This window comes from Macaca mulatta, chromosome 4 (assembly GCF_049350105.2).
Source record: "Macaca mulatta isolate MMU2019108-1 chromosome 4, T2T-MMU8v2.0, whole genome shotgun sequence".
Classification (NCBI taxonomy): domain Eukaryota; kingdom Metazoa; phylum Chordata; class Mammalia; order Primates; family Cercopithecidae; genus Macaca; species Macaca mulatta.
In genome coordinates this window covers 23,731,716-24,020,073 of record NC_133409.1, presented here as the reverse complement: position 1 = coordinate 24,020,073, position 288,358 = coordinate 23,731,716, and the positions used below count along the sequence as shown (strand labels likewise).

At 39.3% G+C, this 288,358-nt stretch overlaps 3 protein-coding genes and 1 pseudogene across 11 annotated transcripts in view; 2 read left to right on the top strand and 2 right to left on the bottom strand.

Annotated features, from left to right (window-relative positions):
* Window positions 1–87,436, top strand: part of FAM184A (family with sequence similarity 184 member A) — a 124,859-nt gene extending 37,423 nt beyond the window's left edge. Inside the window, exons 2-19 of one of the 8 annotated variants that reach the window (XR_001444529.3) lie at window positions 24,381–25,235; window positions 26,235–26,370; window positions 29,459–29,640; window positions 32,423–32,620; window positions 36,326–36,448; window positions 41,140–41,301; window positions 44,125–44,246; window positions 44,697–44,847; window positions 66,536–66,748; window positions 67,355–67,508; window positions 72,304–72,431; window positions 73,121–73,305; window positions 73,755–73,901; window positions 80,383–80,500; window positions 82,528–82,632; window positions 85,308–85,510; window positions 86,400–86,494; window positions 87,080–87,436. Coding sequence is in view for 6 of the 8 variants with exons in the window: in XM_001110223.4 (XP_001110223.2) it covers window positions 24,381–25,235; window positions 26,235–26,370; window positions 29,459–29,640; window positions 32,423–32,620; window positions 36,326–36,448; window positions 41,140–41,301; window positions 44,125–44,246; window positions 44,697–44,847; window positions 66,536–66,748; window positions 67,355–67,508; window positions 72,304–72,431; window positions 73,121–73,305; window positions 73,755–73,901; window positions 80,383–80,500; window positions 82,528–82,632; window positions 85,308–85,510; window positions 87,080–87,161 (3,264 nt within the window). In the remaining 2 variants the exon portion in view is untranslated. Of the gene's footprint in view, window positions 1–24,380; window positions 25,236–26,234; window positions 26,371–29,458; window positions 29,641–32,422; window positions 32,621–36,325; window positions 36,449–41,139; window positions 41,302–44,124; window positions 44,247–44,696; window positions 44,848–66,535; window positions 66,749–67,354; window positions 67,509–72,303; window positions 72,432–73,120; window positions 73,306–73,754; window positions 73,902–80,382; window positions 80,501–82,527; window positions 82,633–84,839; window positions 85,511–86,399; window positions 86,495–87,079 lie in introns of those variants that run through there. The other 7 variants (XR_013416173.1, XM_001110223.4, XM_015137515.3 and 4 more) reach the window with 7 other exon arrangements.
* Window positions 87,437–117,725: 30,289 nt separating this feature from the next.
* MCM9 (minichromosome maintenance 9 homologous recombination repair factor) lies at window positions 117,726–240,389 on the top strand. 2 transcript variants are annotated; one of them, XM_015137519.3, is made up of 13 exons: window positions 117,726–118,018; window positions 120,860–121,178; window positions 128,469–128,785; window positions 130,683–130,764; window positions 135,005–135,205; window positions 139,286–139,411; window positions 140,965–141,084; window positions 202,538–202,712; window positions 224,839–225,041; window positions 225,933–226,136; window positions 227,193–227,275; window positions 227,770–227,915; window positions 237,652–240,389. In XM_015137519.3, exons 2-13 carry the CDS (start codon window positions 120,875–120,877, stop codon window positions 239,117–239,119), a joined length of 3,429 nt encoding a protein of 1,142 aa, XP_014993005.3. In that variant the 5' UTR covers window positions 117,726–118,018; window positions 120,860–120,874; the 3' UTR covers window positions 239,120–240,389. The 2 variants fall into 2 exon arrangements, with proteins under 2 accessions (XP_014993005.3, XP_077855441.1); XM_077999315.1 differs by lacking the exon at window positions 227,770–227,915.
* On the bottom strand, window positions 143,361–159,556 carry ASF1A (anti-silencing function 1A histone chaperone). Its single transcript, NM_001194486.1, is given in 4 exon segments — window positions 143,361–145,610; window positions 147,211–147,387; window positions 152,447–152,562; window positions 159,108–159,556. Coding segments are annotated over 4 exon segments (615 nt in total). The 5' UTR covers window positions 159,217–159,556; the 3' UTR covers window positions 143,361–145,397.
* LOC100425825 (selenoprotein K pseudogene) lies at window positions 267,271–267,945 on the bottom strand (annotated as a pseudogene).

The window sequence follows — 288,358 nt, the reverse complement described above, 5'->3', positions numbered from 1 at the left end:
AGTGATATGTTAGAATCACTAGACCTACACTGATACATCATTATCACCCAGAGTCCATCATTATTACCTAAAGTCCATGGTTTACATTAAGATTTGTGCTTGGTGTTGTACATCCTAGGGATTTTGACAAATGTATAATGACATGTGTTCACCATTGTGGTATTATATAGAATAGTTCCACTGCCCTAAAAATTCTCTGTGCTCTTGTTAGTGGTGGAAGAGATCAGCTCTGAATTACCCCGAGTTACTGGTGGTGAATCCATATGGGTCCACAGCAGCCTCAGTCTTTGCCTTCTCAAAAGAAAGAATTCAACTGAGGGGCAAAAAGCAAAAAAAAGAGACCAAAAGAAAGAATGGACGTTTAGAAGTGATTTCCTCCTGATTTATTTTTAAGCCAAGTAGTTTAAAGTTTGGGGAAATTAAACTTCCCAGTTTTAGGGAATGCATCCAAGGAACATGCCCTGCCATATGGAGACATGATTACCCATCTACCACTTGCAAAGAGAGAACACAGGAGAAGAAAAAGGAAAAAGAAGGCATTCCCCCTTTCTTCTTATCCTGGATGAGGCATCCCCCATCGTCCTGGGTTCCAGGCTTACCCGATCCTACCATGTGCCCCCGGTTCTGGGTTCTGGGCTTAACCAGTCTTACCATATTCCCCTAGTTCTGGATTCCAGGCTTAACTGGTCTTGCCGTGTACCCTCACTTCTGGGTTCCGGGCTTAACCAGTCTTACTGGGTACCCTTGGTCCTGTTACCAGGGGGTCCTTACTCCCAGAGCTCCCAAGATGGTGGCAAGCCTCGTGTTCTCTGACCTGGGGTTCTTGGCCTCACTGAGTCCAGGGAATGGAATCTTGGGCCATGCGATGAGTGTTATAGCTCTATTAGAAGCTGTGGGTCACGGAAGAGAACCGTGGAACCCAGCAACTGGTGTTCAGCTTGATTAGGATGAACCCGGGCACTTAGCTATGCAGGAACAATGGCAAGCCTTTAGCCTGATCCGGAGTGGCAGTGGGCACCTCACTGGATCAGGAGCACAGCAGACACCCTGCGGGATCTGGAGGGATGGAAGTCAGCGGTGGGTCTGCAACGGCGACAAACAGCAGTGGTGGACAGCGAGCGAAAGCTCAGCTGCAGCCGTAACAAACACGGACCGGAAGAGTGTGCAGTTGCAAGATTTAATAGAGTGAAAACAGAGCTCCCATACAAAGGGAGGGGAACCAAAGAGGGTAGCCAGTTGCCTGCTGGAATGCCTGGGTTTATATCCCAATCATTGTCCCTCCCGCTGTGCTCTCAGGCAATAGATGATTGGCTATTTCTTTACTTCCTGTTTTTGTCTAATTAGCATTGTAGTGAGCTCCCTTTACTACCTGATTGGTGGGGTGTGAGCTAAGTTGCAAGCCCCTTGTTTAAAGGTGGATGCGGTCACCTTCTCAGCTAGGCTTAGGGATTCTTAGTCGGCCTAGGAAATCCAGCTAGTCCTGTCTCTCAGTCCCATCTCATCACAATGTTAGCTTAGGACCACCCTGCATCTCTGTCCTGTGGATCTCTTGTGTCTGCGGCCTTGGGCTGGCCTTGTCACCACGACCTTATAGTAATACCCTCACTTTGAAGTATTTTAGTAGTAAAATGATCATGTCTTTTCTTAGAAGCTTATTTCTCCATTAACTGCTGCAGGGACTGGAATTCTCTCCCCTAGAATATGACTTTGAAGGCCCTGTTGCCTGTTGAAAAGGGTGTAGAAGTAATTCAAGAAATGGGAGCTAAAGGAGTAAGTGGAAGGAATACTGGTGGAAACCCTTCAAATGCTTGCAAAAACACAGCCCTTGGATTCAAGGGGGCAGCATTTGTACACCTTCTGGAACAAAACGTCAAACATAAATCAGTAACCCCTGAGGACTTGTGGCTTGAGGTAAGAATTTCTCCACCTCCTAAAGTGGTGCTAACTTAAAAAGCAAGTGGGTGGAGTCCTTAAAAAGGGCCAGAGTGAAGGTCTGTGCAGGTGGATGAGCAGCTTTTAAGAGCCATTAGAAAACTTAGCCCTGGGACATAACAGGAACCAAAAGCACTTGGTGAGTTGTAAAAAGCCAGCAAAGCCAGAGTTCCAATTCATATTTGGCCCGGAAAAGAGCCGATTTTAGTTGAAAAAGCAGAGGAAGCCCCAGACATTACATGGTTTAGGCTTTAGCCCCACCATTTGTGCAAGGCTCCTGTCAAGGAGGGCCATATAATGCCTTCGATCTGCTTGGTACAGACGCTAAAGCCCCTCCCGCCCCTGCAAGCCACCAGTCAAGGTGAGCTGAGAAATCAGCTGGGTGGAGCAGAGTCACTCTGGCCAAGAGGAATTACTCTGAGGAATTTGTTAGTAAGCAGGAAAGAGAGGAAAAGCCACGCATGAGGATCAGATGCCTCCAGCTGAAGAAGGTGAGGCATAGAAGTTTCTTACCACTTGGAAGGTATCCAAGTCATGGCACCAAATATGTTAGCGGTGGAAGACATCTGAGGACATCTGAGGTACCCCGAGTTACTGGCGGCAAATCCATGCAGGTCCACAGCAACTTCAGTCTTTGCCTCCTTGGAAGAAGGGATTCAACTGAGGGGCATAAAGCAGAAAAACAGACTGAGGCAAGTTCCAGAGCAGGAATGGAAATTTATTTAAAAGGCCTTAGAACCGGAAGGTACACTTGGAAGAGACCCAAGCAGGCATATGAAGGTTAAAGAAAGTCAAGTCCCCATTTAACCATGATGCTAGGACTTTTATAGGCTCACCTCTTTCCCATGATTTTTCCCTGAGGATGGGCTGCCTGAGCATGCGTAGTGTGTTTAAGGAGTTATACACATACCCATCTGAGGCTTTCTTCTTTTTTCCAGGGTAGTGTACCCAGAAGATACTTTGCCATTTTTGTCTCTTAATCTGCATGCCCAGGAAGTTGCTTCTCCCTGGGACCTGCATTCAGTTAACATTTTGATGTTAACAGGTGTGGACCATCAGGAAATGGCGTCTCCCCAGTGCTGCTGAATTTTCATTTTTAGAGAGGCAGTGTGATACTTGACAAACCATCCCCTGACATTTCTAGTCGGGGGCGGGGCATACCCCTGTCCTGCCCCAATCTTGCCTAGCTATGATACCTGTAACACTGCCTATTCCTTCTGCCCTCTCCTCAACCCCTGGCAACGACTGATCTATTTACTGTCTTCGTACTGTTTTCTTGCTTGCTGATTTTCTAAAGTAAAATTTTGAAGGTTGAAACTTATCAGTAGCTTCTGTAGTATAAAACACAAAAAGAAATGGCTTTGCGAATGCTTAGCAAATATTATTTTTTACGTATTTATTCTAAATTAAGTTATACTACCACAATTAACCTAAGTTACTGTTATTTTATTATTTATTCTTCTTTTTTATTTGTTATTAGATGTTGTCATTTTTTATTCCAAAGGGCAAAGCACAGTTTTGGTGTTGCCATCTCATTCAAGAATATTGAGGGTGTTTGTATTGGTCAGATAGCAAACAGTGAAGGCATGTTATCAGAATAAACCAATGAACTATTATGAAAGCCAGGTGTGGTGGCACATGCCTGTAGTCCCAGCTACTCAGGAGGCTGTGGCAATAGATCACTTGAGCCCAGGAGTTCAAGGCCAGCCTGGGCAATGTAGTGAGGCCCTATCTCTTAAAAAACTTAAAAACAAACATCAAAAAATACCCCTAAAAACTGCTATCCTTTTGTCCTGCTGTCAATTAAACTATGATATTCAATTGACAGTAAGATGAACCCTGATTTAAGAAATGTTCAAATGTGAAAGAAACAAATCTGTGTTAGAACCATTGCCTAGTACCATTGTAGGCATACAAACAGAAAAATATACAGAGATTCTAAATCTTAAAATTACTATGAGGAGACTTTCCAGTTAAATTTCAGGGGCAAATTAATACCCAGGAACTTTTTAACTCTAACTGACATTCCATGGTACGCAATCTCTCAGTGTCCACGATTATTGGACCACACCAACCACAAGAATCATTCACATTTTGTGCCTTTACTGAAGTTGCTTTCCTCATAGTTCTCTACAACTGACTTTGCCCCTTTATGCCTTTCTAATTACTGCAATCTTTATCCAGTTCTTTCTACTGAAAACTTATTATGCCGTGTCACAGTATTCTGTACTACACAGCTTGACACTTAATATATGTTATCTCGAATTGTGTGCCATTATATTTTATGACAAAGTAAAAATGTTTTATTTTGAGCAGTTCGGTTTCAAAAAGATTAAGAACATTCATACTTTTCTTTGCCAGAATGCATATAAAAAAGTACTGAGCATCATGTAGTGAACATTCACAAAATGTTTGTTGTTTTGATTTTTGTTGTTGTTGAAGTGTGGTAACACAGATCCCATTGCACAGATCCTGAATAATAGCTATATAGTAGGACTTCTGCTTGCTGTCTGAGAATTCAAGTTAAATCTGGGGAAACATATGTATTCTACATTACTGTACACAAAAATACCTCCAACATTATTAGACTTTATCAATATTTTCCAAAAGATTTCCCAGCAATAATTATAGAATCATATAGAGAGGAAATATATCTTTAAAGACAATTTCCCAGAGCAATTGGATTTTAAAGTTCTTCTAAAATTAGAGTTTTATAGTGTCCTTGGCTTAAGTAAATCCAAATGAGTTCCTTTTGTGAACTGCCTTGTAAATGTTTTAGTTGGACACACGTCTGTTGCTGAAATTCATATGATTATATAACTTATGAAGAACAGCTTTTGTCTTTTGATTTTCCTTTCTAGTAAAAAAAAAAAAAAAAAAAAAAAGATACTGGACCAAGGGAAAAAAAACAAAGTGAGTCATTCCTGGGGCTGAACTATTCTGTGTAGGTAGCATTTGTTCCCATGCTATTCATGTTGAACTCCAGATCTTCAGTGCATCTCTCTAGTAGATCCTGTTCTAGTCATTAATAGGAAATAGATAAGTGACTCAATATTTTGTATTAATATGGTGTCAACGAAAAGAGTCAAACTCTGTAAAATATTTGAAGAGATGTATTCTGAGCCAAATATGAGTGCCCAGTGGCCCCTGACACAGCTCCAGGAGAGGCTGAGAACATATGCCCATGGTGGTCAGGCTATAGCTTGGTTTTATACATTTTAGGGTGACATAAAGCATAAATCACTACACATAAGATGTACGTTTGTTCCATTGGGAAAGGCAGGACAACTCAAAGGTTGGGGACAGGGTGGGGGTTTCTGGTCATAGGCGGATTCAAAAAAATGTTTTTTGGCAGCTGGTTAAAAGAGTTGTTATCTGAAGACCTAAGAGTGTTTGGGTTAAGATAAGGTTGTGCAGACGAAGGTTTTATCATGCAGATGAAGCCTCCAGGTAGCACGCTTCAGAGCTCTTATCAGACCTAAAAAGATGCCAGACTCTTAGTTAATTCTCTCCTGGATGAGGGAGAAGACCTAGAAAAGGAGGGGGATTCTCCACAGAACGTAGATTTTCCCTACAAGAGACAGTTTTGCAGGGCCATTTCAAAATATGTCAAAGAAATATATTTGGGAGTGAAATACTTCAGTTTCTTTCAGGGCTTGCTGTGTGTCGTGTAAACCAGGCGGGAATTTGGTGTCTTGTTGCTACAAAACATCTGCTTCGTCAGTCTTAAAATCTTTGTTTTAATGTTAATTCTTGTCTGCTGTCCCTGAATTCCAATGTGAGGAGGGTATAATGATGTATATCTGACCCCCTCTTCCTGTCATAGCCTGAACTAGTTTATCAGGTTAACTTTGGAATGCCCTTGGCCAAGAGGAGGAGTTCATTCAGTTCTTTGGGGAACTTGGAATTTTATTTTTGGTTTACAATGGGGTAAAAGGTTTTGTTAAAATCCTCTTTAAATGTCTAACCAGCCAGTTGCTTTTTCTTCCACTCTCACAGCCTCTTAAAAAAAAATCCTTCCCTAGTTGTGAACTGTCCAATTCTGACCTTTGGCTCACAAACTCCACACAGGAAAAGAAAGGACAGGTAGTCCACAGAGACAGCTGTTATTACTCAGACAAGCCCTCCTAAAGGTCTTGCCACACGGGTAGGTTAGTTTGTCTTAGGGACTAAACCTTTTGTAAACAAAATTCATTTTCTAATATTTTTTCCAATCTCTTAATACTGAGTTGGACATCACAAAAGAAGAACACTAGTTTAGCAGAGGGTTGGGGGAAGGGTAGTATAGGAAAAGCACACTGATAAAATGTGCCCTGATAATGTATTAGATACTCTAAGCAGTGGTAGGTAGGATGGACTGAGAAGCCACAATGTAAGATTTCCACAGAGAGAAACTTGACATTAAAAACCTATAAGATAAAGACTCTAAAAGTCTATGCATTCTAGAAAACATCCAGCCTGGCCTCTCTAAAAAATGTTAATATGATGAAATAAAAAAACAAAAAGCAAAGGTTTTTTTTTTTTCTTTTTTAACTATATATTAAAACAGACTGAAAGAATATGACGACTCAATACAATGTCGGATCCTTGATTGGATATTCATTGACAAAGAAAAGCAACTATAGTTTTCACTGTTGGAATAATTTGGTGAACTTGAATATAGGCTGTGTGTTAGGTAATATTCTATTAAGTTAAATTTCCTAGGAATAATAATGCTACTGTCTTTGATCTTATGAAACAAGGTACTAAGATATTTAGTGATGGGTCCTGATAGCTGCAACTTATTTTCAAATGATTCAGAAAAAAAGAAAATTCATGCATATGTGTACACAAATGCGTGGTGGTGAAAGAGTTTGGGATTTTTCTTTCTAACATTCATTTTGCACTAAGTGATATTCTATGAGTTTTGGTTCTTGCTTTTTTCTTTAGAATGCTTGTTTATGATCTCCTCATTTTAACAATTTTTCTTTCATCTGCCTCATTTTATTAGTGTGAGGTACTTGCAGATGAAGCCTCCAGGTAGCAGGCTTCAGAGCTCTTATCAGACCTAAAAAGATGCCAGACTCTTAGTTAATTCTCTCCTGGATGAGGGAGAAGACCTAGAAAAGGAGGGGGATTCTCCACAGAACATAGATTTTCCCCAAAAGAGACAGTTTTGCAGGGCCATTTCAAAATATGTCAAAGAAATATATTTGGGAGTGAAATAGTTCAGTTTCTTTCAGGGCTTGCTGTGTGTCGTGTATTTCTTTTCTTTTCTTTTCTTTTCTTTTCTTTTCTTTTCTTTTCTTTTCTTTTTTTTTTTTTTGAGATGGAGTCTCGCTCTGTCGCCCAGGCTGGAGTGCAGTGGCCGGATCTCAGCTCACTGCAAGCTCCGCCTCCCGGGTTTACGCCATTCTCCTGCCTCAGCCTCCCGAGTAGCTGGGACTACAGGTGCCCGCCACCTCGCCCGGCTAGTTTTTTGTATTTTTTAGTAGAGAGGGGGTTTCACCGTGTTAGCCAGGATGGCCTCGATCTCCTGACCTCGTGATCTGCCCGTCTCGGCCTTCCAAAGTGCTGGGATTACAGGCTTGAGCCACCGCACCCGGCCAGGGACTATTTCTTTAATTTAATTCTATAATTTTTTTGGGGGGGGGACAGGGTCTCACTCTGTCACCCAGGGTAGAGTGCAGTGGCATGATCTCGGCTCACTGCAGCCTCTGCCTCCCAGGTCAAGCAGTTCTCCTGCCTCAGCCTCCTGAGCAGCTGGGATTACAGATGCGAGCCACCATGTCTGGCTAATTTTTGTACTTTTAGTAGAGATGAGGTTTTGCCATGTTGGCCAGGCTGGACTTGAACTCCTAACCTCAGGTGATCCACCCATCTGAGCCTCCCAAAACCCTGGGATTACAGGTGTGAACCACTGCACTGGCCTAATTCTATAACTTTTTAGTTTCTTTCTTTCTTTTCTTTTCTTTTTTTTTTTTTTGAGACGGAGTCTCACTCCGTCTCCGGGCTGGAGTGCAGTGGCATGATCTTGGCCCACTGCAACTTCAGCCTCCTGGGTTCAAGCGATTCTCCAGCCTCTGCCTCCTGAGTAGCTGGGAATACAGGCACCTGCCACTACGCCCAGCTAATTTTTTGTATTTTTAGTAGAGACGGGGTTTCACCATGTTGACCAGGCTGGTCTCAAACTCCTGACCTCATGATTTGACCACCTTGGCCTCCCAAAGTACTGGGATTACAGGCGTGAGCCACCGTGCCCGGCCTTTTCTTATGTTGCAGTGATTAATCCTGTCATCCAGGTAATCTAGGTAGCATAAATGTATGCTGTTATTGATCACCAGTAGAATAGCTAAGAAAATATGGAGTGATTTGTGCAATTTCATCACCTCCAAATAAAAAGGGCATTTTATTAACATGCCCTTATACAGTAAGGATGACATATTGAGATGTGGTGCTAATACCCTGGCTCCAAACAGTGAACCATTTGATAGAAACATAAGATTCCCTTAGTAAGCTACTTAGGGCTCATTGGGAATATTTAATAATTTTTTTAATAAGTTGGGTAATTTGCAAAAAAAATTGTATTTATAAGGCTGGTCTGGGAGTACCATTGACTATAAATTGAGGTACAGAGGTTTAGTGTATGTTATTGCTCTGGAACTGATGGAACAGCCTCTGACGAAAGGAAGTAAGCCACTGTTTTTGAGAAGTTTGAGAGTTTTCAATATTCTTTAACTCTGATGTCTTATGGCTCAAGTAACCTTTTGGTGATTAGCTCAACTGGAAGAATTGAAGATTTAATAATACACACATTCTCTTTGTTTAAAATGTACTAGGTCTTTTTTTAAACAATTACTGAATCCGAGATTACTCCTTTATTGACTTGGTAAACTACCTTTTGCCTCATGTAGTGGTTATGTATAATGAGGGAGAATCTTTTCCCAACCTTTTTCTTCCCTTCCCTTTCCACCTCCCTGCTCCCTCCCTTCCTCTTTTGCTCCCTTCCTCCTCCTCCTCTCCCTCCCTCTACCCTTCCTCTTCTTCTGCTCCTCCTCCTCCTCTTCCTTCTCCTCCTCCTCCTCCTCTTCCCTCTTCCCTCTTCCCCTCCCCCTCCCCCTCCCAGGTCTAGAAGGGATAGAGAAGCAGTATCCAGAATTTAGTAGTTAAAAAATGAGATTGAGACTGGCGGTCACTATTAACCTATTAAAAAGGCTTAATATATTCTGATTATAATAGGAACATACATTCATTATAGAATGTGTAGAAATACTGAATCTCGTCAGTAAACATTTGGTTTATTTCTTTTCTTTTTTTTTTTTTTTTTTTGAGACAGAGTTACTTTGTTGCCCAGACTGGAGTGCAGTAGCGTGATCTTGGCTCGCTGCAACCTCTGCCTCCCGGATTCAAGCAATTCCCCTGCCTCAGCCTCCCAAGTATGTGGGATTAAAGGCACGTGCCACCATGCCCAGCTAATTTTTGTATTTTTAGTAGAGATGGGGTTTCGCCATGTTGGCCAGGCTGGTCTTGAACTCCTGATCTCACGTAATCCACCCACCTAGGCCTCCCAAAGTGCTGGTATAACAGGAGTGAGCCACCGTGCCCAGCCTGGTTTATTTCTTTACATATCTATATCTATATCTATATCTATATCTATATCTATCTACATAGCTGTACTCACTTTTTCCTCCTGTAAAATTGGATCTTATTGAATGTAACTTGTATACTTGCCTTATATCACTTTTTCTTGTATTGTGAAATACTCTTCTAAATGAAATGTGCTTTTGATGGTTTTATGTTATTACATTGTATGAATATACCATCATTTATTCAGTGATTCCCTTACCTTAGCAGTGTTAAGCCTGTTGGTGTAATATGTAACAATTAAAGTCCAGTTAAAATATTTTACATTACTAAGCTAATACATACCACTTTAGTGAGTGTACATTATTACAAATGTGCTTTATCACTCTTTCAGTGAATTTACCTTATGACTAATGAGTTAATTTTAGTGGGAACATATTTACATATTGCCAAGACATTATTCAGCTTGAGCTGCCATAATGTAATACCCTAGACTGAGTGGCTTAAACAATAGAAATATATTTCTTACAGTCTGGAAGCTGGGAAGTCCTGGTACCAGCCAATTCAGTTCCACAGTGAGTGCTCTATTCCTGGCTTGCAGGTGGCCACCTTCTTGATGTGTCGTCACACTGCAGAGAGAGAGCAGAGGCAGTCTCTCTGGTGTCTCTTCATGTAATAGCACCAATCCCAGAATGAGGGCTCCACTTTGATGGTCTCATCTAAACCTAATTACCTCCCAGAGGCCCCGTCTCCAAATACCATCAGATTGGGGGTTCGGGCTTCATATTCAGGATGGCAATTTGGTCCAGAGCAAGTATAAATGAGGACTATTTCAGAAACTTCTTATTTTACCTGAGTATCATTTTAAACCTAGGATCTAGAATTGTTCTCATTTTACCTGTGGAAAAGATTATCTGATTTATCATAGGAAAAGTAAAAGATTTATCATAGGAAAAGTAAAAATTACTATTGCTTATTCATCATGAAATACATAGTTAAAAGTAAAAGATTTATAGGAAAAGTAAAAATCACTGTTGCTTATTCATCATGAAATACGTAGTTAAGTTATGCATTATTGGCATGAAATGGAACTATGAAATTGCTGAAATGATTCCTGTACTATTCCATTCCATGAATGTTCATAGTTCCATAAAAACTGCAAATGTCTCTTAATGTCTTTTACTTTATGAAAAGAGACTTTAAGAGATTTTTTTTCTATTTGGAAAAAAATAGCCAATTTTATGAGTGATTGTGATCATTTACTAAAGTTCCTTTTAAAATTAGTCTCACTGTCTCCATAAATAAATAATGCAACTAATAAGGAAGTCTTACCATGTTTTAGTGCCTTACATATATTTTTAAAAATAGTTACATAACATCAATTTTTGAAATTTCAGTGATCGGTTGATCTTATATCAATGGTGCTACTAAGTAAGATCTTTATTTAATATTTGAGAAACTCAAAGCTTGAAGAAATTAAGTGATTTTGTCTAGTGTCAAACCTTTGTTATATCTTCTGTGTGTTCAAAGAATACAGGGAATTTTTATATTACCTTGATCTGAAAAATAGTGTTCAGAAAAAGATACTAATAAATAGTTACCTTTATAATTACATAGAAAAATGAACAATTGGAGGATACTATATCCAGTTAAGCTCAACTTGAAAATACATATGTAGCACTCTTACTTAAAAATAATATAATTTAGTAGTGATATATTTCAAGTGATCACTAATGAAAGCACTTTAATTTGTTATTATGTTTGGCTTCATTTTGTTATTTCTTTTTTAAGTTTTTAGAAACTTATTTAACATTGTTTTCCCTGGAAAATACCAATATATGGTCAGCATGAATATATGTTCTTTTATAAAATATGCTTCCAGAATCACTTAATTGGTTTTCTCAGTATATGAGTGGTAGTGGAAAGAACCCTGTACTGTTTAATAGGGAGTAAACCAAGCTAGTGCAAATTTAGATCTTTTATTATTTTGTATTTGTGGCTGCCCATTTTGGCTGATAAGATGGCTTGTCTATATATAGATTAGAACAGGAGTTGGTAATAATGTATTTTCCACAACTACTCAACTTTGCTGTCATAGTAGGAAAGCAACTATAGGCAATACATAAACAAGTGGACATAACTGTGCTCCAATCATACTTTATTCATTAATACAAAGACAAGCAGCAGCCATATTTGACTTATATGTTGTAGTTTGCTGACTCCTGCATTAGAATATCATTAGAATATCAAGTGAAATAAAAGCTCCTCACTGTAATATTTTTAAAATTATTTGTTTTATTTATTAGTTTTATTTACTTAAATCCTATTCTAACTTAATGCTTTAATTTGTACGTTTTTCTTTTTAAATTTCACCTTTTTGACTGCTACAGTGCTTTTATATCTTCAGCTTCTTTTTAGGTTCTCTAATATCCTCATGCATCTATCCAACCTTATCAAGACTCCTCCAAATTTAATTACATATTTACTGACAATCAGGAGTGAGTGAGGTAAGGCAATGGAGGTTCTAGATATAAAGAAAAGATAGACTCTTATGGAGACTCATTAAAGGAGGCAGGACTGGAACTGATTCATCAAAGCTTCGAGGGAAATTAAATATTAGAAAAAAGAGAAGATTATTTCAATAAATTTTCAACAAGGGGAAACTCACATATTTCCTCCTTCCCTCGTTTCATCCCCAAAATATGAATTCCAGCAGGGACTGGTTCTTTCCAAGATCATTTCCTGGAGCAGAATGCTAATGATGTGACTTAGTTCCCTCTTTGGATTTTACCTCTTTGAATTCCCTTTTCCTTCCTTGTGGCTAGGACTGACCAGCCCTGGAAAGGCCTGAAGCCTGTGGCCTATACCAGCTTTGCTCTAGGCACTCTAGCAAATGGGCTTCTCTCTGGCTGGTTGGCTTGTTTTTCCTTAGTGTCCCTATTTGAGATAGGAAAAAACAGTTTTTCCTACCCTTACACTGGATAGAACACATAACACCTCACCTCTGGTCACCAAAATGTGTGTGGCTTTTCTCCCCCAACAACCAGTTCTCTAGTGGACACCAAATGAGTATACTATAATTCAGTTCATTTCTGACACTATCTGCCTGAAGATAGCGTCAGATCCCACAGGTTAAAGGCTCAATCCCACAACACTGCCCTCATTCAGATGCCAATTGCAAGTTCTTCTTGCAAACTTACATAAATAGGGGGTTCACACTACCTTCCCTTGGGTTGGATTAATTTGCTAGAATGGCTCTCAGAACTCAGAAAAACACGTTTACCCCCAGTTATAGGGTACAGAAGAAGTTAGTTAGATGGAAGAGATGGATAGGACAGGGTCTGTGGGAAGGAATATGGAGTTTCCGTGCCTTTTCCAGGCATGCCACCCTCCCAGCACCTCCATGTGTTCAGAAATCTGGAAACTTGCCTTTTGTGTTTTTATGAAGGCTTCACTATGTAGGCGTGGTTGATTAAATCATTGATTGTTGGTGATCAACTCAGCCCTCAGACCTTATCTCCTCCCTAGAGGTCCCTGTATGGGGCTGGAAGTTCCAACTGTATAGTCACATGATGGGTTCCTCTGGCAGCCAGCCCCCATCTTGAGGTCATCCCAAGAGCCCACCAGGAGTCACATCATTAGAACAAAAGATGCTTGTATCACCCAAGAGATTCCAAGGGATTTAGGAGCTCTGCTGTTATAGACCTGAACTGGAGTCTGCTTACCTGGCACAGTGAAAGCATACCTCAAAGTTTTTGCAGTGACAGAAAGTTGCCTATTGCAGAGCGCTAAGCAGGGGGACCGGCAGCTAAATGCTCAAATCCAGCCTCCCCGATGGCTTGCAGGCAAGGATTTTTAAAGGCAAGGGTAAATTTCAAGAAAGCAGAAGCTACAGGCTGAATCGTAAGTCAATACAAGGAGGTTACACATTGGCTTCAGCTTAAAAGGGCAGGACATTTGAAGTGGCCGGCACTCACAGGTGGTAGGTAGATTCAGAACTCTTCGGATTTGCAATTGATTAAGGAAGGGAAGCTTTATTTAAAACATTTTGATTCAGTAGAAGAATGTTAACTTCCTTGAGGGAATGACTTTCTCTAAGTTCCTCAGAGAGAAACTTATTAATAAAACAAGGGGTAATAGCTAAAATTTAGTCTTCATTTCCCTCTTATCTGGAGTTTGTATGCCAGCAGATCCATTCAGTGGCGGTTCAAGCCTCTAAAAGAACTCAAGGATGTATGTTAGGATGTTATCTTTAGTTTCTATAGGAAAAGCAAACATCTCTGGAGCTTTAACTTCCTTGGCTATTGTTCTTAGGATACTATTACCTTCTCATTTAACAAGTTGCTGAATTACCTCTGGGACTAGCTACATGCCTAGAATTTTTCTTTTCTTTCTTTCTTTATTTTTTTTTGAACAGCTTGGTGCAAAAGTAATTGCGGTTTTTGCCATTACTTTTATTTATTTATTTTATTATACTTTAAGTTCTAGGGTACATGTGCACAACGGGCAGGTTTGTTACATATGTATATATGTGCCACGTTGGTGTGCTGCACCCATTAATTCATCATTTACATTAGGTATATCTCCTCATGCTATCCCTATACCCATTAACTTGTCATTTACATTAGGTATATCTCCTAATGCTATCCCTCCCCGCTCCCCCAACCCCATGACAGGCCCCGATGTGTGATGTTCCCCTTTCTGTGTCCAAGTGTTCTCATTGTTCAGTTCTCATCTATGAGTGAGAACATGTGGTGTTTGGTTTTGTCTTTGTGATAGATTGCTGAGAATGATGGTTTCCAGCTGCATCCATGTCCCTAAAAAGGACATGAACTCATCCTTTTTTGTGGCTGCATAGTATTCCATGGTGTATATGTGCCACATTTTCTTAATTGAGTCTATCATTGATGGACATTTGGGTTGTTTCCAAGTCTTTGCTATTGTGAATAGTGCTACAATAAACATACATGTGCATGTGTCTTTATAGCAGCATGATTTATAATCCTTTGGGTATATACCCAGTAATGGGATGGCTGGGTCAAATGGTATTTGTAGTTCTAGATCCTTGAGGAATCGCCACACTGTCTTCCACAATGGTTGAACTAGTTTACAGTTCCCCCAACAGTGTAAAAGTGTTCCTATTTCTCCACATCCTCTCCAACACCTGCTGTTTCCTGACTTTTTAATGATCTCCATTCTAACTGGTGTGAGATGGTATCTTATGGGTTTGATTTGCATTTCTCTGATGGCCAGTGATGATGAGCATTTTTTCATGTGTCTGTTGACTGCATAAATGTCTTCTTTTGAGAAGTGTCTGTTCATATCCTTTGCGCACTTTTTAATGGGGTTGTTTTATTCTTGTATGTTTGTTTGAGTTCTTTGTAGATTCTAGATATTAGCCCTTTGTCAGATGAGTAGATTGCAAAAATTTTCTCCCATTCTGTAGGTTGCCTGTTCACTCTGATGGTAGTTTCTTTTGCTGTGCAGAAGCTCTTTAGTTTAATTAGATCCCATTTGTCAATTCTGGCTTTTGTTGCCATTGCTTTTGGTATTTTAGACATGAAGTCCTTGCCCATGCCTATGTCCTGAATGGTATTGCCTAGGTTTTCTACTAGGGTTTATATGGTTTTAGGTCTAACATTTAAGTCTTTAATCCATCTTCAGTTAATTTTTGTATAAGGTGTAAGGAAGGGATTCAGTTTCAGCTTTCTACATATGGCTAGCCAGTTTTCCCAGCACCTTTTATTAAATAGGGACTCCTTTCCCTGTTTCTTGTTTTTGTCACGTTTGCCAAAGATCAGATAGTTGTAGATGTGTGGAATTATTTCTGAGGGCTCTTTTTTGTTCCATTAGTCTACATCTGTGTTTTGGTACCAGTACCATGCTGTTTTGGTTACTGTAGCCTTGCAGTATAGTTTGAAGTCAGGTAGCATGATGCCTCCAGCTTTGTTCTTTTGGCTTAGGATTGTCTTGGCAATGTGGGCTCTTTTTTGGTTCCATATGAACTTTAAAGTAGTTTTTTCCAATTCTGTGAAGAAAGTCATTGGTAGCTTGATAGGGATGGCATTAATCTACAAATTACCTTGGGTAGTATGGCCATTTTTACAATGTTGATTCTTCCTATCCATGAGCATGGAATGTTCTTCCATTTGTTTGTGTCCTCTTTTATTTTGTTGAGCAGTGTTTCATAGTTCTCCTTGAAGAGGTCCTTCACATCCCTTGTAAGTTGGATTCCTAGGTATTTTATACTCTTTGAAGCAATTGTGAATGGGAGTTCACTCATGATTTGGCTCTCTGTTTGTCTGTTATTGGTATATAAGAATTCTTGTGATTTTTTACACATTGATTTTGTATCCTGAGACTTTGCTGAAGTTTCTTATCAGCTTAAGGAGATTTTGGGCTGAGATGACAGGTTTTTCTAAATATACAATCATGTCATCTGCAAACAGGGACAGTTTAACTTCATCTTTTCCTAATTGAATACCCTTTATTTCTTTCTCCTGCCTGATTGCCCTGGCCAGAACTTCCAACAGTATGTTGAATAGGAGTGGTGAGAGAGGACATCCCTGTCTTATACCGGTTTTCAAAGGGAATGCTTCCAGTTTTTGCCCATTCAGTATGATATTGGCTGTGGGTTTGTCATAAATAGCTCTTACTATTTTGAGGTACGTCCCATCAGTACCTAATTTATTGAGCGTTTTTAGCATGAAAGGCTGTTGAATTTTGTCAAACACCTTTTCTGCATCTATTGAGATAATTGTGTGGTTTTTGTCTTTGGTTCTGTTTATATGCTGGATTAAGTTTATTGATTTGCGTATGTTGAACCAGCCTTGCATCCTAGGGATGAAGCCCACTTGATCGTGGTAGATAAGCTTTTTGATGTGCTGCTGGATTTGGTTTGCCAGTATTTTATTGAGGATTTTTGCATTGATGTTCATCAGGGATATTGGTCTAAAATTCTCTGTTTTTGTTGTGTCTCTGCCAGGCTTTGGTATCAGGATGATAATGGCCTCATAAAATGAGTTAGGGAGGATTCCCTCTTTTTCTGTTGATTGGAACAATTTCAGAAGGAATGGTACCAGCTCCTCCTTGTACCTCTGGTAGAATTCAGCTGTGAATCTGTCTGGTCCTGGACTTTTTTTGGTTGGTAGGCTATTAATTATTGCCTCGATTTCAGAGCCTGTTTATTGGTCTATTCAGGGATTCAACTTCTTCCTGGTTGAGTCTAGGGAGGATGTATGTGTCCAGGAATTTATCCATTTCTTCTACATTTTCTAGTTTATTTGCATAGAGGTGTTTATAGTATTCTCTGATGGTAGTTTGTATTTCTGTGGGATCAGTGGTGATATCCTCTTTTTTTATATCATTTTTTATTGTGTCTGTTTGATTCTTCTCTCTTTCCTTCTTTTTTTAAAATTTTTATTTTATTCATTTTTTTCTCTTTTATTATACTTTCAGTTCTATGGTACATGTGCACAACGTGCAGGTTTGTTACATATGTATACTTGTGCCATGTTGGTGTGCTTGCTGCACCCATCAACTCGTCAGCACCCATCAACTCGTCATTTACATCAGGTATAACTCACAATGCCATCCCTCCTCCCTCCCCACTCCCCATGATAGGCCCCGGTGTGTGATGTTCCCCTTCCAGAGTCCAAGTGATCTCATTGTTCAGTTCCCACCTATGAGTGAGAATATGTGGAATTTGGTTTTCTGTTCTTGTGATAGTTTGCTGAGAATGATGGTTTCCAGCTGCATCCATGTCCCTACAAAGGACACAAACTAATCCTTTTTTATGGCTGCATAGTATTCCATGGTGTATATGTGCCACATTTTCTTAATCCAGTCTGTCACTGATGAACATTTGGGTTGATTCCAAGTCTTTGCTATTGTGAATAGTGCCGCATTAAACATACGTGTGCATGTGTCTTTATAGCAGCATGATTTATAATCCTTTGGGTATATACCCAGTAATGGGATGGCTGGGTCATATGGTATTTCTAGTTCTAGATCCTTGAGGAATCGCCATACTGTTTTCCACAATGGTTGAACCAGTTTACAATCCCACCAACAGTGTAAAAGTGTTCCTATTTCTCCACATCCTCTCCAGCACCTGTTGTTTCCTGACTTTTTAATGATTGCCATTCTAACTGGTGTGAGATGGTATCTCATTTTGGTTTTGATTTGCATTTCTCTGATGGCCAGTGGTGACGAGCATTTTTTCATGTATGTGTTGGCTGTATGCATGTCTTCTTTTAAGAAGTGTCTGTTCATATCCTTTGTCCACTTTTTGATGGGGTTGTTTTTTTCTCGTAAATTTGCTTGAGTTCTTTCTAGGTTCTGGATATTAGCCCTTTGTCAGATGAGTAGATTGCAAAAATTCTTTTCTTCTTTATTAGTCTTGCTAGCAGTCTATCAATTTTGTTGATCTTTTCAAAAAACCAGCTTCTGGATTCATTGATTTTTTGAAGGGTTTTTTGGTCTGTATTTCCTTCAGTTCTGCTCTGATCTTAGTTATTTCTTTCCTTCTACTAGCTTTTGAATGTATTTGCTCTTGCTTCTCTAATTCTTTTAATTGTGATGTTAGGGTGTCCATTTTAGATCTTTCCTGCTTTCTCTTGTGGGCATTTAGTGCTATAAATTTCCCTCTACACACTGCTTTAAATGTGTCCCAGAGATTCTGGTGTGTTGTGTCTTTGTTCTCTTTGGTTTCAAAGAACATCTTTATTTCTGCCTTCATTTTATTATGTACCCAGTAGTCATTCAGGAGCAGGTTGTTCAACTTCTATGTATTTGAGTGGTTTTGAGTGAGTTTCTTAGTCCTGAGTTCTAGTTCGATTGCAGTGTAGTCTGAGGGACAGTTTGTTATAATTTCTATTCTTTTACATTTGCTGAGAAGTGCTTTACTTAACTATGTGGTCAATTTTGAAATAAGTGCAATGTGGTGCTGAGAAGAATGTATATTCTTTTGATTTGGGGTGGAGAGTTCTGTACATGTCTATTAGGTCCGCTTGGTGCAGAGCTGAGTTCAATTCCTGGATAGCCTTGTTAACTTTCTGTCTTGTTAATCTGTCTAATGTTGACAGTAGGGTGTTAAAGTCTCTCTTATTATGTGAGATTCTAAGTCTCTTTGTAAGTCTCTAAGGACTTGCTTTATGAATCTGGGTGCTCCTGTATTGGGTGCATATATATTTAGGATAGTTAGCTCTTCTTGATGAATTGATCCCTTTACCATTATGTAATGGCCTTCTTTGTCTCTTTTGATCTTTGATGGTTTAAAGTCTGTTTTATCAGAGACTAGGATTGCAACCCCTGCTTTTTTTTGTTCTCCATTTGCTTGGTAGATCTTCCTCCATCCCTTTATTTTGAGCCTATGTATGTCTCTGCATGTGAGATGGGTCTCCTGAATACAGCAGACTGATGGGTGTTGACTCTTTATCCAATTTGCCAGTCTGTGTCTTTTGATTGGAGCGTTTAGCCTATTTATGTTTAAGGTTATTATTGTTATGTGTGAATTTGATCCTGTCATTGTGATGTTAGCTGGTTATTTTGCTCGTTAATTGATGCAATTTCTTCCTAACAGCAATGGTCTTTACATTTTGGCATGTTTTTGCAATGGCTGGTACTGGTTGTTCCTTTCCATGTTTAGTGCTTCCTTTAGGAGCTCTTGTAGGGCAGGCCTGGTGGTGACAAAATCTCTAAGCATTTGCTTGTCTGTAAAGGATTTTATTTCTCCTTCACTTATGAAGCTTAGTTTGGCTGGATATGAAATTCTGGGTTTAAAATTCTTTTCTTTAAGAATGTTGAATATTGGCCCCAACTCTCTTCTGGCTTGTAGAGTTTCTGCCAAGAGATCTGCTGTTAGTCTGATGGGCTTCCCTTTGTGGATAACCTGACCTTTCTCTCTGGCTGCCCTTAACATTTTTTCCTTCATTTCCACTTTGGTGAATCTGATGTGTCTTGGAGTTGCTCTTCTCGAGGAGTATCTTTGTGGCGTTCTCTGTATTTCTTGAATTTGAATGTTGGCCTGCCTTACTAGGTTGGGGAAGTTCTCCTGGATAGCATCCTGCAAAGTGTTTTCCAACTTGGTTCCATTCTCCCCATCACTTTCAGGTACACCAATCAGACGTAGATTTGTTCTTTTCACATAGTCCCATATTTCTTGGAGGCTTTGTTCATTTCTTTTTACTCTTTTTTCTCGAAACTTCTCTTCTCACTCCATTTCATTCATTTGCTCTTCAGTCACTGATTCCCTTTCTTCCAGTTGATCAGATTGGCTACTGAAGCTTGTGCATTCATCATGTAGTTCTCGTGCCGTGGTTCTCAGCTCCATCAGGTCATTTAAGGACATCTCTACACTGGTTATTCTATTTAGCCATTCGTCTAATCTTTTTTCAAGGTTTTTAGCTTCTTTGCAATGGGTTCGAACTTCCTCCTTTAGCTCGGAGAAGTTTGATCGTCTGAAGCCTTCTTCTCTCAACTCGTCAAAGTCATTCTCCATCCAGTTTTGTTCCATTGCTGGCGAGGAGTGCTTTCCTTTGGAGGGGGAGAGGTGCTCTAATTTTTAGAATTTTCAGCTTTTCTGCTCTGTCTTTTCCCCATCTTTGTGGTTTTATCTACCTTTGGTCTTTGATGATGGTGACGTACAGATGGGGTTTTGGTGTGGATGTCCTTTCTGTTTGTTAGCTTTCCTTCAAACATTGAGGACCCTCAACTGCAGGTCTGTTGGAGTTTGCTAGAGGTCTACTCCAGACCCTGTTTGGCTGGGTATCAGCAGCAGAGGCTGCAGAACAGTGAATATTGCTGAACAGCAAATATTCCTGCCTGATTGTTCCTCTGGAAGCTTCATCTCAGAGGGGTACCGAGCCCTGTGAGGTATCAGTCTGCCCCTTCTCAGGGGTGCCTCCCAGTTAGGCTGCCCGGGGGTCAGGGACCCACTTGGGGAGGCAGTCTGTCTGTTCTCAGATCTCAAACTCCGTGCTGGGAGAACCACTGCTTTCTTCAAAGCCATCAGACAGGGACATTTACGTCTGCAGAGGTTTCTGCTGCCTTTTGTTTGGCTATGCTCTGCTCCCAGAGGAGGAGTCTACAGAGGCAGGCAGGCCTCCTTGAGCTGTGGTGGGCTCCACCCAGTTCGAGCTTCTCAGCTGCTTTTTTTTGCCTACTCAAGCCTCAGCAATGGTGGGCACCCCTCCCTCAGCCTCCCTGCCGCCTTGCAGTTTGATCTCAGACTGCTGTGCTAGCAATGAGTGAGGCTCTGTGGGCGTGGGACCCTCCGTGCCAGGCATGGGATATAACCTCCTGGTGTGCTGTTTGCTAAGACCATTGGAAAAGCGCAGTATTAGGGTGGGAGTGACCCAATTTTCCAGGTGCCATCTGTCACAGCTTCCCTTGGCTAGGAAGGGGAATTCCCTGACCCCTTGCACTTCCCGGGTGAGGTGATGCCCGCCCTGCTTCGGCTCTCACTCGGTGGGCTGCACCCACTGTCCTGCACCCACTGTCCTGCACCCACTGTCTGACACGCCCCAGTGAGATGAACTCGGTACCTCAGTTGGAAATGCAGAAATCACCCGTCTTCTGCATCGCTCACGCTCAGAGCTATAGACTGCAGCTGTTACTATTCGGCTATCTTGGAACCGTCCTCCTGGAATTTTTCTTAAAGGAACTTTGGGATTTTCCTTTATTTCCATGTTTGGGGGTTTGCAGGTCCCTAAAAGGAGAGGTGCGGTCCCAGCTATATTTCGCGGTGTCCCATGATCCTATTGCACAGGAAATTACAAAAGTCTTAGGAGCTCTATGTCAGTGTAAGGGTAAACTAAGGCTGGAGCCGAACTGGGAATGAAGACACAAGGCAAATGGCAGTGAGAATAGCCTTTTATTAGGGCTTGCAGGCGAGGTTCCTCGGTCCAAAGGCGTGGGCCGAGGAAGTCGCGCTAAGGGAGGAGGGTAGGGGCTTCTTATAGCCTGAGAGGTAGGGAAGCTGGTTGTGCAAACAGAGCCTGGGGGGTCTTGAAACTACTAGGGCAGGAGTTGAGTAAGGGTCATGAGGAAGGGGTCTTTGGAAACTGTCAACTGAAACTGCTGTTTACGAACTTGTGGAATGCAAGTGAGCTGCAGGTCATGGGGGAATGTGACTGCCCAGCTGGAACCTCTGATGTATGTAAGTCTGAGGGTGTGTTCAAAGAGGGAGGGAAGTCTCGAAACAAAGGGCCTGCTCGAACAAAGGGCCTGCTACGCCGAGTGGCGCTGCCATGTCGGGTCTGGGTCCCTGCCTAACAGTCAGGAACTGGGGGCAGAGAACAAATATATATTTCTTATGTAAACCAAAAAGTATGTGAGACAGGTCTCAATCAATTTAGTGGTTTATTTTGCCAACCTTAAGGACCATGGTCTGTGACACAGCCTCAGGGAGTCTTGAGAACATATGCCCAAGGTTATAACTTGGTTTTATACATTGTAGGGAGACAGAAGTTACAGGCAAAGACATTAATCAGTATATATAATGTTCAGCCTGGAAAGCGGGACATCTCTAGGTGGGCGTGAGAGAGATTTTAGGTCATAGGTGGATTCAAAGATTTCCTGATTGGCAATTTGTTGAAAGAGGTAAGCCCTGACTAAAGAGTTGAATTCAACATAAAGAAATGCTTGAGTTTAGTTAGATAAGGGGGTTGTGGAAGCCAAGGTTCTTGTCATGTAGATGAAACCTCCAGGTAACAGGCCTCAGAGGGAATAGGTGGTAAATGTCTCTTATCAGACCTTAAAAGGTGTCATGCTCTCTGGAGAAGACCTAGTATGGGAAGGAGATTCCCTACAGAACGCAAATTTAGTTTACAGGAGGCAGCTTTACAGGGCCATTTCAGAATATGGAATGTCAAACAAAAAAATTTTAGGGGAAAATACTTTGATTTTCTTCAGGGCCTGCAATAAAATACCAAACTCTAACGTAACTCTTCGTATAGCATCACATGATGTTGTTTGGAATTTGGTATTTTATTGCTATGAAGAGTCTGTTTTGTCAGTCTTATGATCTCTGTTTTAATGTTAACATCAGTCAGTTGTGTCTAAACTCCGAAGTGTAGAGTGCAGAAAAGCCCAGCATGTCCAATCCATAATGAGACATGTCTGACCCCTCCCTTTCAGTCATGGCCTAAACTAGTTTTTCAGTTTTCTTTGGGGTCTACTTGGCTAAGAGGTGGGTCCATTTAATCGGTTGGGGGGCTTAGAATTTTATTTTTGGTACCCTTGTTATATCAGAGATCCTTTCAGTGTTTTATGACCATTTGACTTGGTGGGTGGATATAACCCAAGAGGATGGGAATAGGAAGCTTTCTTGGCTTAGAGGCTACCTTTACGTGTAAGTGTGTAAATGAAGGAGTCCTCCTTGGGATCTGTGTTAACTTATTGGGGACATAATTTGGAATTTGAAATTAGAGTTTTTTAAAAAACAGAATGTGAATAGGTATTCCTGTTCACATTTTTTCCTGTAGACTTTGCAAAAAGGGATAGCATGGCAAGACAGATGGGTTCCTGCTATCTCTCAATGTTTTTGCCTTCAGTATGATGGCAGAGCAAGCGAGTATATGGACAGGGCCACTGGATCTGGAAGACAAAGCCCTGTGTGGAGAAAGTGATGCCCCTGTGGTGAGGCAGGCTTCTTGTTTCTTCTGCAAGCACAACTGCAGTCCCAGAGAGTGACAGCCTATCTTTAGCAAGTAGGATCTGGAGTTACTGTGGTATTTGGAGAGCCAGCCAGTCCGCCACAGTTGCCTCAGGCTGCATGAATAATTTCTCTACAAAAAATGGCAACACTTTTCCATCATAACTGCAGTTTTTGGTGTCTGATGCTGGAATTCATTTCTAAAGTCAGAGTAATATCACATTAAAATGAGCAAATCTCCAGACACTGATTTTTAGCTGCTGATTTTTTGATTGTATAGTGTTTACTTCTTTTCGCTTCAGGGGAAAGAAAGTGGACACATCTCTAAGCCTTAAATAACAGTCATGAATATTTCACCGTGTGACCACAGTGGTATGATGGAGGGCATCCAAGGAACAGAGGGAAGGAAGGAGAGTGTTACTGTAGAGGGAATGTGTTGTCATTTGAAATTAAGGTTGGGACATCTCAGTGAAATCATTAAAACCTAGAAACTAAAATGAAAATAAAGACCTGTACTCAAAACACTGGCTTAAGGAATTGGGTTGCTTGGAGGCAGAGAGAGAATTAGCCAATGAGTAAAAACTATGGCATTTGAATTATGAAGAGAAAAAGTACAAATTGGGTTTTATAAAGAGATCACTAGAAACTTGAAGAGAGAAGAGGATCAACTTTAAAAGCAAACTGTAGGGGAATTGGAAAAGGAAATTTTAAAATTTAAAATATTTAAACAGGCCATTACAAAGATAAAAGGCTTTTGGGAAGACTTAGGGCCTAGGACTTCTCCTCATGTGAAGCCTCTCATATCTCTAGGACACCAACATAGGGCAGAGTCTTACTATGAGGCTTTTTCTCCTGAACACCCCTTCACAGTCCCTGGTAAGCTAGATTGGGACATACGAGAACTCCTTTCTTTTAGGCCAATTGCCTCCTTTGTCCATTTCCTCCTCACTGTTTCATTTGTAGTAAAAGACAGTCTTAAATTGAATGCTTTAAAATTATAACCAAAAAGTCTTTAAATACAAATCTTAAGATTGTGCTGATAGAAATTTGCTAAGCAAATCAATTCTCTGAGTACAAAAACAATTGCGTCAAGTTTCTGTATTTAACATTAGCCGTGGCCAATATTGTGTTGCATAGAAAAATGTCAATCCAAATGAAAGAATTAACTTCAAGTTAGAAAATAATATGGATTCACAATTATTCTCCCTTCTTATTCAAAACCATGCAGGTAATATATGCTTTAAACACTAAAAATGATGAGCATGAATCTGCAATTCAAGCCCTCAAAGATGCTCATGAAGAAGAAATTCAACAAATTCTTGCAGAAACAAGAGAAAAAATATTGCAGTATAAAAGCAAAGTAACAGAGGAGCTAGACCTTAGAAGAAAGATTCAAGTTTTAGAAGCATCATTAGAAGATCACATAAAAATGAAGCAGCAGGCTTTGACAGAATTTGAAGCTTATAAGCACAGAGTTGAGGACATGCAACTTTGTGCAGAAGCCCAGCATGTGCAACGCATAGTGACCATGTCTAGAGAAGTCGAAGAGATTAGAAGGAAATTTGAAGAAAAATTACGGAGCTTTGGACAGCTTCAGGTACAGTTTGAAAAAGACAAACGATTGGCATTGGAAGACCTGCGGACTGCTCACAGACGGGAGATACAAGAGCTATTGAAGTCACAGCAGGATCACAGTGCCTCAGTAAATAAAGGGCAGGAGAAGGCAGAGGAACTACACAGAATGGAGGTGGAGTCCTTAAACAAAACGCTTGAGGAGCTAAGACTTGAACAGAAGAAACTAATTGAGGATTATGAAGGCAAGTTGAATAAAGCTCAGTCCTTTTATGAGCGTGAGCTTGACACTTTGAAAAGGTCACAGCTTTTTACAGCAGAAAGCCTCCAGGCCAGCAAAGAAAAGGAAGCTGATCTTAGAAAAGAATTTCAGGGACAAGAAGCAATTTTACGAAAAACCATAGGAAAATTAAAGACAGAGTTACAGATGGTACAGGATGAAGCTGGAAGTCTTCTTGACAAATGCCAAAAGCTTCAGACGGCACTTGCCACAGCAGAGAACAATGTTCAGGTAAGTAAAGAATATTATATTCAACACATAGATTTTTTTTCTTTTAAATATATGTATTTTGTAGGCTAGAGAGCAGTCTGACCCACTTAGAATCACACCACTTAGACTTTTTTTTTTTTTTTTAACTTTCCTGCTTTTTCTCTGTGAGAAAAATCAATGACAGGATAATTTATATTACCCTGTAGTTGTTATTTCAGAATTTCAGATGTTAGGGGCCCAAAAAGACAAGCTTAAAACCTTGTTAATTATTGACTGGGCACAGTGGTACACACCTGTAATCCCAGCACTTTGGGGGGTCCAGGCAGGAGGATCGCGTCAGGCCAGGTGTTAGAAACCAGCCTGGGTGAGTGAGCTTAGCGAGATAATACCGTTTCTGGGGGAAAATATTGCTAATTATTTACAAAAGGATTTTAATATTGGGCTTAAAGTTTAAATACATTTTTTTCTTTTCCTTTCTCTAATAATGGTTTGTCTGCTAGCTGATATTTAGACACTGATCGAGAAATTTTTCAAACTGTACTTGAAGCTGTCCAAAGCTCCGCAGTTTTTCTTCAAATTCCCTTCTAATCTCTTTGACTTCTCTAGACATGGTCACTATGCGTTGGACATGCTGGGCTTCTGCACAAAGTTGCATGTCCTCAACTCAATTAGAAAGTAATTCAGGTTACTTTCTAAACCTGAATTTAATAGGGGTATTGCACAAGTCTGGGGGCAAAAATGCTGGAAGTCCACAAGTTTTGTTTTGTTGGCTTAGAAAATTTCGTAACCATGTTTTTAATACCTGTGCAACATTAGAATGGATTAGAAAGTGTAAAATAGCCTTTTCTGATTGGGTCATGTGGCTTATGAAAATATCAAGTTATAAGTCACCAATACTTACAGATTTAAAAATTGGTATATACTTTAGTATGACTTCTAATAGGAGAAAACTGACCCTTATAATTTAAATGAATTAGTATTATTCCTGCATTTTAATAATGGCTATTTAATCTTTCTTAGGGTCTTCAAAAACAGCTTGATGATGCCAAGGAGGGAGAAATGGCCCTATTAAGCAAGCACAAAGAAGTGGAAAGTGAGCTAGCAGCTGCCAGAGAACGTTTACAACAGCAAGCTTCAGATCTTGTCCTCAAAGCTAGTATGTCTGACCACAGTTTTTGATGTAATGCTTAGCTAAAACCAACACAACACTTTTTTTTTTTTTTTTTTGGAGACAGAGTCTTGCTCTGTTGCCTGGACTGGAGTGCAGTGGCGCAATCTCGGCTCACTGCAACCTCTGTCTCCTGGGTTCAAGCAGGTCTCCTGCCTCAGCCTTGAGTAGCTGGGACTACAGACACACGCTGCCACGCCTGGCTAATTTTTTTGTATTTTTAGTAGAGATGGAGTTTCGCTGTGTTGCCCAGTCTGGTCTCGAACTCCTGAGCTCAGGCAGTACCCCCGCCTCGGCCTCCCAGAGTGCTGGGATTACAGGCATGAGCCACCATGTCCGGCCCCAACACTTAAATGTTAATTTAAGGTAGCAATTTTTTTTCTTCTAATATTTTAAAACTACTTAAACTGTAAATATGTTAAAGGACTCAATATCTTAGTAATTACTTATAAGATACACAAATAACTTTTTTTTTTATTTTTAGGAATATATTTTTATAGAAAACTTGAGAGTTAGCAGGTAAAATACCAATAAATTAGTCACTGAAAGAAAAACAGGCTGGGCGTGGTGGCTTACACCTGTAATCCCAGTGCTTTGGGAGGCCAAGGTGGGCAGATCACTTGCGGTCAGAAGTTGGAGACCAGCCTGGCCAACATGGCAAAACCCCATCTCTACTAAAAATAACAAAAATTAGCTGGGCATGGTGGTGCATGCTTGTAATTCCAGCTACTTAGGAGGCTGAGGCATGAGAATAACTTGAACCTGGTGGCAGAGGTTGCAGTGAGCCGAGATTGTGCCAGTGTACTTCAGCCTGAGCAACAGAGCAAGAGTATAACAAAAAAAAAAAAAAGAAAGAAAAATGAAGCACACTTTTCAAGAGGTGTTGTCCTTTAAAAACATACATTTTATTGTCTGGGCGCGGTGGCTCACACCTGTAATCCCAGCAGTTTGGGAGGCTGAGGCCGGCAGATCACAAGATCAGGAGATTGAGACCATCCTGGCTAACATGGTGAAACCGCGTCTCTACTAAAAATACAAAAAAATTAGCCGGGCGTTGTGGTGGGCGCCTGTAGTCCCAGCTACTCGGGAGGCTGAGGCAGGAGAATAGCATGAACCTGGGAGGCAGCAGAGCTTGCAGTGAGCGGAGATCACACCACCGCACTCCAGCCTGGGTGACAGAGCGAGACTCCGTTCCAAAAAAAAAATATATATATATATACACACACACACACACACACACGTATATATATATTTATTTATTTTATTTATTTTTTTGAGACAAAGTCTTGTTCTGTCACCTAGGCTGGAGTGCAGTGGCATGAAAACAACTCACTGTAGCCTGGACCTCCTGGGCTCAAGTGATCCTCCCACTTCAGCTTCCTGAGTAGCTGGGACCACAGACATGCGCAACCTTGGCTGGCTAATTTTTTAATTTTTTGTAAAGACGGGGTCTTGCCATGTTGCCTAGAGTGGTCTCAAACTCCTGGGCTCTAGCAGTCCTCCCACCTTGGCCTCCCAAAGTGCTGAGATTTCAGGTGTGAGCCACCATGCCAGCATTTGTTTAGTTTTTAGAGATGGGATCTTGCTCTGTTTGTTGCTCAGGCTAGAGTGCAGTAGCATGATCATAGCTCACTGCAGCCTCAAACTCCTGGGCTTAAGTAGTCCTCTCGCCTTAGCCTCCCCAGTAGCTGGGACTCTAGGTATGCCACGGGCTAACTTTTTTAAAGATGAGGCCTCACTGAAAAAATATACATTTTAAAGTGTTTAAATTAATTGAACTATATGTAAATTATAGCAGTTCATTTCTTAGGGCTTGTTACTAAGGTTCATTTTTATATACTAAAGCTGACTTGCGTATTTCTTGAGTGGCTGGTATGCTGTTTCACAGCCATTACTGGAGGAGGTGGGTGACTTGTGTCAGTTCTGAAGTTATATTTTGTCTAAGTGTTTAGTGTGCCCAGGAAGGCTGTTTGAGCTGGTTCTTTGAGGATCTCGTTTGATTTTGATTGGCTTATCAGTGAATCTCAGATTTTCCTTCCTCTAAAATGGTTGTTTTTAATAACCTTTAGTGCACATTGGAATGACCTGAAGGGTTTGTGAAACTACAGATGCTGGGCCCCACCCTCAGAGTTTCTGATTCAGTAGGTCTGGGGTGGGTCACATTTCTAACCAGAGTTCCCAGGTGATGCAGGTGATGCTGGTCCCGGGTACTTTGAGGACCTCTGCCTTAAACTATCCTTTCTATGAGACCTTTTTCTTCACTCACTCTTCATCTCTCTGTCTCTCTCCTGATTTTTCTCCATGTTCCCTGCTTATTGCTGTCATTTAAAAGATTCTTTCATAACCTTGCTGTCTTTATCTGTGTCTTATACCACCTTAGTTTTTGGTTGGTTGGTTGTTTTTATTTGGAGACGAGGTCTTGCCATGTTGCAGGCCATAGTGCAGTGACTGTTACAGGTGCAGTCATAGTTCACTGCAACCTTGAACTCCTGGGCTCAAACAATCCTCCCACCTCAGCCTCCCAAGTAGCTGGGATTACAGGCTCCACTTTAGGTCTTTATCTGGCCTCTTGCCTGAAACAAATTCAGTTTCAACCAAACTGCTATCTGCCATCTTTGTTTCCTACATACAGATTTTTTCCTCTTTATGTTAGAACTTAAAAATAAAGAGATTAGAAAAGAACAAATCACTCATTTGACCCCACAGTATCAGTCAGTGCATCCTCTCCCTCCTTCTTTTATTCCCAGGAGACTTTTTTATGAAGCCCTGAGGAGTTGTGCCTATTTCAACCTGTTTAGCTTGCAGTCTTCAAAAAAAAAAGCAGTAAAACGGTGCGAGGTGCAGGAAGCAACATTAATCATGTGAAAATGGCATTTTAATTTATTCTAATATGCTAATAAGTATTTTCATATACGTATTTCCATTTTATGTAGTGAAGAAACAAAAGGAAAATTTGTACATATAGACCGTTTATTTTACTTAAGTATAAAGTACAGTTGTGTTATTAAATATAAACTGTTTATCTCATAGTACAACTGATTTTTAAATTGAAGGGATTTTCTTTTGGGGGGGATAGGTCATATTGGAATGCTTCAAGCAACTCAAATGACCCAAGAAGTTACGATTAAAGATTTAGAATCAGAAAAATCGAGAGCCAATGAGAGATTATCTCAACTTGAAGAGGAAAGAGCTTTTTTGCAAAGCAAAACCCAAAGTCTGGATGAAGAGCAGAAGCAACAGATTCTAGAATTGGAGAAGGTAAAAAGTAATGGACACTCCATTCCCCCCCAAAAGAGTTCAATTTTCCTCTTTTTCAGATTTGAAGTATTTGGAATATTCCTTGCTATTTCCTACTTTAGTGGTTATTTTTGGTTCTAATTTTGAGGAAATGGGTATACAGCTAGACTATCCTATACTGTGTGTATGTTCAAAATATGTGGATAACAATCTATATAATATAAAAACTTAAGACATTTCAACCTATTTCAAGCCAGAAATTGAATAAACTCTTATTTCAGTGGAGTATATACTTATAGTTAATCATGTTTGTTTTCTATTAATGAAATATATTACTGCATATACACATAGGAAATTTCTGTAGAACTGAAAATATGACAAGCTTCAAGCTCTGAAAATGTATACCAACATACTGAATTTCTAGTTTAACAAGTGAGACATCATTTATAGAGTAATTGCTGAATATATATTCCAGTTTTTCAGATGCCCATAATACCAAGTGGGAGTTTTTGGACATCCTCTTCTTTTTCTTTCCCTCAACGTCTAAGTATTTTGAAAATGTCTATTCTCTTTGCTCTTTACTTACTTCCATTAATTCCTTAACCTGGTGCAGTCCTCTCTGACCATCAGTCCACAGAATTTGCTTTTGCCTCAGCCCTCAGTGACATCCTGATTGGTGGACTTGGTGGATCATATCTTACCATGGTACCTACTAACCACTGATTTACAATCTCTCATCTCTTATTTCACATTCTTTCACATTTTTCTCCTACCTCCGTGGCCTTACAGTCTTCTTTGTGAACTTCCCTCCTCCATCTGTTCCCTTACCATTGATTTTCCAGTATTTTCATCTCATTCTATGTACTCATTCATTCCAGTAACATCAACTGTCACTTATTCAGGGATAGCTTCTAAATCTTTAGGTCCAGACCAGACATTTTCTCTGAATTTAAGTCCTTATATCCTTTCCACTAGATATCTACATTTATGGTTTTCACAAACATCAAGTTACCATGCCTAGAACTTTCTTCTTTCAAAAGTACTAAGTTTCTTTTACTCCTTATTTCAACCAGTAGCACCACCGTCTATCTAGTTGCTAAATAAAAAACCTGAAAGTCATTCTTGATTACTGTTTTCTCAACCCCTTTATCTGTTACAGAGTCCTGTTGGTTCTACTCCCTTAACATATTTTTATTCCATCCTTCCCTGCTCATACCCATTCATAGATCTGAAGTTTAGGCACGTGTTAATTGCTTGCCTGGACAACTGTCTAGCAGCAATCTCTGATTTCAGTTGGCTCACCAGCCTGCTTCCAAGATGATTGTTTTAAAAAGTATATCATTTACTTAAACTTCAGTGACTTATAAGTCCCTTCAGAAGAAAATTCAGAGTTCTTAGTGTAAAAGACCCCTTCTCATTATTTTATTCCTGCCTACTTCTGAGCCCCGTCTGTCACCATTTTATCACCTTGTGTCCTGTGTTCTATCCAGACTGCTTAGCTGCACTGACTTTCTCTCTCCCTAAACTTTGCCATCTGGTTAGCTACTTATCATCTTTCCAGTGCTGCACAACAGTAGAAATGGTTATGAATGTAGGCTTTTGACACCAGACCTAGGCTTGACATTTTCTTATCATTAATCTCCTCTGGGCTTGTTGTAAGAGTTAAATGAGAAATGTCATCACCAGCTCAGACGCTTTCTCTTCTGAAAAGCCTTCCCTGATACCTCTCTGTCTCTGTCTTTGTCTCTCTCTCTCTCTGACACACACACACACACACACGCACACACACACACACACGCACACACACACACACACACACGCACGCACACACACACACACACACACACACACACGCACGCACACACACGCTTTCCCACCCCATCCAAGTTAGGCACCCTTCTAATGTACTCTTATAACACAGGATATACATCTGCTTTAGTTCGTTTTGCATTGCTGTAAGGGAATACCTGAGACTGGGTAATTCATAAAGAGAAGAGGGATATTTGGCTTGCAGTTCTGCAGGCTGTGCATGAAATGTACTACTGGCATCTGCTTCTGGTGAGGCCTCAGGCAGCTTACAATCATGGTGGAAGGAGAAGGGTAGCCAGCATGTCGCAGGACAAGAGAGGGAGCAAGAAAGAGGAAGGAGGTGCCAGCCTCCTTTAAACAACCAGATCTCACGTGAACTCATAGAGTGAGAGCTCACTCATCATTGCAAGGACAGCACCAAGCGATTCATATGGGATTCACCCCCATGATCCAGACACCTCCCACTAGTCACACTTCCAACATTGGAGGTCACATTTCAACATGAGATTTGGTGGGGACAAAAAAGTGCAAACCTGTGTCAACATCCCTTTTTCATAGAACTTATAAAACTATATTGCCACAGTCTTTTGACTTTTTTTCATTATTAGAACTGTGAATGCCCAAAAGGTACTTGATTGGCATTCAAAATTATATTGAGTGATATCGTTTGAGTGGGTTAACTGGTAAGCCATTTTGTATACTATTTTGACATAAAAGGAAGCCCTTTACTCTTAAGCTTGCAGATGTATTAACTCACATTTGGTCTAATATAATAATAGTCTATTTTATCTCTTGCTTTAAAATTTTTCATTTTGTGTGGGCTCACCTGTCACTTTCTGAGAACACTAATGATTTATTCTCATGTTTCGTAGTCTGGATCCCACAGCACTCAGTTTATTCAAGCTTCCATATTTATAGGGTATTCAAATTACCCTAATAGCAGTAATGAAAAAAGCAGGTACTAGTTATTGATCTTTGTCTGTTTTAATTTTAGAAAGTAAGTGAAGCAAAGAGAACTCAGCAAGAATATTATGAAAGGGAACTTAAAAACCTGCAAAATAGATTGGAAGAGGAGGTGACTCAATTAAACGAGGCCCATTCTAAGACTTTGGAAGAATTAGCTTGGAAGCACCATATGGCAATTGAAGCTGTCCACAGTAATGCAATTAGGGATAAGAAAAAACTGCAAATGGTGAGTAAAAATTTAATTTATCATTGCATTGTAAATTGACGAGATTTCTGTAATAGTCCAGTGTGACCTATATTGTAGAGCAATGATTTGCTTCTTTTTTTTTTGAGACAGAGTCTTACTCTGTCTCTCAGGCTGGAGTGCAGTACAGTGGCGCAGTCTCGGCTCATTGCAACCTCTGCCTCCCAGGTTCAAACAACTCTCCTGCCTCAGCCTCCTGAGTAGCTGGGACTACAGGTGCATGCCAGTACACCTGGCTAATTTTTGTATTTTTAGTACAAACAGGGTTTCACCATGTTGGCCAGGCTGGTCTCGAACTCCTGACCTCAAGTGATCCTCCTGCCTCAGCCTCACAAAGTGCTGGAATTACAAGCGTGAGCTACTGCACTCGGCTGATTTCCTTCATTTTGATGACTGCTGTCTTGTAATCATTCTCGAAGTCATGGTTCAAAGAGTAACATACCTGATAGTTCTTGATATGGGATATAGCTTATTGAATTGATATGAGACATTGCTACTTCATATAAGCCATAATAGAAACACTGTTTTTGTTCTTGAACTGTCTCTTCATGAGACAATCTAATAGGTGTGCTCTTCAGGAAGGCTCAACTAGTTGAAAGTACATATTCTCTCGTAGTTAGTTTTCTTCCTTGAGAAAATGATTTATGTTTTATTTTGTTTGTTTCTTCCTCAATTAAGTATTCAGCTTGCTAACAGTAATATATGACAGACAGAATTGCAGAGTAGGAAAAGCAAAGTATCTGACAGACCTTGGCCTTACACTGAGCTCTTTGCTTATTAGCTGTATTACTTTGGGCCCCAAAAGCTATGCCTCAGGCTCCTCATCTGACAGAAGATATGATCCATCTTAAAATGTTCCTTTGAGGATTAAGTCAGATAAAGTGTTGAGTACCGAGCCATGTTCTAGCACATGATGATAAAAGTTAGTTATTAGTACTTCTTACTATATACAGTACTGTTTTGCATCTTTTAAAAAATTTAACTCTTATGACACATTATTGGTTTGATTTCTGTACTCATTTTACTGAAGAGGGGATGTGCTCAAGCACATGCAACCGGTAAGACTCCAGCCTTGAACTCAGTTTCCAGATCTGTCAAACCCCAGGCATCTAAATACCATCATGTAGGCATTTAGTAATGATGGTTGTTATATATTTCACGAATGGTACTTTACAGTTTACAAAGAGCTTTCTCATATATACCTTAATACTTATGACTTGGAGATTAAAGTTATTTTTATTATATAGATGGTAAAATAGGTTATATAAACCTTGATGATTTCCTCAGAGCCGCAACGCTATTAAGAAGAGATAGGATATGAATTGAGATCTGCCTCAGTGTACTTTCCTTTTGTGACATGACTAGCTGGGTAAAATATTTAAGACCTAAACTTAATTTAAAATTCAAATAAAACTTCCTGTTAGAATGTTATTTCTTTCTAAACTTATTACTATTATGTTTATGTAGCCAGAGACAAAAGTTAATGACACATTGTTTCTCAAGACTCTGACGGTAGTATTCTGTGTGCCAGGTCACTATTCCAGAACCAGTTTGCACAGCATTAGTTATATGAGGCATGTACGTGCTTAGCAATTCTGGTTGCCTGTATCACATGTTCAGAGTTTTACAGAAGAGTGTTCTGTGGTAACTGCTTCTTCTGTACTCTCTTTCCTAGCTATCTTTTGGTATTATTTTTCATTTCTACATTCATTTTCACCTTAACCACCTTCTTTCTTATTGGAATAAATTGCATATGTCCTGCCTTTAGCCTTTATTCCTCTCTATTAAGTTATAAGTGCTAGAATCAAGGCATCTTTCACCAATGTCATTTTTACCTCATTACTTTACTCCTCATTATCCCTTCACCTGATTAAATTTTAATTTTCTAGCACCTGCCTTAAACTACTTAAATTTCTTAAAGTCTTTCTTTAAAATATGGTTGCCATAAGACAGATGACATGAAATTTCTGATATGTAAACATATTCACCACCCTATTGCAGCCTTATTTCTACCCTTCTTTTTGTTTTTATCAGAGTAACTTGTGTATCACTTGCTCTTTCTTCCTCTCTTGCCTGTCTACCTCATGTCTGAACCTAAGCTGAAACCAGCCTCCTTCCAGAATAGTCTTCCTCCAGTATCAGATTCTCTCTTAAGGAACATTTAGGTGAAGATGACTTCTCTTTTCTTATTATTCAGTTATCAAAAAGGGTTGTATTGCCCATAACTGTAGTTGACCCACCACAACTGAGAGTGAATGTACAGAGAACCCATGCAGAAAACTGTTAACATAGGAGACTTGAGGCTGCCATCCTTAAAAAGGCAAGTTGGCCCTTGGCTGGCATCTGGGAAGTTGGATTTCTGGAGGGACCCCCCCCATTCCCTAATAAGAATGACTCACTGGCCTAAGCTGTGGCCTAACCACGCAAACAGTGTGGTTTATGCTGAACAACTGCTTTCCTTCTGGGAATCTGGAATTTTGACATGTGACAGGAAGATGGTACCTGTATGATCAGTCGCCGATAAAAAACCTGGGTACTGAGTCTCTCATGAGCTTTCCTAGTAGACAACATTTCATACAAGTTGTCACAGGTTGCTGGAAGTATTCAGCCTGTCTTGTATAAGGACAACATTTCACACAAGTTGTCACAGGTGTCTGGAGGTATTAAGCGTGTCCTGTGTGAGAGGGCTCTTGGAAACTTTGTACCTGTTTCTGGCAGACTTCACCCCATGTGCCTTCTTCCTTTGTGGTGTGTGCTTTGAGTCCTGTACTGTAATCACAGCCGTGAATGTGACTATACCCATGAATGTAAATCATCAAACTCGGGTTTGTTTTGGGGTCCTCTGACACTGAACCTTATTTATTCTTCTTCTCATTTTACACTGTAGAAATATTGAACTGCATATAGCATACTCTGCTCTTTTGTGCCTTCATGGTGGTTAGCACATGCTTTTTCCCATGCCCAGAATGCGATGTTCCCCTCCTGCTCCATCGCCTTTTCTTCCTTCAAACCATGCTTAGGGATTGCTTTCTCTCTAAAGGTTTCCCTGCCAACCTAGACATTATTAGTCCCCCTTCCATATACTCCCATACTCCCTATGCATGTCTAATTTAGTTAATGTTATTTAATTGCTTGATACCATGAGCTTATTAAGGGCAGGCTCCATATCTTATTGCCTTTGTTACCCAAGTGTTAAGTAGCGTGCCTGGCAAATAGTAAGTGGTCTTCAGTAATTATCAGTTTTACCCATTTTGCTCTTTCATTTGCCTTCATTTTGTACTTGTTCATTCTCTACTATGTTCCAGCGCTAGACCACTGATTTGTAGAAGTGTTACTGGATTTCATTTTTTATGTGAACATAAAAGAATTTGAGGGAAAAATTTTTTTGAATTCAAGACCTAATTAGAATTTTGTATCTCACATTTTCTGTTTTTTGACTTCAGCTTGATCTAGTCCAGTCACATGCTCTCACCATTTAAAAACTTATAACTACATTGTAAATGAGTCAGAATGATAGAATCTAAGCCACTATGGGTGTCACTGTTAACTCAGATATTGTTAATTAAGGGTAAGGCCAATTTGAAGAGCAAAGTTTCAGAATACAAAACAGAATAGTCTTGTTCTTGGAGTCTTCGAAGTATATAATACTTGCAATTTTGTAATTTTGTAAAAATTTCTTTTTCTAAGGAATTGGAAGAACAACATAACAAAGAGAAACTAAACCTAGAAGAGGATAAAAATCAGCTTCAACAAGAGCTAGAAAACCTAAAGGAAGTACTGGAAGACAAGCTGAATACAGCCAATCAAGAGGCAAGAATTCTTTAGACCTGTTGCCTATGTTATAGATATTAATAATAATAACTTATTCTGGTGACGTTGTATAGGTAGGTGAGTCTTATGAAGGTAAAATATCTAGAATAAAAATAATTTAAAAACTTTAATTGATGTTGAATTTTTCATGACACTCTGGTTATGTTCCACCAGTTAAAATTTACTGTCAAAAACATTAAGGTGCTGTTGTGGGGAGAAGCAAAACAAAATATCACCACATAGGAAAAGAATAAAAGAGAGTTCTCTGCCCTTTTGCCAAAAAATAGCTTATTATTCTCTATACTGCCTCTTTTTCTACAATTTCAACAGAAACTGAGGATGGTAGCTAGAATCAATAGGTTTAATCTGAATTACAGTCTGTGACATTGCTCTCTTAAGACTAGATATAAATGAAAGAAGAGAAAAGAGGGAAGTTACAGCTCTTCTTCAACCACATATCAGCAAAGTTCCAGGTGGGTTAAGGATTGGACTATAATATGAAAATCATGGATATGAATATAAATAAAATATGAAAACAAAAATAACAAACCTGAGGACAAAGAAAGCTTTTTGATCATGATAACAAAGTTATGAATCGAAACATAGAATATTTGTACAGTTAAAGCTAAAACTTCTTTATATCAAAACACATCATAAGCAAAATTTAGAAAGAGGAAAAACTGGGAGAGATGAAGTAAGAGATTGACAGATTGACCAACAAAGAATTCATGTCTTTAACACTTTAAGAGTATTTACAAAACAGTAAGAAAAATACAGACACCCAGATTATCTTTTTAGAAGCTAAAGATGAACATGAAAAAAAAAATTGTTTCGTATAATTTAAGAACTGGAAATGAAATCAATGAGATGCCATTCCATTACCGTAAAATTAACACTGATAAAAAAAATTGAGACCATGCATTGTTAATAAGGGTAAAGAAATAAGCACTCAGAAACTGCTGATGGGGATACAAAATTGTGTAATTTTCCTGGAAAGGGATTTATTGGCACATAGAAAGCCTTAAAGAAAGGCTTTAATGCAACAATTTCATTTTTGTGTATTTAACCTACGCAGATAATTACGGATTGCTGACAAAATTTCAGCACTGTTTGTAGTAGAAGAAGTATAGAAAAACTTAAATTTTCTCAGAAGTCTGTCTGCCTAGAATAAAGGGAGTCTTCTCCTAGTTCACACAAGTTTTGTTTGCTTCTCTTTCCATGTTCTGGGACTGCTTCCACGCTGAGGGGTATTGCCTTTTTCCTGCTTAGAGGCACACATGGCCTAGCAACTGCCTTGGTACAATCCAAGGTCAGGAAAATGAAGGCATTTAGGGTCCTTCTAGGAGTTAAATACCTTCATTCCAAGATGTTAGAGATTTTATTCTTAATTGCTAGTAAGTATATATGAATTTTTTCTGTAATTGACTCATTCAATTGAGTGGCTATTAGGTACCAAAGCACTGTTACACACTGTGGTTTCAGTGATAAGTCAGTCAGACATGGTGCCCACTACTATGGAGAGACAGACACAAAAACAAGTAAATACAAGTTTGATGCATATTACAAAGGGTGGTAAGTAATTAACAAGGGCTTGTCAAAATAATAAATTTAGGAAAGCTTATGCAAAGGCCCTGAGGCATGAGAAATCTCTAGGAATTGTAAGAATACCAGTTGTATTAGTCTGTTTCATGCTGCTGATAAAGACATACCTGAGGCTGGGCAATTTACAAAAGAAAGAGGTTTAATTGGACTCACAGTTTCACGTGGCTAGGGAGTCCTCAGTCATGGCAGAAGACAAGGAGGAGCAAGTCACATCTTACATGGATGGCAGCAGGCAAAAAGAGAGCTTGTGCAGGGAAACTCCCATTTTTAAAAAACCATCAGATCTCATGAGACTCATTCACTATCACAAGAACAGTGCAGGAAAGACACAACCCATAACTCGGTCACCTCCCACTGGGTTCCTCCCTTAACATATGGGAATTGTGGGAGTTACAATTCAAGATGAGATTTGGGTGGGGACACGGCCAAGCCATATCACCAGAAAAAATGGAGTGTGATAGCAACTATAATAATTAATATTTAATGCTTACTGAGTCCCAGACTTTGTTTTATATAGCCTCTTCTTTACACTGTTCTCTTCTTTAATCCTCACAGCAACCCTGTGCGTAGATACCAGTTCCTAAGGCACAGAAAAGTTAAATAACTTGCCCACGTCAGCACATAATAAGTAGATAAAGTCAGAATTCCATTTCAGGTAGTATGCTTTCAGAATTCAATTCTTAACCCTAGTGCTACTCTTTCTCTCAATGAGTATATAAAGACCAAGAAGAAGGGATGCCATGCTGAGGCTGGAGATATCAGCAGGGGCTATGCGTGGAGGTCTTATAAGCCCCATGAAAGATTTCAAAAGTTATCCTAAGGGCAGTGGAAAACAGTTGAAAGATGCTAAGTGCAAATATGTGGATGCTTGCGCAGTGGGTGGGGCTTATGCTCATGTCCGTATTTGTAATTTATAAAAAACTCACTCTGGTATTGCAAGGAGAATGGATTAGAGAAGAACAAATACAGATAGATGGATATATCAAGAGGAGGTTTCTACTTACTGTATTCCCTCAGTCTGTACATTAATAAGGAGAATCTGAGTATTGATTTCTATTGCAAATGACAGAAATCCTAGCTCAAACTAGCCTAAAGAAAAAGAAAATTTAATTGACTCATATGACTGTAAAGTCCAAGGATAATGTTAGCATCAGGCAAGACTAGATTCAGAACTGAAATTGTGACAATAGAACTCAGCTTTTCTTTTTCTCTTAAATTGGGTTTGTTCTCTGGGTTGACTTCATGCTTCAATCATATATTCCCTGAGGTGTGTGTGCAGCTGGCAAAAAACCTTTTCTAGGAGCTCCTTTTAAGTCCTGAGATCACTGTGACTAGATAAGCTTAAACCATGTGCCTGCCCCGAACCAATCCCCATACCAACAAAATGAGATGACGTTACTGGTTTACACTTCAATGAAGCGCTTCATTCTGGAGTTTAAGTTGAATGCTTACTAAGACCACATGAACCGATAAAGAATGTGAGTAGATGCCCCAAATGCCATAAGGAGATTTTGTTATTGGGAGACAATAGGTGTTTTCTCCAAGTATCCATTTTTATTGTATTTAAGAAAACAAACTGATCAGTTATGTTCAACACTTACTTTGCTTTTTACATTTTGTTACATTTAACTTTGCAGAAGTTTGAAGTTTTTGCTTATTTAAATATTCTATCTCTAATTAGATTTGTAATGGCCTTAATAGGCCTTCTCTTTGAATTCTTTACATTGTTACTAGAATACTATTCTTTTTGTTTGTTTGTTTGTTTTCTTGAGGTGGAGTCTCCCTCTGTTGCCAGGCTGGAGTGCAGTGGCGCAATCTCGCTCACTGCAACCTCTGCCTCCCAGGTTCAAGCAATTCTCCTGCCTCAGCCTCTCAGGTAGCTGGGATTACAGTGGTGCGCCACCACGCCTGGCTACCTTTTGTATTTTTAGTAGAGATGGGGTTTCGCCATGTTGGCCAGGCTGGTCTTGAACTCCTGACCCCAGATGATCCACCTGCCTCGGCCTCCCAAAGTGCTGGGATTACAGGCATGAGCCACTGCGCCCAGCCCTAGAATAGCATTCTTTATAATTTAAGTTTATGGAAGAATTTTACCAAACTTTCAAGAAACAGGTGATTCTTTTCCTGTGAAAATACTTCAGAGCAGGGAAAAGATATGTAGCTCCTCTAATTATCTTATGAGATTAGCATTCCTTTAGAGACACCAACAAGATAAAATACTACCACCACCAGTATTGCAGAGCATATACCTGCATGGAGAGGGGACCAGAAGGTTGTGCACCCGGGGAGGGAATAGTGGGTCAGAGAAGGATTGAAGGAGAATTTTTTTTTTTGTAATGTCTGTATTTCCAAGGAGAAATAGGTATTATTTTTAAATTATCAATTTTAATTTTTGTAGAAATTTCATAGGCTAGGCCATTTTGTAAGAATGAGGTTTTTACTTTATAGCATTGTCCTAAATAATTTGAAATATTTCATGTATGTATTTTAGTATTCGTAACTTTACAGTAGGGTTATGCTTAATCAACAATTGTCTGTTAGCTCCTAATTTCAAGAGTGTATAAATTCAACTCTTAAAGATTTCATGAGACAAATTTTGTATGGAAACACAGGAATCACAACTTACTCTAGTTTATAATACGTTTACCAGCTTATCAATATTGACCTAAATTTATCCCCTTTGCAAATAGGAGATAGAGACTCAAATGAAATAAACGATTAAATTTTAAAGAACGGTTTTTAAGATATTTTTATCTAAAATTTTGTTTTACTCTTTTATATAATCTTTATCTTGCTTCAGCTTCTTATAGGTATTTTATTATATGGTAGAACTAGGAATTCTCTTTGTTGGACAAAGGTATGTCTATTCCTCTACATGGTTGTCTTGAAAAAAGAAAATCTTAAATATGAAAGTCTTTTCAAAACACAACAGAAGAAAACTGTCATGGTTATTTGAGTGCTTTTTCCAAATTAATCAGGAAATTGTCCATTCAGTAAAATTACAACCAAATAAAATAGGAAGAAATTGTAAGACTATTTTGCTGTTCTATTACAATGAAGTATATTAAAAGTACCCTATTTACTTACAGATTGGCCGCCTCCAAGATCTGGTAAGGAAAAGTGAACAAGGTCTTGGCTCTGCAGAAGGACTTATTGCTAGTCTTCAGGACTCCCAGGAAAGGCTTCAGACTGAGCTTGATTTGACTAAAGACAGCCTAAAGGAGACCAAGGATGCTCTATTAAATGTGGAGGTAATTTCATAATTCTACTATAATCTAAACAGCAGCAAAATAGAAATATAATTTAGCCATTTGACCTACAGCTATTTAAGCAGCACATTGTATATAATTAGTGTATTAGTTCTTAGAACTACCATAACAAAATACTACAAACTGGGGAATTTAAAACAACAGAAATTTATTCTCTCATAGCTCTGGAGGCTAGAAGTCCAAAATCAAGGTGTTGGCACAACTATGTTCCTTCCTAAACTCTAAGGGAAGATCCATCCTTGTATTTTCCAGCTTCTGGTAGCACCAGGCATTCCTTGGCATTCGGCAGCATAATTTCCGTCTCTGCCTATCTTCACATCTTAAAAGGATACCAGTCATATTGGAACAAGGGCTCACTCTACTCCAGTTTGACATCATCTAAACTTAATACATCTGTCCTGACCCTATTTCCGAATAAAGTCACATTCTGAGGTACTGGGAGGGTAGGACTTCAATATATCTTTTAGGGGACACAGTTCAACCCATAACAATTGGAATGTGCAGTTCTTTTACTGGTAAGAGTTAGAACTCTCATATACAGCAAGTAAGTGCTTCTCTGTGTCTGCAGATTTCAGAAAGACTCTGCCTTTTTTCTTCCACTCTCATGAAGCACAGCAAAGATTTAGATTTTCTTAGATAGTAGAGAAAAATAATCCATAAAACTGGGTGTGTCGTACCCGGAGAGTTTTTAATCTTTTCCTTCAGAGAGATGGTTTAGACTATAGGCGCTGAAGTCAGGTTGGTTGTATGTAAATTCTGAATCCTCCACATAGTGTGTAGCTTTGGGCAAAGCCTCACCTTCCACATCTGCACAATGAAGGAGGGGTGAGGGGGTAATAACACTCTTCACAGCACTATTGTAATAATTAAATGAGATAAACCATTTACAGCACAGTGCTTAGCAAAATAGCAAACACTCAGTAAATATTGCCTTTTACTAATATTATTTCAAATTTTCTTTAGTTTAGAATTGGTGACATTTCAAAAGCATATAAACAAGGGCACTTTAGTGAAAATAATTATATTTATATTTTATCTATGATATAATTATATTCTGTGTGCATTGAATCTTTATTATCTTCCATTTTGAATTATGTGACAATAAATTACTTCATTTTCCTCAAATCTTCATTTCCTTACGTTTACCTTTCTCCAGTGGCTGTGTGATATGACAGTTTTAATATATAATAAGAAATAATTGGAATTTAAAGCTAGTATAATATACAACTTGATATATTTAATTTCTGTGATGCCAAATATATTGACTATAATCTCGATGGTAGCATTCTATGGTGTGAAACTGAACTGGATGACCGAACTATGTTAAGACGTGTTTTTTCCATTGTCAAAAAATGAAAGGAAAATGGTATCTTAAGGTCATACAAATATATTTAAAAGTAAACAGTCAAAATATTTCTAATGAATTTTAGTTGAATATAGGTTGTGTTTATATGGTATAATGGAGGTTCTCTCTTGCCGTGGTGCGCACCCAGTTCCTGACTTTAAGGTATTTTATGCTGATTGCCTTTCCCCCTGCTGTCCTGGCACTGAGTTTTGGGCTTAGTGATTCAGTTTCATTTCTTTCAGGTCTTTTTTCATATTTACATTGTACTTCTGTCCAGTAGTAGATATAATAAACATTTTAAGCAAAACTCTATCAGTTGTTTATTTTCTGTTCTGCTGGGCAGAATTTTAACTGAGAAAATATAGATGCTGCATCCTAGTTTACCATGACTCTGTGTAAGCTCCGTAAGACCAAGTGTTTTTTTTTTCTTTTTTGTACCTCTTTTCCTCTACCCCAATAATGTCTAATGATGTACTTTGCATTGAGGAAAAGAAATACTTTTTAAGCAATCTACTCCATTTAATGTTGCCTTTGGTGGAAAATACAGAAGTTACTAGAGGCAGAACACTTACTGAAAAGAACAGTTGGCTAAGATGGCTGCCTTCAGTTTTCAAAACTTACTGCTTAGTAGCCAGGCCAACAATGTAGAATGGCAATTTCAACATTGGCTTGCTTTTTTCTCATTAATCTGGGTATACCCTTCAAAAACTGCCACACCACATGTCATCAGCAAATGGGTGATCTCGAAAGGGTCACTGTGATAACAGGAAGATAGACCATCATCTGCTCCTCTTCTGCCTTGTGCCCCGAGAGCAGCTGCTCTGCTGGCAGGGGCTGATGGCTGCCACTGTTGTCCAAACAGGTCACCTCTATCCCCAGGCTCCACAGAGCCACTTGATTCATGCTAATCTACGGGAATCTTGTATATATTGCCGCATATTACCATAACACCAAACACATGGACAATTAGTTTGAAGTTACATAATAAAAACAGTAGCCTAAATTCTGCATACTTATTTTTATCGTGTCAGTTAGATACAGCTATATACTTAAGTTCTGAGCAAGTAACATACTTTCGAATATGAGTATGAGTGAATTTGAATAACATATCTGTCTATGTAATGGGTGTACAGGTGAAGGTAATTGGATGATCAATCTACCGTTAGATACTTAATACATGTAAAGTATAATTAAGATGATTAATGCTGACTTTAAACTATTTAAATAATTTGTAATATAAGCCTTAACAAAATACAGTTTAGACAAGAACATTTAAAATATAAAATTTGTTTTACATATTTTATTTTCAGAAAATCTTGAGTCATTTTCACAGATAGCATTATCAATTATTGGGCTATAAGTATTTAAAATTAAAAGTTTTAATACAAGCTCTTACTTAAAATAACCAGCAGTGTTTGTTTTTGAAGTTTAGTCTTCATTGAAAAGTTTTTATTCTTCAGGGTGAGCTAGAACAAGAAAGGCAACAGCATGAAGAAACAATTGCTGCCATGAAAGAAGACGAGAAGCTCAAAGTGGACAAAATGGCCCATGACTTAGAAATCAAGTGGACTGAAAATCTTAGGTACATTTTCTGTTCTGTAATCTTCGCAATAAAGACATACAAGAAAGTTTTTCTCTTGTATAACTCATATTATCCTATTGTTAAAGACATAGTAGCAGTCTTTTAAATTGAAATTTCCTGTGATTAGAGACAGAGAAATTGGATTTTTTTTCTGTTCGAATTCAGATTTACTTTTTGCATTTCCTTGAATATAAAATAGGCAGAAAACTAACCTGAAATCAGAAGACTTATTTGTTCTGGTACCTATTCTGCTGTTAATAAATTGATAAATCAGTGATATTGGGGTAAGTTACCAGTTTATTTTACAGCCCTTAAGTAAATAATCTGCTTTTACTCAGCGTCATAGACTTTTGAAGAGGATTAATTAAGCACTTAAAAAACCCGTGGACTCTTACAGTCATTGAGAGGAACAATTCTCTTTACAAAGTAAATGCGTTTGTTTTATTTTAGGCAAGAGTGTTCTAAACTTCGTGAAGAGTTAAGGCTTCAACATGAAGAGGATAAGAAGTCAGCAATGTCTCAACTTTTGCAGTTGAAAGAGCGAGAGAAAAACGCAGCAAGAGATTCATGGCAGAAGAAAGTAGAAGATCTCTTAAACCAGGTAATTAATAATCTGTACATGGTGAAAGTTCATTTCTCTTGACATTCTCTAGCTAGGGAAATATTGTAAAACTCTGTTAATTCACTGTATTTTGTTATTTTTCGTGGGGCAAACTTAAAATTTTTAAAAATACATAAAACCAGGAAGATGTATTTATAAACTTATACATTGTGCTAATCATTGTTATATATGCAGTATGAATACTGAGAAGAATGTATTATGATTTTTTAGTTTAATATTTGACCTGAATATATTTAAGATTTTAAATGGGAAAGTTACCTATTTTTTGAAAGTATACCATCTTTTTTCATGTCATTAGATACTGTTTGGGCAACAGAGGGTAGAATTTATTATGTGTATCATGATTACCTAAAATCACTTATCAAAAATGAACAGCTTACTTTTCTCAATCCTGCTATCCTTCAAAATAGTTTAAGCCCCTACGTATAATATAAACAAAAGGTGGTCATATTCCTAAATCTGTGTTCTTATGTTATGCTCACTTATTTCCATAACATTTGTAACTGTAATTAAAAGAATGTACACATTTTCACTCATTTACACAACTTTTAAATTTATTAATTCTTAGCATTCTTCCACAGAGTGAGTCATTAAATAGGATTAACTGCGTGAATCACCAGTTGATAAGCAAGTGTAGAACTTAGACAGGAAGCAGCTCAATAATGTAGTGCCAGAAACCTACCATTATCTTTCTATTTGTGAGCATGATGAATTTCAAAATAAACAGGATAGACTTTTTGTAAGATCATTTGTTACATAGCTACATACATGCAGTGTCTTTCAAGAATACTAGGGGCCTGCCAATTTGTGTTTGGTATCTCATAATAATTTATAATGTTACTCTGAAAAGAGAGAATACATGTGCATGTTTACATTTGTGTATATATGAGCTTTTGTCAGTCACTTGAAACTCAGACAAAAATAAGAACATGGAAACAGCTTTTACTAGAATTTGGATACCATATTAACATTGCTTATGATAGACTTACTTTACATTCCTTTTAGGGACCCAGAAGGACAGATTTTGCTGAGTACAGTGGTACTGATCCCCTATCATTAGACGAGCAGTAAGATTCTGCACCTAGAAAGATTAAATTAGTTTGATTATTTAATAAATATATATTTTTTCAACCAGAAAGTATTAAACATAGACAGTTTTTGGCTAGGTTTGCACTGTGAAGTGGCCCACCACTTCTCCTACCTATTTTCTATCAAATTGTTTTATTTGTTACTCCTTTAATCTCTTGTATTAATTTGTCAGATGTCATCCATACAGCTCTGAATTTTGTTTTCTTCTCTTTTTCCTTTGGGTGTCTATTCTGCAGTGTTCTTTCCTGAGAGGGCCTAATGCTGTGCGTCTTGTGGTTCTGTATATCATAAAATAATGTATTACATATTAGCTCCAGTTTTTGCCAGCTTTACAGAATTTCTAAATCGATTTTCAAAGCAGATTAACCATAAATATCAAGATAACCAGGAATTAATGGGTTCTAAAGGTAAAACTATTCTGTGATGCTCCATGCCATCAGACCATTTCCAAGATTATAATATCTTCCCTTCTCCTGACTTCTAAATTGTTTAGGCACACGCATTGCCATGGAGAAACTGGCAAGTAGCTGTTGCACTCCAGGATTGTCTGTGCCTGAAGAAAATTAAGAAAGCAGGTGCACAAAAAGATGCCCCGTTAAAGTAAAAGTGGGTATGATGCTTTCAAGGTTTCATTCTTTCTAGGCATATTAGATGACAAAAAATTATAGTAGGACCAGTGGTTCTTTTTAAATGGAATGTCATTATGGACAAAACCTTCCTTCTTGGCTCTTTGGATCTTGTTCTCTGGACTCCTTTGGATGGATTTCTAGAGCCTGTGCTCTAAAGCCTGCTCTACCACCTTCTGCTTGCCTTCCCCTGCTGCTAAGCCCTGTTCCCCATAACCTCCACCCCCAGCCCTACCCCTAGGACCCCTTCCCTGCATTCACTCCTGCTGGTCTCTCTCATTTCCTTTAGCCTTTGCAAGGCCAGCAGCCTTCAGCACGTTAAGGGAAACAGACCTGGCGTGGCATTCGTGATATTAAAGGAGTAAGACTGAGGAATGGAATTAGTGTGCCTAGGGCTTAGGCAGAGGCATGTACTATGAAAAAGCATCAGAGGATGTGTGTTTTCACATATTTTAACTATTTCTGAGTGAAAACATGAGATTTTTATGCCTTAACACACCTGAATTTCATCCTATTTAGGGGAAAGAAATGAAATGTCTTTCTTATGAATCTCTTGAGAGTTAAATTAGATTTAAGCCAGCCATCGTGGCCTGCCTATCTAAAAATGAGCATTAAAAGCATAAAATTTTCATTTTACTTGAATCAGATGTTTTTCACTTCATGGAATTTTCCAAAAGCTATTATTCTCATTCTGTGCTACGATTCAGTCAATTTTGTATCTTTTAGTTTCCTTGTAATATTTCATTGTGTTCTCTTTTTCTGTCCAATGATTACACTTTAGTCCAAGGCTAATTATGCTTCTTGGGTTGATCAGTGTATACGTTTGAATTCTTTAAAGCAAAAGAACTACATTCTTATGCTTCAACTCTATCCAAGGAAAAGTGATTATATAGAGTTTTCTGTGATCATATTTTCTATTTGTGATCTTAAAATGCCATCACATGTTCCTTTCTTTCATCTTTTTTAAGGCAGATTTTATTTTGGGTCCAATATAATGATTTACTTATTCAGGCTTAAAGCATTGGACTGAGAAATTAAGGGAGATACACAGACCATTCAGACACAGAACTGTGGAATTTTACAGTTTGAGTCTGACTCTCCATTTTGTAGATGTGAACTTTGAGACAAAGTCATTTAGCTGATTATAGCCATGTATCTGACACAATGTTTACACTTCACAAATTTACAATCTAATAGGAAGATTTATATATAGGTACTTAAAATAAAAGTTACTGTGCAGTAGGTGACTTTAAAAATGATCCAAGCAGTTTATACTGAGTAATGATGTGTTGGAACTGGCTTCTACCAGCTCGTCATAGCTAATTGTGCCCCTCTTCCCAGGACTACATTCGGGGACATCATGTTGATGACTTGCAGTCACCCGTGGTGGTTGCATTTACGTCACAGCATTTATAGCATTTGTAGCAAATACTACAAATCAGGTCATTGCTTTTCAGAGAGCTGTTAAACATTTACCAAAATACCACTGGTCAGGAGTATACAGTCAAAAACCAGTGTAATATAGCCAGTGTGCTTGGGGAAGGTTTCATTGAGGAGGCCAGCTTCAGTGGGACTCATGAATAGGGCAAAGGATGAGCACAGAGGAGTGACAAAAGTACAAAGGTTTTTATTCACTTAATAAACATTTTATTAAACGTGCATATTTCCCAGGCACTACGAGGAATACAGTAATAAGAAAAACAGAGTTGGGGGCAGTTTGGATAGAGGTTATTGTGGAAAACCTTGACTTCCAAGCTTAGGAGTTTAAAAGATTACTTGGTAAACTGTGAGATTCTGTCAAAGGTTTGTGGAAAAGAGAATAACATGCTGAAAATTTTATTTTAGGAAGCTTAATATGACTTTTATATTGAAATAAGAATGAAATAGAGATATTTCAATTTAAATATCTAAATTAAAGTGTTTGGAACTGAACTCTTGAATGGACACCATGTACCACCAGCATCCCTCAACCTCAGCCAAACTGCTCTTCCTAGAACTAGCATCCGTTCACTGTTCACTGCTCAGCCGTCTTGGACTCCTGTGTTGTACACCAGACAACCTGTTCATCAGCACTCCCCACTGCTCTACCTTCAAAATAAATCTAGGACCTGCCTATTTCTCCCTAGTACCGCTACCACCATCTGATTCCAGGACACTTGTAGTTCTTTCCTGCACTGCAACTGTTACCTTGTTTCTACTCTTGCCCACCTACAGATTATTTTCTGACCAGCCAAAGTGATGCACTTAAAATATTAAGTTGGATTATGTTACTGTCCTGTTTCAAGATGTCCACTGACTTCCTACCACAATTAGAATACAGTCCATACTCATGCCATATCCTCTAGTACGCTCGTGATCTGGTCTTTGGCTGCATTGCCAACATCATCTCCTATCACTCTCTCCCTTTGTTTTTTTACAGCCATACTGGACCCTTGCAGTTCTTGGAACACACACAACAAGCTGAACCTGTCTTGGGGACTTTGCACCTACCAGTCCCTCCACATGGAACCCACTTTCTAGAGATATGCACAGCTTTTTCTTTCACTTTATTCAGTTATCTACTCAAATCTTAACTCCACAAAAAGAGCTTTCTTGACTTACTTTCTCTAAAATAGCACCATCATCTTTCATTAGCCCCCTATTCTGCTTTGTATTCCTTCAGATCATTTACTTCTACACAGTATATATTGATTCTCTCACCTATTCACATATAAGTTCCATAAGACCTGGACCTTTGTGGTGTTCACTGTGGTATCCCCAGCACCTAAAACTGTGCCTGGCACATAGTAAGCACTTGGCAGTTGTTGAATGGAGTGAACAGAATGAGGCACAGAGACCAAAGAAGTTACAGATTTGCATAAAATGCAAATAATTCTGCCCAATTAGGACCTGGATTAAGTTTATCTCACAGCAGGTACAAGAGAAACTGTAAAAGGATCAATCATCTGCTTTGGTAGAAGAGAAGAAAATGTTAAAGTTGACTTGGGTTTGAGCTAGACGAAAAGGAAATCATCATCTGAGACAAGGAAGTCAGGATGAGCTATTTATTTGGGGTGGGGTGTGGGTGGTTGGAGAGATGAGATGTAAGTTTTCTCTTAGATGTATTGATTTTACAATCATAGTGTATTTTAGAATTTTTCATGCTCACTAGGAAAGAGCAATGACTCGACTAAGAAACAGCATTAAAATAAATGCTCTTGATCAAGAGCAATTGAAAAGCCAGATTCAGTAAGGTTTGTTGTAAACTGCTTTCTGATTTTTAGACCAGTGCTATCCAATATGATACTAAGTATCTTTTCTTTTTGCTCTTTTAAATATGGTTACTGAAAAACTTTATACATATGGCTCACATTCCTGTTTCAGTTAGAGAGTACTGATGCAGACTATCTAGATCATGACACTATTTGACTACGTTTGGCATTAGAGCTCAGTATTCATTCTGCTATTCTTTTTTTTTTTTTTTTTCTGAGATGGAGTCTTGCTCTGTCACCCAGGCTGAAGTGCAGTTGCGTGATCTCAGCCCACTGCATCACTGCAACGTCTACCTCCTGGGTTGAAGCGATTCTACAGCCTCAGCCTCTTGAGTAGCTGGGACTACAGGTGCATGTCACTGCCCAGTTAATTTTCATATTTTTAGTAGAGACGAGGTTTCACCTTGTTGGCCAGGCTGGTCTTGAACTCCTGACCTCAGGGAATCCACCTGCCTCGGCCTCCCAAAGTGCTGGGATTACAGGCGTGAGCCACCGCGCCTGGCTGCTATTCTTTTTCTTAGCTTTAAATTTTCTATTATGTTAGCAAGGAACATATTCTGTCTCTTTTAATTTTTTTTTTTCTTTTCTTTTTTTCTTTTTTTTTTTTTTTTTTGTGAGATGGTGTCTCACTTAGTCACCCAGGCTGGAGTGCTGTGAGGTGGTCTTGGCTCACTGCAACCTCTGGCTTATTTCTGTATTTTTAGTAGAGATGGGTTTTGCCATGTTGGCCAGGCTGGTCTTGAACTCCCAACTTCAAGTGATCTGCCCACCTCTGCCTCCCAAAGTGCTGGGATTACAGGCGTGAGCCACCACACCCAGCCATACCACTACCTTTCAATGGAAGAATAGATGGAAGTAGATTCTGAGGTAGAGGGAATAGCAAGATACCTAGAATAATAATCTCTTCCTGACTGGGTCTGGTGGCTCACACCTGTAATCCCAGCATGTGGGAGGCCGAGGTTTGTGGATCACTTGAGGCCAGTAGTTCAAGACCAGCCTGGCCAACACAGAGAAACCCCGTCTCTACAAAAAATAAAAAATAAAAAAATTAGCCAGGCATGGTCATGCACACGTGTAATTCCAGCTGCTTGAGAGGCTGAGGCATGAGAATGGCGTAAACATAGGAGGTGGAGGCTGCAGTGAGCTGAGATCACACCACTGCACTCCAACTTGAGTGATGGGGTGAGATTCTGTCTGAAAGAAAAAATATCTTCCTAAGATAACGCAGTCAGATTCCTTGACAGGTTCCCTGAGCAGTGACAGCAGATAGTGAAGCTCTCTCCCTGAAGGCTCTGAGTCCTGTCTCCAGATGTCAGGAAAGCAGGAACCTATGTTGAATGTACATTCAAAGCCCTGGGGGAAAGAGATGACTAGAGTAAGATAAAGGAAAGTCATAGGAGACAGAAACAAAAAGACTAAAGAGAAATAGCATATGAAGAAAAGAGAAAAAGCCAGCTAGAAAAGAAAGTGAGAATAGCTGGCAAGACCTAATTTCACTTTCTTAGAAAATGTGGAATGGAATTAAAGTCTACCAGAACCAACCCAAGTCCATCAGCCTTATTTTTCCTATGCCAAGTCCTGAATTCAAAGTTTATTGGTTATATTTTCCTTTAAATATGAAAGTTTGTCTTTGATTTCTCTTCAGTCAAAAAACTGAATGACAGTATTACTTTGGCTACATTATATCCTCTTTCATCACACTTATGTGGTTAGTGTTCTTCCTCTGAAGATTGTTTTTTCTTCTAAGATAAAAGATGCTAAATTGTTTTCTGAATTGATCTAAATGATTTTATTATGAATTAATATTTAATTTTCTTTTCCCTACCCAAACCTCCCTTATTAGAATTTAAGTTCATCCAGTTCTTAAATTGTCACCTTTAGGAGAAGAGAATGAAGAGATAGAACTATGAAATCTGTACCTAGCTTTAAAAGAGAGTGTGTGTTAAGAATACTGGGCAGTCTTTAATGAATACTGAGCAAAATATGATCTGTAAAATACTGTAGTAACACCTGTGATGAAATGCAAACCAGGACACACTTGAAAAATACCTAAGAACATTTAGATAGCATTATGGTAACAAATCAACTTAATCTGTTTCTCTTTCATGCGACGAGATGCTAAAAATAATTAAAACATTTTCAATCCGAAAGGGTTCAGTGGTCATATGATTATAAAATTATGTTAGACCGAGTCTCTGAGAAAAAGTATTAAGCATAACCTAACACATTAGCTTGTTTCTACCTTCATTTTATTTATATGAATGAAATTCACGTCATTGAATTTTAGTTAAATATCGAACAACAGTTTGTGACTTTTTGTTTTGGGAAACTTATCAGAGCTTTGAATCCCACTTCTGTATCTTAGATCTGTTTGTCACTTTCCTCTAGATATTAGTATACTTGAAATTAACATTAGAAAAAGTTTACATAATTTGCTTTGAGAAGTTATAGTGTTGTATTTTAAATGTTGAAATTGGAATTATTTTTTCTGTTTTTGGAGACAGAGTCTAACTCTGTTGCCTAGGCTGGAGTGCAGTAGCACAATCATGGCTCACTGCACCCTCAACCTTTGAGGCTCAAGTGATCCTCCCACTTCTCAGCCTCCCAAGTAGCTGAAACTACAGGCACATATCACCACACTCAGTTAATTTTTGCATTTTTTGTGGATACAGGTTTTCACCATGTTACCCAGGCTGGTCTAGGCCTCAGCCTCCCAAAGTGCTGGGATTACAGACATGAGCCACTGTGCCCGGCCTGAAATTGGAATTTTTTTAAACTTTAATGTATTTTACTTGAATTGCAATGTAAGATTAGTATCAATATTGTTTCAAGGAAGTTAGAAATTTTTTAAGTGACATAGCTTTTGTCAATAATGAGAATTCCATTCTATTGCTTCAGATTTTTTATTCAAAGTAGAATTGAAAGTCAAGCAATAACAATTATGAAAATTCATGAATATATGCATATGGAATATCATGTATGTATAAAGCATTAGTAGTGCTTTTTATTAAGGCCTATGGCAATGTAGTTTTGATTACACAATAGTATGGTGATTCTGATGAATTACAATTAGTCTTCTGGGTGTCTCCTATTTCCCACTCCCAGTATTCAGTATGACTTCAAGGGCTTTATGTGATGACAACCCTCTGGCTTTTTAATTTTTTTAATTTTTTTTTTTTTTAATTAGATGGAGTCTTGTTCTGTTGCCCAGTGGTGCGATCTCGGCTCACTGCGGCCTCCGCCTCCTGGGTTCAAGCAATTCTCCTGCCTCAGCCTCCTGAGTAGCTGGGACTACAGGCGCACGCCACCATGCCCACCTGATCTTTTAATGTTTTTAGTAGAGATGGGGTTTCACTGTGTTAGCCAGGGTGGTCTCGATCTCCTGACCTCGTGATCCGCCTGCCCCGGCCTCCCAAAGTGCTGGGATTACAGACGTGAGCCACCGCGCCCGGCCAACCCTCTGGCTTTTTAATTGGCTCTAATCTTGGTCCACATCACCTCCATATTTATTTATTTATTTATTTATTTATTTATTTAAATTCCAGGTGTTGAAATCAGTAGTAAGAAATTACTTTTGCATGTTCTTTCATGCATTTATCCATTTATTCAGTCAAAATTAAGTGCCTCTGATATGCTAGGCCTTGTGCCAGAATAGTAACTGGCTCAGAGTGGTCTTTACCTTCCTGGAGCTTACAATCTAAACTGCAAATAGGGTGTTAAATTGCAACTGTGGTAAACATTCATGTGTAACTTGGGGAAGGCATCTCTAAATGTGGATTTCTTTACCTGAGACCCGTAAGAGAAGTCAGGCCAGAAGAAAGCATTCTGAGCAGAGGGGGCAGTGTGTGCACAGCCATTGAGGAAGCCCTGATGACACCTTTATTCTGGAGAGTGAGAGCTAGGAAGCTGGGGAGGTAGGCAGGATCAGATCACGCCAGGCCTTCTTTGCCTTGTTAGGGATTTGGGACTTTATCCAAAGAGCAGTGAACTGTTGAAGGGCTTTGATCAGGAGGGTGAAATATTCAAATACTGTGATTTCAAAACTCTGGCTGCAGTGTGAAGAACAGATTAGGGTGGGACAAGCTAGGTGTCACTCAATGAATATTGCTTTCCTCTTGGAAGCCTTTCTGTGTTCGGATTTATATTTTCTTTTTAGTAATCTAGAATTTTCTCTTTACTGTTTCTGTTGTTATTAGAGAGGAGAGAATTAAGTTAGAGAGAGCAAAAACTAATCAATGTTAAGAGTTCATATCATTCGTTAAGTCTTTGAATAAACATTTGTTAATCATTTACCCTGTGCCACAGGCACCAGTTTAGATGCAGAATGTGAATAAGACAGGCTTCTGTCCTCTAAAAGCTTACAATTCAATGGATTTCAATATTTGTATAATAACATGTTTACAAATTACAAGCTTGTAAAACCTTATCCTGTTTTCTAAATGATTAAACTGAGATTTAGAACAATGAGATAACTAAGAGCATTGTTTTTTATGTACCAAGTGCTACATTTCTAATTAAGTGCAGCAACTTTTTTTAGTTATTATAAATTTTCTTCCTCACTTATCTGAAAGTCTCATTATATCTATCCTTCAGTAATAAAAGTCCTGAAATACATTCAGTAAGCTATGTTGAAGTCTCCAAGTCTTCTCAGTTGAAAAGGTTCTCTTAAGGCTCTTTTCATGAATCTCAAAAATTAACAAGAAACTTAAGATGCTTTAAAACACATTGACTATTATATAGGCCATCTTTTTGTTAACATGGATCTTACTCATATTGAATGCTTCCCAAATAAGTATTTTTACATACAAATGTTTAGTTTATCCAGTATTTCTTTAAGCAGACATGGTGTCTTCACTTGGATTGCTATAACAGAAGACCATAGATTGATTGGATGGCTTATAAAACAAAATTCATTAATTAATTAAAATTTATTTTATGATTTTTTGAGATAGGGTCTTGCTGTGTCTCTCAGGCTGGAGTGCAGTGGTACAGTCATGGCTCAGTGTGGTCTTGACCCCCTGGGCTTAAGTGATTCTCTCACCTCAGCCTCCTGAGTAGCTGGCACTACAGGTACATGCCACTATGCCAGCTAATTTTATATATATATATTTTTTTTGTAGCAACAGAATCTTACTGTATTGCCCAGGCTGGTCTTGAACTTGTGAGCTCAAGCAGTCCTCCTGCCTCAGCCTTCCAAAATGCTGGGATTACAGACATGAGCCACTGCGCCTTCCCGCAGTAGAAATTCATTTCTCACAGTTCTGGATTCTGGGAAGTCCAAGATCAGGGTGCCAGCAGATTTGGTGTCTGATGACAGCCTGCTTCTTGGTGCATAGACAGCTATCTTAGTATGTCCTCACATGGTAAAAGCACCAAGGGAGCTCTCTGGGATTTCTTTATAAGGGCATTAAACCCATTCACGAGGGTACTGCCCTCATCAACTAATCACCTGCCAAAGGCTGCACTTGCTATTACCCTCACATTGGAGGTTAGGCTTTCAATACATGAATTTGGGGATAAGGGAACACATGCAGTCCACAGCACTTGGGGATCTCAGCCAGTCTGTGGTTTAAATACCATCCACATGTCTTTCCTTTACTTCCCATGTAATCCTTTAATCCTGTTTATTCTACCTCTGAAACATATCTTAGCTCTATTTGCTTTCATCTCCCCTAGTAAACACTAGTCCAAGCCACTGTTACCAAGGTCTGTCTCCTGTCTGTCTGTCTGTCTGTCCTCATCAATTTCACTTTTCTTACAGCACTCAAACTGATCTTTCGTGATATAAATTAGATCATGCCACTCCCCTGCTTAAAATCCTCTCAGGGGCACCCCATTGAATCCAGGCTGTTATTCTGTTATTCTGACTCTCACTGTCCTACTAAACCTTAAGCCAGCTGGCCCGTTTGTGTATCGCCTGTCTCATTTCAGCCAACTGTCCCTCACTAACCCTTTCCCCACTCCCATACCCACTTGCTCCCAGCTTGCTTTCACCTTCAGGGGCTTTGTGCTAGCTGATCCACTTGCCAGGTACTCTTTCCCCAAAGTTATCTCCTGTTTGGCTTCTGTGTTGACCCCAGTTTAAATGTTACACTTCTAAAATATCTTTTCTGGCCGGGCGTGGTGGCTCACACCTGTAATTCCAGCACTTTAGAAAGCCGAGGCAGGTGGATCATTTGAGGTCAGGAATTCGTGACCAGCCTGGTCAACATAGTGAAACTCCATCTCTACTAAAACTAAAAATTAGCCGGACATGGTCACACACAGCTGTAATCCCAGCTACTCAGGAGGCTGAGGCAGGAGAATCGCTTCAACTCAGGAGGCTGAGGCAGGAGAATCGCTCCAATCCAGGCAGTGAGCCGAGATTGTACCATTGTACTCGGTCTGAGCGACAGAGCAAGACTTCATTCATCTCAAAAAAAAAAAAAAAATTAACAAATTAAATGAAATGTCTTTTCTTACCATCAACTCAGTATCTCCTCCTCCAGTCATTCCCTATCACACCAACCTTTTTAAGAATCATAATACTTATCATTTTTTCTTTATTTTTATTTCTATACATTTGTTTTACAATCTTATTCAACAATCTTATTCAACACTGTATCTCACGCTGCACTTAAGATGTTTTCTGGAGCATAATAGTACTCGAATTTTTTATTTATTTGTCTCACTCTGTCACCCACGCTGGAGTGCAGTGGTGCAATCTCAGCTCACCACAACCCTCACCTCTCGGGTTCAAGCGATTCTTTTGCCTCAGCCTCCTGAGTAGCTGTAGCTGGAATTACAGGTGTGTGCCATGACTCCTGGTTATTTTTTTTTTTTTTTTTTGTATTTGTAGTAGAGATGAGGTTTCGCCATGTTGGCCAGGCTGGTCTCAAAATCCTGACCTCAAGTGATCCACCTGCGTTGGCCTCCCAGAGTGCTAGGATTACAAGTGTGAGTCACTATGCCTAGCCTAATTAGTATTTTTAAATGAAAAAGCTGACTTCAGTTATGTATTAACAAACAGTGGTATTGCCACCCAGCAGCACTACTGTGCCTTTACCAATTGCCATGCCAGGTCTGTGATGTAAGTTCACTTGAGGTCACAGCTTGGGCAACTGTACCCATTGGATTCAATATTTTCATGGTCTGCAGCTGGGTATGGACAGAGGTAGTGACCATATGAGTTTAGATTTCAAATGTTCAAATATATTTCTGTCATATAAAGCCCCAAATCTACACCTAGGGAAGGGATGATTTGGCATGTCACTCTGATTTGGCATATTCCAATTTATCAAATAATTCAGGAATCTTAAATAACATACATATTTTGTCCGATGACACCTTAAAGAGTGAAAATAAAATCTGCTTCATGAGTAAATTTTAGGTTAACTTCTAGTACTAGGACATCAGTTCTAAGAAATAAAAAGATGTTGGCTGGGCGCTGTGGCTCACGCCTGTAATCCCAGCACTTTGGGAGGCCGAGGCGGGTGGATCACGAGGTCAGGAGATCAAGACCATCCTGGCCAACATGGTGAAACCCTGTCTCTACTAAAAATACAAAAATTAGCTGGACGTGGTGGTGGGCGCCTGTAATCCCAGCTACTTGGGAGGCTGAGGCAGGAGAATGGCTTGAACCCGGGAGGCTTTGGTTGCAGTGAGCTGAGATCGCACCACTGCACTCCAGCCTGGTGACAGAGCAAGACTCTGTCTGAAAAATAAATAAATAAATAAAAAGATGTAAAAATACTACAATTAAAAGTTCTTCCAATTTTCTTAAGTTTTATGAAGTCTAGAGAAGTTAAGTCTCTCATTATTATATAGAGAATATTACGAGTTTGGGAAAGAATAAAGAAAAAAGTAAAATTAAGTAGCGATGTACATAAAAGCATGAGAAAGTTGCGATTGAGAAGTTATGAAGTGATCATAGAAAATTAATCTTTTTATCTCCTATTTGCAACTTGGCTAAGTTATATCATGGAATATCTTAGTCTAAGTTATTAGTAAAAAATTATTTTCTAATAAAAACTCTTTAGATTGTGTCACTTCAAGAAATAATTACAATATGCAAAAAATGAAAACAAAAGGAAAATTGCATTCTGTTTGAAAATTAGGCAATATAATATATAGCAATATAAATAAAAAATATTATTTTGTATTTTTGGAAGGTAAAAAATGAGGTGATTGAAATGAAATGATATTTTCATTTCCCCCTGTATTAGGAGGAAGGGGGGGTATGTAGGTTTTTCCAGTGGTTTATAACTTAAAATCATGTCCAGAGTAAAAACCATGTTAAAGCAATTTTTCCATTTAAATTAACAATATAAATGTAAAATAGTATTTTGTATTTTTTGAGGGTAAAAAAATGAGGTGACTGAAAATGAAATTACGTTTTCATTTCCTCCCATGTTAGGAAGGAGTGGTGTGTAGGTTTTTCCAGTGGTATATTACTTAAAATTTCAATGAACTTCTGAAAGATGAGCCTATGTTGTAAATAATTTTGCCAAATATATCCTAGGAAATAGGATTAAAAAGATATAAAGGTGTCTTTCTTCCTTTCCCCCTAATATAAAACCAGATTATTATTAAATCTTTAATTTCTAGTGATTATCTCATATTTATTTCTGGTTCCCAAATTATATGGTCAGTCAAGTTAGTGTTGCGGTTTTCACCACAATTCTCCATGAACCTACAGCAAAGTGGGTGTCATGTAATAGTTATCTTGTAGCTTTCTGGGAGGAATTTAGAACAGTAATACCCCCTCTAGGTCCCTCAATAACCATCATCTTTTAAACTGAACTCTGATTTATATGGCCCAGCCTTTAGTAGTTTGTATAGGTAAGTCTGCAAGCCCACAAATATATCAGACATTGTTTTAAGGGATTATAGATAATTTAGACTGTGTGTCTTTAATTTCTTTTTGTTTAGTTTGTTTCTTAGAACTGTTTTCAACTTGTTTTCTCTTGAGCACATTATAATTAATGTTCTGTGTTTTACTCTCTGTTCTTATTCCTCTTTTTTTCACTTAGTTGATTTCTGAATGTTTCCCTTTATTCCTGTGATCTTTTCTTCATAGCGGCACTCTCTGGGTGAAGCTTTGCATAAATCTATCAACAATGTAAGTGAGCGGCACTTACAATTTGTACACAAGGGCATGTTGCACTTTTCATTTTGCATAAACAACATCACTGCTTTAAAGCTTCAACTTATATAAAAAATAGTTTGGCATTCAATAAGATATATTTTGTATATGGGTAATAAAAGCTTCTAATGTTCAGTCATTCATTTGTTTATGCATATATCTACCACATGTGTTAATAAATAAGCATATATTTATTATAAAGCCAATTGAGATTTTACATCTCAGACATACATTTCATTATTTTTATGTTTATTTTGAAAGATATAGTAATATTTTTGAAAAACTATTAACTAGTTGATTCATAAAAATGGAAATAAATGTAAAATTTTTTTGTTGTTAAACTAGTTTATTTTTTTGAAAAACTAGCATTAGTGACTTCCTTTTTTAAAAGTACTGGATTGTTATGAAGGTTTATGTGATTTAGAACGTATTTTATACATTGTAATGTTATAATTGTCAACAGATGAAAAGCAAAATGGAGTAAATCCCTTTCCTAAGAATTGACAAAGTGATCACTTTTTACTTATGTACACTCAAGTATGCAGAAATTCATCTTCAAAATAATATTCCATTTAACACTCATTTAAAAAATTTTTTCTTTGTATATCATAAGAAAAAATGAGATTTATTTTCACACTAAACCCATATTCAACTTGTCCTTTAAAATTAGATGACAGAGAATTGAACATTGTTGAATATTTTTCTTGATGTCCTAAGGCGGGAGTCAGCAGACTTTTCTTTAAAGGGCCAGATAGTAAATACTTTTGGCTTTGTGGGCCAGTTTCTGTGGCAGAAACTCTGTGCCATTGTAGTGTGAAAATACTTATAGACAGTATGTAAATGAATGGGTATGACTGTATTCCAGTAACAATTTACAAAAACAGACTGTAGTTTACTAATGCCAGCCCTAGAGAAATCAAAGCTTTGAGCCTAGAGATGTCTTGTGAAATTCTGATACTTCTGGAATGGAACTATTTCCTCATACCCCTGTAAGTTTTTTCTACTATGCAAGAAAATAAAAATTTTACGTAGTTTTCATATTCAGTCTTTTTTCTATGTAAAAAATAATTAAAATATGCAAATACATTTAGCAGCATTTTCTTTCATGTCTTAAAAGAAACAATGAACATTTATCTCAGTGTTGCTGAAATACGTTATATTTAGAAATTCTTGTTAGCAATCACATAGAACATAGTACAAATTTTGGCATGATAGTTATATCAATACAGACATTTTGACATATGTGCTAATTGGGATAGAAATAAGAACGCAAATAGGATATGATTATTTTAAAAATTAATTGAATTATACTTTAGAATATTTGTGACAACACAGCCACATTTTCTTCAATAGTTGTACTTTTTATTCATTAAACAAAAACCACCTTATTGAAATTGCCTATTAATAACTGGAATGAAAGTGCCTTGATTCATCTCCTACAGAAAGAGTAAAAGGGGCTGGTAACAGTGAAATCTCCTTTATAACGTTATAGTCATTGAGGATCACCTTTTCACTCTGTCATCATCCACAACAAAACATGACTTTGTCAGTGTTGTGCTCTGCAGGGTGAACACCTGCCCACTCCCTCAGTACATGGTATGTACCCCAGCTTTCCATACAAGAGTTCAGTGTTTAGCACATTCACAAACAAGTGACTGTTATTGTTAACATCTGTCCTTTAGAGATGCTTTCTAATTAGTTTTAGTTAATAATAAGAGGATGATTGGGGATATATTCCATTAGAAGCATTGTGGTGGTTTTTAATAATAAACTCAGTTTATACATCTTAGAAAATACAAAAAAAAAAGAGCAATTCAGAATTTTTTCAAAATGACCACAATTCTGGCTTAAATTTACTTTTCTTAACTAGTTTCCTCAGTAATAGCACATTAGTGATTAAAGAAGAAAAATAAATCATATAATTAAAATATTTGAGCACCTTTAAATGTTTTACATGAGCATTTTCATTAAGTCATTGACATAGTAATAAGTTATTCCTACTGTCCTCTACTAAGCCTCGGTTAGCAGTTTTTTTCCTGAGAGCTGCTCAGACTGATAGGCTAGCAGTTTTTAATGTTTTATATATTTGGAAGGATTGGAGTTGATATTAATACCTTAGAATTAGATTATTTTCTTGTCCCAGTCCTAATTCATCTGAAAGTACTATGAGAGGGGCTTACCTTCCAGGGATTTCATTTAATGCCTAAACAAACCCAGGTGTTCAGCCAACTGGGAAGAAAGGAAAGCGAGAGAACAGCTGTTGGAGAAGTGAGGGGCAGTGCCAGCCCTAGGAAGTCTATGTAGTTATTAAAAAGAATGGGTCATATCTAAATATCATGAGTACCTTATAAATGCCACTTTGAAGGGAAGGAAAAAAACTACAAAAACACAAACTCACTGTTCCCTGTACTGGAAAAATTATTAAACGTCATTAAATCCCTCAGCATACTCATCTTGGAATAAGCTATATAAAGTTGAGTGTGTGAAAACCACCTCATCCACATCTGCAGGTCAGGACACTCTTGTGGTTTCACATTTGAAGTGGTGTTGGCCGGGCGCGGTGGCTCAAGCCTGTAATCCCAGCACTTTGGGAGGCCGAGGCGGGTGGATCACGAGGTCAGGAGATCGAGACCATCCTGGCTAACATGGTGAAACCCCATCTCTACTAAAAATACAAAAAACTAGCCGGGCGTGGTGGCGAGCGCCTGTAGTCCCAGCTACTCGGAGTCTGAGGCAGGAGAATGGTGTGAACCCGGGAGACGGAGCTTGCAGTGAGGCAAGATCGTGCCACTGCACTCCAGCCTGGGCAACACGGCGAGACTCCGTCTCAAAATAAATAAATAAATAAATAAATAAATAAATAAAATAACCACATTTGAAGTGGTGTTTATTTCTCTATGTGATACATATAGGATGTCTGTCCACATCAGCTGCCCCAGGGGTCTGTTTCAGCTGCTATGGACATTAAGCACTGATCTTTTGAGATGTGTCCTGGAGCCTCCGTAACTTTTGTATATAAGGCATAGCCAACATTTTATCAGATATATTCTCTACATTTGGTAAAATCATCTAGCCATTTACACATGATCTAGGTAAGAAAGCAAAAGAAAACAAAACAGTGAATTATATCAAGAGAGACCTAAGCCATTACGGTCTGCAGTAATGCATACCAAAATATTAACACCAGTTACCCTTAGGGATTGGGATTTGGTGAGGAAAGGGAATGAAGGAGACTTTCCCTTTTATTTATATGTTCCTATATTTTTAAAATTTTCATAATGAACCACTTTTTACTTTGATAAATAGGAATAAACTGTATACTTTCTATATTCTTTCATTTTTGTAATAAGACTCTAATGGTTTTTGAAGAAAAAAAACACTGATTTGCATCAAAAACCAAAGGTTGTAGGTAATATGTACATAATTAATGGCATGTCTCATATTGACATTCTGTCATACCCCATACCTCAGATTTGATGTTTCAGTTTTTGTTTTGAGACAGTTCTTCCACTAACACCATTATAGAGGTACAGAATCTTTGTGAAACTGGTCTGTAAAAAATAGGCTGGGCACAGTGACTCATGCCTGTAATCCCAGCACTTTTAGAGGCTGAGGCAGGAGGATCGCTTGAGCCCAGGAGTTCAAGACTAGCCTGGGCAACAGAGTGATACCTCATCTCTACAAATAATTTAAAATTAGTTGGTGCATGTCTGCAGTCCCAGCTACTTAGGAGGCTGAGGTGGGAGAATCACTTGAGCCCAGGTGGTTGAGGCTGCAGTGAGCCATATATATATATATATATATATATATATATATATATATATACACACACATATATATATATACACACACACACACACACACACATTAAATGGAATTTTGTTCTTTTCACCCAGGTTGGAGTGTAGTGGTACGATCTCGGCTCACTGCAACCTCCGCCTACCGGTTTAAGTGATTCTCCTGCCTCAGCCTCCCAAGTAGCTGGGATTACAGGCGCCCGCCACCACTCCCGGCTAAATTTTTGTACTTTTAGTGGAGACAGGGTTTCATCATGTTGGCCAGGCCGATCTCAAACTCCTGACCTCAGGTGATCCACCTGTCTTGGCCTCCTAAAATGCAGGGATTATAGGCATGAGCAACAACCGTGCCAGGCCCATATATTTTTAATTTTTTCTTTTTGAAATTATTATAAAACTTTAATATTCCATTTTCAAAAAGACTGTAAAACTTTATTTTCAAAAAGGCAATCATTTTTTAAATGGTAGAGACAGAAGGTGGCAATTACTATCAGTGCAGTTTGACCTTTAAAATTGTCTCTAAAATATCTGGCACTTATCAACCAGTAGAATATATTATATATTTCGTATCTAAATTGCTGTGCTAAGAATTTAAAAACTAAAGATTAAATTATTTTCCAAAATAAAATTTGTTTTGGTTTATTTAAACAAAATAAGAAATAGAATTTTTTGAATTTTAACAAATGTATAGAAACTAATACCATACACTACATAATTTGAATATAATATATAGTTTGAAGCAACTACTTGTTCTCATTCTTTATTCAACACATGCCTTTCTAGATAGTCTATAATTCTGTTATAAAAATACTTATCAAAATTGCCTAAATCTTTTAATGCAGAGGTTTTTTTTCTTTTCTTTTCAGTTAAAGTTTTACATTAATATGTATTTATATTGATTATATTAAACTCAGCTGTTTATAGCTATAAAAATTAGTTCACTTTACATTGCTTTGCTCATTGCCTTTAAAGTGCCATGTACTTTTCATGCTGAATAAAGGCTATTTATTGCAATTCTACTAATTTATTTTTAAAAGGAACAAAATAAATTTTGATGCTGCATTGCATGATTAAGGCTTTCTGCATATAATTCACATTACTGTCTTGAGCATGAATTCAGAGATTTTAGATGGCCTTAATATTATTTTGATGTGCTTTCCAAGTTAAGAATACAAAATATCTGAGTGTATTTGAGCACTAAACTGCATGATAATGTCTTTCTGCACATAGTTTATATTATTTTCTTGAGTGTAGATACAAAGATTAATCACATATCCTAAGATGGAAAGTACTATTTTGGAGTTCTTTCAAGGTAAAGTATATTACAATGTAAAATACTTGTGTGTATTTTATTTTAGCTGGAGAAACTTAAAACTCTGTAGATTTTAAATATGTAACTTATATACTGTGGTACTTCCAATCATTCACTTTAAATATTGCATTTCTTCATTAAGTGTCACCTGTTAATAGTTCAAATATGAGTCAAATTAACACAAGAGGTCTATTGATTCAGCAAACTTTTGAAGTAGGTATTGCAAAAAAGAAGAAACACCAATGTGAGCTGATTGGTTTCCTACTAATTGAAGTACACACTAAATTTGAGGATAGGATCCAGGGCCACTGTTAGCCTATATGTCACCTTTGTGCAAAGCAGAAAAACGTGTCCATTCTTTTTGGATGGACACAGATCTGTACCAGGGCAGACAGCTTGGTGAGCAGAATGCTGGGTAGATTTTAATCCCCAAGAAGGGCAGTCCCATGGGTCCCCATGCTTAGGCTGGGACTAGGGTTGAACTTCCAAAGAGAGTGTGTTGGTGCCTTCTCTATTTCAAGAACCAACTTGCTGGGAAGAGAATGGCTCTACCAGTTACAAATCAGTGTTCACAATGTCTGTTTTTGTTCTTGTTACCCTTTTATGGTTTATTTTTTCTTTCTAGGCTGTCTTCAATATTTATTTTGTCCTGATTTTCATTGCATAAAATAGTGAGAAGTCACGTGGTATAATTTATCATATTCCATAAGTATGGCGTTAGCTGTGGCTGTGACATTCTTATGCACATATCACATTTTCACATTTGCAGGATTTATTTCAGTCTGTAAATCGTGGGTGCTGCTGCCATTTAGAGGTATAAGGAGTTGTGATATCTGGAATCAAAGGGTTGCAGTTCCACCTTGGCTCCAAAACTTTAAAATAACCTCTGAAACCTTAGTTTTTTGTAGAAATTAATAAGCAGAATTCATAAAGTTTCAACAGGTAGAGTCACTTATTTGGAAATACATTAAAACAGATTAAACCTAGATTTTTTTATATGATTTCTCACCAGTGCTTGACTATTTCCATAAAGCCATATGCTAACCTTTATAACTAACTCTGATTGATAACTTTGTCCAGAACCCTTCTGGAAGGCTAATCATCACCCTAAGCTCACTACAGTCTGTGACTCTTCCTGCTGCTTTTTAAAGGGATATGGTGGCTTGCTTCGGACCTTTCCTTTTTCCAATTAATGATTCTTTCCTCCGTTCTTTTGCATGTCTGGTGATTCCCCACCCTTTCTCTTTCTTTCCCAGGTGCCTTTCTTTGTGAGACGTGTGAGGCAACTTATGTCTGCCTTCCATCAATTAAAAGAGAGCCTTTTCCCATTTACAAAAACTCACTTTAAAGTTTCCTCTTTTCATTGGCTTTTTTGGCCACAGAAACTGTTTTACCAGTATATAAAAGCATAGAGTGTTTTAAGTTGCTTATGGAACACGTTTTACAACTTTGTATCTGGTTCTCCTAAGTTCCTCTTAGATTTAGACTTCTTTTGGAACACAGTTATATAGTCTCAAGTTACAATATCCTGTGTATGAGAATAGAAATAGGTCAGTTAAATGGTTTTATCAAATGCATATATGAACATATATGATATATACATATACCTATGTTTTATGTTTTTATTCTTACCAAAATAATTATAAGTATGTTAAGACATCTAGAAGTGATACAGACATATTGAGGCTGATGTCTGTTTTCTAAAGGAGTGACAAATCAGTTTTCCATAGTCAAAGAAAAGTACCTGACATTGTTATAATGGTTGAATACAAGATTGTGGGACGTTTGAGACATTTTGAAAACTTAAAGGTTTTCAAGAACTTTGAGTTAAATAAAAAATAAAAATTTACATAATGATTCTAAATTATAAACTGATACATCTTTTAAAGAGTAGGTTTTTAATTCTCAAATAATCTTAGCTAATATTTGTTGAATGCTTAGTACATGCCAGAGTCTGTTCAAAGTGAGCTATATGTAGTAACATAACCTGGTGAGGTGTTCATAGTAACAAGTGACAGAGCTAGAATTTTAACTCAGAGCTCACAGTCCTATTTCACTTTACTGCTTTACAAATAAGTGGTTTAACTATTCATACTCTTCCTTGAAGTGACTATAACCTAACGAAAATGTTAATTGTCTTTTGTTTTTATTTCATATTATGAATTTTTATTGCAACATAACATGGGTATTTATATCTAAATGTGGGCTGCAGTGTTCTTTAGACAGTCTATAAACAATATAACTAAACTATTTTCAGAATAATTACAGAAAGTAAAATTTTAAATGGTGATAGTAAATCACCATTTTTTTTTAATTTTTGTGATATATTTTAGAATGTTTTAAATGGAAATATTAAAGCAGTTATTTTACTATCATTGATATCTTTGAAGTGCTTTTCCCCCTTTGATGGATAGTTTGTGAACTTTGCCTTGTATTTATTCTTCATTGTGTACCATTCTGGGACATAGATTTCCTTGCTGAAACAGAATCTGGAGATACAGCTTTCCCAGTCTCAGACTTCTTTGCAACAACTGCAAGCCCAGTTTACGCAAGAACGACAGCGGCTTACGCAAGAGCTTGAAGAATTAGAGGAGCAACATCAGCAAAGACACAAATCATTAAAAGAAGCACATGTCCTTGCATTTCAAACTATGGAAGAGGAAAAGGAAAAGGAGCAGAGAGTAAGTTTTATGTGGCATACGTTCAAATGTAATCCAACAGCCTAATAATAATTAGTTACATTAAAAAAAAAATGATTTTCTATTTTTTGAGACAGGGTCTCACTGTGTCACCCAGGCTGAGGTGCAGCAGCACGATCATAGCTCACTACAGTCTCAACTTCCTAGACTGGTGATTTTCCCACCTCAGCCTCCTGAATAGCTGGGACTATAGGCGCACACCTCCATGCCTGACTAATTTTTAATTTTTTTTGTAGAAACAGGTCTCACTATGTTGCCCACGCTGGTCTTGAATTCTGGGGCTCAAGCAGTCTTCTCACCTTGTCCTCCCAAATTGCTGGGATTACAAGGGTGAGCCACTGTGCCCAGCCCATTCAATATATAGACAAAATACATTGAATCAAACTGGTTTCATGGTGATTTATTTATTCTACTGAAATGACCCTAATTATTTTTTCTAATGTTGATTATCTTATGTCTAGTTTTCTTGAAAATGAACCTAAACATTTTGTATTTCTTAAATAACTGAGTTTTAGTAACTGTTTTCTATTTTGTTTGCGTTTTCCTTCCTATATTCTAGCATAATAATTTGAATTTGTCTTGTTCTAGGCTCTTGAAAATCATTTACAACAGAAGCATTCTGCAGAGCTTCAATCATTGAAAGATGCACACAGAGAGTCAATGGAGGGCTTCCGAATAGAAATGGAACAGGAACTTCAGACTCTTCGGTTTGAATTAGAAGATGAAGGAAAGGCTATGCTTGGTATTTTGAAAAGATTACAATCTTGTCATATTCATATGTACATTTTTAACATTTTTTAAATTCAACATAGAATCACCAAGTTTTATTTTAAAATTTTGAAACATCAAAACGAATATCTAAGTGTATTACATATTTTATTTGAAGTTACCGGATGAATAGACAGGACACGAACAGTAAAGTGAATTCCCCTCAGCTGTCTCTGTACTCCAGCTATGCAAGCAACACCGCTGGTACTCTAATCTGTCCTTTTTGGACTAAGTGGACTCAGCACATTGAGGTGTTCCAGAAATCAATCACTGCCCAATAGAAAGGGCATGGAGCCACATGTCCTGAGACTGCATGGTCATATGGTTTTTTCCACTTCAAGATTTTGTTTTAATGGGAAAAGTGAGGATTAGGTCTGACTTTTCTGTTGAGATATATATTTCTTTGAGATTTCTACCTATGAGGTGTTCACATCATTACTTTTTATAAGGAGATAAGTTGAGTTTTGAAGAAAAACTGGGTATGTATTTAAAGATTTGTTTTGGGTTTTGTTTTTTAATGTTATTCAATAACTTTTTATTCTTACCATCTCATTTTTCTTCTGTTTGGCTTTATTCCAAATTCTCCTAATATTTTTAACATGTTGTCATACTTCAGTGGCACACTCTTTCCAAGTAGGAATTTGGAGCAAAGAAGACTGAAGTGTTATCAATATTTTGGGCCTCAAAGGGAAAGCCATCTGACCCTGTTTCTCATCTATAATGTTGCTTGGAGTCCCAGACGAAGTGGTTAAAGCTCTCCTCTTCCTCCTTTAAAATCCGCTATGACTGCTAGCATGAAAATCAGGTTAAATGTAGACATTTGTCAAAGATTTGTGAAAAACCTGTTCATGTGCTAGAGATTGCTGAGCAAGGAGAATTAAAAAATGAACTACTGCCCTGTCTTTGCACAGGAATTGCAGTCAAACGTGGAGGTAGCCTTTATAGAAATGTGGCCAAAAGGGAATACACATGTTTCACAGCTTTGTGAGGTCAGGCAAAAACAGTCCTAGTGTTGGAACTATTGTTGTTTAGTCCATTGAAACATACTTCACTAAATATTATTTAAATACATCTTTGTTAGCCGGGTGCGGTCGCTCACACCTGTAATCCCAGTACTTTGGGAGGCTGAGGCAAGTGGAAATCCTGAGGTCAGGATTTTGAGATCAGCCTGACCAACTTGGTGAAGCTCCATCTCTACTAAAAATACAGAATTAGCCGGGCATGGTAGCTGTAATCCAAGCTACTTGGGAGGCTGAGGCAGGAGAATCACTTGAACCTGGGAGGCCGAGGTTGCAGTGAGCCGAGATCGCACCATTGCACTCCAGCCTGGGCGGCAAGAGCAAAACTCCCAGCAGTTGCTGGGTCATATGGCAGCTGCATGTGTAATTTTGTAACAAACTGCAAAAGGTTTTCTAGCGTGACTGTACCATTTTACGTCCCTACTAGCATCATATAAATTTTGCTCACATCCTCATCAACATTTGATGTTGTCATTATATTTTATCCTTTCTGATAGGAATGTAGTGATACCTCATCATTAAAACTGGTTTTAATTTGCGTTTCCCTAGTGGCTCATGTTATTGAGCATTTTTCATGTGCTCATTTGCCATCTGTATATCTCTTTTCTGATTGGATTGTTTACATTTTACTGTTGCATTTTAAGAGTTGTTTATATATTGTAGATACTGGTCCTTGTTGGGATCCTTCAATTCTACATTTTGTCCATTATTTCATTGAAACTACTCTCCCTGAGATCACCAGTGAGCTTTGAACTTCCAAATCCAAAGTATTCCCACTTACTAGCTTTCATCTTATTTGCCCTATCTTCAACATTTGAGCCCTTTGACCACAACCTTCTTGAGTATTTTTTCCTTGATTTTCATAATAATATACTATACTGACTATATTCCTACTTTTCTGACCTCTACTCCTTCATCTCATACACTGTCCTGTTTCCACACACATCCATCAAATATTAGTATTTCCCAGGATTCAGCTCTATCTTGGTTTGTTTTCTATTGCTATAGCAGAATACCACAGACTGGCTAATTTATAAAGGAAAGAGGTTTACTTGGCTTATGATTCGGGAGGCCAAGAAGTCTAAGATCAAGTAGCTAGCCACATCTGGTGAGGGCCTTGTGCTGCTTCGTAGCTTGGTGGAAAAGTGGAAGCCGGGAGAGGGCCTAAGCGCTAGAAAAAAATGGGGCGGAGCTCCTATGCTTGCTAACCATTCCTGCAAGAAAGCCATTAATCCCTCCTAATGACCTAATAACCTCCTAAAGGCCCCACCTCCCAACAGTGCCACAATGACAATCAAATTTCAACAGTTGTTTCAGAGGGGAGAAACCATATTAAACCACAGTAAGCCCCCAGTCTTCTGGTCTCTTTTTTAATCTTCAGCCTTTTCTGGGTTTACTGCATTCACATCCGTGGTTGCAGCCACCGTCTATGTACTGGTGATTCCACATATTCATTTCTAGACCACACCTCTCTTCTTGTACCTTAGGTTTCTATTCTTACGCATTGTTAGACAGATATTCTTCTACTCAACATTTAAAAATATGAACCCACTGTCTCCCATAGTCTAAAATGTGTTTATATTCCTGTACCTCCTATTCTAATTAATGGTATCACTGTTTACCCACTTGCCAAAACCAGGAAAATGGGAGTCACAATCGACTTTTTTTTTTTTTTTTTTTTGAGACTGAGTCTCACTCTGCAGGAATATAGTGATGCCATCTCAGCTCACTGCAACCTCTGCCTCCCAGGTTCAAGCAGTTCTCCTGCCTCAGTCTCCCAGGTAGCTGGGGTTACAGGAGCCCGCCACCACACCTGGAAAATTTTTGTATTTTTAGTAGAGACGGGGTTTCACCAAGTTGATCAGGCTGGTATCAAACTCCTGACCTCAGGTGATCCACCCGCCACGGCCTCTCAAAGTGCTAGGATTACGTAAGCTACCACACCCGGCTGACTTTTTTTCTTTCACTGCCACATCCTATCTGTTACTCCCTCTCTTAAACATTTCTTCTATTTGTTTCCTCTTCTTTAGTCCTCTGCCATACTTTGGTTTTGGTTGTATCATTTCTCACCTGGATTATTGCCATAACCTTGCAGATCTCCTCTCACACAGTATATTCTCTAAACTCCAGTCAGGGTAAACTTTGTAATGCTCAAATCTCACCATGTGACAACCCACTTCAAATCCTTCAGTGATTCCTCATGTCCTACCTCAGTGCGTGTCAAGGTTTCCCACTGAAAAAGGCCTTAACACCAGGGGAAACAACTTATGCTTTACATGGCGGTCTCAAGAGGAGCTTGAATTGGCTAGCTACAAGCACAGCTTGTCTTTGAAGTCTCATGTTTTCACTTTAAAATTTATAAATGTGTATTTTACTCACTTAAATCTGTTTATATAATATATAATTAATGGATTTTCCAAAAATCTTCAAGTAAAATTCATGTTTCAGAAGATGATCAGGTTCCTTCACACATACCACCAAACATATCCAAGTTTGAGAACTATGAGCCTTAGGTTAAAATAAAACACATTTTGTACTAAAACTTTCTCCCACTAGGTTCCATTTTCTTTACAATATGACCATGTGCACTGTGGCCTCCTGCCATACCCTCTTATAGTTTGCCAGACAGACCAGGTTCTTTCTGTTCTATATATGATATCCCATGATATCCCTTCTTCCTGAATACTTTTTCCTTCTCTATTTGGAGAACTCTTACTTGGTCTTCAGACAGTTACTGTGACAATTCCCTTCCCCAGTTTCCCTTTCCTAGAACATTTGAGTTCTTCCAGTACTGTGCTTTGTCATACCTAATAGTCATCTCTGATACCCTACTTAGTTTTCTGGCATAATGTCTTCCCCTCAACCCTATGCAGTTATAGAGATACTGTCATATTTCATTCCCCCTTAGAATAGTGCCTGGCATTCAATAAATGTTTATGGACTGTATGAAATAATCCCAAACTCAAATGAAGGTGATGACCTTCAAATCACTAACAACACTGACCAGCCAGGCTCCTTTAGGGATATTTTTGAAGAATTCTTATTGGGGTGAGAAGTTGCCTCCTAAATATTTGTTATGGTACCATTAAACTCTAAAATTTTATTTATTTATTTTATTTTATTTTTTTGAGATGGAATCTCACTCTGTCACCCAGGCTGGAGTGCAATGGCGTGATCTCGTCTCACTGCAACCTCCGCCTCCCAGGTTCACGCAATTCTTCTGTCTCATTCTCCTGAGTAGTTGAGATTACAGGCACCCACCACCACGCCCGGCTAATTTTTTGTATTTGTAGTAGAGATGGGGTTTCACCATGTTGGTCACGCTGGTCGCGAACTCCTGACCTCAGGTGATCCACCCACCTCGGCCCCTCAAAGTGCTGGGATTATAGGCATGAGCCCCTGTGCCTGACCAAATTTTATTATTCTAATAGTGAAAGAGATGAATTAAAAATACTTCATCTCCATTAGCACTTTACCTGCATACTGAAAGCATGTATAAAAATGCCTTGATCCACTTAAACATTTGAAATTTTTTATATCCTCATCAAAGCTAGATTAACTTTAAATTCATGATAGTATATTGTAGTCTATAATATTTAAATTTGTGAGTTTGTAATAATCTATTAATTTAATGGACATACACAAGTGTTCTGATTTTTAAATAATTTTTTTTACTTCTATAATTTTTATCTAAAGTATTGATAATATTTTTTTAAAGGTACCAACCGTATTTTTGCCTTGCAATTCCAGCTTCCTTGCGCTCAGAACTCAACCATCAACATGCAGCTGCAATTGATTTGTTACGGCATAATCATCATCAAGAATTGGCAGCTGCTAAAATGGAATTAGAGAGAAGCATAGACATCAGCAGAAGACAGGTAAGTAAGAGTATTCTGTACTGTTTGAATAGATTGAATGTTCATAATTTTCTGAAAATTATTTTGTAGTAACTCTTATTTTCACTGGTTATCACATTCTATTTATATTGAAGAGCTTTATTTAATTTTTTTATTTATTTGAGACAGAGTCTCACTTTGTCACCGAGACTGGGGTGGCACGATCACAGAAGGGAGCTTAACTGTCAGATAACTGCTAGAGCAGCACTAAACTAAGTCTGCTTTGTAAGCCATGTGATGAGTGTTCTTTTGGGAGGGCCTCCTTAGATGCACTTTCTAGATTCTAGGCAGTGGTGCCACAATTATTCTTCAAAATCATGTAAAACTTACTGAGAATGTAAGAGCCCTGTGTTCTAATCTCAACTCAGCCACTGGTTATAAGTCATCTTTGAGCATTGGTTTCCTCATCTGTAAAATGAGAGAGATGTCCTTTGACCTTTTGGGTTCCTTGTAACCTGACATTATTGAAGCCATATCCATATACACACGTATATGTGTGGAAAGAGAGGCCTTGAGGTTTTCTCACTTCAGCAGTTGGCTTTTGAAGAAGCAGTGTCAGAATGATTACATTTGACAGTCCAGTGTGTCATTTTCTTTCCCGCAGATAAACACAGAAATCAAATATGTAGAAAACTTCTAAAAATTACTTTTTTTTTTTTTTTTTTTTACAGAGTAAGGAGCACATGTGTAGAATTACAGATCTACAAGAGGAATTAAGACACAGAGAGCATCACATCTCTGAATTGGATAAGGAGGTTCAGCACCTTCATGAGAATATAAGTGCCCTAACCAAAGAACTGGAATTTAAGGGGAAAGAAATTCTCAGAATACGAAGTGAATCTAACCAACAGATAAGGTATGCCATTAACTACAACGGAAGGAATATGCAGTGTCATCTGAAAAACTGTTGTGCTGATATTTAGTAATCTATGCCTATTTTTGTGACTAGACTACCTCTCTAGTAAAATATTGAAGACCACTTTTTACTTTATTTGATGACTATATTATAATCTAGAACACAGATGAAATGTTTGTATCTTGAATGATATACATGTATTCATTCACTTTGGAAATTGTATATAATTAACTGAAATCTTTTAAAAATGTTATTTGAAAAAGCATTAAAGGAGACAACTTTAACAAAGCCAGAAGCTTATAGCAGAAAGTAAGTAGCTTAATTTAGGCTGTTTACATTAATTTTCTATATATTATCCCAAAAACCATTTCAAATCTGGTAGAATAATAGAAAGTTTTGAAAGCTTGACTTCAGAGTAACATTTTCTTAACTAAAAATAAATCAAACAGGTTGCATGAACAAGATTTAAACAAGAGGCTTGAAAAAGAGTTGGATGTCATGACAGCAGACCACCTCAGAGAGAAAAATATCATGCGGGCAGATTTTAATAAGACTAACGAGCTACTCAAGGAAATAAATGCAGCTTTACAAGTGTCGTAAGTTATATTATATAAGAAAATTCATATGTGGATACTAAATTTAGGAGCGCTGTGTTTAACCTCAGATTAGCTGTTATTTTGACGCTAATAGAAAGGATACTTCAAAAAGAAAATTTTAGTGCTGTGTTACAGATGGTAATTGCAGTGCTATATGTTCTTTAATTAGGATGAGGCAGTTGACTGATGATGGTCACTCTGATTTTGGTGTTTGCTGTTATTAGAGGTGATTTTTAAATCCTTTTGGGCCAAATATGAGCTCTGGTATCTGCCTTGTATAACAGCTCATAACCTCATGCTTTTGCAGAAATGGTTTACAATAGACTCAGTTCCTTGGCTATCCTTTTTCCTGGCATCAGTGATATTCCTCAGACAGAGATTGAAATCTTGGCGTCCCCCACTTCATGCTCTGAAAAGCATCGTCACAGAAAGAATAACATCAGTCTATCTGTGTGTCCTGTCTCCTTAGGAATGTTAAAAGAGTAAAGGTTGTGTCCTTGTTTTTCCTTTATTCTGTTGCATATGGTTTTGCACATTATGAATCTTCAGTAGGTAGCAAAAAACTTAGTTTTTGATTTTATGATCATTTTTAATAATCAAAAAATTAGTATTTACTTTTAAGTAAACTACCTGCTTTGCTAGACCCTCCTTTCATTTTAATGCTTCTACTTGGGTCCATGCTAACCAGCCATGTTTCTTTTTTCACCAGAAATCTACTGCCAGCAGGTAATTACCCCCTAGCTTTAGGTGTTTACTCCTTTAGTTAAAAACAAACACATATCAAATTGATATTTGACCAGCACTATTCAATAGATTGTCTGTGATAATGAAACTGTTTTGTATCTGCTTTGTCCAGGTTAGTAGCTTCTAGCTAAAAATAGCTATTGAACACTTGAATTGGGGTTAGCATAACTGAGGAACTGAATTTTTAAATTTCATTTAATTTTAATTAATTTAAATGTAAGTAGCCATATGCAGACTAATGGCTACAATGTTGTAAAGCATAGTTTTAGACAATTGGTTGTTTCTGTTCCATGTCCTTAAATGCAGCCTGCTTGGATCTGCTGAATGGTTTGGGTTTAGACAGGTAATGAGCAGGGAGAGTTGGTTCCAACTTATGGAGCTGTGGGAAACAATATATGAACTGTTCCCAAGGACTGGGGAATTCTGTTGAAGTTTATTCTCAGCTGCACCCTGGCTTTAAAACTTTGAAATCAGAAGAGTGCTGTAGATTCCTGGAAGGCGGTGGTAGCAGGGCTGAAAGGACATGGTGCAGCTGCTGAGGAAGCTTGGGGCAGATACACCTTCTTGCTTCTGCTCCTGCCCCAAATCCTGTTGAACTCCCTTCCTGGAGAGGGAAGGGTGGGGCAACACATGTAAAGGATGGGAAATACCCCAAGTCTGTAAGTATTGTAGAAATGGTGATGAGTTCTATATTGCTTATGGAATGACGATTATTAGAAATCCTGTTCTCTGGTGCTGAAAGTTAAAGTCTTAGATTTTCAGAGAGTTCTGTAAAAATTTTATTTTTCAGTGATATAGTAGTAAAAACTTTGTATCTAATAAAAATGTCCTGATTCTGGTTTCTTTTAGAAACAAATGAGAGAAATGGGCTGTTTGATTTTTTTTATCTGAATGATTTACTCTGTAAGTAAAGAAAGTTTAAGCTAAATGAAAACATTCTTTACAACTTGAGGTAATGGCCGATTTTTTAATATGCAAAAAGGTGGTTCTGAGATTATTATTGATTGTTTAGGTTTATTTCACAGAAGGTGATTTCTTCTTGAGAGAAATGTTGAGTTTCTGTACTTAGATTTAAATAGGTCAGTAATCCCAAATTGAAAAGAAGCACTCCGTCATACCTGAATTACTAATTTTTTTTAAGTTTTGAGTCCTTTCATCTATAATACTCAATTAACTTTTGTTGTCGTTGTCCCTTGATTATTAATTTACCATTCAGATTATTTTTGTAAGCTTTGTGAGGTATAGAAGTAGTCTTGTCACAAATCAGAGTCTGTGCAGAATTTATGGGAAAAGAAGGGTTCAGCGTTACAATGCTTCAACTGGTATATTTCCTTTATTTAAGAGTTTAGAAAATGATGATATATAGAGTTTTTTCATCTTTATAAAATTAAAGTCCTAGGATATATGTGTGCATAATATACTATTGTTTGGTTATGAAACGATAGTATACTATTTTTGGTTCTAAAATTCACTGATTTTATTTTTTATCCTTTTTTTTTTCTTAACCAGACTATAACTTGGAAACTTTGTATACAGCTTTTTAGGCATTTGTAATTTAGTCCTGTGTTGTTCATGAATCACAGACATTGACCTGTATATTGTCAGAGTCAAAGAAAGCAGGGCACGCATGCCTGGTGAGAATCCATCAGTGGCCCTAATTAGTAATTTTATATGTTCTACTTCTCCTTTCTCCTTTTTTTCCCCTTTCTCTTCTCTCTTCTATTACTTTTAATGGAAGTCCATAAAATTTGAGTAAAAGGCTACACTTGTGTGGTACTCTCAAGGCGGCATTTCCCAGGCTTTCATCATTCATATACATCCCTGGGAACTGGGTCATTTCTGGCTACGTATATTATTTTGTTAATATTTTTAATTGACTTATTTTAACTTAAATATTTAACAGGAAAACTTGGTATCACTACAGTAGAACATTTATCACTACTGAAAATGTTATCCTGTATTCTAAACAGAAGCTAAGCTATAATTATATAAATGTAAATTTTGTGCAAATAAAACAATGTTATTAGATTCTAGCTAGCATTTACGCTGAAGGCCTGAGTGTTGTGAACTAGAGTAATGAACATAAGTTATGAAGGCCATTTAAGATACATAGACCCGGCTGGGCACAGTGGCTCATACCTGTAATCCCAGCACTTTTGGGGGGCTGAGGCGGGCAGATCATCTGATATCAGGAGTTCGAGACCAGCCTGGCCAACATGATAAAACCTCGTCTCTACTAAAAATATGAAAATTAGCCGGGTGTGGTGGCAGACACTTGTAATCCCAGCTACTTGGGAGACTGAGGCAGGAGAATCACTCGGACCCGGGAGGTGGAGGTTGCAGTGAACTGAGATTGTGCCATTGCACTCCAGCCTGGGCGGCAGAGCAAAACTCCATCTCAGAAAAAAAAAAAAGTATATGTGTGTATATATATACATGTGTATATATATGTATATGTATACACCCAAACAATTTTTTTTCTTGCGATTAGGAAGATTAAAGAAGAACAAACTTAAAAACAACTGTATATCCAGGAACAAAACCAAACACCGCATGTTCTCACTCATAAGTGGGAGTTGAACAATGAGAACCTATGGCACAGGGAGGGGAACATCACACATCGGGGCCTGTCGGGGGATGGGGGGCAGGGGGAGGGATAGCATTAGGAGAGATACCTAATGTAGATGATGGGTGCAGCAAACCACCATGGCACATGTATACCTATGTAATAAACCTGCATGTTCTGCACATGTATCCCAGAACTTAAAGTATAATTTAAAAAAAAAAAAAAAAAAAAAACTATGTTACCAGTTGTTCACACCTGGACTAAATTTTAGAAGCAGTGCTGGTTACAAGGGTTGCTTGCGGCAACTGAAGAAAAGAAAAATATTGACTAGTCTTGGCTTGAAATGGATATTGGAATAGTACCAAGTTTTCTTTCTATAAGAATTTTGAAAGACTAGTAATTATTGAAATATATTTGCAAGTTAAATCTATATCATATTACTTGTTCTCTCCTTTAATGCTTTCCTGTTTGTGTTTACATGGGTTATGTTTTTTCTATGTGTAATCAATTATATTTTCCCATTTAATATCCAGATATTTTTCTTATTAAACATTTTTGGTGATGTAAAAATGTTGTATTAGTCCGTTCTCACGCTGCTAATAAAGGCATGCCCGAGACTAGGTAATTTATAAAGGAAAGAGGTTTAATCGACTCACAGTTCTTCATGGCTGGAGAGGCCTCAGGAAACTTACAGTCATGGTGGAAGGGGAAGTAAACACATCCTTCTTCACATGGTGACAGGAAGGAGAAGGGCCAAGCAAAGGGGGAAAAGATTTGCCCTTATAAAACCATCAGATCTTTTGAGAACTCACTATCATGAGAACAGCAGGGGATAACTGCCCCCATGATTCAGTTACCTCCCACCAGGTTTTTCCCATAACACATGGGGATTGTGAGGACAAAATTCAAGATGAGATTTGGGTGAGATACAGCCAAACTGTATCAGATATTTTATAGAGAAGATTAACTGATAGTAATTCTGCAGGCAAAAGATGTTTAAGCTAAGAACAAAACACTGCAATTTGGATTCAGGGGTAGACCTTTATTATGCAAAAAAATTGGTTCAGAGATTTTAACTGATCACTTTAGATTCACTTTACCTTAACTTTTCAATTAACAAAAAGATAGAAATAATAGTTTTAAATAAGGCTTTAAATTTAGTTGCTTACCATTTATACCAAGTATTCTTGCTCAGCTGCGGGAAGCAGTTCATAAATCTTGTACTTTGCTTTTAATGATAAAAGAAAGTGCTCCAGTGACATCTTGTGGTTTCTCCAACATAAAACCCAAATTGCTATTTCTTTTACTAGATTAGTATTTCTTGACTTTCTTAAAATCTTTGCCCATAAAATATGTAAGAATTAACTCTGCCATATTGGGGAAAAATGCAAGGTCACTTTATGTGAGTAAACAAATCACATTATTTTTCACTTGGTCTTTATTGTCACAAAAGAACAAAAGTAAAGATAGTGGAACTTAACACGTTGTACAGCAAAGTTGTGCAACCCACGGCCCGCAGGCCATATGCGGCCCAGGACAACTTTGAATGCAGCCCAACACAAATTTGTAAACTTTCTTAAAACAAGGTAAGATTTTTTTTTTTTTTTTTAGATTTTTTTTTTTTAAGCTCATCAGCTATCGTTAGTGTATTTTATGTGTGCCCGAAGACAATTCTTTAAATGTGGCCCAGGGAAACCAAAAGATTGGACGCCCCTGTTGTACAACTTACCTCACACTGATCTGACAAACTCCCAGCTGATCCTGAGACAATGACTTCCTCATTTCCTCATCACCTTCATACCTCCCAACACCCTAATTGAGAACTTTAGCCAGGGGACTGGATAGAGAGCCTAATACATTATCTCCAAATCTTTAGCTTGGGCTGAATTTGTGGAGGGATTTTACGGTACTCAAATACACTGAGATTCAGGTACCTCTCTAGGGTTTTGGGTGGGAATAGGAATATATAACTGACTTCTGGAAGACCAGATCATCTACAAGTTACTCAGTATTCATGAGTGAATAATTTTTTCTAAGAATCTTCATTAACCATAATTCTATTGAATAATGTTATTGGAATTCTGTTTAAGTTCTATCCTTTATATCCTGAAAACAATAAGATTTTTTAATTGTTCTAATTATTTGCATTTTCTGAAATTGAAAGTGCTTTTTCTGAAACTAAGCCAGCAGTTTCCATTTGTATTCTCTTCAGTCTGCCCCATCCTATATTCTTAGACTCAGCAGGATATGTCACCTGCTTATAAAAAGTGGCCTCTACGGGCGGATCACAAGGTCAGGAGATCGAGACCACGGTGAAACCCCGTCTCTACTAAAAATACAAAAAATTAGCCGGGCGCAGTTGTGGGCGCCTGTAGTCCCAGCTACTCGGGAGGCTGAGGCAGGAGAATGGCGTGAACCCGGGAGGCGGAGCTTGCAGTGAGCCGAGATCGCGCCACTGCACTCCAGCCTGGGCGACAGGGCGAGACTCCGTCTCAAAAAAAAAAAAAAAGTGGCCTCTATTTTAGTGATCAGGGCATTCAGGCCTATTACCACCTCATATCATTCAGTAGAGAATAGGCTTAGAAGGGCACGTAATTTTTCTCTTACCTGATGAACCTTTTTTCCAGTTTGTATGTACTGGCTGATAATATAGAATTTTAAACCTTATTTTCTGTAAACCAGGAAAAACTGCTGTCATACATGTGTGTCCTTTTTCTTTCATCTGTATTTGTTTCTCGTCCTTTTTATATGTTACCAAGTCTTGTGCTATCACACAGTATTATATTGTGATAAGCAGTTGTAATAGTAAGCCTGCCTTTCTAGTATCAAACCTGTATTTGTCAGGTTAGTATCATTCAACATATAATTTCTTCTGCAGAGCTTATCTCCAAATACTCCTCACCTCTTCTCCAAATACTCTGGAATGACCTAAAATGAGTGACTTCTTCAGAAAATAACCTGCAAAGCCTTTCATAGTACCATCTACCCTTTAAAGCCTTTAGTGTAACTACTGCTCTTGAAGCAGTCATGTCATTATGCTTAAAAGTTTTAAGGAAAAAAGAAGTTGTTGGATTTTTGTGTGTGTTCAACTAGACTAATTTTTTTAATGTGGGTATTACAGAAGAATGTATCTGAGTGATATCAATGAGCTAAAGTCTTTCTTGTTTTCAGATTAGAAGAAATGGAAGAAAAATATCTAATGAGAGAATCAAAACCAGAAGATATACAGATGATTACAGAATTAAAAGCTATGCTTACTGAAAGAGACCAGATCATAAAGAAACTAATTGTAAGATGTTTTGGTTTTAGTCTAACCATGTTAGTAATCAATAGATATTGATTGGGAAAATATGGGACAGTCTTTTTAAGTAATGCTAACTGAAAATAGAAAACACAGAACGTGTGCATTGTGATTGAAAGTTTATTGAAATGTTTATGAATAAATATAAAGTAATTTTTAAAATTTAAATTTGGCATTAGGGGAAGGGAATTGTACGTCTTTCATATTTTTAAAAAGAAAGTCTTTTTGATACCTATTTAATGTTTAATAATATGTCACTGCCAGTATACAATTAATATACCATTGAAGTGTGTGTATGTATGTGTGTCACACATGTAGAATTAGGATTGGCTAGCAAAGAAAAGCCAGCACATTCATGCATTAGCCTGTATTGTACACTAACGAGTTGAGCGTATTGATTTCCTAAAATGTGTCCTAGCAAACACTAATCCAGAATTTTTACTCTATAGAAAAAGTGTTCCATATTCTAGCCTCAGAAAAGTTGCATGCTTTCTCCTGGAAGGTCAGTAACGCTGAGGTTCTCTCTTGGAAAGTCAGTAACACTGGGTTCTTAATGACTCTGAAGTTTATCAGCTAAAAAAATACAGATTTAACAATGAATATACTCTTTAACGGTTCATATCTTCAGCAGACGACTTTGGAACGTAGCATGCAAAAGAGCATAAGAGCAACATGTATTTCTGAAGTCCTTTTTCCTCAATGCATCTCTGTTTGCATTTAAGAGAGGCAGCCTGTTGTCTGAGACTAGAGGTTCCTGCTGAAAGCAATAGGTAGTACATTGGGGATCACAGGTAGAATCCAGGAGCAGGCTTTGGAGAGATGAGCGTGTGCTGCTTCAATCCACCAACCACCCAATTTTCTACATATTGTGAACATGAGCACAGGCCTTATAGATTGCTCCATCTGATAGCAGCAGACTCATGGCACATTATATTTCACACATGAAATCAGCAAGCATAGTAAATGTATTGAAACTGTGTTCCATATAAATAGCTATTAATTCCCAGTTCTTACTGAGGACATGTTATCATTATATTTTATCCTCACAGCAAATACAGTAAAGCAACTTTCCAAAGCAACACAGCTCACCAGGGAAGAGCCAGGATTGTAGCCAAGGGTTGTTCCATACTCCTTCCACAACAGCGTGATTCCGTGGACTGTGAGGCACATAGGTCGAGACAGTGGTGACTAAGAGAGGCATAAAGAATTCTACTAGATTTCACTAGAATCTAGTTTTGCTAGAGCACAGCCCTGCATTCTCCCACACACTGTTGTGTTTACTTATGGCCTTCCCACATTCTGCTTACTTAATTAGCATATTGTGTTGGTGAAGCCAAAGGTAAAGGTTTTATCTCTATATGGGCCTTCACTTTTTCCCTGTTCTTTGATTACCATTGCTATCATAGATTAATATCTCAGATTAGATGCAATCGAATCTATTTATAGTACTGAAGAATAATGAGGCCAGATATGATGGCTCATGCTTATAATCCCAGCACTTTGGGAGGCTGAAGCCAGAGGATTGCTGAAGGCTAGGAGTTTGAGTCCAACCTGGGTGACGTACTGAGACCCTACCTCTACACACACCAAAAACAAAAAATTGCTGGGTATGGTGAAAAACGCCTATAAAAAGAAATAGAAATAAAGATTAATGATATACTGTCATCCTTATCTGTGGAAATAATTCAGTCATGCCCAGAGCCCCATTAATGTGAGTTAAATCTGCCCAAACTGCATAGCCCTGTGAAACAGAGTTGGGACCAAATAAAACATTTAGGTCCACTCTTGAAGGAAAAGGGTCAAGTGCTTGGGTATAGGGTTTAAAAGGTGTTGAAAACTTATCCCCCAACATTCCTTAAGACAGCAGCAATCAGGTCTAGAACTCTTTAAACAAAGTACATAAATCTTCATTCAGGTTTTATATTAAATTTTAAATGAAATGGCATTTATACATTTATGTTTTTAAAATATTCCATAGAAAATATTTAAAAGATGTTTATAATTCTTTTGCATAGGAGGATAATAAGTTTTATCAGCTGGAATTAGTCAATCGAGAAACTAACTTCAACAAAGTGTTTAACTCAAGTCCTACTGTTGGTGTTATTAATCCATTGGCTAAGGTATGTGCCATAAACACTGTAGAATAGGAATGTGGTTTAAAAGTTGGTTAAAAATATGGTGAAAATATTTGGAGCAGCATAGTTAGATAAAGCTCCCAAAAAATGTTTTCTTCTATTTAATAATCTAGCCCTAAAACTTATGAATTATTTGTATGTTCATTTTCAGAATGAAACTCTGAATAATGCTCATATTCCTTTAAATATATTTTACCAATATTATAAAACTTGGTTCTACCTTTTTTTCATATTTCTAAAGAAAACTAACCTTCTGACTCTCTTAAGAGTATTTCTTGTCATTTTCTTATTGCTCACAATCTTCTGCTTGTGGTCCAGAAAGAGACTCCAGCCCTGGATACCCAACAGCTGTTGCTGGTTTAAGGCCTAACATCTTAATGGACCTTGGGTTGGATATGTATTTTGTTGCCTAACAATCATCAGAGAACGGCTTTACTTCTCTCAGCCTTCTGACTGTTCTTTTTGGTTTGGTTTGTTTTTTTTGTTTTTGTTTTGGAGATGGTGTCTCACTATGTTGCTCAGGCTAGTCTCAAACTCTTGGGCTCAAGCGATCCTCCTGCTTCCAGCTCCCGAGTGGATGAGATTACAGGTGTATGCCACTTTGCCCGGCTTTCTGACTGTTCTTAACAATTAAAATTGAATATGACTTATTTTGATACTTGTTACTCTCTTGGGACAAATAGAAGAGCCTTGAAATAGACATGACCAAGTCTTATAAATCTTTGTACCCCAGCTTCCCATGGCTCCAATCATGTTTTGGGTATAGTCGGTATTCAGTAAATATTTGTTCAGTTGCAAAATTTCATCACATTCCCTATAAGCCACCACAAATTATTCTATGAATAAAGCAAGTAATAAAGAATAAATGATTATATATATACATATATATATTGGCTTCATAGGAATTATGAATCTTATGGCAGAAATCAATAGCAGAATAAACAAAAGTGATAGTTCCAAAGCTGTTTTTCAAATTCAGATTTTATTAAGTTTCACGTCATGCCTAATTTTTATTAGGCCTTTACCCAGAAATTTTCCTTTCCTTTCACAGCTCATAAAACTTCTCTGTTAAGAACACGGAATCTATCCTTCCTTTACAAGTTAAAGTGTTCCAAACTTTAAACGTGAATGTTTTCTAAAATAGAATGACTGGAGAGGCATGTAGCTGTATCTCAGAGTCTGAAATATTGCCTGGCAGATAGAAAGCTCTGAGTGAATAATTGGTGAATGAATAATTATAATTAGTTTTTAAATTCATAATTTAGGGTTAAATAATATTTTAATTATAAAGCAAGATTATGAGGTTTGTGGAAAAAGATATACTAAAAATACTCCTTTTATTTATTTTATTGGAATTAAATTTTTTAGCTGCAAAATGATTACTGTAGAACTTTACCAGTGTTCTTTTGATTTCTTAAAATAGAAACCTTAAGTAGGTTTAATTATGCCCTCTGGTGACTAGAATAAGAAAATGCAAAAGATACATCTTTGTAAGAACTTTCAAACTACTTTTGACTCCTAATAGTGACTTTAGTTTTCACAAATAGTTCTGAAGAAGCTATTATTATTATTTTCTTTTTCTGGTTATGCTAAAATAAGATTTTTGTCAGAGACTCTACAAGTCACAGAATATGACAGAAGAAAATGTTTAGACAATAAGATAAATATAAATAAAAGTTCCGTCTTGTATATTAATTGCATTTTTCCCAAACTCGAGTTGTTTTCCAAAAAAGCTTACAAATTTAATTAGTATACATCTAATTAGTAAAAGATGAGAATATTCTAAATATCTAACAACACGTTAATTTTTACTTCTCATAGCAAGATGATGATCATTGATTCTAGAGATGTGAATAAAATACTTTGAGACTAAAGTTCGTGAATTGCAAGCTGATAGATTTTGATAATCTACAGTGGAATTTGTCTTTTTATCTGTTAATTTTAAAGTCACATTTAAATATCAGCTGATTACTATTGTTTTGTAACCTTTAAATTTTAAAAAATATGAGCCAATTAATATGGAAATTAGACTTAATTATGAAAATAAAACTTTCCCTCTTCAGAAAGATAGATGTCACAGTGAATTTAAAACTAGATTATTTCTCTAAGTCAGCTTTAGGTCTTTAGTAGAAATGTGCAATTTGTTTCAAACTACATTGCCAAGCATTTTCTCATTCCTTTTTTTTTTCCAGGCAAGAACTGCCTCCCTTTGACAGATGGCTAAATTTCATGGACCTCTCTTTTAAAATTATGCTTAACTTTTACCCCTTCTCCTAATTTTAGCCTAAATCCATTTAACCTTCTATCTGCAAGACTTGCTTTCTCCCCCAGCCCTTTTCCCCTTTTCTTCCCAAAAGGGTATTCTTTACCCCTTGGCACTCTTTTTACCTTCTCTCCCATTCCTCGTGAATGACTCCTGAATGTTTCTTCCTCAGTCTTTCTGTCCTGGTAGCATGTCTGTCTCTGAGGATTCCATGTAGATAAAAAATTACCTCCAAGGATTCCCAGACCACAGTTTGGGTAACACTGGTTAATTAACATCTTAATTTAACATAAAGCTTCCAAAATTTTCCTATGCCAAATTTCTATCTTCTACCATTCCTATTTTCTCATTTGTCCTCATGCAGGGACTATCCTCACATGTATTATTTTTAATGCAGCAAAAGAAGAAGAATGATAAATCACCAACAAACAGGTTTGTGAGTGTTCCCAATCTAAGTGCTCTGGAATCTGGTGGAGTGGGCAATGGACATCCTAACCGCCTGGATCCCATTCCTAATTCTCCAGTCCACGATATTGAGTTCAGCAGCAGCAAACCACTTCCACAGCCAGTGCCACCTAAAGGGCCCAAGACATTTTTGAGGTGAGACCCGTCTCACCAATGTTTTTTTCTTTTCTTTTTTAACTTGAGAAATTTACCTTCTTACATTGCAGAAATCACTACTTTAAGAACAACCTACGAAAACTTACTATGAAATATTTTCTTCAAAGTATATTTATCACCTCTCTAGAGAACTTCCTTTTGACTGTGTTAAAATTTTTTTTCTAATTTCTGGTCATCAGTCAATTTTCTAAGTACTTGAAGAGGTGTTAATGTGATTTATATGGTTAGAATTTTAATATTATGCACGATTACTTTATTTTTAGTGTTGTCACCAATTTTTAAATTAACAATTCATCCTTATTGTAGAACTTTAAAATAATTTTTTGTTTACTAAGTGCTTTTTATTTTTTATATATGTTTATTTTTTCTCTTGTTTGCCAGGATTATTTATAAATACATATATATGCTTATTGTCAAAATAAAAACATACACAAACTCTGGGAACTTAAATATACTTATGCAAAAACTAAATTTAGAAAAAATAAATAATTTTTAAAATTTCCATTCCATTTTAAGTTACCTTGCAGTTGTTGATTAAATGTATTAGCAAATTTTGAATGAAATGCAAATTTCATTAGAAATTTAGCCATTAGATAAAGTCAGAAAGTACTGTTGTTTTATGCTCATCTTACTATTACTGATTTTTTGCTGCTTTACTTTTTTTTCTTATTCTTACTAAATCTTAGCAGTGTCACTAGTAATAGTCTTACAAGTAGGCAGGTTTTTTTAGGCTAAGTGATTAATGACATAGTTAATGATTAACAAAAAAAAAATAGCAAGAATGAAAATTAGTCAAATACACCTCTGAATTTGTCTCCTGCTAAATATTTTGTGTTGCTTATTTTCCCTTGTGCATGGGTATGTTCAGGTATCAATAAGATGCATGTGCATGAGCTCAAGGAACATGACTACTGGAGTTTCCATTACACATTGTTGCGTGCCTTGTAATTTTCCCCAAAGACGGTAGGGATTCTTTTGTTTTCTTAAGTAGCCCAAAGAATCTTTAGTTAGAATTAAGATAAGTACAAACGATATAACATCAATGATGGGGGGAAATTATATTTTTCATGTACTCCCTTTCCTAGAGTATTTGCATAGGGAATTATGAAATGAAAATTTAATAGAAAATGCACATAGTAAAAAAAATACTAGTTACTTTAGTTATATTTAAGGACACATCTGTAAAATCAACTAAAAGAGAAAAGGTGCTGAAAGAGAGGATCATTATTTTATTCTCTCTTATTTCCCACAATTCTTACTGAATTTTTTATTCAAAGAAGGTGACATTTTTGCAGTTGTTTTTTGTTTTTTTGATTGTTGTGATGTGGCTCCTCCTGAACTGACTTCATTTGAGCTGCTGATGCACTCTTATGCTCTCATGGAGTGGAGAACCAATTCTAGTGTAGAGGGAGTAGCAAATCTTTAAAACACGACTTACAACATGGGGAACCCGTTGTGGTAATCTATGCTGATGTTTTATGTGCTTTTGCCTTCATTTTGCAAAATGACTTAATGCTGGGTTACATGTCTCTCTTTTTATGAATTCAGTCCTGCTCAGAGTGAAGCTTCTCCAGTGGCTTCTCCAGATCCCCAGCGCCAGGAGTGGTTTGCCCGGTACTTCACATTCTGAAAGAATTGTGTTGACACAGCTCTGTATGGACTGTTACTGAGAGCATGACTTTATACAGATTGATATGTAAATAGGCTTTCCTATGTCAAACACTGTGAATGAGAAAGTCTTTGTCTCTCCAATTTGAAAATGCACTGTATTTCCTGTGATATTTATTGGAATCATTCTATAAGGTACTATATGATGTGTGTAATTATAACTGTTATTTTTATTTGAGATGGAAGAGGCTTTAACCTTTGTAATTACTGCATAATAAATTTTGTTAGAACAAAAAATAATGCTTTTTATTTTTTTCTAAGTTTGCTTTAATTTTTAAATATTTTTTAATTCCAGGTAAGACTTGTCAACAAATTTTACTGCATTATAATCATGTCATATCAAATTATTTGACTTCAGTAATAATAACAAAATCAGGATAGGGAAATAGAAACCCTTGTTCCATTACAATGTGTAATTTTAACTAAATTGTTATCTAAATTTACAAAGCTAGAATGAAAGTGCTCGTGTAAATTGTGGACTTTCAAGTATATGAAATACTGTTGACTTTTAGGTGTTCGTTGTGGTTTTTTTTTTCAGTTTTGATAGTTGAGATCTAGAACTGCAGTACAGTTAGTATCTATAATTAATACTATGTTTTATGGCCAAAAGTCACTGGGTAAGGAATAAATAGTCAATTTGATTTTAATTTGTCTTAAAAGCCAGTTTGATAGTTTTCTAAATTGGCATAATTAATAGGGAGTGAGACATAAGGATCTGGAGCTCAGGAATAGAAAGACTGAGCTATAGGCCGGGCACGGTGGCTCAAGCCTGTAATCCCAGCACTTTGGGAGGCCGAGACGGGCGGATCACGAGGTCAGGAGATCGAGACCATCCTGGCTAACACGGTGAAACCCCGTCTCTACTAAAAAATACAAAAAACTAGCCGGGCGAGGTGGCGGGCGCCTGTAGTCCCAGCTACTCGGGAGGCTGAGGCAGGAGAATGGCGTAAACCCAGGAGGCGGAGCTTGCAGTGAGCTGAGATCCGGCCACTGCACTCCAGCCTGGGTGACACAGCGAGACTCCGTCTCAAAAAAAAAAAAAAAGAAAGACTGAGCTATAGATGTTTTGGAACATGGCATGTATGAGATAGAGAAAGCCACAGGTGTGGATGAGAACAACAAGGAAGGGGGTTGAGGATAGAACTTTGGGAGAAACCAACATGTCAGGAACAGACAGGGTTTGAATGAGAATGAGAAGTAGAGTTACAGATCCAAAAAAGCATAGTGTCCTGGAAGAAGAAAGTTTCAGAGAGACCCAGCAGCCAGCCAACAATGTTAAATGCTATAGGTATCAGGAAAGGGAAAAAATGAAAAGTGTCCATTGGCTTTGACAACTACAAGATGGTCTTAGCAAAAGCAGATTCAGAGTAACAGTGGCAACAAAAGCCAGATTCTAGGAAAAAGGGGAATGGAAGTCAAGGAAGTTGAGACAGTGAGTAAAAACCTCTCTTTGAAAAAAACTTAGTAATACATGGAAGAGGAAAGAGAAAGTAAAGTCGCAGACTGGGAAGGGTCAAGATGGGCTTTGTTTGTATCTTTAGGAGACTTTATCACGCTTTCATGCTGGAGGAGAGAGAGGGAAATTAAAAGGACAGGAGGAGAAGGGGACCAACCTCCCATGGAGTACCTGAATCTTCTTCATAACATCCCTGACTGAGCTTTTATACTTCTAGCGACAGGAAACTCCTTTCTCTGAGGGTAGCCTGGTGCTGCCACCACATGCCTTAACCTCTGTGACTCAGTCTCCTGGGCTATATAATAAATATTATCTTCCACCCTACCTTCCTAGAAGATAATATGAGATAGCTTATTAAAAGTCTTAGGAAAGGTATAAATTGCTACAGATGAGAAAATAGTTGTCTTAAAAAGTAGAAGAGCAAATGTATTAGAAAACTGTAAAAGGATTGTCAGGCATAATTGAGATCACAGACTATATATTTATATTGAAATCCATCAGCATGATTGTGGGTTTTGCCCATCTTCAGCTACTAGCAGCAAGTTTCTAGGAAGGGATATTTGGACTTAACCAGGATTAGGATAGTGTTGGATAAGTATAAAGGAGAGAGGTAAAAGGAGCCAGAGTTTTTGCAGAAAAGTGATAATGTAAATATCATTATAACAGCCTAACTACTTTTATGCTAGGATTTTAGAAGTAAAAGCACAGTGAACAGATACTATTAATTGCATTACCTTAGATGTCAAATTGATTTTTACATATAGGTCAAGATGCTTAGTTCTTATTCTATTACTCCTTCATAACCAATTATATGTAGGTATTAAATTTCACTAATGCTGTATCTTAAAATATTTACCTTTTCATCATCATAAAACATTGAGTTTCTAATTCGTGGCTTTTCTCCAAACACTACGATTTTAAATCTGGAGTGAAGAGATAGGTCCTAAGAGGTGAACAGTAAGGAATATTTTCTTTGTATACACAGTACTGTGTACCGCAGCTCAAGCAGAAAGAGGGCATCTTGATGAGCTAAACCACAATTGTTTTGCTGTGTCTCATGTTGTAGAGAGTGTTAATGTGGATTAGAGGATGGGAAAGGAAAAATGTTAAATACAACATAGTTGGAAATGCTTTATTCATGTCCACAGGAACCATATACAAAAGTTTGTCAAAAAGCAATACAAATTAAATATTCGGAAATATATCACAATCGGATTTCTTAGTTAAGTATTCAGATTCCAAAACTGTGTTAATGATAAAAGCATATGAAAACATTTGCGAGCAATGTCTTGCTTTGGGTTCAGCTAAAAATTAGCCGTAGGCAATCTCTTATTTATTTTCATAAACAAAGAACATATTCTGTCTTTCTAACAAATAACATCAACATGATTTGAAATAGAGATAATTCTTCGAAAATAATAAGATGCCTAATTTTTCCTTTTTTTTTTTTTTTTTTTAAATTTTTGAGGCAGAGTTTCACTCTCGCCCAGGCTGAAGTGCAGTGGCATGATTACAGCTCACTTGCAGCCTTAACCTCCTGGGCTCAAATAATCCTCCCACCTCAGGGCCCTGAGTAGCTCGAACTAGAGGCGTACACCACCACACCCAGCTAATTTTTGTATTTTTGTAGAAGTGAGGTTCTGCCACATTGCCCAGGTTGGTCTCGAACTCCTGAGCTCAAGCAATACTCCTTGGCCTCCCAATGTACTGGGATTACAGGCGTATGCTACTGCATTTTCCTTTCATTTTACCACGAATAGTCTAACATTGTCACATGATATCATTGCGATACTGGATTAAACCATATTTTGGTTTGGAAGGTTACTACATATTAACCACCTCTGGTAATCCCAGGAATATTATCTCTGTAATTTTCTGAAGGTAGTAATATTTAATTTTAACAATATTCTGATTTGCTTTTATTAGCAGTCAAAACCTGTTTGAAATAGACTAAAGAGCACAGAAATAAACCCTTGCATATGGCCAGATGACTTTCAACAAGAGTGATAGGACCATCCAATTGGGAAAAAGCAGTCTTTTCAACAAATGGTGCTGGAAAAAATGATATTCACATGCAAAAGAACGAAGTTGGACGCTCACCTTATAACACTGTGTACAAAAATTCAAACTGGAACAAAGACTTGAACATAAAAGCTAGAACTATAAAACTTTTAGAAGTAAACATTGGATGACATTGGATTTGGTAATGATTTTTTAGATCTGATACCAAAAGCAAGGCAACAAGCAAAAATAATTGGACTTCATAAAAATTTAAAATTTCTGTGCATCAAAGGACACTATCAACAGAGTGAAAAGACACCCTTAAAGTGGGAGAAAATATTTGCCAAGCATATAACTGATAGGGGATTAATATCCAGGATACATAAAGAATTCCTGCCTGGGTGTGGCAGCTCACACCTGTAACCCTAACACTTTGGGAGGCTGAGGCCAGAGTATTGCTTGCGGACAGGAGTTAGAGACCAGCCTGGGCAACATGGCAAGACCCCGTCTCTACAAATTTGTTTTGTAAGTAGCTGGACGTGATGGTACACACTTGTCTCAACTACTAGGGAGGCAGAGGCAGGAGAATAACTTGAGCCCAGGTGTCTGAGGCTGCAGCAAGCTATGATCATGTCACTGCACTCCAGCCTGGGTGACAGTGAGACCCTGTCTCTTAAAAAAAAAACAAAAAACCATTTCTAAAACTCAACAACAAAATTCAAAATTGGGCAAAAGAATAGATATTTCTTCAAAGAAGATACACAAATGGCCAATAAGCTAGTTACGATGAAAATGTAAGTCAAAATCACCATTAGACAAGATGCTTCTTAGGAGGGCTTTCATAAAAAATAAGACAAAAACAGAAAATAACAAATGTTGCTAAGGATGTGGAGAAACTGGAGCCCTTGTGGGAATGTCAAATGGCAAAACTACTGTAGAAAACAGGGAGTTCTTCAAAAACTTAAGTAGAATCACCGTATGATCCAGCAATTCTACTTCTAGGTATATACCCAAAAGCAGGGACACAGATACTTGTACACTAATCGTGCTTGCATCATTATTCACAAGAGACTAGAGGTGAAAACAACCCAAATGGCCATCAGCAGATGAATGGAAAAATAGAATATGGTATAAACATACTTTGGAACATTATTCAGCCTTAAAAAGAAATAAAATTCTGATATATCTTACAACATGAATGAACCTTGAAAACGTTATGCTAAGTAAAATAAGCCAGACAAAAGACCACATGCTGTACGATTCCATTTACCTGAATAGGCAAATTCATAAAGATGGAAACAAAAATAGATGTTACCAAGGGTAGAGTTGGGAGGACAGGGGAGTTTTTTTAATGGATACAGCATTTCTGTTTGGAATGATTTTTGTGGCGTTCTGGAGATGGACAGTGGTAGTGTTGCACAACATTATCAATGAACTTAATGCCACTGAATTGGATACTTAAATATGATTGAAATGGCAATTTAAAGTTATGTGTATTTTACCACAATTTAAGAGGGCTAAGTAATGGGGTATTATCTCAGTGACTCTGCATTGGATTCTGAATAAACACAATAATTAAGTTATATTATAAATTGCTATATTTGCCAGTTAAGGTGAAATCGCTCCTGTTTAAGATTCATTGCGTTTGCTTTTTTCTCCATGCCATTTTCTGTATGAATGTTCTGCTATTTGGTACCTCAGCATACGTTTAAGTAGCAGTATCTGAACAGAAGGTGCTTGGAATACACAGAGAACGATAACCTAAGATTACCTCGGATGCCTGGGGAGTGTCATGTACAGACCAACTTATGGGTTCTATCTTTAGTATTACCAAGGCATTTATTTTTATTTATTTATTATTTTTTAGAGATGGGTTCTTGGCTGTGTTGCACAGGCTGGTCTTGAACTCCTGGGCTCATGTGATCCTCCTGCCTCAGCCTCCCAAGTAGTTGGGATAACAGGCACATACCACTGTGCCTGACTCCAAGGCATTCACACTTCTTATCTCTCAGTTTTTGGGGCTCCGTGAAGGCTTTTTTCATGGCTTCACAGTGAATTACACATTCCTTCCTAGGTGCATCCATAGCACTTACTTAGTAGCTATTCGTTATTCAACATATTTATTGGGTGACAGGTATTACTTAATGTGGTTGGGATAGGTTGAAGAAAACACATGTATCCCTGTCCTCATGGAACTCAGACTGGATGCAGCCACCATGCCCAGGCTACAATGCCTGATTCCTACTGGGTTATTAGATTAATTGAATGAAACAGGTATGTTATCTTTAACAGAAAAACTGATGCCATGTGTATGTGTCCACACACATGCTTGTGTATGTGATTGTAGATAGATAAATTCCTTTAAATTGTAAGTTTATTACCATTTTATATTTAATGTATCTGTATATACACGTGAAAAATTCATACACTGCTTCAATCAAAAAGGTTTACAAGTGACTACACAGAAGACACTAAAAGTGTATATTCTTTATTTAAACTACTAATAGTTGTGGAAAATCAGGACTAATTGAAAGGAGAATACAGATGTGTAATTGAAGGCCAACATAACCAGGCTTCAACTTCAGTGTTTTCTCCATGCACCTTTGAGCTAGGCTGATGCTCAAAGGCTAGCTGATGACCCTTATCAGAAAAGAGGAAGGATTTTCAGGAGAAAAAGCTTTCCTGGCCTTGAGTTCTAAAAGGAATTCCTCATTTAGGACTTTTTAATAGAAGACATTTAGATGATGTCATGATTGATATTCTCAATTATTTTTACAACAAAAGCTGCGGTAAGTTTCACAAAACTGTTTCTTGAAGTAACTTTTGATAAAAAGGGAAATTACAGCATTTAAGAATAATTCAATGTAAGAGTCTGCAAAATGTGCCAGACTAGTAAGTAGTAGCTGTCTAGTGGCCTAATCTGATGCAAGGATAAAATTGAGAATAAAGGAATGAAAAGCCCATTGGACAACCTTCCTTAAATGTCACTTCTCTCAGGCTTTTGGCTAACAGTAAAAGGTTGCAATCTGGCAAGTTAATAATAATACCTGTAATGCTGCTATTTTATATTTGTGGTGATAGAACCATATGGAAATAGTAGACGACATCAAATTATGAAATCAGAGATAAGCTATGTTATTGCCATCTTCTCTGACCATTTCATTTCAAGCAAAATGAAAGTTTTCCTCAGAAGGCTGCTTCTATAGTAACTGAATATATTTTAGTTCTATAAAGCCCTCTTTGCTGTATTTCCAGAGTTCCACATCATAAATCATAGCTGAAATAACTTTGGCTGGAACATTTTTAAAGCAGCTGTTGATAGCATCTACCATGGCCAAAGAATAGCCTAGTTATGTACCCTGAAGCATCATTGTAGAGCTGCATGACTTACCGGTGTAAGATTTCGTTGCAAAATGTCCTTCCAGAAAACTAAAATTCAGTGTCTGGGTGGCAATCTTATAAACCAATTATAGATTGTGAAAACGTCACTGATTTTATTTTCATTTAGTAGCTTTATTGAATAACTATTATGTACCAGTTACTACTGAAAATACATTTGTAATTTATGTCAAGCCACTTTTTTCTACTAATAATTTAAAAATAGGACCACAAACTGTGCTCTAAAGAATGTTATCCACAGGAACAGAAAACCAAACACCGCATGTTCTCATTTATAATTGGGAGCTGAACAATGAGAACACATGGGCACATGCTGGGGAACAACACACACTGAGGCCTGTCGGGGGTGGGGGACGTGAGGGAGAGCATCAGGAAGAATAGCTAATGGATACTGGGCTTAATACCTAGGTGATGGGATGATCTATGTAGCAAACCGCCATGGCACACGTTTACCTATGTAACAAACCTGCACATGTACCCCTGAACTTAAAAGTTGAAGGAAAAAAGTCATTCAGATGGCACTCTTTTATGTAAGGTTTCTTTTGCTTAGTATATGCATTCGAGATTCATCCAAATTTTTGCATGTATCAGTAGTTGGTTCCTCTTTCTTGCTGAGTAGTGGTTCGTTGCAGATATGCCATGATTTGTATATCCGTTTCCTTGTTGATAGACATTTGGTTTGTCTCTAGTTTTTGATTCTTATGAATAAAGCTATGAACATTCATGTAAAAAAAAAAGAATGTTGTCAGCAAATAGAGGAAATTCATCCTTCTATTGGCTACGACAGCTAGGCACGCATCAGGTCTCATATGCATCCACAAAGATCAGTCCACAAAGATCAGTCTAGCAATCAGAACCCAATTTAAAGTGTTCTAGTAATTTAAAATGTTTATAATGTACTCAATTTTAGATGTTTAATAAAATGAGTTATGCAACGAGTTCCAGGTCCCACTATTGAGTGGGTGGGTGGGTAGGTGTGTAGGCTTCACAAAATTACACATTTGGGGCACCTGAGAATTAATAGCGATTTTGTGCCCAGCCAGAATTAACGTAAGCAAATAAGTGAAATATCTCTATAATGAAAGCCATAAAACATTGGTGAAAGAAATTGAAGAGGACACACGCACACAAAAGGAAAAATACTCCATTTTCATGGATGGGAAGACTAAATATTGCTAAAATATTCATACTACCCAAAGCAACTTATGGATTCAGTGCAATTCCAATCAAAATACCTAAGACATTCTTCACAGAAATAGGAAAAGAAATCTTAAAATGTGTATGAAGTCACAAAGGACCCAGAATAGCCAAAGTTATCCTGAGCAAAAAGAACATAACTGGAGGAATCACATTACCTGACTTCAAATCATGCTACAGATCTATAAGTAACCAAAACAGCATGGTACTGGCATAAAAACAGACACATAGACCAAGAGAACAGAATAGAGAATGCAGAAACAAACCCATACATCTCCAGTGAACTCATTTTCAACAAAATTGCCAAGAACATACATTGGGGAAAGCACAATCTCTTCAATCAATAACAGTGCTGGGAAAGTGATACACGTATTCAGAAGAGTGAGACTAGACTGCTCCCTCTCACCATATACAAAAATTACATCCAAATGGATTAAAGACTTAAATCCAAGACCTCAAACTATGAAACTACTCCAAGAAAACTCTATCTCCATGAGTTTGTGAACCCCGAAAATCTGAGACAGTCTCAGTTAATTTGGGAAGTTTATTTTGGCAAGGTTAAGGATGTCCTGGAGGTCCTGACAACATGTGCCTCAGGTGGTCAGAGCACAGTTTGGTTTTATACATCCTAGGGAGACATGAGACATCAATCAGCATATGCAAGATGAACATTGTTTCAGTTTGGAAAGGTGGGACAACTGGAAGCAAAGGCAGGAAGACTCGAAGTGGGGAGGGGGCTCCCAAATTATAGGTAGATATAAGAAGCAAATGGTTGCATTCTTCTGAGTTTCTGATGAGCCTCTCTAAAGGAGGCAATCAGATATGTATTTATCTCAGGGAGCAAGGGGGTGACTTTGAATAGAATGGGAAGCAGGTTGGCCCTAAGCAGTTCCCAGCTTGACTTTTCCCTTTAGCTTAGCAATTTGGGGGCCCTAAGATTGTCCTTTCACAAGTTCAATTGTTTTGATTTTTAGCTCCCCCAAATATGTGAGAACATGCAAAGTTTGTCTTTCTGTGCCTGGTTTATTTCATTTAATATAATGACCTCCAGTTCCATCCATGTTGTTGCAAATGACAGCAACACATTCTTTTTTATGGCTGAAGAGTACTCTATTGTGTATATGTACCCCATTTTTTAAAATCCATTCGTCTGTTGATAGATGCTTAGGTTGCTCATAAATCTTGGCTATTGTAAATAGTGCCGTAACAAACATGGGAGTGCAGATATCCCTGCCATATTCTGATTCCCTTTCTTTTGGGTATATACCTAGCAGTGGGATTGCTGGATCACATTTTTAATTTTTGAGGAACCTCCAAGCTGTTCTCCATAGTAGCTGTACTCATTTACATTCCCACCAACAGTGTACAAGAGTTCACTTTTCACTATATGCTTACTAGTATTTATTATTGCTCGTCTTTTGGATGAAAGCCTTTCTTTTTTCTTTTTTGAGACAGAGTTTTGCTCTTGTCATCCAGGCTGGAGTGCCATGGCATGATCTTGGTTCACTGTAACCTCTGCCTCCTGGGTTCAAGTGATTCTCTCGCCTCAGCCTCCCGAGTAGCTGGGACTACAAGCATGCACCACTACACCCGGCTAATTTTTTTGTATTTTAAGTAGAGACTTAGTAGAGATGGGGTTTCACCATGTTGGCCAGGCTGCTCTTGAACTCCTGACCTCTGGTAATCCACTGCCTCGGCCTCCTAAAGTGTTGGGATTACAGGCATGAGCCACTGTGCCTAGCCAATAAAAGTCATTTTAACTGGAGTGAGATGATATCTCATTGTTGTTGTGATTTGCATTTCTCTGACGATCAGTGATGTTCAGCACCTTTTCACGTGCCTGTTTGCCATTTGTCTATTCAGATCTTTTGCCCATCTTCTAATTGAACTATTAGATATTTTTCCCACTGAGTTTTTTTTGGGCTTCTTATCTATTCTGGTTATTAATCTCTGATAGATGAATAGTATGCAAATATTTTTTCCTATTCTGTGGGTTGGATCTTCACTTTGTTGTTGATTGTTTACTTTGCTGTGCAGAAGTCTTTATTTTGATGTAATCCCATTTGTCCAATTTTGCTTTGATTGCTTCTGCTTGTGGGGTATTACTCAAAAAATCTTTGCCCGCTCCAATGTCCTACAGAGTTTCTTCAATGTTTTCTTGCAGTAGTTTTATAGTTTGAGGTCTTGGATTTAAGTCTTTAATCCATTTGGATGTAATTTTTGTATATGGTGAGAGGTAGCGGTCTAGTCTCGCCTTCTGAATACGTATATCATTTTCCCAGCACTATTATTGATTGAAGAGATTGTGCTTTCCCCAATGTATGTTCTTGGCAATTTTGTTGAAAATGAGTTCACTGGAGATGTATGGGTTTGTTTCTGCATTCTCTATTCTGTTCTCTTGGTCTATGTGTCTGTTTTTATGCCAGTACCATGCTGTTTTGGTTACTTATAGCTCTGTAGCATGATTTGAAGTGAGGTAATATGATTCCTCCAGTTATGTTCTTTTTGCTCAGGATAACTGTGGCTATTCCGGGTCTTTTGTAGCTCCATAAATATTTTAAGATTTTTCTTCCTATTTCTGTGAAGAATGTCTTAGGTATTTTGATTGGAATTGCATTGAATCTGTAGGTTGCTTTGGGTAGTACAAATATTTTAACAATATTTAGTCTTCCCATCCATGAAAATGGAGTATCTTTCCTTTTGTGTGTGTGTCCTTTTCAGTTTCTTCACCAATGTTTTATGCTTTCATTATAGAGATATTTCACTTATTTGCTTAAGTTAATTCCTAGGAATTTAATTTTCCTTGTAGCTATTCTAAATAGCCTTAATTTATTGATTCCTTTTCAGATTGTTTGCTTTTGGCATATAGAAATGCTACTGATTTTTATGTTGATTTTGTATCCTGCAACTTTACTGAATTTGTTTATCAGTTTTACTAGTTTTTTGTTGGGGTCTTTAGGTTTTTCCAAATATAAGATCATATCTGCAAACAAGGATAATTTGCCTTCTTTATTTCCAATTTGGATGCCCTTTATTTCTTTCTCTTGTCTGATTGCTCTAGCTAGGGCTTTCAGTACTATGTTGGATAACAGTGGTGACAATGGGCATCTTTGTCATGTTCTAGGTCTAAAAAGAAAGCCCGTTTTCAGTTTTTCCCAATTCAGTATGATACCAGCTGTGGGTCTGTTGTATATGGATTTTATGTTGAGGTACATTCCTTCTATACCCAAGTTTTTGAGGGTTTTTCTTATAAAGGAATGTTGAATTTTATCAAAGGCTTTTTCAGCATCAATTGAAATGTTCATATAGTTTTTGTCTTCCATTCTGTTGATATAATGTATCACACTGAATTTGGTTTACTAGTATGTCTCCTCTATGCCAGTTTTGCTGGTGGTTTTAATCATAAAGGATGCTGAATTTTGTCAAATGCTTTTTCTGCATCTGTTGAGATAATCACATGATTTTTGTTTTTAATTCTGTTTATGTGATGTATCACATGTATTGACTCGTGTATGTTAAACCATCCCTGCATCCCTGGTAAGAAACCCACTTGATTATGGTGTATTATCGTTTTAATATGCTGTTGGAATTGGTTAGCTAGTATTTGGTTGAGGATTTTTGCATCTGTGTTCATCAGGGATATTGGTCTGTAGTTTTCTTTTTTTTTTTTTCTTTTTTCTTTTTTTGAGACATAGTCTCCCTCTGTTGCCCAGGTAGGAGTGCAGTGGCACGATCTTGGCTCACTGCAAGCTCCACCTCCAGGATTCACACCATTCTCCTACCTCAGCCTCCCAGTAGCTGGGACTACAGGCGCCCGCCACCACGCCCGGCTAATTTTGTATTTTTAATGGAGACGGGGTTTACCAGGATGTTACCAGGATGGTGTCGATCTCCTGACCTCGTCGTGATCCGTCTGCCTCGGACTCCCAAAGTGCTGGGACTACAGGCGTGAGCCACTGTGCCCAGCTGTAGTTTTCTTTTTTCATTATGTCCTTTCCTAGTTTTGGTATCAAGATGATACCGGATTCATAGAATGATTTAGGAAGGGGCCAGACGCCATGGCGCATGCCTGTAATCCCAGCAATTTGGGAGGTCATGGCAGATAGATTGCTTGAGCTCAGGAGTTTGAGACCAGCCTGGGCAACATAGTGAAACCCTGTCTCTACCAAAAACACAAAAAACTAGCCGGGCATGGTGGTGTGCACCTGTGTTCCCAGCTACTTGAGAGGCTGAGGCAGGAGGATCACTTGAGCCTGGGAGGCGGAGGTTGCAGTGAGCTGAGATTGCACCACTGCACTCCAGCCCAGGCAACAGAGTGAGACCCTATCTCAAAAAAAAAAAAAAAAAAAAAGAAGAAGAAGAAGAAGAAGAGAAGAGAAAAGAGAGAATGATTTATGAAGAATTCCCTCTTTCTTTATCTTTTGGAATAGTTTCAGTAAGATTGGTACCATTTCTTCTTTGAATGCCTGATAGAATTCAGCTGTGAATCCATCTGGTCCTGGACTTTTTTTCATTAGTAAATTTTTTTTTTTATTACTGTTTCAATCTCACTACTTGTTATTGGTCTGTTCAGAGTTTCTATTTCTTCCTGATTTCATCTAGGAGGATTGTATATATGCAGGGATTTATTCATCGCCTCTAGCTTTTCTAGTTTGTGCAAATAAAGGTGTTCATAGTAGCCTTGGATGATCTTTTGCATTTCTGTGATATCAGTTGCAATATCACCCATTTTGTTTCTAATTGAGCTTCTTTGGATCTCTCTTCTTGGTTAATCTCGCTAATGGTCTAATTTTTTAAAATCTTCTCAAAGGAACCAGCTTTTTAATTTAACTTTTGTAATTTTTTGTTTCAATTTCATTTAATTCTGCTCTGATCTTTGTCATTTCTTTTCTTCTGCTGGGTTTTGGTTTGGTTTGTTCTTGTTTCTCTAGCTCCTTGAGGTGTGATCTTAGATTCTATTTGTGCTTTTTCAGACTTTTTGACGTAGGCATACAATGCTATGAACTTTTCTCTTAGCACTGCTTTTGCTGTATCCCAGAGGTTTGATAAGTTGTGTCACTATTATCACTGAGTTCCAAAACTTTTAATTTCCATCTTGACTTCATTGTTGGCTCAAGGGTCATTCAGAAACAGATTATTTAATTTCCATGTATTGGTATAGTTTTGAAGGTTCCTTCCTTTTGGAGTTAATTTATCATTTTATTCCACTGTGGTTTGAGAGGACACTTAATATAATTTTGATTTTCTTACATTAATGGAGACTTGTTTTGTGGCCTATCATATGGTCTATCTTGGAGAATGTTCCATGTGCTGATGAAAAGAATGTATATTCTGCAGTTGTTGCATAGAATGTTCTGTAAATATCTGTTAAGTCCATTTGTTCTAGGGTATAGTTTAAATCCATTAGACTTTCTGTCTTGATGACCTATCTCCTGCTATCAGTGGAGTATTAAAGTCCCCCACTATTATTGTGTTGCCATCTATCTCATTTCTTAGGTCTAGTAATAATTGTTTTATAAATTTGGGAGATCCAGTGTTAGGTGCATATATATTTAAGATTGTGATATTTTCCTGTTGGATTGATCCTTTTATCATTATATAATGCCCTCTTTGTCTTAACTGTTGTTGCTTTTGATATAAGAATAGCTACTCCTTGGCCCTTGGCATATATTTGCATGGATTACCTTTTTTTTGAGACGGAGTCTTGCACTATCGCCCGGGCTGGAGTGCAGTGGCGTGATCTCTGCTCACTGCAAGCTCCATCTCCTGGGTTCATGCCATTCTCCTGTCTCAGCCTCCCGAGTAGCTGAGACCACAGATGCCCACCACCATGTCCGGCTAATGTTTTGTATTTTTAGTAGAGATGGAGTTTTGCCATGTTAGCCAGGATGGTCTCAATCTCCTGACCTTGTGATCTGCCCGCCTCAGCCTCCCAAAGTGCTGGGATTACAGGCGTAAGCCACCATGCCCAGCATGGAATATCTTTTTCTACCACTTTACCTTAAGTTCATGTGAGTCTTTATGTGTTAGGTGAGTCTCTTGAAGATAGCATTCTGCCATTCTGTATCTTTTAAATGGGGTATTTAGACCATTTACATTCAACATTACTATTGAGATGTGAGGTACTGTTTTATTTATTTTTTATTTTTTTATTTTTATTTTATTTTTTTTTTTTTGAGACGGAGTCTCACGCTGTTGCCCAGGCTGGAGTGCAGTGGCGCGATCTCGGCTCACTGCAAGCTCCGCCTCCTGGGTTCACGCCATTCTCCTGCCTCAGCCTCCTGAGTAGCTAGGACTACAGGCGCCCGCCACCGCGCCCGGCTAATTTTTTGTATTTTTTTTAGTAGAGACGGGGTTTCACTGTGGTCTCGATCTCCTGACCTTGTGATCCGCCCGCCTCGGCCTCCCAAAGTGCTGGGATTACAGGCTTGAGCCACCGCGCCCGGCCGGTACTGTTTTATTCATCATGCTAGTTGTTGCCTGAATACCTTGTTGTTGTTGTTGTTTTTATAGGCCCTGTGAGATTTATGCTTTAAGGAGATTCTATTTTGGTGTGTTTTGAGGTTTTGTTTCAAGATTTAGAGCTCCTTTTAGCAGTTCTTGTAGTCCTGGCTTAATAATGTAAAATTCTCTCAGCATTTGTTTGCCTGAAAAATATTTTATCTGTCCTCTATTTATGAAGCTGTTTTGTTGGATACAAAATTCCTGGCTGGCAATTATTTTGTTTTAGGAGGCTAAAGATAGGACCCCAGTCCCTTCTGTCTTGTAGAGTTTCTGCTAAAAAAAACTGCTGTTAATCTGATAGGTTTTCCTTTATAGGTTACCTGATGCTTTTGCCTTACAGCTCTTAAGAGTCTTTCCTTTGTCTTGACTTTAGATAACCTGATGACTTTGTGCCTAGGTGATGATGATCTTTTAGAAATTTCCCAGGTGTTCTTTGAGCTTCTTGTATTTGGGTGTCTAGATCTTTAGTGAGGCCATGAAAGTTTTCCTTGATTATTCCCTCAAATAATTTTTCCAAACTTTTGGATTTCTCTTCTTCTTCAGGAATGCCAATTATTCTTAGGTTTGGCCATTTAACATAATCCCAAATTTCTTGGAGGCTTTGTTCATTTTTAAAAATTTATTTTCCTTTGTGTTTGTCGATTGAGTTAATTTGAGAGTCTTGTCTTTGAGCTCTGAAGTCCTTTCTTCTACTTGTTCTAGGCTATTGTTGACACTTTCCAGTGAACTTCATATTTCTCTAAGTGTGTCTTTCATTTCCAGAAGTTGTGATTGTTTTTTCTTTCTAATATCTACTTCTCTGGAGATTTTTTCATTCATATCCTGTATTTTTGTTTTTATTTCATTAAGTTGGTTTTCACCTTTCTCTGGTGTCTCCTTCAGTAGCTTAATAATCAACCTAAATTATTTATGTGGCAATTAAGAGATTTCTTCTTGGTTTGGATCCATTACTGGGGAATTAGTGTGGTCTTTTAGGGGCGATATAAAACTTTTGTTTTGTCATATTACCAGAATTGTTTCTCTGATTCCTTCTCATTTGGGTAGACTATTTCAGTGGAAAAATCTGGAACTCAAAAACTGCTGTTCGGATTCTTTTGTCCCATGCAGTGATCCCTTGATGTGGTGCACTCTCCCTTCCCCTGGGATGGAGTTTCCTTGGAGCCTGATTGCAGTGATTGTTATTACCCTTCTAGGTCTAGCCACCCAGCAGGGCTATCAGGCTCCAGACTGGTGCTGGAAAATGTCTATAAAGAGTCCTGGGATGTGACTTGTTATTGGTCTGTTCAGGTTTTGGATTTCTTCATGGCTCAATATTGGTAGGTTGTATGTGTTTAAGAATTTATCCATTTCTTCTAGGTCTTCTATGTTGTTAGCGTAAAGTTGCTCAGAGAAGCCATGAATAAGCCTCTGAATTTTTGCAGTATTAGTTGTAATGTCTCCTTTTTCATCTCTGATTTTATTTATTTGGCTCTTCTCTGTTTTTTCTTGGACTGGCTAAAGGTTTGTCAATTTTATGTTTTCAAAAAACTTTTAGTTTTATTGATCATTTTTACTGTTTTGTTTGTTTCAATTTTATTTACTTATGCTCTGATTTTTATTTCTTATCTTCTACTAACTTTAGGTTTGATGACTCTTGCTTTTCTAGTTCCTTAAGATACACTGTTAGGTTATTTAAAGTTTTTCTTCTTTTTTGATGTAGGCACTTACAGCTATAAACTTCCCTCTTGGTACTACTATCACAGTATTCCATAAGTTTTCGTATGTTGTGTTACATTGTCATTTGTTACAAGAAGTTTTCCAGTTTTCTTAATTTCTTCATTGACCCCTGGTCATTCAGCACCATGGTGTTTAATTTATATGTGTTTGTATAGTTTCCAAAATTCCTCTTGTTGTTATTGATTTCTTGTTTTATTCCACTGTGGTCAGAGAAGATGCTTGATATTATTTCAATGTTTAAAAATGTTTTAAGACTTGTTTTGTTAGCTAACATATGGTCTATTCTTGAGAATAATCCATGTGCTGAGGAAACGAATGTGTATATATTTATAATTGTTATATCCCCTTTCTGAATTGACCCTTTATCATTATATAGTGATCTTTTCGTCTCTTCTTAGAGTTTTTAATCTTGAAATCTATTTTATCTTATGTAAGTATAGCTAGTCCTGCTCTTTTTTGGTTTCCATTGCCATGGAATATACTTTTTCCATTCCTTTGTTTTCAGTTTATGTGTGTCTTTATAGGTGAATTGTGTTTCTTGTAGGCAATAGATCTTTGGGTCTTATCTTTTTATCCATTTAACCAATCTGTGTCTTTTGATTGGAGAGTTTAGTCCATTTGCATGTAATGTTGTTATTGTTAAGTAAGGTCTTACTCCTGTCATTTTGTTATTTGTTTTCTGGTTGTTTTGTGGTCTTCTCTTCCTTTTCACCTTCCTGCCTGTCTTCCTTTCAGTGAAGGTGATTTTCTCTAGTGTTATGATTTAATTTCTTGCTTTTTATTATTTACATATCTATTTTTTTATTCAAAGTTATGAGGCTTGCAAATACCATAACACATTAAATTTAGCTGATAGCAATTTAACATTGTTTGCATAAACTAAAAACTCCACACCTTAGCTTTGTCTCCCCACTTTTTAACTTTTTGTTGTTTCTATTTATATCTTATTGTACTATGTCTTGAAAGTTGTACTTATTTTTTATTGGATCATCTTTTAGTCTTTTTACTTTAGTTTACACACCAGAATCACAGTGTTATATGTTCTTCTGTGTAGTGATTACTACCAGTCAGTTCTGTATCTTCAGATGATTTCTTATTGCTCATTATAATCCTTTTTTTTTTTTTTTTTTTTTTTTTGAGACAAGAGTTTCTTTCTGTCACCCAGGCTTGAGTACAGTGGCATGATCTTGGCTCACTGCAACCTCTGCCCTCCAGGTTTGAGTGATTCTCGTGCCTCAGACTCCTATCTGGGATTACAGGTGTGTGCCACCATGCCCAGCTAATTTTTGTATTTTTAGTAGAGACAGGGTTTCACCATATTGGCCAGGCTGGTCTTGAACTCCTGACCTCAAGTGATCCACTCACCTTGGCCTCCCAAAGTGCTGGTATTACAGGCAAACATCGTTCTATTTCTTTTTCTAAAATTTTTCTTATTTTTTGAGATGAAATCTCTCTCTCTTGCCAGGCTGGAGTGGTGCAGTGGCATGATCTTGGCTCACTGCAGCCTCTGCCTGCTGGGTTCAAGTGATTCTCCTGCCTCAGCCTCCCAAGTAGCGGGGTCTACAGGTGTGTGCCACTACACCTGGCTAATTTTTGTATTTTTAGTAGAGTTGGGGTTTTACCACATTGGTCAGGCTGGTTTCGATCTCCTGACCTCAAGTGATCCACTCACCCTAGCCTCTCAGAGTGCTAGGATTACAGGTGTGAGCCACCGTGCCTAGCCCATCCTTTTATTTCTGACTGGAGAATTCCCTTTAGCATGTTTTTGTAGGACAGGTCTGGTGTTGATGAAATCCCTCAGACTTTGGGAATGTCTTTATTTCTCCTTCATGTTTGAAGGGTATTTTCACAGGATATAGTACTCTAGGGTAAAAGATTTTTTCCTTCAGCTCTTTAAATATGTCATGATACTCTCACCTGGCCTGTAAGCTTTCCACTGAAACGTCTGCTGCCAGATGTATTGGAGCTCCATTGTATGCTATTTGTTTCATTTCTCTTGCTGCTTTTAAGATTTTCTTTATCCTTGACTTTTGGGAGTTTGATTACTAAATGCCTTGAGGTAGTTTTCTTTAGATTAAATCTACTTGGTGTTCTATAACATTCTTGTACTTGGATATGGATATCTTTCTCTAGATTTGGGAAGTTCTCTGTTATTATCCATTTGAATAAACTTTTTGTCCTTCTCTTTGTCTACCTTGCCTTCAAGGCCAATAACTTAGATTTGTCCTTTTGAGGCTATTTTCTTGATCTTGTAGGTGTGCTACATTCTTTTTATGCTTTTTTCTTTTTTCTCCTCTGACTATCCTTTTGAAATAGCCTGTATTCAAGCTCACTAATTCATTCTTCTGCTTAATCATTTCTGGCATTAAAAGACTGATGCATTCTTCAGTATGTAAATTGCATTTTTTAACTTGATAATTTTCTGCTTGATTTTTTTTAATTATCTCAATCTCTTCATTAAATTTATCTGACAGAATTCTTAATTCTCTGTGTGATCTTTAATTTCTTTGCGTTTCCTCAAAATAGCTATTTTGAATTCTCTTTCTGAAAGGTTACATAGCTCTCTTTCTCTAGGATTAGTCTTGGTACCTTATTTTATTTTATTTAGACGGAGTCTCGCTCTGTTGCCAGGCTGGAGTGGAGTGCTGTGATCTTGGCTCACTGCAACCTCCACCTCCCAAGTTCAAGCGATTCTCCTGTCTCAACATCCCGAGTAGCTGGGACTACAGGTGTGCGCCACCAGCTCCAGCTGATTTTTGTATTTTTAGTAGAGATGGGGTTTCACCATGTTGTCCAGGATGGTGTCGATCTCTTGACCTTGTGATCCGCCCGCCTTGGCCTCCCAAAGTGCTGGGATTATAGGAATGAGTCACTGTGCCCAGCCGGTCCCTGGTACCTTATTTAGTTCATTTAGTGAAGTCATGTTTTCCAGGATGGGCTTGATCCTTGTGGATGTTTGTCAGTGTCTGGGCATTAAAGAATTAGGTATTTATTGTTGCCTTTGCAGTATGGGTTGTTTGCATCCATTCTTGTGAAGGCTTTTCAGATATTTGAAAGGACTTGGGTATTGTTATCTAAGCTGTATGTGCATTAGGGGACACTCCAAGCCCAGTAATGTTATGGTTCTTGCAAACTCACAGAAATGCCACCTTGGTGGTCTTGATTAGATCCGGAACAATTCTCTTGACTACCAGGCAGACTCTCATTTTCTTACCTTACTTTCTCCCAAACAGAGTCTCTCTTCCCTCTCTCTCTCTGTTCTGAGCTGCTTGGAGCTGGAGAAGGGGTGACACAAGCACTATTGTAGCCACAACCACTGGGATTATGCTGGGTCAGACCTGAAGCCAGCACAGCACTGGGGCTTGGCCAAGACCTGCAGTAACCACTACCTGGCTACTGCCCATGTTTGCTCAAGGTCCTAGGGCTCTACAATTAGCAGTAGGTGAAGCCAGTCAGGCTTGCATCCTTCCTTTCAGGGTGGCGACAAGTTCCCTCAGGCCTCAGGTGGGTCCAGAGATCCTGTCCCTCAGCCAGGGGCTGGAGTGGAAAACCCTAGAATCTACCTGGAGTGATATTGTACTGCAGCTGTGCTGGCACTCAAACCACAAGATGCGGTTCCTCTCACTCTTCCCTCTCCTTTCTATAGGCAAAGGAGTCTCACTCTGTGGACACCACCACTACAGTCCCACAGGTATTACTGCCAGGCTACCACCAATGTTCACCTATGGCCAAAGGTCTCCTCAGTCAGCTTGTAGTGAATGCTAACAGGCCTGAGGCTAACCCTTCAGAGCAGTGGGCTCTCCTCTGCCTTCTGGGTTCAAGTGATTCTCCTGCCTCTGGCTTAGGGCAGGTCCAGAAATATCATCCAAGAGTCAAATCCTGGAACTGGGGACCCTAAAAGCCCACTTAGTGTTCTACCCTGCTGTGGCCAACCTGGTACCTAAAGTACAAGATAAAGTCCCATTTACTTTTCCCTCTGCTTTTCTCAGAAGGAGTCTCTTATCAGAGCCACCACAGTTGGGAATGTGGTGGATCTCACCTGAAACTGGCATGTCTCAGAGTCTCACTTAAGGCCCACAGCATTCTACTTGGGTATTGCTGCTGGTTATTCAGGGCCCAAGGGCTCTTTAGTTTGCAGGTGATGGGTCCTGCCAGGACTGGGTCCTTCCTTTCAAGGCAGTAGGTTCCCTCTTGGTCCTATGTGGTCTAGAAATGTCATCCAGGAGCTAGGGCCTGGAAAAGGGGCCTAATGATTCTGACTGGTGACCTATCCTACTGTAGCTGAGCTGGTATCCAAGATGTAAGACAGGCTCCTCTTTATTTTTCCCTCTCCTCTCCTCAAGTGGAAGGAAGGGGTATCCTTTGGAGCCACAGAATGTGCAGTCTGAAATTGGGGAAACAGTGGTGCAAGCACTCTCTTAGCTGCCCTGGCTGCTGTCTCAGTGGGTCATGTGTCCCCACAACTCCAATGGCTCTGAGCCCAGCTCTGTACTAGGACTTGCTAAGAGTTGGAGTCCTCATGATCAAGACTGCTTTTCAAGTTTATATAGGGCCTCAGAGTACTTTAATCATGGTGGTAAGGCTTGCCAGGACTCAAGTTCTGACTGCTAGGATGGGTGATTCCCCTCTGGCTAGTGCTGGTTTATACACTCCTTCCATGGGTGGGCTTCAGCTGAGCGCAGCCTGGTTTTGCTTTCCACTGTCACAGGGAAGCACTCAGTGCAACGTAAAGTCCCATAATCTTTATGCTATCCCTCTCCCAAGTGCACAGATTCTCTCTCCACACCATGTGGACACTGCCCAGGTATGGGGGAGGGATGCATCTGCAATTCAAGACTGTCTTTCCTACCCTCTTCAGTGATCTGTTAGTGATATGAAGTTAAAACCAAGTACTGTGAGTGCTCATCTGATTTTTGGTTCTTATAACTGTGTTCTTTGTGTAGACCGTTGTTAAGTTTGGTGTTCCTTAGGGGTGGAGGGGGAATGATTGGTAGAGCCTTGTTTTCGGCCATTTGCTCCACCCTTTAAATACCCTTCTTAGGAAGCCAAATCTACGCAGAATGAATCTGTAAATTCAGTAATGATCCTCTTAACACTACCTGAGTTTAAAGAGGACAGTTCTTTTCTGAGGAGGGGAGTGGACTCTATTAGAGACATGGCTTCAGTTTTTGTCAACTTCATGGACTATTCTCACAATAAAAACTGTAAAAATAAAGGGAGAAGTTACAAAATTAAAATCATGTAAAAATAAACATTTATTGCACACCTCCTATGTGCCAACTTTAGCGCTAGGGATATCCCAGTGGAAAAACAAAAAATTCCTGCCATTTGGCTCTTACATTGTTGTGGAAGGGTATGGACATATAGATGAAGATACACCTCCACATAGATATGGATCTATCCCTAAAATATATGTGTATGAGAGGTAAAGAAAAGCCTAGATGGGTATTGTAGGAGTGCAGTGGTAATAAGTACACCTGGAAAAGAACAAGGGAGGAAAGTCAATGAGTGTGTGGAAGGGACTGTGACCATACAGTAGGCTATGAGTGACTGAACCACGTAGATAACTGGGGGATGAACATGCCAGGCAGGTGATATAGTTTGGATCTGTGTTCCCACCCAAATCTCATGTTGAAATGTCATCCTCAATGTTGGATGAGACCTGATGGGATATGACTGAACCATGGGGGTGGATTTCTCATGAATGGGTTAGTACCATCCCCTTGGTACTGCCCTCCCAATAGTAAGTGAATTCTTATGAGATCTGGTTGTTTAAAAGTGTGTGGCACCCTCCCTCCCCACCTACCACTCTCTCTTGCTCTTGCTTTTGCCATGTAACTCATTCCATGAAGTGCAAGCTCCTGCTTGGCCTTCCACCATGATTGTGAGCTTTCAGAGGCCTCCCCAGAAGCAGATGCCACTATGCTTCATGTACAGCCTGCAAAACCATGACCAAGTAGACTTCTTTATAAATGACCCAGTCTCAGTATTTCTTCATAGCAATGCAAGAACAGTCTAGTACATCAGGAGTAACAGCACATGTGAAATGCTAAGGTGGAGAGAACCAGAACTCTCTGAGGAACATGTTGTTGCTGGATTGACAGTGAGCATGGAAGGAAATAGGTAGGACAGGCAATAAATTGAAAGTTTTAAAAGCTTAAGCCGATATTTAAAGACTAAAGCAAAGTCATTAAAACAAACATTTTAGTGATATGACAACAATTCAACATTGTCTACTATGTGAAAGGCAGTTTTAGAAACTGCAAAAATTCCTGCTCACATTTTCACGGAATGAAAATTGTCACATAAAATGGAATAAAAGAAAGAAATACAAAATGGTAGCTCAATGGTCAGGTGTGGTAGTTAATGCTTATAATCCTAGCATTTTGGCAGGCTAAGGCAGGAAGATCACTTGGGGACAGGAGTTCAAGAGCAGCCTAGGCAACATAGCAAGACCCCACCTTCACAAAAACAAAGTTTAAAAAATTAGCCGCATGTGGTGGTACATGCCTGTGGTCCCACCTACTCAGGAGGCCGAGGCAGGAGGATTGCTTGAGCCCAAGAGGTTGAGGCTGCAGTGAACCACGATTGTACCTGGTCTCAAAGAAAAAAATGGTATTTCAAAATAGGAATTAATAATGATTATAATACTATAAAACAATGTCAAATGCACAATTTAAAAATCTTCAGAAATAAAAGATAAATGATTTAAAATACATAATTAACAATATGAGAAATGATTTAAAATACATAATTCACAATATGAGAAATGATTCAAAATACACAATTCACAATATGAGGCCACGTGCAGTGGCTCATGCCTGTAATCCCAACATTTTGGAAGGCCCGGGCAGGTGGATTGATTGAGCCCAGGAATTCAAGAACAGCTTGGGCAACATGAACTTTGTCTCCACAGAAAACAAAACAAAACAAAACAAAAACAAACAAAAAACTAGGCAAGTGTGGTAGTGCACGCCTGTAGTCCCAGCTACTTGGGAGGTTGAGGTGGGGGGATTGCTTGAGTCCAGGAGGCAGAGGTTACAGTGAGCTGAGACCACACCACTGCACTCCATCCTGGGTGACAGAGTGACACTCTGTCTCAAAAAGCAAAACCAAATCAAACAAACAAACAATATGAAAGATTAAGTGGTAGAACATGTTAAGTAGAGATATGATAGAAAATATTTTTTAAAAGATCCAAATCTAACTTCTAAAGATGAAAACTACAATGGTTGAGATGTAAAATACATTGAACAAGAGTCACAGCAGATTAGACATTGTAGAAGAAAAGATTCATAAACCTGTAGGCATAGAAACACACTGAGAAAAAAGGAGTCCAAAAAAATTAGTAGAGTATTAGTAAGTTTATAGGACAATATCAAGTGGCCTAATGTATATGTAATTGGAGTCCACAGAGGAGTGGGCTAGAGGAAGCAGAAAAAAATATTTGAAGAAATAAAAGCCAAAATCTTTTCCAAATTTGATGAAAATTATACAATGAAAGATCCCAAACCTCAGCAAATCCCAAGTACAAGAAACATGAAAAACACATCAAGGCAAATCATAAACTGTTCAAACCAGTCACAAAGAAAAAATCTTCAGCAGCATGAGCAGGAGCTATGTCAAGAGAAAAACACAGCCAACTGAATCCCTCCATCCCTGCTGTAGTGCCCACTGTGACTGGGCCCTGCCAACACTCAGGCCCCACCTGGGACCCAGAGTCTAGCTCAGTGCTCCCAGGTGGTAACAGAGGGGAAGAACATGTATGCAGCAGCAATGGAGAAAGAAAAGGGGGAGGAGAAGGAAGGGGAGTTGGATTGGTACTGGCAGTGGAGGGAGAAAAAAGGAAAGAAAGGAAAGCCTTGTGCTAAGGGGCCTATCAGCAAAGTAAAGCCCCCAAGATAAAGTTATTTCAGTTCAAAAAATAAAAATTAAACAAACAAACAAAAGATAAAATCTTCAAAGAAGCCAGAGGGTTGGAAACAACAAATATAAGAATGACAGCAGATTTCTCATTGGAAACAGTCCAAGCACTTTCTTTAAAAGAAGACAGTAGAGCAACACCTTTAATGCAACAAAGAAGAAAATTTAAAAAAAAAACCACAAAACCCAAAATCCAAAAACCAAACCACCCTGTCAACTTACAATTTTGTGTCCAGTAAAAGTAGCTTTCAAAAACATGGGTGACATTCTCAGACATACAGAAGCAAAATTAATTCATCACCAAACATCTGCACTACAGGAAAAGTTAACAGAAGACCTTTAGGCAGAAGGAAAAATAGGATCCAAATAATATTATGTGTAATTAAAATCTGACGGGAGAGGAAGACAAAAAAATATCTGAAGAAATAATAGAACAGCACTAAAAATGGTAACTACATTGGTAAATATATAAAATTATTTTCTTGTTATTTAAATCTCTTTAAAGGATAATCAACAGTTTAAAGAAACAGCAATGTATCATGGAGCTTATAAGATGTATATAAAAGATGACTGGCAACAATAGCATAAATGCTGGGAGGGAGAAATGAAGGTGTGTTATTTTAAGGTTCTTATATAAGAAGGAGTATAGTATTACTTAAAGGTAGATAGGATAAATTAAAGATATGTTATATAAACAGTAACCACTTGAATAGCAAAGCAAAGAATTATAGCTAATACACCAACAAATAAAATGCAATCAAAAAAAGTTCTCAATCCAAAAGAAAGCAAAAATAAGGGATAGGAAACAAAGATGAGACAGACAGAAAACAAACAGCAAGATAATTCACTTTAATCTAACCATATCAATTATCACATTAAATGTAACTTTTTTTTTTTTTTTTGAGACGGAGTCTCGCTCTGGGGTCCAGGCTGGAGCGCAGTGGTGCGCTCTCAGCTCACTGAAAGCTCGGCTCCCCAGGTTCACGCCATTCTCCTGCCTCAGCCTCTCGAGTAGCTGGTACTACAGGTGTGGGCCACCACACCCGGCTAATTTTTTTGTATTTTTAGTAGAGATGGGGTTTTACCGTGTTAGCCAGGATGGTGTCCATCTCCTGACTTCATGATCCTCTCGCCTCAGCCTCCCAAAGTGCTGGGATTACAGGCGTGAGCCACTGAGTCCGGCCAAATGTAACATTTTAACCATCTCGATTAAAGGCAGAGATAGTCAGGTGGAATTAAAAAGCAAGACCCAACTACACGCTGTCTATAAAAGACACCTAAAGAAATGGAAAGGTTAAAAATAAAAGGGATGGGACATCTGGTTTTAGCTCATAGATGTAAAGAGACAGAAAGAGTGTCGCTCCCTTTCTATAAGACAAAAACTGGACAAACTGCAAATTAAAGATTTTTCTTGAATCCCTCAGAAAGTGGAGGTCACAGGGCAGACAACTAACCTAAAACGTGGAGAAAGACAGGAGCCTGCAGAAAGAAACAGGACACAAGCTTTGACTTCACCTGAGACAGACAGCTCCAAATGCATGTAAGGCAGTAGGAAGATTAAACTGGAAATTTTTAGTGAACTGCTAAACACCAAGCGTGAGCTAATGTGGGAGCATGATGCCTACAGGGGACTCAGACACAAAAAGGTTCTCATCCTCATGCAGGCCATTCCTTCAGAAACCTCATCAGGTTCTCATATAGACAACTGGGGAGAATCCAGAGAAAGCTACCCTCTTTAGAGGTACCAGCTAGGGGAGAAGAAAAGTAGCTACTTCTGAAATCTGTCCAGATCCAATCCCCCTATCTCCACTACAGATCCACAGATAAAATCTGCAGAGGAAGGCACTAATGAAATTCCATTGCAGCTTGGGGACAGGAATGGGGATCACTACTACTATGGGCTGAATTGTGTTGTGCCCATAGCAACTCCATTCCCCAATTTCAGAAGTTGGAGTCCTAACCTCCAATTTGACTGTATTTGAAGACATGGCCTGTAAGGAGGTAAGTAAGGTTAAATGAGGGCATAAAGATAGGATTAGTGTCCTTGTAAGAAGAGACACCTGAAAGCTCCATGACATGTAAGGACACAGTAAGAAGGCGGCAAGCCAGGAAAGGGCTCTCACCAGAATCAATTGGCACTTTGATCTTGGACTTCCCAGCCTCCAGAACTGTGAGAAAATAAATTTCTTTTGTTTTGGCCGCAATGTCTATGGTATTTTGTTATGGCAGCCGTTGCAGATAATCACCAAAAGAAAATACCAACATCAAGAATGAAAGAGAGGACATCACTACCGATCCCATTGACACTAAAAGGATAATAAAGAAACATTACAAACAATTTCATGTTCATAAATTTGATAACCAAGAAGAAACACCAGTTCCTTGAAAGATAAACTACCAAACTCAATAAATAATAGATAACCTCAAGAGCCCTGTATCTATTGAATAATTTGAATTTGTAGTTAAAATCTTCCCACAAAGAAAAGTCGAGGTTCAGATGGCTTTGCTGGTGAGTTCTAATGAATATTTAAAAAAGAAATACCATTTTGGCTGGGCACGGTGGCTCTCGCCTGTAATCCCAACACTTTAGAAGGCCAAGGCAGGCAGACTGCTTGAGCCCAGGAGTTTGAGAACAGCCTGGACAACACAGTGAAACACTGTCTCTACAAAAAAGTACAAAAAATTTTTAGCCAGGTGTGGTGGTGCCTGCCTGTAATCCCACCTATTTGGGAGGTTGAGGTAGGAGGATCACTTGAACCCAGGAAGCTGAGGCTGCAGTGAGCCGTGTTTGTGCTGCTGCACTTCAGTGTGGATGACAAAGTGAGACCATCTCGAAAAAAAAAAAAAAAAAAAAAAAAGAAATACCGATTTCACATAAATTCTTCCAGAAAATAAAACAGAAGGGAATAGCTTTCAACTCATTCTACGAGGCCAACATTACCCTGATACCAAAACAAGGTAAAGATGTTACAACAACAAAAAATTAGACCAATATGCCAAGCATACATGCAAAATTGATGTGTGTTCTTACTCATAAGTGAGAGCTGAACAATGAGAACACATGGACACACAGAGGGGAACATCACACACTGGGGCCTGTCAGGGGGTAGCAGGGGTGGTTGGGGAGGGAAGGCATTAGAAGAAATACCTAATGTAGATGACGGGTTGACGGATGCAGCAAACCACCATGGCACGTGTATACCTATGTAACAAACCTGCACCTCCTGGGTTCAAGCAATTTTCCTCCCTCAGTCTCCCAAGTAGCTGGGACTACAGGCGCGTGTCACCACGCCCAGCTAATTTTTTTTTTTGTATTTTTAGTAGAGACGGGGTTTCACCATATTGGCCAGGACGGTCTCAATTTCTTGACCTCATGATCCGCCTGCCTCGGCCTCCCAAAGTGCTGGGATTACAGGCGTGAGTCACTGCGCCCAGCCATAAAATTCATCCTTTTTATAAGGACACAAGTCATATTGGATTACTGCCCATCCTAATTCCTAATTTTATCTCAATTATCTCTATAAAGACCTTATTTCCAAACAAGTGACACTCAAAGGGACTGGGGATTATAACTTCAATATATCTTTTTTGGAGGGATACAATTCAATCTATACATAAAATATGAAACTAAAAGAAAAAAAAAGCAAAGCAATCATTTCCACAGATGTAGAAAAGCCTTAATGAAATCCAACATTCATTCTTGATAAAAGTTCTTAAATCTTCCTCCATCTTAATAAAGGGCATCTACAAAAAACCCTGGGTGAATATCCATATTTGAGAGTAAAAGACTGATAACTTTCCCTCTAAGATCAGAAGCAAGGAAAGAATGTCTGGTCTCATCACTTTTATCCAACGGTATACTCAAGCTTCTAGTCAGTGCAAAAAGACAAGAAAAAGAAATAAAAGGCCTCCAGAATAGGAAGGAAGTAAAACTGTCTTTATTTATAGATAGCAAATCCTGAATATATAGAAAATCTAGCAAAATCCACAAAAAAAGCTGCTAGAACTCATAAGTGGTTTTACAAAATGGCAAGTACAAGATTAATATTAAAAAATCAATTATACCAGCCTGGGCAACATAGTGAGACCCTATCTCTACAAAAATACCAAAATATTAGCCAGGTGTGGTGGCGCACACCTATAATTCCAATGTATTAGTCTGTTTTTGCACTGCTATAAACTAACTGAGACTGGGCAATTTATGACAAAAAGAGGTTTAATTGACTCACAGTTCTGCAGGCTTAATAGAAAGCATGACTAGGAGGCCTCAGGAAACATATTCATGGCAGAAGACAAAGGGGAAGCAAGCACATCTTACCATGGCAGAGCAGGAGAGAGAGAATGAGTGAGGGAGAAGTGCCAGACACTTTCAAGAAACCCAATCTCATGAGAACTGACTATCACAAGAATAGCGAGGGGGAAGTTCGCCCCATGATTCAATCACCTCCCACCAGACTCCTGGGGATTACAATTTAAGGTGAGATTTGGGTGGGGACACACAGTCAAACCATATCACCCAGCTACTCAGGGGGCTGAGGCAGGAGGATTGCTTGAACCTGGGAGACAGAGGTTGCAGTGGGCCACGATCACACCATTGCACGCAAGCCTGAGCAACAGAGCAAGAACCTGTAACAACAACAACAACAACAACAACAACAACAACAACAACAGCAGCAACAAAAACAAAACCCCCAATCATATTTTTACATACTATCTGACATAGTTGGAGTATTTCTCCCTTCCAAATCTCATCTTAATATCGGATCCCAAGTGTGGGGCCTAGTTGGGGGTGTCTGGGTCACAGGGGCAGATCCTTCAGGAAAACTTAGTGCTGCCACTGCATAATGAGTGAGTTCTCACTCTGTTAGCTGCCTCCAGAGCTGACTGTTGAAAAGAGCCTGACTACTACCTCCCCTTTCTCTTGCTTCTGCTCTGGCCATGTGATCTGCACAGGCAGCCTCCCCTTCACTGAGTGCAAGCAGCCTGAAGGCCTCACCAGAAGCAGCCTGCAGGAGCGTAAGCCAAATGAACCTCTTTTATTTGTAAAGTATTCAGTCTCAGGCATTCCTTTTTAGCAACTCAGACTAAGACACTATCAAAGAAAACGGAAAATTGAAAATTGAAAATGTCATTTACATAATATCAAGAAGTATATGTTCCTCCCATCCTTAGATTTATGGATAAATCTGACATAGGGTGATATGGTTTGGCTGCGTCCCTGCCCAAATCTCATTTTGAACTGTAGTTACCATAATCCCCAGGTGTCCTGGGAGGGAGCCGGTGGGAGGTAACTGAATCATGGGGGTGGCTATTCCCCTGCTGTCCTCTGATAGTGAGATCTCACAAGATCTGATGGTTTTATAAGGGGCTTTTCCCTCTTTGCTCCGCACTTCTCCTTCCTGCAGCCCTGAAAAGAAGGACGTTTGCTTCCGCTTCTGCCATGATTTTAAGTTTCCTGAAGCCTCCCCAGCCATGCTGAACTGTAAGTCAATTAAACGTCTTTCCTTTATAAATTACCCAGCCTCAGGTATGTCTTTATCAGCAGTGTGAGAATGGACTATATACGGCTAGACCTGACAAAAGATCAAAACATTTGCTGAGTGAAGTAACAACGAAATAAATGAAGAAGCTTACTTTGTTTAAGGGTCATAACTAAATATTGTTAACATGTAAATTATTCTCATATGGACCTATAGACGAAATGTGACTCCAATCACAATCGCAACTTTTTAAAGTGACAAGCCGATTTTAGTAGTCATATGAAAACCCAAGGGATTAGATGAACAAAAACATTTTTGAAAAAGAACAAGAAATTGGAGGCCAAACACGATCTGATTTTAAGATTCTTATGAATCTACAGGAATCAAGACAATGTGGTATTTTTGTAGAGAGAAATAGAATAAATTGTCGGAACAGAATACAAAGTCTAAGAATAGACCCACAACTGATGCTTTAGGGACAATTGATTTTTAACATAGGTGCAAAAGCTATTCAGGGAGAAAAAGAAAGCTCTCTGAACAAATGACGCTATTCATATGCAAAAAAATGACCTAAGATCCATACTTGCACCACAAAGAGAAATTAGCTCTAATTAGATCACAGACCTCAATATAAAACCTAAAATTCTAAAACTTGTGTCAGAAAATACAGAAGAGATCCTCTGTGTCCTTGGGTTAGGCAAATTCCTCGGACAGACAAAAAACAAATCCTAAAATCCAATCTGAGCCGCCGCACAGCCCTGCTCTCTCCACTCAGCCTGAAGTCACCGCTCGGGTCCCGCCCCTCTCCCCACCCGGGACCCTCCTGGCCCCGCCCCAATCCGCCCGCTCCGCCCCGCCCCGTTGTCTCGTCTCCACCCGGAAGAGCCGCCGGGGCAGGGAAGTTGAGGCGGTCCGCGGCTCGGCGTCGGTCGGGAGCGCAGGCCAGGCAGAGCCGCAGGCGCTAGGCCGCCCGACAGAGCCCGCGCGTCCCCGTAGCGGGTGGCGCCTCGAGCGGCCACGCGCACGCGCGCACCCCGCCCCACCAGCCTTCTAGCGCCAGAGACGAACCCGCCACCTGGCTGGAGCTCTCTGGGCCCCTCGGCCTCGGGAGCAGCGCGTCCCCGGCGACTTCTGGCACAACCAGTAAGTGATAGCCGCCTCTTCCTTTCGCGGTTATGTTTTTCTCCAGTTCGTCCCAAGTCTCGTTCACGTTTCATTACTTCAAAAACTATTCAACTCCGGGACCGGACAGGCACGGGAGCTGCCCGAGAGAAGAGCCCGGGAAGTGTCAGAGACTACCAACGTGTCGTGGGGCAGGGGTTGCGCGCAGAGACCCTCTGAATTAGAAAGTTTGGAAAGCATGCCTCCAAAACCGAGCGACTCCACGTTTGCCAGGCGCCCCTGGGGCAGCCCAGCGGCGGGGAGAAGGCGCGAAATGGCGCGCTCCCGCAGTGAGAGGGGCGGAGGGAGTGGGGCGGGGCCGAGGGCGCGCGTCCGGCCAGCCCGCGCGCAGGGGGCGGGGCTCCCGGCAGGTGCAGGCGGGCGGGGCGGGGCGGGGCTGCAGCGATTCCGGAGACAACTGGGGAATGTCAGTGCAGTTAGGCACTCTCTTCTTTTCGACGCTTCGCTGTGATCAAGAGGACAAAGTAAAGCAAATGATTGTATTTTGACCCCAAATATTCAATAAGAAAAGGAAAGAGAACGTGAAGGTTGTGAAATGACCCTTCCCAAAACAAAAATTGCCTCCCGTGTGTATCTGGGTGGGTAGTAGGTGCGTTGAGTTAGCAAACTGCTTGTAGCACAGTTAATTAGACAGTTTTGCGTAGATGTTGAAAGGGAATGAAGAACGATGGTCCATACAACCATAGAAATGCTGGCCTAACTAGGCAAAATTTAATCTAACGTTAAAATTTTAATTTGAACGTTGAATTCTGCTGCTGCCCTTTTCCTGCCTTGTGTGGAGCTGTTTTTCAAATTGCTAAATTTGTGGCTCTAAACTTAATATGCTTTAATAAAATCATAGTGATTCTCTTGTAGCCACTCTTGGGAGTCCAGATTTTCTTTTTTTTTTTTTTTTTTTTTGCAAAGTCCACATTGTGGAAATATTCCTTCCCAAGTACTTTTTCTGTTTTACACTTGGCTGAATTTATATTGCTTAACCAAAAACAAATTACCGTGGAGGCCATAATTTATTTTCACTCATTGTCTTGGATATACATTTACTCATTCTTACTCTCACCCTGGCCTCCTATAGTTGTCAGGATTCTTGACCTAACTTGTATATACTTCTTACACCTTTCACACCTTGCGGAATAGCAGGTTCTCAGAGAAAGCAAAATATAGCAGACAGCGTGTATAACACATACTTTGGATGATAAACTGCGAACTTTATAGCAATCTCCTTTAATATTCGTATTTGTAGAGCCCAGTACAATAAATGTTGGACAAATGAAATAAGTCAAATTTAAGTACACCTCTTCTCCAGTGCTCAATTTCTTTCCAAACCAAATAAGTGTTTCTTATTTGGACAGATTGTTTGTAACTGTCCAGTTACCTGGGATCGTCACCTTATTTAAATTTAACCTCCCTCTCCTTTGTGCTCCTATTCATATTGCATTTTTGACCACTGATAAGAACACTGTTTCATTTTATTTGTCCCTTGGATCTCTGAGGACATAGAGAACCTTTTACTGTACTTTTCGTTTGCCAGCATAGTGCCTTGTACATGGTAGATATTAGGAAATGGACGTTGAATTGGGTTTATACATGTGTAATTTGTTATCTGTCTGTATACATGGAAATAGAATGGGGGTAGGTGCTTTTTATCTGTAGATACATACTTTTTAATGGAGTGCCAGGGGATTGAGTTAAAGTAATGGTATATGCTGTATTTATTTTCAATAATACTTTTTTATTATTTGAAGACTCAGTGTTTTTTTTCCTTCCTATGTTTATCTGTTTTCTTTACATTGTTGACAGCTGTTTCTGCAGAACCCAGTAGATTTCCTAGGGTAAGAAAGAGAAAGAAGGAAACAAATTCACTTCCAAATATGAATTTCTAAAGACAGTCTGTTAATTATTCATGTCAGAACTGGCTGTCAATTTGATTAATGGTATGTGTTTCTGTTACATAGCAGAATACACATGAGTGTGTGTGTATAACTAAAGAGAGAGAGTGAGAGAGCACAAAAGAATGATACTGTGTTCATATAAATAAATCCTAGAACCAGGACTCTTGCAAAGAACTCCACTGTTACTGACTTAAGCCAAAAGATATGTTTCAGATTTTATACTTGAGAGCAAATGTGTGAGTATGGAATGTGGCCTCTTACATATATTATGTAAAATAAATACAATTATATGTCATTTAATGGTTGGGATACATTCTGAGAAATTTGTCATCAGGTGATTTTGTCCTTGTGTGAACATCATAGAGTATGTTTACACAAATGTAGATGGTACAGCCTACTGCACACCTAGGCTATATGGCATAGCCTATTGCTCTTAGGCTACAAACCTGTACATCATATTATTATACCGAATACTGTACGCAGTTGTAACACAATGGTATTTACGTATCTAAACGGAGAAAAGGTACAATAAGGATACAGTATTATAATCTTATGAGACCACTTTTGTAAGTACAGTCCGGAAATGTTACTAGGTGCAGGCCTGTATATTAATGCAGGGTTAATATGAAGGAAATTTTGGGAAAAGATACGGGAAATGCTTTGAACTATTTCTGATTTTGATAATCAGTACCAACATAGTTCTTTGACTTACATTTGACTTCACTCATTTTTAAAGTACATGTACTGTGACTGTAACAGATAATTCAGATTTCATTAAGATTTGAATTCAGATATTATTTTGTGATAATAGTATGACCCAAAGCCAGTGTGATTTATAACCAATCGTTTTTGTTAAATTGTGTGTACATCTTGAATATCAAATATATAATATGATCCTTTTTTTTTTCTTTAGTTACCTAGATTCAAGATGAATAGCGATCAAGTTACGCTGGTTGGTCAAGTGTTTGAGTCATATGTTTCGGAATACCATAAGAATGATATTCTTCTAATCTTGAAGGAAAGGGATGAAGATGCTCATTACCCAGTTGTGGTTAATGCCATGACTCTGTTTGAGACCAACATGGAAATCGGGGAATATTTCAACATGTTCCCCAATGAAGTGCTTACAGTTTTTGACAGTGCACTGCGAAGGTCAGCCTTGACAATTCTCCAGTCCCTTTCTCAGTCTGAGGGTGTTTCCATGAAACAGAATCTTCATGCGAGGATATCAGGTAAATCACTTAAGGATTTTACTGTCTTGCTATCTTCTAGAAAGACTTTGAGAAAATATACTAGATTGAGAACATTAAGAAATAATTGATATTTATACTTAAAATATGTATCTGTTATGTAGTTGATGGTCACTTCTTTTAGAGCAGAATAATAATTGTGTTCTGTGGGCATGAAGTATGAGTCATGCCCACTGAGGGTAGAGAGAATGTGTGGAGACAGCAGTATTCTTGTGTGTCTATATATTTCCATATCTGTGTATAAAATGGTAATTCAAAACAGCTTTATGAGCTTTTATGGTTACTAACAATAAAATAACTGGTAATACAAAGAATTAGAAAAGTGATAGATCTTGTCCAGAGATCTTCAAAACTGTTTTAGGAAATTAGTTATTTTTATATATCAGTATTAGCATTGTGCTGTCTACCTACCAGTTACTCAATACATTTTTGTTGAATGCATGACAGATTAAGGATTTTAATTGTTAAGAAACTGCAGCAGAGCAATCAGCAGCTTGTGGCAAAGCTGTGTCCTTGAATTCCTGCCTCTAGGAGTTCTTGCCCCTCACTTTCTGTTTTAAAAGTGATTTTTTAGCAGGATGGATAGAGTTGAATTAAGAATTTTAGAAAAAAGTGACACTATAGTGTAACAATTTTTATTTAGTTCATTGCATGGGAATAATTTCTTGGAAGGCATGGTGTGGTGAAAGAGAAGAACTGGATTTAAAGGCTACATGTCTAACCTGGGAAACTTAGTAAGTTGTTTTATCTCACTGAGCCTCAGTTTCTCAAATGCAAACCACTTCTAGAGTCCCTGTCAACCCCCCAATTAAAACAAAATTTAAATATGCCATTATTGTATAATTTAATAAAGGCTGGTACAGCTTCATTCTATTTAGGTGAAAGAAAGATTTGGTAAAATTAAAAGCAGGTCCAGAATATTGAGGGCAGTCTGTTATTAAGCTGGAGAACATACACACCCTTTTGTTTAAAAATACATATTTACCGGCCGGGTGCGGTGGCTCACGCCTGTAATCCCAGCACTTTGGGAGGCGGAGGCAGGCGGATCACGAGGTCAGGAGATCGAGACCATCCTGGCTAACAAGGTGAAACCCTGTCTCTACTAAAAATACAAAAAATTAGCCGGGCGCAGTGGCAGGTGCCTGTAGTCCCAGCTACTCAGAAGGCTGAGGCAGGAGAATGGTGTGAACCTGGGAGGCGGAGCTTGCAATGAGCCAAGATTGCACCACTGCACTCCAGCCTGGGTGCCGTCTCAAAAAAATAAATAAATAAATAAATAAATATTTACCTTATAATACATTTGAGAAGAGTGGTGATTTATAATCAATAAGGATGCTTCCCCAGTTCCAAAAAGGTTTGGAGTCACTATAGTAGAACTTCTTGGAGGCGAGTTAAGATTCCCAAAAAGACCAAATACTTAATTCAAATGAAAAATATTATCTGCAGTTACACTTGCTAGGATAAATTATGAAGATTATTAATCATTATGCAACAGGGTACTAGATAATCTCTTGATGGGATCAAGTAAAAGGGTCCCCCCCAGCCCTGACTTTTTTTTAAAATTAGAGATGGAATCTCACTCTGTTGCCCAGGCTGGTATTAAACTCCCAAGCTCAAGTGATCTTCCTGCTTAGGCCTCCCAAAGTATTGGGATTATAGGTGTGAGCCATCATACCTGGCCAATGTTTCCTTTTAATAAGTTTGCAAAAGGATTATTAAGGGGGACTTTAGTTAATGTTGTTGAAATGGTATTTAGGACATAGTTTTAGGCTGCCATTATTTTCAGATACCTTTCCATGCTCAGTTTAAGTAATACAATCCTGTCTGCCTAAATGACCCTCTCAATTTCAGGTGAATTTAGCTTATTTTTTCAATTCTCTGAAAAAGTAAGTTACAAATTATGTTACCACTAAACAAAACATCAGTAGGCATTTGCTAGGATCTTGGGAAACCAAAAGGAATATAGTTTTTCCTTCCTTTAAAAAACTCAGGGCTGTATGGCAGACAGCTATACAGTCAAATATTTGCCAGATGGTATATGCATGCCTACAGATATATGCGTGTATATATATATATTAAGCATTATTATATGGGAGCTTAATGGAAACTTTAATGTGTGATGCATGTCTCACTCAAGATATGTTTTTTTGTTTGTTTTTTCTTGAGACAGGGTCTCGCTCTGTTGTCCAAGCTGGAGTCTAGTGGCACAATCTGGGCTCACTGAAACCTCCGCCTCCTGGGTTCAGGCGATCCTCCTGCCTCAGCCTCCCAAGTAGCTGGGATTACAGGCACGTGCCACCACGCCCAGCTAATTTTTGTATTTTTGATAGAGACAGAGTTTTGCCATGTTGCTCAGGCTGGTCTTGAACTCCTGGCCTCAGGTGATCCACCCACCTCAGCCCCCCAAAGTACTGGGATTGCAGGCATGAGCCATGGTGCCCAGCCAGAATTAATGTTTAAAGAGTGCTTGCTATATGCCAAATAATATTCTAAGAAACTTTACATGTATGAATTCTTTTTTTTTTTTTTTTGAAACAGGTTCTCACTCTGTTGCCCAGGCTGGAATGCAGTTGCACAAGAATCATAGCTCAGTGCAGTCTCTAATTTCTGGGCTCAAGTGATCCTCCCACCTCAACCTCCTGGGTAGCTGGGATTATAGGCATGTGCCACCATGCTCAGCTATTTAAAATTTTTTTTTTCTTTATTTGGTAGAGGTGGGGTCTCTGTGTTGCTCAGGCTGGTCTTGAACTCCTAGCCTCAAGTGATCCTTCTGCTTCAGCTTCCCAAAGTACTGGGATTATAGGTGTAAGCTGTGAATTCTTCTAGTCTTCTTATTACCCTATGTGATAGGTTCTGTTGTTATTTTATAGACGAGAAATCTGAGAGCTTACAACTTGGCCAAGGTCACACAGCTAGTAAGTGACAGAGTTGTGACTCAAACCTCAGCATTCTAGCTCGAGTCTGTATTCTTTGTTTTTTTGAGACAGAGTCTCGCTCTGTTGACCAAGCTGGAGTGCACAGGTGCAATCTTGGCTCACGGCAACCTCTGCCTCCCAGGTTCAAGCAATTCTCCTGCCTCGGCCTTCCGAGTAGCTGGGATTACAGGCATGTGCCACCACACCCACAAAAATACTGATTTTTGTGTTTTTAGTAGAGACGGGGTTTCAGCATGTTGGCCAGGCTGGTTTCGAACTCCGGACCTCAGGTCATCCACCCACCTTGGCCTCCCCAAATGCTGGGATTACAAGCATGAGCCACTGTGCCTGGCCTAAGTCTGTATTCTTAACCACTGCATTGCTTCTTAGTGTGGGCATTTTTGAGGAGCAGAGTGAAGAGGAGAGCACTAAGACAAAGGGAGCACTATATGTGAAAAAGTGCACAGAAGTCTTGATAAAACAGGAGGCCAGTCACAAAAGGCCCTGTAGTCTAGGCCAGATTTGGTTCCTTATTCTTAGATCTGTGGCAAGCCATGGAAGGGTAAAAGCAAAGAAGATTTGGCCTTCATTATGTATTGCTCGGGTTACTCTAGAAGCAGTGGGGCATATGGTGTTTTATTCTTCCATTCTAAGATGCTATTTACAGTAAGAAACACTATCAAATTAAAGATAGCTTTCTAGGAATAAAACTACAATAAAATTACACATAACTTTGTTTTTAAACCAGAATTTGTTTTAAGCCAAAAAAGTGTCTGTCTATACAGTTTATATTATATAAGACTTCATTGATACATCACTTCTTCACATTGAAAATCCAAAGACTTGACTTTTCTTTCTTTTTTTTTTTTTTTTTTTTTGAGACAGAGTTTTGCTCTTGTTGCCCAATCTGGAGTGCAGGGGCACGATCTCAGCTCACTGCAACCTCTGCCTCCCAGGTTCAAGTGATTCTCTTGCCTCAGCCTCCTGAGTAGCTGGGATTACAGGCATGCACCACCACACCTGGCTAATTTTTTGTATTTTTAGTAGAGATGGGGTTTCTTCATGTTGGTCAGGCTGGTCTCAAACTCCCGACCTCAGGTGATCCACCCACCTCAGCCTCCCAAAGTGCTGGGATTACAGGCATAAGCCACCACATCTGGCCAAAAATCCAAAGACTTTTCTAATTATGCTAGGCAGTCTGTAGTCTTATTGGGCATTCTTCAGTTATGCATAACATTAGAGTAACACCACATTTTGTAATGTGGTTCTCTTGATCTTAATTTTCCTTGTTTTAATATATTGACTTTATAATTTAAACTGAACAATCAATTTGCATCTGAAGCAGAACTGAGATGAGGGGACTAGAAATGGGAGGCAAAAATGATATTTTTTTACGGCCAAGGAAGAGAAAATGAATAATTCAGAAACCCAAAGAATTTTTGTTTAAGTAAGTTTTCTTAACCTATTTTTTTCTATTCTCCTTTTTATCTTCCTTATCTTCTTAGAAGTAATTGTTGGTACATTCTGTTTATATTTCGAGAAGCGAATTGGATTAATTATCATATATCCCACTTGAGTTTCCTTCTGTATATGTACAATAGAGAGCACTTAGTGACTGTTTGCAAACGTAAAAATAAAATTATTTTTAAAAATTATTTTAATAACCATGTGACCCAGCAATTCTACTCCTTAAGTGTATGCCCAAAATAATCGAAAACAGTTCAAACAAGAATTTGCATACAAATGTTTGTAGTAGCATTATTCATAATAGCCAAAAAGTGGAAACAATCTAAATGTCCATGAGCTAATAAATGAATAACCAAAATATGGTATATCTAAACAGTGGAATATTATTTAGTCATAAAAAGGAATGAAGTACTGCATATGTTACAACAGGAATGAATCTTGAAAACATTATTCTAAGTAAATGAAGCCAGATTCAAAAGACCACATATTGTATGATTTTGTTCAGATATCCCTGACTTACAGTTGTTTGACTTTATGAGTATGTGAAAATGATTCAGTAGAAACCATACTGTGAGCACCCATAAATTATTCTGTTTGTCACTTTTAGTATAGTATTCAAAAATAACATGAAAAATTCAACCCTTAATTATAAAATAGGGCTTGTGTTAGATGATTTTGCCCAACTGTAGGCTAATGCTAGTATTCTGAGTACATTGAAGGTTGGCTAGGTAGGCTAAGCAGTGATGTTCAGTGGGTTAGGTGTGCTAAATGCACTTTCAACTTACAACATTTTCAATTTACATTGGGTTTATTGAGATGTTACCCCATGGTAAGTCACGGAGCATCTATGTGTGAAATTTCCAGAATAGGTAAATTCACGAAGATCAAAAGTAGATCAGTGGTTGCCAGCAGCTAGGGTTACAAATGGGGAGTGACTGCTACTGGGTACAGGATTTCTTTTTGAAATTATGAAAATGTTCTGAAATTAATGGTGATGGTTGTACAATATTGTGAATATACGAATTACCACTGAATTATATACTTTATAGGGTAAATTTTGTGGTATGTGAATTATATCTTGCTTTCTTTTAAGTATTCATATATTTTTTAAAGTATTTATGTGGGGGGCAAAATAAATGTAACTGATAATCTATAAGCAGTGTTAAGATGTATTATAACATACATTCCAGTTAAGGCCAGGTAAACAAGAGAGATAGATCTCTGGGCTGTTTCTTGTTTTTTAGCATTCCAGGATATGAACCAAAAGTGTGACTCCCTTAATGGCAAATTGTGATGCAATCTGAATTAATGTAAATAATGAATATGTTCATTAGAAAATGGGCAAGTCAGTCTTGGAAGCATAGAAAAAGGAGTCATGGGGCAAGTGTTGGCAATGGCCACCTTGTTTGTCTATACAGTCTACGATGTATTGAGAGAGAGTTTCAGCCAACCAACAGAAAAAATTCAAGTTTGTCTGTAGACTTGTAACAGTAGGTTATCATAGCCTGGCACCTTAAACATTCAGTTACTCTAACTAATTTGCTTTTTCCCCTCATACTTCCTAAACTACCTTCTGATTGGCTTTCAGAATAGATGTATCAACCAGGAGAAAATATGCTGACCATAGAAACTTAAAAGTATAATGATTCCTATTATGGCATTTCTCATGGGCTAGACAGTCTGATAGATGGGTCTTCAGTAGGCATACTTACCTGGTTTTGAACCACTAAATACTGAGGACAAGGCAGGAGACATGAACCAGCATAACAGACACTATTCCAATAAACTTGTTAGGAATTAGCCTTTAATCATCATAGCCAGCATCTTTGCACCCCAATGGTGCATTGTAGCCAAACATGATAAAGAGGGAATTTCCACATAAGATTTTCCTCCTCCCCTCCCCTCCCCTCTTTGCTTCTCTTTTTCTCTTTCTCCTTCCTTTCTCCCTCCCTCTCTTTCTTTCTTTTTTTTGGGGGCAGGGTCTCGCTGTGTTCCCCAAACTGGAGTTCAGTGGCATGACCATGGTTCCTGTAGCCTTGACCCCCTGGGCTCAAGGGATCCTCCCACCTCAGCCTTACCAAGTTGCTGGGACTATAGGCAATGCACCACCATGCCTAGCCGATTTTTTAATTTTTTGCAGGGATGGGGTCCCACTATGTTGCCCAGGCTAGTCTTGAACTCCTGGGCCCCAGCAGTTCTCCTACCTCGGCTTCCCAAGTGTCAGCCACTTTGCCCAGACTGAATAAGAATTTTCTTTGGCATTTTGCACCTTTTCTGTTGCCTGTTTTTTAGTGTTGAAAAACATGAGGCTTTTATAGGATAAGGTGATGCTGTGGGTAAACCGCTAGGTAAGTCAGGGCTCAAAAACACTGTCATATGTATGTATTAATAAATTCTGAATCTGACTTAAAAAAAAAGTAACTTTCTAGCACTGTGGAACTCTTTGGTCGTCATGCTACCATCTCTTTATCAGTCAGCTTTGTGGTTTACTAAAAGAGTCATCAGTTGATTTTATGTGTGGCAAGCGGCAATATATTTTTGTTAAATGCCATTAAAATTATATACTTTAGATCCTACTGAGATAGCCCTCTTGTGAGAATAAGTCCTTTTTAAAATCCTGGTTATTATAGCATCACAGCTACATGCCTTAAAACCTAGTCTGCTCATTGTGCAGTATCTGGATTAAAAAATACTCTACTGATAACTGTTATTTGAAACAATTCTTTATATTTTCTTAATAGAGATGATGATCTAATTTTTTCTTAGTAAAACACAATCATTTTTTTCCCTGAAATTAAAATTTATCTTTCAGGAAACAGGAGAAGAATATATCCCTTGGAGTCAAATCTCAAGATTGAAGTTGATGCTGTTTTTTTGTTTTCTCCATCAGGTTTGCCTGTCTGTCCTGAGCTGGTGAGGGAACACATACCTAAAACCAAGGATGTGGGACACTTTTTATCTGTCACTGGGACAGTGATTCGAACAAGTCTGGTGAAGGTTCTGGAGTTTGAGCGGGATTACATGTGTACCAAATGCAAGCATGTGTTTGTGGTCAAGGCTGACTTTGAGCAGTATTACACCTTTTGCCGGCCATCCTCGTGTCCCAGCTTGGAGAGCTGTGATTCCTCTAAATTCACTTGCCTCTCAGGCTTGTCTTCATCTCCAACCAGGTGCAGAGATTACCAGGAAATCAAAATTCAGGAACAGGTAAATGATCACATAAATGAGATAAATAACAAATTTGAAGAAGTGTTTTTCAGCTTTGGGCACATTGATAGGATTAGGGAACACAGAATGGATACAAATGGACTTGTGTTACCACTTTGTCGAAGATCAAGCTTGAAACTCTTCCACATATATCTGAATATAGTCTTTAGAAACCATGCAATCATCATCCTTTTTAGGTAGAGCATTGACAAGAAAGTTGTGAAATGACTTAATTATGTTAAAATTAAAGAAGTGAATATTTAAGAAGTCTACCCTAGCTGTTCTTAGCTGAAGAATAGAAGAAAATTAATGTTCTTAACTAAGGGATAGAAGATTAATTAATGCTTAAATTGTTAAACATTGGAGTGGCCAGGCATGGTGGCTTGTGCTTATAATCGCAGCTACTCAGGAAGCTGAGGCAGGAAGATCACTTGAGCCAAGGAATTCTGGGCAGCAGTGAGCTATGGATCGTGTCTCTGTGTTCCAGCCTGGCTGACAGAGCAAGACTCTGTCTCTGAAAAAAAAAAAAAATCACATTGGAGTGAACAGGATTTGGAGTTTGGATCGACCCTCTGTTATTTGCTGTGCTAAATGAAGTATTTGTAAACACTCTTTAACAAGTGAGAGTGAGCCTGATTTTCATTTGCTTGCAGCTTAAACACAAAAGTTTATTCTTACCTAAAATAATTAAGAGATAGGCAGTTCAAGGTTAGTTCATTGTCGAGAACTCAGACTCCTGTCTTTCTATTCAACCATTCTTCTTTCTTTCTCTCTTTCTTTTCTTTCTTTTTTCTTTTCTTTCCTTTCTTTCTCGCCTGCCTGCCTGCCTGCCTTCCTTCCTTCCTTCCTTCCTTCCTTCCTTCCTTCCTTCCTTCCTTCCTTCCTTCCTTCCTTCCTTCCTTCCTTCCTTCCGTCCTTTTTCTTTTTCTTTTTCTTTTTCTTTTTCTGAGTTTCGCTGTTGTTGCCCAGGCTGGAGTGCAATGGTGTGATCTTGAGTCACTGCAACCTCTACCTCCGGGGTTCGAGCATTTCTCCTGTCTCAGCCTCCCGAATAGCTGGGATTACAGGCGTGTGCCACTTTGCCTGGCTAATTCTGTATTTTTAATAGAGACAGGGTTTTGTGATGTTCGTCAGGCTGGTCTCACAACCCCTAACCTCAGGTGATCCACCCACCTCGGCCTCCCGAAGTGCTGGGATTACAGATAAGCCACCACACCCGGCCTCAACCATTCTTAATACATGGCTTCTCTTCTGATGATTGGCTGTGGGCCAGGATGCTGGCTACAACTCCATCACGTGTGTGTTGTAGTCAGAGAACAAAAGGCAAAGTTGCCTACCACCTAACCAATTCTCCACTTCAGCAGTCTCCTTGCAAGTCTCTTGCATTGTCTGCTTATGATATCTCATTACTCAAAGTTCCATCATATGACTATATCTATGTTCAATGTTCAAGGGAACCTGGGAAATAAAGTCTTTGTATTAGGCACATGTCCACATGAAATAAAACTAGGGTTCTGTTACTAAGGAGTAATCATAGGAACTGGGTGATTTGTCCCAGGTCTTTTGATTAGTGATCAGGAAAGAAATACCCCTCTTTTCTAGATAAAGTTAACTTTGTTACTAAATTTAGTAGTTGTAGCATACTTTTACTTTGACCATCTGCAAGGTAGATTATATAGATTATATTTGGAGATATTTTCCATATTTGTATTTTATTTAGTGAATTCTTAAATTGATAGTAGATATAATTTTCAAGAAAAATTACTTAAATCCCCATTATAATTAAATTGAATGATATACCAGAGAAATAGAAATAGTAATTTCAAGTACTGCTAGACTTCTGGATACTTAACATGTATTTAAGCATACTCAGAATCTGTTTTCTTTTCTTTGCTAGGTTCAAAGGCTATCTGTTGGAAGTATTCCACGATCTATGAAGGTTATTCTGGAAGATGACTTAGTGGATAGTTGCAAATCTGGTAAGAATGAATTTTTTTTTAGCTTGTGTAGTGGGTCCTAAACTATTGATTAGGAAAAGCCACTTTTTATCTTCCCAAGATCACAGGCAAGGGAAATGTAGGGCTTTAATTGCTCACCTTGAGAATAGAAACTGGCATGCAGGTAGGAAGTGATAGCAGGAAGAGAGCTGAGCTAGACCTGTACAACAGCAGCTAGTCCAGGTGCTTGTTTTATGAATGAAGAACCTGACTCGCCTAAGGTCACTTAGAGAGTTATGTGGCATAACTGGAACATGAATCCAGAACCACTGATGTCTAATTTAAGGCTCTTTTCAGTGCACTATAGCTTAACAGCAGGAACTTTAAAAAAATGTAGTGGATTCAGTGGGCATTTTTATAAAATGAATTAGAGAATGCGACTCTGAGATGCTGCTGCATGTCTTATTGGTGCCTAGAAGAAAGGACATCATTCCTGTCTGCTCTGTGCTGGTGACACCGTGATAGGAGTCACCGATTTTGGTCTGCTGTCTTCTGAGGGTCCTCGATGTTTTCATTGGCTGATCACCTGAATTGGGAGGGAACTTGAAACCCATACTCAATGAATAGCTATACATGTTTAGCATGAAGAAGCCTGAGGAAGGACATGACAGCCAACTTTCAATAGTTAGAAGACTGTCACATAGAAATAGAATTGTAATTACAGAAGATGCTACTGGGTTTCAGTGGGATAAGCCACAAGGAGGTAGATTTCGACTCAATACCTAATAATTAGAGGTGTCTGACATGGGCCTTGGATGGTGATGAGTTCTTTTTCTCATAGATAGTCAAACACAGCATATACTGTACATTGTTAGGGATTTAGGCCTTACAATGGCAGTTGATCTGGATAATCTATAATGTTCCAGGCAATTTAAAGACTTTCTGAGCCTCAGAACTGTTCTGGAAATCTGAGAGCTCCAAAAGCCTGATTGTTCCAGTGTCATTCTGAGTTTATGTTTTACTCTTTAGGCCAACCAGACTAGTCCTAAGCTCTCCTTTGTCCCTCTCAACTCATTGTATTCCCTTTCCTCACTGGGGAGACTAAGAAGAAATCAAACTTAAAAATATTTGTGGAAGGGTGATGTTTTAGTCATTTTGGGCTGTTAGTCCATTCTTGTGTTGCTATAAAGAAATACCTGAGACTGGGCAATTTATAAAGAAAAGAGGTTTAATTGGCTCACAGTTACACAGGCTGTACAGGAAGCATGGTGCAGACATAGGCTCAGCTTCTTCTGAGGCCTCAGGAAGTTTACGATCATGGCAGAAAGGAGAGGGGGAGTAGGCATGTCATATGGGGAAAGCAGGAGAGACAGTGGGGAGGGAAGAGGTTTCACACACATTTAAATGAATAGAGCTCATTCGAACTCAGAGTGAGGGCTCCTTTATCACCAAAAGGACGGCCCAAGCCATTCATGAGGGATCCACCTGCATGATCCAGACACCTCCTACCAGGCCTCACCTCCAATACTGGGGATTATATCTCAACATGAGATTTGAGTGGGGACAAATATCCGAACTATATCAGACTGCTCTAACAGATCACCATAGACTGGGTAGCTTCAACAACAAACATTTATTTCTCACAGTTTTGGAGGCTGGAGGTTGGAGATCAGGGTGCCAGTGTGTTCGGATTCTGGTGAGGGACCTCTTCTAGGGTGCAGATAGCTGACGTATATTAACGTACAATTGTCTAAATAGTATACTAATGAGATAACAGCTTTGATTATGGATTTCCTGCTAAGCAACCCCAGAATATGTCAGAATACCTTGCTCACATAGGACTAGATTTTAACCTAAATCTGTAATATCTATCTCAGCAAAGCAGTTCTTATATAAGCTCAGGCTGAACATGTAGCTATCCTTCAGTTGAGAATAAGATCTTTTCATGCAGTTCATCTAAATTGAATTATTTCTGTACTGGAAATATGTCTTAAGTTGTTTTTCTTTCAAATGTCATTAATAATGAAGGATGGAGAGAAGCAATCTATCAATAGCTATTTTTTCATATATCCTTAGCTATAAACCTCTGTGGGAATCAAAAAACATAAATAGTATATAATCCTTGCCCTTCAGGAATTTATGATCTAGTTAGGGACCCCACTTCGGCATGTGCAGAGTAATGAAGTTGGAGGTTTTGTGCTGGTAAATGACAGTGCAGCAGGAGACCCGACAGATGGGTCTGACTGGGAATGGCTACAGTAGTAAAGATGCCACAGATTATGTAGGGGCACAGAGAGATTGGATTGTAGAAAACTAAGAATTTTAGCTTCCCGAAAACAACGTTGCTTATAACATTACTTTTGAAAAATACAGAAGTTTAAGGTGAATATCTATTGCCTTGGACTATCATGTATACCTCACAATTGTTCTGGTGATTATATGAATCTTCCATTCAGTAAGTATTTGAGTAAGGAAAACACATATATATAGAAGGGCCTTTAAGGGTATTAATTACTTTACAAATGTAAGGTAGGTTTAGTATAAGAAGAGCTAATATTTATTGAGCAATTACTGTGTTCTAGATATTGCATTAATTTATGTACATTATCCAATCTAATTCTCACTGTAGTACTATGATGTTAATATAATCATTCACATTTTGTGGGTCAAGAAACAGGCTTAGGTAGGGTAGGTAATTTGCCCAAGGTCACGTAGCCTGCGAGCAGTGGAGCTGGGATTTAAATCCAAATCTCATGAGGTCAGTACTCTTGGCCATGCTTCAGTGCTCTATGTTTTCCACATAATAACCGCTTATTGACGTTAGATTATTACTTATGGGTCATATATCTAAACGTTAAGTTCCTCATTTAACTGGTTTAGAAACAACCTAAACATAATCCATTAAAATGACCATCACAGAGAATTGTTCCATGTGCTTATGTAAAGTTATCCCCAATCATTTTTACCTAGAAATATGGGGTCAGACAATATAGTAAATGATCATCATTCCTGACTGGGTTTGAAAATCATTAACTAGTGGCTTAGGAAAGATCTTGGAAACTTGTAAAGCACTTGCTTAATGTGTTTGTAACCATTTAGTATGAAGTTACCTTGAACTAGAAATGTGCCTCTATTCTGTGAATTGGCACCACCAGTTCCATGCATTTAGCATTTTCCTTTAGGAAATCAAAAACTATGCAGATTACTCATTGAAATTTAGAGAGTAAAAGGCATTTTTCATCAGCACATATCATATACTTGGCACAAAGGCTTGGAAATGAAGAATTGCCTGTTAGTTCTGAGACAGTGTTTATTATGCAAAATATAAATACCAGGATTGGGGTTGGGGCATGTCCAATACCCTGTGTTCAACAAGATTAAAATTTGGGGGGATCAGGATTATGATTTTTTTCATGTTTGTTTTTGGCCCACTTTCTCCAGTACCAAAATATCGAATGCCAAACATTTGTATATACTTGTTAACTGATGCATTGCATTGTATGTTGTAATAAGTACAGATGGCAATGTTAGGCGAGTGTGCCTATAAACTACCCAGGGCCTCGTCGGAAAATCTATAAAAGTTGCTTCTCCCTACCAGGAATGGTGGGAGAGTTTCCTCAAGTAGGAGAGAACCATCAACAAGGAGCAAGCAGGATTGTATCCTGTGCTTTCATACTTTGTGGGAAGGAGCTTTGAAGTAGAACGGGTATTTATTCATTTCTTAGTTCATTGTTTCTTTGGTTCATTAAAAAAGATGAGGGTCAGTGAGTAGAATATTAACAAATGAGTTAAGTAAAAATGAACGTGTAAGAAACCCAAGCTACCTGCCAGTCATCACAAGGTTGTCTCTTTTCCTGACTCCAAATTACAGTTTATTTAACTTTCTGGCTGCAGTTCCCACATCTCTTCTCTAAATGAGAGCTAAATGGTTAGAGACTCAGAGGATGAACATTTCACCCAATGTAACTATGATGAATGAATCATCCAGTGAACTATTTTCCCAGTGAAAAGTAATGATTTGGTATGATTACCATGTAGCAGGTTATGAAAAATAGGAAATACTGACTTCAGCTTTTCACTTTACAGATACAAATGACTGTGGGGGACAAAAGTCAATAATCTGGGGTGTTATTCTGCCCCTAAATTGTTTTCTGGATGAGTGTACACATTGTAAACTCTAGTAAGGGAGTGATTTATTTCTAATGTCTGGTCCTTTGTCATTTTGAGTCTGTGCTCAGCATGCAGGATGCTACCACTGGACTCACTTGGTGCTTTTTCCTAGGTGATGACCTCACTATTTATGGGGTTGTAATGCAACGGTGGAAGCCCTTTCAGCAAGATGTGCGCTGTGAAGTGGAGATAGTCCTGAAAGCAAATTACATCCAAGTAAATAATGAGCAGTCCTCAGGGATTGTCATGGATGAGGAGGTCCGAAAGGAATATGAAGATTTTTGGGAATACTATAAGAGTGATCCCTTTGCAGGTTTGTGTTTAAGGGCTAAAACTGATTATTATTAATGGTATTACATGCAGTGGTTAAATATGATGTCTGTGATTTGACAGTCTTATATGCCGCATAACTCGATGGCTGAGTTTAAAGGGTAGGATTAGTGAGTACCTCTAGCTCTAGTCTCCTTTTGAAGCCCTTTTCTGCCATACTCTTCTATTTAGCAAATTGCCTGGAGATATTCCACTTCTAACTATTATTTTAAACACCTCATACACTGCCAAACAATTTCAGAGTTTCCTATCATATCAATTAAAAATATAGTTCTTTAAAAGACAAAACTCTTCCTATTATGAACCCTCATCCAATTAAAGCCATTTTTCTCTTTGATGTATTTTCCATAATAAAGATAACTTTACCCTATTTTGGCTGGAGATTTTAAAATAGGGAATAACTAGGAAAAAGATGAGAGATAGAAGATGCAGACAATAAGCTTTGTCATCACAAGCAAAAATTTGGACTGTGACATTCAGGTATAATTACAAAGAATAAAACATCACAGCCATTGGGCTTGTAGTGTATTTTATTGATAAATCCCGAGTGTATAAAGTGCCAGTTAAATCTTCAAGTGCCTGTTTTCATTTCTCCATAGAGACATCTTCTGAGAAAAAGAAACTGAAGCCAGGAATAGACATTTCTAATAACACTCCCCTCAAATCTAAGAGAGATTGATTACCTTATTCTTAAATCACATGCTATATTAGATAGGTATTATTTTAAAAAATAAGGCTTCTGGCTGGGTGTGGTGGCTCATGCCTATAATCCCAGCACTTGGAGAGGCCAAGGTGGGTGGGTCACTTGAGGTCAGGAGTTTGAGACCAGCCTGGCCAACATGGTGAAACCCTGTCTCTACTAAAAATACAAAAATTAGCCAGGTGTGGTGGCGTGCACCTCTAGTCCCAGCAACTTATGTGACTGAGACAGGAGAATTGCTTGAGCCTGGGAGGCAGAGGTTGCAGTGAGCCAAGATCACGCCACTGCACTCCAGCCTGGGTGACAGAGCGAGACTCTGTCTCAAAAAAATAAAAATTAATAATAATAATAATAATAAGGCTTCCATTTCCCTAAATAGGAACAGTTTGCTTTTATTTTATGGGATTTTTTTGTGTGTGCGTAAGTGTGTAGCACATTAGTAGCTCCTGTTCTTTTATCTGATCTGTATAGAAAGAAGCAAATGTTCTCTACATTATAAATTTATGAAGCAGGCACTTTAAGAATCATATATTTTTAAATGATTTTTAAAATTAAAATGCTTTCCTTTTTTTTTTTTTTTTTTTAAAGTAGATGAGGTTCTCACTATGCTATATTTCCGAGGCTGGTCTTGAACTCCTAGGCTCAAGTGATCCTCACACCTCCATCTCCCAAAGTGTTGAGATTATACTGTGCCCAGCCTGAACAGCCTGAAAATGGTTTCTTAGGATTCTATCCTTATAAAAATTTGTAACTCTTCCTTGGACCACTGTTATTTATTTATTACAGTGTCTCAGCTCAGTTCTACCTCTTAACAATGAAGGGAAGGCCATCATATGGTACTCTAACTAGATCTTCAAACGCGCTTTGTGCTGGCAATTAATCTGTCTTGTTTTAATTAGGCTACTGTTGCATGAGCCATTTATTGGATAAAAGGCAGAAGTAAATATAATAATCTTGTGAGAAATATAAGTAGGAAGATAGCAAGAAAATGAAGCAATATTTCTCTTGTTAGTATGAATGAATTCTCTCTTAGTTTCCTATGGACCAGCACCAGTGCACTGTATTCCTCAATTTCAGAGTGTTGGTGAGTGTGTTGGAGGGAGGAGAGGTGAAGTTGGGAAGGTGTATCCAACAGAACATCTTCATTTTGCTAGTCTAAAGCTGGAGAATGCTTCGCTGCTCAGCACTTGAAGGTTGACTTGCTTAAGACCTGATCCTGTGGGTACTGACTAGAATGAACCTAGGGGCCTTATTCTGATCTGCTGTGACCTGAGGGATTCCTTGACCCTGGTGCTTAGATGTTAGATAGAAACCCAGATGTAAGGGTTGGAGTGTTTTGGGCCATCTGAACCCACTTTGGGGGTGACTGACGTATCTTTACTTCTGAAATTACTGAGGGCCTACTAAGTTCTCTTCATTGAGATGACTGAGGACCACACAAGAGTAGATAACTAGGCCTTTGCCACACTATTGACATGGTCTAGAACTAGAAATTTGGGAGGGAGGTGAGGATGGGGAAGGTATTGGTGCTAATGCATTTTCTTCCATGATACAGCCATGAGAGCTTCTGCTGCCATGATCCAAGGAATCAAGCTTTTCAACTTAGACAACAAATTTAGGATAATGGCCCTTCCTTTTTGCTTCTCTCTGGGACCCCAGTCCTACCTTTGTAGTCTTTTGTGTTGACTACAGCGTGAGGAAATCTTTAGATCAGAAAGATGCACAAGTAATACAGGTAATAAAATAGCTTAAGTAGTTCTCACTATATGCCAGTTATTATTTATCTGTTGTACACTTATCAACTCCCTTAATCCTCAACAATTCTGTCTTGATACCATTATAATCTCCATTTTACAGATAAGAAATGGAGGCAGAGGTTAAGAAGCTTGCCCAAGGTCAGACAGTTGGTCATTAATAGCACTGGGATTTGTATCCAAACATGACACCAGAGCCTGTCCACTTACCACAGGGATATGCTTCCCATCTGCATGTTACTCAGTAAAATTGGCTCTAAGTTTTGGCTTATGTAACTCTCAGATCAATTTGCCTACTCTTGAACCTGTTTGTTGGGGCTATTTCTTCTTTCCTTCCTTGTGTAATCACTAGATTCTGGTCACAATTTACCTACCTGCTGTCAAGTCTTACCTGCTTGGATTCCTGACCTTTTCTCTAGGCTTTCTACTTCGAAACAGGGAGGGATTCCTTTGGCAAATAATAAACTTTCTGGATTTACTAAATCTTCTGGTTCCTTTTTTACTAAAAGATTTTCTTTCTTCACCATTTCTGCCATCGCAGGCCACATCATCATAGATTAGTTGCCACTGAATCAATGTTGATTCATTACAAAAAGTAGCCTTTATGTATAGGGCTATAAGTCATGGAAAGGCTCAGGAATGGCTTGTTGGAATTCCATAGGTTGATTAGGCCAATGACTGAATGAAATACCTGCTTTATTCATGGAAGAGAAAGGCAGATTCTCAGATTTGGTGCATTATTTCTGAAAACAGAACCCCAGACAGTGATATTCTTTTATTCAAAGCACATGATCAGAGGAATTCAAGATCTCATGCTTACACTGCTAGGGTTGTGGTGTGCAGTGATTTTCTCAATGCCTCGATGCCCCTGTTACTTTGTTCCAGATGAAACAGAATTTACCAGAATGCTCAGAGCAAATGCTGAATTGACTTGGAGGGTGGATTTTTTTACTTATTTCTTCTTCTACCGTTGGAGAAGCTTCATGAGCTCCAGCTACCTCTGTATTTAAAGATTACTGACTTGTATGATCTGACTCATTATTTCTGAGATTGAATGCCTTCCTTTTATTTAGGCAGTGGAGTAATTTTACTGAAATTACCACATAGAAAGTACATACAGTGGCTCATACCACTCATAAGTGCTGGGTGGTAATCCCAGCACTTTGGGAGGCCAGTAGGAAAGGATCGCTTGAGACTGGGGGTGAGACCATCCTGGGCAACATGAGACCACGTTGCTCCAAAAAAAAAAAAAAAAAAAAAAAATTAGCTGGGCATGGTTCTGTACAGCTGCCATCCCAACTACTTAAGAGGCTGAGGCAGAAGGATTGGTTGAGCCCAGGAGTTTGAGGCTGCAATGAGCTATGATCACGCCACTGCACTCCAGCCTAGGTGACAGAGTGAGACCCTGTCTCAAAAAAATAGGACATTTTGAACCAAAACAAAGTTATTTCCTCCTTTAATCCTGTTAGTCATTTGGAATTGGACCTCCTGATCATTTCACATAATAGAGTATATTTAAATGAGGATGGTCAGATAGGAAAGGAAAGGAAATTTCAGTTGGGGTTTCTTGAAAATTATTGCTGATTTCTGATCTTTCTGCTTTTCCTAGGAAGGAATGTAATATTGGCTAGCTTGTGCCCTCAAGTGTTTGGAATGTATCTAGTAAAGCTTGCTGTGGCCATGGTGCTGGCTGGTGGGATTCAAAGGACTGATGCGACAGGAACACGGGTCAGAGGTTAGTACCTATTTAGAAATTTTGAGTAATATTGACACATGGAGAGAAGCTAGAACTTTTTCTTTCCTGAATAAAAACTGCTTGTTGGGTTTTATTTTCCAATTGTAATCTTATAAAGCTGACAGTTGTCTGAATATCTCATACTTAGTCTAGCATCTATATATTGGAAGCTACTTTATAGAGTTCCAGAAAGACTGAAAGAAGTTACATTTTTCTATGGCATATACTTTTACTATAGCCTATAAGAATGCCACAAAATAAAATTGTTTCTTTACTGTGTTTTTTGTTGGATCCCCGGTCTGTTTTCAAAAGGAAAAAGATTAGAAATAGTGCATTTTAATGTCTCCAGTCAGTGTCTCTCCATCTGTGGCTGTCACTGTGTTTCTCTTAGACTGCTGCTTTCAGTCATCTGCCTGCTGATTCCCCTTCTGCTGGTAGATAGCAAATGTGCCATCTGCCATGGGGTGCTGCTGCAGGTCACACCTTCAAGAAAAGATTACTCTTAAGTGTATAATTATGTCCAGATGGCAGAAAGCTCTTTTGCAGCTAACACACTTAACCAGAGTCTGGCATACGGGTTATTATGTCCCCGTATGTGGGCCATAATAACCAAAAATTAGACCAAAAGACTAAAAGGACATTATTATAAATCAGGCTGTTAGTAGAGACTCGAAAACCATATAGTACAGTGTAGAATAGTAAGTATAAGGTGTACTTATATGTTTTGATCACCTACTGTTTTGCAAGGCACTCTGCCAAATGTTGAGCTTAAATAGGGGTTTCCTATTAATGTATTTAGGAAACACTTGAGTATTGCTGAATAAACTTGGTCAGTGAAATGATATGTACCACATGATATGCACATGTTATTTATGCTACATTTGCAAAATGAGTACTTATTTTAAGATACATATTTCACTAAGTTACTAAATGAACTTTTCATAAATGAAAAGGTCTTAACTGTTAGAAACATAAGTAATTTGATATTTATAAAGTACTTGTAAAATCCCTAATACTTCTAAGTGCTTAAATAAAAATAGAATAAAATACTCATATGACTTGTATGCAAGGATTTAATCATAGTAGTTTGGTATTTAAAAATAGAGTAAATCAGAAACTTTATAAGCCAAAAAATTGTTTATTTGTTTTTGTAGAGATGGAGTCTTGCCCAGGCTGGTCTCACATTTCTGGGCTCAAGTGACCCTCCTGCCTTGGCCTCCCAAATGCTGGGATTACAAGTGTGAGCCACCACACCTGGCCCAGATATTTTTTAAAATGTTAAACGTAGGCCTAAACATCTGGAAATAGCACATAATTTATTAATTTAGATTCTGTGTCACATTTAGTAATCAATTAAGGATTGTTATGTTTATGACAGTTAACTTTCTAAAGATTTTCTAGTTAAATCCTTTCTCAAACAACCCTATGGAAAAGTACACAGTAAAAACACTGTAAAATTTTGTTGGCATTCCAAATGGACCATTTTCTAATTATTCTTAGTTCATGGGCCCTTTTATAGAAATTTAAAACTTCACATTTTTGCTTTTTCCTAGGTGAATCTCATCTTTTATTGGTTGGAGATCCTGGCACAGGGAAATCTCAATTCCTCAAATATGCAGCAAAGATTACACCAAGATCTGTGCTGACCACAGGAATTGGATCTACTAGTGCAGGTATTCTATGTGACAATTTCAAGTAATGTAACATTACTTCAGAAGTTAACACAATGTTTTTTTCTAAGGGAAAACTACCTATAATGGGATAAATTCCAAGCTAATATTTAAGTTACTGCTAAAAATGGAAGGAAATATGCAATGTTATTTTGGTGGCTCTAAGAAAATATCTTGAAAGCTCCACCTTCACTTTGCATCTTAGTTTTGAACAATCCTATTCAATTTTCTCCTTCTCTAGTGATTACCTTCATACTTTTATGCAGGAAACAGTCCATATCATCTGGCATTTTATGAAGACTCAGCAACCAGAATGTTAGACTAAAGAGGGGGATATTTCACTTTACCAAGTAGATAGATGGCATACAGCTTAAGGCATTTTCATGCTTATAAATCTAATAGGCAACAGTAGCGCCTACTGAAATTTCTTAGGTAGGGAATGTTTATTAGTATTTGGAAAATGTACTTCCATCATTGCAATGTGGAGCTTCATTCATAAGTTGTAATGATTCTTTAGCAAGTACATTTAAAAACCTTTGCAGGTAGAATGTCAAGATTTGATTATAAATAAAGTGACCTAGCGAATTTAGAAAAAAAATATTAAAAAAAAAAATGTTTGGGCCGGGCGCAGTGGCTTACACCTGTAATCCCAGCACTCTGGGAGGCTAAGGCAGGCGGATCACGAGGTCAGGAGACCATCCTGGCTAACACAGTGAAACCCCGTCTCTACTAAAAATACAAAAAAATTAGCTAGGCGTGGTGGCAGCGCCTGTAGCCCCAGCTACTCAGGAGGCTGAGGCAGGAGAATGGCATGAACCTGGGAGGCGGAGCTTGCAGTGAGCCGAGATCACACCACTGCACTCCAGCCTGGGCGACAGAGCGAGACTCTGTCTCAAAAAACAAACAAACAAACAAAAAGTAGGTTTGATGCTATTTTGTATTTTTACAGTTTTGACTGGGTGATGTTTCTGGTCTTCTAAAAACAGACTCTTGGCTTCACACATTTTAAAAGTGTTTGCTGCTTGTTAAGGAAGTCAGATTAACTTCCACTGGCCTAATGAATGCTCAAATTTCTAATGAGAAACTTACACTTTAAAATTTATCATACAACAGAAAATGGCCCATTAATGGTCCTATATAAGTGGAAAACTGTTATTAAAGGGGTCTCAGGTTTTGAAATATAAACAGTATATTAACCATCGACAAGAATGGATCTTTGGAATTGAGAAGAGTAGACAAACTTCAGGATACTAGGCACGAATATATAAAGAACATTTCCCATGCATTTTAAATCCGTATGACCCAGTGTTCTAAGTTCTGTATAAAATGACACCAACAACAAATAAAGACGCTCCCCAAGTAATTATGTGGAATGTTTCCTAAGTAATTATGTAGAGTGTCAAGAAAATCTAGTGGATGACTGGTAATTTCAGAGTATTTGGGCAGTTTGACAGTGAATTGCTGCTGATTCACTGGATTAGTGAATTAGTATAAAGTGTATTAGCACATTTCCTCCTTTTTAATGCAAAGATCATAATCCAAATATGAGAGAACAAGTATAGGGAATATAAATTTTATAGTTGCAGAATAGTTATTGCTACTTCTGGTCTACCCAAAGGGCCAGACTAGCCTTTCTTCAGATTGTGTATTGCAACCCATTATAGAGATGTAAAAGTCAATTCAGTGGGTCAAAACCAGCACTTTCAAAGTGAAATACAATAAAAAATACCAAAATACTGCATAGTAAAGGTGCACTAAGGGTGCACTAAGGGTGTGTTTTCATGAAAATTTTTAACATAAACTTTTTATGGAGTCGTGCTTTTTTTCGCTCTGTTGCCCAGGTTGGAGTGCAGTGATACAATCTCGGCTCACTGCAACCTCTGCTTCCTGGGTTCAAGTGATTCTCCTGCCTCAGCCTCGTGGGTAACTGGGATTACAGGTGTGCACCACCACACCTGGCTAATTTTTGTATTTTTAGTAGAGACAGGGTTTCACCATGTTGGCCAGGCTGGTCTTGAACTCCTGACCTCAAGGGATCCACCCGCCTCAGCCTCCTCAACTACTGGGATTACAGGCATGAGCCACTGTGCCTGGCCCTAACCTTTTTGTACCGTGGATTATGGTAAAAAGTTTTGATAACTGCTGCCATAGACATGCTTGGGAAAGCTAGAAACCCCAAATCCTAAAATTAGATGGTACAGTTATATGGGAGCCTAAAGTTGTATAAGGCTATGAATGGGCAAATAAATGCATGCATACTTCTTCAGACTTCTGTAATGTTTTCTCAGCCCAAATAATACCCTTATTGCCTCCATCTTAGTGGCATAAGTCATTGGTTCATGTTTATATTCTCAGGACACAGCTATTTACTATGATAAAAAGGGTGGAAAACAGTTCTTCAGATGTAGTATCGGTAAATGAGGCTAGACCAGAGGGGGAAAAAAAAACAACCTATGTGCTAGTTTCTTAGTTTCTAATGTTTGAAGTCTAAATCTATTTTCAGTCATTAATTTAATTCTTAAGAGTGATAAAATTTAAGATAACAAAAGGTAATGGTTTGCATGTCCCAAGCTTGAGTGAAAATTGGTTGTCCATTTACAAATTGATACAAAAACCTAACCCTTTGATGTCACTACAAATAGATTGTTATAATTAGAATAAAAACTCAGCAGTAAATGGCTTTATTTGGTGATCTGGCTATATATGCTTTATTTCTAATAAGCACATGTGTTGTTCCTTATTATATTAACCACTGAGCTCTTTGTTGGAAAGTAATGCTTTTATTTTCATTTTAATATTTTAACATTTTTCTTTTAATTGCAATTAGACAAATGAGATTTTCTTTATATAGTTTTAACAGTCAAGTATTTTACTTTTAAAATCTATGAACTAGTTAATGGACAATATTTTAATAATCTGGTATATTAAATTCAAAGTTTAACATCTGGCAAAACTTTTGCTTCACAAATTCACTTTTTTAGAATGATAGGAAATATATACAACTCAGAATCCGTATTTAGACAAATGCCCTTTTCCTTTCCTCAACATAAAAGCTTTAAAAAGTGCAGTATAAAAGTTTTAGATATGAAGGCACTGCATAACCTGCATCATATGGCTGTCTTGCTTAGCTGCAAGAATAATGAAAATATTCTACCCTTAATTTTATGGAGCATAAGAAAATTTTTGAGGAAGGACTTAACTCTCAAAGAAAAAGAAACCTTTTACTCCATTTAGTTAATTAATTCCTTTCCAAGATTGCTTTTCAAAAACTTGTTGGAAAAGCTATCTAGAGTACGTCAACCACAAATATGCCTGATCTCATTCTGCATGAGTGTCAGAGGAAATGGGGAAGAGTACTACAGGTGTGAAAATATATATATTTCCAAAATAGTAACATATCTATTATGATAAAGCTAAATATACCTTTCTAAATCCATGGTTTTTATATAAATATTGCCAATAACATGATCTATTAAAAGAATTTTTAAAGTTCACGGTATTTTTAGAAATCAAATAAACAAATTTGAGCCATTATAATCTCCTATTCTTAAACATAGGGAGTTTGTATTTTCTCCCAATACTGTATTTGGTCTTAAATTCATTGGGCAATAATGATGTATGATTCAAGAAATGCTGATATTCTGAACTCTGTTATAAAAACAAAAACCATAGCCAGGGGACCTTTCAAACAATTAGCCATGTTTGTTATTTTCTTACAAAGCAAATCAAATGCTCTCCAACATCACATGAACTATAATAGTAGCCATAAGAGGCTTCATGGTGGCTTGGAAAATTGGATCCTCAAGTTCTTGGTAGCATATAGTTGATTTCAAATCCCCTTTTTAAGGACATGCCAAAAAAGAATGGAAATCTGCCCCTTAAATTAAAATGATACTGTATGTCTTCACGGGAAGAAACATTTTAGTTGAAGTAAACTTTGTTCTTTCAAAGGCCAGTAAAATAGTTGTCCAAAGATTTTGTCCCGGAGGCCAAGACATCTTTACAACCTGGTCTAATGATTCATGTTTCTTTATAAGTGCTTTCATTACATATACAGGAGAAGAAAATAATATATATGCTTTAATCAGATTAGTTTCAGAACAAATAAAATAACACATTAGAGAAAAAAATTACTTAAAAATAGTTGTATTTATATTCCACAATTTGTTCAAATACTGGTTTTCTTATAAACTTTCTACAGGATGTTTTTAAACAAATTCTTCACATTGTGTTTTGACTATGTACTTACGGAATTTCAGGGAAATAGTTCTGTGTATTTTTAATAGCTTAATTTGTACTAAAGGGATGGTAGGTGGTCACATGCAGTCCATGTGGGATTCTAACATGACATTTAGTGAGTTTTCTGATGTGGACCATCCCTTTGATGCTGAAGGTAATGCATCTGTTGAAAGAAGTGACTGTAGATTTGGATTACTGCTCTCTGCATCTTCCAGTTTTTCTGTGTTGTCTTCCCAATTAATGTGGAATCTTGTGACCCTGGGATTAGATGCCAAAATATTCCTTTGAAGCTAGAGGAAAAAGGAAACATCCAGATGGTAAACACTACAAAAGTTAAATCACCATATACAAATAGGAGCTTACTAAAATGGTTCCTGTTAGTACTTCTAAAGGGCTAAGTTCATATACAAAGGTATAATTCAAGTTAAGTACCTTAAATATAACTAATAAGGACTAGGGCTGTAGCAAAGAAGTTATTTTAGACGAACAGAAAAAATATACGGAGAATCTGAGGGGATTCGTCTGGCTTTTTAACTACTTAACTCCTATACTTCTGTTTTCTAAAAGAAAGAATCTCCTCTTTTTTGAAAGTGAATGCTTTAGAAGATGCTTTATTTAACAAGCTACTATGTTGTTTAGATATGTTTTCAAGGAAAATGAAAAATTGTCAAATACACCTTATTATTATTAATGGTTTCCTACACCTTTTAAAGACAGCTCATTCTTAGAAACAGTCCCGTTTCTTTTCTTTTGTGCTATACAAGGTGCTTCAGAGATAACAAATTGGATCAATGGAAGGTACCACAACAAGGGTGAAAAATAGTTCTGCCTTATTATCAGAAAGGAGAACATGAGAACATTCTATTCTGTTGCCATGTAATTTTTCTGGCATGGTCTGGCAGATAGAGTGCCATGTTCAACTTCATTTACTGTGTACTCTCACAAAATCACCAGTTACTAAACTGTTATAGTTCCCAGTGAAAAATCAAAAAGTACTAAGTATCTTTAAGAATGCTGAATCATAGATTTCATCTTCTCACTCAGAATTTAAGCTGTTTTCAGTTACCAGAAATATTTAAGACCATTAGTTTAACTTCTAAGAATAGCAGATAAAGCATGTAGGTGTTTTGAGATAACTGTGTTCATAGAAAAAACAAACACAAAACTTTCTCTCACAATTTGGGAAGAGTTATACACAAAAATATCATCACTGAATAATTAGTACAACAAAAATGAATTTGTATGTCCTAAAGGTTGAAATGAACAGAATCATGATGGGAATAATCAATATGGCAAATGCTATACAGAAAGCCATAAACAAAGGCTTATCTCTTACAAGAAGTACTTTCGCTGGGCGCGGTGGCTCACACCTGTAATTCCAGCACTTTGGGAGCTCGAGGTAGGCAGATCACTTGAGGTCAGGAGTTCGAGACTAGCCTGGCCAACATGGTAAAACTCCGTGTCTACTAAAAATACAAAAATTATCCGGGTGTGTTGGTATACACCTGTAGTCCCAGCTACTTGGGATGCTGAGGCAGGAGAATCGCTTGAACCTGGGAGGAAGAGGTTGCAGTGAGCTGAAATCACGCCACTGCACTCCAGCCTGAGCAACAGGGCAGGACACTATCTCAGAAAAAAAAAGAGGTACTTTCATTTTTCTAAACCATCAGAAATGCTCAAGGTGTCTGCCTACATTAATTACTAATGACTCATCTGAAGGTAGGGTTTAAAGTCATCCGCGGTAATGGAACAATAATTAGTTGCCCAGTTGGCATAAGGATCTCAGATTTATCTCAAAGCTATTTTAATAGTATACTATGAAATTGCAATAACAACTGCTTTAAAAATTGCATAGTAAAAGTAGTTAAAAAGGAATAGTAAGAACATTACCTTAGAAAAGTCTGGTTTTACTGGCGGATTTTCCCTTAATTCTGTCTCAGTATATTCATTATTTACATAATAGCCAACTCTAATAAATTCTTGTCCTCGATAGGTACAAGTAATTAGCACAACAGTTACGCCTACTGCATCTGCATCTGGAATGAGTCCTGGATTAGGTGCATCAGCCTAGAATAAATTAAAAAGAAAAGAAACACACACACACAAAAGGCTGTTAGTGGCAGGCAAGACTGGAGTTTGTTACCTAGAACTATCAGTTGAGGACGCAACAACAAAAACTTGGAAATCATACTGAGAAGGAAAATGCTCATTTTTGACTGACTAGTAATAAGCTGGAAAAGACAGTTCATGTTTCACCACAGCATACATAAGGACCCTCGATACTTGAAAGCATGACTACACTTCTAAAAGGAAGAAATTCTGGCTACACTGCGTGGTGATTCATGAAGGATTATACACTGTTCATTATAAAACCTTTATAGTCAGCAATTGATTTTAACCTTTTCAGTCATTATTTTCAGACCTAAATTAGTTAAGTATTATCTCCTCATAGCCTGTTGGTCACAAATGTTTATTACACCAGTTTCCCTCTCCAACCCAGGATACTTATATTCTCATACCCACTCACCCACCCCCACAGGTATTCTAATAGTAAATTAGTATAAAACTGAAAATGAGGCTGGGTACGGTGGCTCAGGCCTGTAATCCCAGCACTTTGGGAGGCCGAGGTGGGTGGATCACAACGTCAAGAGATTGAGACCAACCTGGCCAACATGATGAAACCCCGTCTCTACTAAAAATACAAAAATTAGCTGGGCTGCCGGGCGCGGTGGCTCAAGCCTGTAATCCCAGCACTTTGGGAGGCCGAGACGGGCGGATCACGAGGTCAGGAGATCGAGACCATCCTGGCTAACACAATGAAACCCCGTCTCCACTAAAAATACAAAAAAATTAGCCGGGCGTGGTGGCGGCGCCTGTAGTCCCAGCTACTCGGGAGGCTGAGGCAGGAGAATGGCGGGAACCTGGGAGGCGGAGCTTGCAGTGAGCCGAGATCGCGCCACTGCACTCCAGCCTGGGCGACAGAGCGAGACTCCGCCTCAAAAAAAAAAAAAAAAAAAAAAAAATTAGCTGGGCATGGTGGCACACACCTGTAGTCCCAGCTACTTGGGAGGCTGAGGCAGGAGAATCGGTTGAACCTGGGAGGCAGAAGTTGCAGTGAACTGAGATTGCACCGCTGCACTCCAGCCTGGCAACAAAGTGAGACTCCGTCTCAAACAAAACTGAAAATGAGATGGAAATAGCTACATAGCAGATTTTCAAAAAATATTAATAACCCTCTATTATGAATAGTTACTTTGCTAGACTCTACAATATAGTATGCTGTTTAAACCACACATAATGTGGAAACCAATGAAGGTAAAGATTGTTTTAGGCAGATGTCAAAGACCTTGTTTTAAATCAGGCTATTGTAAGGTGAACCTTGAGGAATGTGAAAGTAAATTGAGTTAGACTAGACTAAGAGCATGAGTGAAGGGCATGGTCCCATCCACCGTAGTGTGCAGGATAGTAATGAGATGACCGAATGGAAGGAGCCATAGGCTGGGGAACACAGGCAGTGATGGCTGAGGCATCTGAGGCAGCCATTCTGGGTGGTAAATGGATCAAGTCCCAGCAAATTAGCTTACCTGTTGCCAGGGCACCAAGGAATATTCCTGGGCCTAGATGAGCACGTTAGCCAATGCCTTAGCTTGGGAAAGTTGAAGACTAATGTTTACTGTATGCCTAACACAGGTAGATGATACAAAAAGGCATAAAATTGCTACCTAGTGTCCTAGGCTAAAAATCTCAGTCACGCTCACTCCCTTATCTCCTACATCTAGTCAGTCTCAGCATTTTTCATTTCTGGAGGCTGAATTCATGTCATCTCCTATCTGGAATATTGCTTAGAATTTTCTAACTGATCTCCCCAGCTGTAGCCTATCATTTGCACTGCTACCAGCATTAACACAGATCTGTTCCTTTCTCTTTGGTTTTAAAACCTCAGATTATTAAAACCCTCAGATGAGTATTCCCTTTTCTAAAGGATAAAATCTCAGTTCTTTAACTTCATTGATAAGGCCCTTCTCAGTTTGTCTCCAACCAACATCTCCATTCATACCTCCTTTAACTCCACCCTTGTTCTAGAGATATGAATTACACAGGTTCTTTAAAACTTGGTGATAAATCTTTCATACTGTCCGAGCACAGTGGCTCATGCCTGTAATCCTAGCACTTTGGGAGGCTAAGGTGGGCGGATCACTTGAGCCCAGGAGTTTGAGATTATCCTGGGCAACATGGCGAAACCCCATCTCTACAAAAACAAATTTAAAAAAGAAGTATTTCACCCCCTGTGCTTCTAACATACTGTTCCCTTGGCCTGAAAGGTCCTTTTCTCACATCCTGAAAAATTCAACTTTTAATATTTTTTGGAGCTTACATTGAGTGTATTCTCAGTGATGCCCTTTCTAACTCAGAAGGTAGAATCAATAGATTCCTTTTTTATGTGCTGATATTTCTTGTCACAAATTCTTTAAGAATGTATGCCCTGTGATCTAAACATGTTTATTTTTCAGTCTTCTCTTCTAGATGCTACGCTTTATCCAGGGCAGGAGTCCCATCCAGTTCATCTTTATAATCTCATGTGTGGCTCAGCTCTGAGCACTTATTATTTTGGAATTCATCGGTAACTCAGTTCCTGCCCCAAAGGGGTTTATGATCTCTTTGGCGAGACACCAGGATAGGGACAGCCAGCCTTGTCCTGGAGAATATGCTGTTTGTCTTAGAGATTCTACACACCCCTGCGCAGAGGGGTTAGATTACTTCCCGTGTACCCAAACGGATTCTAATATACCTGGAAGTGGGTGGAGATGGGAAATACATAATAGTTCAGTACTGCTATGAGAACTCTTCCCCCATATTGCTTCCCTTCAGTGAATTGGTTCTAGGCATGTTTCTGTTTTAAAATCTGTTGTAAATATAAAACATTTTTTTAAAAGCATTTTACAATTTGAAAAGGATTCATTTTGAGCAAATTTGAGTAGAGAAACTTGCAGGCCTTTCAAATAATTTAGGATGCAGAAGTGATGAGCAGAGATCTTTGTTTTGACTGTAGCTAGCAATACTAGGCAGATGTCTGGACATCTTCCTGGTAGCCTTTGACTCATTCAAAAGAAAGACATGTTTAACCATTTAGAGAGGCAAAATTGTGGCAGACCAGGAGATTACTATAGCAGTTTTAAAACCCAAAACAAAAGCTGTAATTTAGTCTCTTTCTGTTGATAATGGTGAATTTTGCAAAACCTTCAGGCTGAATATACATTGTGCCTCCTCCGTTCTTTTTTGCAACATGTACACTGACACCAAGGTAAAACTACGTGAAGATCACTGGCAGGAAATGCTTTTGAATACATTTTTTTCCTATAGCACTTTCAGCCAAAAGCTTAGGAGTATGCTTAATAACAAACACAAAAGATTTTCAGGGTTTGTTTCAATAACAAGGCATTTATTTGTAAGTTCTTATAGTAGCAAAAAAAAAAAAAAAAAAAAAACCAAAGGTATATCAGTACATGTCAACCCAGGTTTCTTTTACTGTATCATGAATTATCAGTAAAGTATGGGTTCCCCAGGCCTGTGGGTCAAAGCAAGTCCTGCTTTTTTATATAACAATTTCAAGAAGTTAAGAGAATAAAAATGTAGTTCTAATTATAGGAATAGGGCACTATTTATGAGTGAGTTGAGTGTACTGTTTTATTCCCCATAACATTTTAATAAGATAGAATATTATCCACATTTTATAGAAAACTGGAGTGACTAAGGGAGGAGGTTAGGCAGGTTAAGTCACACAGCAATAAACAGAGGTGTCGGCATTTGACCTGTATCTGTAACTGCAGTGCTTCCTCCTGCAGGGCATTGTGTTACCCATGTCTTTTACAGGGTTATGCACTCACACAACTTTGATTAACAGCACTTTTAATTCATATATTTAATTAGTATATTTGAGCTTTTCTTAGCTATTTCTTTAGATACAGTAAATTATTTGTTGCTTTTTAATCAAAAGTACTATGGCTAGGAAACCAAGATTCTAAATTCTGTATTTAGGACAGGGGAGGGAAAGGTAGCAGCTCTAGAGATAGCATGTGTCTAAGTGATTCTTTGCCAGTTTCTGATAGGATTATTTGACCAACAGTATTCATTTAAATTGGTCCCATCTGTGAAGTGAGAAAACAGAGGTCAGGCATAGGAAGAGTTAGATTTTCTTTCTGGATTAAGTCTTTTCAGTGAGTTCCACTTAACTGATGGGACTTTGTTGGGTTGAAATACTTGTAACAGAAATTAATAGTAGTTTTAAAAAACCTATGGCTAGTTACTCTTTGGTCTATTACAAATATCTCCCTTATAAAGAAGCATGCATAATTGAGGAATAATTGAATGGTTTCATATAGCAATTTAACATGGATTAAAAGAAATAACACTTTTGAATATAGAAGACAATGTCTGACGCCTTGGTATAGATCCAAATACTCTCAGTGGTATCTAAGAACATAATTTTTATGACTAGAACTTCTCCTCACAAATACCTAGTGGGGTAGTAAATTTGCAAAAGTAGTCCTCTATAAGATAATGTAGATTATTAGATGCTTTAGTAAACTCTGGAATGTCATTCCAATGATCCAAGACCACACATCTCTATCCACTAAACATATCTGTTAACCTAGCTTAACTACTGATTATGCTGAAATAAAGTTGTTTTTGTTACATCATCAGTTATAGTGGCTAAAACCATAAACTGAAGATGCATATTACTGACAATGCCAGTTAGTTTTAGATATTTTGAATCCATGTTTTGGGATGCTAGACAGCCACGTTGGAAGTCTGATACTTAGATGCTATTCACAGGAAGAGCCCAAAATTCACCACCCTGTGTGCCATGATACAGTATAAAGTTTACTGCAGGCTGTGCATCTCCCTAAAATAAACATCACATTAACATCTCTCAGCATATAAAACCAGGAAGTAAGAGTTCCTTTGTGACACAGAGACTGCCTAAAACAAGATGGAAACAGATTAAAAGTGAATGCAGCAGAAACAGAGTTATTTAACCCAAAAGGAAAGGGATAACAGTTATAATAGATAATATAGTCTACTTCAAAACATATGTGGCATACACATTTACCAAGATTAATCTTACCTGAAATACAAACATATGCCTTCCTGCAGGAACAGGGCCCACTAAAACAGAGTCTAAAACTTGATCGTATTCTTCACTTTCTGCAGAGCCCACATAGATAATTTTCCATTCCAAGTCTAGGGTTAAAAAACCAAAGCATTACTTCATATTCAGTAATTACATTACCAGATGACATCAAAGACCCTTTTAATGTCCACTTAGCCACTTACTGGCTGTTAGGCTTCTCATGGCAATCCAGAAAGGCAGTGAAATGCTCTTTATAAAGTTCTTACCAGAGTTCATACTTTATATCAGAGTTTCTCAAAATATTCTTTTGTGAAACACTAGTTCCTAGACAGTGCCTCACAAACAAGGTAACATAGCCAAACACTTGGGAAATGCTGTAAACCTTGAGGATTCATAAAGCACACTGGCATAGTAAATTTTCTGAGACATCCTTCAGTAAAGAATACCAGTAACATTAATCCAGCATTTCCCAAATTTATTTGGCTATGGAATCCCCTTTTTTTGTATGTCATCTTTTAATGTCCTCCTCAACACACTTTGGAAGGGCAGCCCTATACTATGTTGCAGAGATCTAAATAATCACAGAGCTCCAAAGTAGAAAAATTATTAGTAAAACCTCCCTTGTGGCTCAGAAGTAAGTGGCTTCAGTTCATCAACTGTCTAAAGGATGACGATGGGGTTTTTCCCTTATGGCACCCCCGTGTCGTACATTCTTTAAATTGGGAAGAGGAAACCAAGATCTTTACACCACGTGATACAATAGAGTATACACAGCGGAGATAGGCAGGAGGAAAAGACATTCATTCAGGTGCAACTCAAGGCGTTACATGTAATTCAATATAGTAGATTTTACTGAGCATGCTTTACAATGTGTTCTGTGAAGTGAACCCAGAGATGAGTAGAACTCTTTGGAGGAGTCTCCTGTTTAGTCGGGGAAGAAGATAACTTTGTAATACAAACCATCTCTGAGAGACCTCTTCATATTCTTTACGTATTTTGCACTGTGGGGCCTGCCTCTTGCATTCAACACACTGTTACATAAGCACTCCCAAAGGGTGAGTTTCTGGGTCACTTATGACAATCTAGTTAGTGCCATCATGTGTTGCCGTTTTTGTGTAACTGTAGATAATTTTGTTCCCTAAGTTGATAATAGAAATAGTAACGTACTGCTCATTTATATTGTATTGTAAACTACAATCAACTGAAAGGTCCTTTTTTATTTTCTCTTATTAAGTCACTAATCACTTTCTGAGGACCTATTATGTCATGGCTCTGTCCTAGAACTAGACCATTTATATTTCCAGCTTCCAGCACATTTCCAGATGCAGGGTGCTGCATCTGACATCTCCTGAGATCATCTGTTGATGGAGATAGAGAGGAAATAGACAATATAAGTATCTCATCAGAGGGAACGGCAAATACAAAGGCCAGAGGTAGGGTACACTTGGCAAGAAAAAGCAAGGAGGCCAGGGCTGGAACAGAATGAAAGCAAGGGGGAAAGCAACTAACCCTATAATTGAGGATGAGGGGAACAGCCAGATCATGCGGTTTTGAAGGCCATCATAAGGACTCTGGCTTTCACACTGAGTGGCATGGGAAGCCATCGGAGGGTTTTGAGCAGAGCAGTAACAGGAGCCAACTTTCATTTTTTTTTTTTTTTGAGATGGAGTCTCACTGTGTCGCCCAGGCTGGAGTGCAGTGGCACAATCTCCGCTCACTGCAAGCTCCGTTGCCTCCCAGGTTCATGCCATTCTCCTGCCTCAGCCTCCCAAGAAGCTGGGACTACAGGTGCCTGCCACCACGCCCGGCTAATTTTTTTGTATTTTTAGTAGAGATGGGGTTTCACCGTGTTCACCAGGATGGTCTCGATCTCCTGACCTCGTGATCCGCCCACCTCGGCCTCCCAAAATGCTGGGATTACAGGCGTGAGCCACCACGCCTGGCCCCAACTTTCATTTTAAAAGGAATGCTTTGATTGCTGTGTTCAATATAGAATGTAAGAGGACAGGGAAGAAACAGAATATTTCAACAATTGAGGCAAGAAATTATAGTGGCATGGACCTCATGTGGCCATGGGGCTGTGCAACAGTTATATTCTGGATACAATTCTTAAGATGAAAGCAGCAGGAGCCACTTTTGCAGGGGGGTGACATGGGGTGGAGGAACAATCAGGAGTTCATTTTAGACATATTTGAGATGTCTGCTATCTAAGTAGAGATACTGAATAGGCAGGATAAAAATTTGGAAACTGTCAATGATATGTTAAGCCGTAAAAATACATAGGCTTGCTCTAAGGAATGAGATTCAAGACCTCCAAAGATAAGAGGACAAATAAACAAAGTAAGTTACAAAACAAGTGGCAAATGAGGTAGGTGACCCAAAAAGCAAGTGAAGAAACTGTTTTAAGCAAGTGGTGTGAAAGGCACTGAACTAGCCAAGTGAGGATAAGACTAAGAATCATCACATAGAGTGGCTGGGCACAGTGGCTCACGCCTGTAATCCCAGCATTGTGGGAGGCTGAGGTGGCTGGATTGCTTGAGGTTAGGAGTTTGAGACCAGCCTGGCAAACATGGTGAAACCCATCTCTACTAAAAATACAAAAATTAGGAGTGACACATGCCTGTGGTCCCAGCTACTCGGGAGGCTGAGGCACAAGAATCGCTTGAACCCAGGAGGCGGAGGTTGTAGTGAGCCGAGATCGCGCCACTGCACTCCAGCCTAAGCAACGGAACAAGATTGTCTCCAAAAAAAGAGAAAAATTATCACATAAAGGTTTTCATAAATTTTAATTTTATATATAATTGTACCACTACATATAACGCCCCTGGATCCTAAGTGGTATAAATTGGCATTTGTGGACTGGCATAGGAACACAGCCATAATTTATAAACCTATTTTAGAACATACCTACTATATGCTGGGTATTAGTCCTGCCACTTCATACCTATTGTTTAAACCTCAACAGCTTCATCATATGGATCAAATTATCACCATTATGCAAATAAGTTGAGACTCTGAGAAGTAAAGTAATCTACACAAATTCATAGTTTGTACATCAAAGAATCAGAATCCAAGCTATGCCTACAAACCCCGGGCTTCTTCTGAAAAGCTAACTAGGAAGATAAGATAAATTCTTTCTAGCTCTGAAGTTAGCAGTGGAATAAGGGAATTTATTTGCAGGGGAAGTGAGAGCAGAGGCGATGGTGAGATAATCTTGCTTTAACAAGAATAGGCTGCAACTCAGGGAACACTTGTACATTGATTTTTATGTTTATGGGATGCTTGCTATAGTTACTGAGTTTTACATGCTCAGTACTTTTTTATACATGAGCATCAGTTTTTTTTTTTAAACCCAGCTTTCATTTAATTCCTCTGCCCCCTGTATTTGAGGGAGAAAAGGTAAGGTCAGATGCTTTACATAAGTTCTCAGGTGAAGAAATCTGTTCATTTATTTTAACGTTAACTTTTATTTAATCACAGTAATCATGATTAAATGATTTACCCAGCCTGAAAGTATTTCCATTTGTGGTGAGAGTGAGTGAATGAGGGAAGTCATCAAGGGAATTTTTAGCTAATTACACTACTTGGGAAGACCTGTGGTCTAGTGGAAAGTATGTAGGCTTTGGAATTAGAACAAGCTGAAGCTGGAAAGTCTGAAACACCGTGCTCAATTCTGGTATAAGTATTCAATTGAGAGTAGCTGTAATTAAGATTATATGTAAATTTAAGAATGGCAGGATGGTCAATCAAAACTTGTACAGGCTTGGTAACCATCAAGCACATCCAGCCAGGATCTCAGGCTGTCTTAACCCCTGATATAAGCCCTATATTAGAAAGAATCAAATTATGTTAAGACCAGATATTCCTCACAGCTTTTTCTGAAGCAAAGCTACAGAGCAGCTCTTAAAGAAAAGTAAATGTTTGGGGGCTATTGACGAAAGTATGAAAAATGGTGGCCAAACTCTGCTTTGAGACTTGAGGCAAAATAACTTACAAAGAAAATTCTTTTCAAAATATTCTATAGTTTGGGCTGGGTGCAGTGGGCTCACTATAATCACAACACTTTGGGAGGCAGGGGTGGGAGGACTGCTTGAGCCCAGGGGTTTGAGACCAGCTTGGGCAACATGGCAAAACTCCATCTCTACAAAAAATTAAAATATTAGCCCAGTGTGGTGGCACATTGACTATGGTCCCAGCTACTCAGGAGGCTGAGGTGGGAGGATTGCTTGAGCCCAGGAGGTTGAGGCTGCAGGTAGCTGTGTTTGCACCACTGCACTCCATCCAGCCTGAGTGCCAGAGCCAGACTGTCTCATTTAAAAAAAAAAAAAAATTCTATAGTTTAAGAACAGAATTTTTAAAAGAACTATAATATAAAAGTATGGAACCTATAAGAAGCCTTTGCTAAGTAAACTCAATTTCCTTAATCCACATAGCCTCTAGGTGGAGTATACAGGCATGGCACCTTTTTGAAAGATTCCTTTGCAGCTTCAGTATGACTCAGCTTAAAATATTTTTTAAAATACTAAATAAATGCTCAGTAATGGTGCCTAGGAAGTGAAATATACCATTGGAAATAAGTATATTTTTGATACCAGTACTGTAAAACCCTGATGTGATTCAGCTGGGTTCTGAATGGATCCCAGTTAAAAATGGAACCTGTTTTGGCTTTATGAATGGCTGGTTTCATCTATGCAATGTAAAAGCCCTGTAACGACATCCTGAGTCATCTATCTTCTTTGTTCAGAGCTGACTCCTAAAATGGAAGGCATCACTTGAGAAATACCTGTAATTTGAAGAACTTCTGGTGGTATACTTGAAAAACACTGTGGTGTAAGTTGGAATGGACCGATCAATGGTTTTTCTTTTGTCTATTTTTATATGCAGTTGGCAATAAAAAAAAAAAAAAATTACTGACTGTTGGGTGTGAAAAATGGGCCTGGTAGCTGCAATGCTTATATTAATAGTAGTATCATACAGATGACTTCAGAGTAATAAGAAAAATACCCCTAAGTGTTATCAATGGCCTATTTGAAATTATTTTAATAAATGAATCATCTTTCAAAATTTGCCCTATATATGTATGTGCATTTATACTCTATATAGGTTTACCAAAAAAAAAAAAAAAAAAAAAAAAAACCCCACAGAGGGGCACATGTTAAAGTAGTAATTGTGATTACCTAAAGGAGATAGGGGAAGGCATTGAGTACAGAGAACTGTTAACTTTATATATGCCTGTACAACTTTCTAAAAGTTTATTACAATGATATATATTGTTTTATAATTAAAATTAACCTTACATATGATACATACATTTTAGAGATTAAAAACTAGTTTTTAAAATGAAAAGTTTTACATGCCACGATTAGCCAAATCATCTTCAGAGCATTTTAAAAATACACTTCTAGTTCAAAGAAGTATGCCCCTCATCGATGAAGTTAAACTATTTCCCCTTCAAAACTGGCAAATGAAGTACTGAATTACTTTAGTAAAATATAATTAAAGCAAAGATAATTGTTGTTTTAGCTTTCTAAATATTTATTACTAAACATATTAAGAATACGTATTTTTAAGACCTTAAAATATATGTAGAAAAAATACCAGGAATTCTTGGACTGACATGAGTTGTTTACCTTAATTTCCTAGCCTACGTTTGTGTTTTATGTTTAGGGTGTGTTCTGCATCTGGATGTGGAGTTATTTTACATTTCAACACGCTCTTGAAGAAAGTCTTCTTTCAGACTATTTAGAAGGCAGAGATTAAGTCCTGGAAATTATTTAAGTATCTTATTTCTGCTCTTAGGTTAAATGTAACTTCCTAGCTCAGCTCTCTCTCTCTTCCTGAGATTAGCTTTTCGTCATTAGGGGAAAGGAGTCCACGTTGGTTGGGGAGCCTGCGCGCCAGCATCCCGGCGCATCCCGGGCACCGGCCGAAGAGGACCGGCCGAACAGGACCCGCGGCCCCCGGGGAGTGCCGGCGCCCAGCCCGCGGCGCGGAGGGGCCGAGCCTGCGCCCGCCTCCCCCGCTGGTTGGTCGAGGAAGCCAGAAATCAGCGCGAGGACAGCCTCGCTCTCCTCCCCGAAGCGGCCAGGCATGGCCAGCCCGGAGAGTGCGGCGACTCCACCGTGAGCTCTCGAGAGTTACTGCCTCCCTTTCGCCGGGGGCAGGCGGGCGAAGGGGCAAGAAGAGGCGCCGTGCGCCGGGGTCGCTGGCCCAATTCTCGACTGGGGTAAGATGGCTCCGCTCCGAACTCGCCGGCGCGACCACACGCACAGCCTCTCCCTTCCCAGCCTCCGTGCCCGGGCCCGGAGGGTCGCGGAAGCTGTTGGCGGCGCTAAGCCAGCCCGGCGCGACCCCAGGAGGCGCCGCGGGCGCGAGTGCGGGTCTCCGAGCTGCCCGCCCGCAGACAAAGCTGACAACATGGCTTCCTCCGCTCAAACAAGTTCCTCGCAAGTTGAGCCCGGCAGGCGCCTGGGCTGCGGCGGAAAGCCGCGCGCGCCTCGGCGGCCGTCGACCATCAACTTGAAGTTTCCCTCCGCAGAGCAGCCCGCGGCCGCCAGGCGCCGAACACAGCCGCCCAGCGCGAGGCCGGGCCCGGGAAACTTTCAACGTCTGCAGCCCGCAACTGACAGCCCGGGCGCACGGGCGCCGCACTCACCTTCAGACAGGTCCTCGATGCACTCGAAGGTGATCTCGAACTGGAACGGGTTGTAGAAAGGAGAAGGGTTATCCAGCACCACTACATTGTTCACCTGAACCTTTGCCATATTTTGAAAAAAACACAAACAATGGGAACTGGGGCTGGTTGCGGCACAATAAAGTCCAGCGCGCGGCCGCTCGGGAGAGCGCAGACCCCCGCCCCAGCGCCGGCCCGACGTTGTGCAGCGGCGACTTGAGAAACTTTTTTTTTCCTCTTTTTATTTACACGGGAGCACTCCACAGTGTTTTGCAGCTTTCCTATTTCACTAAACTACAGCCCATTCTGCTCTGATAAGTAGCAGCGTTGCCCTCGATTGGCTGCACCCGAGCTCTGACCCTCCTCCTCCAGCGAGGGCCTCGGCAGCCAGCAAGATGGGCTCCCGCTCCCGGAATGGACTCGGAAACTTTAACTGCGGCTCCACCTGCTGGTGTGGATTAGGACAAAGGCGGAGAACAAAGTGAGTGGAATAAGGGCTGGGAGGCCCGCGCGGAGGCCGCCGGCGGCGGCGCGGAGAGGGGCGGCGGGGGCGTGGCCGCGGCGGGGAGGCGTGGCCGCGGCGGGAGGGCGCGATTCGGCCGACGCCCGCCCCTCCGGTTGGCTTCGTGTGGGTGTTTTGGCGTTTTTTGTTTTTTTGTGGTTTTTTGTGTTTTTTTTTTTTTTTTTAATTTTTTAACGCTCTTTTTACATCATTGCAACAGCTTTGCCGGCCTTGCTGAATTTAGCAGATGAGAATCGGTGTTTACACTGGGTTAGGTTCAGCTTTCTGTGTATCGGGTAGTAGTTGGAGTAGAGAAAAAGATTGCCTGCAGGGGAAATAAATTGCATGTTATAGACCGATGTCAGCTCGAAAGGAGCAAAGCCATTTTGGAAATCTAGCTCTTGGCCAGTATCTACGTTTAGGCACGACAGCGCCGTTAAGCAACACAAAATGAAGGGCGAGGAATGATTTTCCACACACTGTGCTTGGAAAATTTAAATAGGTAACCTTTGGGCTTACACCTGGGCGTCTTCTTCGGAGTCCAGATCTGGAAAGTCCTAGAATAAGAAAAAAATCACAAGAGGTGTGATCAGTTATACCCTAGGTTACTGCCATTGGGAGAGCATAGCAGGAACATAAAAGGAGAAAATGGAAGTGTCAGGAGACCAACAGGGCAACACACATAATAGAGATGGGGAAAAGAACACGAAGACATAGCAAGACATTTGATCTTCAAAAAAATTTCTGACCTAAACCATTAGTAAAGCAAATTCTGAGGAGCCCTTGCTTGCCTGTAACCAGTTGAGATCTGAACTGAGGAAATGTTGATTCGTTTATGCTGTTTGACTACCATTGCGGGGAAAGAGAAAGCTTTAACACATTTGTGAGCCTAAACCGTTTCTATTACTAGTAAGTGGTATAAAGATTTGTTTTTATTACCTGCTATCCATAAACCGTCACTTTTTTCCTTAAATGTTGTGAATGAAACCACCAAACTTGGCCAAATTCAGAGAGAAAATTAATTCTGAAGTATCTGCTCTGGAAGAGTTTTCTCTTAGGATAGTGCCCAGAATGTTGATTTGTCATTCTTTGGGCATTGTTCATACTTAAGTAGGTGGCTTTTGATGAAACGTTTTCATCTGATGGTCTTTTGAAAGTTAATGTGAGACAGCTAATGTCAGCCCCTCCTACATTTAGGAAGACCAGTTAGAGTGGGGAAGAGTTCCCTTTTTTTGTCATGGATTGAACAGTTAGATATAGGACCTACCAGGAAAGACTTCTTCAAGCCAGTTGTTTGTGACATTAGAGTATTAAGAGTCAAACCATGGTGATAGACACAGATTTTTGTGACTGATAAACCATATACTCTTCATTGTTATTGGTGCTGGTTCTAACACTAGCTAAGATAAAGTGGAAATTGCTATATGCTGTAAGACACTCTGTATGTGTAAGGTAAAATGACCATTTGAAGATTAAAACTCCTGTGAGACTGGTGTATGCAGCTCTGTGATTATTACAGGTACTCTTAAGAGGAGAGTCTAGTCATTCTCATAAAAATGACATTTTATGCTTGTTAAAATCAGGTGCATTTTGCAGTCTGACCGTAAGTGTTACAGTGAGACTCGTTATAAAACTCACTTTTGGTGGATGTGCAGCATGAAGGACTGAGAAGATCTACCTGGATACCACTAATTTGGCTTATTTTCTTTGAAACTTTTCGTTTAACACGTCATATACCATATACAACAGTATTTAAGAAGAAAAGATTCCCCGACATTTCACTGGAAGCTGCAAGAATTAGCTCCAGGCTTCTCCTGTCTTAACTCTTGTATTATTGCTTGTCAGAAATACTAAAGGGTCGTTGAACACTTTGTTCAATAGTTTCCTCACCATTGACACTACCTTACTCCAGGAGAGATCCAAAAGGATTCCTCAGATATCTCCTGGCATATTTCTAATTTAACTGGTATGCTGTAGGAAAAAAAGAATTGTGAAAGCCTCTGTCTGGTTTCAGAGGCAATCAATAGGACCTGTTGCTGAACAACTTTGATGACTCCCAAACAGCTAATTGTACAACAGATGGGTCACTGTGAATATCTTCCTTTATTAAGTACCCAAGGGGGTCCCACATGATGTTTGGAGGGCTGCATGGAATGTAATCCTCCAGTCGCTTCTCACTATGGGTTACTTGGGGGAAGGATGGTGGCTAAGAGAGATTTTATCAGCTCTAAGATGAACAAAGCCTAAGCTAGTGCTTAGGGCAAAAATAAATGAAACTAGTTACTTGTTGTTTTAGACTGAATTATGTCTCCTCCAAATTCGTATGTTGAAGGACTAATCCCTGGTACCTCAGAATGTGACTGTATTTGGAGATTAAGTTAAATGAGGTGGTTAGGGTGGGCCCTAATCTAATCTCACTGGCATCCTCATAAGGGGAAATTTAGATTTACAGAGAAGCACCAGGGTCACACGCACATAGAGGAAACACAGCAAAAAGGTGGCTATTTGCAAGCCAAGCAAAGAGGCTGTAGAATAAACCAAACCTGCCAACACTGTGATCTTGGATTTCTAGCTTCCAGAACTGTGAGAAAATAAATTTCTATTGTTTAAGCCACCCAGTGAGTGAGATTTTGTTATGGCAACTCTAACAACCTAATATAGTTGTAAGATATTTTTCCCCTCAGAACTAAACTTATTTGAGAATATAATCTTACTGAATCCAAATATTGATCAGTTCCCAAACACTTCCTGTGGGTGAAATGACGTGGTCGTTCAGCCATGCCAGTGAGGGTGTGGCATATGTGGAGTGGTGTGCTGTTGCCATTCTTTAGAGGAAGTATATACCACTGGGCATATAGCTTGAATTCTGAAGACACAAGATGCAGCTTCCTTGCATGGATTCACGACTCTTCTACAGAGAAGTGAAACTTGAAGTCAAGTTGAGGTCATACACAAAACGAGATGAAAGAGCGAATTCAAATATACTAGAATTGAATTAAATCAAAATGTGCCGAATTAAAATATATTAGAACTAGGAATTAAATTGAGTGTCAGCCCCTGCCTACTGCAAAAGTTATCATAGGAATGGAAGTACTAATCTCTAGCTTTTGTTCAAATCTAGATTTCCACCTGGGGTAATTATACTATCACTGTGTTGAATTATCTTCTCATTTGTATTATTACCAACTTAAAAATTTTTCTCATGTAAGGCTTGTTTTAATATGGTCTTTAGTTAGTTTAAAAGGCTCCTTTTTATTTATTAGAAATAGGTCAAAATTTAATGATAGTTTTAAATAAAATTTTCTGTATAAATGTAGACTAGAGATTTGATGGAGTCCATGGACATTTCTAAATGGAGTAAATTGTACAATAATGATTTCAATAATAATTCTTTACATACATACAGAGAGCATTTTTTGTGTGAAAATTTTATGCTAGGCTCTATGAGAAATAGTCAAAGACATACAAAGACCTTATGGTTCAGTAGGAAAGGTAACTAATCAAATAAGTATGATGCAGAATAGGAAGTGTTAGATGCACCTGTAACCAGTTATGTTAAAATAGGCAAAAGAAAAAGTGTTTTCTTGACCATTTGTAAAAAACTTTAAAATACCTATGTTTTTGAGCCTCACAAACAGGAATGGTAGGAGGGTAAGATATCATCCCATATAACAAATGAGGATGCTGGTGCTCAGAAACCCGTTCCTCTGATGACTGTCCTACCTTTGTACTCTCCACCATGTCAGGTAAATTTTAGAGTGGGCTTCGTATGTAGAAAAAATAGATTGCTATCATTTTCTGGAAGAACCCACAGGCTGGCGGACACTCCAGTAATTACTTGATTAATGAACTCTTGAGGAACAAAGCTCCATTAATGAGGTTGGTCCAGGTGCATACTGGGAGAGAGAAGGAGACCCAGCCAAGGCAAAGCTGGGGGAGGCTCCACACAGGAGTATTACAGATGTCAAGCCTCCTGTTGAAAAAGGCATCCCTTGGAAGTTGTAGGGGATGGAACTACACATCCTGGAATGTATCCTTATAGTTTTTATAAGGTTTCCATGTCTGTTACATAGTGTACCCTCTCCCCTTCTCTGCTCCACCTCACTAATAAAAGTTTCACTGTTTTGTGTTCTTTGCTAGCCACCATTGTTTTAGAAGTTTGTTGAAGATATAAGCTATATCTGATCCCTTATCCGTAGCTGGACTATACTGTAAAATACCTTTTAGATAACCATACATTACATCAGTCAGCTTTCTGAAGCACTGTAATTACGTTTATTGGCAGTTTCTTGGTGTTTATATCATTATGTTGTTTTTGACCAGAAGAATATGAATGGAAATGCCTAAAAATTATTTTCTGTCTTTTGTACTTAGTTTTTTGTCCATGTCTTCTTAGCCCTCTTATCAATCAAGGTCCTTCTAAACTCATTTCCTCTTGAACTCAGTCTCTACTTGCAGTCCATCTTCCTTCATGTTTTATAGTATATTCCATCCTTTTCTCTCTAACCCTCTACTGCTCTCATTCATCAGAGGTTCACTTTTTAATACCAGGAAAAAAAGCAGTAATCAGTAGAGAGGACTCAAATCTTTAAAACATCTCTAGGCTAGACCACTGCTTGTACAAAGCCATTGCTAAGCATAGCAGCTTTTCTAGTTGGTTACTATAGAGACAAATGACATTAGATGGAGTCATGCTTGGCAGAAGCTAGGCAAATAGGCTTTGTGAGATTGGAGGCCTCATATGCATGATCATTTAGAAAGAGTCAAAAACCAGAAAGGATAGGGAGGGGAAATGCTTCACAAATGAGCTAATAGGTAATTAATTGGTAGAAATTTGGTTGGTAGAATTTGTGCCTGCTAAGGCTTTGAATCCGGCATACAAACAATCCACATCCAAGTACCCTCTGGTATGATTACACAGTAATTTTTTTAGATAACAGCTTTATTGAGATAGCATTCATGTAACATTTAATTCGCTCATTTAAAGCGTCTGAGTCAGTAGTTTTTAGAATATTCAGAGGTGTGCAGCCATCATCACAATCAATTTTAGAGTATTTTCATGATCTCAGAAAGATACTTTGTAGTCTTTAGCACATCCCCCTTCCCAGCATATCCCCCAAGCAGTAGGCAAGCACTGAATTACTTTCTGTCTGTGTAGTTTTGCCTATTCTAGACATTTCATATAAATGGAATCTAACAATATGTAGTCTTTTATGACCAGCATCTTTGAAGCATAACTTATGTTTTTGATGCTTTCATTCATGTTGTGTCATATATTGATGCTTTATTCCTTTTTATTACCCAATAATATTCCATTGTATAGTTATACCACATTTTATTTGTCAGTTGATGGACATCTAGGTTGTTTCTACTTTTTGGCTATTATGCACAATGCTGCTATTAACATTTGTGTACAAATTTTTTCATGGGATGGGACAAATGTTTTCATTTCTCTAGGTTTATGCTTAGGAGTGGAATTGTTGGGTCAGATATTGTAACTCTTTTTGAGGAGCTACCAGACTGTTGCTTGTTTGTTTGTTTGTGTTGAGACGAGTCTCACTCTGTTGCCCAGGCTGGAGTGCAGTGATCTAGGCTCACTGCAAGCTCTGCCTTCCGGGTTCACGCCATTCTCCTGCCTCAGCCTCCTGAGTAGCTGGGACTACAGACACCCGCCACCATGCCCAGCTTTTTTGTATTTTTAGTAGAGATGGGGTTTCACTATGTCAGCCAGGATGGTCTTGATCTCCTGACCTCGTGATCTGCCCACCGCTGCCTCCCAAAGTGCTGGGATTACAGGCGTGAGCCACTGCGCCCGGCCACCAGACTGTTTGTTAAAGTGGCTGTGCCATTTTACATTCCCACCAGCATTCCAATTTCTCCATATTCCCACCAACACTTGCTGTTATATCTTTTTGATTATAGCTGTGGTGGTGCGTGAAGTAGTATCTCGTTGTGGTTTTGGTTTATATTTCTCTGATGGCTAAAGATGTTGAGCAGCTTTCATATGCTTATTGGCCCTATGTATATCTTCTGTGGAGAATTGTCTGTTCAGATCATTAACCACCCCCTCCACCCCTTTTTTAAATACAGATGGAGTCTCACTCTGTTGCCCTGGCTGGACTTGAACTCCTGGGCTCAAGTGATCTTCCACCTCAACCTCCTGAGTAGGTGGAACTACAGGAGCATGCCACCATGCCAGCTCTTTGCCTATTTTTAAAATTGGGTCATTTGTCTTTTTATTATTGAGTTGTAAGAGTTCCTTATGTGTTCTACGTAAAAGTCTTTTGTCAAAACATGATTTGCAAGAAGTTTCTCTAATTCTTTGGATTATCTTTTAATTTTCTTGGTGGTGTCCTTTGCAGTGTAAAAGCTTTTAGTTTTGATGATGCCCATTTAATCTATTTTTGTTATGTTGGATTGTGCTTTTGATGTCATTTCTCAAAAACCATTGCCTCATCCAATGTCATGAAGATTTACACCTGAGTTTTCTTCTAAGAGTTTTATTCTTTTAGCACTTTAGATTTGGGTCTTTGATCAAGTTTGAATTAATTTTTGTATATGGTGTGAAGGGGTCTGAATTCATACTTTTGCATGTGCTTGTCCAATTTCCCAGCAGCATCTGTTGAAAAGACTATTTTCCTAATGAATTGGCTTGGAACCTGTCTCAAAATGAATTGACCTTAAATGTATGGGTCTATTTCTGGACAATCAATTCTGTTCTGTTGATCCTATGTCCTTATGCTACTGCTACATTGTCTTGATAACTTTAGGTTTGTGTAGTATGTTTTGAAATCAGGAAGTGTCAGTCCTCCAACCTTGTTCTTCTTTTTCAATATTGGCTGTTTGGCATCCCTTGAATTTTCATATGAATTTTAGTATCACTTTATCAATTCTGCAAAGAAGCCACCTGGGATTGTGACAGGGATCGCAATGAATGTATACATTCCTTTGGGGAGTATTGCCGCTTCATGATAGTGCCTTCCAATCAGTAAACATGAGATGTCTTCATTTATTTAGTTTGCCTTTAATTTCTTTGAATAATGTTTTGTAGTTTTCCTTCTTTCTTTTTTTGATTTTTTAGGCTGGAGCACAGTGGCATAATGATAGCTCACTGCAGCCTTGAACTTCTGGGCTCAGGCGATCCCCCAGTGTCAGTCTGCAGAGTAGCAAGGACTACAGGTGTGTGTGTGCTACCACACCCGGCTAATTGTTTAAAAATTTTTTGTAGAGACAAGGGTCTCACTGTATTGCCTGAGCTAGTCTCAAACTCTTGACCTCAAGCCACCCTCCCACTTCAGCCTCTTGAAGTGCTGAGATTACAGTGTGAGCCGCCACACCTGCCTATTGTCTTCATAGTATAAGCTTTGTACATTCTTCGTTAAATTTATTCCTACATATTTTATTCTTTTTGATGCTATTGTAATGGAAATATTTTTCTAAATTATATTCGGATTCTTCTTTGCCAAGTGTGTAGACATACAATTGATTTTTTTTTATATCCATCAGTCTAGCTGAGGCCATTTATGAATTTCAATAAATTTCTAAGGATTTTCTGTATACAAGATCATGTTATCTGTAAATAGAGATAGTTTTATTTCTCCCTTTTCCTTCTGGATGCCTCTTGTTTCTTTTTCTTTCTTTCTCTCTTTTTTTTGGCCTAATTTCCCTGCCTATAACCAGCAGTACAATGTTGAATAGACATAGTGACAGAAAACTCTCTCTCTCGTTCCTGATCTTAATGGGAAAATTTTCAGTCTTTTATCACTAAAAATGATATTAGCTGTGAGTTTTTTGTAGATGCCTTTTGTCAGGTTGAGGAAACTCCTTTGTTCTTAGTTTGTTGGATGTTTTTTATCATGAAAGGGTATTGAATTTTGTCAAATGCTTCTCCTGTTTCTGTTGAGATGATCATGTGCTTTTCTTTGTGTGTGTGTGTGTGTGTGTGTGTGGGTGTTTTTTTTTTTTTTTTTGGTCCCTTATTCTACTAACGAGAATACTATATTGATTGATTTTTCAGGTGTTAAATGAACCTTGCATTCCTGGAGTGAATTCCAGTTGCTCATGGTGTATAATCCTTTCTACATAATGCAAGATTTAGTTTGCTAGTATTTTATTGAGGATTTTTGCATCTGTATCCATAAGTGATATTGATCGTTAGTATTCTGATGATGTCTGTGTCTGATTTGTGGTGTATGGGCAATACTGCCTCATAGAATGAATTAGGAAGTATTTCTCCCTCTTTTCTCTCTATAGAAGAGTTTGTGAAAATTTGGTATTTGATTCTTTAAATTTTTGGTAGAATTCACCAATGAAGTTATCTGTGTTGTTTTTCTTTATGGGTGGTGTTAAAAATTATTATTATTACTAATTCAGCCTCTTGTTTATAGTCTAGTCAGGTTTTTTTTTTTTCTCCTTGAGTTAGTTTCAGTAGTTGGTATAGTTCTAGGGATTTGTCAGTTTCATCTAAGTTACTTAATTGGTTGATGTAAAATTGTTTATGCTGTTCCTTTACAATCCTTTTGACTTTGAATAATAATGCCCTATCTTTGATTCCTGACTTTACTAATTTGATTCTTTCTTTTTTGTTTGGTCAGTCTAGCTAAAGGATTGTCAACTTTTGGTTTCATTAATTTTCTCTGTTTTTATTCTCTATTTCATTAATTTCTGCTCTAATATTTATTATTTCCTTCCTGTGCTTGCCAGTAGTTTAGTTTGCTCTTATTTTTTCCGGTATCTTAACATAGAAGCTTAGATTACTGATTTGAGATCTTCTTTGTTATTTTATTTTTCATTTTTTATGTTTGAGATGGAGTCTTGCTCTGTCTTCCAGGCTGGAGTGCAGTAGGGCCATCTCGGCTCACTGCAAGCTCCGCCTCCTGAGTTCAAGCCATTTTCCTGCGTCAGCCGCCTGAGTAGCTGGGACTACAGGCACCCGCCACCATGCCTGGCTTATTTTTTATATTTTTAGTAGAGACAAGGTTTTCACCGTGTTAGCCAGGATGGTCTCGATCTCCTGACCTTGTGATCCGCCCACCTCGGCCTCCGAAAGTTCTGGGATTACAGGTGTGAGCCACCGTGCCCGGCCGGCTATTGTTTTAATCTTAGGGTTCTTTGTTGATCTGCCTAGTTATATTATCCTGATGAATTGATGCTTTTATCCTTTTAAAATGCACCTTTTAATTGCTAATAATTTTTTTAATTTAAAAATCTTTTGTCTGATATTATAAATACTAGAGCTTTCTCATTGATGTTTACATACATATGTTTTTCCATCCTTTTACTTTCAACCCATTTGCTTCTTTGAATCTAAAATATCTCTTGTAGATAGCATATAGTTGGTTCTTTTTTATATCCATGCTGTCAATATATGCCTTTTGATTGGATTGTTCAATCCATTCACATTTAATGTTACTGGTACGGTTGTATTCCTATCTGCCATTTTACGTTTTGTCTTCTGTATGTCTCAAGTCGTTTTGGTTTTTTTTTAATTCCTTTTTTACTGCTTTCCTTTGTATCAAATGAATATTTTCTAGTATAGCATTTTTTATTTCTTTAATGATTTTTCTCTATTTTTGTTATGATTTCCTTAGTGGTTGTTATAGGGCTTACTTAATGTATCACAGTGTTTCAGATGTAGACTTATTTTATTTCAGTGAGATATAGAAATGTTACCCCTGTGCAATTCTATACCATTTTCCCCTTTTTATGCTATAATTGTTATACATATTTCTTCTATATATGTTACAAACACAAAAATACATTGGTATAATTATTGTTTTATGTAATTTTATACCTTTTGAAGAAGCTCAGAAAAGAAGGAAGAGCAAGAGTTTGTTATATTAACTTTCTTAATTACTATTTCTGGCTCTCTTCATTTGTTCTTGTAGATTTGAGTTACCATCTGGAGTCATTTCCTTAATCCAATATAGCTTTCTTTCCACCTGCATTCTTTTGCTGTTACTGCCAAATATATTGCATTTGTATATGTTATAGGCCCAACAATACAATTATATACTTTTTTAAAACAATTGCTTTTTAAATCAGTTTAGAAAAGATATGTGTCTCTAAACTGTTTTTTTCTAGTTACATAATTACCTTTGCCAGTGCTCATTCTTTTTTCAATTTGAATTATCACCCAGAGAGATTTGTTTTCAACTTGAAGAACTGCCTTTAGTAATTCTTTTAAGGCATGTCTGCTAGCTACTGATGCTCCCAGTTTTTGTTTATCTGGGAATGTTTTTATTTTCCCATAATTTTTGAAAGAGAGTTTTGCTGGATATCAGACTCTGGGTTGGATTTTTTTTCCTTTAGTACTTTGAATATGTAATCCCACTGCCTCTGGCCTCCACTGTTTCTGATGAGAAGTCAGCTCTTAATTTTATTGTGGCTCCTTATAAATGAAGAGTTGTTCTCTGATTGATTTAAAATTTTCTGTTTATCTTCAGTTTTTAGCATTTCTACTATGATTTATGGGTGTGGATTTTTTTAAACGTATATCCTACTTGGATTTTGTTGAGCTTTTTGAATGTATAGTCTATTGTTTTTCATCTAATTTGGAGAGTTTTCAGTCATTTTTTTCTACTCCTTTTAGTTTCCCTCCTTCTGGTATTCCCAATATATGTATATTGTTCTGATTAAAGGTGCACAACATTTCTCTGATGCTCTGCTATTTTTTGTCTTGCCCTTTACCTCTGTTCTTTGGATTGCATAATTTCAACTGATCTCTCTTAAAGTTTGCTGACGTTTTCTTCTGCAATTTCAGGTTTACTTTTGAGCCATCTAGTGAATTTTTTGTTTCAATTGTTGTACATTTCAAATCCAGAATTCTTACTTGGTTTTTAAAAATCCTTTTTATCTCTTTCTTGATATTCTCTATTTGTTGAGACATTGTCATCATACTTTTTTTTTTGGCATGTTTGAGCACATTTAAAATGGCTACTTTGAAGTCTTTGCCCACGACATGTGACATCTCTGGATCCTCTCACAGGCAGCTTCTGTTGTCTTTTTCTCCCTGTGGGTGGGCCACATTTTCCTGTTTCTTTGCACATTTTACACTTCTTTGTTAAAAACTGGATATTTTAATTTAGTGTATTGTACCAGTTCTTTATATTAATTCTCCTCCTTCTCCAGGCCTTGTTTTCTGTCCTTTTTTTAATTGTTGTTTGCTTGTTTGTTTAGTAACTTGGCTAGGTTCTTGAAGTCTGTGTCTCCTCACAGTTTGAAGTCTCTGGTGTTACTCCTCAGAGGCAACAGCCTTTACATGTGTACAGTCACTGTTAGGATGATAATTTTAACCAACCTTTCCTTGACTCTCTCCTTGATCTCTGTTAAGCTATCTGCGCTGTTTGGTGTCATACTCAGCTGGTAGGCTCTAATTCTTGATTGCTCTGTTCTTTTTGGCAATGCCCTGAGGATAAGTTGCTCAGCACTCTGGTCCAATTAAATTTAGTCAGGGATACTTTTTTGAGTCTAGTATTTGAGGTTTGTTCTGACCCCAGAAGTGCTCTTGTTGGCTGGCTGTTTTCCTGGTTCTCTATGGTAAACTAGCTGGCCTATGGTTTAGCATATAGCTATAATAGAGCTACTAACCTTTTTGTTACTTGCTACCAAAATCTCCATTAGGCTTGAACTTCCTTGCACTTTGCTCCAAATAAAGTCAGTTTCTTGTGGGGGAAGATTCAGATTTCCCTTTCCCTGTTTTTGTGGACTCTCTCTCCCACTGTCAAACTCTCTGAGTTACTGCTCCAGCCAGTGGGTGGAAATGGTAGCCTCTGTCCTTATTGGCTTTGTCTTTCCAGGTGGAACCTTTACTTTATGAGTGAGCTGGATTGAAAGCAATTGGGGTGCCCATGATTCTTTGCCTGTCACACCTGTGGTAGATCCTCTGCTTTGTGTGTTGGGATTGATTGGGTGGAGGAAGGAAGATTGTGACCTCTTGGCCACAGTCACCAGCAATATAGCCTCTGTACCTCACAGGTGGAGGGGATGAGAAATGCTTTCTACCCCTCCTGGTGCCAGTATCTTACCGCTTGGTTAAGAGCTCATAGGGCGCTCCTCTTCTTGACCACACTCACCTGTAGCGAAGCCTCCATCCAGCTAAGTGGGGAGAGAAGGGGAGAAGCAGGAAGCAGGTCATGATTTAGTGTCATAGACTCTCACTATTCTTACCAAGTTTTAGATTTCAATGAATAAATGTTTCTTCATTTACTGTAAGCCCTTAGATTTTCCATAGTCTATATAAATGGTTGGATTTTAAAAAATAATTTTCACCAGTTATACTTGATTCAGTGAGGAGGATGTCCATGGAGCTCCTCACACTGCCATTGCAGAAGTGAAACCTCTGCAGTGATGTTTTTAATTTTTTAACCCTCTTTTCACCGTTCAGTTTTTCTAAGTGCAGTCATTATTCCTGGTTTGCTAGTAATCTCTGGTGCCATTTTTCCTCCCTTAGTGCTTTTAATGAAGCTTTATTTGGCCACTAGTTCCATGTCCTCAGAGAGAAAATGTAATACTTATACAATAAATTCCACACATTGACTCTCTCACTGAGTTTTACCATCGGATACAAACACTACAAGTCAACAGGAAGATGAGTGCTGTTTTTTGGAAGGGTGTGTATAACTATGTATTGACTGGAGTTACTAGTTGGGAAATGGAAAGTTTCAAGGAGGAAGGAAACATTCTTATCTAGATGGGGAGGAAGGCAGGATTGAAAAAGGTGGGGCTCAGGAAGGTTAGGGTGTATAAATTAAACATTATTATAAAATTACACTTAATCCTTGGCTGACATAGTACTTCAGTGCATTATGCTTACTACATTAGTGCGTTATGCTTACTACTTTAGTGCATACAGTAGTTCATCCGGGGTTTTGCTTTGCATGGTTTCAATTTCCCATAGTCAACCACTGTCTGAAAATAGATGCATACATTACAGTAAGATATTTTGAGAAAGGCCACATTCACCTAACTTTTATTGCAGTATATTGTTATAATTGTTCTATTGTTATTTTTTGTTAATCTCTGTGCCTAATTTATAAATTACCTTATCTTAGGTTTGTATGTGTAAGAAAAACATAGTGTATACGGGGTTCAGTACTATCCACACTTTCAGGCATGCACTGAGGGCCTTGGCACGTATCCCCTGTGGATAAGGAGAGACTAGTGTACTTTGATATTAACAACAAATGTTTGCCGAATTGTTGAACACAGGAATCCTCTACAAGAAGAAAGAATGAATTGGTACTCATCCCTTTGCCCCCTGGCTGCCTTCTACTAACCTCCCTATTTCAGTACTAAAAACCCAAAGTTTAAAAGGAAAGACATCTTGAATATAATCACCTTTTAATAATTAGGAGTACTATTTATTTCCCTCTTCTTGCCTCTCATAAGGCAGAGACAAAGAGACAACGTTGTTTGCCTTCTATCTTTTGCATTCAAAGAATTAACAAACGTGGGAAGAAATACTTAGGTGTCTTAGTTTTTAATTACCTTTGCCACAGATTTCAGGAAATGGCTAAAAGGCCTTTCTGTACTGCTAAGAGACATAGATTTAGAAGGGATTTTTAGAACCTTTAGTCCTTTAGGCAGTTACCTACTCATTGCATAAATCCCTTTTTACACTATCCTGACAAGTGGACATTCTACTTTGACTTACTTTGATGAAAAGTTCACTATTTTGTGAGGCAGCTCATTCTTCTTTAAACACCTTGAGTTTCCAACAGTTCCTTGTAGACTTCTACATGTTCGTCTCAGTTAATTTCTTTTGAGGCTGCTCCAAATTTATGTAATTCCTGTTCCATAGAAGAGTTTTCAGGGTGTATAAAAATTTTGATTCTCTATATTTTTTTAATTAGGCTAAACAGACCCAATGTTACAAACCATTATTTAAATGGTATTATTTGCATGTCCTTCATTATTTCATTGCCCTTTTTATTCTTTCTTTTCTTTGTGTGTGTGTGTGTGTGTGTGTGTGTGTGTGTGTGTTTGTTTGTTTTTTGGAGGTGAAGTCTCACTCTGTTGCCCAGGCTGGAGTGCGGTGGCATGATCTCAGCTCCAGCTCCTGGGTTCAAGTGATTCACCTGCCTTGCCTCCCAAGTGGCTGGGATTACAGGGACCCACCACCACGCCTGGCTAATTTTTGTATTATTAATAGAGACAGGGTTTCACCATGTTGGCCAGGCGGGTCTCAAACTCCTGACCTCAAGTGATCCACCCACCTCAGCCTCCCAAAGTGCTGGGATTACAGTCATTAGCCACTGTCCCCAGCCTATTCCTTCTTTTTATTAGTTTTTTTTTTTTTTTAATTTGATGTCCCAACATGGACATTAAAACACTAGATCCAGAATTGGCATCCTTTTTCTGTAAAAGGCCACATACTAGTATTTTTTATTCTGATGGCCGTATAATGTCTATAACAACTGCTTACCTCTGCCATTATAGTATGAAAGCAGCCATAGACAGTATGTAAACAAATTAGTAAGATTGTATTCTAATAAAATTACATTTCCAAAAACAGGTAGTTGGCCACATTTTGTCCATAGATCCTCTAGAAGCTGTCTAACAGATGCAGAATCTAATGTGATTATATCTACACTTGTGAATGCTATTCTTGTATTAATGCATTTTTAAGATTGTATTCAGATATTTTGACTGATACTAGTATAGCTTCCTCAATTCTATTTTGGTTATTGTTTGAACAAAATATCTTTTTCCGTCCTTTCACTTTTAACCTATTTGTGCCTTTAAGTCTAAAGTGTGTCTCTTGCAGACAGCACAGAGTTGGATCATGGGTTTTTTTTTTTTTTCCCCTCCATTCTAATAACCTTTGCCTTTTCATGAAGTAGTTCATCTGTTTACATTTAATGTAATTACCCACAAGGCAGGATTCATGTATACTATGTTTCTCTCTGTTTTCTACGTCTTATGTCTTCTTTGTTCTTATATTCCTCCATTTCTGCCTTCTTTCGTATTTTTTGTTTTGTTTTGTTTTTGAGACAGGGTCTTGCTCTGTTGCCCAGGCTGGAATGCAGTGGCATGATCTTGGCTCACTGCAACTCCACCTCTTGGGCTTAAATGATTCTCCCAACTCAGCCTCCCAAGTAGCCGGGGCTACAGGCGTGTGCCACCTGCCCAGCTAATTTTTGTATTTTTAGTAGAGATGGGGTTTTGTCATGTTGCCCAGGCTGGTTTTGAACATCTGAGCTCAAGCAATCCACCCACTTCAGCCTCCTAAAGTCCTGGGATTACAGGTGTGAGCCACCGTGCCCAGCCTCTTTGGCATTAAATATATTAAATATATATTTTCTAGTGTATCATTTTAATACCCTTCTTGTTTCTTATATATTTAAATATATTTTCCTAATGGTTGCCTGGGGGTTATTAGCAACTTTTTAATTTAAAGCAGTTTAGTTCAGATTAATGCCAATTCAGTTTTCATGGTGCGTAAAAATTTGTTATAATTCTGTTCCCTTTGTGCTATTATTGTCATACAAATTATATCTTCATATGTTGTAAGCCAGTCAACACATTTTATAATTTGTGCTTATACAGTTTTCTTTTAAATCAGATAAAAGAAGAAAAGTTACAAAGTTCCATTTATGCTGTCTTTCATTTTTACCTATATAGTTATCTTATTGGTGCATTTTATTTCTTCATGTAGGGTTGAGTTGCCATCTTAGTGTTTTTTCATTTCAGCCTGAAAGACTCCTATGGTATTTCTTGTAGGTCTATTAGCATTAATTTGTTTTTGCTTTTTTTTAACTTTACATTAATTAAATTGTAGACTATGTATTTTTGATCAGTATTATCTTTTAATATTCTCTCCATGTTGTGTTTAGCTGTACAATACTTTATTTTGTTTTTATTTTTCTGTTTTGAGGCAGGGTCTTGCTCTGTCACCCAGGCTGAAGTGCAGTAGTGTTATCGTAGCTCACTGTAGCCTGGAACTCCTGGGCTCAAGCAGTCCTCTTGCCTTAGTCTCCCAAATGGCTAGGATTACAGTCATGCACCACCGTGCCTTGCTAATTTTTAAAATTTTTGTAGAGATGAACTCTCACTCTGTTGCCCAGGCTCGTCTTGAACTCCTGGCCTCAAGTGATCCCTCATCTCAGCCTCCTAAAGTGTTGGGATTACAGGTGTGAGCCACCACACCAGGCCCAGTACTTTGTTTTTTAGTTGTTATGCATTATTCCACAGTCTGAATATACCACAATTTATTCATCTTTTCTGTTGATAGCCTTTTCAGTTGTTTCCAGGTTTAACTATTCTGAAGAATTTTATGAAGAGCACTCTTCTACCTGTCTATCTCCTGTTGCAGATGTTCACAATCTCTGTATGAAACAGACTTAGCAATGAAATTTCTGAGGTACGTGAATATGTATAACTGCAACTTTTGTAGATATTGTCAAACTCTTTTTCCAAAGTAGTTGTATCAGTTGTCATTCCCATTAGTAGCACATGAGAGTTGACTTTGCCCCACAACCTTGCCAGTACTTGCACTGTCAGATTTTTAAATACTTAATTGTACTCGTGGGTGTGTAATGGCATTACACGGTAGTTTTAATTTGAATTTTCCTTATTATTTATGAGGTTGAGCACCTTTTCCTGTATTTATTGGCCATTAGGACTTTCTCCTTCATGAAATACCTATTTTAAGTCCGTTCTCCATTTTTCTATTAGGTTGTCTGTCTTTCTCTTAGTGGTTTTGGCTAGGTTATGTAGTACTAATAGACCACTTCAAAACTTAGCAGCTTATTTTGTTAACAGATCTGCAATTTGGGCAGGTTTTTTTCTGTTCCATGTGCATCAGCTGTGGCAGCTCAACTGGGGGCTGGAGGATCCACTTTTAAGATAGCTACCCAGCCATCCCATTACTGGGTATATACCCAAAGGATTATAAATCATGCTGCTATAAAGACACATGCACACGTATGTTTATTGCAGCACTATTCACAATAGCAAAGACTTGGAATCAACCCAAATGTCCATCAGTGACAGATGATTAAGAAAATGTGGCACATATACACCATGGAATACTATGCAGCCATCAAAAAGGATGAGTTTGTGTCCTTTGTAGGGACATGGATGCAGCTGGAAACCATCATTCTTAGCAAACTATCACAAGAACAGAAAACCAAACACCGCATGTTCTCACTCATAGGTGGGAACTGAACAATGAGATCACTTGGACTCAGGAAGGGGAACATCACACACAGGGGCCTATCAGGGGGAGGGGGGAGGGGGGAGGGATTGCACTGGGAGTTATATCTGATGTAAATGACGAGTTGATGGGTGCAGCACACCAACATGGCACAAGTATACATATGTAACAAACCTGCACGTTATGCACATGTACCCTACAACTTAAAGTATAATAATAATAAATAAATTTAAAAAAAAAAGATAGCTACTCATATGCTTGGCACATTGGTGCTGGCTGTAGGTTGGGAGCTCACCCCGGGCTCTGGGTCCTTGGTCCTCACTTTCTGTCCACACAGGCCTCTCTGCAGGTTGCTTAGGCTTCTTTACAACATAGTGGCTGGGCTCTAAAATCCAGCATTCCAAGAAACAAGTCAGAAATGTCTAACATTTTAACAATCTAGCCTTGAAAATTACATGGCATTGTTTTCACTATACTGCATGGGTCAAGGCAGTCACAAAGCTCTGCCCTGATTCAAGGGGAGGGGATATGTTGAACATATTTTCATGTGCTTATTTGCTATGTGTATATTTTCTTTTGTGAAAGGACTGTTCAAATTTTTTTGCTCAGTTTTTCAGTGAGATTTTGTTTACCTCTTACTGAGTTTTGCAAATTCTTTATATATTCTGTGTGTAAGTTCTTTATCAGATAAAGGATTTGCAAATACTTTCTCCCAGTCTGTTGCTTATCTTTCACATTTCTTAAATGTTAACATTGTAAAAGAACAAACATTTTTAACTTTGGCGAGGATCAACTTATAATTTTTCTTTGCATACTGTACCTTTGATGTCATATGTAAGAAATCTTTGCCCAACTCAGGGTCACAACAATTTTTTCTTATTAATTAATAAAATTTGTTTTTTAGAGTAGCTTTAGGCTTACAACAAAACTGAACAGAAAGTATAGTTCCTATATTCTCCCTCCGTGCCCTGCCATGCATACAACCTTCTCTAGTGTCAGCTAGTTTCAGAGTGGTACATTCATTACAACCGATAAACCAATAATGACACATCATTGCTACTCAAATTCTATTGTTTACATTAGGATTCACTCAGTGTTGTACATTTCATGGGCTTTGGCAAATATACAGTGACACATATCCACCATTATGCTATTGTACAAAATAGTTTTACTGTCCTCAAATCCTCTGTGATCTGCCTCTTCATCCCTCATCCCTCTCTCGCTTCAACCCCGGGCGACCACTGATCTTTTTAATATCTCCATGGTTTTACTTTTTCAAGAATGTAATATATTTGGAATCATACAGTATGTAGTGTTTTCAGATTGGCTTCTTTTACTTAGTAACATATGCTGTTGAGGTTACTCCATGTCTTTTCATGGCCTGATAGCTCATTTGTGTTTAACAATGAATGATATTTTATTGTCTGATGTATTACAATTTATCCCTTTACCTACTGAAGGACAAGATGGTTGCCCCCAAGTTTTGGCAATTATGAATAAGCTTCTATAGACACCTGTGAGCACGTTTTTATGTGCATATAAGTTTCCAGTACCTTATGTAAACACCAGGGAGCACAGCTGCTGGATTGTATGGTAAAGATCTGTTTGCTTTTATAAGAAACTGCCGAATTGTCTTCCAAAGTGGCTGTGCCATTTTGCATTCCTAGAAGCAATAAATGACAATTCCTGTTGCTCCACATCCTCACCGTCACTTGGTGGTGTCAGTGCTTTGGATTACAGTCATTCTAAGATGTGTAAAGATGTCTTCTTATTATTCCTCAGAGATTTTTTTTTGGGGGGGGGGACAGGGTCTCACTCTATTGCCCAGGCCGGAGTGCAGTGTTATGAACATGGCTCACTGCAGCCTTGACCTCCTGGGCTCAAGTGATGCTCCCACCTCAGTCTCCCGAGTAGCTGGGACCATAGGCACATACCACCATGCCTGACTAGTTTTTGGTATTTTGTAGAGACAGGGTCTCCCTGTGTTTCCAGGCTACTTTTGAATTCCTGGACTCAAGCAATATGCCTGCCTTGGCTTCCCAAAATGCTAGGATTACAGCTATGAGCCACTGTGCCCAGCCCTTGCTGGAACTTTGATTAGCTTGGGTTGAATCTGTAGAACAAGTTAAGAAGAACTGACATCTTGACAATATGAAGTCTTCCTATTCATGAAAATGGAATATCTTTTCATTTATTTAGTTCTTCTTTGATAACTTTCATCAGAGTTTTCCTCTTTTAAATCTTGTATGTATTTAATTCATTTATACCCCTTTCATTTTGGGGGGTGGGCAGTAATGTAAATGGTAATTTTGTTTGTTTGTTTTTGAGATGGAGTCTCACTCTGTTGCCCAGGCTGGAGTGCAATGGCACAATCTCGGCTCACTGCAACCTCTGCCTCCTGGGTTCAAGCGATTCTCCTGCCTCAGCCTCCCAAGAAGCTGGGATTACAGATGCCTGCCACCATGCCCAGCTGGTTTTTGTATTTTTAGTAGAAACAGGGTTTCACTATGTTGGCCAGGCTGGTCTTGAACTCCTGACCTCAGGTGATTCACCTGCCTCGGCCTCCCAAAGTGCTGGGATTACAGGCGTGAGCCACTGTGCCCGGACAATGGTAATGGGTAATGTATTTTTAATGTCAAATCACCTTGTTCCTTTTTGATACATAGGAAAGCAATTGACCTTTACATATTAACCTGCAGCCTTGCTATAATCACTTATTAGTTCCGTGCGTTTTTTTTTCTCATTTTGTTCAGACATCCTACATAGATGATTATGTTATCCGCGAACAAAGAACATTTGTTTTCCCTTCCCATTTGGTTTACCTTTTGTTCCTTTTCTCATCTTGTTGTATTAGCTGAGACTTGCAGTACAATGTTGAAAAGCAGTGGTGAGAAGGAACATCTTTACCTTGTTCCTGATCTTGGTGGGAAAGCTTCAAGTTTCTCACCATTACCTATGATGTTAGCTGCAGATTTTTTGTAGAGGGTGTTTATAAAGTTGAGGAAGTTGCTCTTCTATTCCTAGTTTTCTGAGAGTTTTTTATTATTGTTGTTGTTGTTTAATCATGAGTGGCTGTTGGATTTTGTCAAATGCTTTTTCTTCATCTATTGATATTGTGATTTTTCTTTCTTAGACCGTTGATAAGTGATGGATTATATTAACTGATTTTGTTTGTTTGTTTTTGAGACAGGGTCTCATTCTGTTGTCCAGGCTGGAGTGCAATGACTCAGTCTTGACTCGCTGCAACCTCTACCTTCCATGTTCAAGTGATCCTCCCATCTCAGCCTCCTGAGTAGCTAGGACTATAGGCGTGCACCACCATGCCCATCTAATTTTTGTATTTTTTTGTAGAGATGGGGTTTCGCCATGTTGCCCAGGCTTGTCTTCGAACTTCTGAGCTCAAGCAATCTGCTCACCTTTGCCTCCCAAAATGCTGGGATTATATGCATGAGCCACCACCCCCAGCCTTAACTAATTTTTTTAACATTGATCCAGTCTTCCATACCTAGGATAAATCACACTTGTTCATGGTATACAATTCTTTTTATACATCATGGATTAGATTTGCTAATATTTTGTTAAAGATATTGGCATCTATGTTCATGAGAGATATGGCCTACAGTTTTCTTGTAATGTCTTTGTCTGGTTTGGTATTAAGGTAATGTTGGCCTCATACAATGAACTAGGAATCATTCCCTCTGCCTCTGTATTATGAAAGAGATTGAAAATAATTCATATAATTTCTTCCTCAAATATTTGATAAAATTTACCAATGAACCCATCTGGTCCTGGTGTTTGGTGTTTTGGAAGGTTATTAATCATTGATTCAACATCCTTAGTAGATACAAGCCTATTCAGATTGTCTGCTTCTCCTTGTGTGAGTTTTGGCAGACTGCATTTTTTAAGAATTGGTCCATTTCATCCAGGTTATCAAGTTTGTGGGCAGAGTTGTTTGTTCTTTATGATGCTGTAATGTTCATGGGATCTGTAGTGATGTTCTTTCATTTCTAATATTTGTAATTTATGTCTCTTCTATTTTTGTCTTCATTATCCTGTCCAGAGGCTGATGAGTTTTATTCATCTTTTCTAAAAACCAGCTTTTGGTTTTGTTGATTGTCGTTTTCTGTGTAGACTTCCTTCTTTTCTTTTCTATTCTTTTCTTTCCTTTTCTCTTTTCTTTTGTTTTCTTTTCTTCCTCTTTTCCCTTTCTCTTTTCTTTTCCCTTTCCCTTTCCGTCTCATTGTGTTACCTAGGCTGGAGTTTGGTGGTGCAGTCACAGCTCATTGCAGTCTCGACCTCTCAGGCCCAAGTGGTCCTCTCACCTCAGCCTCCTGAGTAGCTGACACTACAGGTGTGTGCCACCACACCTGGCTAATTTTTAAAATAATTTTGGTAGAGGTGGTGTCTCACCTTGTTGCTCAGGCTGGTCTCTAACTTCTGAGCTCAAGAGATCCTCCCACCTCAGCTCTGCAAAGTGCTGACTTTCCAGGCGTGAATCTTTCCACTTGGTCTCTCATTTTCAATTTCACTGATTTTTCTTCTGATTAGATTTTTTTTCTGCTTACTTTGTATTTCATTTGGCCTTCCTTTTTTCCCCTAAGATGGGAACTTAGATTATTGATTTTTATATCTTCCTTCTTTTCTAGTGAATTCATTCAGTAGCACTAATGTCCCTCTAAGTGCTTTTGCTGTATCCTACAACTTTTAGTAAGTTGTGTGTGTGTGTGTGTGTGTGTGTTTCTTAGGTTTTTAAAGTTATTTAAAAACTTTTTTTTTGTTTTTTGTAGAGATAGGTTGCACCTTGATGTGTTGTTCAGGCTGGAGTATAGTGGCTGTCCTCAGGCACAATCATTGTGCACTACAGCCTTGAACTCCTGGCCTCAAGTGATTCTGCTGCGTCAGCCTCCTGAATAGCTAGGATTACAGGTGTATGCCATCAAGTCATGTTTTTATTTTCATTTAGTTGAAAATATTTTTAAATTTCTCTTGAAATTTCTTCTTTGAACCATGTGTTATTTAGAACTGTTTTGTTCAATCTTCAGATATTTTGGGATTTCCCAGCTGTCTTTTTGTTATTATTTTCTTGCTTTTTTTTTTTTTTTTTTTGAGACGGAGTCTCACTGTCTCCCAGGCTAGAGTGCAGTGGCGTGATCTCAGCTCACTGCAAGCTTCGCCTCCCGGGTTCACGCCATTCTCCTGCCTCAGCCTCCCAAGTAGCTGGGACTACAGGTGCCCACCACCACACCCCACTAATTTTTTGTATTTTTAGTAGAGACGGGGTTTCACCGTGTTAGCCAGGATGGTCTCGATCTCCTGACCTTGAGATCTGCCCACCTCGGCCTCCCAAAATGCTGGGATTACAGGCGTGAGCCACCGCGCCTGGCCTTTGTTATTATTTTCTAGTTTAATTTCCTTGTGATGCAAACATAGACATTGTATGATTTCCATCCTTTGAGATTTGTTAAGGTATGTTGTAGTCCACAGTGTGATCTTTTGTTTGTTTGTTTGTTTTGTTTTTGAGACGGAGTCTCCCTCTCTTACCAGGCTGGAATTCAGTGGTGCAATCTCGGCTCACTGCAACCTTCGCCTCCCAGGCTCAGGCCATTCTCCTGCCTCAGCCTCCTGAGTAGCTGGGATTACAGACCACGCCCAACTTATTTTTGTATTTTTAGTAGAGATGGGGTTTCACCATGTTGGCCAGGCTGGTCTTGATCTCTTGACTCAGAATGTGGTCTTTCTTGGTGAATGTTCCACATGAGCTTGAGAAGAATGTGTAATTTGCTATTACTGGATGAGTAGTCTCTAGATGTCCAGTTGGTTGATCATGTTATTATGTTCAGTTACATCTTTATTGATTTACTGTTTGCTGGGTCTGTCTGTTTCTGATAGAGGAGTGTTAAAGTCTCCAACTATACTAGTGGGTTTAACTATTTATCCTTGCAGTTCTATCAGTTTTTGCCTCACATATTTTTATACTCTCTTGTTTAGCACATACACCTTAAGGATTGTTAGGTCTTCTTGGAGTATTAACCCATTTATCTTTATGTAATGCTCCTCTTTATCCTTGATACCTTTCCTTCCTCTGAAGTCTGCTGTTTCTGAACAGAAATTAATAAAGCTACTCCTGCTTTCATTTTTAAATGTTACTTTTAGTTGAAAAATAATGTATTTATTTGTAGAGTACAGTGTGATGTTTTGATACATGTATACATTGTGCAGTGATTAGCAGGTTATTATATCTATTACCTCAAATATTTATCATTTCCTTGTGGTGAGAACATTTAAAATCCTCTTGTTTCACTATTTAAAAATATACAACACGTCATTATTCACTGTAGTTACCTTGCTGTGCAATGGAACATTAGAACTTATTCTATGTAACTACAGCTTTACCATTGAGCAATGTATCCTTTTTCCCTTATCTACTCCCCAACCCCCAATTTGTCCCCCAGTCTCTAGTAACCACCATTCTATTCCCTACTTATATGAGTTGACTTTTATAGATATCATATATAAGTGAGATAATATGGTATTTGTCTCTGTGTGCCTGGCTTATTTCACATAACATAATGTCCTGTCTAAGTTCATCCATGTTGTCACAAATGACAGAATTTTCTGTTTTGTTTTTCTAAAGGCTGAATAGTATTCCATTGCATATATATGCTACATTTTGAAAATCCATTTGTTCACTGATGAACACTTAGGTTGTTTCCACATCTTAGTTATTGTGAATGATGCTGGAATGAACGTAAGAGTCCAGATATCTCTTTGGCATACTGATTTCAATTCCTTTGGCTATGTACTCAATAGTGAGATTGCTGGATCATATGGTAATTCTATTTTTAGTTTTTCGAGGAACCTCCATACTGTTTTCTAAAATAGCCGTACTAATTTACAATATCACCAGCAATGTATAAGGGTTCCCTTTTCTTAAAGTCCTCACCAGCACTTGTTATCTTTTCATCTTACTTTATAATAGCCAATCTAATAAGTGTGAGGTGAGTGATACCTCATTGTGGGTTTAGTTTGCACTTCTTTACTTCTTTGATGATTAGAGATTTTTAGCATTTTTTGAAAAGTTTCTAATGGCCAGGCACGGTGGCTCACGCCTATAATCCCAGCACTTTGGGAGGGCAAGGCGGGTGGATCACAAGGTCAGGAGATCAAGACCATCCTGGCTAACACAGTGAAACCCCGTCTCTACTAAAAATACAAAAAAAAAAAAATTAGCTGGGCGTGGTGGCCGGCGCCTGTAGTCCCAGCTACTCGGGAAGCTGAGGCAGAAGAATGGTGTGAACCCAGAAGGCAGAGCTTGCAATGAGCCGAGATGAACCAAGATGGCACCACAGCACTGCTGCACTGTAGCCTGGGCGACAGAACAAGATTCCCTCTCAAAAAAAAAAAAAAAAAAAAGAAAGAAAGAAAGGGAAGTTTCTACCTAGGAATCCTTTGCCGGTTTTTAATAGGGTTATTTGTGGGGTTTTTTTTTGTTTTTTTTTTTCGTTATTGAGTAGTTTGAGTTCCTTGTATATTTTCGATATTAGGCCCTTATCCTAAGACTATGATTTGCAAATATTTTCTCCCAATCTGTGGACTCTCTTGTCTTTCTATTAACTGTTCCTTCTGCTGTACAGAGGCTTTTTAGTTTGATGCAATCCTATATGTCTATTTTTGCTTTTGTTGACAGTGCATTTTAAGGTATTTCCAAGAAACCTGTGCCCAGATCAGTGTCATGGAGCTTTTATGTTTTCGGTCTTACATTTAAGTCTTTGTTTTGAATTGTTTTTAAGTCTTTAATTTGTTTTGAATTGTTTCTTTTATTATATAAAGGGTGAGATAAGGGTTCATTTCCATTCTTCTGTATGTGGATATCGAATTTTCCCAACACCATCTTATTGAAGAAACTGTCTTTTCCCCATCGTGTGTTCTTGGCACCTTTGCCAAAAATCAATTGATCGTGAATGTGTGGTTTATTTCTGGACTCTTTATCCTATTCTGTTGATTGATATGTCTGTTTTTATGTCAGTATCACACTGTTTTGATTACTATAGCTTCATAATATATTTTGAGATTTAGCAGTTTGATGCTTTCAGCATTTTTCTTTTTGGTCAAGATTACTTTGGCTATTGGGGTCTTCTGTCATTCCATAGGAATTTTAGGATTAAAAAAATTTCTGTGAAGAATGACTTGAATCAGAATTGTGATAGGGATTACATTGAATCTGTAGCTCACTTTGTAGTATGGATGTGTTAACAGTAGTAATTTTTCCAATTCATGGACATGGGATATCTTCCCACTTATTTGTGTTATCTTCAGTTGCTGTTGTCAGTATTTTATAGTTTTCAGTGTAAAGATCTCCCACTTCCTTGGTTAAATTTACTGCATATATATATATATAATTTTTTTTTTTTTTTTTTTTTTTTGTGAGATGGAGTCTTATTCTGTCGCCCAGGCTGGAATGCAATGGCATGATCTTGGCTTGCTGTAAGCTCCACCTTCTGGGTTCACACCATTCTCCTGCCTTAGCTTCCCGAGTAGCTGGGACTACAGGGCCCAACACCACACATGGCTAATTTTTTGTAAAGACAGGGTTTCATCATGTTAGGATGCTGTCAATCTCCTGACCTCGTGATCCGCCTGCCTCGGACTCCCAAAGTGAAGGGATTACAGGTGTGAGCCACTGCGCCCGGCCTTATTTATTTTTGATGCTATTGTAATACTATGTTGAACAGAAGTGATGAGAGTGGGCACCCTTATTTTGTTTGTGATCTTAGAGGAAAAGCCTTCAACTTTTCACCATTGTGTATGTTAGCTCTGGGTTTGTCATATTTGGCCTTTATTGTGTTGAGGAACATCCTTCTACCCCTAACTTGTTGAGATTTTTATCCTGAAAGGATGTTGACTTTTGTCAAATGCTTTTTGTACCTCTGTTGAAATGATCTTATGGTTTTTGTCCTTCATTTTGTTAATATGGAGAGTCATATTTATTGTATTGTTGAATATGGTGAGTGATTCTTTTAATATATTGTTGAATATGTTTTGTTATTACTTTTTTGAGATTTTTGCATCTCTGTTGATCAGTGATATTGGTCTGTAAATTTTTTTTGTAGTGTCTTTTTCTGGCTTTGGTATTAGTGTGATTTGGCCTCAAAAGATGAGTTTGGAATTATTCTCTTCTCTCTAGTTTTTAGAAGAGTTGAGAAGGATTGGTATTAACTCCTCTTTATATGTTTGGTAAAATTCAGCCATGAAGGCATCTGGTCCTGGGCTTTTGTTTGAAGAGAGACTTTTAATTACTGATTCAACTTCCTTACTCATTCATTCCGCAGATGTTCAATAATCTCTTGGTTCAGTCTTGGTAGGTTATATAATTCTGGAAATTTGCCCAATTCTTCTAGGTGGTCAAATTTGTTGGCATGTAATTGTTCAGAGTAGTCTCTTATAATCTTCCATATTTCTGTGTTATCAGTTATAATGTCCTTTTTGATTTTGAGTTTTCTTTCTTTTTCCTTGTGTAGCTAAGAGTTTGTGAATTTTATTTTTTAAAAGCCAATGCTTAGTTCTGTTTATCTTTTCTATTGTTTTTCTGGTCTCTATTTCTACTCTGATATTTGTTATTCCCTTCCTTCTCCTAATATTGAACTTGGGTTATTATTCTTTTTCTAGTTCCTTAAGGTGTGATGTCAGATTATTTGCAGTCTTTCTTGTTTTTTGATATAGACATTTATTGTTATAAACTTCCCTCTTAATGTGCAAAAATCACAAGCATTCTTATACACCAGTAACAGACAAACAGAGAGCCAAATCATGAATGAACTTCCATTCACAATTGCTTCAAAGAGAATAAAATACCTAGGAATCCAACTTACAAGGGATGTAAAGGACCTCTTCAAGGAGAACTACAAACCACTGCTCAGTGAAATAAAAGAGGACACAAACAAATGGAAGAACATACCATGCTCATGGATAGGAAGAATCAATATCGTGAAAATGGCCATACTGCCCAAGGTTATTTATAGATTCAGTGCCATCCCCATCAAGCTACCAATGAGTTTCTTCACAGAATTGGAAAAAACTGCTTTAAAGTTCATATGGAACCAAAAAAGAGCCCGCATCTCCAAGACAATCCTAAGTCAAAAGAACAAAGCTGGAGGCATCACGCTACCTGACTTCAAACTATACTGCAAGGCTACAGTAACCAAAACAGCATGGTACTGGTACCAAAACAGAGATATAGACCAATGGAACAGAACCGAGTCCTCAGAAATAATACCACACATCTACAGCCATCTGATCTTTGACAAACCTGAGAGAAACAAGAAATGGGGAAAGGATTCCCTATTTAATAAATGGTGCTGGGAAAATTGGCTAGCCATAAGTAGAAAGCTGAAACTGGATCCTTTCCTTACTCCTTATACGAAAATTAATTCAAGATGGATTAGAGACTTAAATGTTAGACCTAATACCATAAAAACCCTAGAGGAAAACCTAGGTAGTACCATTCAGAACATAGGCATGGGCAAAGACTTCATGTCTAAAACACCAAAAGCAACGGCAGCAAAAGCCAAAATTGACAAATGGGATCTCATTAAACTAAAGAGCTTCTGCACAGCAAAAGAAACTACCATCAGAGTGAACAGGCAACCTACAGAATGGGAGAAAAGTTTTGCAATCTACTCATCTGACAAAGGGCTAATATCCAGAACCTAGAAAGAACTCAAACAAATTTACAAGAAAAAAACAAACAACCCCATCAAAAAGTGGGCAAAGGATATGAACAGACATTTCTCAAAAGAAGACATTCATACAGCCAACAGACACATGAAAAAATGCTCATCATCACTGGCCATCAGAGAAATGCAAATCAAAACCACAATGAGATACCATCTCACACCAGTTAGAATGGCGATCATTAAAAAGTCAGGAAACAACAGGTGCTGGAGAGGATGTGGAGAAATAGGAACACTTTTACACTGTTGGTGGGATTGTAAACTAGTTCAACCATTATGGAAAACAGTATGGCGATTTCTCAAAGATCTAGAACTAGATGTACCGTATGACCCAGCCATCCCATTACTGGGTATATACCCAAAGGATTATAAATCATGCTGCTATAAAGACACATGCACACATATGTTTATTGCGGCACTATTCACAATAGCAAAGACTTGGAATCAACCCAAATGTCCATCAGTGACAGACTGGATTAAGAAAGTGTGGCACATATACACCATGGAATACTATGCAGCCATCAAAAAGGATGAGTTTGTGTCCTTTGTAGGGACATGGATGCAGCTGGAAACCATCATTCTTAGCAAACTATCACAAGAACAGAAAACCAAACACCACATATTCTCACTCATAGGTGGGAACTGAACAATGAGATCACTTGGACTCGGGAAGGGGAACATCACACACTGGGGCCTATCAGGGGGAGGGGGGAGTGGGGAGGGATTGCATTGGGAGTTATACCTGATATAAATGACGAGTTGATGGGTGCTGACGAGTTGATGGGTGCAGCACAGCAACATGGCACAAGTATACTTATGTAACAAACCTGCATGTTATGCACATGTACCCTAGAACTTAAAGTATAATTAAAAAAAAAAGAAAAAGAACTGTTTTGGCTGCATTCCATAAGTTTTTTCATGTTGTGTTTTCATTTTGTCTCAAGATTAAAAAAAAAAAAACCCATTAGTTTATTCTTTGACCCAATAGTTGTTCAGAAGCATTTTGCTTAATTTCCACCCATGTTAATTTTCCATGATCCTTCCTGTTATTGAAGCAAGTTTCATATCATTGTGGTTGGAAAAGATACTTGATATGATTTCAGTTGTCTCAAATTGAAGACTTGTTTTGTGGTCTAACATATGATGTGTCTTGGAGAATGTTTTGTGTGTTCCTGACAAGAATGTGTATTCTGCTGCTCTTGAGTGGAATGTTCTGTATATGTCTGGTACGTCCATTTGGTCTAAAGTATAGTTCAAGTCCAGTGTTTTCATATTGATTTTCTGTCTAAATGATCTGTCTAATGTTGAAAATGGGATGTTGAAATAACTTAGCTATTATTGTGTTGCAGGCTATGTCTCGTTTTAGACTTTTTAAAGTTTGCTTTATATGTTAGGTGCTGTGATGTTGGGTGCATATACATTTACAGTTGTTTTACTCACTTGATGGATGGATACCATTGTTACTATATAATGATGTTCTTTGTCTCTTTTTGCAGTTTTTTTCCTTAACGTCTGTTTTGTCGGAAATAAATATAGCCACCCTTGCCTTTTTTTGTTTCCATTCGCATGGGATCTTTTTCCATCCCTTCACTTTCAGTCTGAGAGTCCTAAAGTTAAAGTGAGTCTCTTGTAGGCATCCTATGTTAGTCTTTTTTATCCATTCAGCCACTCTATGCCTTTTGATTGGATAATTTAATCCTTTACATTGAAATTAACTTTTGACAAGTAAGGACTTTCTAGTGCCATTTTTAAAATTAGCTTCTGTTTTGTTTTGTTTTTTGTTTTGTTTTGTTTTTTGGTAAATCCTTTGTTTCTTTTTCCTCTCTTGCCTTCTTTGTGGTTTGATGATTTTCTATATTGGTATGCTTTGGATCTTTTCTCTTTTGTGTATCTGTTACAGGCTTTTGTTTTGTGTTTACCCTGAGGATTACATAAAATATACTTATAATAGGCCATTTTAAGTTGATGACACCTTAATTTTTTTTTTATTATTAAACTTTAAGTTCTAGGGTATATGTGCGCAATGTGTAGGTTTGATACATGGGTATACATGTACCATGTTGGTTTGCTGCACCCATCAACTCATCATTTACATTAGGTATTTCTCCTAATGCTATCCCTCCCCCAGTCCCCCATCCCCTGACAGGCCCAGGGGGTGATGTTCCCTGCCCTGTGTCCAAGTGTTCTCATTGTTCAGTTCCCACCTATGAGTGAGAACATGTGGTGTTTGGTTTTCTGTCCTTATGATAGTTTGCTGAGAATGATGGTTTCCAGCTTCATGTCCCTGCAAAGTACATGAACTCATCCTTTTTTATGGCTGCATAGTATTCCATGGTGTATATGTGCCACATTTTCTTAATCCAGTCTATCACTGATGGACATTTGGGTTGGTTCCAAGTCTTTGCTATTGTGAATAACGCCGCAATAAAATACGTATGCATGTATCTTTATACTAGCATGATTTGTCATCCTTTGGGTATATAGCCAGTAAAAGGATTGCTGGGTCAAATGATAATTCTAGTTCTAGATCCTTGAGGAATTGCAACACTGTCTTCCACAACGGTTGAACTAATTTATACTCCCACCAACAGTGTAAAAGTGTTCCTATTTCTCCACATCCTGTCCAGCATCTGTTGTTTCCTGACTTTTTAATGATCGCCATTCTAACTGGTGTGAGATGGTATCTCATTGTGGTTTTGATTTGCATTTCTCTGATGACCAGTAATGATGAACATTTTTTTCATGTGTCTGTTGGCTGCATAGATGTCTTTTTTTGAGAAGTGTCTGTTCATATCCTTTCCCTGCTTTTGGTGGGGTGTCTTTTTCTTGAAATTTGTTTCAGTTCTTTGTAGATTCTGGATATTAGCCCTTTGTCAGATGGGTAGATTGCAAAAATTTTCTCCCATTCTGTAGGTTGCCTGTTCACTCAGGGGGTAGTTTCTTTTGCCATGCAGACGCTCTTTAGTTTAATTAGACCCCATTTGTCTATTTTGACTTTTGTTGCCATTGCTTTTGGTGTTTTAGTCATGAAGTCCTTGCCCATGCCTATGGATGACACCTAAATTTTTATCACATACATAAAGTCTACACTTTTATTTTTCCTCCTCACGCATTTTATATTTTTGATGTCATACTTTGTTTTTTGATAATTTGCATTCCTTAAAAATTGTAGCTTTAGTTCTTTTAACAGTTTAACCTTTTTATTAGAAATATAATTAATTGGCCGGGCGCAGTGGCTCACGCCTGTAATCCCAGCACTTTGGGAGGCTGAAGTGGGTGGATCACAAGGTCAGGAGTTTGAGATGAGCCTGGCCAACATGGTGAAACCCCATCTCTACTAAAAATACAAAAATTAGCTGGACGTGGTGACACGTGCCTGTGGTCCCAACTACTCTGGAGGTTGAGGCAGGAGAATTGCTTGAACCCAGGAGGTGGAGGTTGCAGTGAGCTGAGATCACACCATTGCATTCCAGCCTGAGCGATGGAGTGAGACTTCATCTCAAAAAAAAAAAAAAAAAAGAAATACAATTAATTTACCCAACCCCATTGTACTACTAGAGTACTTTGGATTTGACAATGTACAGTCGTATATCACTTTACAATGGGGATACACTCTGAGAAATGCATTATTAGGTGATTTTGTTGTTGTATGAACATCACTGAGTGTATTACACAAACCTAGATGGTATAATCTACTATGAACCTAGTCTATATGGTATACTCTTTTGCTCCTAGGCTACAAACCTGTATGGCATGTTACTGTGTGGAATACTATAGGCAGTTTGTGACACGATGGTAAGTAATTGTGTATCTAAACATATCTAAATATATAAAATATGCAGTAAAATTGTGTAGGGTACTTATTATGAATGAAGCTTCCAGGACTGGAAGTTGCACTGGGTTAGTCAGTGAGTGAGTAGTGAGTGAAAGTAAGGGTTTAGAACATTACTGTACACTTTTATATGACTAATGGAGGAGTACATTTGTTTACACCAGCATCACCACAAACACAAGTAATGCCTTGTGTTACAGTATCATAATGGACGTCACCATCACTAGGCAATATGAGTTTTTCTGCTCCATTATAATTTTATGGGACCACCGTTGATGTCATTATGTAGCACGTGACTATACTCTCATATGTCTTCATGTTACTAATAGTGTCTTCTTCCTTCAGCATGAAAAACTCCCTTTAGCATATTTTTTAAGAGAGGTCTCATGGTGGCAAATGCTTTAACTTTTTGTTTAAGAAAGTCTTTATCACCCCCTTTTTTTAAAAGACTGAATTGCTGAGTATTTTTTTTTTTTTTTTCCTTTTAGGATGTTGAAGGTATCATCTCACTCCCTTCTGACCTGCAAGGTTGCTGTTGAGAAATCCACTGATAGTCTTATGAGAAGGTTCTTTTGTATGTGATGATTTGCTTTTACTTGACTGCTCTCAACACTCTGTGTTTTAACTTTTTATAATTTTATTATGATTGTCTTGGCATAGGTTTCTTTGGATTCATCTTATTTCGTATTGTTTGGGCTTCCTGCCTTTGGCTTTCTATCTTCTTACCCAGGCTGGGGAAGTTTTCTGCCATTATTTCTTTGGATATGTTTTCTATCCCTTTCTCTTCTCCTTCTGGCATGCCAGTAATGCATAAGCTGTTTTACTTGATGGTGCCCTATAAATTGCTTAGGCTATGTTCACTTTTTCTTCTTTTTCTTTTTTCTCCTCAGATAGGATAATTTCCAGTAACCTGTCTCAAGTTAACCAATCTATTCTTCTAGTGAATCTTATCTACTCTTAAACCTCTCTCTTGAATTTTTCAGTTCCGCGATAGTACTCTTCAGATATATGATTTTCTTTTTTTTTTTTTTTTTTTTTTTTTTTTTTTTTTTTTTTTTTGAGACGGAGTCTCGCTCTGTTGCCCAGGCTGGAGTGCAGTGGCCGGATCTCAGCTCACTGCAAGCTCCGCCTCCCGGGTTCACTCCATTCTCCTGCCTCAGCCTCCCAAGTAGCTGGGACTACAGGCGCCCGCCACCTCGCCCAGCTAGTTTTTTGTAGTTTTAGTAGAGACGGGGTTTCACTTTGTTCACCAGGATGGTCTCGATCTCCTGACCTCGTGATCCACCTGTCTCGGCCTCCCAAAGTGCTGGGATTACAGGCTTGAGCCACCGCGCCCGGCCCAGATATATGATTTTCAATTGATAATTTTATAATTTCTCTTCGTTGAAGTTCTTAGTTCTTGCATTGCTCTGTTGATCCTGGTGAGCAACTTTTTGACAATTATTTTAAATTTTCTGTCAGGTACATCACATATCTCCACTTCACTTTGGTTAGTTTCTAGAAATTTACCATATTCGTTTCTTTGGAATATATTTCCTTGTTTCTTCATTTTCCATGACTCTCTATGTTGGTTTCTGTGTATTAGATAAGACAACTACCTCTCCCAGTCTTGTCAGACTTGTCTATGTAGGAGAAAGGTCTCACTAATCTGTCTGGCCAAAGATTTTAAGGTGCCTTTCAAATCTTTGTGTTCATCCAGACTGTTGTCTCTGTTCAGGGTTGCACTGTGGAGCTTAAGATGTGCCATATTCTGTCAGTACCTCAAGACAAGGAAGTTAGGAGCCAGATTCTTTTAGATGTAGCTGGAAAGATTGGGATGTTGGCTGTGTGTTTCAATTCATTCCATCTTCATGGTGAAGCTAAATGTGGGCATCTATTTCCCACTCTTTCTATGCTAAGCCAGGTAGAGGATCTGTGGCAAATGTCTGAATTCATGTTTAGGCTATGCCCTTAGATCCTGGGGAGATAGCTGCTGGACGTGGACCCATTGTATGGCCCTTGGATCTAGGGCCACTCAGGAATGCAAAGTCCCATCAACTCCTAGAGCTAGTTTGTTAACAAGACAGTACCTTGGGTGGAAGTTATAGAAGTTGTGGCACTTGATGTGTAATCAGACTTTTTTCACGTAGAATGGGGGAGGCCTAGATTTATCATAGGGGTAAGCCAAAGGAAAGGATCATGAAGTGTCACGCCCTGGTTTTGGCTGCTGCAGAGCTGTTGTTTGTTTGCCCTGTTAGTTCCCCAGTGCAAGTCCATTAGAAGCCAGCTTGTCAAATGACCACTTGAAGTATGTTGTAAGCCCTTTCTGGAGAGAAGATGGAAGCTACATGTTCTCACCCCTTTTTGACACTTTTCCAAGGGGATGTAGCCCTTAGAAGTGTTTGCATACTTGTTCAAGACCACCCCTTTGTTCTGTGATCTAAGGAGACTCACATATGCCTACCACCTTCTGCTGTCAGAGCTAAGAGTAGTTAAGGGAGGGACTATTTAGGGAGGTGCTGTAAAAGTTGGAGCACTTGATATGTGGCATAAACCCCATCTGAGGAGAAACAGCTGTTTTTAAAGCCCCTTCTCTGCACTGCTCCTAGGGGATGACGTCCCTGAAATGCCTACATGCCCATATAAAACTGGCACTTTTTTCTGTGGTGCAGATAGACTCACATATACTTTCTTCCCTCTGGTTTCAGAGATAGGAAGTTTAGGACACAGTCCGTTGAGTGGGAGCTGTAAAATTGTGGGTGCTCAATATACAGTCAGACTCTCTTCCATGAGAGATTAATAAACCTGGAGTTATCTCTGGCGTGAGCCAGGGGAGAAGACTCAAGAAGTGCCAGTCCACTTCCTTAGGCTGTTAGCCAAGCTCTATTTGTCTGCCTCTTTAACTCCTTGAAGCAAGTTCGTTAGAAGACAAGCAGCCATGTAGCCACTAGAAGAGTGTGCTATAGATTCCTTCCAGGCAGAAAGAAGGGGCTGCATATTTTAGGCCCCTTCTCTGCACTGCTCTTGGGGGGTGAAGCCCCAGTAGTACTGGAGTGCCCGTAGCAAACCACGACATTTTTATCATGGTCTAGAGAGAGTCTTATGTGTTTAATCCTCTTTGCTCTCAGAGCCAATGAATTAAGAACCATACTATGGGAAGCCTTAGAGTTAGGGTTCTATATGTGATTACAAATTCTCTTCTCCATAGAAAGAAGCTTGATATTGGGGAGTCCTTTCCGGATAGTATGGAGCAGTGTCTAAGGCAGGGTCCTGTGCCTCAGCTTTTCCTTCCCATCTGATGTGGAAATTTTCTCAGTCGCCCGGTGGGTAGGAGTCTCTCAACTGGCCCCTGACTTTCTCTCAGGTGGAGCTAATCCATGAAGAGATGTTTATTTGGTGCTTTTGTGGGTGGAGGGAGAGTCAGGAGCTTCCTGTTCTGCCATGTTGCTGACATCACCACCTCTTACCTCGTGCTTTTTAATGATTATTGTTGGAGTGATAAATCTTTCTCTATCCTTTCACTTTTAATCTGTACGTGTCTTTATATTTAAAGTATGGGTTTTCAAATATCATTTGTTCTCACTTATAAGTTGAAGCTAAGCTGTGAGGACTCAAAAGCATAAGAATGATATAATGGACTTTGGGGACTCGGGGAAGGGTGGGAGTGGGGTGAGGGACAAAAGACTGCTTATTGGGCACAGTGTGTAGTGCTCAGATGATGGGGGCACCAAAATCTCAGAAATCAGCACTAACGAACTCATCCGTATAACCAAAATACCACCTGTACCCCCAAAAACTATTGAAATAAAAACTAAAATGAAATACGGGTTTTGTGTAAACATCTTATAGTTGGGTCTTTTTTTTTTTTAAATCAATTCTGACAGTCTCTTTTAATTGATGTATTTAGAACATTGATGTTTAAGGTGACTATTGATAGAGTTGGATTAATATTTAGTTAGTTTGTTTTCTGTTACTATAACTAAATACCTGAGACTGGATAGTTTATAAAGAACAGGGATTTATTTCTTAGAGTGCTGGATGCTAGCAAGTACAATGTAGAGGTGGCACATCTGGTAAAGGCCTTCTTGCTGGTGGGGACTCTCTGCAGAGTTCTGAGGTGGCAGAAGACATTACATGGCAAGGGGGTTGAGTGTGTTAACTCTTTCTTCTCTTATAAAGCCACTAATGCCCCACCCTCATGATCTCATTTAATCCTAATTACCTTTCCAAGGTCCCACCTCTCAAATACCATAGTCGGATTTCCCTCCCTCTTAATACTGTTACAGTAGGGATTAAGATTGAATATGAGCTTTAAGCGCAGGGGGGCAAACATTCAGACCATAGCATGTGCTGTATTTGTTACTATTTTTATTTGTTGCTCTTGTTCTTTGTTCCTGTTTTTGTCTTTGGTGCTTTTTCTGCCTTTTATGGTTTTGAGCAGTTTTTTTGATTCCATTTTCTCTCCTCACTTAGCATATCAATTATATGCCTTTTAAAAAACTTTTTTTTAAAGTGGTTGCCCTAGAGTTTGCATATACATTTACAACTATTCTAAGTCCATTTTAAAATAACACTGTACCAGTTCACAGGTAGTGTAAGTACCTCATAATGACAGAATATTCCTAATTTCTCCTTGTCCTTAGGTCTTTCACCTCATTCATTTCACTTATACATAAGCATAATTAAGCGTGTATATACCTATGCGTATGTAATTGAATACATTGTTTCTGTTAATATTTTAGACAAATGGTTATCTGTTAGATCAGTTAAGAATAAGAAAAATTAAAGTTTTTTATCTTTCAGGTCTTTTTGTCTAATGCTCTACTTTTCTCTATACAGATCTGAGTTTCTGACCTATGTCATTTTCCTTTAGTCTGAAGAACTTCTTTTAACATTCCTTGCAAGGCAGGTCTACTGATAATAAATTTCTTCAATCTTTGTCTGAGAAAGTCTTTATTTCTCTTTTACTTTGAAAGGATAATTTTTCAGGGTACAAAATTCTGTGTTGGGATTTTTCTCTTTTAGCACTTTAAATATTTCACTTCATTGTCTTCTTGCTTGCATGGTTTCTGAGGAGATGTCAGATGTACTTCTTATGTTTGGTTCTCTATAGCAGGGTTCCCAACCATGGCCTGTTAGGAACCGGGCTGCACAGCAGGAGGTCAGCGGCAGGCAAGTAATGGAAGCTATGTCTCTATAGCTGCTCCCCATTGCTCGCAGTACCACCTGAGCTCCGCCTCCTGTCAGATCAGTGGCAGCATGAGACTCTTATAGGAGCGTGAACCCTATGGTGAACTGTGCATGCAAGGGATCTACATTGTGTGCTCCTTATGAGAATCTAATGCCTGATGATCTGTCACTGTCTCCCGTCATCCCCAGATGGGACTGTCTAGTTGCAGGAAAATAAGGTCAGGGCTCCCACTGATTCTACATTAGGGTGAGTTGTATAATTATTTCATTATATATTACAATTGATGGTGGCATCAGCCCATCTGGGGCAGCTGCTGAGGGGATGCCAACTGCAGTGTGTGCGGCCAGGGCTGTACGTTCCATGGAACTGGCAGGGGCCAGGAACAGGTGAGAGCCCTGCCCGCTACCAAGTTGCCTCCCCACACACCAGGGTGAAGCTGCAACCACCAGCCGTGGCTCTGGACCTGGGCCTCCCTGCACTCTTGGGGGCCCAGGAAGCCCCCCTTCCCCCGAAGGCTCGAAAGTACCTTCTGCTGCTCCCTGGCCTCTCCCCACTCCTGGCTCTCACTCCAGTTTTGAAGCAAAGTTGAAGCCAAGCCTGAGCACTCTTGTGACCTGGCTAGGGGTGCCACCCCACTGCCTTGGCTTCCTCTGAAACTATGGGTGCTGACAAGCTCAGGGAGGGGGGATGTCAGGGGGCTGAAGGTAGCTCAGCGTGGGCCCACAGGCCTCCCTCAGCCTGAACAGCCTGGGCACCATGGACAGCATGTTGATGGTGGCGGGAGGCAGACAGATTCATTCCTAGGCAGGAAGGGACGGGTCCCTGGTGAAGCTCCACCTTCAAGCCAGGGATAGCCTGAAGCCTGACGGCCAGGCTGCCAGTTCTGGATAGAGTCCACAACCTGAAGTGAGAACTTAGGGTGCTTTTTCCAGGTCCACCCGTGGACCAGTCAGCATGCACTTCCTCTCTTCTGAGCCCATGAAAACCCCAGACCGAGCCAGATGCACACACTCATCAGGTCAACCTGCCTGCAGAAAGGAGCTACCCACTACAGGTCTCCTCTCTGCTGAGTGCTGGACACTTGTCAGTACAACCTGCCTGCGGAAAAGAGCTACCCACTTCGGGTCTCCTGAGAGCTGTTCTGTCACTCAGGGAAGCTCCTCTCCACTTGCTCACCCTCCAGTTGTCTGCATACCTCATGCTTCCTGGACATGAGACAAGAATGCAGGACCTGTTGAATGTTGGGACTGAAAGAGCTTTAACACAGACGGAACTGAAACATGTCCCCCACTCGCCATATTGTGGGTGACCTGAAGGAGTGAAGAGCTGCAGCTCTTCTGGTGCCCAAACACTGGGCTCCCTGAGCCAGGGCTGTGACATGCTTTAACACCCTCTTTGGGGCTCTGCAGTTCCTGGTGTCTCTGAGCTTTTGGGCACCATCACGTTCCCTTTGTTCAGACGCTGGTGCCTGCAGTAGAAGCCGCTTACGGTACATCTGGTCCAGCTGCAGCCTCACGTGGAACCTGTACCTGGAGCTGCCTGCTTCGTCACAGCTGGCCCACCTGGCTGTGCACAGTGGCTGGACACCACGCTCATTCACTGACACACCTGTGGCCGCCCCATGCCTGGCTTGCCATTGGCAGACATGAGATCCGGGCCGGTGGTAGTGTGAGCTGAGTGCAGCCTACTGGGCTGAATGGGTGGAACAAGCCCAGCAGATGTGAGTAAAACTCATGCAGAGGCGCCTCCAGCCACAGGGGTTTCCGGCTGGCAAAGCGACATCCTAAGGATCCTGTGACATGATGTGATAATAAAAATAAAGTGCACAACAAATGTAATGCTCTTGAATCATCCCTAAACCATCTCCACTGTGGTCTGTGGAAAAATTGTCTTCCACAAAACCAGCCTCTGGTGCCAGAAAGGCTGCGGACCACTGCTCTATAGGTAAGCTGTTTTTCTTCCTCTGGCTTCTTTTATGATTTTTTTTATCTTTGATTTTCTGAAGTTTGAATGGAATGTGCTTGGGTGTAGGGTTTTTGGGGGCATTTATTTTGTTGGTGTTCTCTGAGCACCCTGGATTTCTAATTTACTGTCTGACAATATTTCAATGAAATGTTTCACAATATTGCTTCACCTATTGCTTCCATCCCTTTCTCTCTTTATTGTTATTCTTTTATTCCCACCACATGAATGTCATACCTTTTGTAGTTGTCCCATGGTTCTTGGATATTCCATTCTTTTTTGTTTTGGAAGTTTTAATTGGCATATCTTCAAGCTCAGAGATTCTTTCTTCAGATATGTCCAGCCTGCTAATAAGCCCATTAAAGGCATTCTTTATCTTTGTTAGAGTGTTTTTGATCTCTAGTATTTCTTTTTTATTGTTTATTAGAATTTCTGTGTCTTTACTTACATTATCCATCTGTTCTTTCATATTGTCTACTCTTTCCATTAGATCTCTTAGCATATTAATCATAGTTGTTTTAAATTCGTAGTTTGATTATTTCAGTGTCCCTGCCATATGTAGATCCGATTTTGATGCTTATTCTGTCTCTTCAAATTGTGTTTTCTGCCTTTTAGTATGCCTTTCGATTTTTTTGTTGAAAGGTAGGCATGATGTACTAGGAACAAGGAATATTGTGGTTACTATGCCTTTAGTATTGCAGTGATAAGGTGTTGGGGAATGGAAAGCATTCTATAGTCCTGTGATTAGGTCTCAGCCTTTTAGTGAGCTTGTGTCCCTGGGCTGTGAACTTCACAAATGCTTCTCAGTTTTTCGCATATTCACCCCCTTGGGTGGTACCAGATGACTGGAAGGGGTTGGAGGTGGGTAATGCCCTTCTTCTAGGTAGATAAGGCTCTAGTAAAATAGTTCCTTTTTAAGGACAGGCCTTGTTAAGAACAGGAAGTTCTGGTGTATTTCTAAATGGTTCCTTTTCCCTCTCTCTGCCAGAAGCAGGAGTAGATTTTACTCCCATCTTCACTGTGAGTTGCTGGTAGAGCTCTCAGTGGTAAAACTCGCAGGAAATGTAGGGGTTTCCCTGTGACGGGGTCCTTCTTGATTTTTCCACTGTGAACCATTAGCAATTTGCTAATTATAGTTCAAATGTTCTTGCCTGTTTTTCTTACTTAAAAGTCTATGCTCATGAATTTCTGCTCAGCCAAGTTGTGATTCTCTGTATCTGGCTGACCGTCTTCAAATCTGGGGCAGTAATTTGTCCTCTGATCTCATTTCTCTGATGGGTCTAAGAAGTTACTGCTTTTTTTGTTTAGCTTTTTACTTGTTAGATTGAAGTAGTGACTTCTAAGCTCCTTGTATGTTAGACTGGAAACCAAAAGAATTCACAACTATTTTCTCCTGTGTTTTCTTTCTTTCTTTATAGTTTTACATTTTACATTTAGGTATCGAATTAATTTTGGATTAATTTTTATATTACATGTGAGGTATGGTCAAGATTCATTTTTTCTTCTTGCGTAAAGATACTTAGTTACTCCAGTACCATTTGTTGAACAGATTATCTTTTCCCCATTGAATTGCCTTTTTATTTTTATAAAAAATCACTTGACCTTCTACGTGTGGGACAACTTTTGGATTCTGTTCTGTTCCAGTGTTCTATCTGCTTAACCTTTTTCCAGTACCATACTGATTTGATTACTGTAGCTTTGTTGTATGTCATGTGAGACCTCCAAGCTTGTTTTTTGGTTTGGCTCTTCTATTTCCTTTGCTTCTCTGTATAAATCATAGAATCACCTTGTCACTTTATTTTTTAAAAAATCATGCTGGGATTTTGCTTGTAATTGCATTTACCTGCAGAACAGTTTGGGAAGATTTGACATCTTGAAAATAGAGTTTATTCCATCTCTCAGTTTGGTTGTCATGATTTCCTCTATCAGAGTTTTGTAGTTTTGCATACAGATTCTTGCATATATTTTGTAAGACTTTTACCCAGATATTCCATATATTCCATATGTTGACTTGTGTCCTGCAACCTTGTCACTCTCATTTACTAGTTCTAGTTGGTTTTAAGTAGAATATTTGGGATTTTCTATGTAATCACATTGTCTGCAAATTTAAACAGTTTTATTTTTTTTTCAGTCTGTATGTTATTTATTTATTTTCCTTGCCTTATTTCATAGTGGCTAGAACCTCTAGCATGATTTTGATTAATAGTGATAAGAGAAAATCTTCTTGCCTTTTTCTGATCTTTGTAGGAGATGAGGAAACATTCAGTCTTTTATCATTAGGTATGTTAAATGTAGGATTATTGTAAATATCCTTTATCAAGTTGAAGAAATTATCTTCTGTTCATAATTTTTGAGGGTTTTGTCACAAATGATTGTTGAGTTTTGTGAAATGTGTTTTCTGTATCTGTTGAAGCAATTGTATGCTCTTTCTTCGTTAGCTTATTGACATGGCAAATTACACTGATTAATTTTTGAATGTTAACTGCACCTTGCATTCCTGGGATAATCCTCACTTGGCTATAATCTATTTTCCTTTTATATATTATTGGATTTGATTCACTTGTATTTTGTTGAGGATTTTCACATCCATATTAGAGGTACTAGTCTATAGGTTTCTTATAATATGTCTTTGCCTAGTTTAGTATGACAATCCAATTATCATGACAATTAGTGTGATAATTCTGAGTTCATTAAATGAGTTGGGAAGTGTTTACTCTTCTATATTATTGAAAAATTTGTGTTGCATTGACATTATTTCTTTCTCAAATATTTGGTTGAATTCACTATGAAGCCATCTCAGCCTGCTGATTTCTGTGTTGGAAGGTTTTTAAATATTTAATTTTGAAAACAAAGGATTATGGAAGTTATCTGTTCCTTTTTAGATAAACTGCATATTTCAAAAAAATTTGACTGTTTTGTCTAGTCTGTGGCATAGAGTTATTCATAGTATTTCCTTATTGTTAGTTCATTGTAGAATCTGTAGTTATGTCCCCGCTTTATCCATTTTTATCAGCAATAGTTATTCTTAACGTACTCATGTTTCATATACCTTTTAATGAGCTTTAGTTACATTTTATTTAAATATCCAAGAATCTCTAAGATATTTTCTATTGTTATCCTCTTTTGCAGATTAATAAAGTCAGCCTTGTATATATTAGGAAACTTGCCTATAATTCAACAGCTAGAATGACAGCTCTAGTATTCAAATCAAGTCTTGTTGACTCCAAAGCCTTTGCTTTTGACCATTCTGCTTTATTAACTGGTATCAGGACAAATAAAAATCAATAAGACATATGAAGATAATCCCTTCCCTCATATTGTAACTGGAAGCAAGCTTTTCATTTTCATCATTGGAATGTAATAATTACTATTCTCTATCGCTGCACCCTTTTCTGTAAACAGTGTGTAGTACACAACCTCTGTCATAAGGTCTCTGGAGATCTGTTTGCCCCTTCCAAAAGTTTAGACCACTCGATCAGAGCACCTACAAGGAGAGACAGAAAATTTGGGAACTTCTGGTTGCTACAAAATACTGGAGAACACAACTTAGATTTTTAGAGCATAGGAGCTTATGAGGCCTTCCAGTGACTAGATATGTGACACGATTGTCCTGATGCCATCCATTCTTGGTTAACTGCAAATAAAAGTCTTTATGCCCTTCTCTTTAAAATGTAGGCATCTCTTTCCTTTCAAAGGTTAAGATATGCCTTTTTTGTTTTTTTAAGACAAGATCTTGCTCTGTTACTCAGGCTGGAGTGTAGTGGCTCTAATACGGCTCACTACAGCCTTGACCTCCTGGGCTCAAGCAATCCTCCCGCCTCAGCCTTCTGAATAGCTGGAACTACAGGTGCACACACCACCATGCCCAGCAAATTTTTAAATTTTTTTGTAGAGAAAAGGTTTCACCATGTTGTCCAGGCAGGCCTTGAACTCCTGTGTTCAAGAAATCCTCTCACCTCGGCCTCCCAAATTGCTGGAATTACAGGTGTGAGCCACTGCGCCCAGTCAAGATGATGCTTTTGAGAATGAAAGTTGACATGGCTTGCTTGTTCCCTCAGGTCTGACGGTAACTGCTGTAAAAGACTCAGGAGAATGGAATTTGGAGGCTGGGGCATTAGTTCTTGCAGATGCAGGCCTTTGCTGTATTGATGAGTTCAATAGCCTCAAGGAGCACGATAGGACCAGTATCCATGAAGCAATGGAGCAGCAAACCATAAGTGTTGCTAAGGCTGGGTAAGAGTTTCTTTAAAATCTATGGGAATAATGGGATTATTTAATATTTGCTTAGGGGAAAATGTGAACCTTGTTGAGCTGTAAGGTATGTTTGGTCCTCTTTGGGATGATCAGTTATCACCCTTCAAGATACACATTACATTTTTCCTTATTAGACCATACAAGTGTGTGAGGAAATAAAAATGAGCTATTGGGAAAAAGAAAAGGAAAAGTAAAGTATAAATGTGGTTGACTAAACTAATGGAAGGGATTTATGCAGAGCTTTCAATGCAGGATTCAACTCATTCTCTTTTTCATTCAATAAACATTGTGTGTGGTACTCTGGACATATTACTGTGTTAGGAATTTTGAAAAGTTCAAAAAGAAAAAAAAAATCATAGTTTCCGGCATTCTCCTTATAAATCCTAATGGAAGGTTGATTACAGCATATGGAAAATGAAATAGTAAATAATGTAAGCATAAGATGAAATGCCTTTTGTGACTCAAAGAGGCTCAGGATTGAGCTGCGTGAGTCCTGGCTACACATAAAGTAGAGGAAAAGAATAAGCCAGGTTCAGACAGAAATCTCACACAGGGACTGAAGTGGTTATGGGAGACTTACCTGACTACAAAGACTGGCCACCAAACAGACTGCCAGGTCATTCAAGCAGTAACAGGGCTAAAACTGTTTCCATCTTAATGCTGCTATTATGGACATGAAGCCAACTGATCAGACAGGTAGGGCTGCCAGCAGTGTCTTCAAATAGTCATGAGTACTTGGGAGCCAGGCAGACACTGGTATATAGAGATTCTATGAGATCTATTTGTATACTCTAACAAAAAAATTAATGAGGAGTGAGGTTAGAGGGACGGGGGAGAGTAGGATATAGCCCACCAGAAAAGATACAAGAAAGAACTATCAGACCTATTCATTTGTTCGTTCACTAAATATATATACTCATTAAAAACCTGCTATGTTTCAGGCATTGTGCTAGATTCTAAGAAGTGCAAAGATGAATAGAACATTGTCCTTCAGGTGTTCACGATTTTATTAGAAAAAATAGATAAATCCACAGTAGTGTTATAAGCAAATAAACTTTAATTATTGCTTCTAAACTCTTTGAAGAAATCAGAAGTGTAGTTTATTAAGTGTCTTCAGAGACACTTGTCTCATTATATCTCCATTTAATGAGCTTTTTGTGCTATCTGTAAGTATGTTGTAAGTTCCAAAATCAACATTCTATAGCTGATTCAGTTCAATTATTGCACCAAAAGCCTGAGCAGTTTGTCATAACCACAGCTACTTTGTGTACTGGAAAAATGCTTTTTCCACTCTGTGGTAAAGGACTGGTTTTGACTTTTTTTTTACTCCATCAGAGACATATTGTTATAAAATACAAGAAAAAAGAATTATTAAAAATGTGAAATGAAAAAGCAGTGACATACAAATATTTCAGTAAATTAAATCCAATGCTATATAAAAAGGGTTATACATTATAACCAAGTGGGTCTTATCCCAGAAATGAAAGGTTGGTGTAACATTTAATCAATCAGTGTATTAGACTAAAAAACAAAAAACATATCCCAATAGATGCAGAAAATGTGTTTGATGAAATTAAATACTCATAATAAAAGTTCTCAGCAAACTAGAAGTTTCTCTCCCTGTTTAAATGCTGTCTATGAAAAACCTACATGAGGGCAGGCATAATGACTCACTCCTGTAATCCCAGCACTCTGGGAGGCCCAGGCAGGTGGATCACCTGAGGTCAGGAGTTTGAGACCAGACTGGCCAACATGGTGAAACCCCCTCTCTACTAAAAATACAAAAATTACTTGGACATAGTGACACGTGCTTCTAATCCCAGCAACTCGGGAGGCTGAGGCAGGAGAATCGCTTGAACCTGGGAGGAGGAGGTTGCAGTGAGCCAAGATCACACTCCACTGTGCTCCAGCCTGGGCAACAGGTGACCTCTGTCTAAAAAACAAAAAAACAAAACAAAAAACACCTGCATCTCATACTTCATGGTGAAAGACAGTGTTTTCCACTAAATATTAGGAGCAAATTTCTGGTAAATATTATACTAGAAGTACGGTCAGTTTAAAGAAATAAAAGACATTCACACTAGAAAGGAAGAAGTTAAAACTGCCTGTATTGTATGTGGCATGATTGTCTACTTAGAAAAACAAAAAGAATTTAAGAAAAGCTACTAGAACTAATAAGTGAATCTTACAAGGTCAATGTATAAAAATTAGTTTCTGTTTGCTAACAGTGAACAAATGGAAATTGAAATAAAATATACATTTATAATAGCATCTCCAAACAGGAAGTATTTCAGGATAAATTTAGCAAAATCTATTCTAGATTTGTACTTTAAAAACTGCAAAACATTAAGAAAATTAAAAAGGACTTAAATAAATGGAGAGCTATACCTAGTTTCATCTATCAGACTTAATATTGTTAAAATGCAAGTTCTCCCCAAAGTGATCTGTAGAATCACTGCCTTTAAAAAAATTTTTTTTGAGACACAGTCTCACTTTGTTGCCCAAGCTAGAGTGCAGAAGCCCGATCATAGCTCACTGCAGCCTTGAACTCCTGGGCTCAAGCCCACCCCTGAGTAGCTGGGAATTACAGGGATGCACCACTATGCCTGGCTATTTTTTTTTTTAATTATTTTCTGTAGAGGTGGGGTCTTGCTATGTTGCCCAGGCTGGTCTCAAACTCTTGGGCTCAAGTGATCCACCTGCCTCAGCCTTTCAGAGCACTGATTATAGGCATGAGCTACCGTGCCCAGCCCAGTGCAATGCTAATCAAAATCCCAAACACTACCTGTTCCCCAAAAACCTATTGAAATTAACAACAACAACAAAAATCCCGTCAAGCTTTTTTTGTAGAAATCAGCAGGCTGGTTTTAAAGTTTATATAGAAAAGCAAAGAATAGCCAAAGTGACTTTGAAACAGAACAAATTTGGAGGACTTAGTTTGTTTTAAGATTTGCTATAAAGCTGTAATTATCAAAACATTGTGACATTGGATAGACTCTTCAATGGAAGAGAATAAAGGTCCAGAAATAGACCCACAGATAATGTCAATTGATTTTCAAGAATGATGTCGAACAATTCCACAGAGAAAGGATAGTTTTTGTTAAATTGTGCTGGAACACTTGAATATTCATATGTTTTCCCACCCGGAAAGACCTATACCCAAATGGTTTATAGCAGCTTTGTTCATATTCACCCAGAATTATATAAACAACCCAGAAGTTTATCGACTGATGAATGGATAGGTAAATCTTGATACACCCATACCATGGAGTACTACTAGCAATATAAAGGAACAAACTACTGATACACTCATGAATCAGCAACATGGATGAATCTTAAAAGCCTTACGTGAAGTGAAAGATGACAGGTACAAAAGGCTATATAGTTTATTATTCCATTTATATGAAATGCTACAGAAGGCTAAACTGTAAGGAGAAAAATCAGAAATTTCTGCTAGGGGGTTAGAGGAAGAAAATGACTATAGAAGGGCATTTTTTTAAGATAATTTTTACTCTATGTAAATTATACCACATGACCCTTAATTTTAAAAATTTAAAAACCCATATATTTTATTCAAGATGCAACAGACATGAATTCACTCTGTCCAGTTGCTATTAAAGTTTCCAAACACTCACTCTTCCCGTACTCATCTCTTCCCTGCTTGGTAACAGCATATGAGTGGCAAGTTCACAGCTGAAGCTTGGGGTCAGGATAGTAGACCTACATTTGGAAGGTTATATAAAGTAATAATAGTGCTTGGGGAGGCGATACCATTTATGATCCGTAAAATCCTTTTTTTAATTGGAGTGACATCTTCCAAAGGAAATAATTTGAAGGATAAACCTTCAGATCGGATTTTTTTTTTTTTTTTTTTTTTTTTGTCTATTTGAAAGGAGAAGACATGAAGCTGTAAAGCTAACAGGTGAGAGATTTGAGGTTTAATTATTTTGCTACTAATATTTGTAGTCAAGTTTTCATTATTTCTCCTTTAAACCGTCTGTCAAACATGTAATATAGAGTTATGTACCACATAACATTTTTGTCAGTGATAGACCACATATATGATGGTGGTCTCATGAGATTAGAATACCTTATTTTTACTGTGTTTAGATATGTTTAGATGCACAAATACACACCGTTGTGTTACAGTTGCCTACAGTATTCAGTACAGTAACATGCTGTGTAGGCTTGTAGCCTCGGAGCAATAGGCTCTACCATATAGCCTAGGTGTATAGTGGGCTATATTCTCCAGGTTTGTCTAAGTACACTCTATGATGCTTGCACCAGAACAGATCGCCTCATGATGCATTTCTCAGAACATAGCCTCGTGTTGAGCAACCTATGTATATTGAAAGGAGTTTTGCCGGAGAAGCACTTTGAGTATTTTGACTTAATGTAGTTTCCTCAAGAGCTGCTTTTTTAGACCACCACACCATGGTAGGCATTGTTATTGTGGTATTACTGTGCAAAAATTTGTATTATTACAGTTTCAACATAAGGTTCTTTCTGTTTTGTCTTAGCTACTATCTAGAATTTAATACCCCCTTGAACTATGGCATGGATCACAACCAGTATTTTAGCCTTGCAATTTCTTTATATTTACATTAGAATTTTTACTTTTCTGAGCATTTTAGCATGTAGATTTCATTTAAAGATTACTATAATTATTTAATGCATTAAAGGAATTACAGGATCTTTGTTCTCCTCTAGTTATTATAGTAAAACTAGCATTCTATTTTGTTCCTCACCCCACATAACTAATTTCTGGGTTCATAAAGACATTTGTACAATTTTATTATTATCATGCATTTTAAAAGATATTTAGTTCCCGAATATTACATAACCATATAATTATGTAATTAACTCTATTCAGTGGTTTGTACTTTTTATTACTCCATCTTGAAAAGGTTTCTTTTTTCTTGATCAGTTTAGTGAAGACATTTTGTAATTACCTTGTAATAACAGAGCTTGGGTTCTTATGGTCTCCTCTGATCTTACTGAACAGTTAATTTCCAGCCTATTCCAAGGGACAACAGGACCACCATGTGCTCACTAGCATCTACTAGTAGCTGCTTTTGATTTGGAATGTAATGTTTCTAATACATGCTGGCCTGAAAATTTCAAGCAGACTTCACATTTCTCACATGGTTCAAGAATTTAAGCTGGGTGCAGTGGCTCATGCCTGTAATCCCAGCACTTTGAGAGGCTGAGAGAAGAGGATCCCTTGAGCCTAGGAGTTCAAGACCAGCCTGAGCAAGATGGCAAGACCCCTATCTCTATATAAAAAACAAAAAAAAAACAGCAGAGTACAGTGGTGTGCACCATAGTCCCAGCTACTCAAGAGGCTGAGGACGCCCTTGAACCCAGGAGGTCAAGGCTGCAATGAGCTATGATCACGCCACTGCATTCCAGGCTGGGCAGCAAAGTGACATCTCTTAAAAAAAAATTAAAATATTATTTAAAAACAGAGCAGTCATACAACCTGCATTTGAGTCTCTTCTGTCTTGGATTATTAGGTTCTGTGTTTTCCATACAGAGAATGTGGCCTGAAACAAGAACCCCCAGGAGGAGCAGATGCTTCCAAGAGATCAAACACTGCTTTAAACTGCCACCGTTGCCACTCAGGACAACAAATACCAACAATAACAACAGTGAATATCCCTTCATTTAAAGTAAAGCAAAATTAAATTGTTGATATTTTTGTTAAAAATAGTTCAGTTATGGTAGAAAGAACTTTGGTGTTAGAGAGACCTAGAATCAATTCCAGCCACTGTTACTACTTTCTTAACATTGTGGGTGATAACTGTCATCTCTGATACAAAAATAATAACACCCTTCTTATAGGGATATTCTCAGATAGAGTTCATGTATGTCAACTTAGGCCTGGGTCAGAAGATACTTACGACTCTTCAAAATTATTTTATTTCATATGTATATAAAGGTGTTTATAGGATTCTCTGTATTGCTGAATGCACTTGCATCTCCAAAATAGTTTCTGAAATATTACGTCAACACCATTACCAATAATCACAAAAAAGTAATATTCAAGCCCTCTTTGCGGTCCTTTTTTGTGCTTAGATATTCCACTGAGGTTATATGTTGTTAAAGTGCATGTTCAAAAGTAGTTTGAATGCTTTTCTTTGTGTAGTTATATTATTTATTTGATATACAGTTAAGAAGTTGTCTTTGAAACTTCTGTTTTCATTCATTTATAGCATTTGCTGTTTTTACCTCTTTTATTTAATTTTATTTTCTGAATTTGTAAAATATGGCTTGTTTTAACAAAGTCAAACCTGTATAAAAAGACATGCGAAAGAAATCACATTCATATCCCTACCCCTCCCATTCTGTTTTCTTCTATCCCTGATGGATATTCATTAGTTTCTGATCTGTCCTTCCTGTGTTTCTTTTTTTGCAAAAATAAGCAAAACCCATGGGGATAGGTATGTATGCCTGTGTATGCATCTCCCCTCTTTCTTATCCAAAAGATAACAAACTGCATATACTCCTTGGCACTGCTTCAGTGGTATCCCATGGATGATTATATGTAGTATTCTTATTATCGTGTTTTAGAAATTCTGCAGTTTTAGTTCATATCCCCTTTCTCCCAAGAGTTGCTTAGCAAGTTTTTAGTCTCTAGGTAGAAGGACCAATTTTTGATGTGAATAATTTCTAGTTTTATCCCGTTGTGGTCAGAGAATGTTGTTTGTATTGTTTATTTAAGGAACTTCATGAGGTTTTTATCTTTGCGACCCAATATAAGGTCAATTTATTTAATAGTGGCCCTTTTATGCTTCAGGAATTATATTCTCTATAATGAGAATATAATGTATATATGTTATACACACACACATAAACTGTACCTTATAAATGATGTTATTTAGGTCTTCTATAACCTTACTTACCTTTTGTTTGTTTGATGCATTTTAGACCAAGAGTGACGTGTTAAAGTCTCTTATTATTGGGCTTTTGTTTATTTCTCTTTGTATCTCTTGTAGTTTCTGCTTTATGAAGGTAGTTGTTTTGGCCTTTAACATTTGTACTTCTGTCTTAAGTGCTTTGTGGCCTGAATTTTACCTTGCCTATATCAGGATCACAACTCTGGATTTCATAATATTTATATCTGTCTGATATATCTGCTCATTTCTTTATGTTTAGCCTTTTGATTTCAATATGTTCTTTTGTATGCAGCATAGAATTGGGCTTAGATTTATGAGCAACTGAAAAATCTTTTTCTTTTAATGTGTTAGATAAGCAGACTTACATTTATTGGTATAATCAATATGCTTGGTGTCAACGGTTTTATTTTTTAAAAACGTACTGTGTTTATTTTTCTTTGCATTTAGGAATGTTTGCTTTTTTTTTTCCTGAAACAAAGTCTCACTCTGTCGCCCAGGCTGGAGTGCAGTGGCACAGTCTTGGCTCGCTGCAACCTGCTCCTCCCAGGTTCAAGCAATTGTCCTGTCTCAGCCTCCTGAAGCTAGGACTACAGGTGCACGCCACCATGCCTGGCTAAGTTTTTGTATTTTAGTAGAGTTGGGGTTTCACCATGTTGCGCAGGCTGGTCTCAAACTCCTGAGCTCAGGCAATCTGCCCGCCTCAGCCTCCCAAAGTGCTAGGATTACAGGAGGGAGCCACCACGCCTGGTTGCATTTTTATTATAGGTTAGGGTTTGGCAGACTTTTTCTATAGAGGTTAGCATAGCAAGTATTTTAGACTTTGTGGGCCAAACTCTGTTGCAGCTACTCACCTCTGCTGATGTAGACAGTATAACTGCATCAATATGTCTGTGATGTAAACAAGAGAAGCCGTAATATGCAAACAGATGGGAGTGGCTGTGTTCCAATAAATTTTTATTTATTGTAACAGATTGTGGGCTGCACTTGGACTGTAGTTTGATAACCCCTATTCTAGGGCTTATGTTTTAAAATACGTTTTATAATGCCTACAGCCCCATTTCTCCTCACTTGGGAACTTTAAATAATATCGTGTGACTCCAGTCTATTAGCCATGTAGTAATCAGTGAACTTATTCTACTTTCCCCTTTCTCCCTTCTTCTCTTCACTGAAATAAATAGTTGTATTATTTGTACTTTGTCAGAACAAATAGCATTTACTTACTACTATTCTTCCACTTTTATGCTTTGTTTTGCTTTGGTCTGTCTAAAATAAAGTGCTTCACCATCCGTCTTTTTGGGAGGGCCAGGGCATCATCATCATCTCTTGGTTGAATGAAGCCCATCCTCTAGCAGGTACCTTATGAGGGGCTCCTGATTATTATCTTGAATTTTTGCATGTTTCAAATCATCTTTCATAGCATTGACACTTGAAAAATGAAAGACAGCTTGGCTGGATATAGACTCTGGCTTACACTTTCTTTCCTAAAGTCTTGCTTTCTATGTTGCTATTGACAAATCTGATGCCATTCTGATATCATTTGCTTTATAGGTGATTTAGTTTTTTTGCCTGAAGGCCCAAAGCATTTTCTCTTTATCTTTAAAGTATAATATTTTTACTAGACTATGTCTTAGTTGATTATACCTGGTCAGTTTTTCTAGATATGAGCGAGCCTTTGACATGTATTATTTTATCCCTGGAAATTTTTATTGAATGATTGTTCAACACTCTAGTTCAGTTCTTTGTTTTGTTTTTATTTTCCAGAAGCTATAATTATTTATTTGCTAGAATTTTTCCTAGGCTCTGCAGCAACAATTTTTTTTCCTTAAACTTCTTAGTTTTTCTGTATTTGTTTTATTCTCTTGGCTATTTTTATTCCTCTCCTTAGCACCCTTTATTATATTTTCAGTCCTGTCGGTCCTTTCTTAGATACCTTAGATTCAAATGTTAATTTCTTTTTTGTTTTTGTTTTTGTTTTGAAGATTCATAGGGTACCTGAACAGGTTTGTTACATGGGTATATTACGTAATGGTGGGGTTTGGGCTTCTGTTGAACCTATCACCCAAATAGTGAACATAGTCCCCAGTAGGTAGTTTTCAAACCTTGTCCATGTCCTTTACTCCCCAGTTTTGGAATTCTCAGTGTTTGTTGTTTCCATCTTTATGAACATGTCTACCCATTATTTAGCTCTCACTTATAAGTGAGAACATGCAGTGTTTGATTCTCTGTTTCTGCCGTAATTAGATGTTCATTTCTGAGATTATTTCATCTTCCTCCCCCTATATCCATTTCTTACTTCAGTTTTATCATCTCTGGATATACATCTTCTGCTTTTTTGTGCTTTTATATTGTGAATTTTTGAATTTCTGATTTGGGATGGTTTTTCATATTTGCAAATGTTTGCTTAAGGATATTCAAGTCAGGGCACTGTTACAGATTTCCTTTGCTTTGCGGGGTTTATTGGGTGGGGTAGGGAGATGAGGGTTTTATCAACTGAAGTATTTTTATTCTTGTAGTAGTTTTATGGAGCTGCATGTTATTTCCATTCATTTTAAAATGTCTTATCTTTTTCTGAATCATTATTATTAGGTATTCTATTAAGGTGATGGTGACATTGGATGGTGTACTAACTCCTCTGAGTTCAGAGGAATCTCAGTTAAGTGCATTTTACTTAATAGTGTTTTTCATAAGGAGATGATTGATTTGTCTGTTTTGTGATTCTTATTTGTTTCTATAGGATGTTTAATATCCATTGCTTGGCTCCTTCTTCCCCTGATCACCAAGACTCCAGGTGACTCTTGTCCCTTGCAGGTCTCCTCTATCTACTCCAGGATCCTTCCCATGACTGCCAACCCTGGTCCCAGGAACTTTCAGGCCCCTCTTTCTATTCTCCAGTAGTTAATGACTTTGATTCACAAGGTCTGAAACCTGTTCTCAGTATTTCCCCACTCTGCATGGGATTCTCTCCTCCTCCTGGCATTTTATCAGTGTTCTCCAGCATGAGACCCCCATTGGTTTCTCTTCTTTTCACTTAGTCTCCACCGATCTTTCCACTCCAGAAAGAGCTCTAGAGTTAGCTTTGCTGGTTTCTGGTGTTTATTTCTCTGTTTATATATAAACTGAAGTTTGTAGTATTCTCCACTTTCTTTGTTAGTTTTTAGTTTGACGAGTTTTGTTTTGTGGGTTTATTTACTTGCTTTGTTTAACCATAAGGTCTTTGGAGGGTATGTTGAAGTATGGCTATAGGTAGCTGCCATTATCATATGGGAACCTAGAAATCAACATTTCATTTTTTAAAGTTATTCTTTTTTATATTGTTTAACTCTTAATGTTGACTTTTATTGTATATTTTTTATGTTTTTAATATATTACTCATGTTATTTCTGAACCACATCTAGGAAAAGTAATTGGAGAGGTGGTTGTCTACAATTATTTTGAAGAGCTCAAATAAGAAATGGAATTAGATTTGTTCATATCCTTTAGAATCAATGGCTGGAAGGTTCAGGGAAGTGTATTTAAAATTAGCACAAGGAAGACTTTATTGATGGTTAGCACTGCCTAAAGATCAGGTACATTGCCTCTAGGGTTATAGAGGCCTTCAGGTTTAGACTAGAAAAAAATTCTATAAAAAATTCAGTCATCCAATGAGTAAATAGACAACCTTTAAGGTTAACCTTTGCCACCAGTGAGAGGTTGCAAATCATGAACTGGCCTACAAATTCAGCTGTAGGATGGTTTATTGTAGACTATGTACATAAAATATGGTTTTATATTTTATTATGAAATATTGAACATCCTGTGCTAGACGTAGAAAAAGTTCAAGAAACAACATCAAGAGTTCTCCCCCTTCTCCAGTGGAATTGAAAAAATAAAGTAAAAAACGACCAAAAAAATTTTTTAAAAAAGAGCTCCCCCTTTTTTTAGTGACCGCAAGAATACACTGGGCATAGACAGAATTACTGTAATAATTGAGGGCAGAGAGTCCAGAGCTAGTCTGGGCTATATGGCGGTTCCAGCTTCACAACTTACTAGCTAAGCATATTACTGAACTCTCCATAACTACTGTTCTACTGTAACATAATTTGGGGGAACGGGAGTTTGTTTAAAGTGGATGTATATTAGCTGCTGTATTATCTCATTGCCACCACAGCATCAGAAGTTTATTCATCTTCAAACCTGTTCTCTCGTTATTATGACTCAGATACTTTCTGTTGCTAATTTTTATGTGTGTGTGTTTGCGGATCTTTTAGGCTTATTCAGCTCTTCTTAGTAGATGAGTTCTCCTTCCTGTCTCCATTTCAGATGCCCTCTAGAGAGACCCAGTAAAATACAAGTCATCCATATTTAAAGATTTATGCAAGAGCAGCTCTAGGCTCCTGGCCAGTTTATGGGTTGGCTGCTCTTGGATCAGGTGTCAATCCCTGCTGTGGGCAGCTGTTCCTGTATGGCAGTTTACACAGAAAGAATTGTGGGGTTATGTGTCTGGGGGACGTTCCAGTGTTTGGCCTGTCCAGAACTGTAACGAAGACAAAGGATCACTTAAGAAATATACTAAAGAACAGGTCATAGAACAAGAGTCTGTCAGCGCTGGGAAACAGTTGTTTAGACAGACAGAACAGTCTGGTCAATCAGTCTATATAGGAGGTGACTCTTCATGAGAAAAGTCTTGAGCTCAGCGGGTGTCAAAGAGACAGGCTAAAAGGATGGCGAGCTTTTAAAGACGGTACTTAGTCTTGTGTACCTATTGCGATGAAGACTCTAGTTCAGGCTCTGTAGTAGTCTTTACAGTTTCTGCCAAGATCATAGCTGTCACCAATTACGTGATCTGTTTTCTTCCATTTAAGTTGTCCTTTTAAAGTTTTTTTATTTTTTAACTTTGCTTTTGACATACCACTTACAAAAAGGTACAAGAATAGTGCATGTTGGCTTTTTGGGGGGTCAGCAGTTATGTGTACCCCTAGTTACAATTGTGTATCTATCATCTGTTTGGTGGTGGGAACCAATGAAAACACTCTAAACGTTCCATGTTAACTCGTGTTCATTTTTCATAACACTCACTCTGGCTCACTCTACAATTAAGAATAAGTGGGATGAGCCTCCACAGTAGTTCATCCAACTTTTTTGGCTAGCAGTTTTCAGAATCTTAAGTTCATTACCCCTAATTAGAGGCCAGTTAATCTTCCTGATGCAAAGTGTACAGTTAACTGCCAAATGCAAAACTCTTGAGAAAATGTCTCTAGAGACTTAATAGCATGCCATGAAGTTAATTAATAGCAGATAAGAGGGTTAATTGTGCAAAGGGAACACTTTAATTATGAATTCTACCAAAATAAAATACTCTGAATCTGTTAAGAAAAACCTTATATACTTCTCCTCCTACAATAAGAATCCTTCACTGAGTCATCATCATCTAGATATTCTGGGGCCCTGCCTCTCTAACCACCTCAGGTTTTCCTTTGAGACATTTGGTACCTTGCCACATCATTTTCAGGAACTCTTGAATATGTCTGCTTTTGCTTTCTTTCTCTTTTTCTCGTGTCTCAAGTGACTAACGTTCGGCTGATTTGTGAAGGAGTTTTGATTAGAATTATAATCTCCCTTAAGAAGTAGTGCAAACCACTGGATCAGAATATCTGACTGGCCTCCAGGGCTACAAGAAATTTATCAGAGATTTTTTTTTTTTTTTTTTTTTTTGAGACCGAGTTTCACTTTCGTTGAGTGCAATGGCGCAATCTCAGCTCACCTCAACCTCCGCCTCCCGGGTTCAAGTGATTCTCCTGCCTCAGCCTTCTGAGTAGCTAGGACTACAGGCATGCATCACCATACCTGGCTAATTTTGTATTTTCAGTAGAGACAGGGTTTTGCCATGTTGGTCAGGCTGGTCTCCAATTCCCGACCTCAGGTGATCTGCCCGCCTCAGCCTCCCAAAGTGCTGGGATTACAGGCATGAGCCACCATGCCTGGCCGGAGATTTTTTTTTTTAATGTGTCACTTATATGCACTGCAGAGAGTTAGTTCTTTTTTTGAAAATAAGCACGTGTAAGTGTTTCATTTAACTATGGTGATTTCACAAATTGCTCTTTTGAGGTCAAACTTTATGCGGTGTTTTCCCACAGGTGGCACATACCTTACCTACAAGGGCATATCATAATCCCTGCCGTTCAGATGCTTAAGCAACTGGGAGAGGCCAATGTGATTTCTGCACTGCAAAAGCTTGTTATAGTCAGAATAGAAAAAATGGTAAAACACTTAGGATGCCTAGAGCCTACTAAATGTAACTTATGTCAGTAACCAAAATATAGGTCTTTTTGAAGCAATATATGCTTGTGAAGACCAATAATTTTGTTGTTCTTTATGTTACTTAAATATGGAAACATTTTTAAAGTTTAGGAGTTTAATTACTTAAATTTTGTCCTGGCTGCTTAGTTAAATAGAAGTAAGACGAAACCAGGAAGCAAATGATGCAACCTCAGTTTTTTTTTTTTTTTTTTTTAAAAAAAAGGAGACTCAGGAGTGGTGGCTTACACTTGTAATCCCAGCACTTTGGGATGCTGAGGCAAAGGATCACTTGAGACTCATAGTTCAAGACCAACTTGGGCTACATAATGAGACCCCGTTTCTACAAAAAATTTAAAAAATAGCACAGCATGCTGATGCACACCTGTGGACCTAGATACTCAGGAGTCTGAGGCCGGAGGATCACTTGAGCCTAGGAGGTTGAGGCTGCAGTGAGCTATGATTGGACCACCACACTCCAGTGACAGAGCAAAACTCTGCCGCTGGGGGGAGAAAGGGTGTCAGTATTAAAATTTACTTTTTCTAAACTGTGCAAATCGGTGCCTGTGTCTAGTGATTGACAGCACAGTGCCACTTGACAGTGTGTAGTCATTTGAAATAACTTGATGTGATGATGAGCTTTAAGGCTGTGGGATGCTAAATAAATCATGATTTGGGAAAGGTAATGTTTCATTATTTTCAAGGTTCTTTTCAAACTTAAGCAAGATAGCGTCTCATCAAAGGCAGGGTATCACTACATTTTTAAGTAATCAAGGACATCCTCAATATCTGTTGAAGACACATTTTAGGAAAAAAATTAACATTTCCATGATATATGTAATGTCAACTGAATTATACTAACTTGCCTAGGTAGGAAGTACAACATGAAAATTAAAAATTGCAGGATAGACCGGGCGCAGTGGCCTATGCCTATAATCCCAGCACTTTGGGAGGCCGAGGTGGGAGGATCACAAGGTCAGAAGGCTACTCAGGAGGCCGAGGCAGGAGAATCGCTTGAACCCAGGAGGCAGAGGTTGCAGTGAGCTGAGATTGTGCCACTGCACTCCAACGTAGGCGACAGAGCAAGATTCTGTGTCAAAAAAAAAAAAAGGTGGCAAGATAGCACTGAATGACTACTGGGTAAATAACAAAATTAAGGCAGAAATAAATAAGTTATTTGAAACCAGTGAGAACAAAGATACAATGTACCAGAATCTCTGGGACACAGCTAGAGCAGTCTTCAGAGGGAAATTTATAGCACTAAATGCCCACATCAGAAAGTGGGGAAGATCTAAATTTAACACCCTAACATCACAATTGGAAAGAACTAGAAAAGCAAGAGCAAACAAATTCAGAAACTAGCAGAAGACAAGAAATAACTAAGAACAGAGCAGAACTGAAGGAGATAGAGACATGAAAAACCCTTCAAAAAATCAATGAATCGAGGAGCTCATTTTTGAAAAGATAGACTGCTAGCCAGGCTAATGAAGCATAAAATGGAGAAGAATCAAATAGACACAATACAAAATGATAAAGGGGATATCAGCACTGATCCCACAGAAATACAAACTACCATCAGAGAATACTGTAAATACTTCTATGCAAATAAACTAGAAAATCTAGAAGAAATGGATAAATTCCTAGACTCGTACACTCTCCCAAGACTATACCAGGAAGAAGTTGAATACCTGAGTAGGCCAATAACAAGTTTTGAAGTTGAGGCAGTAATTAATAGTCTACCAACCAAAAAAAACCCAGTACCAGATAGATTCACAGCCAAATTCTACCAGAGGTACAAAGAGGAGGTGGTACCATTCCTTCTGAAGCTATTACAAACAGTAGAAAAAGAGGGACTCCCCCCTAACTCATTTTATGAGGCCAGCATCATCCTGATTATCAAAACCTGGCAGAGACACAACAAGAAAAGAAAATTTCAGGCCAATATCTCTGACGAACATTGATGAGAAAATCTTCAATAAAATACTGGCAAACCGAATCCAGAAGCACATCAAAAGCCTGTCCACCACGATCAAGTCGACCTCATACCTGGGATGCGAGGCTGTTTCAACATACACAAATCAGTAAATGTAATCCATCACTTAAACAGAACCAATGACAAAAGCCACGTGATTATCCCAATAGATGTGGAAAAGGCCTTTGATAAAATTCAACACCCCTTCATGCTAAAAACTCTCAATAAACTAGGTATTGATGGAACATATCTTAAAATAATAAGAGCTATTTATGACAGACCCACAGCCAATATCATACTGAGTGGGCGAAAGCTGGAAGCATTCCCCTTGAGAACCAGCACAAGACAAGGATGCCCTCTCTCACCACTCCAATTCAACATAGTATTGGAAGTTCTGGCCAGAGCAATCAGGCTAGAGAAAGAAATAAAGGATACAAATAGGAAGAGAGAAAGTCGAATTGTTTCTGTTTGCAGATGACATGATTGTATATTTAGAAACCCCATCGTCTCACCCATAATCTCCTTAAGTTGATAAGCAACTTTAGCAAAGTTTCAGGATACAAAATCAATGTGCACCAATCACAAGCATTCCTGTACACCAATAACAGAGAAACAGAGAGCCAAATCATGAGTGAACTCCCATTCACTATTGCTACAAAGAGAATAAAATACCTAGGAATACAACTTACAAGGTATGTGAGGCATTTCTTCAAGAACTACAAGCCACTGCTCAAGGAAATGAGAAAGGACAGAAACAAACGGAAAAACATTCCATGCTCGTGGATGGGAAAGAGTCAACATTGTGAAAATGTCCATACTGTCCAAAGTAATTTATAGATTCAGTTCTATCCTCATCAAGCTACCATTGACTTTCAAGTCACAGAATTAGAAAAAACTACTTTAAATTTCATATGGAACCAAAAAAGAGCCCATATAGATAAGACAGTCCTAAGCAAAAAGAACAAAGCTAGAGGCATCATGCTACCTGACTTCAAACTATACTACAAGGCTACAGTAACCAAAACAGCATGGTACTGGTACCAAAACAGATATGTAGACCAATGGAACAGAACAGAGGCCTCAGAAATAATCCCACACATCTACAACCATCTGATCTTTGACAAACCTGACAAAAACAAGCAATGGGGAAATGACTCCTTTTGTAATAAATGGTGTTGGGAAAACTGACTAGCTATATGCAGAAAACTGATACTGGACCCCTTCCTATACCTTATACAAAAATTAAGATGGATTAAAGACTTAAACATAAGACCTAAAACCATAAAAACCCTAGTAGAAAACCTAGGTGATAACATTCAAGACATAGGGATGGGCAAAGACTTCATGACTAAAACACCAAAAGCAATGGCAACAAAAGCCAAAATTGACAAATGGGATCTAATTAAACTAAAGAGCTTCTGCACAGCAAAAGAAACTATCAGAGTGAACAGGCAACCTCCAGCATGTGACAAAATTTTTGCAAAGTTCTAATATCCAGAATCTACAAAGAACTTAAATTTATAAGAAAAAAACAACCATATCAAAAAGTGGGTAAAGGATATGAATAGACACTTCTCAAATGAAGACATTTATATGGCCAGCAAATGTGAAAAAAAGCTCATCATCACTGGTCATTAGATAAATACAAATTAAAACCATAATGAGGCACTATGTCACACCAGTTAGAATGGTGATCATTAAAAACTCAGGAAACAGATGCTGGAGAGGATGTGGAGAAATAGGAACTGTTTTAGACTGTTGGTGGGAGTGTAAGTTAGTTCAACCGTTGTGAAAGACAATGTTTTCCTCAAGGATCTAGAACCAGAAATACCATTTGACCCAGCAATCCCATTACTGGGTATATACCCAAAGGATTATAAATCGTTCTACTATAAAGACACATGCACACACCTAAGTGTTCACAATAGCAAAGACTTGGAAGTAACCCAAATGCCCATCAATGATAGACTGGAGAAACAAAATGTGGCACATACACACCATGGAATACTATGCAGCCACAAAAAGGATGAATGGGACATGGATGAAACTGAAAACCATCATTCTCAGCAAACTAACACAGGAACAGAAAACCAAACACCGAATGTTCTCACTTATAAGTGGGAGTTGAACAGTGAGAACACATGGACACAGGGAGGGGAACATCACACATTGGGGCCTGTCTGTGGGTGGGGGGCTAGGGGAGGGATAGCATTAGGAGAGATACCTAATGTAGATGATGGGTTGATAGGTTCAGCACACCACTGTGGCACATGTATACCCATGTAATAAACCTGTGCGTTCTGCACATATATCCCAGAACTGAAACTATAATAATAAAGTATAAGTCACGTTGTACAAGAAATAACCAGGACTCTTTCCATCTTGCAAACTGAAACTCTATACCCGTTAAAAAAAACTCCCATTTCCTCCTCCTCCTAGCCCCTAGCAACCACCATTCTACTTTCTGTTTCTATGGATTTGACTACTCTAGATATTTCACACGTGAGTGGGAACATACAGTATTTATCTTTCATAACTGCCTTATTTCACTTAGCATGATGTGGTTAAGGTTCTTCCATGTTGTAGTATGTGTTCGAATTTTCTTTCTTTTTAAGACCGAACAATTTTCCGTTGTATGTATCGACCACATTTTCCTTACCCGTTCCTTCATCCGTGTACGGCTGGGTTTTCTCCGCCTCTCAGCGGTTGTGTATGTAGCGCTGCTAAGAACACAGGCGTGGGCTTCATTACTTAACAGTGGCTACCTTACGACCATCTAAAGCAGATTTCTCGCTCAATCTAAGTCACTTTATACAACTGAGAAAATGTACTGGGCCTTTGTTCAAGCTTTTTTCAATTTGCCTCTTACTGTCTGGGATCTAGAAGCAATTTTTTTTCCTGTAACACTTCAAAACCTCAAATTTCTGAGATGTCTTTATTGCTTTCCTTTTCTCTTTGAAGACTGGTCGGTTTTTACCCACGCTCATCGCATGCCTGCAATGCTTTGCCAAAGAAGGAAGTTTTTCTTTTTCATGTCAATCTGATGTGGATTGAGGGTGGTACACTGTGCTCGGACAATCATTCCAGGCCCAAGCTCCTTCTCTCATGTGGCTCTCTGACTCCAGGGCCTTATCCTCTTCTGTACTCCACTGGTAGAGAGAGAGAAAAAGATTGCACAGGAAGGCTTTTAGGGGCCAGACCTAAAAGTGGTTTATGTTCTTCTATCTTTACTTCATTTTCCAGACTTGATATCATAGCCCTACTTAACTGTAATGGGAATAGGAAATACAATCTTGCTGTATTCCCAGGGGGAAAACAAGGTTTGGTGAACATATAGCGCCCGGTGCCAAAGGCTGGAGATAAATTTGGAAGTACTAGCATGTAGGTGGTGATCAAAGCCGTAAGTAAAGATGAGGATCATCCCAGAAAGGGAGTAATGGGAGACCCTCAGAAAAACAAAGGCACTTTCTTAAGGGTCTTTACTGGTAAAAATAACTTGTGCAACCTAACTTTAGAATGTTAGGTTACACAAGCTATTAGTAGAACAGTTACTACTCTATGTTTTTAGGATGTTTAATGTGTGGATTAAATAAATGTAAAAGTAGCTTTTTCAGAAACTGGAATGGTTTTACTTCTTGAAGTTTAATGCAAAAGAAACATGTATCAGCATCGTTTTATGACACAGCCTGTGAATGTAAAATAATTCTGAATTTCTGAAATGCTGATTTATTTTTGTTTATCATTTAAATTATGTACATTTATTAAGCATTTACTATGTACCAGGCAATGTGAGGATTGTAACAATAAATCACAATCAAGGAAGACCAAATTTAGTAGTACAAAAACAGGCTGCTCACGGTGGCTCACACTTGTAATCCCAGCACTTTGGGAGGACAAGGCAGGAAGATTCTTGGGGCCAGGAGTTCAAGACCAGCCTGGGCAACATAGCAAGAGTCCATCTCCACAAAAAATTGTCTGAAAATCAGCTGGGCGTGGTGATATACACCTGTAGTCCTAGCTACTTGGGAGGTAGAGACAGGAGGATCACTTGAGCCCAGGAGTTTGAGGTTGTAGTGAGCTGTAATCGCTCCACTGCACTACAGCCTGGGGAACAGAGTGAGACCATGTCTCTTAGAGAAAATAAAATATAAAGTAAGGCAAATAAAGTGATGTCCAAAATCCCAGGCAGAATCGACAGTCTGGAAGTAAAATTGCGTTGATTTTGGAGCCCGGCAGATTTAGGTTTGAATCTCAGCTCTGCTACTCTCAGTGTAACCTTGGGGAAGTTAATATTTCTGAACTTCTAGTTTCCTTATTTCTAGGTTTGTGATAATAGCACCTACCCTTCAGGTTGCTATGATTAGGGATGATCTGTGTAAACCTAATGCAGTGCTTGCTTGATATTAAAAATGTAGTTATTTTTATTAATATTGAAGAATGTAGAGTTCATATGGGATAGAAAAATGAGTTACCTTACACTCTATGAATTCATTCAGTAGTTGTTTAGTGAGCCACTAGTACACACAGTGTACTTAGGATTAGACTGTATGTATGGATTTGTGTTTGTTTTCTAAAGCCCCATTTATTTTTTTAAAAAATGTTTGTATCACAGGTCTGTACCCATCAGGTTTATATACGGTCTTCCCCACTTTCAAATGCCCAGAGACCACCCTGTCCCTCCTGGCAATGTCTTCGTCCTCCTCCTTTGCTATAGGGATCTGCCTGACCTATCTCTCATAATCTCCTCTTCCTCTGCCCACTCCCGTATTTTCCTTGCTCCTATTTCTGCTGACTTCACCTCAGACAGCCTTTTTTCTTTGCATACAAATTTTTGTTAGTCCCCCCGTCCAACTTTTTTTTTTTTTTTTTTTTGAGGTGGACTCTTGCTTTGTGAGTGCAGTGGCATAATCTTGGCTCACTGCAACCTCCACCTCGTAGGCTCAAGTGATTCTCCCATCTCAGCCTCCCAAGCAGCTGGAACCACAGGTGTGCACCACCATGTCGGCTATTTTTTTGTATTTTTAATAGGGATGGAGTTTCACCATGTTGCCCAGGCTGATCTCAAACTCCTGAGCTCAGGTGATCCACAAGCATGATTCTTAAGCTTAAGTTTTTCTAGTGGGAAAATTAATTCTCCCAGTTACCTCAGGCATAATTTACCACCTTCTTTCTCTCTTTGTTCATTTTTCTTCTCATATACTGGAAAACTTTCCAATTATATCCCCTATAGATTTCCAGGTGTCCCCACCGAAGTTTCTCCCTGCTGATACTAATGCTGATACTGACACCAGCACTCCTTGCATACTTACGATCTGGCAGGCGCTCTGCGCCACCTCTTCTTTCCCCAGCAGTTCTGTTGTAAACTAATTGGAGGCAGGGATCAGATGTATACCTTTTTGGATTCTCAGTACAGCTTTTTGCACAAAGGAAATGGCCTATAAATATTGGTTGGTCAGAGAGAGGAAGAATGACCAATTCATTTGACCTCGCATTAAAAATAATTTTATAAAAATTATGTCACATGCAATTGTATTTTGTTTCATTGCCAGTGTTGTGGACATTTTTAAATAAGAAATGCAAATAGTCTCACTTCAGTGTGGGTTAAATGTGCTTTTGTGGGTTTCTTAGGAACCGCTTATTACATTGTTCTATGGCAGCTTATATTCCAAGTTCTAAATAACTGTCTTTACAAAAGCCGTTTTGACACATAAATTATAAGATGTGGACTGTCCAGAATTTTTCCTTGTCACTAATTTTTTAAAAGGGGGTTTAGTTTTTGGTAAAAATGCCTTGTTTATCTTTCTCTTACTTATTTAATGAGTGTCTTCTTATGCCACTTGCCACAAATAAAGATTCTCAAACATTTTCAGCCTCAGGGAATGAAGTAACTGCTAGCTAGAAATAGATCAGGGATTAACAAATGTAACACATGTAGCTGATGTCATAGGGCTGTGACTTGGGAGGCAGACATCCCACAATAACTAAAAATGGGCATCAAGTGCAGAACATACAAATTTACAGATTCCAATTTTTACATTTGTTATTGCCAGTGAATATGTCACATTATTTTGAGAACTAATCCATCATTAATTAGTTTAAAAACAATATCTAAGTTATGTCACATCCATCCCTATCCTGCCATGCTCCATTTAGGACTACCTTGCCCCTCTACTGGACCATTATACTAGAGCCCTACCCTGCCTCCTGTCCACAGTCCTACCCTGTCCAACCCACCCACCAACCCAGTCCTCATCAGACTTCCCTTCACAATGGCTCCTCAGAACCTCAATGCCAAATCAATCCTTATATTTTCTGATTTCCTTTCCCTCCCTCTTTCTTTCTCTTTTTTGTTTCTTTCATGTTTAGAAAAATCAAAACAAAATGAGTGAATACACAGAAAGTTTTTGCTTCAACCAGTCACTATTCTCCAGAGTCATCCTCACTCTCTACCATCACCCCCTCTGCAAATGCATGTCTTTCTCCACCTAAAAATGTCCAGATGTCTTGAAAGGCTCAGTTCAAAAGCTGCTTCACAGTGCTTCTCTGTTCATCTTTTCTATCCACATAGATGAATACACATCATCCCTATTTCCCCTGGGAACTTTATTCTTTTAGAACTTAACCATATTCTGCCTTGTATTACATTATAGCTAGTAGATTGCAAGCCCCTTAAGAAGAGTTTGGTTTAATTTTGGATACTTCTTAGCACTTAGCAGAGCGGTCTGCTCATAGCAGGGGCATAAAAAGTGTTTATTGAACAGTTACTTCTCTTTAAGGTAGAATAGTTTCAGTATACTTTGTTGGAAGTTGATGTTTTTGATATCTCCTGTCATTCAACATTTTCTTTCATAGGAGTTCGTAGATTTTCAAGGTGCAAGAGCAGCCCCATTTTATTAACAGCTGTAATCTTGCATTTTATCTGAACCTCACAGTCAGTGCATTGTACTATCTCTCTTGGCAGCCTCGTGTGCAAGCTGAACACAAGGACCACCATCCTGGCAGCAACGAACCCCAAAGGCCAGTACGACCCCCAGGAGTCCGTGTCTGTGAACATTGCTCTCGGCAGCCCACTCTTAAGTCGATTTGACCTGATCCTGATTTTGCTTGATACCAAGAATGAAGACTGGGATCGTATCATTTCCTCCTTTATCTTGGAAAATAAAGGTATGTGAAGACAGACAAAGCATTCAAAGTAACAAAGAGAGATTAGCTATAACTTAAAGAAATTCCCTTTCAAGAAAATTAAATAAATACCCAAGGTAGGCTATGTAGTACCAGGCAATAGAGAAAAGCTTAGACAGAAAGCAGTGAAAGGAGCCACTTACAGGGCCTCAGAATATGAGTTGAAGGAAAAGGGCCTTTCTCTACCTGCCACTAAGGAGAATAAAGTTGTTTGTAAATATGTCCCTTATGATGAAAGGGGGCAACCTTACGATACGGAATTACCGCTCGCCTCTTGCACATAAAGAAAACCAGAATGAATGTGAAACAAATGTCTAAATGTAGGGTTCTCTTTAAATTAGATTTTCTCAGGCCGGGCAGGGTGGCTTACGCCTGTAATCCCAGCACTTTGGGAGGCTGAGGCAGGTGGATGACCTGAGGTCAGGAGTTTAAGACCGGCCTAGCCAACATGGTGAGACCCCGTCTCTACTAAAGTACAAAAATTAGCTGGGCATGGTGGTGCACACCTGTAATCCCAGCTACTGCGGAGGCTGAGGCAGGAGAATTGCTTGATCCCAGGAGGTAGAGGTTGCAGTGAATAGAGATCGCACCACTGCACTCCAGCGACAGAGCAAGACTTCATCTCAAAAAAAAAAAAAAGAATAGGTTTACTCGAATATTATTGATTACTGAGCAGAACAGAATTATTCTGAGCTTAGATCATAAGACTGTTTTTTTCTAAAATTGTGTGCTATGCAGACAAGTCTAGATTTCAATAACCACAAAACATGAAGGTTACTTTTAACAAATAAGTACCAGAACTTTATAAAAATCCTTAAAATGAGATGTTTGCCTGTCCTAAGAACTTACTGACCCAACACCTGATATATACAGGTTACCCAAGCAAATCAGAGAAGCTCTGGAGCATGGAAAAGATGAAAACCTATTTCTGCCTCATAAGGAATCTGCAGCCCACACTGTCTGATGTGGGCAATCAAGTTCTTCTTCGGTACTACCAGATGCAAAGGCAGAGTGATTCCCGGAACGCTGCCCGGACCACCATTCGCCTGTTGGAAAGCTTGATACGATTAGCAGAAGGTCTATTTCATTCAGCAAATGATGCTTGTATTGAATGCTGCCTGTGTGCAAGGCAAGGGGCTTGGCACCATGGATTCAAAGATGAATGAGAATAACCCCCACTCTAAGGTGCTCATAGTCACTTAAAGATAAAGGCTCTGAGCCATGAGATCGCTGCTCATCTGAGGACAGGTGATGAGTATTGACTGGAATGTGGTGTCATTAAGAAAGAGGAATCTTTGTGCTTCTCAGGACCTCCTAGAACTTAATATACCATTCACTTAGAAAGCCTTATTTCTGATATTTTGTTTCTCAGTGGCAACTCTGTTAGCATTTTGAGTGGGACAGTTTCTTGTTTGGAATTGTTTCCCATGTAGCATCACTGGTTCTTGCTCAGTAATTGCCAGTTGCAGTCCACCCCTGTCGTTATAACAACCAACTTGACAATGCCATGCCCTGCCCCATTACATACATACATGTAGCTAACATGTATCTTAATTCTTTTCTTCTAACATTGGCTTTTACATTTTAGCTTTTGTTTAAATCTAAAAAAAGAATTCACATGAACTGAATAATAAAATAATACAAGCTTAATAAAAAGTACTGTAAAACAAATGGACTTTCTTTTTTCAAGGATGTATAGCTAATATTAGGGCAAGAAATACTCAGAATTTAGAATTGCTTCTTTGGTAGCTTTGAAAAGCTCATAGATCATAAAGAGGAGTGCCAGATATGAAAAATGAGTTTTAATTTTGTGTAGTTTTATAAAAGACTAGAAAGTGAGGACTAAAGTTGCTGAATATTAAATGTATGTTTATATAGCCTCTTTCTTTGCTGGAGCCCAGATTACTTTTTCATATAAATATGCAGAATTGTGTGGGCTACACAGAAGGATTAGGCTCTTTATAGAAACAACCTTAAAGCTAGCTGAATGTTGACTTTTGTGCTTGTTCTAGTAAAATTGTTTTGTTATTAATAGCTCATTCATAAAATACAAATGGCGTGGAGGGGGAGATTAGAGAATTACATTTCTCACCTCAGATATTCCTAAAAAACAAATGTGCTTTGTTTTCTTAGCTCATGCACGCCTGATGTTTCGTGATACTGTGACTCTGGAGGATGCTATTACGGTGGTGTCAGTCATGGAGTCCTCAATGCAGGTAAGGATATTTTGTGTACCTAATTTTTATCCTTATTACAAACTTTCTTTTTTTTAAAAAAAAAGGACACTTTATTAACATATCAAAAGTTATTAAAATGATCATATTCTAGACCTAGTGATTCCTGGAACTAGATCCAAAGGTAACCATTTAAACAAAGAGGAAACAGTGTCCTGGAGACGTCTGCTGCATGGGTGGTGTTGCTTTGGCCCATTGATGTAAAGTAGTGGGCCTCGATCCTTTTTTTTCCCTCAACACATCCAAGGGATGTTCATAGCCCACCAGTGACAGTATAGCTTCCTAGAGCAATGATTGCCACCAAGAACTGGGGGAGTGAACTCTAGAAAGTTGAAAAAGGCCCCCAAGTGATTTTCATACTCAACATAGGGGTGTAAAGGGCGGTCTTAGCCCCCGGGGATTGCTGGTCCCTAGAGTGTACTTACCGCTATGCAGGCTGGCCTGGTGACTCTCCTGGTATGTTCTCACCCCTTCAGGGAGGTGCACTGCTAGGAGGTGTGAATGCCCTCCACACTTCGTTTCCTGAAAACCCTGGAGAGCAGTATCAGAGACAGTGTGAACTTATTCTGGAAAAGCTAGAGCTGCAGAGCCTCTTGAGTGAAGAGCTTAGAAGACTTGAAAGGTGAGGAATGAAAACCCAGAAAGGCATATAATGGAAAATCCTTGTTTGGCATTTAGTGAAACAAAGGAAGTGTGCCTTAAGTGGAAAAAATCTATCTATCAGGTGTTGGGTCAGTAAGTTCTTAGGACAGGCAGATACTATCTGTAGAGGACTGTTTCAGTTATGTACTGCTGTATAATCAACTGCTCCAAAACTCAGTGACCACAAATACCACTCCCACCAGCATTTTAGTGTTCACTTTTCTGGGTATCAGACATTCAGGCAGGCTTGGTGGGGATAGCTTGTCTTTGCTCCACATTGTGTTGGCTATCTTGAGATAACAACTCAGCAATGACAGAAACAACATTTCAAAACTTACCTTCCTAATGACTCATTAAAATGTGACTAATAGACAAGGAGGACACATGGGAAAAAACGTGTCACACACCTTCGTGTGAATGTGGACTCTCCCAAAAAAATTTTGCCCAAACTTTATACTCCCGAAATATGTGGACTTCCAAAAACCTAGGCTTTGAGTGTGAGCCTGAGAAATAGGAGTGAGGAATGGCAAGTTTATCCATTTTTTGGTGTCTTCATGATCAGTGTAAATGGCTTAATAATTGACCTGCAGCTCTTACTGGTGTTGGTCTCAAAGCTGGGGTCTAGTGAATGAAGTACATGAGAAAGTGAAACAGCTGCCAAGAATTTGGGACCACATTGAGATTGTTGACTACATTAAAACAAAACAAAACAAAAAAACCTTGAGAATTTTTCCTTCTCACAGCAGCCTTCTCTTTCTAATTTTTGAAACTTCAGCACAGCCTTCCTGGGGAAGTGTGGGGATGGGCATTATCCTGCTAATAGCCAGGTGCCAGACTGCAGTAAACTTGCACTTCGTATAAAATTCACCCCTCTTTCTTTTGGTCTCCTGGCTCATTTTATGATCCAGAGCATCGTGCCTAGACCAAAGTTATTCCTTTGGGTTGTTTATGGTTTGATGTAGCTGATTCTTTTCAAGCCACTCCTGGGCTTGGCTTTGCTTTTGGAGAGGCTGCTCATTTTGATGGATCTAAGCTACCAGAAACTGACGTGTGCTGCATTCAGAAAAGAAGAAAAAGTGAGGCTCAGAATCGTTGTTATGTGTTAGAAAGATGGCAATTAGACTTCCCAAATTTAAAATGACCCTCCTGGAGGAAAGAAAGGAAAGAAGTGAGAGTATTTGACAATCTAAAAGATAGGATTCTGCCTTAAAATGTTATTTTCTACTGGTATTTATTTATAATGTAGAGGCATGTTCTGATGTTGATCCTCCTGAAAGCAACAAAACCAGGTACTGTGCAAATGAAAGTGAATTACCTCCAAGACACAATCTAATGCCAATCTTATCAAGTGAGAAAAAACCCAACCAGCATATGGGTTTTTACTGTTTTGGAAAGAGTTCTCTGTTCCTTAAGGAGATAATTATAATGAAACCATTTATAGTTTTATCATGCTTTATTTCCAGAAAATGCTTTATACTTTATACTGGTGACAGTCTGACTCGGCCATTCTATCCACCTCAAAACAGAATGCAGGTGGGGCACAGTGGCTCACACCTGTAATCCCAGCACTTTTGGAGGCCAAGGTGGGCAGTCGACTTGAGTTCAGGAGTTCAAGACCAGCCTGGCCAACATGGTGAAACGCTGTCTCTACTAAAAATACAAAAATTAGCTGGGCATGTTGGCGGGCGCCTCTAATTCCAGCTACTCAGGAAGCTGAGGCAGGAGAATTGCTTGAACCCGGGAGGCGGAGGATGCAGCGAGCTGAGATTGAGTGAAACTCCATCTCAAAAAAAAAAAAAAAGAGAGAGAGACTGAAATAATAGGGCTAACTTAGTCTACCCTAACTTATTCTCATCTTTTAGGAGATTTTTATAGAATTTTAACAATTATCAGTATCCCTGACCTCAATTTGATGCTGAAAAGTATGCTAGGTAGTAGTAATTTTGAAAGCTATTTGCTTTTTTGTTTGGTTGTAACTCAAATTAGTAAAAACGAACATGGGTTTGCTTACTGATACTTGCAAACCTACTATGAATGAATGTAACCCAATATGTTTACAATAATTGTGGGGGCCTTTTTCTGATTATGAAGGTAAAGCATGTTTTTTATAAGTAGCAGTGAAATTAGAAAACAAAAAATCACATGTAATCTTATTTCCCAGAGATACGTACAATTAACATTTTAATGTATTTAAATATATTTAAATATAAGGTATTTCCTTATATTTTCTATGATTATACATGAATTTTAGAATAACTTACTCATCTGCTTTCTGGTATAATATCTTTCCAAAGTGAGCGCATAGAAGAGGGATCATATTGTACTTTATAAGAAAAAGGCATTTCTAGGTTGTCAGGAAGGGCTTCTAAAGGACCTACTTGTAGGGAACTACAGTCCTTATTAGGAAGTCATCCTCCCTCATGACCAAATGGAAATTTGAAATGAAAATATGAGATCTGGCAAGATGGCCGAATAGGAACAGCTGCGGTCTGCAGCTCCCAGCGAGACCAGTGCAGAAGGTGGGTGATTTCTGCATTTCCAGCTGAGGTACCCAGTTCATCGCATTGGGACTAATGCTTAGGCAGGGGGTGCAGCCCACAGAGGGTGAGCAGAAGCAGGGTGGGGCGTCACCTCACTCTGGACATACAAGGAGCCAGGAGACTTCTCTCCCCCAGCCAAGGGAAGCGGTGAGGTACTATGCTACCCAGCCTGGATGCTATGCTTTTCCCATGGTTTTTGCAATCCACAGATCAGGAGATTCCCTCACAAGCCTACACCACCAGGGCTCCGGGTTTCAAGCACAAAACTGGGCGGCAGTTTGGGCAGACACTGAGCTAGCTTCAGGAGTTTTTTTCGTACCCTAGTGGCACCTGGAACCCCAGCAAGACAGAAGCATTCACTCCCCTAGAAAGGGGGCTGATGCCAGGGAGCCAAGTGGGCTCACTCAGGGTGTCCCACTCCCATGGAGCCCGGCAAGCTAAGAACCACTGGCTTGAAATTCTCGCTGCCAGCACAGCATTCTGAAGTCGACCTGGGATGATCGAGCTTGTAGGGGGAGGAGTGTCCCCCATTACTGAGGCTTGAGTAGGCGGTTTTCCTCTGACAGTGCCAAGGGGGCCAGGAGGTTTGGACTGGGTGGAATCTACCACAGCGCGGCTAAGTGGCTGTGGGCCAGATTACTTCTCTAGATTCCTCTTCACTGGGCAGGGCATCTCTGAAAGAAAGGAGCCCCAGTCAGGGGCTTGCAGATAAAACTCCCATCTCCTCGGGACAGAGCACCTGGGGAAAGGGGCAACTGTGGGTGCTGCTTCAGCAGACTTAAACTTACCTGCCTGCCGGCTCTGAAGAGAGCAGCTAATCCTAACTAGGAGGATTCTCCCAGCACACTTTGCTAAGGGACAAACTGCCTCCTCAAGTTGGTCCCTGACCCCCGTGCCTCCTGACTGGGAGAGACCTCCCAACAGGAGTCAACAGACACCTCATATAGGAGAGCGCTGGCTGGCATCAGGCTGGTGCCCCTCTGGGACGAAGCTTCCAGAGGAGGGAGCAGGCAGCAATCTTTGCTGATACCCAGGCAAACAGGGTTTGGAGTGGACCTCTGGCAAACTGTAGCAGACCTGCTGAAGAGGGGCCTGACTGTTAGAAGAAAAACTAACAAACAGAAAGTGAAAACATCAACATCAACAAAAAGGACCCCCACACAAAAACCCCATCCAAAGGTCATCAGCTCAAAGATCAAAGGTAGATAAATCCACAAAGATGAGGAAAAACCAGTGCAAAAATGCTGAAAATTCCAAAAACAAGAATGCCTCTTCTCCAAATGATTGCAACTCCTCTCCAGTAAGGGCACAAAACTGGACAGAGAATGAGACTGACAAATTGACAGAAGTAGGCTTCAGAAGGTGGGTAATAACAGACTCCTCCAAGCTGAAGGAGCATGTTCTAACCCAATGCAAGGTTGCTAAGAACCTTGATAAAAAATTACAGGAACTGCTAACTAGAATAACCAGTTTAGAGAGAAACATAAATGACCTGATGAAGCTGAAAAACACAGCACGAGAACTTCATGAAGCATACACAAGTATCAGTACACGAATCAATCAAGCCGGAGAAAGGATATCAGAGATTGGAGATCAACTTACAATATGGCATGAAGACAAGATTAGGAAAAGAAAATACAATAAGGCATGAAGACAAGATTAGGAAAAGAAAAAAGAATGAAAAGGAACATATAAAGCCTTCAAGAAATATGTGTGAAAAGACCATACCTACGATTGATGGGTATACATGAAAGTGATGGGGAGAATGGAACCAAGTTGGAAAACACATTTCAGGATATTTTCCAGGAGAACTTCCCCAACTTAGCAAGACAAGCCAACATTCAAATTCAGGAAATACAGAGAACACCACTAAGATACTCTTCAAGAAGGGCAACTCTAAGACATATACTCATCTGATTCACCAAGGTTGAAATGGAGGAAACAAGTTAAGGGCAGCCAGAGAGAAAGGTCAGGTTACCTACAAAGGGAAGCCCATCAGACTAACAGCGGATCTCTCTGCAGAAGCCCTACAAGCCAGAAGAGAGGGGGGGCCAATATTCAACATTCTTAAAAGAATTTTCAACCCAGAATTTCACATCCAGCCAAATTAAGCTTCATAAGTGAAGGAGAAATAAAATCCATGACAGACAAGCAAATGCTGAAATATTTTGTAACCACCAGGCCTGTTTTACAAGAGCTCCTGAAGGAAGCTCTAAAAATGGAAAGGAAAAGCCGATACCAGCCACTGCAAAAACATACCAAATTGTAAAGACCATCGATGCTATGAAGAAACTGCATCAACTAATGTGCAAATTGACCAGCTAGTGTCATGATAACAGGATCATATTCACACATAACAATATTAACCTTAAACATGAATGGGCTAAATGCCCCAATTAAAAGACACGGAGTGGCAAATTGGATAAAGAGTTAAGACCCACCAGTGTGCTGTATTCAGGAGACCCATCTTACGTGCAAAGACACACATAGGCTCAAAATAAAGGGATGGAGAAATATTTACCAAGCAAATGGAAAGCTACAAAAAGCAGGGGTTGCAATCCTAGTCTCTGATAAAACAGACTTTAAACCAACAAAGATCAAAAAAGACAAAGAAGGGCACTACATAATGGTAAAGGGATCAATGCAACAAGAAGAGCTAACCATCCTAAATATATATGCACCCAATACAGAAGCACCCTGATTCATAAAACAAGTTCTTAGAGACCTACAAAGAAACTTAGACGCCCACACAATAACAGTGGGAGACTTTAACACCCCACTGTCAATATTATACAGATCAATGAGGCAGAAAATTAACAAGGATATTCAGGACTTGAACTCAGCTCTGGACCAAGTGGACCTAATAGACATCTACAGAACTCTCCACCCCAAATCAACAGAATATACATTCTTCTCAGCACCACCTAGGACTTATTCTAAAATCAACCACATAATTGGAAGTAAAACACTCCTCAGGAAATACAAAAGAACAGAAATCATCACAAACACTCTCTCAGACCACAGTGCAATCAAATTAGAACTCAGGATTAAGAAACTCACTCAAAACTGCACAACTACATGGAAACTGAACAGCCTGCTCCTGAATGACTGCTGGGAAAATAACGAAATTAAGGCAGAAATAAGTAAGTTATTTGAAACCAATGAAAACAAAGACACAACTTACCAGAATCTCTGGGACACAGCTAAAGCAGTCTTCAGAGGGAAATTTATAGCACTAAAATGCCTGCAAGAGAAAGCGGGAAAGATCTAAAATTGACACTGTAACATCACAATTGAAAGAACTAGAGAAGCGAGAGCAAACAAATTCAAAAGCTGGCAGAAGACAATAAATAACTAAGATCAGAGCAGAACTGAAGGAGATAGAGACAAAAAAACCTTCAAAAAATTAATGAATCCAGGAGCTGGTGTTTTGAAAAGATTCACAAAATAGATAGACCGCTAGCCAGACTAACAAAGAAGAAAAGAGAGAAGAATCAAATAGACACAATAAAAAATGATAAAGAGGATATCAGCACTGATCCCACAGAAATACAAACTACCATCAGAGAATGCTATAAACAACTCTATGCAAATAAACTAGAAAATCTAGAAGAAATGGATAAATTTCTGGATACATACACCCTCCCAAGACTAAACTAGGAAGAAGTTGAATCCCTGAATAGACCAATAACAAGTTCTGAAAGTGAGGCAGTAATTAATAGTCTACCAACCAAAAAAAGCCCAGTACCAGATGGATTCACAGCCAAATCTGTACCACAGAGGTACAAAGAGGAGCTGGTACCATTCCTTCTGAAACTATTCCAAACAGTAGAAAAAGAGGGACTCCCCGCTAACTCATTTTATGAGGCCAACATCATCCTGATTCCAAAACCTGGCAGAGACACAATAAAAAAAGAAAATTTCAGCCCAATATCCCTGATGAACATTGATATGAAAATCCTCAATAAAATACTGGCAAACTGAATCCAGAAGCACATCAAAAAGCTTATCCACCATGTTCAAGTCGGCTTCATCCCTGGAATGCAAGGCTGGTTCAACATACACAAATCAATAAACATAATCCATCACATAAACAGAACCAATGACAAAAACCACATGATTATCTCAATAGATGCAGAAAAGGCCTTCAATAAAATTCAACACCCCTGCATGCTAAAAACTCAATAAACTAGGTATTGATGGAAAGTATCTCAAAATAATAAGAGCTATTTATGACAAACCCACAGCCAATATCATACTGAATGGGCAAAAGCTGGAAGCATTCCCCCTGAAAACTGGCCCAAGACAAGGATGCCCTCTCTCACCACTCCTATTCAACATAGTATTGGAAGTTCTGGCCAGAGCAATCAGGCAAGAGAAATAAATAAAGGGTATTCATATAGGAAGAAAGGAAGATAAATTGTCTCTGTTTGCAGATGACATGATTGTATATTAGAAAACCCCATCATCTCACCCAAAAACTCCTTAAGCTGAGAAACAACTTCAGCAAAGTTTCAGGATACAAAATCAATGTGCACCAATCACAGGTATTTCTATACACCAAAAATAGACAAACAGAGAGCCAAATCATCAGTGAGCTCCCATTCACAATTGCTGCGAAGAAAATAAAATACTTAGCAATACAACTTACATGGGACATGAAGACCTCTTCAAGGAGAACTACAAACCACTGCTCAAGGAAATAAGAGAGGACAGAAACAAATGGAAAAACATTCCATGCTCATGCTCATGGATAGGGAGTATCAATATCATGAAAATAGCTATATTGCTTAAAGTGATTTATAGATGTAGTGCTATTCCCATCAAGCTGCCATTGACTTTATTCACAGAACTAGGAAAAACTACTTTAAATTTCATATGGAACCAAGAGCCTGTATAGCCACGACAATCCTAAGCAAAAAGAACAAAGCAGGAGGCATCATGCTGCCTGACTTCAAGCTATACTACAGGCTGCAGTAACCAAAACAGCATGGTACTGATACCAAAAGAGATATATAGACCAGTGAAACAGAACAGAGGCCTCAGAAATAACATCACATGTCTACAACCATCTGATCTTCGACAAACCTCACAAAAACAAGCAATGGGGAAAGGATTTCCTATTTAATAAATGGTGCTGGGAAAACTGGTTAGCCATATGCAGAAAACAGAAACTGGACTCCCTCCTTACACCTTATACAAAAATTAATTCAAGATGGTTTAAGATTTGAATTTTAAACCTGAAACCATAAAAACCCTAGAAGAAAACCTAGGCAATACCATTCAGGACATAGGCATGGGCAAAAACTTCACGACTAAAACACCAAAAGCAATTGCAACAAAAGCTAAAATTGACAAATGGGATCTAATTAAACTAAAGAGCTTCTACTCAGCCAAATAAACTACGATCAGAGTGAACAGGCAACTTACAGAATGGGAGAAAATTTTTACAATTTGTCCATCTGACAAAGAGCTAATATCCAGAATCTAAACAAATTTACAAGAAAGAAAACCCATCAAAAACTGGGTGAAGGATATGAACAGACACTTCTCAAAAGAAGACATTCACATAGCCAATAAAGATATGAAAAAAAGCTCATCATCAGTGGTCATTAGAGAAATGCAAATCAAAACCACAATGAGATACCATCTCATGCCAGTTAGAATGGTGATCATTAAAAAGTCGGGAAACAACAGATGGTGGCTAGGCTTTGGAGAAATAGGAACGCTTCTGCATTGTTGGTGGGAGTGTAAATTAGTTCAACTTTGTGGAATACAGTGTGGCAATTGCTCAAGGATCCAGAACTAGAAGTACCATTTGACCCAGCCATCCCATTGCTGGGTATATACCCAAAGGATTATAAATCATTCTCCTATAAAGACACATGCACATGTATGTTTATTGCAGCTCTGTTTACAACAGTAAAGACTTGGAACCACCCCAAGTGCCCATCAATGATAGACTGGATAAAGAAAATGTGGCATATATGACACCATGGCATACTATGCAGCCATAAAAAAGAATGAGTTCATGTCCTTTGCAGGGACATGGATGAAGCTGGAAACCATCATTCTCAGCAAACTAACACAGAAACAGAAAACCAAACACCTCATGTTCTCACTCATAAGTGGAAGTTGAACAATAAGAACATATGGACACAGGGAGGGGAACATCACACACTGGGGCCTGTTGGGGGATGGGGTGCAAGGGGGGAGAGAGCATTAGGACAAATACCTAATGCATGTGGGGCTTAAAACCTAAATGATGGATGCAGCAAACCACCATGGCACATGTATACCTATGTTACAAACCTGCACATTCTGCACATGTATCCCAGAACTTAAAGTAAAATAAAAACAAAAGGAAAGTTGTCCTTCTGGCAATATTTCAGTTTCTGATATGCCCAAGATATTTAAAATGATTGTCACTGAACATACCCTTCATTCATAGAAGGTAAATAGGTTTTAATTCTGTATCAAATTGAGAAAAGTGTAGCTGCCCAGTACATATGTTTAAACATGCCTGGGCTTTGCAGGAAAGATTGTCACAGTTGCCTGGGGAGGTCTGCCATGAATATGAGTATGGGAGGGGGCAGTGGGAGCACCAGTACAGAAGTATCACAGACTCTTGACTCCTGAGGAAGGTGAAGGCTCAGATGCAGTCAGTACCTCAACTAGGTAAAGAGATGTGAGACATAATAATCCTCAGTCTTTCATTTTGGTTCCTTGATCTGCAAACTGACTACCGAGCAAGTTAACCAACAACCTACTTGGTCAGCAATCAGCTACTGTGCGGGTAGCAACAAGTGTGTCTTGTATTTGAACATTTAACGTGAGAGATAAAGCTGAGGATTTTACACTGATCTTCAAACAATCTTCAATGAATGAATTGGACTTTTGGAGAGATATCAAAATGTAGGCAAACCTCCCATTTCATTTTCTTTATTTTACTACAATTTTAGGTTAAATTAGTGTTTATCTGAGTATGTAAATTGTGTATTGATTTAAAAAAGGATTATTTCATTCTGCTGCTCTAGGAGGTTGTATTTGATATTAACTTGGAATTATGTGGGACTTAAATCTTTAAGATAGTATCTCAGAGACTAAAGAAATGAATAGGTTAGCACAAATTCTCTTCCCTTCAAGACATGTTTTATTTATTTGTCTCTGCTACAGGTTACAGAATCAGAATGTGTACCAATCCCAACCACCGGTATTGGAGGTGGAGACTACTCCAGGATCCTTGAGAAATGGTCCAGGGGAAGAATCAAACTTCAGAACTTCATCACAGCAGGAAATCAACTGTAGCACGCATATCTCCTCTCCTGGAGGCAGCCCCGAGGGAAGCCCAGTTCTAGATCCCCCAGCGTATCTGGAGCCTAATAGATCAACAAGTAGGAAACATTCAGCTGACCACAAAAATAGCAGAGATGACAGTTTAGATTGGTTTGATTTCATGGCAACTCATCAGAGTGAACCTAAAAACACTGTTCTTGTGTCTCCTCATCCCAAAACATCTGGAGAAAATATGGCTTCAAAGATCTCTAACAGCACATCTCAGGGTAAGGAGAAGAGTGAGCCAGGCCAAAGGAACATAGTGGATGTTGAGTTGCTTCCATCACCAGGAGAGACAGGTGCTCCATGGAGGCCAGACAATGTGGAGGGTAACAAGAAAAAAAGGCTAGCACTAGATTCTGAAGCAGTCTCTGCTGATAAACCAGACTCAGTACTGACTTATCATGTCCCTAGGAACCTGCAGAAGCTGTGCAAGGAGAGGGCCCAGAAGTTGTGCAGAAATAGCACCAGGGTGCCTGCACAGTGCACAGTCCCTTCCCATCCTCAGTCCACTCCTGTACATAGGCCAGACAGAATGCTGGACTCACCCAAAAGAAAGAGACCGAAATCCCTGGCGCAAGTGGAAGAGCCTGCAATTGAAAATGTTAAGCCTCCAGGTTCCCCTGTGGCCAAACTGGCAAAATTTACTTTCAAACAGAAGTCAAAACTGATCCACTCCTTTGAAGATCACGGCCATGTGTCACCTGGTGCAACTAAAATAGCAGTTCATAGTCCTAAAATTTCCCAGCATAGAACAAGAAGAGACGCAGCCCTGCCAGTGAAGCGTCCAGAAAAGTTGACATCTACCCCAGGATACCGTATCTCTGATCAGCTGCAGGATGAGACAAAGGAGGTGTCGCAGCAGCCACCAGAGAAACACGGACGAAGAGAGAAGGTGATGTGTGCCCCTGAGAAGAGGATTATTCAGCCTGAATTAGAGCTTGGGAACGAGACTGGGTGTGCTCATCTTACTTGTGAGAGAGACAAAGAGGAAGAGGTTTCAGGCAGTAATAAAAGCGGCAAGGTTCATGCCTGCACATTAGCCAAATTGGCAAACTTCTGCTTTACTCCCCCATTGGAATCCAAATCAAAATCCCCTCCTCCTGAAAGGAAGAACCGAGGTGATAGAGGCCCAAGCTCCCCTCCTACAACCACAGCTCCCGTGGGTGTCAGTAAAAGGAAATCTTTTCAGCTCCATAGGTCCACCGAGAAACTGATTGTTTCCAAAGAATCCCTCTTCACTTTACCAGAACTAGGTGATGAAGCATTCGATTGTGACTGGGATGAAGAGATGAGAAAAAAGTCATAATTGGGAAAAGCTTTCTGGTCAAATCTCACCTTCTCCAAATCCACAGAGGACCTTCACGATATCAGTATGGTGTTTATAAATGTATAGAACGATTGGCCATATTGAGGATCACTCTGAATACCAGCTTCCCCATAAGGCTTTCTAATTTCAGGTTAATCTTCATGACTTAAAAAGTTGTATAATCAGTTGAGGCCAGTGTGATACCAGCAGCTGAGCTGAGTTAATTATGCTGTGCTTAATTTTACAAATGGAGTACTTTCTGTTTTTTGTTTGTTGTTTTGTTTTTAAGGGGGAGAGGGTCTTCCCTTGATTAATTTCTTCTTTCATTCACTCAGGAGCAAATGCCGAGAAGATATCACTCATAAATCTAACAAGGCAGATGAACTCTTTTTTTACTTTTTTTTTTTTGTATTTTCACCTGGAATGGGCTAAGTACAGTGAATATAATAATCACTTGGATGATTTGCCAAAATCAGACTATTTTTCTAGTATTATTTTTGCGTTGATTTGTGTGGATCAGGTTAATTGTGACTAACGGTTTTCTTTCTTTGAGAGGCATCCTTACAATTCCATGATATTCTTAAAGATCTGGCGGCTGGTCAAACAGTACGTTTCTGAAGTACTGACCTTCTGAGTTGTCCTTTCTTTCTTGAGCCGACATTTTGTGCTTCAGATTCTTTGTTCTCTTGGGGACCTACCTTCAACCAAGTAAAATACTGTGATTAGAAGAAGAGAGAGTATGGGCCAGGCACAGTGGCTCACTCCTGTAGGCCCAGCTACTTGGGAGGCTGAGGCAGGAGGATTGCTTAAGCCCAGGAGTTCAGGGTTACAGTGAGCTGTGGTCACGCCACTGTATTCCAGCCTGGGTGACAGAGCAAGATCCTGTCTCTAAAAATAAAATAAATGAAGAAGAGAGAGTATGTGGTAGTCTCAATCAAACATCATGTCTCATCTACCCAGCTGGTTAATATGGAAATGTGATTCCTACTAAGTTGTGATTCACTTGTCTTTAAAACCAAGAAAATTATGTACTGTTTTTGGTAAGAACAGATAACCTCAAGCTTTGTCTTTCTATGTGCTTTTAAAATCACTTATTCCTTTGGATTCAATAAGGGTTATTAGGATTCTATAATTATGGACTTTCTCTTCTGAAGTGTGAATTTGTAACCTGATTGTTTAATTGTCAAAGGGACTTTCGGACATAGACTACTCAAAATTATATGTATTTTGTTTAATTTTCACTTCATTAAATTCATGCAAAGAAAACAAATTTAGAAAATCCAATTTTTCTTAAGCATGTAAACATTCTAAAATTCACTAATAGAATTTTCTAAAAAATGTTAAACTGTAAGTAGAAGTTTAGTGTGACTGAGTCTTGAAATGATTGGCCATAATGAGTATCATTCTCTGAAGTTTGAAACACCTTAAACAGCTGATAAAAGATATGCATAAACAATGATTATAAAATGTATTATTTCTGCACCTGTTTAATAACTTCCCAGTATCCTATGATTCTTATTATATTCCTAATCTTTCAGCTTTATTGCTTTCCTGGGTTTCAGTGTTCTTACTAGAACTAAAGGAAAAGGAATGGAAATGGGTTTTTGACCAGTTGAATCTTGATCTGGGCGTGGTCTGATTATTTAGATAAGGGTGACTCAAACCTAAGCCACAGTGTGGAGCTGACTTTTTTTAATGGTAAATTTTTAAGTCCGTTTCTTAGTAATTTTTGTCTGAAACTTGGTATCTTTTGCAGTATTTATGTATTAGGTTTTGCATGGCTGACAGTACCTAATGTATTGGCATGTCATTAGGGTATTTTGATCTGTTATGTTATTCAAAATATTTGTATTATTTATTGGGAATTTCGGTTTTAGAGGTTTCAATTTTAGTGATGAGAGATTTAATTTTCATAGTTACCTTGTCTCTTCAGGACACCGAGTAATTCATATTTTATGGTACATGTTGAATTGTCTGTCTTCCTTGGTCATTGCATGTGACTGCCGATGCCACCTTCTACCTGGTTATAATTTGTGCCCACCATACATCCTATTATTTGTGCTAATCAATTAATCCATTTTCCATTTTAGTACCGTCTGTCAAGATTTGGCCAAATCACCAGTTCCATATGTTTATTCTTTGGTACTTACCCAGATAGAAATAACTACATACCTAAATATTTTAAATAGACATAATTATTAGAAGAAATAAAATACCCAGTACATATTGAATATCCCTTATCTGAAATGCTTAGGTCTGGAAATGTTTTGGATTTTGGATTTTTTTTGGATTTTGGATTTTTTTGGATTTTGGAATATTTGCACTATACTTATACTTAGCGGTTGAGCATTCCAAATCTGAAAATCCAAAATCCAGAATGCCCCAGTGAGCACTTCCTTTGAGCATCATGTCAGTACTCACAAAGTTTTGGATTTAGGATTTTTCGATTAGGGATATTCAACCTGTATAAACATCCTTCTTACTAAAATGTTAAACTTCTATCACGGACTGTTATGTGTTATAACTGCCTCACTGTGCTTATATTTAATGCTCAGCCTCACAGCATGGTCACAGTCCCTTTATGTTGACCTGAATGTCCTTTTAGCATTCTGATGCTTCTGTAAAAGCATCCATGCTATCTGAAAACAACAGGATGTTCCATACCCATTTAGATTTCTTCATGCTCCATGTTATGGAATCAGCCATCCCCAAGGTACTCTGTTTCCTTCGAAGGTCAGTAGTGTTAGAGACCAAACTCTAGGCCTCAGGCCTCCTGTGCAGGAGAGTCACAATGGGCAAAAGTTCTTCCACTGCTGTTGGGTCAAGTTTAGTAGGTTCAGAGATGGAAAATGTTCTGATGTCCTGAGGTCATGTTTTATCCTGGTGTATCCTACTTTCCTTGTAGATGTGATTTCATGATGACTAAAACTTTCTCTTCTATGGTCTTTAATGTGTGTATCAAGGAAGCACATGGGTTGTCTTGGGGGAATATGAACAGTCTGACAGATCACACTTCTGTTCAATAAAGAGAGGTGTAAAAAATAACCTTTGGCCGGGTGTGGTGGCTCACACCTGTAATTGCTGCACTTTGGGAGGCTGAGGTGGGTGGATCACTTGAGGTCAGGAGTTCGAGACCATTCTGGCCAACATGGTGAAACCCCGTCTCTACTAAAAATACAAAAATTAGCTGGGCGTGGTGGCGGGTGCCTGTAATCCCAGCTACTCGGGAGGCTGAGGCAGGAGAATCACTTGAACCTGGGAGGCAGAGGTTGCAGTGAGCCAAGATCACGCCACTGCACTCCAGCCTGGGTGACAGAGTAAGACCCTGTCTCAAAAACAAACAAAAACCCTTTAATTCTGAATCAAGTTGCCAAAATATTTTGATTTCAGTCCCAATGTACTTCTTGAAAACATTTTAATAATGTAAAATTAATCTAAACACAATAAAAACTATACTTAATTTTGTGAGAAGACTAAACCAGAATTTAAATTCTATTGTAACTATATGAGATAATGGAATTTCTGATACTGTAAAAGATTAATTTTCAGTGCATATGTAGTATTCTAAAATTTATAACAGAAATTTTATTGTAATTTTTGGTGTCTTATAGAAATATGAGCAAAACAAACATATTATTCTGATATCTTTAACTCTGTGGCTTAATGCAAATTTTAAACTTTTTTTGAAGGTGTACCAAAACATTAAACATTTATTCTTGGTTGACATTTTAATTCTAACAAACCTACACATTCTCTAGGCATGCTTGATTTCTGTTCCTTCTCCATGTGCTTAACTTTCTGTTTAATCAATGGAATGCTAGAGAAAATCCTAGGTTAACTGCAGAGGGCTAGCCTTTAGCCAGTTCACGATATTTAGGAGTTCAGAAACTATCCAACCTTGAATTCTAGGTCACTAGAGACTTCCTGGGACCAGGTGAACCTTCCAGATGCAACTTATCAAACAACCAGGTTCCAAACCTATTAACATCACAGTGTAGGAAGCTAAGCCAGTGCATCTTCCTCAGTGTTCAAAATCATCCTCTGAGCTTGCTTTCCTTATTAACGTTCAAGAAAGATAAAAGCCCCCTGGCTCACATTAGTACCCACTCCAGTTGGGGTGTTCCTGTCAGTGTTCTGTCTTGCATGTGACATAGTCTATATGGAGGTATAAGGGGAGCCATTACCCACACACATCCTCTTCACTGTCACTCAGAGGACATGTACAGGAAGTGGTGGCAACTGCCCCTTATGACACACACTCAGTAGTTCTTGTATCTGTTCCACTGCCACACCTCTTAAAGGCTTGAAAATGCATCTAAGGGTAATATTTGTAATAAAAGTGAACTTGACAAATATTAAACTAAATTTAACAAAATTGTGTCTGTGAATACTCTGGTGCAAGATACAGTTTAAGGGAGGAAATGAGATATACATACTGGGCCAGGACTTACCAAGAAATATTGAGTAATTTCTATATATTGTGAATGCAAATTATTTTTAGGCCACTCTTCTTTATGTTTAGTTGGAATCGTAATGCCTTGGTGGAGGTGAACTGAGAGAAAGCAAGCATGTGTATCAGATGTGTTTTTATGTGGGAACAAACTTGGTTTAACTTACAGTTTTCATGATAAGCCAAACTAATGCTGGAATATTGCTTACTATTTTGAGATTGAACTTTTTCAGTGCTCAATAATACATAGACTGCTAGTGGGCGGATTACTTGAGGTCAGGCATTCGAGACCAGCCTGGTCAATATGGTGAAACCCCGCCTCTACTAAAAATACAAAAATTAGTGGGGTGTGGTGGCATGCTGCTGTAGACCCAGCTACTTGGGAGGCTGAGGCAGGAAAATCGCTTGAACCCGGGAGGTGGAGGTTGCAGTGAGCTGAGATTGTGTCACTGCTCTCCCTCCTGGATGACAGAGACTCCATCTCAAATTAAAAAAAAAAAAACAAAAAAACAAAAACATAGACTGGGTAATAGAACAAAACTAAGAACCAGGCGAATTGGGTTCTAAAACTAGCCAACAGTGTGGCTTTGCCATCTTCAGTGGTCTTGTCCATAAAGGCTGAGGATCAGGCCTATCTATTATATATTGCCGAGAAAAGGAAACCCTCAGAAGCTAGCTGAAATAAAGGCAAGTTTGCTGTAGGGATACAGCAGGGAGTCTCCTTAAGGACGGGAAACAAAGTCTCACCAGGCCACATGGGCCCAGAACTGGAAAGTCAGGACTGAAACTGTTCCCTCAGCCTCTCCTGGGTCCTCAAGGTCCCGTGTTGTTGCCTCTCTCAATGAGTGTGTTCCAGTTTCCTGTTCCTCCCAGCAGCCCCACGTTCTGTGCTCACTCAAGGCTTATCTGCTCCAGCTACCCTCTGGCTTTGGAACTACTTTGGGGCCTGGCTCCAGCTGTGACTTTCTCTGACTTTGCCAGATGACGCCCACCTTCGTCTTTGTGATTCAAGCTTTTTAGTTCAGATTCTTGGTGGGTTCATCTTGGCTCGAAAGGAAGTAGAGGGTAAGGAGGAGAGTGGCCACCTGGTATAGACACAGCTGCTTGAGCGGTGGGTGGAGACAGTCTCAGAGGGTGGAGTTTTTGGTTGTAGGTTCTATAATTATACCACTTCTATTGATTCTATTATAATGACTGAATTAAGAGAGCTTTAAGGCACTTGGGTCATCTTTCCCAAGGAGCTATGTAAATGCCTGACCTGACAGCAGCTAGGTGCCTTACAGGGATTGCAAGCCACTTTTGGCTATACGAGAAGCGCAGCTTAGGCCACAGGCCACAGAGGGAGCTCTTTATTGTGTCACTAGTTATCAAACTTCCATTTTCCTATCTATAAATTGCTCACCGTAACTACAGCATAGCGGTTAAAAATACTTAAATGAAAGTCAAAGTAGATGGGCGTATGTAAGAGTATTACTCTGAAATATGTTTAGGAATATTCTCTGTGGTTAAGAGCGACATCTATTATTTTCCAGATTTTCAACTTTACAATTGCCAATAAAACAGGGACTAGATCCAGTATGAGGAGAGGAAAATACAAAAGTGTCTTAGGCCTGCCTTAATCCTATTTAAAACGGTGAGAAATGACAATCAAGAATAATTTCAAACTGAGGAGTAATGCAATTTTGACCTCTCATCTTATTTTGTCACTCTGGGAAATTAAGTTGCTTTTTCAGCAGGAGAACTAAAGCTATTTTGAGGGGTTCTTGCTGCCTTTGAGGGGGCTCTGTGAATGGGGAAGTGATGCTGTTGCCTGGGGCACAGTACATCCCTCGAGAGACTCCCTTGTTTATAGACTTTGCCCCTAAGAACTAGTGAAAGTGGAAAGAAAATCGTACAACACGATCCATCCTGAACGAAAAGGTCCCTGCCAGACACTGTCCAGTTGTTTATCTTCCCACTAATTGTTACTTCTTCATAAAGGTTACAAAAGCAATGAAATTTTTATTTTAAGTACTTATTTGCCCCCAATGAAATTTTAGTTACAACGTAACAGTAATATCAATCATCATAAGATTAGTACTTAAGGTTTTCAAGACATATTTAATACATGACAATATTAATATTCACGCAACCAGTACTATTTATAGTTCAGGTGATACCCTATTTTACAAATGAGAGAAAAGCTCCAACATTTAAATTATTTTTCTAAAAATGTCTTTCTACTTGAAAGAAGATGAGGTTCTGGAACATATGCTTCTTAACTCCTTCCCTCACTTCTTACTGCTCCACTGAAAATAATATATATTCATAAAGGGTAAAAGTTACCTATTTTGGTTGTTTGCTATGTGCTAGTTATTTGCCTAGCATTTTTCAAGTATTGTTTAATCCTCACAACAGTCTATGGCATAGGTAATATTATCCTCATTTTACAGATTAGGTAATTGCATCTTAGAGACACTCAATAACTTGACCAAAGTTACATTACTAGCCAATGATGTGATACCTATGTTAATTCATAAAGTGAGAGAAAAATACTACCTACAAGAAACTCTTCACTTTGCCCTGCGCTTCATCTGCCTCCCACCGCCACACATCCACCTCTGCCGCAGTCTGCACCGTGTGTCCTGCCTTCTCCGCATTACAAGACATCGGTTATCCATGCTGTAGCCAAAGAAAGCCTTCCACCTCCCTACCAGATCCCATCCCCTTTGCTCCTCATTCCTCTGAGACATGGCTCCAGCAATTCTCTCTGCACTCCTGCTTTATCAGTGTACCCCTCCCACCAGCATACAAACATCTTGGTATCTGTCCCATCTTAAACACACCTCTCTCGACCCTACTTCCCTCTTTTAGCAAAACTTTAGAGGAGTTGGCTCTTCCCCTTGTCTCCAGTTCTTCTCTCCTGAACCCACTCCAGTGGGTATTTGCCATTACCACTGCATGGAAACTCCTATCAGGGTCATCACTGACCTTCAGTGCTCGATTTGCAGTCCTTACTTAATTCTCCACAGTTGATTACTTTCCCCTCCCCGAAATCGTATGTCACTTGGTTTACAGGACATTATATGCCTGTGATTTTCCTTACTAATCTCTTCTAGTCCCCCCAGCTTCTCCACTCCTTACCCAGTTTTCTCCATGTCTTTCGCATCTTGAATGTTTGAGTGACCCAGGGCCCTTGGTATTCTCTTTCAATCTTCAGGCCTCAGCACCCACCTTACCTGATGGTTTCTTTCCTGAACTCCAGACTTCTATATCTAACTCCTATTCAGTATTTCTACTTAAGTGTCTAAAGGCCATCTCAACCTCGGCCTATTCCAGATTATACTCCTGCTCTCATTCTCCTGAACTTGCTCCTTTCCCAGGCTGATCCATCGTGGTAAATTAAATGGAGACTTGATCCTTCCAGTTGCTTAGGCCAAAAACTTGTCATCTTTGACAATTTACTTTCTGTTATACCTCACATTCAATTTGTTAAAAAATTCCATGGCATCTCTATTAAAAATATATCCAGGAGCCGATCACTTCTTCCACAGTTACTGTATCACACCCGTTCCAGCCACCATTATTTCTTGCTCTGCCACTCCGCCTCCCTACAGGCCATTCCCAGCACAGTAGTCAGTGATCCTGTTCATAGGTAAAGTCAGGTCATGTTGCTTATCTCAAACCCTCTATCAGCCCATCTCACTCTGGGTAAAAGCCAAGGTCTTTATAATGATTTCTAAGGCCCTACTTGTCTGGCCACCTACTACCTCTGACATTGCACACCAACCTCCTTGCTGGCGCTGTAATATTCCAGACATGATCCAGCCTCAGGGCCATTTTACTTGCTGTTCCATCTGTGTAGACTCTGTTCCCCTGAGTTATCAGGGAATCACACCCTCACATTCATCAAGACTTTGTGAAAATGGCGGGGCGTGGTGGCTCATGCCTGTAATCCCAACACTTTGGGAGGCTGAGACAGGTGGATCACCTAAGGTCAGAAGTTCAAGACCAGCCCAACATGGTGAAACCCCATCTCTACCAAAAATACAAAAATTAGCCAGGCGTGGTGGTGCACACCTGTAATCCCTCCTACCCAGGAGGCTGAGGCAGGAGAATCGCTTGAACCTGGGAGGCAGAGGTTGCAGTGAGCCAAGATCGAGCTCTAGCCTGGGCAACAGAGTGAGACTCTTTAAAAAAAATAAAAATTAAAAAAGACTTTATGAAAATGTCATCTCTCAGTGATGCCTAACCTATTGAAAATTGCAAAACATTCCTCTTATCCAATTTATCATAGCATTTTAGCCATCTCATATCAAAGTTATTATTTTACTGTCATAGGTACTAACCAAGGGTGAGAGAAATTGAGAATGGATAGTAGAGGAAAGAGATGACGTCAGTCGCGTCTTCCAGATCAGCTGCCGTGGTGGAGGCTGTGGCTCATGCCACATCCGGCACAGTACCTGCAGTTGGCACTGCTAGTTGGTGGAGCTTGGGGTACTCTACTAACGTCTTCCAGAATCTGATTTGTGTAGGGGTCAGACTAATGAATTACATTTGCTGGGGACTACCACTCTGCTTCCTTTAGGTTTTAAGGGTGGCACTAACTTCTGCTGTTTGCCCCAGGAAGTTTTTAATTTGCAGTCTTGCCCAGAGGGATGTGTGGAGGCAGCTTGGGAGTTCTTTCCCACTGTGATAGCTTTTGCCAAGGGCCAAAGAGCCAATCTGAGTATGGGAGTGTTCTGCCAACTCCACCTATTGTCCATTTCAGTTATGCTTTCAAGGACCAGGGACATCACCCCTGGCCTTTCCTCCAGTCAGTGGGCTCTGAGTCCAAAAACTGGTTCAGGTATGGAAGCTGATTAAAAAACTGTGACTTTTTTTTTTTTTTTTTTTAAACGAGATGGAGTCTCACTCTGTCACCCAGGCTGGAGTGCAGTGGCATGATATTGGCTCACTGCAATCTCCACCTCCCAGATTCAAGCGATTCTCATGCCTCAGCCTCCAGAGTAGCTGGGATTACAGGCCCGCACCACTGCGCCCAGCTAATTTTTTTGTTGTTGTTAGGGACGGGGTTTCACCATGTTGGCCAGGCTGGAAGAATTGTAACTTTTCAGTGGCAGAGCTGCCCTCAGCTGCCTCCTTTCTTGGGACTGTACTGATTAGGGGCCTTGTTAAAAAACAGAGATTGTTGGCCCTACCCCTGGAGTTTCTAATCCAGTAGCTCTGGACTGGGGCCTGAGAATTGATGTTTCTCTCAATTTCTCAGGTGGTACTGAAGATGCTGGCAGGGAGCTGCATTTCGAGACCACTGGTACAGATTCTGCAGTACCCTTGTTGACTTCCCTTCTGTCTTGCCTCTAGGGATTCTAGCCATTTCTATAGATCTCTGCGAGTCCATTGCCCTGCCACTCTGACCTTGTGGCTTATTGAAACATTTGCTTCTACCTTGCACCTGACACTTAAGCATTGTCACCTGGTCTCTGTTTTACTCTGGGACCTTCTCTCTCCATATTGACCAATCATTAGCCGTGGGCTGCCCTGGGAAAGGGGATATGGCTTTGGGCTGGGACTCTCTGCAGCTGAAGGCAGTCTCTTGGCGGGGGGGCTTCAGCTGTGAGCTGTCAGCTGCCAACACTCAGCAGCTGGAAAACGTGGGCTCATCAGTCTTCAACTGGAAATGTGGGCAGTGCACCTCAGCATCTACCCACATCTGTCTCAGGCCAAGACGGGGGTGAGAGGAGTGGGGTACTTGCCTCGGGCACAGAATTTAAGGGGACACCAAAACATTCAGTAATCAAGATAAATAATTTGGTGCAATATTTTTAAAAAACACAAAAACAAATTCATGATGAACAGATTACCGGATTTTTAAATAAAAGACAAGATCAGTGTTCCTGATTTCTCCTTTTGCCTTTGGGCTCCAATGTGGCTTAGCATGGCATGTCTTCTCAGCCTGCACGAGGGCGGGGCTTTTGCCCGCTTTGCTCACTGATGTACCCCCAGTGATTAGCGGTGTGTCTGGGCATAGTAAATGTCTGATAAATATTTGTTGAATGAGACATTTAAAATATTTGAGGGAAGAATTACCATTCAGCTACATTTCTCATTTCTAATCTCTTTCTTTTTCCTAGCTTTTCCCACTAGTGTTGACTGAACGCAAGAGGCTGTTTTCACATTAGAGTCACACTTGAGAGGGAGCCATGTGTGACTTAGGGAAAATACCTGGCCAAAACAGGATGCAGTTCACTATAAAGGGCAATTGTGAGGAGTGAATGTTTAAAAATATTTTTTCTGGCCGGGCGCGGTGGCTCAAGCCTGTAATCCCAGAACTTTGGGAGGCCGAGGTGGGCGGATCACGAGGTCAGGAGATCGAGACCATCCTGGCTAACACGGTGAAACCCCGTCTCTACTAAAAAAAATACAAAAAACTAGCCGGGCGAGGTGGCGGGCACCTGTAGTCCCAGCTACTCGGGAGGCTGAGGCAGGAGAATGGCGTAAACCCGGGAGGCGGAGCTTGCAGTGAGCTTAGATCCGGCCACTGCACTCCAGCCTGGGTGATAGAGCGAGACTCCGTCTCAAAAAAAAAAAAAAAAAAAATTTCTTTTTTTTATTTTAGAGACAGAGTCTCGTCCTGTCTCCCAGGCTGGAGTGCAGTGTCACAATCATAGTTCACTACAGTTTTGAAGTACTGGGCTCAAGTGATCCTCCCACCTCAGCCTCCCAATTAGGTAGGTCTTAGGAGACCGAGGCAAGAGACGCACGCTACCACGTCTGGCTCATTTAAAAAATTTTATTGTAGAGACAGTTTCTCACTATGTTGTCCAGGCTAGTCTTGAACCGCTAGCCTCAAGCAGTCCTCTCACCTCGGCCTCCCAAAGTGCTAGGATGACAGGCATGAGCCACCATGCCTGGCCTAAAGATAACTTCTTAATTGATTTCATTGTCAGATTTAATGGATATATGTAGTGTGCTTCCTTGTACTAACTATAACTATTGATTGTCATCTTGTATAATTATGAAGTAAGAGTTTTTTTTAAATGCTCAAAAATCACCCTGCCCCCAAGTATAGATGAGTTTAGAATTCCAGGACCAAAAGTGGGACAGAAAGCCATGGTATAGAGTGGGAAGAGTAATGGTCAGCAGGTATCCCCTCCCTCACTCCCTGCCCCCACGCCCACCATGCTCCCTGTTTCAGTGGGATGGAGGGGAACCCTGAGGGAAGCTCAAAGGCAGAGGTTAGTAGGTAGAGCACCTTCTGGGGTAGATGGCAGCATTTTGGCACGTGATGCTGGAAGAGGATGTGGCTGGAGCTGCCAGGCACTGAATCCAGCAAGTTCTCTCCCTACTGGGGGGCCTGTTGTCACCACATCCTACCTTCCTTGCACCTAGAGCCAATTCTAACTTGTTTTTTAAGCCAATGAAAGGAACCTGGGACTGGGCGTGGTGGCTCACGCCTGTAATCCCAGCACTGGGAGATGGAGGCAGGTGGATCACCTGAGGTCAGGAGTTCAAGACCAGCCTGGCCAACATGGCAAAACCCTCTCTCTACTAAAAATATAAAAATTAGCTGGGTGTGATGGTGGGCGCCTGTAATCCCAGCTACTCGGGAGGGTGAGGCAGGAGAATCACTTGAACCCTGGAGGCGGAGGTTGCAGTGAGCCGAGATTGTACCACTGCACTCAAGCCTGGGCAACAGAGAGAGACTCCGTCAACAACAACAAAAAAAAGGAACTTGGGAGTCCCTGGGATAGATAGGAAGGTCAGTGGGTTAAAGACAACTCCCATTAACTATAGAAAAATGAGACTGTGTCCCGCCAAGGTTAGAGACGTATCTTCTCTCGCAGGAGGGCAGGGCTTTTGTCTGTTTTGCTCACTGATGTAACCCAGTAGTCTGGGGATAGTAAGTGTCCGATTTGATCCCAGGCATCAAATCTCCAATGTCATTTAAAAAACACAGCAAAACCTGCCAAATACAAATTTAGACCTGAGAAATCTCAGAATCCGGTGAGCTGAGTAGTCTTGCCCCTCTCTGGAGCAAGAGCAGAATACAAAGACGGCTGGGGTGTCGCTGGGCCTTACGGAGTGTAAGGACCACAGTCCTCCCAGGCTTAGGGAGACCTGGGGGAGTCCATGATGGTGAAGATGTGGGAGGGTGGGGGAAGTGACCGGGACTGAGCACCCGCTGTGTGCTAGGCATCATATTAGACACTTGGTGTACACACACACACACACACACACACACACACACACACACACACAATAGTCATGTACTGTACAACGTTTCTGTCAACAATGGGGCACATTTACCATGGTGCTCTCATAAGATTGTAACAGAGCTGAAAATTTCCTGTCACTTAGTGATGTCCTGATGATCCTGACCCTGTATAGGCCTGGGCTAATGTGTGTTTGTCTCTTTGTTTTTAACAAAACAGCTTAAAAAGTTAAAAAAAAAAAAAATTAAAAACCTTACGGAATAAAGATACAAGGAAAAGTATTTTTGTACACTCTACAATGTGTGTTTTAAGTTAATGTTATTACAAAAGTCAAAAATTTTAAAGTTTAGAAAGGAAAAAATTTACAATAAGCTAAAATTTATTGTTGAAGAATGAATATATATATATATAAAATTTTTTTTGAGACAGGATCTTGCTCGGTTGCCCAGGCTGGAGAGCAGTGGTGTGACCATCGCTCACTATAGCCTCAAATTCCTGGGCTAAAGCGGCCCTCCTCCCTCCCAAGTAGCTAAGACTAAAGGCACACAGCACCTTGCCTGTCTAAGTTTTAGTTTATTTGTAGGAATGAGATCTAACTATGTTGCCCAGGCTGGTCAAATTCCTGGCTTAAAATGATCCTCCAAAGTGTTGGGATTACAGGCATGAGCCACCACATCTGACCCAGAAAAGTATTTTTAAAACAAATGTAGTGTAGCCTAAGTACACAGCGTTTATAAAGTCGCAGTCGTGTATGGTAATGTCCTAAGTCAACATTCATTCAGCCCTCACCCACTCATTCACCGAGAGCAACTTTTAATCCTACAGGCTCTTTTCATGGTAAGTGCCCTATACGATTGTGCCATTTTCATCTTTTATATGGTATTTTTACTGTACCTTTTCTGTGTTTAGGTATATTTAGAGACAGAAATACTTATTTGTGTTACAGTTGCCCACACTATTCAGTGCAGTAACATGCTGTACAGGTATGTAGCTGACGAGCAATAGACTATGCCATAAAGCCTAAGTGTGTAGCAGGCTATACATCTAGGTTTGTGTAAGTGCTTTCTGTGATGTTTGCACAAAGATGAAATTGCCTAATGATGCATATTTCAAAGTGCATCCCCAACGCTAAGTGACACATGACTGTATGTGTATAATAGATACAAGATATACGGAGACATACTTTTAGTTTTCATAGCAATTCTGTGACAAAGGTATCATTAGCCCTGCTTTACAGATGAAAACAGGATCAGAGGGGCTCAGTGAATCTTCTAGGTCACACAGCTAATACATAGATTGCAGTGGAGCTGTAACTGTTTGGTTCCAAAGCCTGTGTTCCATCAACCATCTTAGGACAGCTCCCAAAAGAAATGTGACTGTCAGGGCAAAGGCAGGGCATGACCAAGTAGCCGAAGTGATAAGGTTTCTTGCTGCATCTCCCATTCACTCATTGTTTGCTTCCAGAAAGAAAAGTGTAGAGCAGCCCTTTCCTGATGTGTACTAAGCCAGGGCACCTGTGTCAAGACAAGAGCGAGCCAAAGGGCAATGGTTGGTAGGATGAGGTGGAGGAGTATTTTAATTTTTGGAATTTGGGAAGCAGACAGCTTTACTTTGTACGCTTGGAACAGCAGCAACATCCATGAAATACAAACCAAAAATCTTTACTGTTTCTAAATTTCCTAGATTGCTATTATTTGGCCCTAAGTTGATTATTTGTTCCACAGAAAGTGGTAATTATTCCTCTACATGCAGGCCTCAGCAGCTGCTCGCACATTCCAGAGTAGGGGAGTCCTTGCCTTGGGCTTGGTTCAGCATCTAAGAAATACAGTGACATTGCAGGGTGGCAGCACCTTGCGACGCAGGGCAGAGCCGTGCACGTAGAGCACATTGAGAATGACGACCCTGGAGGATGGTGAGGTGTGGCCCTGCAAAAGATTCCTATTTATTTTCCATCAAATGTGCTCAATTACTATATATTTTTTCATGAACAACTTTTTCTCGCTCCAAAATTATCAACTAGACCCTGGAGCACCACCGTGACAGGATTTTTGTTTGTTTCCTGCTCTTGCTTGCTTGGAACAGTGATTGCTCTAAGGAGTGAATAGTCAGCCCTGGAAACAGAATCTAGGTCAGCCTGTCCTTTCTGCTGCTTCCCACCACTAGGGGGCAGGAAGCATCTGATAAAGGAACTAAAAAGGCTGGAAACGCATGCATTGACAAGCAAAAGCCGGAGGCTTGCCTGCTTGCAATTCTCATGATGAAAACATTTCTTCAGAAATCAGCCTCATTTGAGCACTTGTGGCAGACGCAGAGGCCAGCTGAGGAGTGGGCCAGGAGAAGGGAAGGGCGCCTCAGGAGGCGTGTCGTTTGATCACTTTGGAAAAACCGTTCTCTCTTCTGAAGACTTTGAAAATGCGGACCTAGAGAGCAAGGCTGTGACAGGGCTTTGAAACCCCCTGAGCCATGAGGTCAAGGTCCATTTTATAGAAACCTGTAATCTGAAAGAATAGACATTTAATAATGTGATTCTTTTGGGAGGTGGGGGGCAGGCACTCAGATTCCAAATCCACAGGTCCTCAAATGGATTTTGTTCATCAGAAGCTTTAAGAAAAAAAAAAAAATCCCAGAATCCCACACAAGTGATAGACTGCACAGCGCGATGCACAATTTAGCATCCATACAGGTGTGAGGATGGAGAGAGCACTGGATTGGATGCCTGGCAGCTGCTACCCACTAGTTTTGTGACCACCAAAACCTAAGCTGCTATACACCAACAAAGCAGCGCAATATCTCCTTTGTCGGATTGCAGCATCAACAACAGGCATTTATCCAGCCCCTACTGTATGCCAGGCACTGTGCTAGGCACTGGGGAGATGATGAATGATAAGACAGGCACGGTTGGTCCCTGCCTTATGAACATGACATCCCAGTGAGGATTGTTACCACCTGCCTGCAGGAACATATCTCATGTGCCTGCACAGCACCTGGCATGTCACAGACACATGATACATGTTAGGTTTTTCTCCACTCCTCTTTTCTCCTTGTCTCCTCATCTAAAATATGTTATTGTAGGGCCAGGTTAAGATTCCCCTTGGCAAAGTGGGCTTCTGGAAACACATTCAGAGGATATTTATTCATACTTTATTTTTTTTATCTGCCTTTACTTCGCACTTACTATTTGCCAGCCTGTGCCAGACCTAAGGGATCTATAATTGATATTTTTAATTTTTCTGTCCACCATTATCTGCTCCATCTTCACTGAGGAATTCCCGTACCTTCTCTGGCCAGGTTGAAAACACCAGCTACCCACCTTCCCAGCTTCCCCTTAACTGAGAGTATCAGCACTTCAACTAAGGTTCCACACCCCATTTGGACTTGGGAGCAGAGAGTCCAGGCAATAGAAAGGGTGGATAATCTCCCAGTGGGAGGGTTGTGATAGGTGCCACAATGAACTCTAGTTTCCAGAAACCGCTGGTGATGCCATGGACGGCAGTGCATGCTGGACATCAAGTGGCCTGGTTTGATAGTATGATTTTGACTGTGGCCCAGGCTGCCTTTTGTTTACCTTTTTTATACCTATTTTCAAGTCCAATTTTCTTTCTTTCTTTCTTTGAGATGGAGTCTTGCTCTGTCGTCCAGGCTAGAGTGTAGTGGTGCGATCTCAGCTCTGCAACCTCTGCCTTCCGGGTTCAAGTGATTCTCCTGCCTCAGCCTCCCAAGTAGCTGGGACTACAGGCACACACTACCATGCCAGGCTAATTTTTGTATTTTTAGTAGAGATGAGGTTTTGCCATGTTGGCCAGGCTGGTCTTAAACTCCTGACCTCAAGTGATCTGCCCGCCTCCGCCTCCCAAACTGCTCGGATTACAGGTGTGAGCTGTCACTCCTGGTCAAGTCCAATTTTCTGATCTTCTTACTGATTCAGTGAGCTACCCAATTCCTTTTAGCAAAATCCTTTTATACTCAAATCAACACAGATGGGTTTTGTTCCTTGACAACAAGAATCCTGAAGGAGATGAAATCAAAAATTATTATGACTTTGGCGCCTTGTCCTTCAGGAGCTGGGCACACAAATGATTTCAATAGTCTATATAGTTGGGGAAAAGACAAGCCCCTTGAAGCATCTACTATGCTAGCATGTACTACGCTGGACAGTGAAGTTCAGAAATGAATACACGAGGCTTCTGCCCCCAGGGAACTCAGTGTGTTAGGAGAGATGAATCAATGATATAGCAATTCCATTAGCAAAAGTGCTAGAGATGTGTGCAGGGTGTGATGGGTTCACCAAGGAGGAATACATACCAGTTTAGCTAAGGCAGAGATGCTGTCTAGTTTGTTCTTGCTGCTATAACAAAGTATTCACAGACTGGGTAATTTAGAAATAATTGAAACGTATTTCTCATAGTTCTGGAGGCTGGGAAGTCCAAGATCAAGGCTCCAGCAGATTCGGTGTCTAGAGAGGGCTTGCTCGCTGCTTCCAAGATGGCACCTTCCTGCCTCCTCATATGGAGAAAGGGACAAATGCTGTGTTCTCATGTGGCAGACAGTGGAAGGGGAAAAAGTGCCAGGCAGCTCTCTGAAGCCTCCTTTATAAGGACATTAATCCATTTGTGAGGGAAGAGCTTTCATAACTTAATCACTCCCCAAAAGGTCTCACCTCTGAATACTATCACATTGGGTATTCAGTTTCAACATGAATTTTGGAGAGACATAAACATTCAAACTATAGCAGACACTGAATGAGCAAGGCTTTGGAGAGAGGGACGTGATGCTTGAGTCAAGTCTTGAAAGAAGAGTAAAGGCTTATCAGACAAAAGCAGAGGAGCCCAGAGAAAGAGGAGGTATTTCCCTGTGTAAGAGCAAAGGCCTGAAAGAGAGATTCAGCATGGCGTGTGTATTAGTCAGAGTTCTCTAGAGGGACAGAACTAATGAAATGTATATATATAAAGGGAAGTTTATTAAGTATTAACTCACATGATCACAAGGTTCCACAATAGGCCTCACATGATCACAAGGTTCCACATGATCACAAGGTTCCACAATAGTCTGCAGGCTGAGAAGCAAGGAGAGCCAGTCTGAGTCCCAACACTGAAGAACGTGGTGTCCAATGTTCGAGAGCAGGGGGCATCCAGCACGGGAGAAAGATGTAGGCTGGGAGGCTAGGCCTGTCTCTCTTTTCACATTTTTCTGCCTGCTTTTTATTCTAGCCATGCTGGCAGCTGATTAGATGGTGCCCACCCAGATTAAGGGTGGATCTGCCTTCCCCAGCCCCACTGACTCAAATGTTAATTTCCTTTGGCAACACCTACACAGACACACCCAGCATAAAAACTTTGTATCCTTCAATCCAATCAGGTTGACACTCAGTATTAACCATCACAGCATGTGTGGGATTAAGCAGTTTTGTGCTGCTAGAACCACCATGTTCCTGGTGAAGGATAAGGGAGTTGTCATGAGTAGTAAGCTCTGAGTACAGGGCTTGTGTGCAGAGGTCGGGACTGGGAAGAGCTGCCCATGAGTCTGGGAGGTGGTGTGGATCAGGGATATGGAGAAAGATTCAGTGGTGCGGAAGGCCCAGGAGAGGCTAGATGCTGTGATATTTTTATGGAAACTGCCTACATGATTATCAGATTTCCTCCAGAAATTCTCAGCTACTAGTGTATACTGGTCCAGAATAACGCTGGTCCAGAATTAGGTTTTCATTGTAAAAATGAAGGCAGTCATCTGAATTTGGAGAACCTGATCTTGGACCACGTTTGCTCAGAAAGAACTAGGCCCACAATTAAAAGCTGCCTCTGGTTCAGATGGGGGAGAAGAGGTAGGGGTTGGCTGAGAAGGCTGGTATCAACTGAAATCTGCCACATATGGCCCACAATCCATTTCGTGCCCTAACACAAGGGGCATTATAAGTTTTGACTATAAAAGAAAATTGTGATTATAAAATACAGTTTTAAAATAGACATCTCAATTCACCTCACCACATGTATAAAGATACTTTTTACATTTTTATGGCATATCAACACACTATTCATTTCCCTTATGAGGAAAATGCGTAAGTACCCTTTAAGCATTTTGAGGGAAAAACTTGAAATTATTGTAATAAACAGAGGGCTTTCTATGTAAAAAGCATTTATTTGATCTTCACAAAAGCTCCCTGCAGAAGGTATCATTATGAACCCATTTTAAAGAAAGGAGAACTGAAGGGCAGAAAAGAAAACTTGCCCAAGGTTACATAGGTGAGAAGCAGGTTAGGATCTGACACATATGATCTGACTCCAGAGAAGGTACCCCTAACGATGCATTCCATTGCGTCTCCTTGGAAATCTCGCCTCCTCTTCATCATTATGCAATGAATTTTGTCCCCCCGCTATAGTTTGGATGTTTGTCCCGCTCAGATCTCATGTTGAATTGTAATCCCCAGTGTTGGAGGTGAGGCCCGGTGGAAGGTGTTTGGGTCATGGGGGCAGATCCCTCGTGGTTTAGTGCTGTCCTCTCGATGGTGAGTTATCATGAGATCTGATTGTTGAAAAGTGTGTGGCTCCTCCCTCCCCTTGCTCCTGCTCTCCCCATGTGGCGTGCAGCTTCACCTCTGCCATGGATAAAAGTTCCCTAAGGCCTCCCCAGAAGCCGAGCAGATGCCTGTGCCATGCTCCCTAAACAGCCTGCAGAACTGTGAGCCAACTAACGCTCTTTTCTTTATGAATTACCCAGCCTCATGTATTTCTTTATAGCAATGCAAGAATGGCCTAACAACCCCCTCTTTCACCACCACTTCCCTAAATTAGTCTGTTGGAGTCCTAACCCCCGGTACCTCAGAATGTGACTGCATTTGGAGATAGAGTCTTCACAGAGGAATTAAAGTGAGGTCATTAGGCTGGGCCCTGATCTAATATGACTGGTGTCTTTATGAGAATAGGAGATTTGGCACAGAACACATACAGAAGAAAGACTATGTGATATAGTTTGGCTGTGTCCCCACCCAAATCTCACCTTGAATTGTACCCCCCATGATTCCCATGTGATGTGGGATCGACCCAGTGGGAGGTAATTGAATCATGGGGGCTGGTCTTTCCTGTGCTATTCTCATGATTGTGAATAAGTCTCACGAGATGTGATGGTTTTATAAAGAGGAGTTCCCCTGCACAAGTTCTCTTTTCCCTGCTGCCATGTAAGATGTGACTTGCTCCTTCTTGCCCTCTGCCATGATTGCAAGGCCTCCCCGGCAATGTGAAACTATGAGTCAATTAAACCTCTTTCCTTTATAATCACCCAGTCTTGGGCATGTCTTTATTAGCAGTGTGAGGACAGACTAACACACTATGTGAAGACACAGGAAGGAGAAGACAACAATCATAAACCAAAGCGAGGGGCCTAGAGCAGTTCTTTCCCTTGCAGCCCTCAAAAGGAGTGAACCCTGCCAACACCTTGATCTCAGACTTCTAGCGTCCCAGCCCGTGAGAAAATGAATTTCTGGAGGTGAAGCCTGCCGGGTTGTAGTTCTTTATTATGGCAGCCCTAGCAAATGAATTCACTCACAGACCCCCAGTTAAGAAGGAGCAGGAGGAGGAGGCAAAAAAGAAATTACTCTTCTAAGTGAATTCATCTCATGTTAAAATATAAAATATGTCAGAATGTGTGCATTTCATTAGATACGTGAAGCTTAATTGAATCATGTTTTAAAAGAAATAATCGAATTTAGTTCTACAATAAGAGTAAAATCAAGAAAGCAGGAAAAGTCTCAATTTATATTGATGTAGTACCCTTGAAGTAGTATCATAGACCGGAAAGAGCAGCTTAATTAAGGCCAAAGTGTGTTTGTTAATTAGCTGGGGTCCTCTCCCATGAGCCGACCAATAGATGCCATCAACGAGAGAGCATGGACTTATTGACGGAAAGGTGAAGTCAGTTGTGCATTAGACACATGTATTTCCTCCAAGGGCGGCAGTACTTTCATTAATTATGAATTCTGTCTTTCCTTATGTCTTCTGAGCTTCCCACTAATGATGGAATTATTGGTGTGAAACATGAGGCCTTCCAGTAATTATAGGCAATTCAGAGAGTCTTAAATGTGATCCTATATTCCAGGGAAAAACAATGTCCAGCATTTTTTTAAAAAAATAAATTTCAACTCGTGTGTTTAGTACCTTCTACATGCAAGGTGGTGAAGTACTGGCTCTGGAGGCTTTATTGTATTCAGGATTCTGAAAGTGCTCATGGCCTGAGGCCCTAAAGAGGTCTGTATTCTGGCCTTTTATTTTGTTTTTTTGAGACAGAGTCTCACTCTGTCACCCAGGCTGGAGGGCAGTGGTGCCATCTTGGCTCAATGTTCCCTCCCAGGTTCAAGTGATTTTCCTGCCTCAGCCTCCCACGTAGCCAGGACTACAGGCTTGTGCCACCACACCCGGCTAATATTTTGTGTGTTTAGTAGAGACGGGGTTTCGCTATGTTGGTCAGGCTGGTCTTGAACTCCTGGCCTCAAGTGATCCGCCTGCCTCAGTCTCCCAAAATTCTGGGATTACAAGCATGAACCACCACACCTGGCCTGTATCCTGACCATTTAAAGAGAAAAATAAATTAGGGAGCATTCCAGTCGTGAGTCTGAATCATTTTAACATTTAAATGCCTTGTCTGTAGATTTGAAAGAAAGTCAGACTTTGACCAGCTTGTCACTTTTTTGGGTTCCTGTTCCATGCTTCATAGAGCCATATGGTTCATGTTTGAAAAAGTTTAAAATCAGGCAGCTTAATTAAATGTTTCATTTTTACAGACGTTTTAGTCTCCTTTCTCTCTATACCCAGGAGCTCGTGCTCTCATTTTACCAGCTCATTTCTTACCGGCTCAGAGGGGCTCAACATACTGTGTAGACTAACACAGGATTGACATGACGTAGGGGAATTTTGTCATTTTTAGAGACAATAGACAGTGATTGTCACTCAGTCCAACTTTCAATAAATGAATGGGAAGAAAAGGATGGGCAAAAACAGAGGAGAGAAATAGAGACAGACAGTTAAAAAGAGAAGTGATTCAGAGAAATGCACCAAGGCCCAGAGACAGAAATACGCACATTAGAAAGAAATATACAGAGATACAAGGGTCCCATACCCCAACCTCATGACATCCCTACCTCATTTTTAAGATACTATAGTGTTAAAACCTGTCATATGGCCGGGCACAGTGGCTCACACCTGTAATCCCAGCACTTTGGGAGGCCAAGACAGGTGGATCACTTGAGATCAGTAGTTCGAGACCAGCCTGGCCAACATGGTGAAACCCCATCTCCACTAAAAATACAAAAATTAGCCAGGTGTAGTGGCACATGCCTGTAGTCCCAGCTACTCAGGAGGCTGAGGCAGGAGAATAGCTTGAATCCAGGAGGCAGAGGTTGCAGTGAACCGAGATTGCACCACTGCACTCCAGCTTGGGCAACCCAGCCAGACTCTGTCTCAAAAAAAAAAAAAAAAAAATGCTGTCACATTTTTCACACCAAAAACAAAAACACCAAAATCACATCAACAAGAAGTAAACCTTGTTCCACAAGCCACCAAGCCAACACAAACTGATGCTTTTGGATAATGAATCTTGTCTGTCAAAACCACAGCAAGAATGGCCGAATCAGTAAGAGTGAGGAGACGTGCAGTGAGGAGGATTCATATCAATCAGAAAGTGGCCCACAGCTGGCTGGGCTGACGGGAGAGCAAGCTGTGGTTGGTTTGACTGTGTGTAGGGATGCCAGAGACTGCTGGTAAACAGATTGAAAAGTGTGAACTGTCTTCTTTCCTTCTGGGAACCTCTGTGGGTGCACTCTCCAAGGCCAGGCCCAGTTCCTTCCCTTGGTCTCATCACTGGTCTCTTTATTTCCCTCCTGTGCAGTTCAAGAGGCCTGGGTGATGTAACCTGAACAGAATGAGGTCAGCTGAATAAGAACAAATACACCAGTAAAGGAAGATTTGTAGATTTCTTGCCCTTCACTGGGCCTTCTTGATTAGCCACAGTAACTTGGATCAATTCCATTATTTCATGAACCAGTATTTTCCATTCACTACCCTTTTCTCTGACTCTGGTCTTTTTGCATCTCTGCCTTTCCAAATGGCTTCTCAACTGTATAATTTTTACCAACTCAGCTCTAATGATAGATGAAACCAACACTAAGCTACTGAACTCATGTATTTTAGCATGTGCCTACACTCTTGAAGGCAGCAATAAATACAAAATCTGCCGGGAAAATACAGTATTATACCATGTAATGGTGAGGATGAATTTGTAAATACACTTTTGTTTTCAAATCTTTCACGCCCCAAGGCATCAATGGGGCTCAGGAGTTTGGTGAATTGTGGGAAATTAGAGGCACTCGGATACATATAAGTGAGCAGCTCATTTAGCGGGTGTTCCACCACCTTCTCACAGACCAATTTCATAGCTGGTGCACATGTGGCAGCAGGGGCCATGTGAATGGAAACGAAAGTGAGTTGTCGATTTTTCTTTTCTTTTTTTTTTTGAGACAGAGTCTTGCTCTGTCACCAGGCTGGAGTTCAGTGGTGCAATCCTGGCTCACTGCAACCTCTGCCTCCCGGGTTCAAGTGATCCACCTGCCTCAGCCTCCCGAGTAGCTGGCACTACAGGCGTATGTCACCACACCCGGCTAATTTTTGTATTTTTAGTAGAGATGAGGTTTCAGCATGTTGGCCAGGCTTGTCTTGATCTCCTGGCCTTGTGATCCGCCCTCCTCGGCCTCCCAAAGTTCTGGGATTACAGGCGTGAGCCACTGCGCCCGGCTGAGTTGTGGATTTTTCTGTATTTTCATTCAAATTTCTTCAAATGTCCTTCCCCTTTGAAGGATCGTCAAAATCCCTTTCCTTTAAAGTTAACACTACAAGGAATCGAAGTCTCATTTCCTGGAAATACAGGCTGGATGGCAGCCATCCCTCAAATGAGTCCCCACGGGGAAGACTTGGAGAGTGCACTCCTAACTTAGGTTTCCGGTGGACGTGTATGAAGCCCCACGGACTGGAAGCTGAGGTCACGGATTACTCTCTCACTGCTGCCGAGTGCCAGTTCATCGTGTGCTTCCTGTCATTATTCTCTCACATCATGCATAACCCTGTGACTCTTAGCCCATCTCCTCGTGTGCAGATTTCTAATCAGCTGTGAAAAAATACTATGAATATCTCTGCATTTAAGAAGAAATGCTAAATTAAAAAATAATAAAATAGAGAAGAGATGCTAATGGGGAAGGGGTTGAGGAACGGCTGTGGATTGGAAATAATGGGGTCAAGTAAAATAGGGCAGCAAATCAGGAAATGGGATAGGAGTAGGCACTGGGGAGAGCAAGCTACGCAAACCAGCCAACATCACCATTAACATGTTTCTTGTTTTCCTCTGAAACCCTCTTCTAATATCTGAGGTAGCGTGAGGTTGCAGTGGAAGGAACATGAGCTTTGCTACGAGATAAATACACGTAAGAATCCTGCCCCGTCATGAGGCTCTGTGATATTGCAGATAAGTTTCTTAGCCCTTCCTGCCTTCAGGTCGGTAATAATACTAAGCTTTCAAACCTATTGGAAGAAACAGAGATCATGGAATGAGGAATGGCTGATACCACACACTCAGTACATGGCAGAACAATTATTATTATTATTGAGACAGGGTCTGGCTCTGTCATCTAGACTGGGGTGCAGTGGTGCAATCACAGCTCACTGCAGCCTCGACCTCCAGAGCTCAAGTGATCCTCTGACCTCAGTCTCCTGAGTAGCTAGGACCACACGTTCATTCACACCACCTGGATGGTTTTTAAAAATTTTTGTAGAGATGGGGTCTCACTATGTTGCTCAGACTGATCTCGAACTCCTGAGCTCAAGCAGTCCTCCCTCCTTAACCTCCCAAAGTGCTGCGATTACAGGCGTGAGCCACCACACCTGGCCAGAAACTAGCACTAATGATAACTGGGTTTGTGTCTGCAATGCACTGACCTGATGCTTGCTCAGATGGGGGCAGGGGAAAGTAAAGATAACCGGGAAACTGGCAGGGCCCTGAAGAGAACAGCAGCATTAATCTTACATTCGCCATGTGATTTGCCTTTATCTTTATCACAATTTCTCTCTAATCTCCCTCAACTTTTAAATCACATAATGAGCCAAAAAGATGATAAGAGAGAACAATGTCAACAACTATGAAGGATCTGAGATTTTTGCCCTGCTTGGAAGCTCACAAGCGAGCCAATCACAGCTCCATTGATGATGGCAGAACACACGAGACTCCCAGTCAGCAAAAAAAGACCTCATGACAGCACCGCTGGCAGCGTGAGCTTCATGTTCCCATGGGTTCCCTGGGAGCCCCAAGTCCTATGGGGGTGATGCAAAGGTGGGCCCAGGTGGCTGCTATGCACACAGTGCGTTATGTGACAGCCAAGGAACCTGGAGCTTAAGATGTTCCCCGTCTTCTAAGGGGACTGTTAACAAGCCTGCCCAATCTTTCTCCTGGAGAGGGACATTATCTTTATTATCCTTGCCAGGAGACTAACCTGCCCTCTGCCGATCTTCCACTGTTGTTTTGTATATAAATATCTTGGAAAAGGCAGTCTGCATCACGGTGTGTTGAAACACCACAGACAATTGCTTTCCAACCAAGTAAGACACAGCCAGAGGCAGAATTCAAAAGAAAGCACTGTGATTAGAGAAGATGCCTAAAAGTTTTTATTTCTTTATCAAAAAGTTGATAACCCCCCATCAAATCTTAAATAACAGCTCCTCTAGTTGCCAGAGCCTGTAGGGAAAGCCTATTATTGCTGTGTTATATGCTAGTTGAAAGCTGCTGCCTGTACCTAATCACAGTGCTTCCACTGTGCTGAATGGGACAGGGCACCTCCTGCTCCGTCTTTGCGAAAGGCCCTGAAGTGATGTCTTCTTCATGCAATTTCCAATTAGCCTGGAAATGGAACGTAGGCTTGTTGATAAAGAAATGGGTTAGGGATTTTTTTTTGTTTTTAATGGGAAAGAAATAAGAAACAGTGTTCATGTTTGACTTTCTTTGGGCTTCGTTATGAGATTAAAATGGTTTGGAAAATAGAATTCTTTCAGAGGCTACACATGAGGTTTATGGAATCCTGATATTTATCCAGATCAATCTCCTCACTCATATGCCTTTATGAGGTCAGCTATGGTTCTAATGAGCAGAGGAGCTAGGACACACACCATCAGAAGGCTTCCAGCCTTTCCGATCCCACCTTGCAGCACACCCCCAGAGTCCTAAAAGCAAAACCATCTTGAGGACCTTACACCCTCACTGGAGACACAGCCCTGTCCCATTGTCAGACCAAAGAGGAATCTGTGGGTCCCAAGTTTTTAGTTCAAAAAATATATTCATTATATGCAGGCAAAATGCAGCAATTGTTATAGGAAGGAATCCAGGGCCTGCCTTGTTTGAGAGTTTGGTGGGAGAACAGCACAAGTCAGGGGTGAGTGGGTAATTCAGGCAATGTCCACGCTGTCTCCACATCTGAGAGAAAGGCACATGGGGCCCATGGTTGCCAGAAATCTGTCTGTCCTAACCCTTCTTTCTCCCTTGCTTTACATATCTAATCAGCCACGAAGAGCTGTTGATTCTCCTAAATCATTCTCAGATCTGCCCATAATCTCTTTATTTTGTCCTTATATAATTCATCTGAAACTTTTTTGTTTTCGTTGTTGCAACTTGTGAGATAAAAATCAATGGGATCCTTCTCAAGCTCCCAAGAAATGACGACGTTCCTTCTCCATCCCCTTACAACTCCCCACCCCCAACCCATGACACACCCAACACACACACACACACACACACCCAGAGACAACTCTTTCATTCCATGCAAATTCTTTCTGTTTGTTCAAGACTCAGTTTCCTTTGATCATCTGTAGATGTCATCCCGGAGGAGCCCCACTAGTATGGATTTTCAGCACACGGAGACAGGGGCCTGGTTGTCCTAGGGAAACCCCCTAGTGATGTTTGGGAGCCCTGCCTCCGCCCAGTGCCAAGGTCAGCAGTGTGGGTCAGTGGGCTCTGGGCCGGGCCTCAGGCTTGAGACCTCCTCCCGCTCAGTGCTGGGTCCTGAGCTGAGCCTGTTCTCCTCCCAGCAGGCTAGAGCTGTGAAAGCTGAACTAACTGGCAGAGCCAAGTTGTCCTTCCCCAAGGACTCCCATTCCCAAGGAAGGAGAATTGCACTGGGTGGTTGCAGGTGGAATCTGCCAGCATGCGCTGCCTGAGAGAATCGACAATGGAGTTCTCTGTATCACTGCACAAAAGGGGAAGGAAAATGCTGACATTTAAATGATTACATTTGGGATCTACAGTTGCCTTGGGGCATGGCAGTGATCACTTAATAGATGAATCTTCCCTTTTTTTTTCTTTCAGAGCTTAAATTAGCTTTCAAATAGCTACAAGGTTAGACAATATATTCTTTAATTAAAGAGGGAGACCTAGCTTCCTTTTCCATCCCCATAAAGCACTGGTGTGTGCGTATGTTTTATTTTGCATTTTTGCATAGGCTTTGCAATACTGGGAGCTGCAGATAGCTATAGGATTTATGTCCTCTACATAAGGTGACCACACAATAGGACAGTTATTTTAAATATTCTGTCTTTAGGAGGAGTCATAATTTTTTATTAAGCAGATGTATTCACTATGCTTCAATGTTTTGGTATGGGTACAGCACTGGGCCTCACACAGAATATTTGCTGAATGAACGACTGATTTTATGACCTTATACACTCTGTACTAATAAATATAAATACACAGAAAATCCATCTGGTAAATATTTCCTAATTCTTTCTGGTAAAACAAAAATTCCAATAACACGTGCACGTCTTCACACACAGTCTAGCAGGGATCTCACTTGTCAGCAGAAATGAGCCATCTGGTTGCTGCCCTGAGGTCCCATGTTACGCACATGTCACTGCTTTCCACATTCACAACGACCGTTTCCTTACCAGCCAGGAGAAGCTGTATCTTAAATAACTGAAGCAAAATTGTATTTGTCAAATTACAAGAGTAAAGAGCATTTTCGCAAGTCAGTTGTCTTGTCTATAATCAACTCAACTTCCTAAATACTAAATATTCAGTAATCTGGCTGTAGATTTCTGGATCGTTTAAACAAACGAATAATGCTTGATAAAGCTCAGAAATTGTAAATTTGATAAAGCTCAGAATTGTCAGCTATGTCTTCATACTGTGAATCCAGCAGACTGAGGAATAACAAAAGTGAGTTTGCCAACCCTCTTAAAGATGCATTTGGACCCTGAAGTCCAAGGCAACTATTGGCCTTGTGTGGCTTCCCCACACCCCAGCTCAGGTGTGTTCACCCACAGATTGTTTAGTCTGCACCTGGAGAGCTGACCATGATCTCAAACTTGGCTAATTCTGCTGCAGATTATTTTGTTTTTCATTAAAAAAAATACAATGTGACTTAGTTATAAATGAGAACAAATTAACAATGAACAATATTTCAAAAGTTGAAAAAGGTGGCACGGACACTAACAATACTGAATACATAGCCTTTTATCATCTTCAGATTTAAAGTTTTTTGTGACTTAATTACATAAAGATGAGGAGTCAGTTTTGCAACCTAAAAATATGTACTTATTAGAACTATATTAATGCTTCAGTAAACTATATAAAAAAAGATAATGAGACAGATGTGCATTTATAGAACTGCATGCCAGTCAGGCCAATTCCCTGCAAAGGGAATTCCCCACATGATCTCATTCATCTGTGTGGACTCAGAGCAATCCTTGTTTACACGTATGCATCATCTATTTCTCCAGCATGGCCAGCCCTCTGCTTCTTGGTGGTTTCTCTCTACTGGGAATGTGCATGTCCAGTTGTCTGCTTCTTAGAGTAGACATTTACCTTCCTCATCCATCAGCCTTTGGAGGAGGACTGGGGACATGAAGACGATTGATTTGCTCTGTTTTCCCAGAAGGTTTCCTGGTGGTCATCTTCCATTATCATATCTGGAATCAGATGTGTTTCCATAGCCTCTTCTTTTTTTCACATGTTGCTGAAGCAGAGTTTTGAAAAACAAAATCACAAACTTGGCTATTCTTCAGAAGAAATATGTTATCTAAGATAATCTCCACGGAGATAGACTCTGCTGTCCAACACTTGTCCATTTAAGATGTAAGCCATCCTGCCCTGCTTCCCCACTTTGGAGCAACTTGCAGATTAATTTAGCTGGACTAACGCCAGTTCTCAGTTTGAGCCTAAGATGATTTGAACTTGTGTTTTGAATTGGGGAACATCATTGCATGATGGCTTTTCAGCTGTAGAAGAGAAGAAGAAATATTTATTTTTATTTTATTATTATTATTATTTTTTTTGAGGCAGAGTCTCGCTCTGTCGCCCAGGCTGGGGCGCAGTGGCGCGATCTCTGCTCACTACAACCTCTGCCTCCCAGGTTCAAGCAATTCTCCTGTCTCAGCCTCCTAAGATACAGGCGCATCCCACCTTGTCTGACTATTTTTGTATTTTTGGTAGAAACAGAGTTTTGCCATGTTGGCCAGGCTGGTTTCGAACACCTGATCTCAGGTGATCCACCCACCTCGGCCTTCCAAAGTGCTGGGATTACAGTCATGAGACACCATGCCTGGTCGGAAATCTTTATTTTAAACTTTTTTATATGCATCTGGGAGAAAAATTAAGATGAGGAAGACTTGTATCACAGATACCAGTTCCTTGGGGAATTCCTGGAGACCAGGGGTCTGCAAACTATGGTTCACAGGGCCAAATCAAGCTCAGGGTCTGTTTTTGTACTGTCTGCAAGTTAGTAATAGTACTTTTTAAAGTTTGTGAAGAGGAAAAACAACAAAGAATAATATTAGATGGAGATGTCATGTGACCTGTAAAGCCTAAAATATTTACAATCTGCCCCTGGGCGGTTCGCCAACCCTGGACTATAGACTCATGTCTGCACTCTCTGCAGAAAGGGGATGAATGCAGCAGGTGAAATCAATGCAAGGTCAGGGATGGAGAAAAATAATGTGCTTCCACTTCTCTGCAGATCACAGCATGACTCTGGCAGAGTTAAGATTCTTGAAAAATCAATGCTTGAGGATAGAAGATTTTTGGTGCCTGGGAAGACCATGCTTTGGGCAGAGACATCAGCCTCCCCAGGACACCAATGGCAGCTATGGAGGCGTGGGGTGGCCTTCCTGTGACTTCATGAGCAGCCAGCATCACAGTGAGAGTCAGAATTCCTTTCCACAGAGAAACAACCTCCGGGGACTTGCAAATGTAATTTGTGAATTGGGGAGGGGTTGAACCCTTTCCGGAACAGGTGAGTCAAAGCCAGTGAAACTTTACCTGTTAATGGTGTAGAAAGAAAAAAAGCGGCAGAGTCCCCTGGCCCAGTCTTTTTCTATGATGTCACTTTCAGAGAACACAGACCAAAAATCAAAAGCAAATTAAGCTGGGTGCAGTGGCTCACACCTGTAATCCCAGCACTTTGGGAGGCTGAGGCAGGAGGATCACTTGAGGTCAGGATTTGGAGACTAGCCTGGCCAATATGGTGAAACCCCCTTCTCTATTAAAAATACAAAAATGGCCAGGCGTGGTGACTCACGCCTGTAATCCCAGCACTTTGGGAGGCCGAGGTGGGTGGATCACAAGGTCAGGAGATCGAGACCATCCTGGCTAACACGGTGAAACCCCGTCTCTACTAAAAATACAAAAAAATTAGCCGTGCTAATTTTTTAGCGCCTGTAGTCCCAGCTATTCGGGAGGCTGAGGCAGGAGAATGGCGTAAACCCGGGAGGCGGAGCTTGCAGTGAGCCGAGATTGCACCCCTGACCTCCAGCCTGGGTGACAGAGCGAGACTCTGTCTCAAAAAAAAAAAAAAAAAAAAAAAAAAGCCAGGTATGGTGGTGCACACATGTCATCCCAGCTGTTCAGGAGGCTGAGGCAGAAGAATGGATTGAACGCAGGAGACAGAGGTTATAGTGAACCGAGATCACGCCACTGCACTGCAGCCTGGGTGACAGAGAGAGACTCCATTTCAAAAACATAAATAAATTAAATTAAATTAAATAGGGCAAATTAATGTGACTCTTTACCTGTATCTCTCGAGTGACATTCAAATGGAAATATGGTTTATAATCTCCAGTCCCCCTTCCTCCAGGCTCCCACTCTCTCATGCCCTCTAGCTTCCTCAGGATCCACTCCCACCCCCTATTCCTGTTTCCTTTCCATGCCTTTTCTGACACAGACCTTCCACTGTGAACCTGATCTGAAAGATGACTGTGAGTTAAGATCAGGATGGGGGTGAAGTGGCACAGAAAGCTGAGCAAGAAGCACGAGAATATTCCTCTGGGGTTACGGGAAGGGAAAGCTGGGAATCCGTATGCATTCATCATTGTCCTGATGCATTGTTCATAGGAATCTAGTCATTCCCCACCCCGAGGCTAGGGAGGCCAAGGGAAACTTCAGCTACACCAAATTGTGAAATTGAAATTTGTATTTAGTTCACTAGCTTTTCCCTTTTCTGCAAATTTTCCCACCATTCAGTGACTTAACACATTTTAAAAACACTTATGGAATGCCTTCTATGTGCTCATAGTTCAGAAAGAAATATTCTAGACAGCTAGACAGACAAGTAAACAAATGATTACACAAGTATAATAAACACTATAATAGAGTTGTAAGAGTATAATATAAAACAATGATTAATTTGGACTTCCCCCTTCCCAAAATGTAGTGGGCTAAACAAGAGAGCAGTTTGTTTCTCTTTTACATAGCAGTTCAAATGTAAGTAGCCAAGGGATGCTATGGTGGTTCCACGGTGATGGGGATCCAGGTTCTTGTTGCCCATTCATCCCTTAGGGTGTTCTGCACAAATAACTCACCACCACATCTGCTGGGTCTGTATCCCAACTAGCAGGGAAGTTGGGGGAGAGAGAAAGGTACTTCCTTTAAGGAGGTAGCCTGGAACTTTGATTCTGCTCATAGAATTTATGATTTAATCACATCCAGCTGCCCGGGAGGCTGGGAAATGTGGTCTTTAGCTGGATAGCCATATGCCACTAAAAGCTTGTGTTTTGTATTTACTAAATGAAGAAGCGGAGGATGGATTTTGGGAATAACTCATAGTTTCTGCTACAAATTACAGCTAATTCAATATTCCCCAAGATTATGTTGGTCAAAAAATAATTTGTTCTCAGTAGTAATGACTTTTAACCCTACAGTTTCCCCTACATCCCAGAACATGACCACGAGATGTAGCCAAAATCTGGAAAAGCCACAAAACATGCAAAGGGGAAGTAAAAGACAGATCCTTCTGGTACAGGCAGTATAAGGCTTTTGCTAAACAATTCAGGGATCTAAGCTAAGGAATCTGGGTGGCAAATAGCATTTGGCTCTTCTCCTAACACATGTGTTCTACCTATTCACAATGAAAAAGGAGAGAGTACCTAGAACTACTCAAAGTTTGAGATTTATTGACATGTAGCATCTGCTCCCATCTATTTCCATCCACGTGCTGCACATCAACTTCAGTGGTTCCTCATAGTCCCCCCAAAATTGCTCTTCATTTTACACTTCACAGGCAACCTCAACAACGCTCCAACAACCTGGTAGAAGAAGTGCCAAAACTTCCACAAGGTTGAATGCCTAGAGTAGTAGGAGGGGTATGAACAAGAGGGATGTTCACAAAGCTTCCCTCCCCATTAAGAAGGATGCACGCTAGATGGGTCAGATGCTGCCATTTTGATACAGACTTTGAGGTAGCTATTTTGACCAGACTAAAACCAAACCATTGACTTTTTATTTTTCCAAATAAAAACTACTTTAATATTTTTATCTGATGACAAAACTAACAAATACCCACTTTGAAAGAACCTGACAGTGCCAGAAATTTTGCACAGGTGCCTAAATAAAATAAAGCCATCCAATGCTAAATACTTGATGGGTATTTTTTCCCCCAGAATTTGTTCATTGCATAGATATAAAAATTGCTGGTTGGATTTTCTGAGAAGCAGATTCTGAGACAGAGTTTGCTGTATAGTGTCTTGTTGAAGAATTGTCCTTGAGGTTAATACTTACAGAAAGAAGGGAAAGAAAACAAAATTGGATGCAGCGAGAGCTCCAGCTACATCATAGGCCTGACAACAGACTTAGCCATCCCCACAAGGACTCTACAGTGTAAATGGCCCATCAGAGTTGTTCTGTGTTGGGCTGAAGTGGCCTGGCCTTATACTCCTACCTCCATCAGGATGTGCGCGTCCTACCTGCTCAGGAGAGGTGACTCTGCAGCTGAGGCAGTCCCTGCAGGGACAGCTGGGGCAAAATATCCTTCTTCGAAGGGGGATCTGGGTATGTTTCATCTACCCTACCCTACACACACACACACACACACACACACACACACACACACCATTTATATAGCTTTAAACGAAAATATGATCATATTATCTATGCTGTTATGACACTGACATTTTTTGCTTAGCAACTTAATGTAAACATTTCCCCATGACCCAAAATATAGATCCCATTCATTTTTAATTACTGCAGATTTTCTATTGAGTTGTACAATACTTCATCAAATCCCTGTTGATGGGCATCTGAGAACCTTCCTAATTTCTGCCTCTACAAATAACTTGATCATGAACATACTAATGTTTATGTATTTTTACACATATGTAATTATTGCCATAAAATAATTCCCCCAAGTGGTATTGCTGAGCCAAAAGGTTTGCATTTTTTACATTTTGAGGTATAATGCTAAATTACTTCCCAGAAAGCTGCACCAGCCTACCAGAGCACTGAGGGTAAGCCACATCAATCTTTTTTTTTTTTGAGACAGAGCCTCGTTCTGTTGCCCAGGCTGGAGTGCAGTGGCACAATCACTGTAACGTTCACCTCCTGGGTTCAAGCAATTCTGCTGCCTCAGCCTCCCAAGTAGCTGAGATTACAGGTATGCACCACCATGCCCAGCTAATTTTTGTATTTTCAGTAGAGACGGGGTTTCAGCATGTTGGCCAGGCTGGTGTTGAACTCCTGACCTCAAGTGATTCACCCATCGTGGCTTCCCAAAGTGCTGGGATTACAGGTGTGAGCCAGTGCACCTGGCCCACATCAATCTTCTTAATCTTTGCTAATCTCATAGGTGAAAAATAGCTCATTGATTTCTTAATCACATTCATTGATGGATGTTAGGGTAAAGCTGTTTCATATCTTGACAGATCGTATGTTTTCATTTCTCTCTCCCTTTGTGAATTATCTCTACACATCCTTTGCACATTTTTCTCTGGTTTGCAAGTATCTGTTATATTGAGGTTAATAAACCTGTCTGGTATATATGATATAGTATTATTTCCTAATACATCATTTGCATCTTAATTTTTTCTTTTTGTTTCTTTAAAAAAAAACCATTATTTTTTGAAAAAAAATCCATTAAATCCATCTCTTGTCTCTTTTAGAGATTCTGGTTTAGATGTTACTCCTTACCAGTTTCTCTCTACCCTACGTTTACAGAGATATTCACCTGAATTTTCTTCTGGTACTTTTATAAATCCTCACTTTCACATTTTCTATTAGTAAACAGTGTAAAAAACAAACATTCTCTCATCAGTGCACTTCTTAATCTCATCTAATTCTCAAACCACACTGAGTTACCTGTTACTGAGAAGAGTAATAAAGAAAACATTGGTTTTACATTTCAACATGGTCATTTTGATGGAATTGCACCTAGCTGGCCGCTTTAATAGTCTTACTCCATTAGAAATGCCCCTAAATACCTGCCATGGGAGGCTGAGTTGGGAGGGGGTTTCTTTCAGCCTCTAGCATGCTAACCTCAGGCAACTCACTGAGGTGTGAGCTAAGGGCACACCTGTGAGCAAAATGAAGTTCCAAAAGTCAGCACGTCTTCTAGGCATTCTTCCTGCTCACCCCTACCTTACCCCACGGTTCCCTTTCCTCCCACACAATTGCTGGCTATTGCTGGTTTCCTGGCTCTGTACCAAGATGTCTCTAGGGGTTATCCACTCTGCTTTTCCCTCCTGGCTTAAAAAAAATAACTTTATTGAGGTATAATTTACATACCATAAAATTCACCCCTTTAAAATCTATACTGCGGTGATGTTTTACAAAATTGACTGAGTTGTGCAACAGCTACAATCTGGTTTTAGAACATTTTTGTCCCCCCAGTGATGTCCTTCGTGCCCGTTTACAGTTAATCCCCATGCCCTCCCCAGCCCCAGGCAGTCACTGATCTCCTTTCTATAGAGCTGCCTTTTCTGGGCATATCAGATAAATGGAATCATATACTCCTCTAGTTTTGACACCGACAGCCTCAGCTCTATGGAAACCGACCTGCAAACCAAATGCAGGTTCACGTAGCTAACAGAGAGCTCTGACTCAAGTCAAGTTCTTGTGGTACCAAATTCTTTTCAGTTCTTCCCACATTCCTGATCTGGCTACATTTTCAACGTATGGAAAATTTGGTGATGGCCCTTTAAAATAAGTCGCAAAGATTACTGGCCTTTTGATACATATGGGCACTGATGTCATGACTCTTTTCAGCCACCAGAGGGTGCCCCAAAGATCTATCTTTGAATTGGCTTTTGCTTGTTACTGTTAGACATCTTAAGAAAGATAATGTGAGTTGTCACCTGATTCTGGGTGAGTTTTTTTCCAAAATACTTTTCCTCTGTGAGTAATTGCAAATAGTAATGGAGAATAAAAACTAGAAACTGTTTTTTTGTGCACACTGAAAGGTTTCTTTCAGGCTTTTAAGAGGGCGATTTTAAAAAAATATAATAAAAAAGGAAAATACAGACTTGATTTAAGAAACTGGTGAAGAGTTCTTAAATTATGGCAATCCAGCATGACAGATATCAATTAACCAAAATATTAAGGTGTTTTTGCTAATCTTTTGCATATTTACATAACTAAATCAATCCTTTGAGGAAGAAGGGAAATGGAAACATATTTTTAAATTAAGTTACCCAAATCCAGTATTTGCATAGCTAGGATTAACTGGATAAAAATTGAGTATGACGACTGAATTTAACTTTTTTTAAAATAATTTTAAGGCCAGGCATGGTGGCTCATGCCTGTAATCCTAGCACTTTGGGAGGCTGAGGCAAGTGGATCACCTGAGGTCAGCAGTTCAAGACCAGCCTGGCCAACATGGTAAAACCCCATCTCTACTAAAAATACAAAACAAACAAACAAACAAAAAAATTAACTGGGCATAGTGGCACATGCCTGTAATCCCAGCTACTTGGGAGGATGAGGCAGGAGAATTGCTTGAACCTGGGAGGCAGAGGTTGCAGTGAGCAAAGATCGCGTCACTACACTCCAGCCTGGGCAACCGAGCAAGACTCTGTCTCAAAAAACAAAACAAAACAAACAAACAACAGCAACAAAAGAAAAATAATTTTGTTGTGATGTTGTTGCAGCTATCTAGACTAAAAGTGACTGAATTCAGTTGTCAATTTTGACTTTAAGAGGCGCTCAGCATTGCAGTCTCCAGGATCCAGAGGGCAGATGTATCTCTTGACCTCCTCCAACTGAACATCTCCTTCATTTTCTTTATTCTGGATGGATGGATGGATGGATGGATGGATGGATGGATGGATGGATGGTTGAATGGACAGAGGCTGCTCAGCAGGCAGGATGACAGCTCCTGGGAGCATATTTAGAAGAATTTGATGATGAACGGTGCTAAGGGCCATGCCTGCCACTTGTCAGTCACTGGGTAATGACATATGTCTGGTAGTGCTATGTTCCCTTCAAGGACTGCGTGATCCCCAGAAATGGCTGCAGCTGTAGAACCAGTATTGGACCAGAACCACAAGACCTGGGTTTCAGGACTGGATCTTCCTATACCTCGCGATGTGTCACTTAACCCTTATGTATCTTCTCATTTCTAAAAATCCATAAAATGGCAATGATAATAATATTTGCCTTAGTTATCCTCTCACAGGGATATTTTAAGGATTAAATGGAATAATAATGGAAAATAATAGATCATGCTAGATAAGTGCAAAGTACTATTATTATAGCACTATGCCTATGTGAGAAAGAGAGAAAAAGAGGCAGATGTAAATACTCAAAGACAGAAGAATGAGAGAAGATAGAAGCTTGGAGAGTGAGAGGGAGAGAAGAAAATCTCCACTCCAAAGGCACGATTCTCCCTGCAATCATGCTAAGGTATGAAAGGTCATCTTTCCTCATTTGTATATAGCTACCCCCTCGGAAGAATAGCAAATAATCCATTCTAGTCTCAGGAGATTATTGTACCAATATTATTCAAACATCAGAACCTTTAAAATGTGTTTATGCTTTTCCATGAGGATTAGTTGCTTTGAAAATGTTAAATGTCCCAACAAATCCCAGGATTGGATAGTGCCAGTTAAAAATCTCACATTGACTGGAATGGAGAGGCCAAGAATTGACTCACCAGGAGTGGGAAGGTGTGACTTTTACACCTACCCTTCACTTGACAAGTAAGTCATTCTTGAAAACTCTGCCCCTAAGTGAAACATTGCTAAATGGCATCTATTTCCATTATTTTTAATGGGAAGAGTTCCCGTGTGATCCACTGCGTGTAGTCGGCTCCCTAGGTACTGAGTGTTTGCTTGAGAGACACTTGCTTCCTCCATTTATGGCATTTACAGCCTATGATGAGCTGCATCAACACTTGGGCTGGAAACTGGATTTACGGATGCTGTTGAAAAGGGTAGATGACACTGAAAGGAAGATGTGGAGAGTTTTCAAAAATAGCCAACCTTCAAGTACTGTCCAAGCCTCTAATTCTATGCAATTAATTAACAGGCTAATGAGGAAGCACAGCATTCTGGTCACGTGGGTAAGGTCCCTGTAGCCTCTGGAAGGCGGCATTTTTATTAGGGTTTCCATCCCAAATGGCAGGCGATTAAGACTCGGGCCATCGGATACCCCCTGACTAGAAGTCTGTTTAAACGGATGAAACCATAATGTCAAAAAATGTTACTTTAAAAAATTGTGGTAGAATATGCATAGCATAAAATTTACCATTTGGATCATTTTTAAGAGTGTAGTTCATGAGCATTAAGTGAATTACCAGTGTTATGTAACCATCACCACTATGCATTTCCAGAATGTTTTCATTATCTCAATCGGAAACTTTTTAGCTGTTAAATAATAACACCCCATTCCCCCAACGTGCAGTCCCTGGTAACCACAAAATACCACCTTTACAAATGTATTCATTTAGTGTGTCCTGGCATGAGAAAGTCACCATACCAAAAAGGAAAAGTGGGGGAGTTGTTATTTGAAAAATAGTAAAACTCTGCAAGAGTTGTTCTAGTGAAAATCATAAACCTGTCTATCTTGTCTTAACACGGTGAGCATCAGAATTGCGCAGCGATCTGGAATGCTGCTATGCATTGGGAGCAAGCTGTGTTTGCTGAGCGCAGACAAAGCTCCCACACGAGTGGTGGCAGTACTGGACAAAGTGAGAATGTTGAGGAATCCCCTGTGAACCCAAAAGGAGCCCAGGCAAGCTGGGAGGTGTAGCGGCTTGTCTGGGATCAGGAGCAGGGGCCCAGAAGGAGCCCAGGCAAGCTGGGAGGTGTGGGGGCCTCTCTGGGGTCAGGAGCAGGGGCAAGGCCATGCTCCCAACCAAAAAATGTATGGTAATCATCATCTGAATTCTGAACATTATTCCAAAGCAAAAAAATTTAATTAGTACCCAAAGGGACATTGTTCTATAATTTGAAACACCTACCCAATGATCCCTTGAATAAAATTCAATCTTTATATACATACTTTTAAAACAGTATATATAGAAAGCACTGTAATGAAGATATTAATTAATAGGAATAATGATCTATGTTTAATTAGACTGACAAGTCTCTTCTTTTATACTTTATTTACAACCTTAGACTCCTACTCAAACTGACCCCTCTTAGGAGCCTGCTTTTTCTAAAAAAACAAGAATTTTGTGGTGAAGGAAATATACATACTTAAAGGCTTTCTAGGCTTCTCTGCCCCAAGGTGTTTTGCTAATCTGTACCAGAACATTCTTGAAAGGAGAATAAGAAAAGAGAAAGGAATTCTTTGTAAAGAGAAGAATCTGCCTTTGGGCACTTTTAGCACAATTGCCTATTAATCTGCAACCCAGTTAAGAGAACGGGAAATAATATTTATTGTGCATGCTGCTTTCAATAGCAACAGCCAACATGCATCTGAACGTTTACTACATTGCAGGCACTATGGAAATCTTTTCTAATTTCATTTGCTTATCACAACTACCCGATAAACAGATAATAATTTTTATGAATATTATATAGAGAGAGGAAACTGAGACTTGCAGACATTAAGCAGCTTGCCCAGAGTCACACAGCAAGTAAATGGTTGAGCCAGAATTTGAATCCTAAGTAGTCTGACCCCAGGTGCCTTACTGGATTCAACTTTCCTGGTTTAACTCATGTAAAACCTCTATAAGGTAAATAATTTTTACCTGTATTTTACAGATGAGAAAACTGGAGTTTAGAATACATTCAGGTACCACATAACATGCATAACGTGGTCAAAGGCAGACCACATATATGACGGTGGCCCCATAAGATGGTAACGGAGCTGAAAAATTCCTATAGCCTAGTGGTGTCCTAGCCATCTTCACACTGTAGCACTGTGCATTTCCTACGGGTTTGTGGTGACGCTGGTGAGAAGTAACCTACTGCACTGACCGTTGTCTAAAAGTATGGCACATAAAATTATGTAGAGTACATAATACTTGATAATGATAATAAATGACTACGTTACTGGTTTATATTTTTTATCTGTATTTTGGCACGTACTTCTACTTATTAAAAAAATTAACTGTAGGCCAGGTGCGGTGGCTCATGCCTGTAATCCCAGCACTTTGGGAGGTCGAGGTGGGTGAACCACCTGAGGTCAGTAGTTTGAGACCAGTCTGGTCAACATGGTGAAACCCCGTCTCTACTAAAAATACAAAAAAATTAGCTGGGTGTGGTGGCGGGCGCTTGTAATCCCAGCTACTTGGGAGGCTAAGGCAGGAGAATTGTTTGAACCCAGGAGGCAGAGGTTGTAGTGAGCTGAGATTGTGGCACTGTGCTCCAGTCTGGGTGACAGAGTGAGACTCTGTCTCAAAAAAAAAAACAAAACAAACAAACAAAAAACAAAAACTAACTGTAGAACAGCCTTAAACAGGTTCTTCAGGAGGAATTCCAGAAGAAGGCATTGTTATCATAGGAGATGACCGCTTCATGCATGTTATTACCCCTGAAGACCTTCCAGTGGGACAAAACGTGGAGGTAGAAGACAGTGATATTAATGATCCTGACCCTGAATAAGCTTAGGCTACTGTGTGTGTCTTAATTTTTAACAAAAAAGCTTAAAAAGTAAAAAAAAAAAAAAAAAAAAAATTAAGTAGATAGAGGCTTATAGAATAAGGATATGAAAAAAGAAAATATTTTTGAACAGTTGTACAGTGTGTGTTAAGCTACATGTTATAAGTCAAAAGTTAGAACAATTTAAAGTTTATCAAATAAATAAGTTACCATAAGTGAAGATTAACTTATTATTGAAAAAAGAAAAATTTTAAAATAAATTTAGTGTAGTCTAAATGTACCATATATAAAGTCTATAATAGTGCACAGTAATGCCCTAGACCTTCTCATTCACTCACCACTCACTCACTGACTCACCCAGAGAAACTTTCAGTCCTGCAAGCTCTTCATGGTAAGTGCCCTATACAAGTGTACCATTTATATCTATTATACTGTATTTTTACTGTACCTTTTATCCATTTAGATCGGTTTAGATACCTAATTGCTTGCCATTGTATCACAATTGTGGACAGTATTCAGTACAGTAATGTACTGAATGGGCTGCACAGGTTTGTAGCTTAGGAACAATGGGTTTTACCGTAGATACCACAGCAATATCATATATCCCAGGCGTTGTGAACCCTGAAAAAGCTAACACTTTGAGATGGATCCTGAGTGGCTAACTGGGTCTACATTCTGAGTGGAGCTGAGAGCCAATTGCTGACTGAAGGTTACATACATACCTTGTGCCAGCTGAACAGTAGATAAACTTTGGACCTTTCAAATCTGTCTGTTCCCATTTGTGCCTCCAGAATCAATTGCCACTGGAAGGCCCTATTCTGCCACCTGAACCTGATCAATGAACTTTGTCTGGTGATCAGTTTTAACATCAACCAATTTTAACTGAACAAGCTTCCATCTTTCATTTGCATCGTGGACTGGAGTGGGAACTTGGGTGGGAACGTTCCCCATATATGCCAGCCTCTCTGCTCTGGTGGAGTGCACCTTTGTTTTATACCAAAGGCTGTGTCTCCTTGGTTTGCAAACTGCTTGCTGGAATGAAGTCTCTTTCTCTTTTAAATGGGATTCCTTTTTAGTGAAAATGTTGAGAGTGTGCAGTAGGCTATACCGTCTAGGTTTGTGTAAGTACACTTACGACGTTGGCACAATGATGAAATCACCTAAGGATGCATTTCTCAGCGACACAGGACTGGAGTTAATTGGCCCAAGATTGCGGCTAATATTTGATGGGGCTGAGAATCAGGCCTGATGTTATTAGACCCTCAAGCCCTGGTTCTTTCCATTAAACACATGGTCTATTAGCTGCTGCCATTCCCAGAGGCCACTTTAAAAACACAGGGGAAATTGAATTTATGCACAGCAAGAGCAGTTTCATGGCAGTTCATCACTCCTACCAAGCTTTTTACTCCTAGGAAGGCTTCAGGGTCTGATAAATCTTTGCACATGTTCTTTACCCCTCCTTGCAAGTCGCTTGAATGGTACTTGACACAAATCAGATAATCAAGATTCATTTGCTGAAAGGGATGAAAATAACACAAAGTTTGCCTACATGCTCTCTGACACTGATAGGAATCACCAAAGAACAGATGTGCAGGACCCAGAGGAAAGAACAGAGAACACACGATAATACATTTACAAGAGTTTCATGAAATGATTAAAGGAAGTGTCTTTGCTCTTAAGCATTTGTTTTTTTCCTCAGGGAAAAGCAACTCCAACAATCTGAACTCTATATAATTTAGGACAGGAGCTTCTCTTTACACTCTATGAAATTCGTGCCAACTTAAACTTATGACTCAATCTTCTCTCCAAACCCAAATGTGATGCCAAATTTGGACTGAGAGAAAAAAATATACAAAAATATATAAATCTAATTTTTATTTTAAAATGAATACCCATGTGACTATTGGAAGAAAATAATGGTTATAATCAGACCAGGCGTGGTGGCTCATGCCTGTAATCCCACACTTTGGGAGGTCAAGGCGGGCAGATCACTTGAGGTCAGGAGTTCAAGACCAGCCTGACCAATATGGTGAAACCCCATCTCTACTAAAAATACAAAAAGTAACCAGGTATGGTAGCTCACACCTGTAATCCCAGCTACTTGGGAGGCTGAGGCACAAGAATCACTTGAACCTGGGAGGTGGAGGTTGCAGTGAGCCAAGATCCTGCCACTGCACTCCAGCCTGGGCAAAAGAGTGAGACTCTGTCTCAAAAAAAAAAAAAAAAAAAAAAAAGAATGGCTATAATCAAGTCAAAATAAACACTACGTTTGGTCAGGGAGTGGGTCAACTAATAATAAAGGAAAGCCTGTTTTCCGTAAGTCTTAAATTACCCTATGGTAATTTTAATATAAGCAATTTAATATAAGCAATTACTTTGGCAATGTGAAGAATCGATGCTAATTTACCTGTTTTATAGGTAAATTATAGAGTCCTTTTTAAATAGAGAATATGATTAAAATATCTTAGTTGCTGCCTAAAACGCTTTAATGCACATGTAGAGGGGAAAACTGCATAGTCCAAATAGCTTTTGTTTCAGACTGAGATGTAAAGGCCAAGAAGAGGAAGTTGAGCAAGCAAGTTGACTGCCCAAAACAGATTGAGAAAGATCATCATAGGAACAATACTTGCAGAACTGGATGCTCAGTTTCCTTTTCTTTCTTCCTCTGTTTACCAAGGGCAAGAAAAGACAGATACTGAAAGCTTAGAACTCAGTAGGGCAGCTAGCGCCTTCCTTTGAAGGAGAGTAAGCCGACACGGCTGAAACCATGTTTGTTTCAGCAGCTGCTGGAAGGAAATGCTTTCTTCTCCTCACATGTCACCTAAACCAGCAGTTTCCAATTGCCTTCCTCTGAAAGTTTCCACTGCCCTCATTCAGAGACAAGTTCCCTGTGGGGTAAGAGAATAATGAAGACAACTAGAGTTGGGTCAGAAAACCACCTCGGCCATGGCACCTGCTTCTCGTGGCAATCCTTTGCTTTCCTACTCACCTTCGTCCTTTACTGTCCCTCCCTTCCTTTTAGACTCTCAAGGTTGTGCTCTTTAAACTGCCCACTCAAACATCCCCTTGATGTTTTCTCCAACCGCATTCTTTCTCTTTGGCGTTTCTGCTCCATTTGACTGTGCGGATCACTGTCTTACTTTACAATGCAGGTGGAACCTCAAAGCATCTGCCTGAAAGCTCTTTTCCAAATGGGAAGAGCGAAAGGCCGGCCTTTAGTGAGAATACCAAGGTCAGTGGTTGGCTTCAGGGCCAGGCAGTCAGATTTCAGGAATCCTGAAACTGGAAACCCTGAATCGAAAGTTGGAGGCCTGTATGATGGCTCACGCCTGTGATCCCAGCACTTTGGGAGGCTGAGGCAGGTGGACTGCGTGAGCCCAGGAGTTTGAGACCAACCTGGGCAAGATGGTGAGACCTGTCTCTAACAAAAAATGAAAACTGAGCTGGGCGTGTTGGCACATGCCTGTAGTCCCTGCTACTCAGGATGCTGAGGTGGAAGAATCGCTTGAACCCGGGAGTTTGAGTCTGCTATGCTGTGAGCTGTGGTCATGCCACTGCACTCCAGCCTGGGTGACAGAGTGAGATCCTGTATCAAGGAAAGGAGAGAAAGAAAAGGAAGTTGGAAGCTCAGACTCACTAGAGACCACACAGGCATTGGGATAAGTCAGCACCCAAAGTTATGTAACTAGATACAAGAAGGAGTCTCGAGCCAGCAGTTATGTGCAGTGGGGAGTGTGGGGGCAGTGGGGGGCTGCAGATGGGACAGCAACAAAGAGCCCCTCACTCTAGCTGGTAGGGCCAGAGGCTTTGGAGCTGGAGACCAGTGCTCTGGATCTTAGGGTGACAGGGTGATCCAAGCCCTGCTCAGCAAGACACCAGTGGCAATTGTGACGTCTGATCCTTTCCACCAGAACCTACCTTTTTCTTTCGTTTTTGTACATTATATTCCTTATCATCTCACTTAACCTCTTTGTTTGGTCTCCTTTATCTTTCTATATTATCTCTCTTCGCCCTAACTCCATCTGTTTTTCTCTGTGGATTCTCCCTCCTTAGAGAGTTCCCACCTTCTTTATTCACTATGTTCTGATGGCTCTGAAAATACCATCTCCAACCGGGCCGCACACCTGTGTTCTGATTCCTTAGCTTGAAGAGCTTCCTAGACCATTCTCATGAATATTCCATTGTCACTTTATCAGGCCCACTGTGGACGGTCAGCTCTCACAGCAGATGCTTATGGCGAGGGTGCCACAGTCAAACTGAAATATGGCATCACCTTCCTATTCCCACCCTCTTGATCCAAAGGATGGTGTTTTTCAGGTCCAAGCTCTGAAGGTGCTTGGAATACAATTAGGAATTAACTAGGAATACAATCACTACACTAGAATCAGCCTTTCTAAGGGATGTTACCTGTCAAATAATTGCTAGATAGTTGGAGTTAAACACCCTGGAAGAGGCCGAGTGGAGCTGCTAGTTCTGGGACCTCCGTGCCTGGTCAAGGTTATCTTCCCAGCAGCTCCAACCCACTGGCAGGGTATGAGTACTTTATTTCTCTAATCCTCTGCTTCTTGAACTCACAACTGAGAGCATCTGCAGATTGGTCAGTTCTCATTTATCTAAAAATCTACTGGACCCCTTCTTGTTGGCCTAACATAGAGCTCTGGAATTGCTTGGTTGCCTTACTGTGTGTGTTCACCTAGAATAGGATATTCCAAAGGGGGATCACACAGTGGTTGCCTAGTATTTCACCAAAATTCTCCTATTTAAAACATTTACAACCCATTGTAAAATGGGTTTTACACATTGAGGCACACATGAGGCACATTAGGAGGGCAAATGCTTTCTAAAGCATTTCATTCAACTACCTTGGTTCATGCCTGCTCCTAGTCCCATCCCCGTCATCAAGACAGGACACAGTCCTCCAGTTGGCTCAGTCTTTCATCACTGACTTGGCGCGGAGAGGGTCTTATCGCTGGTTCCGTCAGATGCCACAAACGTCCTCTCTAGCCTCCATTCCCACTAACACTATCATTCTAGTCTAGCACCTCACCCCATACCTGGGCTCTTTAGTGAGCTCCAGTAATATGTGTGGAGTGCCCACTATGTACTATGTTGAACACAGAGGGAGGATGGAAACTGAGTCAATTAGGACCCCAGAGCAGGGAAGCTTATCTAGACTTACAAATGACCAAGTAGATAAGGTGTGGGAGGCAGAACAATGGCCCCTAAAGGATGTCCACATCTTAGTTTCCAGAACCTGTGATTATGTTCCTTTGCATAGCAAAAGCAACTTTGCAGATGCAATTAAATTAAGGACTTTGAGATGATGAGATTTTTCCTGAATTATCTGAGTGGGCCTAATGTATTCACAAGGGTCCTTATAGAAGAAAGGCAGAAGGTCCCAAGTCAGAGAAGGAGATGTGATGATGGAGACAGAGGTCGACGTGATAAGGGGACATAAACCAAGGAATAGAGGCGGCCTCTAGAAACTAGAAAAGACAGAGAAACAGATTGTCCCTGAAGTCTTCACAAGGAACCAGACTGTTGCCCCACTGTGGACTTCTGACCTCCAGAATTATAACATAAATATGTGTTGATTTAAGCTACTAAATTTGTGGTAATTTGGTTGTTTTTGTTTTAAAATTTCAGCTTTAATTTTAGATACAGGGGGTACCAGTGCAGAATTGTTACATGGGGATATTGGAGCCAGGTAATGAGCATAGCACCCAACAGGAGTTTTTCAATCCACGCCCCTCTCCCTGCCTCGCGCCTCTCATAGTCCACAGTGTCTATTGTTCCCATGTTTATGTCCATGTGTGCTCAATGTTTCACTCCCAGTTATAAGTGAGAACATGTAGTATTTGGTTTTCTGTTCCTCTGTTAATTTGCTTAGGCTAATGGCCTCCAGCTCCATCCATGTTCCTGCAAAGGACATCATTTCATTCTTTTTTCCATCTGCACAGTATTTCATGGCGTATATGTACCACATTTCCTTTATCCAATCCACTATTGATGGGCACCTAGTCGATTCCATGCCTTTTTTATTGTGACTACAACAGCAATGAATATACCAGTTCATGTGTCTTTTTGGTATAATGGTCTATATTCCTTTGGGTATACACAGTAATGGGATTGCTGGATCGAACGGTATCTCTGTTTTAAGTTCTTCAAGAAATCTCGCTGGGCACGGTGGCTCACGCCTGTAATCCCAGCACTTTGGGAGGCCGAGGCAGGCGGATCACGAGGTCAGGAGATCGAGACCATCCTGGCTAACATGGTGAAACCCCGTCTCTACTAAAAATGCAAAAAATTACCCAGACATGGTGGCGGATACCTGTAGTCCCGGCTGCTCGGGAGGCCGAGGCAGGAGAATGGTGTGAACCCGGGAGGCGGAGCTTGCAGTGAGCTGAGATTGGGCCACTGCACTCCAGCCTGGGCCACAGAGCGAGACTCTGTCTCAAAAAAAAAAAAAAAAAAAAAAAAGAAATCTCCAAGCTATTTTCTATAGTGGCTGAACTAATTTACATTCCCACCAACAGTGTATAAGCATTCTCTTTTCTCCACAGCCTTGCTAGCATACGTTCTTTTTTGACTTATTAATAAAAGCCATTCTGACTGGTGTGAGATGGTATCTCATTGTGTCATTGTGGTTTTGATTTGCATTTTTTGATGATTAGTGACGAGCATTTTTTCATATATTTGTTGGCTGCTTGTATGTCTTCTTTTGAGAAGTGTCTGTTCATATCCTTTGCCGATTTTTAATGGGTTATTTGTTTTTTACTTGTTGATTTGTTTAAGTTCCTTATAGATTCTGGACTAATACATAGAATAAGACAGAGAAAGGAAAACTTACAATAGCAGAGGCCAACCAATACTATTTGGATGAAAAAAGATATGAGAGCACAGGAGAAGGTATGATCCATTCTGCCTAGGATATGGGAAACTTCCAATGTAAATAGTTCTCCCAGACATCTCTCTCTACTCCAACCCGGTTATTTACCAGCCTACTGGAGTCTCTACAAGGATATAAAAAAGACTCTTCAAACTCAATACTTTTGAAGCTTGTGAATTTTACCCCCAAATCTGTTCTTCCTTTAGTGTTTCTTCAGTGAGTGACCACCCCTGATCCCTCTGCATGGCCAGAAACAGGAACTCTCCATGCACGGGAAGCTGTGTTCTATGAACCAGCATTTATCAACATACTACTGGGCACCTGACTGCAGCGCAAAACAAATTCATTGTCATTGCTCAACAGATTTCTTTCTCTTGAGTCTAATCGTTTATTTTAAACTGGAATTCATTCTAAAAGGGGCTAGAGATTATTTCCAGATTCCAAGTGTAATTTTAAAAAATTCTAAAGATAAGAGTGTCTGAGTAAACTGCAAGAGAAAGAGGACCTATTTTAGATGTGAAACCCTAAAATAATGAGATCACATTTTAGGAGGTATAAAAACCATTTAAAACCATAATAGAACACCCTTGATTTTTGCTGTTCGGAGCAAAAGATCCAAAATCAAAGATAAAAATCCATGCTAATTCAGAACACATATATTTTTACCCCTAATTACTACTAGATAGTACACTATACTATATTCTACAGCATTATACCACAGTAGTATACTATATTATACTACAATATTCAGCCTCCAAATACAATGCAGTCCATATATTTAATCAAGGCTTTAAAGCTTTTGAAGAATGTTTAGCTTCCCCTTTGGAAGCATCTAGCTGTGACTCAATAAAGCCTCACAGTGATGCTTGCTTGAGATACTGTTCTCATAGTACCTGAGCCGAATGCTGGGGCACGATGCTTATTACGTATTGCTTGTTTCTTTTTATTGGCCACAAGTCATTTCCCTAAGGAAAACTCATGAACTTTGTTAATTAAGATTCCAGTAAGTGAGATCCCACTGTAAAAGTAATTAAGACAACACAAATTCTGGAAAGAAATCCAAGTTTTCAGTGAATATTGTTTTCCAGCATTAACACTTTTCTACATAATTCCTTTAGCACAGAGATCCAAAAAGGTTTTATAATTTTCACTTTGAAGTCTATGTAAGAAATACTACTTTTAGGACACTGGAGAAACCCTTCCTGAAGAAGGAAAAAATTAATTATATCCAATCTTTATTTGGCCCTAGATTTAGAGGGAAGGCTGTTTTGATTGTCTATACAAATAGCACTCTCTCCCATCTCCGTTCTTTTTAAAAACTTGAATTACCTTGTAGTTTCCTATATGCCTTGATATCTGAACTTGGGAAAGGTTTGTGGTTTTGAAATGCACACCCTTTCTGAGAATAGGGCGAAAATATTACAATCTTATAACCTATCTTTGAAAATAAAGGATTATGAGAATTGTTAGGAGTGATACTTATATAAACATTGAATCCAGGATTGTGCACATTGGTGCACTTTGTAGATGATGGTAACCAGTATCAAAAAGGAACGTGGCTCTCTGATTTATTCTGATACCAACAGAAACTACCCTGCAAGTCTCTAATGCATTGGGGTTATTTTGTCTGCTATTTCTCACTTGATTACAAAGAGTGTTTGTAATAAAGAAAATATCACAACTAAACATTTATCAATATTTGTGGATTATTTAGGGTTTATGCCTATGAGTACAATTTCTGGATGTTAAGCTTTTTTTAAACTTTGCTAGACAACTGTTCTCTCTAATCAGGAAGGCTTTTGGCTGCAGGTTACAGAATAGCTAACAGTGGTTTAGGCAATAAAGATTTAATTACCTAACATTGTCAATAAAGGATCCAGCCTCTTTCCCTCCTTCCATTCTGGTACCTTTAATGTGTTGACTTTGGTCCTCTTGCTTGCCACCTCATGATCACAATATGTTTTTCAAAACTCCAGGCATCACAGTCTCAGTCCAGTGTCCCAAACAAAAGAAAAGATGTATGAAAAAGGAGTTTCCAAGACACATGCACCCGTGTGTTCATCACAGCACTATTCACAATAGCAAAGGCATGGAATCAGCCCAGGTGCCCATCAGCAATGGATTGGACAAAGAAAATGTGGTACATATACACATGGAATACTACGCAGCCATAAAAGGAATGAAATCATGTCCTTTACAGCAACATAGATGCAACAGGAAGCTGATATACCAAGTGAATTAATACAGTAGCAGAAAGTCAAATACCACATGTTCTAACTCACAAGTGGGAGCTATGAGTACACATGGACATAAAGATGAGAACAATAGATACTGGGGACTGCCAGAGGCAGGATGGAGGGAGGGGACAACAGCTGAAAACTGCCTATT

Coding starts and splice junctions, on each gene's coding strand:
- MCM9 (XM_015137519.3), top strand. CDS start 120,875: ATGAATAGCGATCAAGTTACGCTGGTTGGTCAAGTGTTTGAGTCATAT. Junction 128,786..130,682: donor AAATCAAAATTCAGGAACAG/GTAAATGATCAC, acceptor TTTCTTTGCTAG/GTTCAAAGGCTATCTGTTGG. Junction 141,085..202,537: donor AATTGGATCTACTAGTGCAG/GTATTCTATGTG, acceptor TTGTTCCCTCAG/GTCTGACGGTAACTGCTGTA.